This window comes from Ornithorhynchus anatinus, chromosome 6, assembly GCF_004115215.2.
Source record: "Ornithorhynchus anatinus isolate Pmale09 chromosome 6, mOrnAna1.pri.v4, whole genome shotgun sequence".
Lineage (NCBI taxonomy): Eukaryota > Metazoa > Chordata > Mammalia > Monotremata > Ornithorhynchidae > Ornithorhynchus > Ornithorhynchus anatinus.
In genome coordinates, this window is record NC_041733.1 from 45,640,677 (window position 1) to 45,896,307 (window position 255,631).

At 57.3% G+C, this 255,631-nt stretch overlaps 4 protein-coding genes and 1 non-coding gene across 11 annotated transcripts; all 5 read right to left on the reverse strand.

The window, feature by feature from the left end:
* Positions 1 to 45,555: 45,555 nt before the first annotated feature.
* ARHGEF9 (Cdc42 guanine nucleotide exchange factor 9) lies at positions 45,556 to 175,109 on the reverse strand. 6 transcript variants are annotated; one of them, XM_029067536.2, is made up of 12 exons: positions 174,953 to 175,109; positions 170,367 to 170,511; positions 167,424 to 167,533; positions 90,100 to 90,279; positions 72,402 to 72,593; positions 64,405 to 64,584; positions 61,997 to 62,229; positions 59,090 to 59,219; positions 53,770 to 53,901; positions 51,665 to 51,908; positions 50,956 to 51,024; positions 45,556 to 45,855 (listed from the first exon to the last, which is right to left on the reverse strand). In XM_029067536.2, exons 1-12 carry the CDS (start codon positions 174,998 to 175,000, stop codon positions 45,674 to 45,676), a joined length of 1,845 nt encoding a protein of 614 aa, XP_028923369.1. In that variant the 5' UTR covers positions 175,001 to 175,109; the 3' UTR covers positions 45,556 to 45,673. The 6 variants fall into 6 exon arrangements, with proteins under 6 accessions (XP_028923369.1, XP_028923370.2, XP_028923371.1 ...); XM_029067537.2 differs by lacking the exons at positions 167,424 to 167,533; positions 170,367 to 170,511; positions 174,953 to 175,109 and adding an exon at positions 143,519 to 143,538; XM_029067538.2 differs by lacking the exons at positions 167,424 to 167,533; positions 170,367 to 170,511; positions 174,953 to 175,109 and adding an exon at positions 127,028 to 127,672.
* Positions 80,434 to 80,571, reverse strand: LOC114813018. Its single transcript, XR_003760629.1, has one exon. It is a non-coding gene; the product is annotated as a small nucleolar RNA SNORA7 (small nucleolar RNA).
* Positions 175,038 to 206,057, reverse strand: LOC114812843 (collagen alpha-1(I) chain-like). The gene is made up of 3 exons (XM_029067218.1): positions 205,998 to 206,057; positions 175,087 to 176,639; positions 175,038 to 175,042 (listed from the first exon to the last, which is right to left on the reverse strand). The coding sequence occupies exons 2-3, from the start codon at positions 176,591 to 176,593 to the stop codon at positions 175,038 to 175,040; spliced, it is 1,512 nt and encodes a 503-aa protein (XP_028923051.1). The 5' UTR covers positions 176,594 to 176,639; positions 205,998 to 206,057.
* Positions 206,058 to 230,955: 24,898 nt separating this feature from the next.
* AMER1 (APC membrane recruitment protein 1) lies at positions 230,956 to 238,861 on the reverse strand. Its single transcript, XM_029067219.1, is given in 6 exon segments — positions 230,956 to 231,794; positions 231,873 to 232,294; positions 232,337 to 232,740; positions 232,775 to 232,994; positions 232,997 to 233,455; positions 238,805 to 238,861. Coding segments are annotated over 5 exon segments (2,166 nt in total). The 5' UTR covers positions 233,358 to 233,455; positions 238,805 to 238,861; the 3' UTR covers positions 230,956 to 231,035.
* Positions 238,862 to 243,496: 4,635 nt separating this feature from the next.
* ASB12 (ankyrin repeat and SOCS box containing 12) lies at positions 243,497 to 249,696 on the reverse strand. Of its 2 annotated transcripts, XM_029068089.2 has the most exons (4): positions 249,289 to 249,427; positions 248,906 to 249,075; positions 247,694 to 248,561; positions 243,497 to 245,717 (listed from the first exon to the last, which is right to left on the reverse strand). In XM_029068089.2, exons 3-4 carry the CDS (start codon positions 248,547 to 248,549, stop codon positions 245,584 to 245,586), a joined length of 990 nt encoding a protein of 329 aa, XP_028923922.1. In that variant the 5' UTR covers positions 248,550 to 248,561; positions 248,906 to 249,075; positions 249,289 to 249,427; the 3' UTR covers positions 243,497 to 245,583. The 2 variants fall into 2 exon arrangements, with proteins under 2 accessions (XP_028923922.1, XP_028923925.1); XM_029068092.2 differs by lacking the exons at positions 248,906 to 249,075; positions 249,289 to 249,427 and adding an exon at positions 249,491 to 249,696.
* Positions 249,697 to 255,631: the final 5,935 nt, after the last annotated feature.

Consider the following 255,631-nt stretch of genomic DNA (forward strand, 5'->3'; position numbering starts at 1 on the left):
AACAAGCCGTCAGCCGGTCTTATGCTGAGCGTGGCTCAGTGGAAAGAGCCCAGGCTGGGGAGTCAGAGGTCATGGGTTCGAATTCCCCCTCTGCCGCTTGTCAGCTGTGGGACTTTGGACAAGTCACTTCACTTCTCTGGGCCTCAGTCACCTCATCTGGAAAATGGGGATGAAGACTGGGAACCCCATGTGGGACAACCGGATAATCTTGTATCCCCCCCCCAGCGCTTCAAAGAGTGCTTGGCACATAGTAAGCGCTTAACAAATGCCATTATCATCATCTCACTGGAAGTGGTGGTGGTAAGGACTTTAACAAATTATTAAAAGTAAAAATCGGATTCGATCGTATTTGAGTGCTTACTCTGGGCAGAGCGCTCAGAATAATAATGCTGGTATTTGTTAAGAGCTTACTACGTGCAGAGCACTGTTCTAAGCGCTGGGGTAGATACAGAGTCATCAGGTTGTCCCACGTGAGGCTCACGGTTAATCCCCATTTACAGATGAGGTAACTGAGGCACAGGGAAATTAAGTGACTTGCCCACAGTCATACAGCTGACAAGTGGAAGACCTGGGATTCGAACTCATGACCTCTGACTCCCAAGCCCAGGCTCTTCCACTAAGCCACGCTGCTTCTCTATGTACAATTCGGGCCACAGATAGAGACAATCCCTCTCTTGGCAGCAAAACCAGCAGTCAGTAGTTCTTACTGCATCTCCTAGGAAGTGATGGCGGAAAGGACTTTAACAAAAACCACAATTATTAAAAGTAAAAATTGGATTCAGTCATATTTATTGAGCGCTTACTCTGTGCAGAGCGCTTGGAATCTACAATTCGGCCACAGATAGAGACAGTCCTTGCCCAACAACGGGGTCACAGTCTTAGGGAAGCAGCGTGGCTCAGTGGAAAGCGCACGGGCTTGGGAGTCAGAGGTCATGAGTTCAAATCCTGGCTCTGCCGCTTGTCAGCTGTGTGACTGTGGGCAAGTCACTTAACTTCTCTGGGCCTCAGTTCCCTCGTCTGTAAAATGGGGATTAAGACTGTGAGCCTCACGTGGGACAACCCGATGACCCTGTTTCTAACCAGCGCTTAAAACAGTGCTCTGCACATAGTAAGTACTTAACAAATAGCAATATTATTATTAATAGGGGGAGGCAGACAGCAAAATGAGCAGTCAGTAGTTCTTACCCTGCATCTCACCTGAAGTGGTGGCGGTAAGGACTTTAACCAAAGCCCTAATTATTAAAAATAAAAATCTAGAGCTGCTTGGTTTCATGGAAAGAGCATGACTTTGGGAAGCAGTGTGGCCTGCTGGAGATAGAGCACGGGCCTGGGAGTCAGAAGGGCATGGGTTCTAATTCCAGCCTGCCCCTTGTCGGCACTGTGATTTACCCAAGGTGTCCGTTTCCACGTCTGTAAAATGGGGATTAATAATAGTAATGTTGGTATTTGTTAAGCGCTTATTACGTGCAGAGCACTGTTCTAAGCGCCGGGGTAGATACAGGGTCATCGGCTTGTCCCACGTGAGGCTCACAGTCTTAATCCCCATTTTCCAGATGAGGTCGCTGAGGCCCAGAGAAGTGACTAACCCACGGTCACCCAGCTGCCGAGCGGCAGAGGTGGGATTCAAACCCGTGACCTCTGACTCCCAAGCCCGGGCTCTTTCCACTGAGCCACGCTGCTTTGTCTTAAGACTGTGAGCCCCTTGTGGGGCGTGGATCGTATCCAAGTTGCGATGCTTGTGTCCATCCCAGGGCTTACTACGGTGCCTGGCACGTAATAAACGTTGTGATTGTTCACACCTGGCCAGTGTAACAAGCCTGGCTCACTAACGCCGGAGGAACTGGCAGTGGGAGAAAGGAAGCTCTAAGACGCCCCACGTCTTCCGGGGCTCCCGACTCCGGAGGAGCCGAGTGGACGACAAGGCCAAAATATCAAACCTGCAACGACGAGTGAATGGCGATGGTGAGATTTTTGCCCTGAAATGTGGCCGACGGAAGGGAAGAGGAGAATTAGCCAGATATATCTGACTGTAAGCCCGTCAAGGGGCAGGGACGGTCTCTATCTGTTGCCGAATTGTCCATTCCAAGCGCTTAGTACAGTGCTCTGCACATAGCAAGCGCTCAATAAATACTATTGAATGAATCTGGGCAGGGGTCTCCGTGAACTCTCTGCAGAAGGTTGGAACTCTGTCAGAACATCGTGGTCAGTGACCTCAACCCAGAATCAAGGACTCCCCCTCCGTTGGACCCCGCTTGGTGCCAAGTGGCCGACTGGACCTCCGCGCTGGAGCTAGAAGTGAGTATTCCCCCTTGAGAGCTTGACCTCTCGGGGCTTTCAACGGTAGTTCGTGTTGGGGGGATTCGAAAGGTGGACCTTGGGGTGATTCGAAAAGTAGCCCCTGGAGACAACTGGTGTCTCCTTCCCGGTTTCACCAGCTGCTGAAAGTTGGGTATTGTGTTGACCGGTGCGTTTTTCGTGGCTGAGTGGAAAGACCACAGGCTAGGGAGTCCAAGGTCGTGGGTTCTAATCCCGACCCTGCCACTTATCGTCTGGGTGACTTTGGGTAATTCGCTTAACTTCTGTGTGCCTCAGTGACGTCATCGGATTATGACTGTGAGCCCCACGTGGGACAGTCTATCCCAGCGCTTAGAACAGTGGCACACAGTAAGTGCTTAATTGCCGTCACTGTTATTATTATTAGTTTAGGAGTAGTTTTGCTCGTGAGGAGAACTGTTCATGGATTCTTCATGCTATCATATCAATAAATTTGCTTCTGTTACTCATTAACCAGCGTAGCTCAGTGGAAAGAGCCCGGGCTTGGAAGTCAGAGGTCATGGGTTCGAATGCTGGCTCTGCCCCTTGTCAGCTGGGTGACCGTGGGCAAGTCACTTCACTTCTCTGGGCCTCAGTGACCCCATTTGTAAAATGGGGATGAAGACAGTGAGCCTCCCGTGGGACAATCTGATGACCCTGTATCTCCCCCAGTGCTTAGAACAGTGCTCTGCACATAGCAAGTGCTTAACAAATACCAACATTATTATTATTATTATTATTAACCCTCTAGTCCCTTTCCAATCCTCGGATCTGGGAGCTCACAAGTCACCCCACGGTTCCACCCAGTAACATAAATTTGGTGTCAGAAGTGGGATTGGAGGCACCTGGAACTGATTCCCTGATTCATTCCTGATGGGCCAGGGGTGGGATTTCCCTAAATGGGACTCAGCTGGCTTGATGGAAGAGTTCCGCACCTCGTGGATTGCAGCTCACGGGGAAGAAGGGGAAGGGGAAGACGTGTTGGCCGAGTAGAAGGCGTTCGTGGACTGGGAGTTCGGCGCTTTGCCTATGTAAGTGACCAAATAAGTGTATTCCTCCTCAAAGGGAAGTTCAGTTTGCCATTTGGAATAAATCTTGCATAATAATAATTATTATCACTATGGTACTTGTTAAGCATTTACTATGTGCCAAGCATTGTAGTAAGCTCTAGGGTGGATACAAGAAAATCAGATTGGACCCAGTCCCTGTCCCTTATGGGTCTCAGTCTCAATCCCCATTCTACAGATGAGGTAACCGAGGCACAGAAAAGTAAAGTGACTTGCCCAGGATCACACAGCAGACAAGCGGCTGAGCCGGGATTAGACGGAGCACGGCTCAACGTTTCTGACCCCGGTCTCTCACCGCACCAGTCCTCGAACCTGTCCCTGTGCGATGGGTGACCCCTGTTTAACAAATACCCTAAAAGTCAGAGGACCCGGGTTTAAGTCCCAGCTCCATCAGCGTCCTGGTGTGTTACCTTGGGTAAATCACCTTAGATTATTGGTCCTCAGCTTTCTCATCAGCAAATGGGATAATAAAATTTATTAATAATTATAGTATTTGCTAAGCCTTTAATTTGTGTCCAGCACTGTCCTAAGTGCTGGGATAGATACAAGTTAATCGGGTTGGACACAGTCTCCGTCCCGCTTGAGGCTCACGGGCCACGTAGGAGGGAGAACAGGCACCGAATCCCCATTTTATAGGTGAGGAAAGTGAGGCCCAGAGAAGTGAAGTGATTTGCCAGAGGTCACACAGCAGGCGAGTGGCAGAGCTGGGGTTAGAACCCAGGTCCTCTGACGCCCAGGCTTTCTCCCCTGGGCCACATTGCTTTCCACCTCTCCCTCTCTCACAGGGATATTGTGTGGATAAAATAAGATATGTGCAGTGAAAGGAACACAGTGAGTCCCAGTGACAGCTCAACACAACAGGAATACAATTCCAAACGGTTTTCCACCAGCTGGACAATCACCGCTAGTAAAATCATTGATAGATATAGATTCTATAGGATCCTAGAGAAACAGAGTGACCAAGGGGCCAGAACGCAAGTCGGGAGTCGGGAGACCCGCTTTCTAATCCAGATTCTACCCCTTGCCTGCTCTATGACCTGGGACAGCAAATTATTGTTTTAATGAGATGTTCTTCCCCTTGATCCTATTTATTGCCATTGTTCTTTTCTGTCCGTCTCCCCCGATTAGACCGTAAGCCCGTCAGAGGGCAGGGACTGTCTCTATCTGTTGCCGATTTGTCCATTCCAAGCGCTTAGTCCAGTGCTCTGCGCATAGTAAGCGCTCAGTAAATACTATTGAATGAATTAAGTAACTTGCCCCAGGTCAAGTGGTGGAGCCAGGAATTTAGTTCCTCTGACTCTCAGGCCTGTGCTTTTATTGACCAGGCCACGCTATTTCTTGATGTCCTCAGTGAGAGGGAGGGGAATAGCAGAGATGGGGCCAGGGATGTAGGAAGCCAAGCTTGAAATGAGGTCGGAGTTCCTAAAGCAGGCTCAGATCCAGCCTGGTGAGAATTGGAGAATTTTGTCTACAGCGGTCCCTGGTTCTCAACTGGCATTGACATTAAGTTTGTCCTCCTTTAGAATCCTCCTGGAGATTCCTTTCTATATTCCCTAGTGTACTTATGACCAGTCAGTCAATTTATTGAGCTCTCATTGTGTGTGGAGCACCGTACAAATTTTCTGGGAGAGGACCAGGGTCGGGACGCGCCGTTCCTGCCCACAAGGAATTTATTATTTTATTAATAAAATAAATTCCAGGCAGGTGAAGCATCCGAGTACAACGATACGGACATAAACGCTGTGGGGGTGAATTTCAAAGTGCTTAGGGAATCAAAGATGCCAACTGGGTGTGTATCTGCGTGTCTGTGTCTACCTCCCTTTCCCTGTATGTGTTTTGATCTGTGTGTTTGTGTGCGTGTTTCTCTCCTTGATACTGTCTGTGCGTGCCTCTGTGTGTTTGTGTATAACTACCTGATATTCTGTGTGTGTGTACGGCAGGGGATATATTTGCGTGTCCGTCTCTGAGTCCCGCCGAGTGTGACTGTGTTTCTTATTTTCTGCCCACCGGGAATCCCATTCCCATGTCCACTTCCCACCCCGCAACCTCCCCCACTCCCCAAGTTCCAGGATACTTAGCTTCAACCGTTGGCCCCAGTCATCCCGCTCACCCCACTGCCTCCCCACCCCCCGGCCTCGGAGGCTGGCTGGTTGGAATTTTCCACCTTTCTGTTGAATTTCCCAGGAAAACATGCCATATGGGGCCCGGTCGGGGCGGGCCTGGGACAGCGGAGACAAGTCCAGACTCGGGCCCCAGTGCAAACCACGGGGAGAGGGAGGGGCAGGGCAGGGCAGGGGGTCCGGGCGGTGGGACCCATGGGAGGTAGATTGCAGATGCCCGGTTCTGGAGAGGAGCGGGGCTCGGGGGCTGGGGAGGGAGGCGGGAGGAGGCAGGAATGTCATAGAACAGGAACGGGGAGCCGGGAGACAGCCACGCAGCACGTCGCCCCGCTGCCCTATGTTCTGAGGCCTCCGAACCCTGGGTGTTTGCAGAGGGAGGAGACGCTCCCCCTCCTCCATCTTCTCCCCCTCCTCCTGTACCTCTGAACTCCTCCTCCTCCTCTCACTCCTTTCTTCTCTTCTTTCCCCTCTCCTCCTTCACCTTCCCCCCTCCTAATAATAATAATTGCAGTATTTGTTAAGCACTTACTATGTGCCAAGTTCTGTCCTAGCCTCTGGGATTGCTACGAAATAATCGGGTCACCTTCTCCTCTCCCGCCTCCTCTTCTTTCATCTCCTCCTCCTTCTCCAGCTCTTACTCCTCCTCCTCTTATTCCATCTCCTCTTCTTCCATCTCTATCTTCTTTTCCTTATCTTCCTCCACCTCGTCCTCCTTCTTCAGTTCTTTCTCCTCTTCCGCCTCCTGCTCCCGCTCCTCCCATCCCACTTCTCCTTCTTCTCCCCTCCTCTTCTTCCTCTTCATCCATTTCCTCCTCCTCCTCCTCCTCTTTCTTCTTCTCCTCCCTCCCCTCTCCTCCACCTCTCCCATCCTAATAATGATAACTGTGGGAGTTAGGGCTTACTCCTCTACTTTCTTCTTCTTTGTCCCCCTCCTTCCAGTCTTTCTCTCCTTGTCTCCCTCTGCCTCCCCCCTTCTCCTTTTCTTCCTCCTCCTCCTTCCCCTTCAGGAACGAAGTTGAGGGGAGTCACCCAAGGCCCTTTTTACAGATAGGAAAGCCAGGATATCTCAAAAGTAGAGGGCACCGGAGGAAGCTCAAGGGAAGCTCAAGGGCTGATTATGAATTCTCTATGCCGTTAATTCCCAGTTCTACCTATCTTGTCTCTGCAATCTTGTATTTCCTCCTGCCTTCAGGACATCTCTACCTCTATGACACACCAACACCTCAAACTTAACCTGTCATTCATTCAGACGACAAAGGGCAAAGATTTTTCTCTCCCAGCCTACTCTCTGTCTGCTGACACGACCTCTCTACCATCCAGCACCCCCAGCCCCAGGGGCAGAGAGGTGGGAGGGCGATGGGGGGCCGCCGGCCAGCCAGTGGTCGGGACCCAATCAAGGAGCAGAAGAAAGCGGCCCTGGGACGCCCAAGCCGTCCACACACGCGGCCGGAAGAACGAATCCGTAGCCCCGGATCCTGAGAGGAGAACGGGAAATATGGAGGGGTTTCGTGGGGAGACCCTTCTCTGCTGAGGCTGGGGCCAGGAGTCCTATTGCAGTTTCTGTTTCTTTCAGGGTGTGGTGGGGCAGGACAGGATTGGCATCCCCTAAATCTGTGGGAGTCCGAAGACCTGGGTCCCAGTCCTAGATCCATTACTTGTCTTCTCTGTGACTTTGGGCACGGCACTTAACCTGCCTGGGCTCTACCCCAGTATGGATCGCCCCAGCTGTTGACTCGGAATAGGTGCTCATCTGCATCATTTCACCTGGAGCAGCATCTTTCTGGCAGGTCCCTGACCCTTCCCTGATCATTCACGCATGGCCTCCATTTGCATTCTGCGCATCGTCGACGTGTTGCGGAGCGTCGGCCTGTCGGTTTGCAAATCGCCTGCCGCTTCCCTAAGGATTTGAACTGCGGCTGGCCTTTGCCTTTAATGCCAAAAGGAAGAAAGGCACCGGAGGAAGCTCAAGGGATGGGGCTGATTATGAATTCTCTACGCCGTTAATTTCCAGTTCTATCTAAGTCTCTGCAATCTTGTATTTCCTCCTGCCTTCAGGACATCTCTACCTCTATGTCCCACCAACACCTCAAACTTAACCTGTCTTTCATTCGATCGTATTTATCGAGCGCTTACTGTGTGCAGAGCACTGTACTAAGCGCTTGAGAAAGTACAATACAGTAATAAAGGGAGACAGTCTCTGCCCACCACGAAAACAGAAATCTTCCCACCCAAACTCCCCATGACTTTGCCTTCACTGTGGACAACACCACCATCCTCCCTGCATCACAAGCGTGTAACTCTGGCATTATCCTCAACTCATCTCTCCTATTCACCCCACATATTCAGTCTTTTGCCGAATCCCGTCATTTCTACCTTCAGAACAGTGCTAGACTCCACCCTTTCCTCTGTCCAGACTTCTATCTCGTTAATCCAAGCCCTATCCTACCCCACCTTGACTACTGCATCAGCCTCCTCGCTGACCTACCTGCCCTTCACACTTCGATCCGTACGTCACACTGCTGCTCTGATCATTTTTCTAAAAAACGTCCCGTCCATCCTTCCCCACCCCTCGAGAACCTCCGGTGGTCGCCATTCGTGGCTGCGTCAAAGCAGAAACTCCTCACCATCTGCTTTAAAGCACTTAATCCACTCTCTCCCTCCTACTCATTCAATCGTATTTATTGAGCACTTACTGTGTGCGGAGCACTGTTCTAAGCGCCTGGGAGAGAGCAGTACAGCAATAAACGGACACATTCCCTGCCCACAACGAGCTTATAGTCTAGAAGGGGGGGGCAGACAGGACAAATAAATAAAATTCTAGATATGTACATAAGTGCTATGGGGCTGAGAGGGAGGGAAGAGTAAAGGGAACAAGTCCGGTCAAGGGAAAGGAGAAGGGAGTGGGAGATGAGGAAAAGTGGGGCTTAGTCTTGGAAGGCCTCTTGGAGAAATTGTGCCTTCGATAAGGCTTTGAAGCGGAGCAGAGTAATTGTCAGATTTGAGGAGGGGAGGGCATTCCAGGCCAGAGGCAGGACATGGGCTGGGGTAGTCGGTGAGATCGAGAAGCAGTGAGAAGGGTAGGACTAGAGGAGTGAAGTGTGTAGACTGAGTTGTAGAAGGAGAGAGCAAGATGGGGTAATAATGTTGGTATTTAAGCGCTTACTATGTGCAAAGCACTGTTCTAAGCGCTGGGGTAGATACAGGGCAATCAGATTGTCCCACATGAGGCTCACAGTCTTAATCCCTATTTTACAGATGAGGGAACTGAGGCACAGAGAAGTGAAGTGACTCGCCCACAGTCACACAGCTGCCAAGTGGCAGAGCCGGGATTCGAACCCATGACCTCTGACTCCCAAGCCCGGGCTCTTGCCACTGAGCCACGCTGCAAAGCCAGTGGTGAGGAGTTTTTGTTTGTTGCGGAGGTGGGTGGGCAAAAAACTGGAGTTTTTTGAGGGGTGGGGTGACATGTCCTGAGCATTTTGGTAGAAAAAAGATTCAGGCAGCAGAGTGAAGTAAGGACTGGAGTGGGGAGAGACAGAAGACTGGGAGGTCAGCGAGGAGGCTCATATAGTAATCCGGACTGGATCAAATGAGTTTGAATGGAGAGGAAAGGATAGATTTTAGCTAGATTGAGAAAGTGGGACCGACAGGATTTAGAGAGGGATTGATTATGTGGGTTGAATGAGAGAGAGGAGTGAAGGATGAGGCCAAGGTTATGGGCTTGGGAGACCGGAAAGATGGGGATGCCATGTACAGTGATGGGAAAGTCAAGGGGAGGACGGGATCTGGGTGGGAAGATAAGGATTTCTGTTTTGGATGTGTTACGTGTGAGGCGACGGGAGGACATCCAAGTAGGGATGTCTTGAAGGCTAGAGGAGATGCGAGCCTGGAGAGAGGAAGAGAGAGCGGGGAGGAGATGGAGATTTGGGGGTCATCGGCCTAGAGGTGATAGTTGAAGCCATGGGAGCAAGCAGGGAGGCAGATGACCTCACTGATGTCTCACGACAACCCAGCCCGCACACTTCACTCCTCTAACACCACCCTACTCTCTGTACCTTGATCTTGTCTATCTCGTAACCTATCCCTTGCTGCGGCTGTGGCTTGGGACTCCCTCCTCCTTCTTAGGGAAGCAGCGTGGCTCAGTGGAAAGAGCCCGGGCTTGGGAGTCAGAGCTCATGGGTTCGAATCCCGGCTCCACCCCTTGTCAGCGGTGTGACTGTGGGCAAGTCACTTTACTTCTCTGGGCCTCGGTGACCTCATGTGGAAAATGGGGATGAAGACTGTGAGCCCTACATGGGACAACCTGATTACCTTGTATCCCCCTCAGCGCTTAGAACAGTGCTCTGCTCATAGTAAGCGCTTTACAAATACCAACATTATTATTATATGATGGATCACCACTCTCCCCCCTTTCAAAGCCGCCTTATAATCACATCTCTTCCAAGGGGTCTTCCCTGACTAAGCCCACCTCTTCCGTACTCCGTTTCCCTTCTGCGTCACCCTCGCACGTGGCTGCGTCCCTTTCAAGGACTTGTTTCTCCCCCCCCCCCAGCCCCTGGACATGGCGAGTGAGGAGACTTGGCTCGTCTCCACTCCCGGAAGATGGGCCTCCTTGGGGCTGGCTGGGCTGGAGGCAGCTGGGGCAAGACACGGGACAGAGTTGAAACCATCTGAGCTGACGTTAGGGTGGAGAGAAAACGGAGGGGGACCCGGAACGGAGCCTTGAGGGACCCCCCCCCCAGGCCCAGAGAAATGAAATGACCTGCCCAAGGTCACACAACGGGCAGCGTGAACTAGTGGAAAGAGAACGAGCTGGAGAGTCGGAGGACCTGGCTTCTAATTGCGGCTCTGCCGTTTGTCTGCTGTGTCATCTTGGGCGGGTCACTTGACTTCTCTGGACCTCAGTTCCTCATCTGTAAAATGGGGAGTAAGCCTGTGAGCCCTGCGGAGGACGGGGACTGAGTCCAACCGGATTATCTTTTTATCAACCCCAGTTCTTAGTGACAGTGCTTGGCACACAGTAAGCCCTAAGGAGGTACCGCTTAAAAAAGAAAGAAAAAGACAGGCGAGTGGCAAAGCCGGGATTTGAACTCAGGTCCTCTGACTCCCAGGCTCTTTCCACTAGGTCACGCTGCTTCTCCGCTAGCCCTGCTGCTGCGGGCGAGGCTAAATCATCCCGAGCAGAGGCCGGCGGCCCCAGGAGGACCCCAGGGGTGCAGTTGCGTCCGTGGCCGGCGGAAACAGCTCTTTAGCCCTGCTGAGTATCGGCACCCTTATCGGCGTGGCCCAGTGGGTAGAGCACAGGCCTGGGAGTCAGAAGATCATGGATTTTAATCCTGCGTCTCCCACCTGTCTGCTGTGAGGCCTCGGGCATGTCACCTCACTTCTCTGTGCCTCAGCTACCTCATCTGTAAAATGGGGATTAAGACTGTCAGCCCCATGCGGGACAGGGACTGTGTCCCACCTGATTAGCGCCTCTCCCCACCCCAGTGCTTAGTACTTTTCCTTGCTCGTAGTGAGCGCTTAAGACATGCCGCAAATTCCACAACCTCAGTCAGGGAGACCGACTGGAGCCAGACGGGGAGACATCCTTCAAAACACCCCGCATCCTCCTCTCCGAGCAGCGATGCACCGGAAGAGTCTTTTGATCTTAGCTACGAGCCTCGTCCAGCCTTCCTTCCCCTGTGCCTCGACACAAAGCGAGAGGCAGGCCGGTTGTAAATAGGCATGGGAGGGTGGGGGCGTCCAGCGGAGGCTGAGGCTCAGGAAATTTGCCGGGCTCGGAAGGAATGCTTTCTCCCAGCTGGAGAATATACACACACCATATGGTCAAGGAATAAATAGCCCCACTTTCTAAGGGGAAGATGCTGACTCGTCGCCCTAAATAAATAAATACAGGCAGCCTGACGGACCCTCGCCGTCGATCGATCACGTGTCTCCACCCTTCTGAGCTCCGCCGTCCGGCCCCGCGGCCCGGGAGCTTCTGGTCAGCATCTCGTTGTTATTCTTTTATTATTCTCAGTGCTGATGCGGATGATAATAGTTATGGTCTTTGTTAAGCGCTGACTCTGTGCCACGGATTGGGGTAGACACGGTCTCTGTTGCACATGGGGCTCATGGTCTAAGGGGGAGGGAGGACCGGGCTGTAATCCCCATTTTGTAGATGAGGAGACTGAGGCTCAGGTTAAGTAACTTGTCCAAGGTCACCGAGCGGGCAGGTGGTCGAGGCGAGAGCCCTTGTCAGGATCCTGCCTCTGGCCTGGAACTCTCTCCCCCTTCACAGATGACAGACCACCACTCTTCCCAGCTTTAAAGCATTATTGAAACTACGTGTCCGTCTCCCCTGTCTAAGCCCTCGTTTCCGCTACTCCCTCTGAGTCCATTACGCCCTTGGATCTGTCCCGCTTAAGCACTCTTATACTCACCCCAACCCCACAGCGAGTATGTCCGTATCCCTGTATTACCCTACACTATTTCCCCTTTCTGTAGTTTGTTTTGAAGTCTGTCTCCCTCAGAGACTGTAAACTCCTTGCGGGCAGGGACCGAGTCTACTAACTCCTGCTCTATTGGACTTTCCAAGAGGTTAGTGCAGCGTGCTGCACACGGTCAGCGGTCAGTCGACACCACCGATTCATCGTTCGACTCTTCTTCCTTCCTTTTCGCCGTCAAGCAGCCCAGCAGAGAGAGTTGGCAGGGAGTAGGGTCCGGGAGTGAGCTGGAAAACCAAATGGCCTGGGTTGGCAGGAGGGATGCTCACGTGCCTACCAGGAGCCCGTGGAAGGGCCTGCTAAGGACTGGGGGCCTGCACCCCTCCATCACCCCGGCCCCCAAGGAAGAATGGCCCTCGTTCTGGGGCTGACTTGGTCAGGTAGACTTTTGGATGCCCCACCCCCAAAATGCCCTCACCTCTGGGTTCTTGGCTTTGAGCGGAGGGAGATTGGCAGAGACCCGGACACATGCTCCACCTCTGGGTCCATAAACCCCAGGACCATCCCACTGGGGCCCGTTTCGTCTACCAGACTGGAAACTCACCACAGGAAGCGGTTAATAATGTCACTGCTATCATTACAACTCATACCTAGGTTATCGTATAGCACTTTTATTTCCAAAGCGTTCTCACATTTCTTAGCTCATTTATGCCCTTAGAGCAATCCTGTGATGGAAAATTCAGCATGGCCTAGCGGAGAGAGGATGGGCCTGGGATTCAGGGGACCTTGGTTCTAATTCTGGCTCAGCCACTTAACTACTGGGTGCTCTTGGACAAGTCATTTCACTTCTCTGGACCTCAGTTGCCTCATCTGTAAAATGGAGATTTATTGCCTGTTCTTCCCTCCAGGCTTAGGCTGTGAGCCAAGAACTAGTTAAACATGACAGCATTATTATAGCCACTGTTTTAGCCATCACTATTTTAGCCTCTTTTCTCTCTGATCTGATCGGCCTCCTATCTACCTCAATCCTTAGTGTGGTGCTTGGGCACGGAGTAAGCACTTAACAAATACCACAGTCATTATTTCGTCATTATCATATAGAAGGTAAAGGCAGGCAAAAGCGAAACCTCATTTTGAAGCACAACCAATCCTATTTCCAGGACACTAAAAAGGCGATGGAGACTGACTACAGATTTGAGTGTCAGGAATCGGTATTCGTATCGCGGCTGCTTAATCCCCGGCTTCTTAGCTCAGGCTCCAGATGCTGAAAACCCAGCTCTGCCGATCCCTAATCTGGGCTCAGACAACCGCCCGATCCCAGAATTCCCAACGTGGCACCAAACCCTGAGACGGGTTGGCGTGTCTTGCCTGCCTTCCTACGCTGCCATCCACACTCTCTCCATCTACGTGACCGAGTGTCCCGATGCTCCTTTACCGAGTAGTGCTCGTTTATCTGAGAATGCTCGTGTATCTGAAAACAGTGCTCTTTTATCTGCGAGAGCCATTCCTGTGCCAAGGCCGTGTGGAGCCATTATAGGGCATTCACCTCCATTTTGAGAGGGAAGGGCCTGCTCTCCACTCCCTCTCCCCCCATCTCTATTAGCCCTGCCTTCCCTTCACCCACTCGGCAGCCTCCGGAGACGTAGACGGCTTCGTCCGAGGGAGGAAGGAATGTGTCTCTTGCTTCCCTTTCTTGTTTTGGGACAGTTGTTTCCTTCTGAATTTGAAATCCTTTTGGGCTGGGAGGATGCCGAGTGGCGAGTGCGGCGTTATGGCCCTGAGCCAAAGCCAATCCCGGGGCACAACTGGGAGACAGGACGTTCCCTCTGACCGGCCCTCGAGGTAACGTGCCGTCCTGGTTCGAGGCAGCCCGGATTTCTCTTGTGCTCCTTTTCTCCGGCCCAAGTGAGTAGGGGTGACCACCCGTCCCAGGGGAGCGAGGGACCGTCCCGGCTTCCTGTGGGCCGTCGAGGGCGGCCTACACAAGGGTTCCGGAATTGGCATTGTCCCAGCTAGACTGCCCAGCTTAATGTTCGTCTACCTCCAGTTGCTCTCGCTTATTGTACATGTTTGGATGGCTGTCTCCGTCGTGAAGCACGCTCAGTGCGTGCTTGGTTTGGGTCACCCGGCAGGCTGAGACTTGTAATGCCAACGTCCTCAAACGCTAGGGGATTTTATCGGCCGCAGCCAGAGATGGGGGAAGCTAGGCGTGGTGGGGGGACCCCTGTAATGCTTCTATTTGTGCTCACAACCTCCCATGGCACTTAATTCATCATGAGAGTTGAAATATTTGCTCAGCGCGTTCCAAACACTGTACTAAGCGCTGGGGTAGATACAAGATAATCAGGTCAGGCACAGACCTGGTCCCCCATGGGGTTCATAGCCTAAGAAGGAGGGAGAACCGGTACTCGGCTCCGTTCAACAGATAAGGAAACAGGCCCAGAGAAGGGAAGCGACTCTGCCAAGGTCACACAGCAGGCAAGTGACTAGGGGGAGTTTAGAACCCAGGTCCCCCGACTCCCAAGCCTGTGCTCTTTCCACTAGGCTGTGCTGCTTCCCTTCGTATCTAACATACCCCGACACTTCCTCCTGTCTTTACGGTATTTTAGTGTCTCCCTCTCCAGCTAGGTGGTAAGATCCTTGAGGGGAGGGGCTGTGCCTGCCAATTCTATTGGTCTCTCTCAAGTGCTTAGTATTTGCTCTCCACGTGGTAGGTGCTCATGAAATCTTGCTGATTGATTGATCTGATGTTCTCAGAGCTAGTAGGGTCTCATCAATCGATTGATGGTGTTTATCCCGTGCAGAGGACTGTACTAAGCGCTTGGGAGAGTACAACAGGTCCTGGCCCTGGAGGAGCTGACAGATTCTCCATCAACACTGACTGTAGAATGTAGGTTTGAGATTCAGATATTACCATCAGGAGCAGACACTCCCCTACGCAAGCCAATTCTGGTGAATTTCCTTCCATTTCAAGGTCAAGTGACCCTGAAGAATTTATAGCCAGCGCTTTAGAGTCACTAAGGGCAAAAGTGCGAGGAACTGCAGCAAAATGAATCAGAGAAAGCGGTTCGAGAAGCGTTGGGGCCAAGCGGAAAATGCATGGGGCTGGGAGATGGGGGCCCTGGGTTCTAATCCCAGCTCGGCCACTTGCCTCCTGTGCGATCTTGGAACTTCGCCTCTCTGTGGCTCAGTTTCATCTGGGAAGTGGGGATTCGACAGCAGTTCTCCCTCCTACTTAGATGGTGGACCTCCTGTGGGACAGAGACTGTATGTCTGATCTCCTTCCACTCTACCTAACCCCAGTGCTTGGCACATAGGAAGAGCTTACCAAATGCTATTCTCATTATTATTATTGTCAGAAAGAGCTAAAACCAAGAGTGTTTATCCCAGAGATCAGTTTGCTGGAAGAATCCATTTGCTGAGAGGATCCGGAATATTCTCATTCAGGAAGAGATGGCGCTGCGTCCCACAGATGGTGTGGGCTTCCTCCAGCACTATTAAAGGGAACCAGCAGTAATCAGAAATTCTGAGAGAGAAGGAAAGAGAGAGTGGAGAGATGGAGCGAGAGATGGAGAGAGATAGAGGGGAGAGGGAGGGAGAGAGAAACTGAGGGAGTGAGCGAGGAGAGAGAAAGGGAGGGAGAGAGAGATAGAAGGACAGGTAGAGAGATGGAGGGAGGAGGAGAGAGACAGGAGAAGAGAAGGGCGAGAAGAGACACACAGAGAGACAGAGACACAGAGTCGGGGGCAAACCTCTTGAAGGGAGGCTCCTCCTCAGAGAAATAGGAGGACCCCCTAATAAAAATAATGATAATCCTGCTATTTACTAAGTGTTTACTAGTTCCAAGAGCTAGTATAAGCAGATCGGCCACGCAGTCTCTGTCCAACATGGGGCTCAACATCTGAGTAGGAGGGAGAACAGGTATTGAATCCCCATTTTGATAATGAAACTGAGGTTCAGAGAAGTGACTTGCCCACTGTCACCCAGCAGGCAAGCGATGGAGCCAATATTATAACCCAGGTCCCCCAATTCTCAGAGAACTGCATTCCTTCGTCTAGGCCACTGCCTCACTTCCAACTCCGTAACTTGGGTTTTCTCCCCAGTTCTGCTGCAGAATTGCTTTGTGGCCACAGACAAGTCACTTGATGACCCCGAGCCTCAAATCCTCTGTTTCACAAAATGGAGGGAGGAGTGAATTCCCAGTCCCTTCTCGCCCCAGGGTTGTAGCAGAGATGAGGGAGAACAGGAAGGGCAGTGTTCTGAGTTCTTTGGAGACGTGTAGGAGGACGGGAAAGGTCATCTGATCCAGTCCTTAACCTCTGGGCGCTCTGTCACCCGTGGCCCGGTAAAGGTGCAGGTCCCCTTTCTCATGGAAGGGAAGTAGTGAGTGGAAGAATCATTCCAGACAAGCAACTTCTTCCCTGCTTTCATCCGGGCGCCCAAGCCCCTGGAAGGCATAGGAAGGCCTCGCTCCGCTCCCAAGGGAGGCCGGAAGTGTCAGGAAGGTGCCTGTGTCTGCAGATAAGGAACGGGAAGGGGAAGACAGGAAAGAGGAAGCTACTCGGAAAACCGGACTCAAAGAGAGCCTTTTAGGAATAGCTAAATATTATTATTCTCCTCCAAATGAAGGACCGGCCATCCGTCCCGGGGAGTCGCGGCCTCGGAATCCCACCGGCACGCCGGACGGTTCGGCCCGGCCCCTTCCGGCCCCTTGGAAGTGGGCTCACGGAGTTGTTAGCCGGAGGGTCGTGGGCTGTTTTGGGAAGGGTTTGGTCAGAAGCTCGGGATTTACCCTGGCTGGTCCTGGGGTGCCAGGTTCTCTGAAGGTCGGTGATAGGAGGCGGAGGGGGTCTCCTTCACGGGTCAATCTTCTCCCGGATCAGGATGTGGGTGTTTCGTCTATCAGCACTTCCCCCCGCCCGGAAAGCACACGGGAGGGGGCGGGACATGGGCAGGGGCCAGGGCCACCAAAGGGTCACAGGCGGGGCAGAGGGGCCCATGGACGTGTGGCTGGGGTGGATGAGAAAAGGGCAGAAGCCAAGTCTCCTCTCCCCTGCCTCCATCCCACCTGACCAGCTGCTGGGAGGAAACAGCTCAGAGTCCTCCTCAGGTCTCCAGGCCTAAAAGAAGACTTCTCATCCACTCCTCCTCCTCCAAACTTTTCCATTTCATCCAAGAGAGTCCCCACCCGCCTCGTCTGGGAAGCCCGCCGTCTTCCATCCAGAGCTGTCCGGCCCTCACCGTCTTTCAGCTCCCACGTTCAATCGACTGCCCAACTCCGCCAGTTCTTCCTACCTCATATTTTCTGGATCAATCCCTTCCTCTCCCCCGACACTGCCATCCCCTGGCCCAAGCTTTGGCCAGAACCCAGCTAGATACTTGCATCGGCCTCCTCTACCTCCAGCCTCTGCCGTCTTGGACCTGTGCGACACAGACAAGCCATCATCTCCGAGGGTTGTTAGTGCACATCTCTCCTCTCCAAAATCCTCCAGTGATCAACCAATCAATCAAACAATGCCATTTATTCATTCAATAGTATTTATCGAGTGCTTACTATGTGCAGAGCACTGTACTAAGTGCTTGGAATGGACAATTCAGCAACAGATTTAGACATTCCCTGCCCAGTGATGCGCTCACAGTCTAATCCGGGGAGACGGACAAAAACAAAACGACATAATCACGATAAATAGAATCAAGGGGATGGACACCTCATAGTGGAGTCAATAATAATAATAATGTTGGTTTATTGAGTGCTCCATGTGCAGAGTACTGTACTAAGCCCTTGGGAGAGCAATATATAAGAGTTAAAACAGAGAAGCAGCATGGCCTACTAGATAGAGCAAGGGCCTGGGAATCATTGGTCGTGGGTTCTAATCCCAGCTCTGCCAATTTTCTGTTGTGTGACCTTGGGCAAATCACTTCACTTCTCTGGGCCTCAGTTAACTCATCTCTAAAATGGGGATTAAGACTGTGAACCCCCATGTAGGACGGGGGACTGTGTCCAACCCAGTTGGCTTGTATCCACCCCCGTGGTTAATACGGTGCCCGGCACATAGTAAGTGCTTAACAAATACCACAATTATTATTATAGAGTTGGTAGGCAGGTTTTCTGCCCACAACAAGTTTATAGACTAGAAGGGGAGGGAGACAGTAAAATAAATAAATGAGTTATGGATATGGACATGAGGTTTTGGGATGGGGGGGGAATAAAGGGCGAAAATCCAAGTGCCAGGACCACACAGAAGGGAGTGGGAGAGGAGGAAATGAGGGCCTAGTCAAAAAAAGGCCTCTCGGAGGAGATGTGCCTTCAATGAGGCTTTGAAGGCGGGGAGAGTGATCATCTTTTGAAAATGAAGAGGGATGGGTAGCCTTTGGAGGTTCTTGAGGATTGGGGAAACGTGAACATTTTAGTAGAAAAATGATCCAGACAGCAGAATGAAGTATAGACTGGAGTAGGGAGAGACGGGAGGCAGGGAGGTCAGCGAGGATGCAGATGCATTAACCAAGACAGGGTAGGATAAGTGCTGGGATTGACAAGGTAGCAATCTGGATGGAGAGGAAAGGGCAGGTTTAGCGACGTCGCGAAGGTTGAACCACAGGATTTGATGACAAATTGAAATACGTGGGTTCCGTGTGAGAGATGAGTCGAGGAAAATACCAAGGCTATGAATTTGTGAGACGGGGAGGATGGTGGTGCCATTTAAAGTGACTGGAAAGTCAAGGCGAGGACAGGGTTTGGGTTGGAGGATACGGAGTTCGGTTTTGGACGTGTTAAGTTTGAGGTGTTGGCAGGACATCCAAGTAGAGATGTCCTGAAGACAGGAAGAAATGCACAACTGCAGAGAAGAGGAGGGGTCCGGGCCCTCCAAGTCTTGTGGGCTGATAGGATCGTGGCACCCTAACTGCAAGCCTATTTTAAACAGACCCATGGAGGGAGATGTCTGGGGGAGGTTTTCTGGCTTCCTAGACCTGACTGCAGCAGAACCTCTTGGAAAGACCACAGGATCAGGAGTCAGGGTACCCGACGAATCCCAGAGTGTCAGTTGCCTCATCTGAAAAATGGGGATTCAATAGCTGCCCTCCCTCCCACTTAGATGGTGAGCTCCATGTGGGACAGGGACTTTGTCTGAGCTGTTTATCCGGGATGTACCCCGGTGCCTAGCACGGAGCTTGGTACAAGCGTTTAACAAATACCGTAATTATTATCGGTATTAAGATCCTAGAGTGACCGAGGCAGCCAGTCACGAAGAAGACGTACCGATTCGCGTCCAGGCCTCACCGGCGTTCCAGTGCAGAGGATTACAGTCCTCTGTAATCATTCGCTTAGTTAATCCGTCCCGACAGTGACCTCAACACCAAATGGGGCGCTCAGCTGGACTGCCTGCCTGGCTGGCGGGCAACAAAGAGCAGGTCCGGGGGGACCGGGAGGGCGGGGGCCGGGGGCTGTGAGCGAGAGGTTCAGGACATCTGACAAGCAGAAAATGCAGCGCAGAGAGAACACAAACACACACACACACACGCAGACGATCCATCTTGGTGTTCACGGTGGCTTGGTTTAGCACAAAAATGAGCCCCCAGAACAAACAAAATCCAGAACAGCTGGCCTGTTTCCTGGGGCAACGGGGTGTGTGGGCAGGGGGGTGCGTGTTCCCACACGTGTATGTGTGTACCTGTATGTATATGGTGGGCAATGGAATGACACACAGATTCTGTCCCTTTCGCCTTCTGGCCTCTTCCTCCTTCCCTGTAGGCCCCAGGCACTCCCTGTAGAACAGCGGTTTTATAAACAAGGCCCAGCTCACTGGACTTGACAGAATCATGAAGAGCAGAAAGGGCAAACGTAGAATCGTCGTTTAGCTACATCTGTCGCCTCTCTGCGGACACCTCCAAAATCTGCATCGAGAGTACCAACTTCTCATCTACTTTATAATCCACGTTTCCTCCTGTCTCCAGTGGACTGGCCTGACAGAAAGGACACAGGCCTAGGAGTCAGAGGACCTGGGTTCTACCCGGTTGTCTGCTGTGTGACCAGGAGCAAGTCACTTAACTGATCTGTATCTCAGTTTCCTCGTCTACAAAATGGGATTTGATGCCTCTTTCCTCCCCCTTAGACTGTGGGCCCCGTGAGGGACAGGGATCGAGGCTCTTATAATTATATTGTATCACTCCCAGAGCTTAGGAGAATGCTTGGCACGTAGTACTCACTTAACAGAGATGGAGAAGGGAGAGTGACGGGGGTTGGATGATCAACGCTGGGCGTCCGGAAGGAGAGTCAGGGATGGAGAGGGAAGAGGGGGTTTGGAGGGCCCGGGTCACTGAGTCAGGGATGGAGAAGGGGAGAGTCAGAGTTGTTGGATGGTCCCTGCTAGGTCACCGGGGGAAGAGTCAGGGTTGTAAGCTCTCTGTGGGCAGGGGATGTGTCTGTTTACTGTTACAGCCTACTCTTCCAAGCACTTAGTACAGGGCCCTGCACACAGTCAGCGCTCAACAAATACTATCAACTGACTGACCTCGGCCCTCTATCCTCCATTTTATATTCTCCTCTTGGAGGAGATGTGCCTTCGATAAGACTTCGAAGGAGGGGAGAGAAATCGTCTGTTGGATATGAAGAGGCGGGGCATTCCAGGCCAGAGGCAGGATATGGGAGAGAGGTCAGCAGCAAGACAGATGAGCTCGAGGAACAGTGAGAAGGTTAGCGTTAGAGGAGCAGAGTCTGTGGGCTGCGTTCTAGTAGGAGAGTAGTGAGGTGAAATGGGCGGTGGGGAAGATGATAAAGGAGTTTCTGTTTGATGCAGAGGTGGATGGGCAACCACTGGAGGTTATTGAGGAGTGGGGAAATGTGGCCTGAACGTTTCTGTAGAAAAATGGTCCGGGCAGCAGAGTGGAGAATGGACTGGAGTGGAGAGAGACGGGAGGCAGGGAGGTCCGCCAGTAGGCTGTTGCATTAATCGAGATGGGATAGGATAACTGCTTGGATTTATGATAATATAATAATATTCGTATTTGTCAAACGCTACTACTACTACTTACTCCCTCCTCACCTCAGACAATCTAATTCTCTTCCCCTCTTCAAATCCCTACTTAAAATTCACCTCCTCCAAGAGGCCTTCCCAGACTGAGCTCCCCCCTTTTTCCCTCTGCTCCCTCTACCCCCTCTTCACCTCTCCGCAGCTAAACCCTCTTCTTCCCCCTTTCCCTCTCCTCCTCCCCCCCTCCCGTCCCACCCCCTCAGCACCGTACTCGATAGCTCGACTGTATATATCTTTATCACCCTATTTATTTTGTTTATTTTGTTTAATGAGATGTACATCACCCTGATTCTATTTAGTTGCCATTGTTTTTATGAGATGTTCTTCCCCTCGACTCTATTTATTGCCATCGTTCTCGTCTGCCCGTCTCCCCCGATTAGACCGTAAGCCCGTCGAAGGGCAGGGACCGTCTCTATCCGTTGCCGACTTGTACATTCCAAGCGCTTAGTCCAGTGCTCTGCCCATAGTAAGCACTCAATAAATACTATTGAATGAATGAATGTGCAGAGCACTGTTCTAAGTGCTGGGGGAGATACAGGGTAATCAGGTCGACCCACGTGAGGCTCGCGGTTAATCCCCATTTTACAGATGAGGGAACTGAGGCACAGAGAAGTGAAGTGACTCGCCCACAGTCACCCAGCTGACAAGTGGCAGAGCCGGGAGTCGAACTCATGACCTCTGACTCCGTAGCCCAGGCTCTTTCCACTGAGCCACGCTGCTTCCCTGGATTAGTGTGGGAGCGGTTTGGATGGAGAGGAAAGGGTGGATTTTAGTTATGTGTGAAGATCAGACGGACAGGATTTAGTGGTGGATTGAATATGTGGGTTGTATGAGAGAGAGGAGTCAATGGTAATGTGAAGCTTAGGACCCTGACCTCACTGGGCATCAACTGTCCATTTTTTTCACCCTTGGGGCCAACTTGGAAGCCTGCAAGAGGAAGCAAATACTTGGATTGATGGCCTCATCTCCAAGACCCCAAAAGGTCCACTTCGGAGAGAGCAGATGGCTCAGTGGAATCCCAAACACCATGTGGATGGCCTGGAAAACGAGGTTCCTCAGGCAGAGGGATTTATTGTTTTGCAATAGGCTTCTCTGACTGTGGACACATAATCAGGAAATCCAGGATCGCTATCCTCATGGTGCTTTGCGGACATTTGCCTACATCTGCATGCCGTGCTAGGAAAAACCTGCAGCTCCACATTTGCAAGTGTGAGCTGCCTGGGTCAAGGAGATTCCAGAGCAAGAGTCAGGTCTTGGGGAGAGAAGAGAACGCGGGTGGGCTATCCAAGACCGGGCTTGGGGGCCAAGTGTCAGTCTACACTTTTCCTCCTGTGGAGGGGTCCCCGGTCCTCAGATGTTTTCCGTCTATAAAATGGGTGTCCAATCCAAGTCCTTGCCCTCATTATTAAGCCCTTTAGGCCTCCTAAAAATCACCTCCTCCAAGAAGCACCCCCTTATTTCTACCTCGGGTAGATTTATCTCCCGGTTACGGGCCGATTTCGTGATTTACATGTGTAAGAGGTGTTTTTCCTTTTGTCTATTGTTTTGTCTACCCCAGTGCTGAGAACAATGCCTGGCACATAGTAAACGTTTAACAAATACCATAAAAAAGGGCAATTTGGTTAGGTGGTGAGGTGTTTTCGGCAGGAGAGGAGGGCCTCAAGCCAGGGGCCCAGAGCGTCAGTTCAGGGAGCCCCTGTCCAAGGCCTGGCCCTGCCTCCATACTTTAGTCTTGATCAGTTCTTGTAATTGTTTCCATTTCTAGCATGAGAAAGGAAAAGATCTTTTGGCTGTGGCGACTAGCAGCACCAGGGAGGAGGGTAGGAAGGCGGGGGCCGCTCCATCGGCGGCTGCCAGGGAGGAGGGCCCAGAGAAGAGGGTCTGAACCTCTCTCCCTCCTGCCCCATCTCCCTCCCACTCCTCCTTTGACAAAACCACTCGTTTCCCCCGATATCCCGCTCTGTTCTGGCCCACACTGCCCAAAGGAGCAGCCCCAAGAAGTGGGAATCGCCAGACGGGAAACAGCCAGAACAGAAAATAAGCCACAAGAATCAATGTAGACCGAAGGAGGGTGCAGGGAGGCCAGGAAGATGGAGGGTGAGCTTTGAGGGTGGTGGTGAGGGACAGGAGAGTCAGGGGAACTGGGTTGGGGAAGGGGTGGGACTATTTCCCGGGCAATTATACAGAGCGGAGATTCACCTGCCATCAAATATTGTGGCCATCCCTACTGCAGTTAATATACATGTGGATGTGGGAGGGTGACGATGTGGTCAGGTGCCTGTCTGTTCGTGTGAGTAGTCATACACGGGTGTATTTGTCACGCGTTTGTGGTTGTGTATTTAAATTATGTGGGTGTTTGGGGGAGGATTTGTCTGTGTACTTTCACGACTGATGTAATTCAAATCCTTGCCCATGTCGTTAAAGCCTTCTGGTTGCCTGAGAATCGCCTCCTCCAAGAAGCACGCCCTAATTTCTCCTTCGACCTGCCCAGTAACGCTGACTGAGAAGCAGAGTGGTCTAGCGGGCAGTACACGGGACGGGGCGTCAGAAGGACCCGGGCGCTCATCCCAGCTCCGCCACCTGTCTGCTGTGTGACCTTTGGCTAGTTCCTTCACTTCTCTGCGCTTCAGTTACCTCATCTGTAAATGGGGGATTAAGATTGCGCACCCCATGTGGGACATGGACTGTGTCCAACCTGAGTGTCTGCCTCACTGTTCAGTACAATGCCTGGCACATAGGAAGAGCTCAAAAAACAGCCATATAAAAAAAAGACACGTCAGGCCGTCCCTCAGTTCTCAGGGATTTATCTCTGTATTGCTGCCGATGGGTTGATTAACTCGTGTCAGAGTCGTCTGTAATTGTATATTTGTCGGCCAGGAGACACTCGGGACACATTCCCTGTGGTTGAGCCAAGGTTTGGACCTGGAGGATGTCCATTGCACTGAAGTGAGGGTCTGCTTTGCAGCCTAGTGGAAAGGTCACAATCCCCTGAGTCACGGGGCCTGGGCTCGAATCCTGGCTCTACCGCTTGCCCAAGTCCTTACATTGCTCCGTGTCTCATTTTCTGCAACTGTGAAATGGGGATTAAATACCTGTCCTTTCTCCCGCTAAGACTGTGGGCCCCATGTGAGACGGGGACTGATCCTGACCCGATGGAGCTGAATCTTTTTTTATGGTATTTGTGAAATGCCAAGCACTGTTCTAAGCACTGGGGTAGATTCAGGTTAATCGAATCAGGAAACAGTCCCCGTTCCCCTGTCACCATCTCAGGCGGAGGGAGGAGGATTTGTTGCCCATTTTACAGATGAGGAGACCCGCCCCAGGTCTCCTGGGCAAACGGCAACGGGCAAAGCTGGGATTAAAACCCAGGTTCTCTGTCTCCCGGGCCCTTTCCAGTAGGCCACGCTGCTTCACTAGGCCAGTGCTTGGCATCGAGTAAGCGCTTAACGAACACCCCAAGTGCCCGCCATGGGAAGGCAGGAACGGGAGAGGATTTTATCCCCTCGGAGGCAACTCCCAGCGAAGAGAACGGCGAGCCGGGGCCTCGGCATCATCGTTCATGAATGTGCACGTGTGGTGACGTATTTCCACCTCGAACATACAGGAACTTTCGCGTGGAAGTGTGAGCGTGACCACGGGTGTGGGAATCTAGGCTCGCATACACGTGTGGCCATGTGGGGACTTAAACTTCCCCTCTACCTGGGGGCTGGGCTGGCTACCGCCACCCTCCCCATGTCCCCACCATCAGAGCAGAGAGGCCCCTGCTGCGACACCCTCCCCAGCCTGCTGCCCATCTGCCTGGTTGGTTCGGGAGGGGACACTTCCACTCCTGAGCCACTGCCCCTGAGCTGAGCTCTGGCTCTGCCCCAGTGCCTCCCAGCATTTCCCAGACTCTCCCAGCTCCTTCCCCGCTCCTCCCGGGCCCTCTCCAGGCACCTCTGAGTCTCCTAGCTCTTCCGAGTATCTCCTAGTTCCACTCGGCATCTTCCAGCACCCCCCAGCCTCTCCCAGGGCCTGCCGGGGCCACCTAGCACCTCCCAGCAACTCTCTGGGCCTTCCACCCTCTCCAAACACCTCTCAACATCTCCCGGCACCTCCCTACATCTTCCATCTGTTCCCAGAGCCTCGCAGCACCTCCCTGAACCTCCCACCCCCTCCCCAAACCACCCAGACCTTCCTAACATTTCCCATTCCCCGACATTTCCCAGCCTCTTCCAGCGTCTCCCAGTGCCTCCCGGCTCCTTCTTTCAGGGTCTCCCAACGGGTCCCAGTAGCTCCCAAGACTTCCTAGCTCCTCCCAGAGTCTTCCAGCATCTCCTATTGCCTCTCTGTGCTCTCCAAGCTCCTGGCCTTACATACCGGTCCCATTTAGCTCCGCTGTGGTCCAGATGCTAGGTCTCCCGCAGAGCCGCCCTCAGGGAGTCTCAGGCCAGCTCAGAGGGATGGGACGGAGCTCCCAGTCTGGCCGGGGGCCGGTGGGGTGGGTCAACTTGCCTAGGACCCTCTTGGCGAGTGGCTGGTTCTCTTTCCTGGAGCTGTGGAAGGGGCAGACTTCCACGTGAATCCCCCTGCTCCAGTGGGACGCTGGAGAAGGCAAGTTGGGAAACAGATCCCATTTTTCCCCAGATCCTTGGGTGACAGCAAGGCGTAGACTGGTCAGGGGCCAGTCAGGGACCAGATGACCGCCATGGGACATCCCAGCTCTGCCCCGGGCTGTTTCTAATCATGATAATTGTTAAACACTTATTATGTGCCAAGCACTGTACTAAGCACTGGGCTAGATACAAGATAACCAGATCTCACATGGGGCTCACAGTCTAGGTAACAATAATAGAAGCAGCGTGGCTCAGTGGAAAGAGCCCAGGCTTGGGAGTCTGAATCCTGGCTCTGCCACTTGTCAGCTGTGTGACTGTGGGCAAGTCACTTCACTTCTCTGGGCCTCAGTTCCCTCGTCTGTAAAATGGGGATGAAGACCGTGAGCCCCACGTGGGACAACCTGATTACCCTGTATCTCCCCCAGCGCTTAGAACAGTGCTCTGCACATAGTAAGCGCTTGACAAATACCAATATTATTATTATTATCATTATTAGGCAGGAGTTTGAACAGGCATTGAATCCTCATTTTGCAGATGAGGGAACTGATGCCCAGAGATGTTAAGCCACTCGCCCAAGGGCACACAGCAGACAAGTGGCAGAGCGGAGATTAGAACCCGGGTCCTCTGACTCCCTAGTCCCGGGCTATTTCCGTTAGGCCTTGCTGCCTCTGCTCCAGAACATCCTCTGGACTGTCCAAGGCCCGAGAATCCCCCTGCCCTCAATCGCCCAGACGCTCTGAGTCTCAGAGTGATAATCCGAGAACCCTAAACCATCTGGATTAAATGAAGCCGGAGGGTAGGATGACAGATCGAGCCAAGAGCAGATGACAGGTGGGTGCAGATTTAGCAACTGGGCTGTTGGGAATTGGTCACTTCTCCGCTTTCCGCCTCAGTTTCTCTGTGCGGAAAATGGTCGCCAAACCCCTTTCTGGCCCGGGGAGAGGGCAGAGGGGTCTCTGTTCAGACAAGCAGCCCGAAAGTGGCCTGGGGCAGGCCTCGGGGAAGGGTGAGGGGGTGAGGGAGAGGAGGTAACCTCTTTGGGCGCAGCTTTGCTGCTGGGGCCGGGATTGAGGGGACGAGGAGAGGGGAGGAAAGAGCTCGTCTTTCCAGAAGGCGGGCCTGGAGCCACCCCAAGGACTAATGAAGGCTGAGAATCGATTTGCATGTAGTGCCTGATAAGGGTTGGAAGCTGGCCCCTCTCAGCATCTGTGAAAACAAAAAGGCTGAGACATTTTCCACCAGAACTGCAGCTTGCCGAGAGGCGGCTGGCTTGGCTTGCGGTCTGGACCGATGCCCGGGAGGGAGCCGGGCCCCAGATTTCTCCGCTCCACGATTAGGACCCATTTCCTTCTGACTCCCAGGTCCGTGCTCTATCCACTAGGCCGCACGGCCTCTTAGAGCGAGGGCCTGGAACTCTGGGACGCCGTGGCTTCTCCTGGAACGAAGCGGTGCCCTCCCAGCCCTGGGAATGGAGAATGGCGCTGGGGAGGGCTCACGGGTCCTCAGCTTGAGCCTCCTGCTCCAGGCAGGAGCAGCGTGAACTGATTGACAAGCAGTTCCTGGCAGGCCTAGGGTGGCTTGAGGGCAGAGCACGGTTCCAGAGAGGCCCCAGCCCTGCCTCCGGGGCAGCCGATGCCCAGACTGGGGAAATGTTTTGGAGGCCCTATCAGCAGGATTTTGCATTTTGATTGAAAGCGGGAGCTGAACGACAGTGACGAGTGGAGAAGGACCCAGTGTTAAGGCCTCCAGGGCAGCTGATGCCGGGTCCCCCTTCCGGGGTCACGGGTAGGCAGTAAACTCTCATCTCCTGCCAACTCTCATCTCCTTCCAACCAGAGCAGTGTGGAGAGCGCAGCGGATAGGACCCAGGGCTTTGGCTGGCGTTCTCTCCTGACCTCCCTGGGCAGACAAGGTCCACAGAGGTCATCCAGTCCAGACCCCAGAGGGTCCCACCCTTAGTTCAGCTCAGACAGCAGAGTAGCTTTCCTGTTTTGGCTTCCTACTTGACTTCTTCTAGCACTATTTCACGTCCCGTCTTAATCTCCCCTGCCCTCCCCTCCCTAAGTCACCGTCTGGAAGCCTCACGCTGTATCTGTTTCGGTCCTTCCCCCTGGGGTGGTGCAGCAGAAATGCAGAGCTTTTGTTTGAGGTGGCGGGAGATGGGACGCCGTTAGAGATTCTTGAGGAACGGAGAGGCGCGTGCCGAGTGGAGGTGATCCGGGCAGCAGTTTGGAGAATGGATCTCGTCGTGGACAGGCCGGAGGCGGGGAAACCAGCGAGGAGGCCGATATGATAGTCTGGTGGTGATACGATGAGCTCTTGAAGCCAGGTGTGGGTCTGGGAAATGTTTTGGAGGATGAATCGGCGGGACTTTGCGTTCTGATTGAAAAGGGGAGCTCAAAGACGACGATGGGACAATGAATAGATCAGGGAAAGTGGAATTGTTCCCGACAGAGATGGGACAGTGAGGCCGGGGCTCGAGAAATCAATCGGTGGTATTAATTGAGCTCTAGCTGTGCAGAGCACTAAACTGAGCACTTGGGGGAGTCCAGTACAACAGAGTTGGTAGGCATATTCCCTGCCCACAAGGAGCTGGCAGTCTAGAATGATCTGGGGGTTGTTCGTAGGCGGCGGTAGCCGAAGCCTCGGGAATGGCCGAGCTCACCGAGAAAGACAGCCCTGGGCTTGGAAGCTGGGCTACCCGCCCTTCCCTTGGCCATGTCCCTAATTCCCCGGGTGAGGGAGGAGAGCAACTTACCAAACCTCTCTGGGCCTCAGCTTTCCCCACTATAAAATGGGAAAATACTCATGATTGAGCCAGCAGTTAGGGAGAATAAAATAAGAAGATGGCAGAAGGGCCTCAGGAATGGAAGACCTAGTGGGACCCTGTTTCTCTGCAGTTCTCCCCAAACTTAGGGGCATCTGCCCCTCGGAGCGACTGGAACCCTGTTGTTCCTTCCTCCCCTCGCCCGCATCCCCAGAGGACCTGGGGTTCGGGTCAAGGGGCTGGGTGAGGGTGCACGTGGTTCTAAACAGAACCCAACCTGGTTATTGTTTCCTGGCTCGGGACCGGTCCCTGGAGAAAATGGGCCAGGAGGCTCCGAAATCTGGCCTGGGAGCTGGGTGCCCGGGAGCTGGGGGTTCGATTTGGATTTAAACCGTGGCCTTGGGCTGCCGTGACCCGGGTGGAACTGACAGACCCAGAGGAAAGAGGCAGGGCCCTTCCAAACGGGAGGAGGAATGGAAGGCGTTAATAGTCCTAGAAATCATAGTAGAATTAATAGAAGTAACAATAATATCGCGATTCTCCGTTTTTCTCCGTTGCCTTCATTTGCTCCCCTTATTCATCCGCCCTCCCAGTCCCGCAGCACTAATGAATGTATGGGTAATTTATTTCTCTTAATGTCTGCCTCCCACTAATAATGATGATGGAATCTGTTAAGCGCTTCCTACGTACTGTGGTGGACGCAAGCAAATGGGATCAGAGTCCCCGTCCCCAGTGGGGCTCACGGTCTCGATCCCCATTTCCCAGATGAGGGACCGGAGGCCCAGAGAAGTGAAGCGACCCAGCCGACAAGGGGTGGAGCCGGGATTAGAACCCACGACCTTCTGCCTCCCAGATCCGTGCTCCGTCCGTGCCGCTTCTGTAGACTGTAAGCTCGTTGTGGGCAGGGAACGCGTTTGTTTATTGTATTATCGTGCTCTCGCAGGCAGTCAGCACAGGGCTCTGCACCCAGTAAGCGTTCATTAAATACGACTGCCTGAACACCTACTTGGTACTAAGCGCTTGGAAAGAACAGTGTGAGGAGGTGACGGGTTCCCCGCCCACAAAGAGCCTACGCCCAGCAAGAGAGATTTGTTCAGAATTGAGCTCCGCTGACAGCTGCGGGGCACCCAGGGGCAGCCCACCCATCCGCTGGGGGACCTAGGAAAAGTCATCCGCCGTCTCTGAGCGGGTCGGCCGGGATGGTTCAGTCTGGGTGCCTTTTTCAGCAGTTGTCCAGGATGGCCTGTCCAGATGGGGGGATGTCCCTGCTCCATGGGGGTGAAGAACCAGCCTGCCCATTGGACATGGCAGCATCTCTGTTTTCACAACAGAACATAGAGGACGACTGGGAACGGGCCCTGGGGTATCTGGATCCGAGAACCAGAATGTGAAGGGGCTGGAATGCGGAGGGCTTCCCTTCTCGACAGTAAGCTCGTTGCGGATAGGGAACCTGTTTCCCAACTCTATTTTATGCTCTCCCAAGAGGAGAACAGTAGGTGTTCAATAAATATTATTGATTGATCGAAGAGGGCATTATGCCTATGATCTGGGCCATCCCCCTGCCTCCGACTAGGGCCGCACCCAAAGAAAGGCAGGCAGAATTGCGAACAACGCTTCGCCCCTGCAGGTTTCATTTCGATTAACCAAATAATAGTACTTATGAAAGTGATCAGAAATAGAAACCAGGATGTATGTACCTCGGGGAAGCAAGCCCCATTTGAACTTCCATCCATTCCGAGTCACATCCGGGGTTTTGTTGGGTTTTTTTTTTTGTTTTTGTTTAGAAACTGATGAGAAGGGAACTGCTCTCACATTCAACAGGATGCAAGCAACAGACCGACGTGGGATTCCCGGCATGTTGTAATCCTAGCTCTGCCACTTGTCTGCTGGGTGACCTTGGGCAAGTCATTTAACTTCTCGGTGCCTCAGTTATCTCATCTGTAAAATGAGGATTGAGATTGCCAGCCCCATATGGGACAGGCACTGTGTCCAAACTGACTAGCTTGTACCTATTACAGAACTTCCTACAGTGCCTGGCACATAAGTAAGTGCTTAACAAATATCATAAAAAAGTCCATTCATTCAATAGTATTTATTGAGCACTTACTATGTGCACAGCACTGCGCTAAGGGCTTGGAATGTACAGATCGGTAACAGAGACAGTCCCTGCCCTTTGACGGGCTTACGGTCTATCGGGGGAGACGGACAGACAAAAACAATAGCGATAAATAGAATCGAGGGGATGAACATCTCATTAAAACAGTAGCAAATAAATAGAATCAAGGGGATGTACATCTCATTAACAAAATAAATAGGGTAATGAAAATATATACAGTTGAGCGGAGGAGTACGGTGCTGAGGGGAGGGGAAGGGAGGGGGGGAGGAGCAGAGGGAAAGAGGGCTTAGCTGAGGGGAGGTGAAGGGGAGGGTAGAGAGGGAGCAGAGGGAAAAGAGGGAGCTCAGTCTGGGAAGGCCTCTCGAAGGAGGTGAGCTCTAAGTAGGGTTTTGAAGAGGGGAAGAGAATTAATTTGGCGGAGGTGAGGAGGGAGGGCATTTCGGGACCGCGGGAGGACGTGGCCCGGTGTTCGACGGCGGGACGGGCGAGGACGGGGGACGGCGAGGAGGTGGGCGGCGGAGGAGCGGAGCGTGCGGGGTGGGCGGTGGAAAGAGAGAAGGGAGGAGAGGTTAGGAGGGGGCGAGGTGACGGAGAGCCTCGAAGCCTAGAGTGAGAAGTTTTTGTTTCGTGTGGAGGTCGATAGGCGACCACTGGAGGTTTTTAAGGAGGGGAGTGACAGGCCCAGAGCGTCTCTGCGGGAAGATGAGCCGGGCAACGGAGTGAAGAATAGACCGGAGCGGCTAGAGACGGGAGGAAGGGAGATCGGAGAGAAGGCTGACACAGTAATCCAGCCAGGATATTATGAGAGCCCGTAACGGTAAGATGGCCGTTTGGGTGGAGAGGAAAGGGTGGATCTTGGCGATATTGTAAAAGTGAGACCGGCAGGTTTTGGTGACGGATGGGATGTCCGGCAAGTCAGCTGGTTCCGTGAGGGGATGAAACGCAGGTTGATGGGTTCAGTGATAATGATGGCATTTGTTAAGCCCTTACTATATGTGTGGCTCAGTGGTTTGGGAGTCAGAGGTCATGGGTTCGAATCCTGGCTCTGCCACTTGTCAGCTGGGTGACTGGGGGCAATTCACTTCACTTCTCTGGGCCTCAGTTATCTCAACTGGAAAATGGGGATCAAGACTGTGATTCTCACGTGGGACAACCTGATGACCCTGTATCCACCCCAGCGCTTAGAACAGTGTTCTGCACATAGTAAGCGCTTAACAAATACCAACATATAAATGCCAAGCACTTAATTAATCACTGGGGTAGATACATGATAATCAGATGGGACACAGTCTAAGTAGAACAGGTATCGAGACCCCATTTTACAGATGAGGAGACTGAGGTACGGAAAAGCTAAGAGATTTTGCCACGGTCACAACAGACAGATGGCAGAGGACCACCCGGGTCTGTCCTGCGCATCGGAGTCCCCGTTTTCAGCGGGCTGCCATGTTGTCCAAGGTTCTGTTTGGCCGTGTACTCAGAGTTCTCCCTCTGCCCTCCGGCTTTCGGTTTCCCGTTTCAGCTGGCCACCCAGCAGCTGGCTCCTGCTCCTCACCTGCCCCAGCCGGGGCAGCTATGTTGAAGTGAGCAGAGGGGTACTGAAGAGTTAAAATAGCCAGGGCTCAACCCAACACAACAGGATAGCAAAATAAGTAACAAACACAACAGGATAAAGGAGGAAATAAACAGATAAGGACCCACCCAGTCCTGGGGTCCATGGGGCGAGAGGAGGAGGGGACATGGCTGGGAAGGTGGGGGATTATTCCAGGAAAAAGCTTGATTTAGAAACCCCAGAATAAGGAAAGGAAATGCCATCTTTTTGGCAAGTTCCCTAGGCACTTGACGTTGGGACCGCTGCCTGCCGGAAGGCGGCGAGGCCCGGTGGAAGGAACACGGGCCCGAGAGTCAGAGGACCCGAGTTCTAATCCCGATTCCACTGCTTATCCGATGTATGACCTTGGACAGGTCGCTTCACTTCTCCGTGCCTCCGTTACCTCATCTGTAAAATGAGGATTGAGACTGTGAGCCCCGTGTGGGACATGGACGGTGTCCAATCTGATTAGTCTCTATCTACCGCCGTGCATAAAACAGTGCTTGGCACGTAGGAAGCACTTAACAAATGCCTTGGAAAAAAACCCCTCAAAACTCCCTCCTCCTCCTCCTCCTCATCCGGCAAAGCCTCTCTCCCTTTCTCCCAAGCCCTTCTGAAGTCACATCTCCTCCCGGAAGCCTTCCCTGACTAACCTCTCCCTTCTCCATTCTTTTCCCCCCTACTGAGTCACCTGCGCACTTGAGTCCTCATCCCCTAAGCACTCAACAACTCACTCCGCCCCGTCCCCCGGAGCGCTCATTTCCGCGTCTTGATTCTCCGTCGCTTCCTTAGGCCTGTAGTGTTTTTGGCGTCGGTCTCCCCCGCTAGAATGTAATCTCCTTGAAGGCAGGGATCATATCTTTCCATTGTAAATATGACTAGAGGAAGCCAGGGTGCAGTTCTGTATCTCTTCCCCCCGCCCAAACCGCCCCCAGACTGAAGGTGTCGGGATTCATTCATTCAGTAGTATTTACTGAGCGCTTACTATGGGCAGAGCGCTGTACTAAGCACTGGGGTAGAGACAAGGTAATCAGGTTGTCCCACGTGGGGCTCCCAGTCTTCATCCCCATTTTCCAGATGAGGTAGCTGAGGCCCAGAGAAGTTAAGTAACTTGCCCAAAGTCACCCAGCTGACAAGCGGCGGAGTGGGGATTAGAACCCACAACCTCCCACTCCCAAGCCCGGCCTCTTTCCACTGAGCCACGCTGCCTCGCTGTTCACCTGATCGACCTGATTCAGGACCCCAGGGGGCCTGGCTAAACCTTCAGAAGCTGCTCAGGAAAGTGCCGTGGGCCCCGTGCCTATCAACAGATCGGTGATATTTATTGTGCGCTCACCGTGTGCAGAGCTCTGTGCTCGGCACTGGGAGAGGATGCAGAGAATCCTGTTCACCTTCTTACTTGGACTGTGAGCCCCTTGTGGGACCTGTATCCTTTATCTAGGTATCTAGATACCAGGATCTTGAATCTACCCCAGGGCTTAGTATGGTACTTGGCCATAGTAAGTGCTTGACTGTAGGCGAGTCACTGAACTTCTCTGTGCCTCAGTTACCTCATCTGTAAAATGGGGATTAAGACTGTGAAACCCACGTGGGACAACCTGATTCCCCCGCGTCTACCCCAGCGCTTAGAACAGTGCTCGGCACATGGTAAGCGCTTAACGAATACCAACATTATTATTATTATTATTAAGAAAAATAAGAAAAATAATATTGATGATGATATTCACCCCACCCCCAGCACTTATGTCCAGATCCTAGTACTCTGCCATTCCCTTAGGAGCCAGAGGTCATGGGTTCGAATCCCAGCTCTGCCACTTAGCTGTGTGACTGTGGGCAAGTCTCTTCACTTCTCTGGGCCTCAGTTCCCTCATCTGGAAAATGGGGATGAAGACTATGAGCCTCATGTGGGACAGCCTGATGACCCTGTATCTCCCCCAGCGCTTAGAACAGTGCTCTGCACGTAGTAAGTGCTTAACAAATACCAACATTATCATCTCCCCTTGCTGTAGCTTATTGTCGTCTGTCACCCCGCTGGAATGGGGCGGGCAGGGATCACGGCCGCCTACTCTATTGCGTTGTACTCTCCTTAGCACAGCGCTCTGCACACGGTAAACACTCAGTCAATACCACTGATCGACCAGTGCCCGGGGTTTGTGGTGGAAGTTAGATAAGACCGCGTGGACTCCGACGGTGCTGGGAGAGTTGGGAGCTTGGCCAGGCCAGATCCAAGCTTTTCCGCGTGTGCAGGCTCGGTACGCCCTCCTCCGCATCCCGGGGAAGGGCGCCGAGGGCAGCCTGCTGACCCACAGTAACGTTTCTGGGACTCTGAGAAAACACGACGAAGCGGTAGGAGCTGCCAGATGGGGGCAGGAGGACGCTTAGAACTAGAGAGAAGACGATGGACTCCCGGCTCCGGCCTACGCCGCTTTCCGGGGCGGTAGGATGCGGGGAGAACATTTGTGGGGTGCTGCTTAGCTCTGGGGGAAGCCAGGCTCCCTGCCAACAGGGCAAACAGCAACCTTGCCTCCATCTGGAGGGGGTGGACCCTCCCCATCCCCACCCTCCGCCCCCAGTGTGCAGGGCTGGCCATCCCCAGCCCTGGGGATCACAGCTGCCCCGCGCCACACCCCACCGTCTCCGATCCGGTTGCCCTTAACGCCCGCGGCACGGGCATCTGGGCCTAGAGCATCCTGGCACACAGGGTAAACTCTGCCCCTTCCTTTCTTCCGAACTCTTTTGGAGCTGCACCTCCTTCTCCTCTTCCACCTTTTTCTTTCTCTTCCTCCTCCTTCTCCTTTTTCTCTTTTTCTTTCTCCGCCTCTTCCTCTTTTACCTCCTCCTCCTCTTACTCCACATCTTCCCAGAGAACCCCACCTAACTCTAGGACTGATGGCCCCACATGTCAAGAGAGATGGAGGGGCAAGGGAGTTTCTTGTGGTTTTTGTTTTTTTTTTTTTTTTACACCGGTTCCTGTGTCCTTCAGTTACCAAATCCCTGTTTGCCTTGCCCCACCGTGGTGCTCCCATCTGGACGTTCCTCTCTGGTCCGATTGGACTCCTCTGGCCCCACACCTCTGAAGGCCTGAATCGTTTTGCTGGACTCCCGTCCTCCAGTCTCTCCCCAGAACTCTGGACGGGGGCGGTGCCTAATATTTGCAAAGTGTTGTGTTGGGTGTCTACTGTGGGCAGGGCTTTGTATTGACTACTTATGTGTTTAGGGCACCATGTTGGACACCTCCTGTGGGCAGAGCATTGTCCTGGGTACTTTGTGTGTGCAGAACTCTGTGCTGGATACCTACTTTGGCAGAGCTTTGTTCTAAATAGTTACCGTGTTCAGGGTACTCTGCGGAAGCCTCCTGTTTATTCTGTAGCGGGGGTTCCCCTGTGCAGAGCTCTGTACTGGATGCCTCTCCTGGGCAGAGCACCGTATTTATCATCTCCTGGGTTCCAGGTCCTGTATCAAGTGGCACGGAGTGGGTGGATGAGGGGAACAAATCAATCAATTAGTGGTTTTTTTGAGCATTTACTGTTCGCAGAGTGCTGTACTAAGCGGTTGGGAGAGTACGGCGCTACGGAGTTGGTAGACGCGTTCCCTTCCCGCGAGGCACCGACAGTCTAGAGGGGGTGACAGACATTAATTCAAAGAAGGGCATTGAAGATCTGTAATTACGTGCAGTGGGGGTGAGTGTGGGCTGACTATCAAGGGCCTAAAGGGTAGAGATCCGAGTGACTAGGCATAACTCCGGAAGAGAGGAGTTCTCTGACATTGGCAGATCTTCAAAAATGGAGTGGCAGAGGGTAGGGGACTATCGGTGTGTCTGTTCTGGGCCTCCACCCTGCCTTGGATATGTACTACGGAGGCCTTCTGAGTCCCAGCCTAATGGCCGCTAGCTTCCGGCTCCCCGAGACCAGCCTTCTGGGTCTCCCACGCTGAGATCGTCCCGGATCCCTCCGCAGCGGTGCCTGTGACTCAGGCTTTGCCGGAGAGTGGCTATATTAGGATTTCTCCCTTTCCCCAGAGCCCGGGTGACGCACCGAGAAGGCGGAAGCTCACTCCGCTGCTCGAATGCAGAGGCACGGCCGACCGGGCTTCTTTATCCTCAGAGAGGAAATTCGATGGGCCAGAAGCAGCAGTCAGTGAGACGCCCGAGGATGGGGAAGAGCTGGCTCCTCTTCTGCCCCTCGGCCCCGAACCGTGGGCTTCCATCAAGACTCTGTTTTGAGTCCCTTCTCTTCTCCCTCCCCTGGGGAGCTCATTCTCTCCCGTGGTTTCAGCTACCTCTTCTGTGTAAATGACTTCAGGATTCACCTCTCCAGCCCCAATCTTCCCACCCGGGCCATCTTGGGATCCCTCCTGTCTTCAGGAGACCCCCACATGGATGACATTTGGCCGGAGAAGCAGCGTGGCCCGGTGACTGGCCCCAAACCTCCCACCTTCTGCCATCTTGGGATCCCTCCTGTCTTCAGGAGACGCCCACATGGATGACATTTGGCCGGAGAAGCAGCGTGGCCCGGTGACTGGCCCCACACTTCCCATCTCTGCCATCTTGGGCTCCTTCATGTCTTCAGGAGACCTCCACATGGATGACATCTGCCTAGAAAAGCAGCATGGCCTAGGGGATAGGGCACGGTCCTGGGGGGGCGAAAGGCAGTGAGTTCTAATCCCACTCTGCCACACGTCTACTGTGTGATTTGGGGCAAGTCACTTCACTTCTCTGTGCCTCAGTTATTCGTCCAGACTGGGGGATACCCCACGCTGCTGATAACCTCACCTGTGGTTAGCCCCAGCTGGATAAATCAAACTGCGGATAATCCAACCAGTGGATAACCGGTCCCTCTTTATAAAAGCGTCACTCTTTTTCAGATTCAACAGGATTAAATGATTATGAGGCATGCAGGCCAGCCTGCCACGTGTGCATACGTGTGCATCTTCCCACACGTGCACACGTCGACACGCACACCAACACACACAAACAATCCTCCCTGGATCGGCATTCCTAAATGCAAAGCCTCCCGAGTGGGCTCCCGCACCACCATTTCATCGCCATCTCGACTATTTGATGTCCCAGACTCGAGGAGACCCCTGCCTCCCTGCCACACTCTGACGTGATTCCAGGGCTGGGGGAGTTGTGGGGAGAGGAAGGGGAGGAGAGAGCCTCGATGTGGGGAGCTACAGCTAATGGACTAGTCAGTAGAGTCAGGGGACTTTGTCCCACAGGCCCAGCAGGGGTGCATATTGCGGACTTTGGCGTGATGGTTCATCGAAAGTCGCCCCATCTTTCAAATTGCCCTGATCATTTTATTATGCTCTCCTGAATCTTCCTTCTAAATGCACAGACAAAAACAAAACAGCCAAACCGAAGTGATGAAAAGGAATCACGCACAGATTGCATTAATTTAGACCAAAGAGTATATTGTTTCTGTATTTACTCATCATCACATGCAGGCAAATTACTCCAAAGATAGCATTCTGGGAAAGGGGAGAGAGTGCGTGTGTGTCTGTGTTTGAAACACCTAAGGAATGACACCTTAAGCAGTAATTATCCAGTGCGCCAAACAGAAAAGTAGGTGGAAAGTCTCCTTAGAAATGTCTGATTTATTTAGAACGTACGACTCCAGAGCTAACACGTAATGGCTGAGAGAGAGAAGGGGCAGGAACAGAAGGAGCATCAAGAGGGAAGGATTTTCTCAAACATCCATTAAGTGATTGATTCTGGGAAGGAGAGAGAAAGAGATTGAGAGGCAGAGATGGAGAGAAAGCGATGGGAAGAGGGGCAGAAAGTAGGGAGGAGTGAAAGGCAGAGGAAGAGAGTGAAGGAGGAGGAGGAGGAGATAAGGGAAGAGAAGAAGGTGTTGAGTTCAAGGGCCCTTTCTTTATAGAAACTGCAGCACTGGTCCGGATCTCTTGCAGGTATGCAGAAACGGATTTTTGACTCTAGAGTCCGAGAGGTAACGGGTGAAGGAGAACAGGTCCAGAATGGCATTGAAACCCCTGCGGTTGGCAATCCAATGAGCAAACATGTCTTTTCCTACCCTTAAGGCAGAGCCTCCTGGAATTGGAACCTGGAAGTGGATCCCCCAAGCCGAGGTGGCAGAAAGGAAGAGCTCAAGTTTCCCCCACTAAGGGTGGGTGGAGGGAGGGAGGGAGAGGAACAGGGAGAGCAGGGCAGGGAAGAGGGGGAGGAAGGAAGGAGAGCAGAGAGAGGGGAGGGAAAAGAGAGGGGAGCAGGCAGGAGGAGGGAAAGAGAGAGGGGAGGGGAGAGGAAGGAAAAAGGGAGGGGAGTAGCGAGAGATGAGGGAGAAAAAAAGAGAGGGAGAGGAAGGAAGGGGACTAGGAGTAGGGGGGAGAAGGGGAGGGGAGAGAGATGGGGAAGGAAAGAGGGAAAAGAGAAGGGGGGAGGAAGAAAGGGGAGGAGAGGGGGGAGGGAAAAAAGGAGAGGAACAGAGAGAGGGGGAAGGGTAGAAAGAGGGGGGCAGAGAGAGAAAGAGGAAGGAAAGGGAATAGGGTGAGAATGAGGACTGATGGAGGGAAGGAGATGGAGGGAGGGGGAGTGGAAAGGATGATCATTTGGTCTGGAAACTCAGACTCAAAGCTACCAGAGGTGAGATTTGGTGCATCTTAGGTCACGGATATTTCAGCGGTGCTAGATGGATTTGGGATCAGAAGGGTGCCCGGGCCGGAGAGGAGGCATGGAAGGTGTTGGTACAGTACAAGTGACTGAAAGGGTCTCAGATGTATTCTGTTTCGGGAGCGGCAAAGAACGTACAATTTCCAGGGCTCAGGGCACCCCTGCGCTGGATCTCAAGTGCACGGGCCAGGAGGGATGTGAATTTGGGCGGGGACCTATCCGCCGTGCCCTACTACTCTATTACTAGAGAAGCAGCGTGGCTCAGTGGAAAGAGCACGGGCTTGGAAGTCAGAGGTCATGGCTTGGAATACCGGCTCCGCCGCTTGTCATCTGGGTGACTGTGGGCAAGTCACTTGACTTCTCTAAGCTCCAGTTCCCTCATCTGTAAAATGGTGATGAAGACTGTGAGCCCCCCGTGGGAAAACCTGATCACCTTGTATCCCCCTCCCAGCTCTTAGAACAGTGCTTTGCACATAGTAAGTGCTTAACAAATACTATCATTATTAAGAGGGATAGGGCCTGGAAGCTTTAAGGTGGGTGAATTTTATCTCCATAAACTTGGTACGGAGATGCGGCCTGGCCTAGTGGAAAGAGCCTGAGACTGGGAGTCAAAAGACCGGGATTCTAATCCAACTCCGTCACTCGTCTGCCGTGTGATTTGGGGCAAGTCACTTCCCTTCCCTCGTGCCACGTTACCCTCCTGAAAAATGGGGATTCAATACCTCTTCTCCCTCCTACTTAGACTGCGAGGCCCCTGCGGGACCCGATGATCTCGTATCTAATTCAGCACTTAGGAGGTACAGCGGTTGGAACATAGTAATGGCTTAAAAGGGCCACCGTTATTGTCGTTATCCATCCAGAAGGATGGATAATTCTTCTTCCCCACTCGTCCCAGGGTTGCCAGCCTTCCGAAGGAGCAGACTCACAAAGGCCCCGGTTGCCAGCGGCCCGGGGCCAAAGCGGCCGGGAGCCGGAGGGGAGCGGAGGCCGTCCCAGAGACCACCGGAGGATGGGGTCAGGGCCCCGAGCGCGGGGCGACAGGGAGGAGTCCCTGGGAAGTTTCGGCCTCTCTGGCTTCCGTGGGCCTTGCCTCCCTGTCCCTCCGTGTGCCTTGGCTGCTATTCTGGGCTCCTGGCAGCTGCCCCGCGGCCTCGCTGTGTTTTTAGTGCTTTATTTTTAGGACGGGCTAACAGGAAGTCCGGGACCTTAGTTTGCACTTGTCATCGGCTTGACGTCCAACAACTTCCCGTTTATGGTTCCCAAACTCTAACGACTTCACAAACACGCACCGAAACAATGGTCTCCGGGCATGAGCCCAGCACGAAAATAGCCAAACATAAACAAGGCAGAGGGAGGCAGGCGTGTGTGTCTATGTGTATGTGTCCGAGTGTGTATGCATATATATGTGTATATATATATATATATGCAACCATTCCTCTCCCCTCTCCCTGGCCCCCTTCCCCTGCCTTTGGTCCCCGCTGCAGCCTCTCTCGCCCTGCGTGAGGAAACAGAACCCACCTGAATCGCGGTGGAATTTTTGCCCCAGACACTGACCCATTGGTCCCCATCCGGCTCTTCCTAATTTATAGATTAGGATGGTAGAAGGTAGAACCTTTTCGGGACGGAACTCCTTGTCGGGGACTAATAATGAGATTCGTTCAGTGTTTAGTCTGTACTAAGCACTGGGGTACAGACAGTGCAGTCAGATCAGAGGCAACCCTCTCCACCCACAAGGGGGGCTGCATTCTATTTATTGTTTTAATGAGATGTTCATCCCCTTGACTCTATTTATTGCTATTGTTTTTGTCTGTCCGTCTCCCCCGATTAGACCGTAAGCCCGTCAAAGGGCAGGGACTGTCTCTATCTGTTACCGATTTGTACATTCCAAGCGTTTAGTCCAGTGCTCTGCACATAGTAAGCGCTCAATAAATACTATTGAATGAATGAATGAGGGGGGAAAGGTATTGAATCCCCAAACCTCCATTTTACCCATCTGTAGTACCCTTTTATCCTGTTGATTTCATAGGTTCCCCACAACTTCCCCTGTGAGCTAGGGAGAGGCAGGTATTATTCGCCATATTCTCAGAAGAGAAAACTGAGCAACAGAGAGGTTAAGTGACTTGCCTGAGGTCCCGCAGCAGGCCACGCCAACTTCCAGCTTCCCATTCGAGGGGTGGGAAGATGGTTGTTTTTTTTGGCGGGGGAGTGGGTATTGCGGGATTGGGGGAGGGCCACTGTCCCGCCGGGTCATCTCCGGTGACTATTTGCTATACATTTTGGGGACGCTTGGGTGGTCCGGGTGAGGGGCTGATTTGGAGGCTGGGTCCTACCCGTTCACCGACCTGTGTCACCCTCTCCCCCTTACAGGATTTCATCTAGAACCGTCTGGATGAAGAACCAAGTCAATGGGGGCTCAGGCTCGGTTTGCCTGCGACTCCTTCCTGTGGCCTCGCTTCTTTCGAGACCGCAAGCTCTTTGAGGGCAGGGAACTCCCCCACGCACCGAGTACAGTGCTCTGCACAAGGTGAGCTCTCGCTAAATTCCACAGGTTAACCGACTCCTGCTTGGAAGCATTTTCCAAGACCAGCCCGCGTGTCATTTCCCTGTGGCTGGGGCAGGCCGAAGGGGCACCCTCCCCCTCAGTCATCTCCGAACTTCCCTCCCCGCCCCAGTGCGCATGCCCATTTACTAGGAAAGCCGCTCCTCGGATCCCCCCCCCCCCCTTCCCAGGAGCAGTGACCCCGCGGCTCTCCCCTACGAGGTTTGGGGCACACGAGGGCCAAGGGCCCCCCGACTTCCTTCTGGTCCACGTGGGTCACGCCGACGGAAAGAGCTGCGGACACAGGCGCCTTTTCATGTCGTTTTATTCAACTCCATAAATAGTCTCATAAGGCTCAGTGTCTTCACAACACTTCTTTTTTTTCCGTTTTGTTTTTGTTAAACACGTTTCTTTGTACACACAACTTTGACACGTGTTTGACTCGGGGAGGGGAGGGTCAAACGATCAGATATAAACAAAAGGATCAAACTGGAAAATGCGGAGCAGCTGAGGAAACCAAAGTCAAGGGCTACTTGCCCTCCCCACCCCACCCCCGCCCCCCTCCCGCTCCCTGTCCCTCCCCAGCACTAGAATAGCACTATTTGGCTTCAGACTAGATTTTTAAAACTTTCTTTTTGTTAAATTGGCTTTTTCATTCTACATATATATCTCTTTTTCATATATATGCATATATAATATCTGCTTCTGTTTGAGGTCCCTCAGGATCCTTGACCTTCCCACCACCTCATCCTACTTTTCATTCTTCCCCAGGGCCAAGCTTGGCATCACTGTTAGGGAGGGGACCCAACTGAGCATCGTCCATGCCCGGGGCATGGCAGCCACGGGAGACCCTGCCCCCAACCCCATCGTGCTCCTCTTCTGGATTCCGCCGCCCCCAGTTTGATCATCCTCGCTGGAGCGGAAATCTTTTCGCCGGGAGGCCCTCCGCCCGCACGATTTGATCGATCTCGCCGGATGGCCGCACCTCGAAGGTCTCCGGAGAGCGGGGAGCCCAGCAGTGAGAAGGTAGGTGTGTTTCTCCGGAGGGATCTGGGCCCCGCTGGACCTCCTGCCAAGATGGCCCGGAGCCCTGGGCTGCTGGCAAGGACCACCGTGAGAAGGTCCACATGTCTGCTCCTCTTCCTGGTCTCTCTCGATCCATCTGCGCTCAGTAATCTTCCAAGAAAGCCCCCCGGGCCTCTTCTCCATGGCCAAAGACCAGCGGAGGCTCATGGCGGTTGCTTATCTGCCCGCCCCCTTCGTCCCTCCCCACTTCTACTGCCTTTGCCCGAATAGTCTAGATAATTGGGGCCAATGAGGGCTTTCTGGGGGCTGGATCATCTGGATCATTCCTGCCCTCTTGGCGTGGGCCTTGGAGACCAGTGAACCAAGCAAGAGGCCCGGCTGGGGTTTAGCTGCTTGTTTTTCACTGCCCGTTGCCAGCATCCAGGGGGTCACTGGCTCCCACCCCGGGCCTGCCCGCCGCCCCCACCCCGAGACCGGCCCGCTCTTCCCTGCGGCCCTGTCCGCCCCGAGGCGTGGTGCGGGGCTGGCTGCGGCGAGCTTACAGAGTCTCTGGGTTTGAAGGTCCCTGTGAAAAAGAAGCTGTGAGGTCTCCAAAGACTGAGCCGGGCTAAGCCGGGGCCCAGGGGATATGCAGGCCATGTCGCCATTTCCCTGTTTGGATTGGTTCTTTCTCCTGAGGCTGGGTCTCCCAGAAACAGCCACCTCCCCTTCCTCCTTCCTCCCACACCAGTTCAGCACCCGAAAAATCAAAAGGGCTCGGAGTTGGGTTCCTCACTGCTTCTTCCTCATCAGATCAGTACAACAGCAGAAACAATAAGGGACCATTTTCTCATTTCAAAGTGCCGGTTTTGGTGTCTCTCTCTGCCTTCCTGTCTCCATCTCTCTCTCTCCCTGTCTGTCCTCTCTTTCTGTCTGCCCCACTCCCTCACCCACAGATATATGTCTCATCTCCTTACCTAAGGACTACTGCGTCAGGTCATTCCCTGCTTTGCCCTCTGTCTCTTCTCTCCAGCCTTCCTGCACTGTCCACCGTCCATGCCTCGCTTTTAAGTGTCACTCCGTCGTCACTCCGTCCAGAGCAGGGAACCGGGAGCAGGATAACTTTTGATTTCTGAAATCGCATCGCTCCAGGACTTCCCATCCCTTGCTGTAATCGAGTGGGGTGGCGGGGAAGCTCTCTGTCTCCGCAGTCAAGTCTTGACCTTTCTTGCGTAACTCGGGGCAAGGGCAGGCCTAGAAGACTCAAGGTGTGGGCTGGCTGGGAAAATGAGATCTGGGTTACACTGCGTCTTGCTGCTCTGGTGACGGTGGCTCCTGTCTCTGCACCCGGGCCGCTAGTCAGTTCTTCAACGGTTCCCTTCAGGGATAGGTATGTATACGCGCAGGTTGGTAGGGAGGTTGTGTGTGTTTGCAAGTTTGTGTCTAAGCATGGCCTGGGTGAGTGTGGGTTTGGGGGTAGGCAAATGTGTGTGGGGGTGTTTGGGTGGACAAGTTCAGGAACAGTTGGGGGGGAAGGAGAAGGGAGGCTGTCCACACACTGTCCCACCTCCAAGGTCATGGGCCCATCTTCCCAGGAGCAGCACAGTAAGAAGTGCAGAGAAAGTGAGACAGAGATGGAGGGGAGAGAGCAAGAGAAGAGCAGAGAAGGGGAGGGAGGAGAGCGATCCAGAGGGGAGGGAGTCAAACAGAGCTAGAAAGAAAGGAGACAGAGGTAAGGAGGGGAGAGAGAGAGAAAGAGGAGGCAGAAAAAAGGAACAGAGATGGAGGGAGAGAGAGAGGAGATAAAGACCAAAAAAAGACAGAGAGGGAAAGACAGAGAACTAGAGGGACATAGAAAGAGAGGGAGAGAGAGAGAGCGAGTCTTGTAAGGGCTCCCAGAGTTGTTTTCCCTGAGTGGCCCACTATGGCCCTAGGCCCCTCTCTGGGCCCCCAGGCATCTAAAGCCCATTCAGGGAGCTTCTCACCTAGACAAGGAGACAGGGAGCCCGGGAGGGAAGGAGGCCCCCAGGATGGGCACCCCTCCCCTAACACCGGCTCCCTTCGGGACTGCGGGCCCTGGGCATCTCTCAGGGCCTTGGCCTCCTGCTTGTGATGAGTCCTCCCGGGGCAGTTGGGCTGGGCCTCGAGGGGCAGCCTCCTCACCAGCGTGGATGCCCCCGGGCTGCAGCAGCCCGGGCTGGGCCTGCCCCTGCCTCCGTCTGCCGGTCCGCCTAAGATCCCCGGCAGTGGGGCCCGTGACCGCCAGCAGACCGATGCCCGCCTGTGCGGCAGGTGCCGGCGGCCGGACCCAAAACCGGAGTCAACGGGCCGTGCCCCGGGAGCTGAGCTCCTCTTGGGCAGGCGTTACCCACTCGCTTGGACTACTTGCCCAAGGGCCAAGTCCAGTGCTCTGCGCACAGGAAGCGCTCGAAAAAACCCCACCGATCGCTCAATTGGAGCCCGGTGGCTGGCTGAAACCCGTCCCAATGTCTGTCAGTCCGTCCGAGCGAGGGAGAGAGAGAGAGAGAGAGAGGTCATCCGGGCGAGGGGTGGGGCTGGGGACCAGGGAGGACTTCCCTCAGGTCCCGGCAGCCCCTTCACCAAACCGGCCTTTGAGGAGGAGCCACCGAAGGAATCCAGGCCAGCGGTGGGGCCTCCATCCCCCCCGACCTGGTGGGAGCCCGGACGGGGGCGACGGGTAGGGGGTCTTGAAGCCCCAGCCCAGGCCCCGGCTCCGGGCCTCCAGATCAGACCACCCTCCCTCGGGTCAGCGATTCTCTTTTTAGCCCTCCAGAACACCTGCAAAACAGTGAAAGCAATAGCAGTACTGCACGGCAATTCACAGAGCACGACAGAGCACACCCAGGCAGGCACGGCGGAAACACGGCGCTGGGGCCGAGGGGGCCCGCTCTCGGCCACCGCACGGCTCGGGGCGCTCCAGGAGGGGGGAGGGGGAAGAGAGATCCAGCCCCCGGCCCCCCCAGCCCCCTGAGGAAAAAGAGAGGAAAGTGAAAAGGCCCCCACAGGCCAACCTGTCAGCATCAATGGTCGAAGAAGAAACACTCGTCGGTAGGAAACAGATTCCCCCCCACCCCTACCCGGAATGACAAGTTAATGAATCACCACCAATGAGCGAGGGATTGATCCGGGAGAGACCACAAGGACAGCAGAAGATGAAACGCCGCTGAATCTTTCCCAGTAGAAGGGGGCGGCCGGGTTGGGGGGCGGTGGGTGGAGGAGAGGAAGGGGCGGGGATGGGGAAAGACGTGAAGAACTCAAAGAAGCAATTACACGGGCGGAAGTAATCCATGGCGTCTACTACCTAGCAACAGAATTTGCTTCCCAAAAACAACAGAAAACGTTTTTGGTCCTTCTCTATATATTTTTAAATTGCAACAGTGCATCTCCGAAAAAAGGTCCATCTATAAATATAATTTTATTTCTTTATTTTATTTTAAAATGCTCCATCTCTCTGGGTATTATTTTTTGAAGGGTGTTAACCTGCTGAAGTTTTGCCAGAAGGGCGACTGACTGCGCTTGGGTTCGGCGAACTCGAAGACCTGCGACTGGTTTAGACCGTCGGGCACCAAGTACTGTCCCTGATTTAACGGATCCTGGGGCGGCGGGTAGCCCGGAGGCACGGAACGGGAGCAGCTGACCCCTACAGCGTGGGCGGGGTGGGGGAACAGAAGAGGAGAGATGCATCAGTTAAACGCTCCTCGGAGCCCGAGGCCGCCAGCCGCTCCGTCGCCCCTGGACTCGCGAGCTGGCAGCTCTCTGCTCTCATCTCTGGCACCGCCACCCTCCCCTCCATACCTCCCCCCAACACCAGCGACTTGGGAACGGCGGGGAGGAGCCCTACTCGCCGGGGCGGTGCCGACCCAGCCTCCTTGGAAGCCCCCAGACTGTCTGGGAAATTCCTTCCCGCCAGAGATTGACCTCCTCTGAGCAAGAACCGGGGTCAGAAGTCACAGACTCACCTCCCCCCGCCCCCTCCGATGGCCCCTTGCCACTTCCCAAGGGTTGCTCAGCAGTGTCCTTCTGGGCACTCCTCAAAACGCACCTGTCTCTGCATCAACTGGAAATTCCTAGCGGCTTTAAGGCCCTCGATCAGCTCCTTCCCCGATCCCTATCGTAGCCCCTCTCCCACCGCAACCCGGCCTCCACACGCTCCGCTGCTCTAACACCGACCTCCTTGCTGTCCCTCGATCTCATCTATCGCCCCATCAGATCCCTGGCTCAAGCCCTCTCTTCTTCCTGGAACTCCCCCTTCACAGCCAGCGGCGCCCCGCTCTTTCCAACTCCAGAGCCATCCTGAACCACCTCTCCACCAGGAGGTCTTCCCTGATTCATTTCTCTTCTCCCCGAGTCATAATCCCCAATTACCACCTCAGTACACCTGCATCAATTACACATTCGTGCTCCTGGAATACTTCCCTACTCACACACCTTACCATTTAAGCCTCTACTCATCTACAGATCCGTCTTTTCATTCCTTTCCTTCTTTCTTGCGTCTGCCTCGCCCATTAGACTTTAAGCTACTTGAGGGCTGGGATGGTGTCTTCTATCTCTGTGCTACTCCCCCCAGTGCTCAGCACAGTGCTCAATTCACAACAGGTGCTCTTGATTCTCGACTGACTAGCGGTTCTGAATCTCCACCAGCCTTAAGACCGGCCCTCGAGCCCGTTCCGGTTTGGAGAGAGATCGCTGGACCCGGGTTTCCCCTCATCCTCTCGCCCCCCCCCCCCCCGACAGGCTTTTTAGAGCGAGCCCTGGCCCCTGCTGAGGGCCTGCTGGGAGACCACGGTTCCCGAGCCCGAGGGGCGGATTCCCAGGCCGGAGCTGGGACCGCGGCCTGGGCCACCGCTCCTGTCCTTCGGCCCCCGGTCAACGGGGCCGAGGTGGACGTTAGAGCGCGGCCAGCGCTGAGCGGAAGGGGCACGCCTCCAGTGAGGGCCCGGGCCCGGAGATCAGCCTCGAGGGAGCGGGCCCCCGGAGCTGTCCCTGACGAGGCCCAGCTGGCCCGGCCCAGCCTGGAGTCGGGATCGGGGAGCCGCGTCAGGACTCCTGGTTCCTGGGAGGATGGCAAGGACCCAGCACCACCGGCTCGGTGACAGTCATCACCTCAGCAACAGGACAAGGAGGTTTCAGAGTGAAGGGGGATATTCTTCCCTGTTGCATTCTCCCCCTGGCCTGAGGCACCCACCCCCAGGGACCTCCCTGGGCTGCCAGGGCGTCCGGTGGGCAGCAGTGGAGCCTGGAGTGCCGGAGAGTGAGGGCAGAGACTGGGGAAAGAGAAAGACGGGGAAATGCGTCTCTCGGGTGCCCGGGCCTCCAAAATGGCCACCGGGGAAGGACGGAGAGGGTGTGTGTCCACACCGAGACTGGGGAGGAGGAGGCTCATCAGAGCTGCCCCGAAGCACGTGCACTCTGGTCCACGGGGCCCACAGAGCCCCCGACACAGCCCGTGTGGAGAGTTTGGGCAGCTCCTGCGGGGCCCCGGCTGTGACCCACTTCTCCCCGCCTGCTCCGCGCTTTCTTCAAATGCTGCTGGGAAAGTGCTTCTGCCTGAGTGCTCCCTGGCTCGATTGACGGAGCCGGGTCTAATTCTCCTGCTTAAATCAGCACCCTGTGGAGCAGGACGGGGGAGGGCCTCGGGGAAGAGGGGAGTTCGACTCAGACTAGCTACCAGTCAGCTGACTCCACTTACTCACTTCTGGGTCAAGACGGTGGCACAGACTCAATCGCCACCCAGCTTAAAGGATGCCAGGGAGGCAAGCTACTCCCTGGGGATTCTGGCCCGAAGATCCCACCGCCACCAGTGTCCTGGGGGGTACCAGGATCCGGGCAGGTAGAGGCATCCCCGGTCGGAAAATCCCCGGGTCTGTGCTCGGAGTGCCGCTCTGGACATGTGAAAGAGAACACCACCGAGTCGGGCACAGGTGGGCAAGCGAGGCAGGCTCCTGGACTTGATTCTTCACCCATTTGGAAGGGCGGACTTCACCCCTATGGGATGGGAGGACTGTTGCTCGGGGCGGTGTCTGCTCCCACAGACCAAAGAGCTGTTTGCGAGGGCGTGAGCGCATGAGGAAGGAGCATCCTCGGCCTCACCAAGATTTCTTTCTTCCGGCACAGACAGGCTCGTTAGGACAGCGGGTCCACAACCTCACTGGATGCGACGGGGTTCCCTCCAGACCCCGTTTGAGAGCGCCCTTCTGAAGGCTCAGAGACAGGGGAAAGAATCTCAGCCTGAGATTGTGTGTGTGTGTGTGTGAGATGGGGGTGGGGGTTCTGCCTTCACCGACCTCTGGCTGCTTCCAGCTGGGACAGGGGTTCCAGCCAATCCCAGCCTCACCCTGCGTGCCTAATCGAGTTCCAGGACTTGAGGATTGATTTACTGTTGTCTTGAGGAAATGGTTCTCTCTGTTGGGTTTTCCCCAATCCACAAGGATGTTGCTGCAGCTTGAATTTGGCTCTCGCCGGAGAAACCTATCGCCCCTCACGTAAGAGATCAGAGCAGGCCGCCTCTAACGTGCCAGTCACTTGCCACCCGGCCTGCCGCAGGACCGGAGGCTTGCCGGGCATCTTCTGTCATGCCATGCCATCTTCCGGGAATCTCTCTTACGTTGACCTCTGGCCGGCCCCTTGCTCTGCAGCCAGGACGCAGGACTTTAACTTTCTTTCTCGGTCACCTCTAGTTGGGAACTCAGGTCCCGGAAGCCACAGGAGAGGAGGGTTTAGGCGCAAAGCGGCAGTCCCCTGCTCCAGAGACCCCTTCTCCGGTCTTCATCTCCGATGATTTAATTCGTTTCAAGGCTGTTCCAAGAATGCCCCACAGCAGGGGCGGGAGAGAGCGTTCTGGTCCAGGGTGTGGTCCAGAATACGTCCTCTTACGTTGGAGAATGGAGGGGACCCAGTCCCAGCCTCTCGGTCACTAAGGGCAATGCCAGCTCTAAGCGGGTCTCCCCTAGGGGCACCTCAGGAGCCCGGACAAGCAAATCCAGCTTCCCCACGGGGTTCCGGCTGCTCTCACAGAGCACGCTGGGCCCGGGCCCTCTGCCTCGCTGAGCGTCGTCGGGCCCGACGCGTTGGCTGAGACCCCTCTGGTGCGAGGGAGATCAGCTCGACGCGTGGCCAGGGCAGGTATCCCTCCGGAGTCGGGGAAATGCCTGTGGGACTGTCCCCACGATTTAGAGAACGCTTGGAAATGCCCAGGCAGGAGGCTCCCACCATGCCCAATTCCTAAATCCCGCACGGGTCCTCCTGGCAACGCCCGGCCCTCAGCCGCCGCCTTGGTTCGGGTGAGGCTTGGGCCCTGGGACACTCCTGCTGCGTTTCCAGCCACCGCACACGGTAAAGCACTCGATGAATACGACTGAATGAATGGCGCTCCTCGAGGGGAGACGCCACTGCCAAAAGCAAGCCTGGCCTGAAAGGAGTCAGGTGCGACTGGCAGGCTGCTCCTCACTGGCACCTTTCCATTCAGCAAACCCCAAACTGGCAGGCTAGATCGCCTCTAGCAAATCCCCATCCCAGGGTCCTGGAGCTGGGTGGGATCTTGGGTCATCTGGTTCAGTCCCCTGCCACTAGGCAGACAAATGGTTAGTCCACCCAGAAGCAGCATGGCCTGGGAATCAGGTGACCTGGGTTCTAATCCTGGCTCTACCACTCGTCCGCAGTGTGACCTTGGGCAGATCATCTCACTCCGTTGCGCCTCGGGAACCTCATCTGTAAAATGAGGATTAAAGACGGAGTCCCAGGTGGGACCAGAGACTGTGTCCAATCTTACTATCTTCTATCTACTCCAGCATTTAGGACAGTGCCTGGTACAGAGAAAGCACCTAACAAATACCATTTAAAAAAGCAACCAAACAAAAAGCCAAGTGTCACTGTTCTCCTCCCTAAAGAGGTGGCCAAGCTTTGAGACTTCCAACCGTCCCAATACTCCGGCCGTTATGACCCCGGCAGCCGGAAGTTCTTCCCCAGGAACAAACGGAAATCTCTTCTGCCTCAACTCTAGCCTACTTCCTCGCGATCTGTCCTCCGGGACAACGGAGACCTGGTCAGGGTCCTCCCTGGAGAAACCCTTCGGGGGCCCTATCTGCGGAGAGGGCCTGTGAGCAGGGCCGCTTGACCCGAGATCGGACACCAAGTGGCCGTCCCGGCCTCCTCCTCCGGAGCACGACGAGTGGGGAATAATCAGGGGCTCGGTGGTGGCTGGGGCTGATGCGTGCGCATTTCATCGCTGCAGCCTCTACTTTTCTAGTCAAAACAACCGATCCCGAGTCGGGGCCGGACATCTCCAGCTCTGGATGCTCGGGGCCCATTCAGAGGAGGGGAACGGGGACCTGTGTCCTCACGCCCAGCCTGCCGCGTCAGGTGCCTGGAGGGTCGGACTCTCTCCATCCAGCAGGCCAATGTCCTAGCACACGCCAGGCTCCGGGGAAGCAAGCGAGGGAGGGGTGACAGCGGGTGACGGGCTCACAGTGAGCGCGGGCTGATGGCAAGAGGGGGTGGGGCAAAGACCTTCCTCTCCTACCATGTGGGCTACCGAGGAAGCCACACGATGGGTTTCAAGGTCATCCGATCCCGCCTGCCTGCTTCCCCGGGCCCCGCGCCCCCATGGCCCAGCTAGACTCAGCAGCAAGGTGCCCGGGCACACCCGATGTAAAAAAGGCAGGCTGAGGGAATGCCCTCCCCAACGCCCCCAGCCTCTGCCCGCCGCCAATGAGACCTCACCGTGAGGTGAAGGGGGTTTTACCTTTCTGCTTACTGACTTTCCTTACGGTCATCGCTGCTTGCCGCTTCTGGTTCTCTGAAATTTCAAAGCCTGCGGAGAGAAACACACCAGAGGGCTAGAGGAAGGGACCGAGTCGGCGCTCCCTTCCCCACAGAGCACAGCGAGGACCCAAGAGCAGCCCGGAGGCTTCCTACCCCGGGACTCTGGCCCGGAAGTCCCCGCTCCGGTCCACCTGTCGTAGCCAGAGCCGGGGGAGGCTGGAAGGGAGAGGGAGCGGGCGTTAGGTGCTCGGGAGAGAGGGTCCCGGAGGAAACGAAAGTGTCGATTTTCCTGACTGGAGCTTGCCTTTTGCTACTTGAATTCTGATGGCTGGACGGCTACAGGAGGGGCCTCTCCCGGCTGCGTCACTGCTGCCTACGTCGAGGGTCAGCGCCCGGAGGGTGGGGACGCGTCCGCTTAGCTCCTCGCCCTGGATGAGGGGAGCCCCGGGGTCCCGGGGCCACAGGAGATTTGTGTCTTTGGACACAAACGACCCCAGGACGAGAGGGTTCTGGTCTTCCTCGGACCTTATCCGTGTCAGCGGCCGGCGTCCCCCCCTCCAGAATCCCCTGGAATCTTTTTCTCGCGCCCACCAGGGTCAGTGAGCTCGGAGTCTACACCCTAAATTCTCTCTAGAGCAGGTTTCTATTGGGTTTCCCTCCCGCTCCTTTTCCCAGTGTCCCCGCCGTACCTATTTTTTCATCTTCTTGGACCATCTTTCTCTCTTCCCTGAAGGCTCTGAGCCACCTGAGCTTCTCCTCCAGCTTCTTGGCGAAGAACAGGTGCACTTCTTCAGTCTCCTTGTTGTGGAGTTTGAAGGCGTTCTTCATGCTGACGTTGAAGTCGTCGTCTCTGCCGTCCTCTATTTCCACGACCTCGTATTTGTCCATATCAATGCGTCCTTTGTAGTAGAGGATGTCTCTGCGGATCATGTCCTGGAGGGAAAAGGAGGTGACGGAAAGGGTCTCTCAAAGTGGGTCAGGGCCCACGAGGCCTGAGCCCATCCAGCCCACCCCGCACGCTCCGCTCCTCCGCCGCCCACCTCCCTCACCGTCCCCCAATTCTCGCCCATCCCGCCGCCGACCCCCGGGCCACGTCCTCCCGCGGTCCCGGAACGCCCTCCCTCCTCACCTCCGCCAGACTCATTCTCTTCCCCTCTTCGAAACCCTACTTAAAGCTCACCTCCTCCCAGAGGCCTTCCCAGACTGAGCTCCCCTTTCTCCTCCGCTCCCTCTACCCCCCACTTCACCTCTCCGCAGCTAAACCCTCTTCTCCCCCTTTCCCCCTGCTCCTCCCCCTCTCCCGTCCCATCCCCTCGGCACCGTACTCGTCCGCTCGACCGTATAGATCTTCATCACCCTATTTATTTTGTTAATGAGATGTACATCGCCTTGATTCTCTTTATCTGCTATTGTTTTAATGAGATGCTCTTCCCCTCGATTCTATTTATCGCCACCGTTCTCGTCCGTCCGTCTCCCCCGATGAGACCGTGAGCCCGTCAGAGGGCAGGGACCGTCTCTATCTGTTACCGATTTGTACATTTCAAGCGCTTAGTATAGTGCTCTGCACGTAGTAAGCACTCAATAAATACTATTGAATGAATGAATGAATGAATAAATATGGGTTTGGGCCTGCAGGCAATTCCTAGCCTCATCCCCCAAGGCAAGAAGGTGGGATCCCCGGGGACACGCTGGCGAGGAAGTTGCTCGGGCTGTTCGATTCTCCACAAGCCACTCCGGGCGTCCTGTTCAGAGGTAGGGGGATGGACAGAATAACCGCCGGGATGAGGGGCTCTTCCTTCCACAGCTTTGTGTCACTGCATCTCGAGAGACGAGCCTCTCCTCTCATCTCTTTCCTGAGGGGTACTGTCCTGGCCCGGTCTCTCCATCTCCTTAGAACTCTCCCTCAAGGATAATAATAATATCTGTGGTGCTAGTTAAGCGCTTACTATGTGCCGGGGTCTTTACTAAGCCCTGGGGTGGATACAAGCAAATCGGGTTGGGAATAGTCCCTGCCCCACATGGGGCTCACGGTCTCAATCCCCATTTTACAGGTGGCGTAACTGAGGCCCAGAGAAGTGAAGGCCCACCGTCACACAGCTGACAAGTGGTGGAGCAGGGATTAGAACCCATGACCTTCTGACTCCCCAGTCTGTGCTCCATCTACTGCGCCACGCTGCTTCCCTGATCCTCTCCCTTTTTTTCTTTATCTTTTTAATGCACTTACTACGTACCAGGCTCTGCACTAAGCACTGAGGTTGATACGAGGTAATCGGCTTAGACGGGACTGGGCCCATCCGGGTGGAAGACTCGAAGGGCCTTTGCGGATACGGGCTTGGTCCTACCGGTGGTTCCTAGCCTCCTCCCCCCAAGGCAAGAAGGTGGGCATCCCCAGGGTACCAGTGGCAAGGAAGCCGCCCACCCATTAACGCCGTCCCCGTCCCACATGGAGCACAGGGTCTCAATTCCCGTTTTACAGATGAGGGAACTGCCGCACAGCATAGCCAGAATTAGAACCCGGGTCCTCTGGCTCGTAGGCCCGGGCTCTTTCAGGTAGGCCACGCCGCCTCTCCCCTCCCGCGACCCCCCGCGTCCCCAGCTGACCACTTAATGGCAGCCATCAGAGGATCCTGTCTCCACAGGAGCCTGGGGTCCGCTCCCCGTTTGAGCCCTGATTCCTCACCCCGGGACCTACGCAGCTGAGGAGCCACCGGGTGACTCGGGGATTCCGTACTTTGCGACCGTCCAGTACAGTGTACTGCCGCAAGTGGGGGCCCAATAAATGCAGCTGGCCTACCTTCTTGCAGAGAACCATCTGGTGGTCGAAGAGAAAGAAGACCCGCTGCTGGTTCCTTCCGTAGGGCTGGAAGATCCAGGACATCTCCCCAGTGTAGATGAGCTCCGAGCTCCGGTCCAGGATGTCGTCTCCCTGCCGGAAGGGGCACGGAGCAAAGGAGGATCAGCAGCGCGGCCAACAGGCGGGGCCCTCCGGAAGTCATCCCGTCCAGTCCCCTGCCGCAGGCCCAGACAACCCCATAATCAGCAGGGGACTCGTCTGTTGTACCCGCTCAAGCGCTTGGTAGAGCGCCCTGCGCGAAGGAACCACTCAATAGATACCAGTGATGATGCGCCACCAGCCCACCCAGACAGGAAGGAGGCTTCTCCCGGGAAGTCCAGGTGCCGTTCTGGGCACCGAGGGATCAGGGAAGAGGCAGCCACCGACCCTGCCCTCCGGGGGCTGACACTCCGCGGCGAGGAGAGAACGCTCCAGCGGCACAGATCCCGCCTCACTTGGACATTTTATCCCAAGGAGAGAGCACGCGAGCTAACGGCCACTGCCTCACGTCGGGGAAGCCGCGCGGCGGAATGGGTAGAGCCCGGGCCCGGGAGTCGGAAGGTCATGGGCTCTGATCCCGGCTCCATCGCTTGCCTGCTGTGTGACCTTTGTACATAGCGAGCACTTCATGACTACAGCCGATTGATTGAGTGAACTTCTCTGGGCTTCAGTCTCCTCGTCTGTAAAACGGGGATTCAGTACTTGCTCACGCCCCCCCCTTCGATTATAAGCCCTGTGAGGGACGGGGACTGCGTCTGGGCGCACAGAAAGCCCCGATTAAATGCCGCAGTTATTTATTACAATTAGGTTTCAGTGGATTTCCCGCCAGGGCCCCCAGTCCTGGGCCCAGCCCTCCCCCAGCTTCCTAGGGAGGGGAAATCCTTTGTAGGCCATGCCCCCCTGAAGCAGGCCTGTTCTCTCAGGTTCCTATCCCTTTGGATTTTCAAGCCAAGGAGCACGGAAGCGGGGAGCCGCAGTGCTTCCCGGGGGTTGGGGGAGCGGGAACGGGCTGAGAAGCCGTCCTACCAGCACCCCGGCTTGCTGCACACCCTCAGCCGTGGCTCCTTTAAGGAGCCCCCACGAGCAGATGGGCTGCAGCGGGCCCTTCTCCTTCCCAGATGAGTAAGGCAGCAGAAAATCATCAATTCCCTCCATCGCCCCTCCACCCTGCAATGCTTTCTCTCCCCCACAAGCATTAGGACCTCCTTCTTGCAGTGAGAAAATTCTCCACCACCTGCCACCCGGGAAGACAGACTCCCACCCCAGCCCCCTCCCAGCGGAATCCGCATCCAAGGCAGGTTAGGCCCCGGCCGGCAAGGCGGATCGTGGGTTGGGCCGGGAGGCCGGTAGCTTAGCCCGGAGGCCCTGGGCTAGGCTGGGGGGGGGGGGGGGGCGGCCCATGAGTTTGGGGTACACGTAGAGGGTCCCCTCACCAGAAAGGCTCACTCTGTGCACAGGGTGGCCTTAAGGCAAGATGCAGAACAGGGTACGGATCTCCTGGGGTTCCCAAGGGGAACAGGGGAAGAAGTAGAGCGACTCTATGGAAAGAGCAGGGGCCTGGGAATCTGAGCTCCCTGATCCTAATTTCGATTCCATCCCTCGCTTGCTGTGTGCCCTTGGCCAAGCTACCTCACTTCTCTGGGCCTCAGTTTCCGCATCTGTAAAACAGGGATTCAATTCAGAGATCGCCGGCTGAGTGATAGGAGCAGGTCGGTCTGGCCATCTTGGGAGAGCGTCTCTCTGCGAGGCGGCCCTTGGCAGGGCTCATTTTCTGGTTCCATGGAGGAGCCCAGAGGGTCCCTCACAGGCCCCACTTCTAAGTCTCACACGGTCTCACGTGACCGACTGCCAGCCCCAGCCTTGTTAACTGCTCCCGGCCTCCCCCTCCGAGCCGCCCAACCCCACTCAGCAGACTGACGCCATGCCAAGCGCCAGTTGGGAGAGGGACCTGCCTTCCCCCGGGCCCTCCCTCAGGCCGAGCCCCTGGCCTGCTCGCCACGGGCCCCGTTTCGGCAAGAGGGCCCCTCCTCGGTGGAGCATTTTTCTCTTGAGCTTCATTAAGCACTTACTATGTCCCGAGCACTGGGCCGAGTATTGGGGTCAACACTAGACCAACCGTTTCCAGTCTTCCAGGGGGCTCACAGTCTAAAGGGGAGGGAGAACGGGTATCGAAGCCCCGTTTCTCAGATAAGGAAACTGAAGTCCAGAGAAGTGAAGTGCCTTGTCCTAGGTGACCCAGCGGGCCGAGCCGGGATTAGAACCCAGGTTCCCAGACCTGCACTCTCTCCGCTAGTCACACTGCTTCTCTAAAAGCGACTACTCTGGCCCCTTTCCTCTGCCCGGAGGCGTGAGTCACAGCCGCCGAGGGGTCAGCCCTGTCTCCGGCTGCCCCTCCTCCCAGCGCCCCCGAGAATAATACTAAGCCCCCTCCCCAGTGTCCCCTCACAGGGGTCCCCTGAAGCCATTTATGTCCAGGGGCTGGGAGATGGCCAATTCCACTGATTTGTGGGCCCAGGTTGGGGAGGAAGCGCTGGTCCAAAAACGGCACCGGGTTGGTACCTCTGCGCGGAGCTGGGTTAGGACAACAGCAGCCGACAAGATGCTCGGGCTCTGCCGCCGAGACCAGGAGGCAATTTTGGTTCGGACAAATCTAGCAGCCTCCGGCCTGGAGAATCTGCCCCACTGCTGCCTTCCCCCTCTCCTGCCACAGCCCGGCTCACGGCCTTTGCCTTCCCAAGCTTCCCTCCGGCAGCTCCTCCCACCCTACCTGTCCTCGCTCCTATCAGTCGGGGGTCTTTGAGCACTTCCCGCGGGGAAAACATTGTACGAAGCCCCTGGTTAGATTCAGTGCTATGGAGTTGGGGCACAGAGGCGAGGTGGGGTGAGAGGCATTAAAAGAGATTACGGCACTAGGGGAAATAGAGTATAAGGGTAAAGACCGCCGCGGGGCACTTCACGTGGCCTAGAAGATAGAGCACGGGCCTAGGAGTCAGAAGGACCTGGGTTCTAATCCCGACTCTGCCATGAATCTGCTGTCTGACCTTATACAAGTCATTTCACTTCCTCTGTGCCTCAGTTACCTCACCTGCAAAATGAGGATTAAGACTGTGAGCCTTATGTAGGACATGGACTTTGTCCAACCTGATTAGCTTGTATCTACCCCAGCACTCAACGTACTTAGTGCCTGGCATATAATAAGCGCTTAACGAATACCGATTTTTTTAAAAAAAACAGTCCCCACACCTTGCTTTGTTAATACATTAACAGGTATTTCACCAATCTACTCACTTTGACTCGCTTTCTCCTCTCCCTCTGTTGACTCCTTGCTCATCCATTCCCTCCTTCCTGGAACTCCCTCCCATTTCACATAATAATAATAATAATAATACTAATAATAGTATTTCTTAAGCACTTACTATGTGCCAGGCACTCTACTAAGCCCAGATAACACCACCTTGGTTTGCTATAGCACTTTTATTACCAAAATTCTCTAACATTAGTTAGTTCATTTCAACCTCACAACAACCCTTGGGACGTAGGGAGATAAGGCAGGTCTTATTATCCCCATTTTACAGATGGGGAAACTGAGATACAGAGAAGCGACCCGCCCACAGTCACACAGCAGCCTAACGGCATAGCTCGGCCTCAAACCCGGACCCTCCGGCTCTTAGACCGGCACCCTGCCGCTTCACCACCTATGACGGACCGCTGCTCTCCCCATCTTCAAAGCCCTTCGGAAATCACACCTCCGCCAGGAAGCCTTCCCTAATTTCTCATCTCCCCACCCAATTTCTACTCGGAATGTGTCACTTAACCCTAAGCACCGAGGTACTCGCCCACCCGCACAGCACTTACGTCCCTATCTTTTTATCCTCTGTCGCTTCCCCAACTTGCAATTTCTTTTAATATCTGTCTCTTCTTCGAGATTGTAAATCGCTTGAGGGTAGAGAGACCCTCTACTGTACCTGACCTAGTACAGTGTTTTGTGCCGGGCAAGTGCTCAAAAAATATGACTGACTGGCTTTCCTTCTTTAGGGAAGAGGAGGGGGAAGACAATCTCTTTCCTCCTTGTTCCATGGCCCTAAATAAAAAAAGCCCACTCAAATCGTATTTCCTCCAAGAAGTCTTCCCTGACAAAGGCTTCATTTGCTTCTTAGCTCTCTCCTCTGGGTCCCCTCTGCACTTGCCCCTTAAGCATTTAATAATAATAATGATGATGTTGGTATCTGTTAAGCGCTTACTATGTGCGGAGCACTGTTCTAAGCGCCGGGGTAGATACAGGGTCATCAGGTTGTCCCACATGAGGCTCACAGTCTTCATCCCCATTGTACAGATGAGGGAATTGAGGCACCAAGAAGGTAAGTGACTTGCCCACAGTCACACAGATGACAAGGGGTGGAGCCGGGATTAGAACCCACACCCTCTGACTCCCAAGTCTGTGCTCTTTCCACTGAGCCAAGCATTTGATATTCACCCCCCTCCTAAGCCCCTATGTCCTTATGTCCCTATGTCCATACTCTGCCATTTCCCCATCTGTAATTTATATTAATATCTGCCTCCCCCTCTAGTCTGTAATAATAATAATAAGAAGAAGAAGTGTGGTATTTATTAAGCACTTACTCTCTGCCAAGCACTGTTCTAAACACTGGTGTTGAGAAAAGATAATCAGGTCCCACATGGAGCTCACAGTCCAGGTAGGAAGGAGAACAGGTATTTCCCATTTTGAAGATGAGGAAACTGAGGCCAGGAGAAGGTAAGTGACTTGCCCAGAATCACACGGCAGGTGTAAGCTCCTTGAGGGCAGGGATCATGCCTACCAATTCCGTGGGACGGCCCTCTCCCAAACGCTTAGTACACCGTGAGTGTGGCAAATACAAATGATTGATCTATTGAAGAGCAGGACAAGGAAGAGAAGCAGGAGGAGGAGGGAGGAGCAGGAAGACGAAGAAGGACAGGAGGAGGAGCAGAAGAAGAAGAGAGGGAAGAGGAGGAAGAGAAGCAGGAGGAGGAGAGGAGGCAGATGAAGGAAGAGAAATAGGAGAAGGAGGAGGAGGAAGAGAAGAATGAGAAGATTCTGGTGGTTTGAGCAGCCCACATTCGAGCCTCATTTGCACCATCGTGTGGGAGTCAGGCAGAATCAGTTCCCCGTCCCCACACCTACCCTCTGGGTTTGGGGTCCTGCCCAAGACACAGAATCTTCAGGCTAGAAGAAAGGGACGCCTCCGACAGGTCACGTGATGTGGGGCCTTCCAGGCCACGCCCGCCCCCCCCAGCCCCTCACCTCCCAGTCCAGGACCGAGGCCTGCCACTGCGCGATCTTGTCGATATTCTCCAGACGCCGTTTCCGCTCGTTGATCTGCTGGGTCACGTTCCTCATGACGGCCAGGGCGGCGGCCACGTACCGGTAGTCGCTGTGGGGACATGAGCGGGGAGGTTCGAGGGGTGACCGCGGGCAGACCCTGTGGTCTCCACCCGGGCCCCTGGCACCTCCCCTGCTGGGCCTCCATCTCCCCCTTGGCTTCCTGGACTCGAAATTCCCTCCGGGGGGAGAGGGAGACGGTCAGAGCCCCGCCATCCCGGCGACGAAGCCCGCTCGTGGAATGGCGACCCGCGACAGCTTCCCTGCTGCCGGCTGTCAATCTCCTGATCCGCCGCTGGTGGTGGGGATTAAACAAAGCCACGGGGGAGGCAAAATGGAGATGACTTTTTGGGGCACCTCCCCCCGTGGCCCGCTGCCTACCCATTACCGTAACGGCTCGGGTAAAAGCCGCTGGCCGCCGACCCCCGCCGCTTCCACTGGACCACCTGGGTCCTCGGTTCCCTGCCCCCCTCGGCTGCGACGGAACGGGGCCCCGCCGTCACGTCCAGGGTCACGCCCGGGACCCGCCCCGTTCTCTCGCTCCGCTCGTCAGTTTCCTTTGAATCTCCACATTCCCCCATCACATCACTCGTCCCCTCCCCACGTCCAACGCGACCGAAGCGGTGGCCCTCTCTGCTCACCGACACGTCGCCATCTTCGTACCCGCAAGAACCAGACCCTTCTGCTTCCTCGGATGGTACTTATAATAATAATAACCGTGGCATTGGTTAAGTGCTTACTACGTGCCAAGTATTATGCTAAGCAGTGGGGGTAGATACGAGAAAATCAGTTGGACTTGGTCCCCTATCTGTTCCACATGAAGTTCATCATACTCTTGGGGGAGGGAGAACAGGTACTTTAATTTTACAGATGAGGAAACTGAGGAAATCGATAGACTTCAAGGTTACCCAGGAGGCCAGAGGCAGAGCCGGGAACAGAACCCAGGTCCCTTGACTCCCGACTCCCTGACTCCAAAATGATTTATTTGGATCTATCCCAGCACTCGAAAGAGTGCTTTTTTTATAAATGGCATTTAAGTGCTTACTATGTGCCAGTCACTGTGCTAAACATTGGGGTAGCTACAAGATAAACGGATTGGAAGCAGTCCATGTCCCACTCGGGGCTCACAGTCTAAATTCCCGTTTTATATATTAGGTGACCGAGGCGCGGAGAAGTTAAATGACTTGCCCACAGACACACCGCGCATAAGCGGCCGAGCTGGGATTATAACCCACGTCCTTTCGACTCCCGGGCCTGGACACTAGGCGACCCTGCTTCCCACGTAGTAATTGCTTACTAAATACTATTTTAAAAAACCCAAAACAAAACAAAATACTACTTATCCCCTTTCGGTCCCAAAACATCCCTGGGAGTCAGGGTGTTTTGTAAATGTGGACGCAAAGGCCCAGAGAGGTTGAGGGATCCCCTCGAGGTCACACAGCAGATCAGGCCTGTCCTTCAGTCTGTCTGCGCCATACGCGGAGCACCGCCTCTTCCGCGTGGCACCTAAGGGACGGATCCAGTTCCTTTGCTTCCTCCATTCCTATCGTGCCCCGGGAGCTTCAGCCCCTCTTGGCTTCCAGCCTCATTTGATGCCCAAGCCATTGGCTCATCACTTCCCTCTCATTCCCACCCCCGTCTCAGCCTCTTCCTGACGGATGCCCCCTCCCCACCCGCGCACACATACTGGGAATTTTCCTGCCAGTGACAGGCTGCCCTGCGAGAATCCCTGGACCACGGGGAAGCTTTAATAATAATAATAATAATAATGTTGGTATTCGGTAAGCGCTTACTATGTGCAGAGCACCGTTCTAAGCGCTGGGGGAGACAAAGGGTAATCAGGTTGTCCCAAGTGAGGCTCACAGTCTTAATCCCCATTTTCCGGATAGGTCACCGAGGCACAGAGAAGTTAAGTGACTGGCCCAAGGTCACACAGCTGATAAGTGGCAGAGCCGGGAATCAAACCCATGACCTCTGACTCCCAAGCCCGGGCTCTTTCCACTGAGTCACGCTGTTTACCCGAGCTGGATGGGAAGGGATGGGATGGGGAGGAAAGGCTGACCGTTCCCCAGTCAGAGAGGCTTCATCGGATCAACCGGTGCAGCCCAGCCCTGGGCCTAGGAGGAGTCCAAGCAGCCGACTCGGGACACATCGGTGCCTGTTGCCCATTTGGAATCCCCAGGGCCGGGGACTCATCTTCCTCGAACGGCTCGCCCGGCCGCCTCCGGGGAGGCGTCCCTCCCGGCCCCAGCCAAGCAGCAACCGGATGAGGGTCCGAATCCCCGCCCTGCCGTTGGCCTGCTGCGTGACCTTGGACAAGTCACTACCCTTTTCGGCCCTCAGCTACCTCATCTACAGAAAGGGGTTCAAACACCTGTTCTCCCCCAACCCAATTTGGATTGTGAGCCTCACGAGGGACCTCCAAACTGATTATCTGGTGTCTGCCCTAGGCTCAGTACACAGTAATCCCGCCACAAATATTATTATTATTACTAGTAGGACGGAGTGGAGGATGGTGCTACTGGGGTGGCTATGGGGGGAGAGTCCCCCTGATAGCCGGGGGCTTGGGCCGGCGAGCCTCCTTGAGGGGGTGGGGCGGGGGTGGTTGCCCCAGTGACTTGGCCTGCCCTGTTCCGGAATGAACACCTCCTTCCCCTTTCCCTCATCCCGCTCGGTCTCCGTCTGGGACTCCGACGACCCGGACCCGGACCGTTCTTGAGAGGAGGGCCACGACCCCCCCGGGGAGGAGAGACCCCGGCCCCGAGCAAACCTAGCCAGATAAGGGGAGGCAGGAATGGCGAGTGGGTGAGACCCTCCCCGACACGGTACCTGTGATCCTGCGCCGTGTACTTCAGGAGCTCGGCCAGCTGCAGGGGGTATTTGCAGATCTTCTGCACGGGGGTCAGGAGGAAGCCGTCGATGGCGATGTCGATCATCTGCTGCAGGAGGCGGCAGGCCTCGAAAAAGTGCTGGTAGCGGCCTTCCTTCATCAGCTTGGACAGCTCCATGCATGCGTCTAGGTGGTTGTTACAGTACTCGGAGTAGATCCAGAACCCATCTTGCTGTGGGGGGTGGCGGGGGGGCCCGAGACGGGCCGCGAAGGGTCAGCTGGGGACCGCGGCCCAGGCCCGCTCCCGCCCCACGCCGTCGGGGGTCCCGTCCCGGTCCCTCGTCCCCCAACTTCCCGAGCGGCCAATCGATCGGTGGCACTCGGAGCACTCACTGTGGGCAGAGCCCAGCACTGTGCCTAGATGGAGCGGGCAGGGGAGGCGGAGAGATCCTAGCAGGAACCCAGCAGGGAAGCTCTCCATGAACGGCCCCCTGAGATCGAGACCCGCCAGGCAGGCGAGGCCCACGGGCGGTGGAACGGATCACTCTCGCCCTCCCCCGGGGAAGCCAGCTCCGGGGGTCCCAGGCTGTCGTACCGGGCAGCCTGTCCGATGGGGCTGCCCCTGGGGACTCGCTGCAGCCTCCAGTGCCAACCCCGTGCTGCCCGGGAAAAGCAGCTCGGCCGGTGGGCCGGTTAGGCCAGGCTGTTCATCCTCCAGTGGGAGCGGGGGGCAGCCGGGAATATCCTGGGCACCAAAGGAGGCTGGCGGGGTTGCCCCGTAACGTTGGCTCCCCCGACACGCCCTCCCTCCTCCCCAGTGGCATCTGGTGGTGGGCCTGATGGGAAAAGCTGGCTCGGGCCCCAGCATCTCGTCCCTTCTCGCCTAAACCACCCACTGCCTCACCTCCTTGGCACCGGCCCCTTCTGTCTCCCAGGTTCCACGGCCGGAGGTCCCGCCTCCCTCCAACCCCCCACGAAGCCATACGTCTCCAGCTGCCCTCTCCGCGGCGGGACTGTCTGATGTCCCAGGCTGGGGGGAGATCCGATAAAAACCGGGCTCCCTGCCCATTGGTTCGTCACCGCTGGCTCTCCGGAACCCACTCTGTACGCACGCAGGCTCCCAGGTAAGGGCGGATTAGCCCCGGATCCGATTCATCTCCCACCGGGTTTGGAGCCGCCAGCTCCGAGTACAACCCCGGAATGGGGATCTGACTCGCAAGGGGTGCCTGGCTACGTCTCCGCCACATCTCCGCGGGGTAAGTGATAAAGGGGGAGTGAGGCTGGACTGGCTGGGATCCCTGTTCCTGAGGGATGGGGAATCAATCAATGGCATTTATTGAACACTTACTGTGCACAGCACTGTTCTACGTGCTTGGGATCGTATAATGAATGCAACGGAGCTGATAAACACGTACCCTGCCCACGACGACTTTACAGTCTAGAGGAACCAGGGCTGATAAAAGAGACTTCCGCTATGCAGTTCCACGAGAGGAGGAGGAAGGTCGGAGGGAAGGGAGAGGGAGTCTAAGACACCATTTTGTTCACGTCTCCCCGCTCCTCCAGTAGCTGCCCATCTCTCTCCGCGTAAAGCAGAGACTCCTGGCGGACCCTCAATCAGCTCTCCCCGCTACTGAACCTCACCGCTCTCCCACTACAGCCCAGTCCACCCTCTTCACTCCTCTAACGCCAACCTAGTCACCATGCCTCACTCTCACCTTCCAAAGACCCCTTGCTCACATCCTCCCTCTTGCCTGGAACTCCCCGTCCTTTCAGATCCGGCAGACCACCGGTCTGCCCATCTTCGAAGTCCTTCTGAAATCGCACCTCCTCCAGGAATCCTCCCCTGCTTAACCTCTCATCTCCCCGTCCTGTTTGCACCATCCCACTTCACCATTGCTGGGCCACCTGAGCACTTGAGGACTCACATGTCCCACCCTTTGAAGGTTGTTGCTTCCCTCTCCCTGTAATTTATTTTAGTGTCCGTCTCCCCAGCTAGATTGTAAGCACCTTAAGAGCAGAGATGGCGCCTATCTACTCTACTGTACACTCCAAAGTGTTTAGGACACTGCTCTACGCCCAGTAAGTCCTCAATAAATACCACTGGTTGACTGATTGATTGGGTCAGAGGGATTTCTCTCAGGTCTCCCCCAGCTGCTGATGCACCCTCTCTCTCTCCCTACCTAAGCCCACCCGAAAAAGCCCTAGATCTCGCCAGTCCCTGTCCTCAGTGGTACCTGGATGATTCAGATGGGGAAACTGAGGCCCCGCACTCCCAGTGCCCGGCTCTGACCCACCGCGCCCCTGGGTGAGGGCGCATGGAACGGCAGGGGCAGCCGGAGAGCAGGGGTTGAGGTGGGCCCGCGGCTCCGCCCAGCGTCCCCTCCCCACCGCCCCGGGAAAGACTCACGTGCTCCAGGAAGCAGGGTCCGATCTCGCTCAGGTGGGGGTCCTCGTTGTTGTACTGCTTCTCCAGGTCCCGCACAAAACCCATCTGAAACCTGTAAATGTCTTCGATGTTCCCGAAAATCACCTTCAGCTGCTCGTCGCTGAACATGTCCCTCCTCTTCCGACACTGCTTCAGGTATCCCTGCGGAAGAGCGGGGGAAGGCAGCGTCACACCGGGCCGCCACTGCTCCCTGCAGCCGGTTCGACCCTCAGCCGCCCCGGGCCCAGCCGGGGACCGCGACCTTTCCGGACCCAGCCGGGAACCGCGACCTTTCCGGGCCCAGCCGGGAACCAGGGCCTCCCCGGGAGCGGCGAGGAACCACAGCCGCTCGGAGTTCGGCCAGGAACCGTGACCTCTCTGGGTGCAGTCGGGAACCACGTACTCCCCGGAAGCAGCCGGGAACCACGGCCTCTCCTGATTCAGCTGGGAACCGTGACCTCCCCGGAGGCGGGCAGAAACCATGGCCTCTCTGGGGGCGGCTGGGAGCCACGACCTCCGCTCCGCATCGCTCAAGGTGCTGCCGACTGGCCGCAGGGACACAGACGTAACAGGACCCACGTAACGGCCACAGATTTCGCAGCCAACGTCCTGTCACGCCGAGGCTTCCCACACACTCCCAAGAGACAGAACCCCCTACAAGAGTCTCGTTGCCCATCAATCCTGGCTCGGGACCGAGCCAGCAGCGAATGAGCCACACAACGTGGAGAAGGAAAAGGCCCGACCCTTCGGGAAACCAGAAGAGCAGATCAGACCATGGCGAGGCAGGGCAAAGAGGAGCAGATGCTTGCCTTCTCTGACCTGTAAAGAGTCCAGGGCAGGGACCCTCCCGATACTGGGGTGGAAAAGCTCAAAAACAACCTTTTTTCTGGCATTTGCTAAGTGCTTACTATGTCTCCGGCACCTTAATGAGAGCTGGGATAGATACGAGTTAATCGGGTTGGACCAAGTCCCTCTCGCACAATAGGGCTCACAGTCTTATCCCCCATTTAAAAAGATGAGGTAACTAAGGTACAGAGGAAGTGAAATGACTTGCCCAGGGTCACCCGGCAGACAAATGGCAGAGCCAGGATTAGAACTCAAGCGCTTCTGACTCCCAGCCCTGTGCTCTATCCACCAGACAACGCTCCTCTGTCTCCAGGGAACGCCTTCAGAGGAACAGACGGAAAACCGACGGAGGAAAATGTGATCTCAATAAGACCCTGACTGGAGGTGGGGATTGTACGGATCGGCAATTCGGTCAGGAGAGGCCACGATCCTACAGCCCCTCGGATTCCCAACAGCGTTTCCCTTCGTTAGTTTTGTGGCCGAAGGTATTTAGGCAAGGCCTTAATGAGGATTTCATGTCTTTAGCAAGGGTGAGACTATGGGAGAGAGGAAGATGAGTACAGGAGCACGCACAAATATACAGAGGGAACAAACCATGGGGAGGGACAGAGGGAGAAGACAGGAGCCTCAACCAGTCTGACGGGGAGACGGCGCAGGCCGGTGGGGACAGCTAAGGGGAGGGGGAGAGGCGGGGATTTTCCTTCCATTAATAATACTGTTGGTATATGTTAAGCGCTTACTATGTGCAGAGCACCGTTCGAAGCGCTGGGGGAGATACAGGGTAATCAAGTTGCCCCACGTGAGGCTCACAGTTAATCCCCATTTGACAGATGAGGTCACTGAGGCCCAGAGAAGTGAAGTGACTTGCCCACAGTCACCCAGCTGACAAGTGGCAGTGCCGGAATTCGAGCCCATGACCTCTGACTCCCAAGCCCGGGCACTTTCCACTGAGCCAGGCTGCTGCTGCCCGGTCTGATCCTGGGTCTGATCCCTTGCAGACGCGGCCTGGCTTAGCGGAAAGAGCCCGGGCTTGGGAGTCAGAGGATGTGGGTTCTAATCCCGGCTCTGCCACTTGTCGGCCGGGTGAGCTGGGGCAAGTCGCTTCGCTTCTCTGGGCCTCAGTTACCGCATCTGTAAAACGGGGATGAAGACCGTGAGTCCCCCGTGGGACAACCTGATTACCTTGTATTTACCCCAGCGCTTCGACCAGTGCTCGGCCCTTAGTAAGCGCTTAACAGATACCCCAAGCGTTATCGTCATCCACGGCAGCCCCCCCTCCCTCCTGCATGCTTAGAAGCAGGGAACAGCCCTGTAGAGGTCCTCTGGACTCGGCGACGTAAAGTGCTCGACGCAGCTGACCCGGCCAGGCTTCCTCTGACCGAAACACTTTTCACTGTAGTTCCGTAGACGGATCCGGGGGCTGAGGTTGGGGAGCAGGGGGGCGTGAAGAGTGCCGTGACTGAGAGCCGAAAGAGGAAGAGCCGGGGGGACGCCCACCTATGTCTCTTACTTGTGCAAGGACGTGGAGGGTGGGGAGGTTGAGTTTCTCCTGCTTTCGCTCTGTGTGCTCTGCACGCAGTAAGCGCTCAATAAATACCACCGACTGACTGATTGATTCTCACTGGCTTCCCTGACTCCAGACCGTCACCCCGCCGGTCTGACCGAAACCAAAGGCAGGGTGCACATTTCACTCCGAGACTTCGAGCGGTTGCCTGGCCGTCTCCGCATCAAGCAGAAACTCCCGATCATCAAGCTTTAAGGAATCAATCTCCCTCGCTCCTCTCCCACTGCAACCCGGCCCACGCACTTCGCTCCTCTAATGCCATCCTACCCGCTGGACGTCACTCTCGTCTCTTTCACCGGCCACCCCGGCTCATGCCCCGCCTCCTGCCTAGAACTCCTTCCCCCTCCCCATCTGATGGGCCATAGCTCTCTCCTCCCTCAAAACCCCCGAAAATCACATCACGCCATCATAATCACCCTCGGCAATCCTATTTATCGAACGACTGCTGCATTCAGAACGCCGTACTGAGTGCTTGGGAGAGCACAACACAACAGAGCCGGTGGTCGCATTCCCGGCCCGCAACAAGCTTACAGTCTAGAGGGCAAGACAGACATTAACAAAAATACCTAATTTATAATGTATAATTTATAGAAGAGTTCACTGGGGAAGCAGTGTGGCTCAGTGGAAAGAGCCCGGGCTTGGGAGTCAGAGGTCATGGGTTCAAATCCCAGCTCTGCCACTTGGCAGCTGTGTGACTGTGGGCAAGTCACTTCACTTCTCCGTTTTCCAGATGAGGGAACGGAAGCCCAGAGATGAAGATTGTGAGCCTCAAGTGGGACAATCCGATGACCCTGTATCTACCCCAGCATTTAGAACAGTGCTCTGCGCATAGTAAGTGCTTAACAAATCCCAACATAATCATTATTATTATTTTAAGTGCTGTGGGGCTGAGGGTGGGGGGAAATATCAAATGTCCAGTCTTCCGTAGGAAGCCTCCTCTAACCTCTCAACTCTCCACTCTATTCTCCCTCCCTCCTGGGTCAGCTGTGGCATAGCGGAGAGAGGATGGACCTGGGAGTCAGAAGGTCACGGGTTCTAATCCTCACTCCACCATGTGCTTGCTGTGTGACCTTGGGCAAGTCACTTCCCTTTTACCTCATCTGTAAAATGGGGATTGAGACTGTGAATCTTTCGTGGGACGGGGACTCTGTCCAACCCTTGTCACTTCTAAACAGCTCAGTGCTTCGTTCAGTACCTGGCACATAGTAAGAGTTTAACAAATACCGTAATTATTATTATTCGCTAGGCACTTGGGTCTGTACCCCCGAAGCACTTTGGTAACCATCCCCACGGCACTTACGACCACATCCTTGTTCTCCGTGGTTTCCCCTTTTGGAAATGTATTTCAGCGTCAGTCTCGCCTTGTCATTCATTCATTCATTCATTCATTCAATAGTATTTACTGCGCGCTTACTATGTGCAGAGCACTGTACTAAGCGCTTGGAATGGACAAATCGATAACAGATAGAGACAGTCCCTGCCCTTTGATGGGCTTACGGACTGATCGGGGGAGACGGACAGACAAGAACAATAGCAATAAATAGAATCAAGATGATTCTTGACTCTAAGTTCCCAGAGAGCAGGAAACTTGCCGACCAACTCTACTGTACTCTCCCAAGCATTTAGTACAGTGCTCTGCACATAGTAAGTGCACAATAAATACCCTCGATTGATTGATTTCTATGTTTAGAGTTAATTAGCAACTCTGCTTTCCCAGGCCGCATCTTGCTGGGACCCAAAAGGCCTCCCCGCTCAGCAGCTGAGTCGGACCTGTCGGCTCACAGGCCCCACTGGGCCCACCATCCGCCCCCGACCCCACAACTCAGGGCCCGACACAGACCTGCCCCAAGATCCCCAGATCTGTTGCAGAGGAATGACTGCTTTATTTTGGCCACGTTTAGAGATACAGGATGGGGAAGGAAAGGGAAGACAAGTAAGACCCTGAGGAGCAGCAAGAGGCCGAGGAGAAGGAGGAGAAGGAAGAGGAAAAAGAGGAAAGGGGGGAGGAGAAGGCGGAGGAGGCACAGGGGAGTCTCGAGGTGCAAAAAGTGGAGGAGGGAGTGGAGGAAGAGAGGGGGAGGAGAAACAGGAGGAATAAAAGAAGAGGTTGTTAGGGGAGCCAATTTTGGCTGAAAGCCACGTGAATCATCCCTGCCGTTGCCGGGGTAACTGGCAGACGGCAACAGCGACATCACTCCTCCTCCGGCAGACACCTGGGTAGGCATTACTCTCCCGGTCCCCAACCTGATACCCAACGGGAAATGGTCTGCTGGACCTGGGTCTGGTCCAGACCCGTGACCTTCCAGGACCCTCGGGGCTTGGTACTGCAGGGCTGCTGGAGCCCCAGAATCAGTCCCCCGCCTGGAGGTGCGCTCTAGCCACCGCCCCAGAGTGGAGGCTCCGAAAACCCACAGATTGTCGAGGGGCTCGGACCGTGCCAGACCCCTGGCCCCGGTTGGTGGAGAAACCCCGGCTCGGAACCGATGGGCTTCTCCCTTCACCCAAACTCCCCGGGCTTCCCCGTCGAACGTCACAAGTGCACCGAGAGACGTATTTCCCGGGTGCAGTGGCATCTGCTTTTCCCCACTTCTGCAGATTTACATAACCACGGCCCGTCTTCACCCCTCGGAAGCTTATCGGTGCCCCGTACCAGACTTGCAGATAAGCACAAGCCCGAGCCCGCCGGCAGAAAGGCGGTAGGTAAGCCTGCTGATAGAAATACGACACGACATCGGTACGGGACCAGACCCGGAGGATTACGGGAATGGTTCCAGAGGTCCGGTGCCTATCTTCATCCATCAGTCAGTGGTATTTATTGGGCTCACGGCGGGTACAGAGCATCAGTACTTACCGAGCGCCTACCGTTGTGCTAAGGGCTCGCCTTATGCCGTCAGGCCGTTTCCGACCCACGGCGACACCATGGACACATCTCTCCCAGAATGCCCCACCTCCATCCGCAGTCGCTCTGGTAGCGGGGCCGTAGACGGATTTATTTACCTTAGACTCTACGGTAAATTAGAGGTGCTGGGAAAAAGAATGGATGAGTCTCTCCTTATCTACCATCCCCTTCCTTCCAGGAGCTCAGAGCCCCGAGACGGCGGGGCCTTCTGGGGCCCCACGGCTGCGGGCAGCGGGGGGTCTCTTGTTCCGCCCGGCTGCCCCGGTATCCGAGGTGGTGCTGCCGGTGAGGGGCTGAATGCGCGTTCTGGGGCTGAGGAGGCTGATGGGATGGAGCCTTCCCGCCGAGTATGAGTCAAAACCATCCTGGGGCCCAAGAGCACCAAGAGTCCATGCAGCCCCCGGGGCCGTTTTCAGCCCCGCCTCTGCGTCCTGGGACAGGCCCAGGAATTCCGCCCCGAGAGCGGCCCCCACACACGGCCGGGCGGGCAGTCGCCACTACCCGTTCCACCTTCGTCGCGCATCAGCCCAGCGTGTCCCTCTCACCGACAGGAGCACCAAGGCGCTACAGAAGCAAGACTGGGAATCGGGCTCTTGAGGGCCAGGATGGAACCCCCGCGCCCTCCCTCGGGAGCCTGGGTCTCTCCTCCGCCAGCCCACCGGCCCAGCCCCCCTTAGCGGGGCCGTCTACCAGGGTCCCGGAAGCGGGTGAGGGCCGTCCTGACTGACCGGAGGAAATGGCAGCCCTGGGGGAAGCTGGCAGGCAGTCCCGAGGGAGTGCCCGGGCTTGGTTGCGGGAAGTCGGCTGCCCCTCCCAGCTCTGGGACTCTGGGGCTGCCAGACAACTGCCTGGCAGCGAAGCCAGCAGCCTGGACTGGGCCCCTCAAACTGGCCACAGGCCAGACTGGGGGTTTTAAGGACAGAAGGCCAGTAAGGGGGCCCGCCCTCTGGTCCCACAACAGCCCAGGACGCCGGGCGGACCGATGTGGATCAGACCCCCCCCACCCCAGCCGCTCCAGAGACCCCCCATCCGGTGAGGAGCCCAGTGAGACGAGACCATCTCCCCCAGGGTCTCTGCCCACCCCATCCCCCTCCTGCCCCGCCTGCTCACAGCTGTCCGGAGCTTCCAGACCTCAGGTGGACTGGCAGGGCGCAACCACCTTCAGAGAATGGGACAGGGTCCCTTCGGAGCATGCCTGCCAACTCTAGGGTACTCTCCCAAGTGCCTAGAGCAGTGCATTGCACCGAGTAAGCGTTCAATAAATACCCCCGACGGATGGAACGATCGCATTTGCCCAGGCCTCCACTTGTTGGGGGGGTGGGAGGGGGAGAGTCTGTGCTGAAACAGAAAGACAAAACACCGAACTCCTCTAGCCAGGGGAAGAGGGACCGGGAGGATGGACCCAAGAGAGGAGGATGCATCCTGGGCCCTGGGAGAAGGGTCACCCTGAAGATGGCCACCCACCAGCTTTTTTCCCCTTTGCCGAGAGTGGAAATGAAGCGGAAATAGCCTCAGCTGAAGGACTGAGGAGAGAGAGGAGCGGGTCCTGACGGCAGGCTTTTGGCCCCCAAGGTGGGTGCCAGAGTGAGGCTAGGGTCCCTGCCTCCTTTTTCTCTGTCGTTGTGAATCAGGTTCTCAGGTCTCTAAAGCAAGTCAGGCACGTTCCCGCCTGGAGGCAGGAGGAGGATCGAGTTGACCTTGGGAGGATGTGTCTAGCCAACATCCCAGGTGGGCCTTGTCCTAACTGGAGGAAACGCCGGCCCCCGCTCTAGCCCGCAGCCTCCTCCTCGCATGGTCCGAGGTACAAAAAGCAGACAACGTGGTCAAGTGGATGGATTTTTAGAGAGGAGAAACGCACACAAACACACGCTCGGGACAGGACAGGAGAGCGAGCTCTGACTCACAGCTCAGGACAGCGGTCCCGGCACTGCAGGGGCTCAGTCAATCCTGGTGACGATACCCATCGTGATTAGTGTCCCCTGTGTCCCAACCGGCCACCATGAGCCAGCCAAGGGTCGGAGAAACCCAGGAAGGCAGTGGTCCCCAACAAGGCCCTTCCCGGAATGCCCCAGGGGCTCGGGCAGGGCCGGCTCTGGAAGCCCGGGGACGGGAAGAGCAGACACCGTTAGCAGGCTGGGGAGGCGGCCCGTGGCCCAGGGCGGTGGAGAGGTGGCCGCTGTGGCTGGATTCCGGGACGGGGCGCGGGGCTTTTGCACCGGCCGGGGGTCTGGAGGGGTTGCCGTGGGAACCGGCCAGAGGTCGCCCGTGCCATACGGGCTGGCTTATCTCTCTGCCCGGGGAGGAAGGGTGGCAAAGATACACGGAAAGGGGCGAAGCCACCACCTCCAAGGAGCCCCGAGACTACTCCCTCACGGGGAGATAACCACTCGCAGGTTTTTCTCCTTTTCGCTGGGCAAGGCTCTCTCCAACACGCCCAGAAGGAAGGCATTATCCCTATTCTATAGATGGGGAAACCCGAGGCCCAGAGAGGACAAGTGCCTCCCTCCGGGTCACCCAGCAATCCAGTCTCGATCGGGGAGGGAAGCCCGAGCCGCTCCCCGCGATCTACGCCCTCGGCCCTCTCGGCCCGGGCCGCTTCCCGCCGACTCCCCTGCGTCCCCCGCCGCACCCCCGGCCCGGCTTTCATCCCGGCCAGCCTCCTGCACTCACCTCGCAGATGTCCTTGAGATGCTTGATGTAGTGGCGTTCTGTGCTCATGATCTCATTGATGACATTGGCTCTCATCTGGTCCCGGTTCTGCAGGGTCCGGCCGAGGCACAGGCAGTCTGAGCTGGGGTCCAGGTGCCCGTTCTGGACCTCGCTGGTCCCCTCTTCCACTCCATCTTCTTGGTTCACCCACAGCTGGGGAGTTGGGGGAGGAAGAAGGAGCGGGGAGACAGGGATTCAGGAAGGTCAGTTGACGGGCTGGCCGACGGCGGGGAGGAGCGGAGAGGACGTCCTCCCCCCGACCCCCGAGCGGGGCAGTAAGTTGGCGACCCCCGGGGGCACCCAGACCGGCAGAGAGCATTCGGGAAGCCCTCCACCGCTCTGACCGGGGACGGTTAGACTTGTTCGGAAATACCGGCGTGGCCTACTGGAAAGAGCGTGGATCTGGGAGTCAGAAGTCCTTGGTTCCAATCCTGGCCCTGCCACTTAATAATAATAATGTTGGCATTTGTTAAGCGCTTACTATGTGGAGAGCACTGTTCTAAGCACTGGGGTAGATACAGGGTCATCAGGTTGTCCCACGTGAGGCTCACAATCTTAATCCCCATTTTACAGATGAGGTAACTGAGGCCCAGAGAAGTGAAGTGACTCGCCCACAGTCCCACAGCTGACAAGTGGCAGAGCGGGGATTCGAACCCATGACCTCTGACTCCCAAGCCCGGGCTCTTTCCACTGAGCCATGCTGCCACTTGTCTGCCGTGTGTTCTGGGGCGAACACACTCCCTTCACTTCTCCAAGCCTCAGTTTCCTCATCTGTTAAATAGGGATTTAATACCTGTCTCCCCGCTCCCTAGACTGTGAGCCCCTGGTGGGACAGAGACGGCGGGACAGAGACCGTCTCTTCCCCAGTACTTAGAACAGTGCTTGGCACATAAAAAGCACCTACGAAATGCCATTCAAAGAATAAAGAAACCACCACCACCTCCGAGGAGCCCCGAGACTCAGGGCACGGGGACATAACCACTCACAGCCTTTTCTCCCTTTTGCTGGGCAAGGCTCTCTCCAACATACCGGGAAGGAAAGCATCATCCCTGTTTTACGGATGGGGAAACTTGAGGCCCAGGGAAGGACAAGTGCCTGGCTCCGGGTCATCCGGCAATCCAACATCGATCTGGGGAGGGAAGCGTGAGCTACTCCCCGCCTGAGCCAGGAGGGCTCCGCACTTCTACTTCTGCCTGGCTTGGGGTCGGGAGCGAATCCACACCATGAGTCCCCCCCCCCCCCCCCGCACCCTGTCAGGCAGGGCACAGGAAGGCAGGTTCGCTCCAGCGGCAGGGAGGATTGGGGATAGACTTTTCCCACCCTAAGGGACCTATCGGCACCGGGAGACCCAGAGAAGCAGGTTGAGGATTAGGCCAATCCTACCCTGAGACAGGGAGATGGACGAGATGACCTCTTCAACTCCCAAACTCTCCAGTCCTGCACCCGCCTTCTTCTCTCGGTCCCACCCCTGCTCCAGTGGGAAAGGGCAGGCGAGGGCTACCTTCCAGGTATTTGATCCCTGTCTGCCTTTGCCCAGCCTGAGAGCACCGCCTCCCCGCCAGCAAACGGATGATGATCCAGTGAATCCCGTTCTGCGGTTGTTGACTTGGACTCAGAGATGATGCTGGTGACATTAGGGGAAAGAGCCTGGGCCTGGGAGATCTGGGTTCTAGGCCCTGGAACTGCCGTTTGCCTCTGAGTGGCCTTGGCCACCTCGCTTGATTACTCTGCTCCCAGTCACCTCATTTTTTAATGTTAAGCACTCACTATGTGCTAAGGGCCTATGAGAAGCACTGGAGTAGATAGAAGCTAAACAGTCTGCAGCCCACGCCCTGCATTTTTACAGATAATAACAACAATTATGGTGTTTGTTAAGCGCTTACTATGTCTAAGCGGTGGGGTAGAACCAAGGTAATCAGGTCGTCCCACGCGGGGCTCACACTTTTAATCCCCATTTTACAGATGAGGTAACAGACACAGACGTTTCCCCACAGGGTGAGGAGGCATGACGGCATCCAGGGGCAAGGATGGAAGGAGGTGACGGGGGACACAGTGATGACGATGGCGTCGACGACGATGGAGTCTCCCATCAGGAACTATAGACAAGTCGACTGAGAAACTGCTGCGAAGCGACACGGCCCAGGGGAAAGAGCCCAGTCTGAGGAACTGACTCTGCTAATTGCCCACTGTAGGAGCTTGGGCAAATCACTTCACTTGGCCTCAGTTCCCTCACCTGTAAAATGGGGATTCGAAACCCACTCTCCTTCCTACTTAGTGAGTCCCATGTGGGACAGGGACTGTGTCCGACCTGATAAATTGGTATCTCAGAGCTCAGAGCGGCCCCGACGCCGAGAAAGCATTTAACGAATAATGTAGAAAGGGAAAAAAAAACTGTTCAAAGAGGTGAAGAACCATCCAAATGTCAAAGGATTTGTTGTGATTCGTGTTCTCTTCTCCCACCCTTAGCAACGGATGCTGGCTCTCGCCCCGTCCCTTCCCCCGTGGGGCCTGTCAGGGCTGATGGCGATGGACTCTCGGCTGGAGTCATTAGTGCACGTGGGGCAAGTCCGCCCCAGTCTTCCCCGTTCAGTTATGTAAGGAACTGTCCCCAGGCTCCGGTGCTTTGCACCTTTAGCCGACACAACCTCGCCCAGAGCCAGTTTAATGTCTTGTCTGATGGACTGGAAAAGAAGCCCAGGGAATGTGCCTGTCACATCGTGTTTTCCCTTTCTGGCAGCTCGAGAGAGTGGCACTGGGGAACTGAAGTTTATAGCTTTTCTCTCTTCCCCCCTTCTGTCTCCTCTTTCCCTCGCTTTCTTTCCTTCTCTCCCTTTATCTTGCTCTTCTCTCTCCTTAACTCTCTCCTCTCTTCTTTCTTCCCTTCTCTCCCCCTTCCTCTTTTCTACCTTCTTCTCTCCCCAATCTTTCCCTCTCTTCTCCTCTCCCCTTTCCTCTCATCAACTCCTTTCCTCCCTTTGATTTTCTCTCTTCTCATTCTTGACGCTCTTTTCCTCTCTCCTGTCCTTCTCTCTTCTTTCCCAACTCTTCTCTCTTCCCTTCCTCCTCTCTCCTCTTTCCCTTTCTTTCCTCCATTCTCTCCCATCTCTCGGTCTCCTTTCCCTTCTGCCCCCCTTCCTCTTCTTACTCTTGCTCCTCCCAACCAGACTATACAAGTCTTCAGTCAAGGCCTGGGCTGAGAACGGGCTTAGATGGCAGCCCAAGAAGGTACTGGATTGAGGACGGCAGTGAAGTCGAGTGCGTATGGGGGGCTAATGGGTAACCAGAGGCCAATCCCAAAGTCCTTGCCTCTGGTTCCCATTTCTTCCCAAGGTCCAGGTGACCCCTTCCGATGCTCCCACTACGAGATCCACAGCAAGGCCCCGGGCTGACTCCTACCTCTGACTCATTCGAGAGATGGGGCCCCTCTTTGCTCATCCCCTTGGGGAGCGGGTACAGTAGAGGGGGTTGGGAGGGGAAATGGGTTCGCTCTTCCCAGGAGCAGAAGGCCCAGCCCCTCACAGCCCAAGCCCGTCAGACCCGAGAGCAGCCCACAGGCAGGGGGACTGGGGCCTCGGGAGGATCGGCGTCGGCTGGCCTCTGCTATATGAATGCGATGCCTTCTGCTGACACCTTGACACACCTTCTCCACTCAGGGGGGTAAAATCAGGACTGCCCCTTTGTCCAATAGGGGCCCAAACTGGGCCCCGACCGAGGGAGCCCGGGGGGGTGCTGATAATCGGGAGTGAGACGAGATAGCAGGGCTCGACTGAACCGGCTTAGGGACACCCTCGCCTGTCACTCCTCGCTTTCCTGGGTCCCCCTCTCTAGCCGACCTTTGATTCCAGTAGCTGATGCTCCTGGTGGCCAGATTTTATCGGGGTGCGGAGGGGTGGCTGACGGAAGCAACGGGAGCCTTGTGGTCTCTTCCTCATCCCTTGCGGGGAAAGACTGCGTCCTGCCACGCACAATGCCCAGAGCACTTCTGCCAACTTTCTTGGCACAGGAAGAGTCACCCTCACCTTGTAATTGCCAAACACCAAGCCAGTCTGCCTTCCGGTGTGTTTCCTCCCAACTGCCTTGATTACTGCAGGGAACGTGTCTACATTTCTGTTTCACTGCACTCTCCCAAGCGCTTACTACAGTGTTTTACCCAGAATCGGCACTCAATACATACCTTCGATTGACCGACTGTAAGGCCCCGGCTCCCCGATTTGGGAATTGCTTTCACCGCATCCTTAAAACCTTTGCGACTTCCCTGCGGAGCAGACGCTTGGGGTTTCTTGATACCTTCTGTTTCCTCCCCAACTCCGCTAAGGAGCGAAAGGGCCGACGAGGCTCTGCGGCTGGTGGTCCGAGCATGGGAGCCCGGCGCCTCCCGCCCGAACCCTTGAGGTTCAGTTCTACGCTCCGGGGGTGCTGGTAGGACTGCTCAATCAATTAACTGCATTTACCGAATGCTGACTTTTTTGAATGCTATTTAAGCGCTTTCTGTGTACCAGGAACCGTACTAACTGCTGGAGTAGATGAAAGATAATCAGGTTGGACACACCACGTGGGGCTCAGAGTCTTAATTCCAATTTTATAGATGCGAACTTTATGACCGAGGTACAGAGAAGTTAAGGGTCTTGCCCGAGGTCACTCGGCAGACAAGTCGCAGAGCCGGGATTAGGACCCAGGTCCTCCTACTCCCAAGTGCGTGCTCTTTCCATTAGGCACGCTGCTTCTCTGCCGTGTGCAGAGGACTGTACTAAGAACCTGGGAGAGTCCAATATAAGAGAGTTGGTAGGCAGGTTCCCTGCCCACAAGGAGCTTATAGTCCAGAGGGGGAGGCAGATGTATTAAAAGAAATGAGAACACCAAGCACTTACAAGATACAACAACTATATCCGGACCTGAAGCCCCACATCAATAAAACTGGGACAAGATGCCTGCCTCTCTCTCTCCTCGGACTGTTAACTGAGGATGAGGAGTCTTGGGAAAACCAGTTCATTCGGTTTAGCATGGAAAGCTTCTGGCCTTGCTATTTCTGGCTCCGATAGGCGGATCTGAAGGCCCGGAAAAGCCAAGAATAAGCCACCTAACTTGTAGAGCTCTCTCGTGTCTGAAAGGGGTCTCTGGGCTCTGTGATGCCTCCCCTCTGTCGGGCAAGTCTGCTGCTTTGAAGTCCGCTCTCCGCAGAGCTTGGGAGGGATATAAGCACGGAAAGATCAGAACCCGACTCACGCCACACAGGGCCAGCTCGCAGACCATCCAGTTCACCGTTCTGTCTCCCACAGGGATGCCGGGCCAGCTGGGGGAATCACGAGCTGGTTGCCCTCCCAAACGGCCACCCTCACGGTTAGGGATGGACCGTCCATCCCCCTCTCGCTTCTTGTTCTCCGTCCCTGACTCTCCCTCCAGTGACCCAGCACGGACTGTCCAACCCTCTTCGCTCTCCATTCTCCATCCCTGACTCTCCCTCCAGTGACCCAGTAAGGACCGTCCAACCCCCCTTCCAACCCCCCTCACTCTCCATCCCTGACTCTCCCTCCAATAATCCGACACGGACCATCCTACCCTTGCCCACCCCCCAACCAAAATACACACACACACTTCTCTTTCCATCCCTGATTCTCCCTCTAATGACCCAGCAAGGACCATCCAACCCCCTCACCCTCCCCTCTCCATCCATGACTCTCCCTCCAATGAACCAGCACGGACCAACTGGCCCCCAAAAGCCCTCTAGGTCCTGCTGGTGTTCCTGTCAGCATAATTTTTTGTGATACTGTGCTCATTCTCCCCTACTCCAACCTAGGGAAAAGAATCATTTGTGTGTTTCATTTGGATTTTCCACCTCCAGTTTCAGGTGTTCCTTGCCCTGGTGGAGTGGCATCTGGGAAACAACAGTCCTCGTGGTTCCGTAAACTCTAAGCCTGCCCTGCCTGCATCTCCCCAGACTCAGAGACTTGATGCTTTCAGCCTCTTACCAAATGGCAACTGCTCCATCTCCCATCCCTTCTGGTCGCCCTCCTCTGCCCCTCCTCCAGCTCGATTCTGCCCTGGCTGGGAGGTAACGCCCAGAGCTGCACCCAGGGTTCCAGGAGCGGAGGGTCTGCGGTTTGGTCAGCCAGACCCAAATCCAATCATCCAGCCGGCCTCCCTCCGCCTGCACCCCCATCCTGGCCAGCTCTGGACCCCAGCTGGGACCTCAGAGAAGGGGACCCCCCCCACCCTGGGCAGGACGACCCATCTTGAGGGGTTAACTGTGCCCTCCTTCTAGCCTGTCAGGGTGCCTTTCTGCTCCACTGGGCAACTCGGTCAATCCTACTTGATGCATTGCTCCGGTTGAATCTGCGGGGCGCGGACAAATTGTAGGTGACGTCGTCTTCCGTCTGGAACCCTATTAGTCACCCCGTGTCCTCGAGACCAAGAGAACGGCACTGTAGCCTTTCTTTGTAAGCCAACCTGTGTCCCCTATAACGACCCCAGCCTCAAGAAGGGGGAGCTGTTCTTCTGGGTCCTGCGGGAAATCACCACCTGGGTGGGAAACTAGCGTGACCCATGAATGGTGTCTAAGCCTCAGTCCTAGCTGTCTTCGCAAAGACCAAGCCCATTCTCAGAGCAGGATGGAAAGCACAACCACGTTTTCTCTAACCCATCACCTTCTACCCCCATTCCAAGCCCCTCACTTTCTCCTCTCGGCCCCTGACTTTCCCTCCAATGACCCAGGATGGACCATCCAACCCTCAAAAGCCCCTAGACTCCGCTAGAGTTCCTGCTATACGATAACAAGCTACAAAATTACTGCATCAGCCACCTTTCTGACCCCCCAACCTCCTGCCTCTCCCCACTCCAGTCCATACTCCACTCCATTGCCCGGATTATCTTTCTACATAAATATTCGGAGCATGTCACCTCCCTCCTCAAAAATCTCCAGTGGTTGCCCATCCATCTCCATATCAAAGAAAAACTCCTCACCATTGGCTTTAAAGGTCTCCATCACCTTGCCCCCTCTTACCTCACCTCGATTCTCTCCTATAACCCGGCCCACACACTTCGCTCCTCTGGTGCTAACCTTCTCGCTGTGCCTCGATCTCGCCTCTCTCGCTGCTGACCCCCAGCCCACGTCCTACCTCTGGCCTGGAAGGCCCTCCCTCCTCAAATCCCTCAGACAATTACTCTCCCTGCCTTCAAAGCCTTACTGAAGGGACATCTCCTTCAAGAGGCCTTCCCAGACTAAGCCCCACTTTTTCTCATCTCCCACTCCCTTCTGTGTCACCCTGACTCCCTCCCTTTGCTCTTCCCCCCCTCCCCACCCCAAAGCACTGACGTATATATCTTTAATTCTACTTATTTATACTGACGTCTCTTTACTTGTATCGATGTCTGTCTCCCCCACTCCAGACCGTGAGCTCGTTATGGGCAGGGACTGTCTCTTTATTGCTGTATTGTACTTTCCCAAGTGCTGAGCACAGTGCTCTGCACACAGTAAGCCTCAATAAATACGACTGACTGACTGACTGACTGAATGAGTGAATGAGTCCCACCCTGTCTTCACATGCAGCAAACCAGTCCGCCGCTGACTCTACCCGGCCTCGGATAACCAGAGAGCTCTCAATCCAACGGTCAATCAATCAATGGGTGATATTTACTTGGCGCTTCCTGCCTACAGAGCACTGTACTAAATGCTTGGGAGAGGACAACAGAGGTGGGAGACTCGATCCTTGCCCTCGAGGAGCAGACAGTCTAGCGGGGGAGACGGATGCCACAATAAATTGTCGTTGTCGTCTTCTGCCGTCGAGTCGTGTCCGACCCGTAGCGACGCCATGGACCCATCTCTCCCGGAACGCCCTACCTCCCTCTGCAATCATTCCGGTAGCGTAGCCAGCATACCGGGGTATCCGGTATTGGTAAAAATACGGACCTGGTTTCCCACGGCCTCCATCCGCGCATTAAACCTGAGTCTCTGCCCTCGACTCTCTCTCCTGCTGCTGTCCAGCACGGGTGATGTTTGACTTGTAGCGGATTGCCTTCCCCTCGCTAGCCACCGCCCAAGCTAGGAATGGAACGGCTATGCCTCTGCTTGACTCTCCCTCCCGTAGTCGAGACTGGTAGAGGGCTGGAAACTCTCCAGGTGCCATCCTGAGAGGGGACCACGATAAATGCCGTTCCCAAACTCTCGAAAGCCCCGCTTTACCCGCACCGTGCCCAATAACGTTACTCATCCAATGGGGCCGTTTCTCGAGACGCAAAGAAGGAACCGGGCGGAGTCTCCCACCGGAGGAAAGCTGTTTCCACTACTGACAGATGGTCCCCCGGGGCGCTTCCTGGTACGGGCGCCAAGAAGACGGGATCAACCCTGTGGCAGGGGTGGGGAGTGGTGTTCAAATGCCGTCCCTGAGGCTCCCATTAGCTCCCCAACCTAATCAGCCCCGGTAAAGTGGCTGCCCGACCCAGGCCCTTCAGCGGCCACCCTCTCAGCGCTCCCCATCCCGGGCTGCCTGGCTCGGGAGCCCCAGTCTAGGAAGCAAAAGAGCGCCAGAGGCGGGTGGCCTTGTAATCTTTGTGAAGAATGCACTCGGCGAGGTGGGCGGCCACCAGAGGTCCAACCAGCCTCCTGGAATCCATGGATGAAATTTCATCCCTGTCATTTCGGATGAAATGCGTGCTGCGAGGACCCCTTCCGTGCCTGAGTGTCACCCCGACACCCCCCCCCCCACACACTCCATCACCTTTCCTTCTCTGTGACCGCACATTTTGGAACACCTGAGCTGCAAGCCCCAACGTGCCCTGGGGCCCGAACGGTGTGGAATGAGCGAGCTGCAGCCCAAACTGAGGATCAACCTAAGGTGGGCTGCCCTGGACCCCCAGAAATGGTCCAGGACTGATCACGACCTGGGTCCGTCTTATCTGTAAGACTTTTCCTCTCCGAGGAAAGCCGGCGATCCAACCCGAGGGACTTGCCTACCCCCTGGGGAATGAGCTTGCCGAGCCTGGACCCCCGGGGCATCCCTGGACTCACAGTTTTCCCTAAATCCTACAGCGAGGATCCTAAAGGGGAAGTCCAACACTCAACCCTTTAGACTGTAAGCTCCCCGAGGATAGGGATTGGACTCAGTTGCACTCAACTGTGTTCTCCCAGGTGCTCTGAATGGAGGTCGGCATGCAGTCCGTGCTCAGGACTCTGCCCCTCGGAGGTGCTGAACACAGCTTACTGACTGCCTCACTGATGGCCCAGCCGGGGGAGGGCAATAAGTGTCCGTGAGTTGACAGGGAGCCGAGGCACGGGCTGAGGACTGGACAAGGAGAACTTCGCCAGAGGCTACAGCTTGAAGACTGCAGGTTAGACACAAGGAGGAACTCTGAGACTCTGCTTGGAGGGAGGGGCCAGACGGTGACCCGGGGGCTCCGTCATCCCTCGGAGTGTCAGATCAGACCCACTGGTGATGGGGGCCCAGTGACCCTCTTGGGTCAGCCCACCAGCAGATCCTAGGATCTGGTGGAGTTGGAGAGGACTCCATATTAGAAACTTCCTTCTCCAATTAGCCAAATTATGTGTTCACTAATGGGATTCCAAAGCATCTGCACAATGGGAAGTCATTAGGCGGGAATCATGGGAATGTAAATGGGGGCTAATTAGCACATTTGCTATTCTATCAATGTCATATTACCACGAGTGGAAACGAGTCTCGGGGTTCCTAAAAAAAGAACAGCTGCCAATGTCAGCCCCAATGTCACCGGGCCTCTCCTCAGCCCCTGCACCCCTCGCCTTCCCTCCTCTGGGACGGAGGAGGCCTCTCCCATCACGGAAAGGCCTCCGGTGAGGAGGGGGCCGGGCAAGGGGCTGCTCAGCCAGGAGCCGGGGCCTGGGAGACGTCCCTGCTTCGGACGGGCCTGGAGCCAGGCCGACCTCTGGAGCGAGAGGGTCACTGACGAGGGCAGCAGATGGGGGCTTCCAGGCCTGGGAGAGGGCCGGGCCGTGAACACATTCTGTCTCCTCTTGGGTCCTCAGTTTCCTGTTCTGTATGGAGGTAGGGAAGGTGGTAAACTGAGGGGTGACTGGGGAGAAGACTATCTGACCCTCCACCAAAATACACATCAGCAGAAAACTTGGCCTGACTGCCAAAGAAAGCTCCCTGCTAGTCCCTTCCCGGCGTTGACAGGCAGGGAGGCTCGGCGGCTCCGGAACCACGGAAAACATTCCAACGTCAATCCATTCTAGTTCTGCCTCCCACTTCCTAACTATGGTGGGGGTGGGGGGGGGGGTCCCCCAGGCTCAGAGCTGGGCCCCGCCGCTTCTCAATCTACAATCACCCCCGAGGAGCTCAACCACACCTACGGCTTCAACCTCCACCCCTTGGCAAATGACTCCCAGATCTATCTCACCAGCTCTGATCTCTCTGCAGGCCTGCATCTCCTCCTGCCTCCGGGCCATCTCTGCCTGGATGTTCCGGCGACACCTCAAGCTCAACGTGTTCAGAACTGAACTCCTCATTTTCGCTCCCAAATCCTCTCCTCCACCTAGCATTTCCATCACGGTTGACAACACCGCTACCCTTCCTGTCCCTCAAGCCTCCACCCTTGACTCCTCCCTCTCTTCCTACCCTCATATTCAGCCTGTCAAAGATCCTGTCGATTTTGCTTTCACTCCATTTCTAGAATCTGCTCCGTCCTCTCCATTCACACTGCCAACGCGCAGATCAAGACAGACGCTTGCCACATCCTCACGACTACTGAATTGGCCTCCTTGCAGATCTCCCTGCCTCCAGCCTCTCCCCTCTCCAGTCCGTACCGTGCTCAGCTACCAGATCGTTTTTCCTAAATGTTGTTTTTCACATTCCTGCCCACTCCTCCGAATCCACCCATGGCAGAACATTCATCTCCGCATCGAGCAGGAACTCCTGACGGTTGACTTCGGGGCACTCTACCAGCTCTCTTATGCTCTCTCTTTTCCCACTCCATCCCAGCTCATACGCTTCACGCTCCTCAAGGCAACCCACTCACCGGGCCCCATCTCGTCACTCTCGCCATCGACCTCTTGCTCACATCCTCCCTCCTGCTTGGCTCTCCCGTTCCCTACACATCCAGCAGGCCAACACTCTCCCCGTCTTCGAAGATCTGAAATCACATCTCCTCCAGGAAACCTTCCGCGCCCAACCTCTCATCTCCACAACCTATTTTCATTCCTTCAGTCACTCGTATCTATTGAGTGCTTACTGTGTGCAGAGCACTGTACTAAACCTTTGGAAAGTACAATTCGGCAACAGAGACAATCCCTGCCCAACAACGGGCTCACAGTCTAGAAGGGGGAGACAGGCAACCAAACGAAACGAGTAGACAGGCATCAACAGCATCAAAATAAATAGAATTATAGCTATATATACCCATCATTAATAAAATAAATAGAATAATATGTGCAAATATACACAAGTGCTATGGGGCGGGGAAGGGGGTAGAGCAGAGGGAGGGAGTAGGGACGACGGGGAGGGACTTCTGCATCACCTGAGCCCTTGGGTATTTACACCCACTCCAGGACCGGGAGTCAGGAGACCTGGGTTCTACAAGTGGCTTCGTCACTTGCCTGCTGTGTTAGCTTGGATAAGTCACTTAGCTTCTCCCTGGCTCAGCTTCCTCATCTGCAAAACGGGGATTTAATACCTCTTCTCCCTCCCCCTTAAACTGCCAGCCCTGGGTCGGACAGGACGAGCGTCCGATCTCATTGTGTGGCTCCCCAGTCCTTAGCATGGTGTCTGGCACATAGTAAGTGCTTAACAAATCCCGCAGTTATTTGGAAAGGCCCAGGCTGAGGGAGGTCAAGGTTGAAGTCTCCCACTGCTCAGAATCATGACAACCTGCTGGGTGGGGTGACAGTAAAGGTCAAGAATCGACAAAACCAGGAAGGGCGCTGTCTTGGCTAGCGGGTCCTCTGGCTTTATACCCGACGGGCCAGTTTTCAGCTGGTCGGTTGCCTATCGGAGAAGCAGCGTGGCTCAGTGGCAAGACCCCAGGCTTGGGAGTCAGAGGTCATGGGTTCGAATCCCGGCCCCGCCACTTGTCAGCTGTGTGACTTTGGGCAAGTCACTTCACTTTTCTGGGCCTCCGTTACCTCATCTGTAAAATGGGGATGAAGACCGTGAGCCCCACGAGGGACAACCTGATCACCTTGTATCCCCCAGCGCTTAGAACAGTGCTTTGCACATAGTAAGCGCTTAACAAATACCAATATTATTATTATCTGGTACAAACCCGGATGGGGGTGAGCTGGGTCAGAAGAGGTGCAGCTCGCCACTGTCAACCCTGGCATTTCCCTGATGGTTTCTCAGACCCTGCTCAAAGCTGAGAGATTTGCTTATTCTTAGGGTCCCTGAAGCCCAGCCCCAAAAAGGGGCTTCGGGTCACCTAATCCCCTCCCCGGCGTCCCCGTCTCCACTGGCTCTATATTCCGCTGGCCTGTCCCATGCCTAGGCCCAAGTGTTCATTTCTGAGACTCTCGCCTTCGGCCCCCAGCCTCCCCGGTTGTGGCTCCTGCCCCGGGCCCCGTGGCCCAGGGGCAATGCCCTGGCTCACTGAGGCCTTAGAAGCGAGATAATAATGTTGGTATTTGTTAAGTGCTTATTATGTGCAGAGCACTGTTCTAAGCGCTGGGGAAGATACAGGGTCATCAGGTTGTCCCACGTGAGGCTCACAGTTAATCCCCATTTTACAGATGAGGAAACTGAGGCCCAGAGAAGTGAAATGACTTGCCCACAGTCACAACCCTGGGGGTTCCTGCCCACACCCCGAGAAATGCGTCAGTGGCTCTGGCTGAATCGGGCGGACTGCCATAAAATGGCGTCAGCGCCCCGCGGCTTGCCAGTCTACCGCACAGAGGGCGATACCACGGGCGGCTCCGAATTCAGGTCTTTCAACGGCCGTCACTGCCAAACCCCCATTCCCTAGTGTCCCGAATGAAGGATGTTTTGGGGGGCTCTTGGTCCGGCAGGGTGGGAGGCTGAAGACATAGCTGAGGAGAGCGTGTGCGTGGGGCAGGGGCCTGAGCCTGAAAATTCCCCTGAGGGTGGAGAGCCTACTTCCTCTGTTGTACACTCCCCTGTACTTAGCAGTGCTCCTTTTTTAAATTTCATTTTTGCATTTAAGCACTTACTCTGTGCAAAGCACTGTTCTAAGCGCCGGGGGGATACAAGGTGATCAGGTCGTCCCTCGTGGGGCTCACGGTCTTCATCCCCATTTTCCAGATGAGGTAACTGAGGCCCAGAGAAGTGAAGTGATTTGTCCAAAGTCACACAGCTGGCAGGCGGCGGATCCGGGATTCGAACCCATGACCTCTGACTCCCAAGGCCAGGCTCTTTCCACTGAGCCACGCTACTTTAATGGCATCTGTTAAGCATTTACTCTATGCCGCTGTACTAAAGGCTGAGGTAGATAAAGCTGATGAGTTTGGACCTGGCCCCCGCCCCGCGTGGGGCTCCCAGTCTTCATCCCCATTTTACAGATGAGGGAACTGAGGCCCAGGGAAGTTAAGTGACTTGACCGAGATCACACAGCAGACAAGGATTAGAACCCAGGTTCTCTGACTCCCCAGCTCGGGCTCTTTCCATTAGGCGATGCTCCTTCTCACACTGCTCTGCGCAGAGTAGGTGCTTCATAGATACTGCTGATCGATTGAGTGATTGAGCCATAATGATTACAAACGAGACCCTCACTGGGTTCCCTCCGCCCCCATCACCAGTCCCCGTACGTCAAATGCCGGAGCTCTACGGGGGAAGCAGAAGCCGAAGAGGCCGGGGTAGGAGATGGGCCGAGTAGGGATAAGATCGTACTCCGGAGCCGGACGACCGCTAGGTTTAAGGTGCTCGACCAGCCTTCTCCCTTCTACCTATCTTCACTCTTCTTCCCCTACAACCTGGCCTGCACACCTCGCTCCTCCAACACCGACCTACTTATGTTGGCATTTGTTAAGCGCTTACTATGTGCAGAGCACTGTTCTAAGCGCTGGGGTAGATACGGGGTAATCAGGTTGTCCCACGTGAGGCTCACAGTCTTTGTCCCCATTTTACAGATGAGGTAACTGAGGCCCAGAGAAGTGAAGTGACTTGCCCACAGTCTCACAGCTGACATGTGGCAGAGAAGGGATGCTCTCACCTCTCTCACCCTTGCTAACAACCTTCCTCCTACCTGGAACACCCCTCCCTTTTCATTCATTCATTCAATAGTATTTATTGAGCGCTATGTGCAGAGCACTGTACTAAGCGCTTGGAATGGACAAATCGGTAACAGACAGAGACAGTCCCTGCCCTCTGACGGGCTCACGGTCTAATCGGGGGAGACGGACAGACGAGAACAGTGGCAATAAACAGAATCGAGGGGAAGAGCATCTCATTAAAACAATAGCAGATAAATAGAATCAAGGTGATGTACATCTCATTAACAAAATAAATAGGGTAATGATAAATAGGGTCCCTTCACATCTGGCCGACCACCGCTCTCCCCATCTTCACAGCCCTTCTGAAAGCACTCGTCCTCCAGGAAGGCTTCCCTGACTAACCTCTCCTCTTCCCACCCTAGGGGTCCTCCCATTTGTATCACCTCTGAACTTGGAATCCCACCCTCTAAACACTTTGATTCCCCACCTCCACTCCCACCACACTTAGGTCCCTCTCCTTAAACTCAGCTGCTTCCCTGGCCTGAAATTTACTTTAATTTCTGTCTCCCCAACTAGACTGTAAGCTCCTTCAGTGTAGTGACTGCAGTGTATTGGACCCTCCCAGCCCTTAACACAGGACTCAATGCAGTCAGCACTAAATACCGATTGGCTGATTGACGGCCACGGAGCTCCCGTGAAGCGAGGCGGTATGGCCGGGTGGACGGAACGTGGGCTGCCTGCTGCGTGACCCTAGGCGAGTCGTTTAATTTCTCTGAGCTTCAGCTACCTCACCTGCAAAATGGGGATGTGAGCACCATGTGGGACAGGGACTGTGTCCAATCTGATAGGTTCATATCTACCCCAGTGCTTAGTACGGTACCTGGCGCATACTCAGCCCTTAACAAAGACCGTTAAAATGACAACTCTAACTCTGAGCCTAGGCCGAGCCCCACCCCTAACCCTATCTCTAAACCTCACCATAATCCTAACGCTGACCCTAACCCTCTCTCTGACCTTAATCCTAACCCTAACAGGAGGTCTAGCATTATATCACTAACGCTAACCCTAACCTCCGACCTTTGCTTTAACTAATTCAAATCCTAAAGCTAATCCTTCTCCTAACCCAAGCCCTAGCCCTAACCCTGAGCCTAGGTCAGAGCTAAATGCAATCCTCTTCCTGTTCTAATTGGACCACGGAGCTCACCGCAGCCCTCCTCCCGCTCTGAATGGACCCCAGAGCTAAATTCCACCCTCCTCGTCGCTTCGACTGGCCCCAAGAGCTCACTCCCACTCTCCTCCTTCACCGAATGGATCGCAGAGCTAGCTGAATTCCTCTTCCTGCTCTGACTGGACCAAAGAGCTCGATGCAACGCTCCTCCACGTCATCGTGTATTCACCCAAGTGCTTACTTCAGTGCTCGGCACACAGTGAGTGCTTCGGAAACACCGCTGATTAGCAGTGGCATGTTTTCCATGTCTCTGTTGTATTATCCCCACCCGAGTGCTTAGTACAGTGCTCAGCACACAGTCAGCGGTTAATACACTGGTAGACGGGAGTAGTGAGTCCTGGGAGTTTAGGGGACCTGGGTTCTAATCCCAGCCCCACCCCTTGCCCGCAGGGTGACACTGGGCCAGGCACCTAATTTCTCTGCCCATCGATAAAACAAAGATGCTCTCTCTCCCCCTCAGTCAGTGAGTCCCAGACACAGTGACTGTGTCTGACCTGATTATCTTTTACCTTAGCCAGAATCCGGCGCAGTGTAAGCGCAGAATAAATACACAAACGCGATTATCAAAGGACATTCCTCCGGCAGCCTCTTCTCCAGGCGGGCTGGGCGGCTGCAGCAGGGGGGATTTAGGTTAAACTGCTCACTGCCTGGGGGGGGGGGGGGGGGGGCGGTGATGGATTCTGCAGCTCTGGGCACCTTTAATCCCCAGGCAAAGTCTCATCCCTCTGGAGGCTTAAGTGTGGCGCTGCCTGGAGGCAAGGGGATGGATGAAATGACCTCTCACAGATCTCTGAGGTAGAGGCAGCCAGGCCGTCCCTCCTTTCCTGGCCCGCAACTCTGAGCATCCAGCCGCTTGGCCACTTTCCTAGCTCCAAAAATAGATGGGGCATAGGGAGGGTGACTCCGTTTACAGTGAGACAGCCACGGGGCCATTCTCCCTTGTGGAGGCCTTGGGAAGAGAAGCCGTCAAAGACTGTGAGCCCCAAGTGGGACGGGGTCTGTGTCCAACCCAAAGAGCTTCTATCTATCCCGGCGCCTAGAACAGAGCCTGGCAGATACTAAGCGCAACAAAACTGCAATCATTATTATTAGTAGCATTATTATTAGTAGTATTATTATCACCCCTGAGGCATCAAGCCCCACTAACCAAGAGGTCTGGCCCCCAAACAGCCCAGATAAATTCCTCCCCCATCTCCCAGGGTGTCCTGTTCCAGCCCCTAATCCCCCAGGAGCCAGACCTGCTTCCTCAGGTCTGGAAGTTAGAACTCTCATGTGCTAACACAAGTGGGCTGTCTCTTGCTCAGCCCTTGGGGGCCCACCTAAAACCCCTTCTATGTTGCTAATCATGATGACTGTAGTATTTGTTATGTGCTATTAGCCAAGCAGTTTACTAAGCCCTGGGATTGATCCAAAATAATTGGGTCGGAGGCAGTCCCTGCGCCTCGTGGAGCTCGCAATCTAAGGGGGAGGAAGAACAGGTATGGAACCTCCATTTTACGGAGGAGAAAACTGAGGCCCAGTGAAGTGACTCATACAAGGTCACGCAACAGGCAATTGGCTGAGGCGGCATTAGAACCCAGGTCCTCTGACTCCCAGGACTGAACTCTTTCTGCTAGGCCACGCTGCTTCTCCAATGGCCACCACAGTATTTTCCTCAGCCCCCACTCCACTTGTCTCTCCTCACTGAATCCATGTTCCGTCCCTTTCCTCTGGGCTAAGTCCAGCTGGAACCCTCCATTGATCCCAAACTCCCACATCACCCCGGGGAAATGGGGGGAAAGCGGGCTCTTCCAAGGCAGAGGCTGAGAGGGAGGTGCCCACCCACTGTCTTGGCCCTGGTGCTCTGGCGAGGAAGGACCAGGTGGCAAACGAAGCCCGAATGGAGAATGCCACGAGCTGGGGTGTCTCTTCTGGAAGCAGCTCGGAAGGCTTGACTTTTCCCAGGAAAGACAGGGAGGAGACAGAGGAGGGAGAGTGGGGTGGTAGGAAAAGGATGGGGGAAGAAAAGGCAGGAGAGAAGGAAGGAGGGTGAAGGAAGATGAGGCTGATTAAAGTAGAGGAGAGAGGGGCAGGAAGAGAGGAAGACAAAGAAGAGGAGAAGCACAGAGAGAGGAGGAGGATGACGACAAGGAAGAAGAGGAGGAGCAGAGGAGAGATGTTAGGAGATGAGGGAGGAGGAGGAGAAGAGGTGGAGGACGGGAGAGATGTCGGGAGAGAGAGGAGTTGAGGGAGGAGGACGAGGAAGAAGAGGGGGGACTCGGAGAGGCGGTTAGGAGGAGGAGGAAGAACGGGGGGCGGCAGGAACTCACCCTCACAAAGCTGGCAGGAAACCACCCCTCCTCGTCGTCGATCTGGCCCCACCACCAGTCCTTGTTGGAAGCGTCCAGGACTTTGATGACGTCGCCGGCTTTAAACGCCAGCTCCCGGTTGGCCATGGTGACGTGGTCCCATACTGCCTCAGCACTGACGATCGAACCGGCGCTGATTAGCTTCGAAGGAAAAGCGAGAGGCCTTTAGCGTTCCGGCAGTAACGGCAGCCCCCCGCCGCAGCCCCGAGCTCTCCCTCCTCCCCCCTGCCACCCCTCCCCCAGCTCCATTCATTCGCTTCGGCACATTCAGGCTCAACTCTCACAGCAACCTGCCCTTTCCCAATCGAGTCTCGAGTCTCGATTATCCGGGAGCGGTTCCCCGTGGGGCGGGGTGGGTGTGGATTACCCAGGCTCTTCTCTTCCTCTCCTCCCTCTCCCCTGGATTTGCCCTGTCTGCATTCAGGATCAAGGTGGGCCCAGGAGAGGTGACTAGAAGCTCCCTGGGGGCAGGGATCGAGTCTACCAACTCTCTGAAATGTCATCGGTCGTGTTTATTGAACGCTTACTATGTGCAGAGCACCGTACTAAGCACTTGGGAGAGTGCAATGTAACAGTTGGTAGACACATTCCCTGCCTACAACGAGCTTGCAGTCTTATTTTCCTAAGCACTGCGTACGGTGCCGTGCACGCAGTAAGCGCTTAATAAATACCACGGATGGACTGGGAAAATGCATCCGGTCCCTCGGAGCTCCTTGGTAGGCAGCTCTGGGCAGGGCCTGGGGCAGGAGGGGCCTAGAGCGACAGGGGAGGCTCAGTTATCCAGGGGGTTCAACGATCCGGGTTCACCCAATCCCATCCTGGGCACGAGGCTGTCCCTCTGCTCCCTCCCCGTCTCGGAACGGAGAGTTGGGGGGACCCTTCCGAGGAGTTCGTGGAGCAATGGCAGCCGATGGCTCAGCCTCCGCGGGAGCGGGGAATCTCTTCCTCCCCCATCTTGAGAGTGGGGAAACACAAGGTCCCCGTGGACGGGGATTCCAACTACAGCCATCTAGGCCGGGCCTCCGCCCACCAGGCACGTTGGCCAGCGGGACCGAGTCCTCAACCTTCACCGACCCCTCCTCCCCTCCCCCTGACACACATACACAGGCTCTCCCGAGGACTTGCCAGAGAGAACGAGGCTGGCCAAAGCTCCCAAACTGGAGCTGGTGAGGTCTGGGTCTGATAGGTCTGTACGCATGGACCCTTCTAGTTGGGAAAACACCTCGGTAAGTACGCAGACCGGCAGGGAAACCCGCCAGCCTGCGGGAATTGGTTATAGCACTCGCGGCTTGCCCGGTGCCACTCAGGCGTTCTCATCCCTGCTGGGCATGGGCTAGTAGGCCCAGCTGCCCCTTGGCCTCTTTCTGCACCGCAGCCAAAGTAAACCCACCGGGAAGGTGCCACCTGCCCACCAAGCTGCCCGCGGCCCCCTCGCTCCAGACAGGCCCCGGGGATTTAACTGGCAGCGGAGCCAGCTGGGGCGCGTCCGTTCTCTTGACGACCTGGGTGTCGGCAGCCTGAAGGCCCCTAGCTCCCCTCTACCACCGATCCTCCTAGATTCCATACTTCTGTGCTCTCTTTTTGCCCTGTTTTTCCATTTCTTTTACTTTATCCTTTGGATTCATATTGCTCCTATTGTGTCTGATCCAGCCCCTGGCAATGTCTAATTCTCACCTGTGCAATTTTTCCCAGTAAAGCACCCTGAACACAGCAAGCATTTAATAAATACCGTGACGATTAATCGATCGATCGATGGCACTTATTTAGTGTTTACGGTGTGGAGAACACCGTTCTAAGTACCCGGGAGAGGACAATACAATAGAGTTTACGGTAGACACGTTCCCTGACTTCGAAGATCTTACAATCTAGTCGGAGGGAAAGATATTAACGTAAATTACAGGTAGAGCAAGTGGCGGAGAATAAAGATCCGGACTTAAGGTGCTGTGGGGATGAAGTGAGTATCAAAGTGCTCTATATTTTTACTCTGTCTTTTATGCTGGTTTCGTATGTCTCGCATTGCAGTTTTCCTACTGCATCTGTATCCAAACCTTTCCCCCCTTACCTTCAGACTGGGACTACGTCTAACTCGGGCCTCTCGTTATTCTTTCCCAGTGCTTAGAACAGTGCTCTGCCCACAGTAAATGCTCAATAACTCTTCAGTCAAGCAACGGTGTTTATTGTGTGCAGATCGATTTACTGAGCACTGGGAAGAAAACTAAGTTCTTGGGCGAATACAACAGAGTCGTTGACCCATTCCCTGCCCATGAGCTTCCTGCCATAACTTCTATTTCCAGCTGAAGTAGCTGCACCATGGTGACGATGCAGCACCACAGATCCGGGACCGGTGAGGTGGTTGCCATGGCAGCTCCTCATCGCAGTCCCTAGAAGAGTCCGCCCATCCCCGGACACTGGGCTCTCGAAGAGCCGGAAGCCCTCCCGCCCCCCTCAGTTCCCCAACCCCGGTTCCCGGAGGACCCAGCCTCAACCTGCTGACCGGTAGGTAACCGCTCCTGCCCAGTTTTCTGAAACGCGGCACGGCGGGCACTGCTGGGACAAGCTACCCAGAGCCGTCACCGGGTTGCTGGCTCCCAGCTGCCCTTCCTCGGACATCTCCGGGGGGGAGCTTGGGGACCGAGGCACACCAGGGTGGACTTCGGCTCTGTGGTGGGGACACGGGGGGCCGAAAGGGGTAGAGAAGGAGGCAGGGAAAGACAGACGTGGAGACCGGCGAGTGGTGGGGGGGAGGGTGTCACGGTTGGAGCCCAGTGTCAGCGTCGACCCTGAATGGAGCCCAGTTGGCATTACCAGTTCGCCTGCTTCAGTTTCCACAAGGCCACGTTGCCGTTGCAAGAAGACAGGCCTGGGAGTAAGAGGACTGGGGTTCTGCCACTTGCCCTCCATGTGATCACTTCCACTAGGCCTCAGTTTTCTCATCTGCAAAATGGAGACTATGTACCTGTTCTCCCTTAGACTGCGAGCCCGGTACGGGAAAGGAACTGTGTCCGGCCCGGTTGTCTCGTTTCCAACATAATGCCTGGCACACAGCAGGGGCCAAACACCACAGTTATCATTATTACCAGCGTGGCTCAGTGCAAAGAACATGGGCTTGGGAGTCAGAGGTCATGGGTTCTAATCCCGGCTCTGCCACTTGTCTGCTGTGTGACCTTGGGCAAGTCACTTAACTTCTCTGGGCCTCAGTTTTACCTCATCTGTAAAACGGGGATGAAGACTGTGAGCTGCGTGTGGGACAACCTGATTACCTTGTATCTCCCCCAGTGCTTAGAACAGTGCTCTGCACATAGTAAGGGCGTAACAAATACCAATATTATGATTATATCCTCTATAGCTCATCGGCCGCTCAGGGAACAAACGGAGCTGAGGTCTGCGTCTGAAGTAACAGTGACCTAGTACCTTGAGGGTCTACAGTGCTTTGTTTCCTCTTGGTGATCATCCGCACATGCCTGAGAGTGAGGAGGTCAAAACAGGGATCCATCGATCTAGAGTATGGGAGTGGAAAGAGAGCCCCAGGGAGATTAAACAACCGGTCCTAGGACATGCAGCACATCAGGGGAAGCAGTGTGGCCTAGCAGGAAGGGCTGGGAGTCAAAAAAACTAGGTTCTAATCCTGGCTCTGCCAACTGTTTGCTGGGTGACCTTGGGATGTCCAGGTCACCCAGCCCCTGATCCAGCCCCAGCATGTCTAATTCTCACCTGTGCAAATTTTCCCAGTAAAGCACCCTGAACACAGCAAGCATTTAATAAATACCATGACTACTAATCGATCAATCGATGGCACTTATTTAGTGTCAATCGATGGCACTTATTTATTTAGTGGGATAGTCACTTAACTTCTCTGGGCCTTCGTTTCCTCAACCGTCAAATGGGGTTTTAATATCTGTTTTCCCTTCTATTTAGTCTGTGAACCTCCTGGGGGACAGGAACTATGTCCAACCTGATTATCTTCTATCTAGCCTACAGCTTAGCCCAGTGCTTGATAGATAATGAGCGCTTAACAAATACCATTCTTTTTCTTCTTCTTAATATTATTATTATTAGGGGCAGAGCTGGACTAGCCTCCGGGTCCCCTGAGCTTAGGCTGGGATGTTCTCTTCCTCAGAGTTGCTGCCCGGTCCATGAGGGAACAGGCTCAGGAAATAATAATAATAATATTGGTATTTGTTAAGCGCTTACTATGCGCGGAGCACTGTTCTAAGCGCTGGGGGAGATACAGGGTCATCAGGTTGTACCATGTGAGGCTCACAGTTAATCACTTTACAGATGAGGTAACTGAGGCGCAGAGAAGTGAAGTGACTTGCCCACAGCCACACAGCTGACCAGTGGCAGAGCCGGGATTCGAACCCATGGCCTCTGACTCCCAAGCCCGGGCTCTTTCCGCTGAGCCACGCTGCTTTTCTAATCAGGTGGGGACCTCTTCCTCACCCTGCAGGAAGCTGATAGAGTATCGAGGCTTGGCGCAGGCCTGAAGGGTTGATTTTCCCTTCTGGGCACCCAGGGCCTCCTGAGATGGATGGAAGCCCATCTCTCTCCCTGCCAGGAGCCCAGGAGGAGGCGTAGATGGCACTGGGTCAGGGGAGGGAAGCCATTCCAGGCCACCGACTCTGCTGCTCCCGTCCCATTTTGTCCAAGGAATTCTGCGGGGGCCAATCTGACACTTCCGACCTGTCCGACAGCTGCGGGGGAGACTGGCTCAGGGAGGGCAAAGAAGAGGCCCAAGTCTCCACTGCCATAACAACCTGTCCAACAAGGACCTTCCACCCACCGAGAATCCCGAGCATCTTGGGGGCTCCTGTTTGTCCTCTCAGTGACGGGGAAACTGAGGCCTTCTTCCCCTAGAGGGAAGCAGGCAGAGCACGCCAGACACCAGATGCCTGGGGTGGGACTGGTTGGGGAAACAGTCCAGCTTCACCCCCCCACCTGTCCTGGACTATACTAGGTCACTGGGGGAAGAGTCTTGGATGGATAGAGGAGAGGGAGGGGGGATGGATGGTCCATCCTGGGTCACTGGAAGGAGAGTCATGGGTGGAGAGGGGCGAATGAGGGGGACTGGATGACCTACGCTGAGGCAGTGGAGGAGAGATGGAGAGGGGAGGGTGAGGGAGATTGGGTGGCCCAGTCTAGAAGGGCCACGAGCCACATTTTAGCAAATCTAGGCAATCCTGCACTGGAGGGACCGTGAGTTTGACCCTATTGCCCGGGGTGTCACTTGCTTGGGTCCAGCCTCCGTCCCCCAGGACGGTTCTGGGGCAGCGCCTTCTGGGTGGGACGGGGGAGACTCTGCCTCACTCTTCCTGCCCCCAGCTCTACAGCTGGTGAGGGGGGCGAAGGGGGTGTGGGGCAGGGATAGGGTGGTCGCTACCCCAAAGGGACACAGATCGGGGAAGGAAACAATAGCCCGTGGCTGCCCCGACCCGGTTGAGCCCGAACAGCACGAAGCCCGAGACCGAGGCCCCCATCCACATTTCCAGATTGGCTCACCGCCTTCTGCGTCTCGATCTGGTGTTCCAGCACAGAACGCCACCCGGAATAGAGAGTTAATTAGCCTGGGGTGGCTGCCAAAAATATCGTCGTTTCCCAGGCAAGAGGCAGGGGGTGGGGGAAAAGCTGGCGGGGGGCGGGGGGGTTTTACGTAATGTGATTCGAATGGCCGTGAAGATGGCTGCCCTGCACCCCCCCCAGCAGAGGGAGGGGGCCCGGCCTCTGCCAGCGGCGATCTGCCCGAGCCATAGGGAGCCCGGGTGCCCCTGCCAGCGCCACGCTGGTAAAGTATGGCTACGGCATCGCTCGGCCGTGCCATCCGGGCTACGATGTCGCGGTGATGAGGAATCAGAGGTCTCACGGCTCTCTCTCCACCCCGCAACGCGTTCCCGCTCTGTTTCTCCTTTCCTTGGGGCCATTCCCCCTCCCGCTCTCCCTGCATCCATCCCTCGGGCTGGATGAATTCTTGGACCAATCGGGTGGCTCGCTCTCGAGGTGGGCACCCCTGCCCACATCCGCTTCGCTAAATGTGGGCCTGGCCCGCACCGTCGACCTCGGGTGCCCACGCCCCGGGGCTCGCAGGGGGTGATTCCACGAGGGGCAGAGGCGGAGCCAAGGAGAGGTTGGCTCTACTCCCGTGCCCGCCACCCTCCCCCCGACTTCCTCCCACACGTCTACTGCCACCGTCGGCAGGCAGAACCCATCGCCGACGGCCTCCCACGCCAGGCCGTGGGCAAGGACCCAAAGTCACCCCTTCGCCCGGCGCCCGGGGCCACCGGACCGACACCCAGGACCGGGAAGGCGGCTCTCGCCCTGGCCTCGCAGGTGACAGCACCGGGCCTCGAATCCCGGGCCCGGCCGTGGGGCCGCCGGCCCTCGTCCACCAGCTCTGGCGAGCCGACTGGTCCGGCTGATGGGAGGCGGGGGAGGGAGGGGTGATGAGTCTCCGGATGAGAGTCGTCACAGGACAAGCCTTTTGGCCAGCCCGGTTCTACCCGGCTCCCCGAGGCGGGGTTGGAAAGCCCGATGGAAATCTCCGCGCTCCAGAAGGAGAGAACTTTCTTGGCATTATCCTCTCTCTCCCTTTCAACCCACGGACTCAGTCACCAAATCCTGCCGGTTCTTTCCGCACGACGTCTCCAGAATCCACTCCTTCCTCCCCATCCAAACTACCAGCACTCATCTCATCCCTTCCCGGATGCTCCGTCGGCGCACACGGCTTGCCCGGGGCCCTCCTCCGTGAAATGGGGGTTTACCGCTCGTGCTTACTTCTACTAAGATTGCGTGAGCCCCACGCGGGACGGGGACCGTGTCCGACCTGATTGCTCCGTATCTACCTCAGCGCTCAGCTCCTGAGCTCTTGGTGGGTAGATGTCAATAAGATGGCAGGGAGTACGTTCATTAATGACGATGATGTCGAAAACGGAAGGCTGCCGACTCTTTGAGACTCTCCTTTGTTTTTTTCGCTCAAGCCCCCAGACGCTCCTTGGGAGAACGAGAGTACTGCTGCCTTCTCGTTGCCGAGCCATGACTCCATCCAATCCAAATGACGAAAACACCATATGCCCCGTGTGCTACCACCGTCCGTATGGTGCGGGTCTGAACGCAGAGATTTTCGGAACCCTCCCCCTCACCGCCCTCGGCGCCAGCGAGAGAATCAAAGGTAATGCCTAGTGGAAAGAGCACAGGCCTGGGAGTCAGAGGACCTGGGTTCTAATCGAGACTCCCCCACCTGCCCGCTTTGTGACTCTGGGCAAGTCACTTACCTGCCTACCTCGACTTCCTGAATTCCCTCTACGTCCCAGTCTGCGCACCTCGCTCCTCTAATGCCCACCTACTCTGCAGCACCTCGATCTCATCCAGTTTGCCACCGACCCCAGGCCCGCCTCTAGCCTGCTGGTAGACGATTACGTTCCCCGCATTCAAATCCTTATTAAAAGCGCATCTCCTCCAAGAAGCCTTCCCAAACTAAGTCCTCATTCCCTCTTCTCCCGCTCCCTTCTGCCTGGCCCTTGCATTTAGACTTGCACTCTTTAATCTCTCCTCCCTCAACGCACGGCACTTATATACATGGCCAAGTCACTTCACTTCTCTGGGCCTCAGTTACCTCATCTGTAAAAGAGGGATTAAAACTGTGAGCCCCACGTGGGACAACCTGATTACCCTGTATCTTCCCCAGCGCTTGGAACAGTGCTCTGCACATAGTAAGCGCTTAACCAATACCAACATGATTATTATTATTATCATATATATTAATGTCAGCCTCCTCCTTCAGACTGTAATCTCAAGGTGGGCAGGGAACATGTCTACCAACTCTGATTGAGTGAGCACTAACTGTGGGCAGAGCACTGAACTAAGCAGTTGGGAGAGTACAATAGAAGCAGCGTGGCTTAGTGACAAAAGCCCGGGCTTGGGAGTCAGAGGTCATGGGTTCTAATCCCGACTCCGCCACTTGTCAGCTGTGTGACCTTGGGCAAGTCACTTAACTTCTCTGTGCCTCAGTTACCTCATCTGTAAAAATGGGGATGAAGACCGTGAGCCCCACGTGGGACAACCTGATTACCTCGTTTCTACCCCAGTGCTTAGAACAGTGCTTGGCACATAGTAAGCCCTTAACAAATACCAACATTATTATTACAATATAATAGAGTTGGTACATACCAATAAATACAACTGATTGACGGATTGATTGACTTCATTTCTCTGTGCCTCAGCTTCCTCAACTGACAATGGAGCTTCAATACCTGTTTGCCCTTCTACTTCGACTGTGAGCCCCAGATGGGACAGGGACTGTGTCCAACCTCATTGATTTGTATCTTTGAATGATTGATTTGTATTGATTTGTATTGAAGCAGCTTATTATTACCCCAGTGCTTAAAACAATGCTTGACAAATTCCATTAAAAAAAACAAACCAATAAAACTGCCTGCCCGAGCCCTGGAGTGCTTGGCCTTTATGATCTATCGAGTGGATAGAGCACGGGCCTGGAAGTCAGAAGGACCTGGGTTCTAATCCCAGGTCTGCCATTTGTCTGCTGTGTGACTTTGGACTCGTCACTTAACATCTCTGTGCCTCGGTTACTTCATCTGTAAAAAGGGGGTTAATATTGTGAGCCCCATAAGGGACTGTGTCCAACCTGTCTAGCTTGTCCTTACCCCAGAGCTTAGTACAGTGCTTGGCACATAGTATACACTGAATACATACCATAAAAAAAATGCCTGAGAAATTCTATCCATTTCACAGTCAAGGCCACTGAGGCGACTTGCCCAAGGGAGTAGAAATCCAGAGGGGCCAGGTCCCAAAATGCTGTGGGGAGTAACAGCGTGGCCTCATGGATAAAGCAAGGGCCTGGGAGCCAGAAGGACCTAGGTTCTAATCCTAGCTTCACCCCTTGCCTGACGTGTGACCATGGGCAAGTCACTTCACTTCTCTGGGCCTCAGTTACTCCGTTTGGAAAATGAGGACTAAGACTGTGAATCCCATGTGGGAGATGGTCTAGGTCTAACCTGAGTAGCTTGTCTCTAACTCAGTGTTTAGTCCAGTGCCTGGCACATTGTAAGTGCTCAACAAATATAACAACAGCAGTGCTCGCCCCACATCCCCATGGCAGAGGGACGCCCACAGAGGTGACGATTTCTGACCCAAACAACCCCCACGATGGCCGGGCTCAGCAGAGGCCTTGGAAACAGCTGGCCAGTGTGGGAGGCAGAGACGGAGGGGGTTCCTGAGGCTGTTACTGTGGCAACCGCTCACCGATCCAGGGTGACTCCGACCTCCCGGGGGCTACGCGGTGGTCACCTGGGCCACAAATAGGTTGGGTACATGAAAGCATCACCTGGATAAGCCTCGCCCAGCCGTGCTGTCTCTGTGGTGCCCGGGCCCCCAGAGGGAACCCAAACAGGCAGGGACGAGACGGGGTGGATGGTGCTTGCGGGCCGGCCCGGGTCTTGTGGCGCTCGAGGCCCCGGCGGGAGCATGGCGGCCATGGAAAAGAGAGTGCGGGTGGTGCCGCAGAAGCCTCAGCACTAAAATCAATTCCCCGTCCGGACCGCTTCTCGGTCCCGAAGTCTCCGTGGCTGGATTAGACTGTAAACCCGTCACTGGGCAGGGATTGTCTCTATCTGTTGCTGAATTGTCCATTCCAAGAGCTTAGTACAGTGCTCTGTACATAGAAAGCGCTCAATAAATACTATCGAATGAATCACTGAGGCCCAGTGGCCAGAGACCGTGGCTGACTCTAACGGGCTTACTCTTCTAACGGAGCTGAGCAAGGCGCTGGGGAGCAGGCAGAAAGGGCCCGGAAAGATCTGATCCCAGCTGTCTCCTGCCTGCTGTAGGACCTGAGCAAGTCACTTAACATCTCTGCCTCGATATCCTCCTGTGCAAAATGGGGATTAAATCCTACTCCCTTCCACTTAGACTCTAGTACAGGGACTGTTTCCAACCTGATTATCTTCTATCTCTTTCAGCGCTTAATACTAAGTGTTTGGCACTTAGTAAGCACTTAACCAATACCGCCATCATCATGATTATTAAACCCGACAGGCTGCGTCCCATCCCCCGCGGGGCCGGTTCAGGGCCGGTTCACTTGCCACCGTGGCCGCAGCTGAGCTGGCCAGTCTCCAGCGAACCCGTCCCTTCCACTTGGGCGAGCGACACTGTCACGGCCGGGGACTGTCCCCCCGAATCTTCCACCAGGGACTCGGTCAGCTCCAGACAGAGGATCTGATCTGAGGCCCGGAGTGTCCTCCGATAAGCCACCCAGTCTGTGTCCCCGTCTCTGGGGACAATGAAGACGACACATTCTGAAATTTCTTTTTGTGCCTTTCTTCCTCAAAGGACTGTAAACTCCTCGAGGGCATGAACCGTGTCTACCTACTCTATTGCACTCTCCCAAGCACTTACCAAAGGGCTGAGCATCCAGAAAATGCTCAATAAACATCACTGAATGATCAACTGAAGTGGGATTTGTGATTTTTGAAGCTCTCCCTGGGAAAGTTTTCTTTTGCCCCTGAGTTGGGCAGCCACTCGGGTCTGCAGAATTTCCCTCTCACCCCAAATCCTTTTGCCCCCAAATCAAAGATGTCGGGTCCAAGTGGGCCTCTGTCAGCAGGGATGGTGGATCTCTGAGCGGTGAAAAGGAGTGGAGGGGTTGTTGGAGACTGTCCCCGGCCCAAAGGCCAGCAAGCCTGGGACTCGACTGTCAGTTCAATGGGCAGCAGGTGCCAGCTAGGGATCAGATCGATCAATCGATCACATTTCTGCAGAACTTACTGCGTGCAGAGCACTGTACTAAGCATCTGGGAGAATATTACACAGAGTTGGTAGACACTTTTCCCGCCCACAAAGAGCTTACAGTCTAGAGGGGAAGACAAACATTAATATAAATAAATAACGGATATGGGCATGAATGTCTTGGGGTTCAGGGTGGGGAGATTAAGGGTGTTTCTTGGTTCTTGGCTCTTCCACGACTAATTTCAAACCTGGGGTCAAGGGTCAGCATTGGGTTTGAACTCTTGAGCTGAGGCCAGATGAGTTCAGAGCTGTGGGCCATTTTCCTTTGATCATTTTCTCTGAGTTCCTTCTATTATTAAGAACCTAAACCCATGACTGAGGCCATCCCAGTTCAGCCTCATTGTCCATCCAGTCGGGACATTCTTCAACAGTGGCAGAACCCTTGGAGGATCCATGAGCTGATGGCTCTCCTGCAAATCTAACTGTGTGGTTGAGGTGGACCACCCAACCCCCCTCACCCTCCCTTCCCCATCCCTGACTCTCCCTCCAGTGACCCAGCATGGACCAGCGAAACCCCATCACTCTCCCCTCGCCATCCCTGACTCCACCTCCAGTGAACCAGCACAGATCATTCAACACGACTCTCTGTCCCCTCTCCATCCCTCATTCTCCCTCCAGTGACCCCAAACCATCCAACCCCTTTGACTCTCCCCTCTCCATTCCCGACTCTCCCTCCAGAGACCCAGCATGGATGCTTTTCACGAATCTTTCCAAACCCCTCTGGAACCTGTAGATGAAGGAAGGCGGGATGAGGCCCTTCCCTGGCTGGATCCAGCATAGACACCATTTTGTTCATGCATCTGCTCTGCGCTATCTGATCCTCTCGTTCATTTTCCACTGGGCCATTTGATTGCGCTATCTGGCCTCTCGTACCATTTTCCATTTGATTCCTCGCTTTGCTTCAACACCTCATTCTCTGAACCTTCCATGGCTTCCGCTCCCCCTGCTATTCCAGACACGCAGTTACACAGCTTGGCTCCTTCCACCCTCTTGACCTCACAGATTTAATTAAAATTACCGCAGATCGGGCTCTGCCCGCTGACGTATTTCCCCGAACATTTCTGGAGCTTCCGATTAGGTATCTGTTTCAGGGGCTTGGGGGCCTTTGGTGTCCCGAGGGCTGTTTCCCAGGCCCTGCCTGCCCTAGGGGATGCCGAGGGGCTGACGGGAGTGGGGAGGTGTGTTCTCGCTCCACTCTGGGCCATGGAGGTTCTCGGTCAGCCATGCGCCTTCTCCATCAGTGTAGGATGGAGAGAAGCAACAGGCCGGCCACCTGGTCCTGTCCACAGAGACACACAGAGGGCAGTAGGAAGGAAGCAGAAAGGACTTTGGGTCCCCCAAGCTCACCCACACCCTGGGATCCCAGAGTCCATCCAGGATGGGAGGCAAAACCCTTCCCAGGTAACGGGAAAATGCCAAAGGTCAGAGGATGCAAAGTCCGGTCACCATGTCCAGTGCCTCCTGGAGGGTTGGCACTCAACCCATCCCACCTCTGGCTTGGAAGACCTTCCGGAAGGGGGGCGGGGGTCCACAACTTCCCTGGAAACCCATTCTCAGGGTTAAGAGTTTTCCCTCTGTGTCTAATCTATATTCCACGTGCCGCAAGTTCAAGCTCTGATCATGACCTCCTGGGCTGAGTGCTTCACTGTTTGGGGGGTAAAATCAGGGAATTGGATCTGGTGGCGAACCAGACAACATGAGGCTTCGGTGATTCTCCACCTCGGTCTGGGCTAAATTATTCACTCTCACTTCTACCCAAGAAGCATCAAACAGAAACTTCCCACCATTGGCTTTAAAGCCTCAATCAGCTCTCCCCCTCCAACCGTACCTCGCTGATTTCCTACCACAAACCAAACCACACACTTCACTCCTCCAACACCAATAAATCCACTGTTCCTCCATCTTGACTATGTCACCAATGACTCCTTGCCCACATCCTCCCTCTGGCCTCAAACTCCCTTCCCCTTCATTAATAATAATAACAATAATAATAATTGTGGTATTTGTTAAGTACTTACTATGTGCCAGGGACTGTACTAAGCACTGAGGTAGATGCTTCTCAATCAATCAATGGCATTTAATAATGTTGGTATTTGTTAAGCGCTTACTATGTGCAGACCACTGTTCTAAGCGCCGGGGTAGATACAGGGTAATCAGGTTGTCGCACATGAGGCTCACAGTCTTAATCCCCATTTTACAGATGAGGGAACTGAGGCACAGATAAGTTAAGTGACTTGCCCACAGTCACACAGCTGACTGAGAGAAGGGTGAATATCAAATGCCCAAAGGTCAGAGATCCAAATGGAAAGATGACGCAAAAGGGAGAGGGAGCGGGGAAAAGAGGGCTTAATTGGGGAAGTGCTCTTGGAGGACATTTGATTTTAATAAGGGTTGGAAGGTGGGGAGAGCGGTGGCCTGGTGTATATGGGGCGGGAGGGGACAACTTTTGGGGGGTTCCCGAGGAGTGGGGAGACATGGACCGAACATTTTTTTTAGAACAATGATCCATGCAGCAGAAGGAAGTGGGGAGAGAAGCAGACTGGAGTGGGGAGAGACAGGAGGCAAGAAGGCAGATGTAGGAATAAAGATGGGATAGGATAAGAGTGCAAATCAGAGCGATAGGAGTTGGGATAGAGAGGAAAGGGCAGATTTTAGCAACGTTGTGAAGGTCGAGCTGACGGGACTCGGTGACGGGCGAGTTTGTGGGTAAAATGAGAGAGCTGGGTCGAGGACAACACCAAGGTTATGGGCTTGTGGGATACGAAGGATACTGGCATTGTTTACAGCGATGGGAAAGATGGGGGAGGACAGGGCTTGGATGGGAAGATGAGTTCGGTTTTGGACGTGCTTAGTTTGAGGTGTCGGCGGGGCATCCAGGTAGAGGTGTCTTGAAGGCAGGAGGGAACATGAAATTGCAGGGCAGGACGGCGGTTAGGGCTGGAGATGAAGATTTGGGAATCATCCGCGTAGAGATGGCAGTTGAATAATAGTGCTCCTATTTGTTAAGCACTTACTGTGTGCCAAGCACTGTGCTAAGAGCTGGGGTAGATCCGAGGTCATCAAGTTGTCCCATGTGGGGCTCACGGTCTTCATCCCCGTTTGACAGATGAGGTCACTGAGGCCCAGAGAAGTGAAGTGACTTGCCCAAAGTCACACAGCTGACAAGTGGAGGAGCCGGGATTAGAACCCACGATCTCTGACTCCCAAGCTCTTTCCACTGAGCCACGCTGCTTCAGGTTGAAGCCATGGGAGCTCTGCAACTTGACTGCTGTGTGACTTGGGCAAGTCACTTTACTTCTCTGGGCCTCAGTCTCCTCAACTGCAAAATTGGGGACTCAGTACCTGTTCTCCCTTCTACTTGACTGTGAGCCCCAAGTGGGATAGGGACTGTATCTGGCCTGATTAACTTGCATCTACCCCAGCACTTAGATGAGTGCTTGACACACAGATAGCTCTTGACACGTACCATTCAACAAATAAAAGCAGCCCCAGCAGTAACAATAAATGTGCACTCGCTGAGAAGAAACAAATGGTGATGGGGTCAGGAGAGAGAAACAGATGGAGCGCAAGTTCCCGGCTAGATTGGGGCTTGCGCTGCCCGGGAGCCAAGGAAGGCCAAAACAACCACCAGTCAGGAGCCAGGCTGCGCCACGGACAAGAGGACAGAGTCCGTCTGATAATAACGTTGGCATTTGTTAAAGGCTTACTATGTGCAGAGCGCTGTTCTAAGTGCTGGGGGAGATCCAGGGTCATCAGGTCGTCCCACGTGAGGCTCACAGCCTGCATCCCCATTTTACAGATGAGGGAACTGAGGCACAGAGAAGTTAAGTGACTGGCCCACAGTCGCCCAGCTGACAAGTGGCAGAGCCGGCATTCGAACCCATGACCTCTGACTCCCAAGCCCGGGCTCGGCTGATAGAGGCTCCCCGCCGGCTGGACCTCTTGTGGGAGGGGAGGAGAGGGAAGGGAGAAGGAGCTGGTGGCCTGACAGGATGACCTGGGTCCGTCCTGATGATTGCCTATCCTCCCCAGAGCTTGTTTCAGTGCCCGCTACAGAGTAAGCACTTAAACACCACTATTATTCTTAAAGTGTCGCTCGGCACACACCTCTTCACTGAAAACACCGCCGACGGCTTCCCATCTCCCACCACCCCCAGAAAAACTCTTCACCGTTGACTTCGAGGCTCTCCCTCCCCATCCACTCTGCCCCTTCGCATATCAGCCTGATCTCCCTGCTTCCAAATTCTCCCCTCTCGAGTCCATGCCTCACTCTGGTGTCTGAATCATTTCTTTAGGTGTCCCGCTCCTACCTCTCCATGCCTCAAGAGCCTCCGGTGGCTGCCCATCCATCTGTGCGTCAAGAAGAAAACCCTGACCACTGGCTTTGGGGCACTCAATCTGCTCCCTCCCTCCTATCTGCTCCCTTCTCCCACCACACCCCAGCTCATACTCTTCACTCCTGTCAAGCTGACCTATTCACTGGACTTTGTTCTCATCTGTCTCACTTCCAACCTCTTGCTCACACCCTCCCCCCGTCCCTTTCACATCTGACAGACCATTGCTCTCCCCATCTTCAAGGCCCTTCTGAGAGCAGGAGGCCTTCCCCAAGCAATTGCTCACCTCTCTGCCTCATTTCCTCCAACTGAGACTTCAGCCCTTCTGCACCACCGAAGCTCGAGGGCCGGGGACTGCGTCTGATTCCCGCCTCAGCGGTCAGTGCGCTGTTCTGCACACAGTAAGGGCTTAAATATTACTATCACAACCCCCAGAGGGTACTTCATACACTTCATTCCTCTCCTTAGCTGATCTTCATTTTGGTATCTGTCTTGCTCGCTAGATTTTAAGCTCTCAGAGGGCAGGGATCGTGGACAACTCTTTTGTTCTCTCCCAAGGGCTTAGGACAGATTCACGCTCTCACGTAGGTGCTCAATAAAGGCTAGTAATGGATCGATCTTACGTGTCCGCTTCACCTGTTCCTTCCCTGCAAGCGCTCCTCGCTTCTCTACCAAGATCACCTTCCCTCTGTACTCTGCTCTCGACGCCCCCACCCCGCCTCTGAACCGCCCCTCGTGCTGCTCCCCCTCTCTGAACTGCCCCACAGATTCTCCATCAAAAGTGAGAGGAAGCGGACAGACCTGGGAGTCTGAGGACCTGGGTTCTAATCCTGACTCTACCCCTCATCTGCTTGGGCAAATCGCTTCGCCTCTCTGTGCCTCTCTGTACCCTAACCTCACCAGTAAAATGGGGATCACGACTCGGAGCCCAGTGTGGGAGAGGGGCTGCGTCCCCCTCTAGACTGTAAGCTCACTGTGGGCAAGGAACACGTCCACCAACTCTCTTGTATTTTCCCAAGCATTTAGTACTTTGCTCTGCGCCCAGTAAGCACTCGATAAATATGACTGATTGATCAACAGATGCCATAAAAGAAAAAACACCACCCAACAAGTGGACCAGGTCATAGTTCTCGCATCTTTGTTAGTGTCCTAAGGCCCCACATCCTCTAGGAAACCTTCCCCGAGTCGTAACCTTCACGACATCTTAAGTCAGCAGCCGCTATTAGCCCTTATCTATTTCATTCCTACCCCTCTGGTCGTATCCTCAGACACACGGCTATTTTGGATTTGCGCATCCAATTGTTGGTTCACCTACTTCATCTGGATATAGCCGCGCCAGCTCTCTCCTTGTTGTTCCTCTCCCGCTCCCACGCTCTGCAAATTGTCTCTGTCTGGGTCTCCCATTAGATCGAAAGGCTCCTCGAGGGCAGGGGAGAAGGACCTTACTTCTGCTGTCCCCTCCCAAGCACTCAGTACCCAGTTTGGCCCTTGGTAAATAACCCAGTTGGTGGTAACGGGTGACGGGATGGGCATCCCTAGATCGAGACCCTGGCTCCGAGGGATGCGAATTGGCAGAAGCCTGTCGGGCACGGTGCCCATCTAGGCCCGGAGCTCGGGAACTGGGGTGGATGGGCATCAGCCCCCTGGCTACTGACAGAGCCCAACCTTGAATATTCCCATGGGGAATGCTAACCCCGGGATGCCTGGTAGGTTGAGGGTACCCCGGTGCTGACCTCTTCATCCCACCTCCGAAGGGAGGGAGCCCCAAGAGTCACAGGAGGGACCTGGCACAGCCTCTAGCCCCCCGGGGCCTCCCGGTCCCGCTCTAACCGGCCCGATCTCTAGCTTCCAGGCCCCGTGGCCCCACCTAGCTCCAATCCATTCCCTCCAGAGCCGGGGACACGTATCGGCTGCGATGCCAGACACACACCCAGCACAGTGAAGAGACGTGCAGCCTTGAGCTTCGCCCACGCCCATGCCAAGGGAGTACCTGCTCCGGGTGCCACACGTCTGCACGGGCACGCACGACCCCAGCAGGCCCGAGCAAGCCGGCACCTCCCTCTGCCCTGCCAGGAACCCGGCCGGGCAAACGCCGGCCCAGTTCAGTTTTGGGCCACACACCCAACACCCTGGCACCAGGGGTCGCAGAAGCTCGGGGGGCTTTCAGATTTCACCTGCCCCAAGGAAGGGGTCTTTGAGAGGACCATTAACTGGCCCTCGTGTGTACATTCCTCCTGGCAATCATAAGAATCACAGTATTTTTTAAGTGCTTATCCACCAAGTGCCTGGGGGAGAGACAAGGTAATCAGGTTGAACACAGTCCCTGTCCCACAAGGTGCTCACAATCTAAGGGAGAGGCAGAAAAGTATGGAATCCCCATTTAACAGAGGAGGAAATGGAGACACGCCAAAGTGAGCGACTTGCACACGGTCACAGAGCCGGCAGGTGGTGGAGCGAGGATTTGCACCCAGGTACTCTGACCCCCAGGCCCGGGATCTTACCACCAGGTCAAGTTGCTGTCCTCCAAATCAGCTCCCGGGCAGGACTTCCCTCCGCTGCCTCGCCCCGACCGGACGACACCCGCACTGTTATCCGACAGGCTAGAACATCCACGCAAAGGTCCTCTCCCTTAACACAGGGCTTGAGAACGCACTTCTCGCCTTTACCTCCCATCCTTTCACCCTCTGTTAGTAACAGAGATCTCAGTAATCCGGCAAAGTTCACCTTAACTACCCTGGGGATAAAGTGCGATCTCCTGACCGCCCCCAGGCTCTCCTACTGGAAGGGACCCCGAGAGGTCATTCTGTCCATCCCCCTGCCTCCCAGACAAGACAGTTTCTCCTGGCCCCTGGATTCTGTCTCCCAACGTTGGTTCTCCTTGGGCCCTTTGCCTGGCAACTGCCCGGAACCACCCAGAGAAAGCTGGTCACCCCTTGGGTGGGGGTCCTGCTGGCCTCGGGGCCTGACAAATCCCTTCCCCTCCCTGCTGGAGCCCACTGAGTGTGGAGAAACACATGGCTATCTCTGGTCACACCCGGCTCTAAGGCCCGGGGGTCCCGGCCCAGCCCCTTCCCACTCACAGGGGCAGCCGAATCCCCCCCGGCTGCTGCTTCCCGGCCGGCGCTAAGGTGCCCAGGTCCAGGTCACGAAGGTGTTTAGGAATCTCCCAGATCCGGAGGGGGTCACCGCCTTTGCCGGGACCGACATCTGGGGATACCCAGGCCTGTCCCCTAAATTCCAGAAAGCTCTCCAGCCGCCCCCTCCCCACCTCCAAGACGAGGTAGACGGTCCACCCCGCCCTGCCCCTGTCTGAATTCTGGACTGAGCAAATTGAGAGAAGCAGAGATGGCCGTTCCGGGGACCCGGGAGGAGCTGGGGGCCTGGTGGAAAGAGCGTGGGATGCTCTGCTCAAGGGATTCGGGACAGAGCACGAGGCTGGGAGTCAGGGGACCTGGGTTCAAATCCCATCCTGCTGCACGACCGCCGTGTGACCCGAGGCGTCTTTTCTGTGCCTCAGTGTCCTGATCCGTAAAATGGGAATTCTATCCCTACTTTCTGTTCCCTTAGCCTGTGAGTCCCGTGTGGGACAGGGACTCTGTCCAAACTGATTATCCTATATTTGCCCCAGTGCTTACTACAGTGCTCGGCACTCCTAGATTAGGAGCTCTGGGTGGGGTAGGGACTGTATCAGATCTGATCATCCTGTACCTATCACTCTGTCTACCCCAATGCTTGTCACATAGTAAGTGCTTAAGCGATACCACAGTAATTATCATCATCCTTACCTCTCCATATTTCAATTTCCTCTCCCTATCCTCCTACACTGCGTAGGACAAAGCCTCTAACCTGATTCCTTAGAATCCGCCTCTGTGCCTAGCACAGTGCTCGGAGCAGAGTAAGCGCTACATAAATACCCTAAAGACCCGATTAGGCTGGGCTGGGACAGCCATATCAAGGAGCGAGGGAAGGGAGGGTCCCGGATGGAGAACCCAGTTGCTAACTAAGGGCCTGGTGACCCAGATTCAACCAGCCCGGGTTCAGCTGTAAAGAAACCCAGCCGGTGAGGCATCTGCACAGGTCGGTTTTCAACCAGGAAAAAACCAGGAGAGAATATGACCCTTCGGCACTCCCTCCCCAAAACAACCTAGAGACTCCAACCCCAGCCCTGACCAGTTCCTAGGGGCCACGGCCCCGCTGCTCCCCGGAACCTCTCAACAGCCCCTCCCTACTTCCTGAAAGACTCCCAAAATCTGGTGAGTGGGCAAGGGGAGAAATAAGGTTTATGACCTTTGAAACACTCAATCATCTTGCCCCCTCCTACGTTTCCTCGCTACTATGACCCAGCCTGCACAATCTGCTCCTCTAATGTCAACCTATTCACTATGCCTCCGTCTCATCTATCCCACTGCTGACCTCGCGCCCACGTCCTGCCTCTGGCCTGGAACGCTCTCCCTTTTCATAGGCGAAAACCACTCTCCCCTTCAAAGTCTTATTGAGTGCACATTTCCTCCAAGAGGTCTTCCCTGACTAAGCCCTCGATTTCCTCTTCTTCTGCTCCCTGCGGCATCACCCTAACTACCTCCCTTGCTTCGCCACCCTGCCGTATGCCCCACGGCACTTATGTACAGATCCTTCATGTATTTATGTTAATGTCTGTTTCGTCCTCTGGACTGTAAGCCTGCTGCGGGCGAGGAATGTGTCTGTTGTACAGTTGTGTTGGACTCTCCTAAGTACTTACTTAGGACAGTGCACAGAGTAAATGCGCGCTAAATACGACTGATGGATTGACCGACTGGCCATTCTTCGGAGGTGGGAACTGAGGCCCGGCCAGGTCCCGAGGGCTCCCGGCGACAGACAGGGAAGGAGGCTAGCTTAGGAAAGGTAGCCAGGGGACACGTGGGCTGCCCTGTGGCCTCCACTGAAAAGGAAGCCCCTGCCCACATCCTCTCTCCCGTGGGCCCTATACCGACCCACCCGCTCCTCAGGGGCTGGGAGAACCTGCGGGAAGCTTTCTCTCAACCTTTGCTGCTCCAGGCAGAGAAATCCCAACTCTTCTGGCCTATTTCTAGCCATTTTCCCTGTGCCCTGCCCCGTGTCGCTCCCTCAGATACTGGGGCTGACCCGACTCCCTCCCCCCCTGCAGTCCAGAAGCCCCCAGAGTCCAGGCCCAGCCTCCTGGGCCACGGGAGATCACGCTGGGACGCGGGGGGGGGGGGGGGGGGGGCCGGACCGCAGTGGGGTGAGGCCCCTGGGGGTCGGTCGCATTGGACCGCAGGGGGTCTCGTTGGGCGGCAGGGTGGTCGTGCTCTCCCCGGGAGCCAGAGACGATGGCGGCCAAAGTCTGCAGCCCAAAATGAACGGAGAGGCTGGAAGTGGGGCTGGATCGTTAGCCCCAGCCTAAGCCCAGCGAACTGCCAGCAGCTCCGGAACTGCAGGCAGCAGCTGGGCTGGTTACAAAAGAGCCTCAACTAGGTCAGCTGGGCTTTACATAACTGCATCCGCACCCCAGCTCGCAAAGGGCAGGATGGAGGCGGGGAGACGGGGGCGTGGTGAGGGGTGCGGGGGATGGGACGGGGGAAGGGGTGGTGGAGAAGGACTAGGGGGGGTGGAGGGCCACTCTGGAAGGCCGGGACTTGGGGACCGACCACAGACCAGCTAGCCCACCTCCTCCGGCCTGGGCGATCTGCGCTCAGCCCAGCTGGAGGCCCCACCCTGGTTCTGCTGAGCTTGGACTCAGAGGGCCCTGATCCAGAGTAATAATAACAGTAATATTAACAATCATAATAACAGCGGTAGTTATGGTCAAGCACTGAATTTAGCGCCGGGGCGGATTCCAGATGATCAGGTGGGACACGGTTCCGGTCCCTCACAGGGCCCGGGTCTAAGGCGGAGGGAAAACAGGTATTGAATCTCTATTTTAAAGACGAGGAACCTGCGGCTCAAAGAAGTGAAGTGACCTGCCCCAGTTCACACAGCAGGCGAGGGACAGTGTCGGGAAGGAAATCCAGGTCCTCCGACTCCCAGGCCCAGGTTCTTTCTACTCGGCCAAGCTCCTTCAGCCTGCTTCCGCCCTACCACCCGAGCTCGGGTCTAGGTCACCCAGCCCGCGGACGCGCAGGCTGGGTTCCCAGGCCCGAGTGACTTGTCGTGGAGACCCCGAGCAGACCGGGGGCAGAGGCATCTTGACTTCCTGGCTCCTCTCTTGGCTGGGGCAGGTCAACCTAGCCAGGGAGCTTGGCTCCCTAGCAACCTCTGGGGCCCGACGGCAGGCGGGACTGAGGACCAGACTAGGACAGTCTGGTCCAGGAAGCGCAGCCCGTCTGGATCTGCCTTTACAGTGGCCAGGCTCCCTGTGCCTCTTTTCTTTGAGGCACTTTGCCTCCCTCCCCCACCAAACCCTCTTCTTCCCCTTCTCCAGCCCTGACGGAGAGAGAAGGACCTACACTCCACACCGGGAGTGTGGGGCTATCGAGGTGGCCATTTCCTCAGTGGCCTGTGGAATCATACTATGTCAGATCTGATTTGCACTGGATCGCCTCCAGTGCTTAGCACAGGGCTGGGCATGTAGAAGAGAGGCAGCGTGGCTCAGTGGGAAGAGCTCGGGCTTGGGAGCCAGAGGTCATGGGTTCGAATTCCGGCTCTGCCACTTGTCAGCTGTGTGACTGTGGGCGAGTCACTTCACTTCTCTGTGCCTCAGTACCCTCATCTGGCAAATGGGGATGAAGACTGTGAGCCTCACATGGGACAACCTGATGACCCTGTATCTACCCCAGCACTTAACTCAGTGCTCTGCACATAGTAAGCGCTTAACAAATACCAACATTATTATTATTATGTAGTAAATCCTTACTAAATACTATCGTGATTATTATTCTTCAAATGCCCTCCTTTTCCCCCCACCACCGAAGGCCTCTCTTTCTCCTTCCTCCCTGTCCTGCCTGCACTCCCTCCCCTAAGGCCGTGGCCAGTTTACAACTCTTCTAAGCATCGATTTAGCCTGTGAGCCCCATGTGGGACAGAAACTGTGACCAACCTGATTACCTTGTATCTCTCCCAGAGCTCGGTTCAGTGTCTGGCACACAGCAGGCACTTAAGAGATACTATTATCGTTATTATTATCAGTGAAAAGTCCAGCCTTTTGGGCTTCCCACCTTGGCTGGCCCTTGGGAAGCACAGGGAAAGAATCAAGGCTCTAAATGGGGAAAGGAAATACAACCGAGAGAGGCAGCGACCGCCTGCTTTCAGAGGCCTCTCCCCCTGCCCCCCCCGCCGGCACCTCTCCTCTTTAGAAACTCCAAAAAGAAATGGGCTTGGAAGATCCTGATTCCGCGGACCTGGCCAGCCCCCTCAGCCGGAGAACGGAAACGGGGCTCCCTGCCCTTGGGCCCCTCAAACGCCCTCCTGAGACCTTCTGAGCCATCTTCTCTCTTCTCTCCACACCCCGGCACCAGCAGCTGCCTGCTCCGCTGGAGACTGTGGAGGGGTCACGGCCACAGACTGCCCCAAACTGCAGAGACCCTTCCTCCCAGGGGGTTCCACCTTCACTCTAACCCCTCCCTTCCCGCGATTTGGCAAGCGGACTGTTCACGGTGGACCAAAGTGACGGTCATCATCATCATCATCATCATCTTCGCCAGAACACCACCCGGATCACCCACCGTCATCACTATCACCATTATCATCATCGTTTCCATCTCCGCCACCATAACCACATCACTATCCCCAACTTTACTGCCTTCGTCGCCACTATTGCCACCGTAACCATCACCTCCACCATCATCAGAGCTGCCATCAACACCGTCACCGCCATCGTGGCGCCGCCTCCATCTTCGCCAGCCATCGCCTCCACCATCACCACCGTTGTCCTCATCTCCATCTTAGCAATCCCCTCCGCAATCGCCACCGTCGCGGCATCACCTTCACCTGTACAACCGGTCATCTCCACCCTCATCACTGCCACCCCGTCGACACCTTCGCCGTCACTTCCGCAACGACCGCCACCGTCGCGATCACCTCCGCCGGTCACCGTCATAGCCATCACTGCCATCTTGTCATCACCGCCACCGCAGCCATCGCCTCCGCCATTTCCACCACCACCACCGTCATCCCTGCCCTTAACAGCACCATCCTCTTCACCGTCATTTACCCCTCTCCCCCAAGTACTTGGGGAATTGGAATTTCGAGAACGTCCCCTGGAAGGCCTGCCGACGTCAGTCCAGCCTCAGCTATCCACAGACCTGCCGGAGGCTCGTGGCACGGTCAGTGAAGGGAGCCCGGGTGATCCGAGTCCACTCCGCAATGCCTCAACCCGGCAAAGGGCCCGCCGTGGCCCAGGGCAGTGCCCGGGAACATCCCATATGGGCTTGGGTTTGCCCTGCCCCTCACTGGCCAAAGGCACCACCTAGCAGGTGGAGCGGAGAGCGGCGCGGGGCAGAAGCAGCAGGGAACGACGCTGGGCCCCGCTTGCAAGGAAGAAAACGAACAGCTCCACGACAGTGCTTCCGTGCCCACCTTTGAGGCCGATGGGAGAAGCTCTGCCTCGGCCCGATCAGGGCCCGGCCATCTGTCCGGGTCTCAGTCCGACCATCCTCGGCCTGGTAGCGACCCGGCCCCGGACGCGCCCTTGCATCCGGATCTTAGATTTTCCGGGCCCAGTCTCACTCTGCCCGGGCCCCTGCTGCCAAGATGCACGGCTCGGACACAACCACCGCGTTCCCAGGGAGTGGGGAAGGGGATTCAGATGGAGGTCAGGAGCCCCACTGGGGCCTGGGTTCTGTACCTTCCTGGAAGAGGTTCTATCCGATGTCACGATGTCTTATAACTGGGGTAACAGACGAAACCGATCGTTTTTGCGAAGCAGCGTGGCCTAGTGGGTAGAGAACAAGCCTAAGAGTCAGAGGGACTTGGGTTCCAATCCCGGCTCTGCTACCTGTCTACGTGTGACCTTGGACGAGTCACTTACTTCCCGGTGCCTCAGTTTACTCATCTGTAAAACGGGGATTAAGAACGGGAGCCTCCTGTGGGACGTGGACTGTGTCCGACCTGATTAGCTTGTTTCTATCCCAGTGCTTAGAACAGTGCCTGGCACATAGTAAGCGCTTAACAAATACCATTAAGAAAACAAATCCCGCATCTGTGAATTCCCAGCCAGCAAAGGCCCACGTGATGAGCCGCCATCTGTGCCCGCCCCCGGAGCTCCTCGTCTGGAAGGGTGCGGGCGCCACTCCACCCCTCTTGGACCCTGGGTCAGCAGGGCCCCGAGAAGAACCGGAAAGAATCCCCTATCCGGAAGGAGAGAGCGGATGGGGAAGGGGCTTGGCGCCATCTACCCCAGTCCTAGCCAGGAGCTGTGATATCCGGAGCCTGCCTCAGTAGTCCCCACTGCGGGGACACGCGCGCACACACGCACAATATCAGGCGGGCAGGGGCCGGGCTGCCGAGGTGGAGGAGGGATGCCCTCATCACGAAGGTTCGGGGACTTTGTTAGCTCCTCGGCTGCTCTTGCTGGGCCGCGAGCCCCGACCCCAGAGCGGAGGCGGGAAACCCGTTCATCCGCCGGGGGGGGGGGGTCTCAACGGTCTCCCCCCAGAGTCCCGGACCCTCCCGACACTGCCTGTAACGGAGTGGCGGGTTGGAGTTACGGGCCCTCCGACTCCCAGAGTCCCCCGAGGTCCCCTGACAACGCAGCGGCTTTGGGGTCGGGGGAAAATAGCCAAGGTTTGCTCCCCGCCTGGCCTGCAAACTTCTCACAGGCAGGGATCACGTCAACTAACTCTCTTCTGCTGTCATCTGTCAATCAAATAGTACAAGTCTCCGCACACGGGAAGCGCTCAATAAATGCCACCGCCTGACTGGTCGATTGCTTCGAAATTTTTCCGGCCTCCTCAGAGGCGCAAGCCATCTCCCGCTGCCACTGATGACCAGGGTTGGGGGGCTTCGGGACCCCTTCCCTGGTCCAAACAGCGGGGATGGCGGCGGGGGCTCCAGGGGAGACGAACGCACTCTCCCCAGAGCCACCGCCCTCCCCCGCACCAGCCTCCGTGGTTGCCGGCGTGGCTCCTCGCCAGATGGGTGCTGCTCAAGACTCCTCCTCCCCAGCCTGCCACCATCTGCCCCGCCCCCACACAGACCTCCGGCCGGGTTGCGGGGCTGTGGCGGGCTTCCTCTGCCTGCTCCGTCACAGGGGACCCCCCCTTTCAGGGCCTCTCACACACGCCACAGCTGGAAGGGTCGCGGCCGGAGGGGCGGGGGGCACCACAGAGTCGGCTAACGGCTTCTCCCCTAAGCACCCCGCATCCCAACCCGCTCGCTCCTCCACTGCTCTTCCTCGGATCGCCGGGTGGGGCCCCCCGGGTCCGGGCCCCTTCCCCTCTGACTCTCTCCTGGAGACCGAGAGTCCGTCTGACCACCCCGATCGGCCAACGGGCACTTCGGGCACAGGACACCGGGGCCCTGAGGTGGGCACCCAGGCTGGTCAACCGAGGCCCCGGGATTTGGGCCCTCCTGCCTGCCTCCGGCCAGTGCCGCGAGCGGGACCGACAGGCTTCTGAGCCTTTCCCCAAAGGAATTCCCCCATCCTGGGCTCTCCATAGCAGCCGTCGTCCGGGGACCTGGCCCCGCACACCAGCTGACCCAGCGCTGACGGAGACTTCAAGGGTGGGAGTGAACCCCTCTCCGGAGTTTCAAGGCATCCTTCTCAGCTCAGGGTGGCTGGGGCTGGGCCCGGGGGCAAGTCAGAGGCTGCAGGCTGAGCCCCGCCCCCACCTCCCAGGGGCCCGTGGCACCATACCGGCCCAGTGGGTCCCAAAGATGGAATTTTACCCACGTGGGTGTGAAGGCCAACGGCCCGGCTGCCAGACCCCTCTCCCGGGGCGCACGGCAAGTTCTCTGGGTGGGCCAGTAGGCTCGGCCCCTGCCCTCTGGACAGCCGGTAGTTATCCCCAAGTCCCCGTGGGGTGATTCTCTCGACCCATACCTCAGCCTGACCCGACTGTGCCGTCCTTGAGCTCCAGCGGGGCCCCCCCCCCCGGGCCTGGCGCCGGTAGACTGGGGGGACGCCAGTCACGCTCTGCCTCGCCTGGCTCTGTGACCCGCAATCCCGTCCCCACTTGGTGGCTCCGTGGAAAGAGCAAGGGCTTAGGAGTCAGAGGTCACGGGTTCTAATCCCGGCTCCGCCACCTGTCAGCTGTGTGACTTTGGGCGGGTCACTTAACTTCTCGGTGCCTCAGTGACCTCATCTGTCAAATGGGGATTAACTGTGAGCCTCACGTGGGACAACCTGATGACCCTGTATCTCCCCCAGCGCTTAGAACGGTGCTCTGCACATAGTAAGCGCTTAACAAATCCCAACATTATTACTACCATCCCCCTGACAAAGATCTGGCTTGGGCAGGGGTCCTCCTTCAGAGATGGCTCCCTCCCCCGCTGACCACCTTGGCTGTCCCTCCAGCCCCCCAGCCCTTGGAAACGAAGCGGCCGGAATAGAGGGACCCTTCCGGCGGGCGGGAGGGTGGGGCAAGAACCAACGCTCTAGGAATGGCCACCAGGCTGGCCCAACTGCCGAAGCTGCAGCCAGAAGGGACGTCCACCCTGAAGCAGCATGGCTCAGTGGCTAGACCCCGGACCAGGGAGTCAGAAAGTTATCAGTGTGGCTCAGTGGCAAGAGCCCGGGCTTGGGAGTCAGAGGTCATGGGTTCGTATCCCGGCTCTGCCACTTGTCAACTGTGTGACTGTGGGCAAGTCAACTTCTCTGTGCCTCAGTTACCTCATCTGTAAAATGGGGATTAACTGTGAGCCTCACGTGGGACAAACTGATTTCCCTGTATCTCCCCCAGCGCTTAGAACGGTGCTCTGCACATAGTAAGTGCTTAACAGATACCAACATTATTATTATGGGTTCTAATCCCGGCTTCGCCACTTGTCCGCTGTGTAACCTTGGCCAAGTCGCTTCACTTCCCTGAGCCTCAGTTACCCCATCTGTAAAATGGAGATTAACACTCTGAGCCCCATGTGGGTCGCGGACTGCACCGAACTCGATTTGCTTGTATACACCCCAGAGCTTAGTAGAGTGCCTGGCACACAGGAAGCACTTAACAAATACCACTATTATTATTATTATTAGGTCCCCTCAGGGTCGCACCCAGAGAGTTTCCAGTACTCTGCCGGTCACGACTACGGGAGAGAGAGTCAAGCAGAGGTCTACCCATTCCACTCCCGGCTCGGGCAGCGGCTGATGAGTGGAAGGCAGTCCGCCGCGCTGTGCTGGGCGGCAGAGGCACGGGAGAGAGTCGAGGGCAGACTCGTTTCCTGCGCGGAAGGAGGCGACGGTAAACCACTTCCGGGATTTTTACCACGAAAACTCAACGGCCGTGCTACCGGAATGACTGCGGATGGAAGTGGGGCGTTCTATGGCGTCGCTATGGGTCGGACATCACTCGACAGCATGAGACGACAACAACAATTCTTATTAGGCATCCTGGGGGAGCGATGGGACTAGGTTACGGGTGTCCAGAAACCACCTCCTTCTCGGAAGCGCCGCTCGCTCCTCCCCGCCGACCCCGCAGAATCCCTTCCCGGTCCCCGGTGACGACGGAAACCATGAATGGCCCCAGCCCGTTGGCCGGCTCTCTTCCCCCTCTTCCCTCTCCCCAGCCGCTGGCTCACCGGCTCCCTAGCTGGCAGCCCAGAGCCCCCAGAAGCGGGGCCAGATCACTTTCCATCTCCCTCTCTCCTCCTCTGCCAGCCAGCAGGGCCCGAGGCTGCGGCTCCAGCAAGCCGAAGAAAAGAGGCTTCGCCAACTGATCCACGTGCCTGCTTCCGGGGTCATCCCGGAGCGGACCCTTGCCCAGAACACGCCCTCCTCCTCCCTCCGTGACCGCTCTCTGACTGCCCGGAGGGTAGCCTGCCACATAACTTCAGGAGTGTGGCCAGTAGCTAGTCTCTAAGTTCCTCGAGGGCGGCGATCGCGGTCTACCAACCCTCTTGTAATTTCCCCTCTCCAGCGTTCAGTCCGGTGCTCTGCCCACAGGAAGCGCTCAAAAAATACCACCGAAGGACTGATCGGTCCACACGTGCCACTGTCTGGACATAGGCCTGCGAGCCAGCCACACGCCCTCTCTGGGCCTCAAGCGGGCGGGGGAGGAGGAGTTTCCTGGCTATTCACAGGAGCTTGTACGTGCCTGTGTCTGTAAATAAGCACGTGTGCACCTGTGAAGTTGCACATGTGGGTATGTGGGCCTATGTGCTTTCACGCGTGCCTGTGTGCTTGTGTGTATGTGTGTTACACGTCTGTGTTTGTGCGTGTTCTGAAGAGAAGCAGCTGGGCCCAATGGCTCCTTCCTTGGGACCTTCCATTTTGCAACTGCCAGCTCCCTGCTCCTCCTGGCACCCACGGGACTGACCGGGCTTAAGGCTGACTGCCCTCCTCGTCCGGGGGGAGAGCCTGAGGCCCAGGAGCTGGATTCTCCCCCAGTCCCACCGCTCAAACCCTTCCGCTCCCACTCCATCGTTTTCCTCCTCGGGCACACTTGATCCAAACTGACATCCCAGCTACTCCAGCCCGCCCCCGCCAACCAAACTCAGAAACGCCTTCGCCTGAAGAGGCCTCGGGGGCGCAGCATCCTCTCCGCGGCCTCTGGGCAGCTGATCCACCACCCCTTGGGTCCTGGAGGAAATGACCGACTCCCTCATCCACCCCCCTCTCTCCCGAGGGCACAGTTTCCCCGTCAGAAGCCTGACTTCCAACCTTCCCCACCCCCTGCCTCGTTTCTGATCACATTCTACAAAGGTGGGCCGACGACTCCCAGCGTGGGGAGAGCGACGGAGGGAAGCATTGGAAAGCAGAGGGCTGCCTGACGGAGGGAAGAGGACGAAGGGGGAAGCTGCCCAGAGGCAAAAGGATAGCCGAGACGACCCTGCCCCTCCGAAAATCGTCATCCAAGCCACTGTGGTCTCCTCTCGGCGCGGGAGGCTATTGGATCCGAGCAGGAGGCACCCGCCACCTTCCACCTGCTGGAAGGAGCCCAGGCCTGGGAGTCGGAGGACCTGAGCTCGGATTCTGGCTTGGCCACTTGGCCGCTGTGCGATCTGAGGTGACTTACTTTCCTTCTCTGGGCCTCGGTTTCCTCATCTGTAAAATGGGGATTCACTACGTGTGCTCCCTCCTACATAGACTGTGAGCTCCGGGTGGGATGGGGACCGTGTTCAATCTGGTTATCGTGTATCTACCGGAGTGTTCGGCACATAAAAGCACTTAAACCCCACAATTCTTACTGTTATTATTACCCGCTCCTCTACGGTCAAATCATCTGGCTGGGCAGAGGAGGGGGAAAAAGGGAACCGTAGGAACCTGGCTTTACGCGCTGCGCGTATCCCACCGGATGGCAAGGGGAAGGGAGACTGGAGGTGAGAGGAGGATGGGGTGGCTATGGCCCCTTCCCGTTTCCTCAAGTCGGCTCCAAGCGGGACAACGGAGGTGCCCCGTCCCTGGGCCCGTTGACCCAGACCACGGCAGGCCGCGCTGCCTACCGAAGGGCTAGCCCGCCCCTACCTCCACATCCTTGACCTCGTCCCGTGGGACCCGGACATCTGGCCCTGGCCGGCGGCCCCTTCCGCTGCCCGCCCTGAAGGCCCAACCCGGCCCCTGGGCCCCGGCTCTGCCCGCTCCACCGGCCTGGGCTCCGGAGGGACAAGCTCCCCGTCTCCCTGCGGTGCAGGCGGGACATGAGCTGTGGGAGGGCAGGCCCAGGCACACAGGCAGGAAGGGCACTCACCCGGGACGATCCAGCAGGGAGCCAACGGGGCCCCGGACAGGTGAAGGTGAACTGTCTCAGGATCTCGCAGGTTGCCCGAGGCCGAGCTGTACCACTGAACTGAGACCGCTGCTGAGCCCGAGCTAGCTCAAGGTCTCCCAGCAGAGGCAGAGGAGTCGAGACACCAATCGAACTCATGGCCCACCTCCCGTTCACTTTACCCACCACTTGCTGGGCCTCCCTGGCAAATAATCGCCACCGTTGTTAAATGCTTACTCTGTGTGCCCAAAAGTGCCTTATTAAAAGCTTATCCCCTCCAAGAGGCCTTCCCTGACTAACCCCTCTTTTTCTATTCTCCCACTTTTTTCGGCATCACCCTTACACTTGGATTGAGACCCTTCGATCACCCCACCCTCAGCCCCACAGCACCTGTGTATATAACCATAATTTATTTATATTCATGCCCATCTCCCGCTTCCAGACAATAAGCTCCTTGTGGGAGAGAACGTGCCCACCAACTGTTATATTGTACTCTCCCAACTGCTCTGCACAGAATTAAGTACTCAGTAAATACGACTGATCGATTGACCGGTACTAAGCGCTGGGGTAGAGATGACGTAGGCAGATCGGACACAGTTCCTGTCGCACCCGGGGCTCACGGACTAAGGTTGGGATGGAGAGGAGAACAGGTATCGAATCCTCATTTTACAGAGGAGCAAAGGGAGGCCCGGAGAATTCAAGTGATTTGCCCAAGGTCACACAGCAGGGCCAGGATAGAGCGAGGATTAGAACTCAGGCCTCCTGATGTCGTCTTGTGCTATTTCCACTAGGATACACTGCTTCCCTCAAGCAGCCATTTATGCCCCAAATGCTTCCTCTCCTAGAGTGGAACGGTGACCTTCTAGGGTGTATATTCCAGTGGACCATCTAGTTCATTCTGCTGCCTCCAGACTAATGACGCTTAAGCCATACCAGACAGATTTTTAATACAGTTCAGTTCTCTGGAGAGATTTTCAGTTCAAATGAATCCTGCTCACGCCCTCCTGACACAGGGGGGAAAAGGAGCCAGGAGTTTCCCTTTCCTCCTCATCTCTAGGGTCATCACCATCTCCATCGTCATCACCTTCACCTTCCTTCCCATTATCCCCAGCCCCCCAAGTAGTCGCCAGACACCTAGAGAAGGTGTCCCTGCACAGGCCCTCCACGATGCCGGACTGCCCTGGGATCCCCTGAGCCCACCATGGAGTGGTCCGGGATCTCAGGAGAACTCGGACATCGGCCTGTCCTCCCTAGCCCTGGCTCGCCCCTCCTAGAACCCCCTAAACCAGCCTGGAGCCTCCCCACCCCAAAGGCTCTCACGGCACAAACCAACACCCGTCACCGTCGGGGGCTAGACACGCCGACGGCCACCCCTGTGAGGGGGCAAGGAGGCAGGGCGGGAAGGCCCACGGCAAGGAGGGGAAATCCGACCCAGGGGAATATGCCCAGGGGACTGACCCCCATGAGACTGGGTGCTGGGGTGTCCAGCTGGGGGTCCCGTTCACCCCAACGCGAACCCTTCCCTAACACGCTCCTTTGGGAACCGATCTCCCCGGATCAATCGTCCATGGCATTCTCCTAGGAGTCACTCTGTGCCGAGCAAAGGGAAAAGTCCTCGGGCGAGCGCGGAAGAGCTGGGAGCCACAACCCCTGCCCTCCAGGGCTCACAGCCCATTGGAGATGCCCACCGGTGGCTCTCCGTTTCGGAAGCCGTCCCCAACCTCCCGACCAAGAACATGGCTCCGGGGCCATTTGCCAAGGTCCCTCGGCTTGCCGGTGTGCGACGTGGCAGTGCCGGAGGTTAAAAGAACGCCTCGAGTCCAGTATCTTTCTGGACTAGCCTCCGGCCTCCCAACCTACCCCAGTCACGCTGCCTGCCTCTCCCTAGAAAGAACACCTGCACTCTCTCTCGGGAGGCTCTCCGGGATCACCTGCCGAGGGCAGGCCGGAAACAACTGTCCCGCCCTAAGATGGATTAAAGGTCTGTCCCTCTGCACCCAGCTCCAGTAGAAAGCACCTGGCCCACCTGCCCACAGCCCCCCAAGCCACAATGACCCCCCGAGACATGCTGGATAAGATAGCCCCTCTCGTCCCCACTCCCAAGCAGCGTCGGCGGGCCCGGTAGACATAAATCAATCTATCATTCGTATTTATGAGTGCTTACTGAGTGAAGAGCACTGTACTAAGCACTTGGGAGAGTACCACAGAACAGAGTTACATAAACACTTAAATTTTCTCAACTTTCCACAGCGCTCTTACCCTCCCCATCACTTAAGGACTGATTCACACCCGTAGTTCCCATTCCTTTTTCCTCTTATCTGTTATTGGGTTCCGTGTCTGTCACCCTCCGCTGGACTGGAAACTCCCGGAGGGCAGGGATCGTGTCCATCTACCCCGTTGTACTCTCCAAGCCGCCCAGAGGAAGGCCCCAGCAAATCCCATGGATCGACGAATTGACAACACCATGACTTTAACACGCGGTTTTTTTCCTCAAATACTTTCACTCTAATTATCTCGCTAGGTGGGAGGAAGGGAGAGGTGGAAATTATCACGCCCATTTTACAAAGACCCAGAAATACGAAGTGCCAGGCCCCCAGGTCTTCCGGCAGGCCAGGGACAGAAACGGGGATAATCCCTGCCACGTCCCGGCCCCGGGCTCCCTCCCAAGGTGGGAACCCACTCCCGGTAGCGTTCTCTCCCAAGGGGCAGACTGGAGAACCGACGGCCGCTTGGGCCGCCGGCACATCCCGCTTTGGCCGTGGGGATCCCAGCCAGACAAGCCGGATCAGAGTGAGAGTCAGGAAGAGTTCCCTCTTCCTGGAAAACAGGAGGGAGCGGTGCTGGATGAGATGACTCAAGAGAACGGGGGCTGACCAGAAGGGAAAGCCAGCACCTTTTGGGTCCAAAAGATTCCAAAGCGGGCATCGCTTGGATGAGCAGAGCCGTGTCCTTGGTGCCTGCTGCTTATAGAGGCCCAAACTGGGCCCCTGCTGTGAGAAGAGCAGAGGATTGACTGTACTGAGCACCCCTTATCACGGCACAAGGCGGTCCGGCGCGTGCCACGGAAGTAAGAGATGCTGCCCCTGGCTCGTGGAAGCTTTAGATCGGCACGTCCAACTTGGAGCAAGCTGAAGTCAGCTGTTCTCCCCATCCCGAGGGCTGGGCCGTCGCCCAAGGAAACAGAGGCCCAAGGGGCCAGGGGCATGGCCCGGAACCTCGGTCGTGCCGTGGGAAAAAAAAAAGCTTCTACAGTGGAACCCTCGAGCCCCCCCAACTCCTGCCCCTGAAATCAGTCAATCCTTCAATCGATAGAGTTACTGAGCACTCGCTCTGCGCAGAACACTATGCTAACTTCCCAGGCAGCCTCAACCCACACCCTGGGCACCTTGATTCCCCCGGGAATGTCGAGGAAGCGTCACCCTCAGTGGACTAGGAGGGGAGAGGGGACCCTCCCCAGCACCTCCGCCCCCTTCGCCCCCCCCCCCAGACCGAGACCCTCGGAAAAGCCGGCCCCTCCTCCCCGCAGGGGTGCCGACCCCCAGACGAAGCACGCAGCTGCGGCCGGACCCGGCCGAGGGACGGCGAGGCAGCTGGGCAGAAACGCAAGCAGGCTCCGGCGTGGAGACCGAGCTGGGCAGGGGGACGCGGTTTATGAAGTCAGGCATGAAAACAACCAACTTACATGAAGTTTGGGCAATTTTCCCTCAGACATTATACACCGCAGTTGGGCTGTGTACTGAATACCTGATCCAAAAAGAAACAGACCTACATCACGTACCGGGAGGGAGCGGGGGCAGGGGCCGGACTCGGGTTGGCAGGCTCTTGACGACGTGCGGTGGTGGGTGGGAAAATCCTGGCCGGGGGAGACAAGGGCATCGGCCACCCTTCTCCCACCCCACGTCCTCACCGCATCTGCTCCCCCTACCCTCCGGTACCTGACGCTCTGGCAAAAGGGAAAAAAATGGAGGCAGAATGGAAGAAAGGCGGCAGGATCCCCCGCCCCCACCACTCCGGAAGGTGGCCCCAAACGTCTGGCTGGACCAGTGGGCCGGCTAGCTGGCTGTCCCCCTCGGGGTGCCCGGATACCCCTGGCCCCCCTCCCCCTGCCTGCCCGGAGGGGGCTTCTCCTGGGCCTTTAAGAGGGAGGGCGGGAGGCCGGGTGATGCGCGGTTGCTAGGATACCACCAGAAGGCATTTTCTTGGATTCTCCGGTCAGGTAGCCGAAATCCCCGAGCAGGGAATCTAGCTTCCTTCGGCTCCTACCGATCGGAAGGGAGAGACGTGGAGGGGGAGGTAGGGGGAGGCTGGATCGACTGCAGTGACGGAGGGGGTCCTCCCCCACTGTCTGAAAATGGCACATTCCTCCACCGTCCCCATTCCTGCTCCCCAAGAGGAGGCAGTGACTTTCGGGAGGAAGCCAGCCCCTAATCTCACCACTGTCGACTCTCTCCGCCTCTCCTCTTCGCCCCCTCTCGAAAATGGAGACTCCGGGTTTCCCGCCGGGACCCCGATCCCTGCTCCCCCATCTCCCCCAAGTGGGGCCCGTCTCTGCCCCCTCCCAGGATGTCCCACTGCCCCGGGGGCAGAGGCGGGAGGTGGGGGGGTTCAGGCCCCTCTCAGAGGCTCCCGGACCGTGGGGGGTTACTGCTGAGCGGAGGCCGCTTCCACGGCCCGGCCCCGGTCCCCACCTCCCTTCAACCCTAGCCAGAATGAGAAAGCAGCCCCCTTGGCACGATCCCCTCCACCCCCAGGCAGCCGCGCACACACACCAATGCAGCACAAGTACATTTTCAAATGCTCCGGCTCCCAACGGGGGGCCCTATCTTGGGCAGAGCTGCCCAGTGACCTGGGGGGGCTGGGGGAGCTACCCTCACTCCCAAAGTGGTCCTAGCCAAACTCTGGGGAAAGACGGGACTCTGAGGAGCCCCTACACCTTGAAAAAAGAAAAAGAAAACGACACTCAAACACCCGCAGGTTCAGCCCCGACCCCCGCTCTTCTAACCCCTCAAGGAAGCCAGTCCAAACCAGTCCGGAAGAGCTTCTGGGTGTGCCCAGAGCATCCCCACCTTCCCTGGATCCTCTTTCCCCATCCATTCCACCGGGCCATTCCGCGCCTCTGGTCCCTGACCTGGCCACGGCCGCCGTGGCCAGCGCCCTGGGCCCGGCCACTGGTCCCAGCAGGCTGTCCTTGGTCACCTCTGAAGAACACGAGGCACCTGGGCCGCGCCAACCTGCAGGGGCAGAGAGCTCCAATCGCAGGGAATTCGGGGCCGGTTCCGGCTCGGGGTCTGCCCTGGACCGCGCCACCCGGGCGCAGGGCGGGGAGTTGGGAGGAGGAGGCCACTCCGGCGGGCACCGAGTCCGCCGAGCAAGAAGGAGCCACTGAGGAAGGCTCAAGCCTCCACCTTCCCCGCTCCCACCTCCCGGCCCCTTCCGGAGACCCTCCCTCCTTCCTTCCCTCCCTCCCCCGACCTCCTTCCACAGCTGACCCCTGACCCCTGCGCTTTCCCTCGAAGGCCTGGTGCGGAGCCCATAGGAGCAGGCACCCACACATGTGAAGACGTGCACAACTCCGCGTGGGAGCAGCGGGACTGACGTGGGAATGGGAATACCGCAATGTGCCAGGACCCGCAGTCGGCACCCCGGGGAGCTGCCTCGGCCGGCAGGGACGAGAGTCCCAGGGACGTCGGCAGCCCCGGGGACAAACCGATCCACGATCCCGCGGCCCTCGCCCTGCGGGGGTCTGTCCACGACAGCGACGACCAAACCAGACCCGATCCTGTTCCCCTCACAGCAAACCGACATCTCTCCGGCAGGGTCCCCCTCGCTTCGCCAGCCCGGCCCGGATCAGGACAGCCCTCTCCCGCCGAGCCGGCTCGGGAGGCCGCCTTCCGCCTGGCTCTGCCGGAGCCAACATCCCGGCAGAGAAGGTTGCTTCCCTGGCACCACCTCGCGGCTTTCCATCAAGGCTACGCTATCGAGTTTCGCACTCCGTTCTCTCGAAAATCAATGTAAATCAAGTCACCCCCGACTCCACACGACCAAATGGTGTGCTCTTCCCGATGTGGGCTAAGATTTTTCTTTGGGGGAAATTGAGACGGAGGAGAAAAAAAAAAAAATGCACTCACCCAAGCCAGAGCCACAGACCCCTCGAGCAACCCCCGGCCCAAAAGAAGCCGTCAGGGACACAAATTCCCAGAGTCCTTGCCAGCTCCCCCTTTGTCAATTTGCTCCCATCAAGTCAGGGGTCCCCGTGAAAGGGCAGGAGGCAGCCAGCCCAGGCCCAGACGGACCTCGGATCAAAGCTACCGACTGTACCTGTCGATTGAGAATTCAAGAATCGCGACAATCCCGCCTGTCACCCCCTGCCCCCCTCCGCCACCTCATCTCCTTCCCGTCGCTCCCCAACTCCACCACCATTTCTCCCCTCTCTGGGGCTGAATGTCATTCTAGCCAAGCTCGTTCCTTCGGCGGGATTTTCCTTCTCCTTTTCGGCCACCCAGGGCAAAGATCGGGACTATTTCCCGGCCGATGCAAGCCCCCAGCCCCCCCAACTCTGGGCTTTCCAAAAATCCTGTGGCGGGGCGGGGGGTGTGGGGAGGGAGGCTTGTTTAGGTATCCAAAACGCTGCCCCTTTAAATTGCGGGCTAGAAATTTCGACAAACTGAAAAGCCTCAACGTCTGGTTTTGTCAAAACGATGGCGAAAACCGGCGATCGGAAACGCGAGATCCACGGCTTATGACACAGAACTCTGGCTCTCTGCAGATTTACATGGATGAAGGCACCCGCTGCTGCATACGCACAGATGCACACACCACGCACACATCATCCATGGCGATGCGGAAATCATTCCCTCAACCAGCGTAAAACCCAGGCAGGCTGGCGAGCTCCATACGAGGAGCTCCGCTTACAAGCACACTTAAAAGACAGACATAACAAAAGATTTAGGGAGAGAGAATATACCAACGTCATACATCTCACAGCGAGGTCATGCTGGAACTCAGAGTGATCTGTCCCTGAATAAGAAAGGAAGCGCTCTTTCTCTTTCTCTCTCTCGCTCTCTCTCTCTCTCCCCCCTCCTCTCTCCTCTCTCTCTCTCTCTCCTCTTGACTTTCGGGTTGAATTCCAAACGGGAGCCCTCCTCGGCTCAGAAGAGCGGAATCCTTTCAGCGTGTTCCCAGGAAGAACATGAGTAGAACATTGACAAGCAGCAGCACGACGATCACAGCGAAGACGACTACGGTTTGCACATCCAGAGTCATGGTGCAGTGCAGAACGCTGTAGTGCTCGAGGTGTGGGGCCGGCAGGCTGGGGGTGGTCAATCTCTGATCCGTGAAACTGTCCATACATCCACCATGCTAGGGAAGAAGCGGGAGGTGGTTCTGGGAGGAGGGCGGGGAGGGGGTCGGGCCGGCTCGGTCCTCGGGCTGGGGGTAGGCGAGCCCCTCTCTCCGCCGGCCGGCGACCCTCGGCTCCCGCTGAAGCCCGCAAAATCCAGCCTCCTCTCGGACCAGCCCGATCAGGCAGGGTTGCAGCTGTCACGAGAGCGCTAGATGGGCCGTGAGAGGCTCTGTCTCTCTCCTCTCCTGTCTCTCTCTCTCTCTCTCCTTCCCCCCTCGATCTGTCTCTGCCCCTCTCTCTCTCTGTCTCTCTCTCCCCCACCCACCTCCACACTCTCTCTACTCCGTCTCTGTCTCTCCTCGCCCTCTCCCTCGGTATCCGTCTCTCTCGGCCGCCCTTCTCCCTCTGTCTCCCTCCACTGTCTGTCTCTGGCTCCGGCTCTGTCTCTGGCTGGCTGGCTGTCACTGGCTGGCGTTCTCATTCGTCAGGTCGCTGCGGAGCGGGAGGCTGCGCGTGGCTGTCGCTCCTGGGGGCCGGCGCCGCCACCTCCATCCCCTAGCCAAGTGCCGCAGACCCCCGCGCGCCCCCGAGCCCCCGTGGCCAGGCACCGCGGGCCCCCGGGGGCGTCAGGCCGGGGCGGGAGGTGGGGAGGCCTCGGCCTCCCACAGAGGGGCAGCCAGGGAGTCGACCGTTAGGGCGCCGCGACACCCTCCCTCCACCCCCGTCAACTCCCACGTCGAGCAGCCTTACGGAAGGGACATCTCCTCCGAGAGGCCCTCCTTAACTAAGCCCTCGTTTTCTCCCACTCCCTTCTTCACTCCCTCGTATTCTATTTGCTCCCTTTATTCATCCCTCCCTCGGCCCCACGGCTCTTATGTTCGTATCTGCAATTTATGTATTTATATTAACGTCTGCCCGCCTCCCCTTCTAGACCGTAAGCTCGTTGTGGGCAGGGAACGTGACTCCATTAAACCGTCCCCTCCCACGCGCTCGGTACAGGGCTCTGCACACAGCAAGCTCTCGATATGTTGGATCGATCGATTGGAACGGGGAGGAGAGGGCCCGGAGGGGGATGGAGGGGGTGGAGAGCCAGCCCCGGCCCACGCGAGAGATAGGGAAGCGGGGCTGGAGAGCCTCAGTCAGAGGTAGGAGGCGGCTAGGAGGCGGCGGACCTCGAGCCCTGACCAGCGGGCGATCCACGCACGGGCCCGGCTCCCACCGCGCCGGTCCGGGACACCCCGTGGACAATCCGGCCAGGCCCTGGGGCCGGTGTGGACTGTAAGCTCTTGGAGGGCGGGAGGGGACCCTGGCCCAGGTTGCTGTCTCCCCCGCCCAGGGGTGGTGATGCCCGGGCCCGGAGGCAGAGAGTCAGGAAAATCCAGGGCAGGGAGGGGAAGACAGTCAACTCGTGGGGCTGCGGCTAGCTATCGTTCGCCCCGCCATCATTTCTCCCAACCTAGAGCTCCCTCCCTGCCCCAAACCCGCCAGCCCGCGGCTCTCCCTGTCGCCAAAGCCCTCCTGGAATGTCACCTATGCCAGGGCACCTGCCTGATGAGTCCCCGGCTCGCCGGTCAGCTCCACCCCGCAGGTTCAGAGGCTCAACGCAGGAAGGCCTCACTGACGATGGGACCTGTGTGCTCGCCCCTCCGCTCAGTCCGGCGATGGGGATCCTAACTCGGCTTCTCGGAGGACACGGGAGTCTGGGAGCAACATTCCCCACCCCTCCGCTGCATCGCTATCCCGTGCTAAAACCCCACTGTCCGAGAAGCAGCACGGTCGCGGGAGTCGGCGGACCTGGGTCCGGCTCTGCCACTTGTCTGCTGTGTGACCTTGGGCAGGTCTCTTCTCTGTGCCTCGGTTAGCTCATCTGTAAAATGGAGATTAAAACTGCCTGCCCTGTGTGGGGCAGGGACTCTTTCTGACCCCGATCATCTACCCCAGCGCTCGGTAGAGTCCCTGGCGCAAAGTAAGCACTTAAACACCACAGTGATGATCATCATTACCGTTCTACCGAGGGTGAGGGGCAGGGAGATGGGCCGCTGCGTCCTCTGCGGAGTGGAGCAGGGATCTGGGGCCTGGCCGGATTAATACTAAGGTGGGCACCGCCCCCGCAGAACGGGACTCCTCCACCTCCCCGTCCACTCCACGGGGCACTGGCTGGGTTCTAGCCTAAGTCCATCACCCACACGCCTTCTCTGACGGCCAAGAACTCAGGGGTCAATGTGGGCAGTACAAACGTCGACACAAGGAAAAATGTCCATCGAACGGCTTGACCTTGACCCTCCCGGAGGATCGATCAATCAATCAATGGTATTTACTGAGAGCTTACTGCGTGCGGAGCACTGTACTAATTACTTAGGAGAGGTTACTACAGTAACACATTCCCTACCACCAGATCACTGGGCACAGCTTCTTGGAACGGAGGGGTTCCAGGTCTCGGGATAGCACGGAGAGGCGGAGCATTGGGCAGAGGTGGGGGGAGGCATCTGGCCTAACGGAAAGAGCACGGGACTGGGAGGTGGGAGACCTGCGTTCTATTCCCGGCTCCACCACCTGCCTACGGGGCGTCATCATCATCGGCCTGCCGGTCTCGCCTTCCCAACATCGCCAAGATCCGCCCTTTCCTCTCCATCCAAACCACCGCCTCGGTGCAATCGCTCATCGTATCCCGACGGGATGACTGCATCAGCCCCCTTTCTGATCTCGCAACCTCCCGTCTCTCCCCACTTCAGTCTCTACTTCACTCTGCTGCCCGGATTATCTTGCTACAGAACCGCTCTGGGCCTGTCGCCGCCCTCCTCCAAAATCTCCAGTGGTTGCCTGTCAACTTTCATATCAGGCAAAAACTCCTCACTCTTGGCTTCAGAGCTGTCCATCCCCTTGCCCCTCCTACCTCACTTCCTTTCTCTCCTTCTCCAGCCCAGCCCGCACGCTCCGCTCCTCCGGTGCCAACCTCCTCACCGGGCCTCGTTCTCGCCCATCCCGCCGTCGACCCCGGCCCACGTCCTCCCACTGTCCCGGAAGGCCCTCCCTCCTCACCTTTGCCGAACTCGCCCACTTCCCCCCTTCAGAGCCCTACTGAGAGCTCACCTCCTCCAGGTGGCCTTCCCAGACCGAGCCTCGCTTTTCCTCCGCTCCTCCTCTCCTCCCCATCGCCTCAACTCCCTCCTTCTGCTCTACCCCCTTCCCGCCCCATAGCACTTGTGTACATATATATATTTTTTAATCCATTCATTTTATTAACGATGTGTATATATCTGCCTGTTTACTTGTTTTGATGTCTGTCTCCCACCCCCGGCTTCTAGACTGTGAGCCCGTTGGTGGGTAAGGATTGTCTCTGTTGCCCAATTGTACTTTCCAGGTGCTTAGTACATTGCTCTGCACACAGTTAGCGCTCAATAAATATGACTGAATGAATGAATGAATGAATCAACAGTGGTATTTATTGAGTGCTGACTATGTGCGGAGCACTGTACTAAACTCTTGGGAAAGTACAACAGTTACATTCAGAGATCTATCCCCCGCCCACGGTGAGCATACAGTCCAGAGGGGAAGACAGATTTTAACGTAAATAGTCCAAAACATATGATTTACAGATATGTACATAAACGTGGTGGGGTTGAGAGTGGGGAGAATAGGCTTGAGCAAGTTGAGCCCTTGAGCAAGTCACTTGACCAGTTTTCCCATCTGTCAAATGGGCCAGGGAGAGTCTCACCCGAGTATACCTCAGGAGTTGGCACACAGTAAGCGCCGAACAAACGGCACGGTGATTATTATTATTATCTGGTTGACCGCGCCGCTTACCTCCTACCTTCCCGTCCCCAGCGGCCCCTCGGCGCTTTCGGCCAATTCCCCAATTAAGTAAAATTCCCTAGAGTGCCTCGCTTGGCAGGACAAGTGTTCCGACACTGGCACCGAGCCCACCGTGCTGTGGGATCTCAGGGAAGGGACTAACTCGCTCGGGACCATACTGAACCTCTAGACTACCGTGAGCTCGCTGCGGGCAGAGAATACGTCCGCTTTTCCCCATCTAAAAAGTGGGTGGCGGTGCAAAGACCGACCTCGCGATGTGGGGTCTGAAGGGGCTCTCCCTCCTGAACGCCCGGGTTCCACACTCACACCCGCTCAGGCTCCTCTTCGCCGCCAACCTCCCACCCGGGACCGTCTGGAGACCTCTCCCAACAGCCCTCGCAGCAACGGGCCTTCCGGAAATCAGCCACCCCGAGGAAGAAAAGGGGGATCTGAAGGAGGAGAGGGAGCTCGATTCTTGCCAAGAGCTCACCCTAGGCCTGCTCATCTAAATCTTCTTCCACGAAGACCACTCCCCCTCCGCTGAACGCTCACCTGTGCCGCTCCCCATGGGCCACCCGGCCGCCACCACCAGGAGCCACCATTCGGAGCAGGGTCCTGCCTGTCCTGAACAATGCGGGACAATCGGACGAAGGAAAGACGTGAGCCCTGCCCCCGGGGGAATGCCGTTTGACTAGGCAGCGGCGTGGCTGAGTGGAAAGAGCAAGGGCTTTGGAGTCAGAGCTCATGGGTTCGAACCTCGGCTCTGCCACTTGGCAGCTGGGTGACTGTGGGCAAGTCGCTTCACTTCTCTGGGCCTCAGTTACCTCATCTGGAAAATGGGGATTAAGACTGTGAGCCCCACGTGGGACAACCTGTGTCTACCGCAGCGCTTAGAACAGTGCTCTGCACGTAGTAAGCGCTTAACAAATACCAACATTATTATTATTAGAGAGACAGAGCCTCTGGGCACGACCGGGTACGCATACGCAGGCACACTCAGGGGAGGGATCGAAGGAGGAGAAAAATGCCTGCCCTTGAGGGTCTGCCATTCATTCATTTAACAGTACTTATTGCGCGCTTACTATGTGCAGAGCACTGGACTAAGCGATTGGAATGGACAAATGGGTAACAGATAGAGACGGTCCCTGCCCTCTGACGGGCTCGCGGTCTCATCGGGGGAGACGGACGGACGAGAACGGTGGCGACAGATAGAATCGAGGGGAAGAACGTCTCATTAAAACAATAGCAGATAAAGAGAATCAAGGGGATGTACATCTCATTAACAAAATAAATAGGGTGATGAAGATATATACGGTCGAGCGGACGAGTAGGGTGCCGAGGGGGTGGGACGGGAGAGGGGGAGGAACGGAGGGAGGGGGGGGAAAGAGGGCTTAGCTGCGGAGAGGTGAAGGGGGTGGTGGAGGGAGCAGAGGGAAAAGGGGAGCGCAGTCTGGGAAGGCCTCTCGGAGGAGGTGAGCTTTAAGTAGGGTTTTGAAGAGGGGAAGGAAGGGGACATAAAATGTCGGAGCCCAGTCCAGCTCAGGGCTTTGTAGACATCCCTCCTTTACAAGCCACAATGTGGCACAGTGGAAAGAGCCCGGGCTCGGGAGTCAGAGGTCATGGGTTCGAAGCCCGGCTCTGCCATTTGTCAGCTGTGTGACCGTGGGCAAGTCACTTCACTTCTCTGTGCCTCAGTTCCCTCATCTGGAAAATGGGGATTAAGCCTGTGCGCTTCATGTGGGCCAACCTGATTACCCTGTGTCTGCCCCACATAGTACATAGTAAGCGCTTAACAAATACCAACATAATTATTATCCAGTGATGCCCGCAAGCATAAAGGGCAGACGGGAAGGGTCTCCCCATGCCTCTTCCACCCACCTCCCCCAAGCCAGACGCCCTCCCCACCCCCCCAGCCACATATTATGGGAGTTCATTCATTCATTCAATAGTATTTATTGAGCGCTTACTATGTGCGGAGCACTGTACTAAGCGCTTGGAATGAACACGTCGGCAACAGAATGATACCGGGAGTTGTTAAGCACTCACTATGCACTACGCACTGGGGTAGATAAAAGACAATCCGGTCTCACAGAGGGCTAACAGTCTAAGGAGGAGGGAGAATAGCTATCGGATCCCCATTTTGCACATGATGAGGATAGTATTTTTTAAACGCATACTATGCGTCGAGCACTGTTCTAAGTGCTGGGGGAGACATGAGCTGATCGGGTTGGACTCAGTCCCCGTCCCACATGAGGAGCAGCGTGGCTCGGTGGAAAGAGCCCGGGCTTGGGAGTCAGAGGTCATGGGTTCGAATCCCGGCCCCGCCGCTTGTCAGCTGTGTGACTCCGGGCAAGTCACTTCGCTTCCCTGGGCCTCAGTGACCTCATCTGGAAAATGGGGATGAAGACTGTGAGCCCCACGTGGGACAACCTGATCACCTTGTATCCCCCCAGCGCTTAGAGCAGTGCTTCGCACGTAGGAAGCGCTTAAATGGCATCATCATTATTATTATTATTATTATTAGGAGACTCCTAGTCTTAATCCCCATTTTACAGACGAGGTACCTGACACACAGAGAAGTGAAGGCCACACAGCAGACAGGTGGAGGAGTTGGATTAGAACCCAGGTCCTTCTGATTCCCGGGCCCCCGCTCCATTCACTGGGCCATGCTGCCTGAGGCCCGGAGAAGTGAAATGACTAGTCCAAGGTCACCCAGCAGACACGTGGCAGAGCTGGGATTGGAACCCAGGTCCTCTGACTCCCGGGCTCTTTCCAGCGGACCACACTGCTTCTCATAAATGCACAGGGGGGGGGGGGAGGGTCGGTTGCAAAGGGAAACTGAGGAAAAACCCTCCCAGGGAAAGGCAGTTCCCGGACCGCCCTCCAGTGGCCAGACTCTGGAAAATAATGACGACGATGGCATCTGTTAAGCGCTTACTATGTGCGAGGCACTGTTCTAAGCGCTGGGGAGGATCCAAGGTGATCAGGTTGTCCCACGTGGGGCTCACGGTCTTCATCCCCATTTTCCAGATGAGGTACCCGAGGCACGGGGAAGTCAAGTAACTTGCCCGAAGTCACACAGCTGACAAGCGGCGGAGCCGGGATTTGGAAAACACCCAGATCCTCCCTAGACACCCCCCAGTGCTCTTGAGAGGGAGAGACTCTCTTCCCCAGAGGTCTTCGATTAATCAACCAATCCAGAAAGTTTCTTGAGCACTTCCTTTTTTAAAATGATGTTTGTGAAGTGCTTACTAAGTGCCAGGCATTCATTCATTCATTCAATAGTATTTACTGAGCGCTTACTATGTGCAGAGCACTGGACTAAGCGCTTGGAATGGACAAATCAAAACAGGCACTGTATCGACAGCTGCGGAAGATCCAAGATAATCAGGCCGGACCCCGTCCCTGTCCCGCACGGGACTCAGTCTTCATCCCCATTTTGCAGATGATGTAACTGAGGCCCAGAGGAGTTAAGCGGCTTGGCCACAGCAGACAAGAGGAAGGGCCAGGACTCCCGACTCCCTGACTCCATGTTGTTGTCCTAGTCTCGGAGTAGAAGGCCGGGAGAAGAAGATGCTGCTTAGTATAGTGCTCTGCACATAGTAAGCGCTCAATAAATGCTATTGAAGGAATGAACCACGTTGGCCCTGGCAGGGCAAGGAGAGCACGTTGGAGTAGGACTGGAAAGGGCTAACTACGGTCGGGTGGGTCTGCCAGCAGAGGCCCAGCCCTCCGATTATAATACTAATAATGGCATCTGTTGAGCGCCTGCTATGTGCGAAGCACCGCTCTAAGCGCTGGGGGGGGGATACAACGTGATCAGTTTGTCCCACTTGGGGCTCACAGTCTTCATCCCCATTTTACGGATGAAGTCACCGAGGCGGAGAGAAGTGAAGTGACTCGCCCAAAGTCACGCAGCTGACAAGCGGCGGAGGCGGCATTCGAACCCATGACCTCTGACTCCCTAGCCCGGGCTCTTTCCACTATTGGGGTGCAGCTGGGCACTTGAGGCCTAAGCTGGCCCCTGATGGAGGGGAAGAGTTTAGCAGGACAGCCACGACCTTGGTTTCACCTTGCCTGGGGTAGGATTCGCCCTCTCTACCTTGGCCTTTCCAAACTGAGGACCGGGCCAGGAGTGGCCTGCAAGGGCTAATCGGTCCATCCCCCTGCGTCGCATTCACAGCGTGGCTCAGTGGAAAGAGCCCGGGCTTCGGAGTCAGAGGTCACGGGTTCGACTCCCGGCTCTGCCGCTTGGCAGCTGTGGGACCGTGGGCGAGTCGCTTCGCTTCCCTGGGCCTCGGTTCCCTCGTCTGTCAAATGGGGATTAACCGTGAGCCTCACGTGGGACCACCCGATGACCCTGCATCTCCCCCAGCGCTTAGAACGGTGCTCTGCACATAGTAAGCGCTTAACAGATACCAAGATTATTCACTTCAGGCACCTGAGACTCCTGTCCACTTCTCCTATGTCCAGTGAACGGAAGCTTACGTCCAACTATGTGGGAGCAGGGGTCGCTGGGGGCGGCCCATCCCTACGCCGGGGGGCCGGGGTCCGGAAACAGACGGACGGCACCCGGGGCTGATGTCAGAGGCCAGGCCCCCGGGCCGGATCCACTCTGGATCAGCGTGGCTCAGTGGAAAGATCCCGGGCTTGGGAGTCAGAGGCCACGGGTTCGAATCCCGGCTCCGCCACTTGTCAGCTGTGGGACTGTGGGCGAGTCACTTCACTTCTCTGGGCCTCAGTTCCCCCATCTGTCAAATGGGGACGAAGACTGTGAGCCTCACGTGGGACAACCTGATGACCCTGTATCTCTCCCAGCGGTTAGAACGGGGCTCTGCACATAGTAAGCGCTCAACAAATACCAACATTATTATCTCAAACAGCAGGGGCAACGAGCCTGGTCCCAGCTGGCCGGGCCTAAGGACCGACCCAAATCCATCCTACTGAAAACCACAAACGAACGGTTCCACCTTTTTCGCGGCCTCTGTAAAGAGTTGACTCTCTGCCGAGTCTCGCGTTAAGCGCTGGGGTGAGCATGAGGTAATCAGATAAGACACGATCCCCATCCCACCTGGAGCTCACAGTATCGGGGGGAGGGAGGCCAGGTATTGAATCCCCATTTTACAGATGAGGAAACCTGGGGGCAGAGAAGCAAAATGACTCACCCAAGGACGGTGGCAGAGGCGGGATGAGAACCCAGGTCCCCCGTCACCCAGCCCCGCGGCCGGGCCGCTTCTCGGATGGCTCCTCTTACCGAGTTTTACGGGAGACCGTCCAATCTAGGTGACAGATGGCTTCCCTCGATTTTTCTGATGGGCAAATCCCTTGTCCCGAGGCCGGAGTCACAGCTCAAGTCCTCCCCGGGGGGACCCTGCTCAGACCTCTCTCTGCCCCTCGTAAACGGGCCCCCAGACCCAAAGCCCCCATCCCGCCCACACACTCGCCGAACTCTGCCGACAGACGGCCGCCGCGCAGGAGGACGGGGGTACCCCGGCCCGGCCCAGCGGCGGGACCGGAGGGATTCTGTGGCAGCCGGCCCGGACTGCCTGACCGCCCGTCTGGCTCGGCGCTGGGCTGGCCCGCGGGACTTGGCTGAGGCGGTCGACTCGCCCCCCCCAAGCAAGGCCCTCCCTACCTCAGCCCTCGTTCTCACAGCCAGCATCTCACGCAACCTCGCCGCCTCCCGCCCACGTCGGAGGCGGGGGTCACCGCTTAAATCGGGAACCTGGGGAAGCCAGGTTTCAGAGAGGTGGAGGGTCTTGCCCCGAGTCCCAGGTTTCTCCGCACCCCGCTCCTGAGGGGAACGGTTCCCCGCAGAGCACTTCCACCTGCCCCTCCGCGAGAACACGCCGGCAGCTCTGAGCTGGGAAGGAATCTCAGCCCTGAAGGGGGTCCGGTTTAGACAGGGCCGCCTCCTGCGAGAAACCACGGGCCGCCCCATTCCCCGGGGTGTCAGACGCGCGCCTCGCCGAGTGACATCTCTGGCAATCAGACACCACCGGGCCTTTCTTGGAGGCAGGGGGCTGGCCTGAGTGACTTCCAGAAGGCGGGCCCAGCTCTGGACCCCCTCACCTCTCCTGCGGGTGTGCGGGAACTTCCTCGAGGCCAGCCCCCAAGCTGCCCGTGTGGCGTCGGTCAGGTGGCGGATGCTGCGTTCGGCTACTTCCTACCCCCGGGGCCCAGTCCGAGCCCGAGGCCATCGGCTGGAGTCGCCGCTCACCGCCCCGGCAGGTTATGTAACGGCTTAGTCAGCCGGGGAATTAGTCACGCTCCCGACAGACAGGGGTGGACAGGTTTTCCGGCGAGGCGAGGCTCCGTCGGCAAGGCGTCGGAGCCCGCGGGGCCGAGGAGGGGACTTGAGTTGGGGTCCAGGACCCCAGGCACAGGGGAAAGGGGGAAGAGAGGAGCAGAGGAGCAGGGGAGGATGGTCCTCAGGGACACAGTAGCCTGAGGGGAGGGGAGGGATCGGGCCCCGGGAGCCAGACAGACAGATGTGGGCACGGACCACAGTCCCCAAGGGATACGAGCTTTGAGGTCTGGGCTTACTCCGAGCATGTAATACGTGCAAAAGACACACGACGTTCACCCAGGCACGCACCCTCGTACACCCATCCACAGGCAACCCCACACATTCACACATGGCGCGTGTTCACGCTCCCCGAGCACACGCACACCCTTAGACGAACACTCGATTTTCTCTCCCTTAATCCAGGAGCTCTCCTTCCTGCAGAGCCGGGAGCGGACCTAGCAGTGGGCTCACTCTCTCTCCATCTTTCTCTTTCTCTCTTTCTCTGTCATATCGAAGGGCTGCAGGGGGGAGGTAGCGTTAACCCGAGCAACGGTCCAGGAGGTACAGAACACACCCATCTCCTAGTTCGGGATGGTGAATGTGCGGATGAAAGCGCGCGGCACTGCCAGCCAGCGCTCCGACCCCAGAACGACGAAGTCCGGGACTAAGTTGGGGTACTGGTGGGGTGACTGTGCTATCTCTTTGCTACCCCGGGTCTCGGGGCCACTGAGGTTCGCTCAGGGAAAGCGGCCTCATCCCAAACAGGGGCCTCAGAACCCGGGCAGGACAGATCCGGCCACTATTACGGAACCAGCCAAAACCATGGGGGCTGATGATCTGTGAAGTTTAGTCTCAAGGTTACTGAGCAAAAGCCACCTCTTCCCGCCCCCTCCCAGCAAAAACAAAGCAGCCGAAACCTCCGCTCTTTTCTCTGAAACCCGTTCTACGTCCATAGCCCGGTCTAATAATAATAATAACGTTGGTATTCGTTAAGCGCTTACTATGTGCAGAGCACTGTTCCAAACCCTGGGGGAGATACAGGGTAATCAGGTAATGAGGCTCAGAGTTAATCCCCATTTTTACAGCTGAGGTCACTGAGGCCCCGAGAAGTGAAGTGACTTGCCCACAGTCACACCGCTGACAAGTGGCAGAGCCGGGATTCGAACCCATGACCTCGGACTCCCAAGCCCGGGCTCCTTCCCCTGAGCCACGCTGCTTCTCCTACCGGGAGCCACGGGGCCTGCTGGGGGCCACGGGGCTTGCTGGTAGTCACGGCCTAGTTGAACGGCGATCCCGACAGAAGGATCCCTGCAAGGTGGAATCGGGGTCATAGCGATCTAATGATAATAATAATAATAACAATAATGTTGGTATTTGTTAAGCGCTTACTATGTGCCGGGCACTGTTCTAAGCGCTGGGGTAGATACAGGGTCATCAGGTCGTCCCACGTGAGGCTCACAGTTAATCCCCATTTTACAGATGAGGGAACTGCGGCACAGAGAAGTTAAGCGACTCGCCCACAGTCACCCAGCTGACGAGTGGCAGAGCCGGGATTCGAACTCATGACCTCCGACTCCCAAGCCCGTGCTCTTTCCACTGAGCCACGCTGCTTCTCGGTTGATGTGGCCCAACCGGTGTGAAGTAGGGAACAGGACTCCGTCCTTTGGTCTCCCGAGGGTAGGGGGCCGGACGCAGTGGGCGGTTAAATATCATTAACGATAATAACGATAATAATCGGGAAGTGCTTACCGTGTCGAGCCCTGTTCGAAGAGCGGGGAGCGACACAAGTCATTTAGGATGGGCACAGTCCCTGTCCCATGTGGGGCTCCCAACCTAAGGGAGACCAGGTATTGAATCCCCATTTTACAGATGAGGAAACTGAGGCCCCCGAGAGGCTAAGTGACTTGCTCAAGGTCATCCGGCAGGCAACTGCTGGAGCAGGGATTAGAACCTAGGTCCTCCGACTCCCAGCCCCATGCTTTATCCACTAGGCAATGCTCCTCTTCACCCAGTAAGCGCTCCTCAAATACCGTGGACTGACTGGCTGCAGGTAGAGACTAATTTAGCTGCTGAGCGGCCTCGGCTTCCCGGCCCGGCCCAGGCTAGCCCCGGCTTTCCGAAGAGAGCCCACCACTGCGCTCGGGGCCTGGACTCTGACGAGACTCCAGGTTTGCCGCTCCCGTGACCGACTTCTGGGGCGGGGGCTCTCTGAACCCTTTCCCGGAGCCGTCCGCACTCCAGACTGTCGCCTCTATTTCCGCGCAAGCAGAGGGACTGCATTGCTCCCTACCTGAGGGCTCTCTCAGGATTTAGTACAGGGTTCTGCACACAGTAAGTGCTTAATAAATATTACTACTCTACTTTACTCCTCCTCCCAGGTCCGTAGACCGAGAACCACTTCCCAGAATCACCTGCACGGACCCCCCAGAACTGCTTTTTACCGCTGCCCCGACGGGGGCATTTCGGATTAACCGTTACTCGGCACCGTGGGCTCTTTTGTATTAGCCAATCGGACCTGTATTTTCCAGCTGATTGACACAGAAGCACCGTAGCCTAGTGGGAACGGCACGGACCTGGGAGGCAGAACTCTTGGGTTCTGATTCCAGTTCTCCACTTGCCTGCTGGTTGGCCTGGGCCAAGATGCTTCACTTTTCTGGGCCACGGTTTCCTCATCTGTAAAATAGGCTTAGGTACCTCTTATCCTCGCTCATTAGACTGGGAGATCCCAACCGGGCCGGGCCCTAGGTCTGATTTGCTCATACTCTATCTACCACAGTGCCTGGCGAATTGGGAGTGCTTACGGGAATGGGATGCAGTGAGAAAATGACCACTTTACCTGTGAACGACGGCACACGTAGAGCAGCGGTGTGGCCCGGTGGAAAGAGCACGGGCCTGGGAGTCAGAGGACCCGGGTTCTAATCCCAGCTCTGCCACAGGCTTGCCAGGTGACCTTGGGAAAGTCACTTCTCTTCTCTGTGCCTCAGTTATCTCATCTGTAAAGCGGGGATTAAGACTGTGAGCCCCATGCGGGACACGGACTCTGTCCAATCTGATTAGCTGGTATCCCCCTCGGCACTTCGTACGGTACCCGGAACATAATGAGTGCTTTCCGAATACCATAAAAAAAAAAAACTGGCACGTGATGGGGTCCACTGAGCGTAATTTTTCTTCCCGGGGCAAGTTTGACCCTTTGAGCCTGGGAAAGGTCATTACCTAGAGGAAGGGGTCCATTTGGGTCGCTTCTCCACCGAGATTAAGCTGCAGCAAGAAGGATTAATGTACCCAATAAGAAAGGGCTTCTCAAAAGCAGGGACCATCAGAGACACGGAAGGGGGCTCCGCTCCCGTGCCCGACTGGAAGAACACGGGCCCGGGAGTCAGGAGACCTGGGTTCTGATCCCAGCCCCACCCCTTGCCTGCTGCGTGCCCTGGGGCAAATCATTTCACTTCTCCGGGCCTCGGTTTCCTCATAGGCAAAACGGGGCTCGAGCACCTATTCTATTGCTTCAGCCCGGGAGCCCCACGAGGCGAGGCCCGGTCCCAACCTGGTTGTGTTCTATCTACAGCAGTGCTTGGCCTATAGGAAGAACCGCCACAATCATTATTACGCACTTTCATCCTTCGGAGCTTAGGTTTGACCCTAACTGGAGGAAGGGAGGTGGAGCGGATACTTGAACAGGCCATGAGCTTCTACTGTTCCAGATGACAAATCTGGGAGGTCGAGTGACTTGCCCAAGGTCACCCAGCTGGTAGGCATCAGTGCTGGGACTAGAACCCGGGTCCCCTGACTCCCGCGCGCTCTCCCCTCGCCGCCACGGTGCCACGCTGCTGCCGGGGGAGTAGACTCTCGCCAAGAACCCAGTCGCCGAGCTGTGGAACAGATCTGCCTTATTCTGGGGGGCTCCCCACCTCCCCCACCCCAGCCCTGTGAGGAAGTAGGGGGCTCACCCCACGCTGTTGGCCGCCTCCCCCGGGAGCGGCCGGCTCTGGGAAGGACTGAAAGATCGCCGGTGGCCAACGGGCACCGGCGGTGGTCAGGACACTTCCTTCAGGACCCTATAGAGTGGCCCGGAGTGGAGCTAATCATCCCCCCGCCCACCCCACGGACTCTGGGGCCCGAGGGTGGGGCTGGGAACCATGGTGGAGGCTGAGTTTGCCTCAGTCTACTCTCAGGTCTCCCTACCACCAAATAAATGGGAGCAGGGACAGCTCTGTGGGCACCCAGGGGCACACGCGACATAGACCTGAACACCTAGACAGGTCAACTCTCTCGCTCTGACTTCTCCAAGTTCTGCGGTGTCTCCAGAGAGCCGCTGTCCACGAGTCTCAGCTTGAATAAGCGCGCCATAAAATCGTCCACCTTGTTCAAACGCTGGAAAATCCGCCCCGGGAGGGAAGCCCAGACAAAACCGGCCGTGACGGGAGAGACAGAAATGCGGATTTCTGCAATAACGTCCCAGCACCTGCCGCCCGCTAATGTGGAACGGTGACTTCCTGGAGTCGAAGCCACCGGCTCCAAAATGAGGTGCGGAATTCATCCTGGCTCAGAGCTCTGGGTGCATGCCAGCCAGGGCCTCGGACCTCCAGAGAACGGTGTAAAAAAGTTTCTCTGCAAACGGATCGATGGCCTCGCCAGTGCCCGGGGGTGCCGGGCCATCCTGGCAGATCCCAAGGGTTTGCGCGCGGGAGGGAGAGGACAGAGACCCGTCCGCTATGGGGTTTGCCCCGGCGCCAATGTCCTGGGATCTGGACCGGGGGCCGGCAGCCGCGCAACTGCAACGTTTTCCGGCCCGAGGCCCGAGGCGTCCCTCATTATCCCACGAGCCTTTCCCCAGACCCCGGCTTGAAGCACGAGCGCTCTTCCCTTTGCCGGAATAGGGAAGAACGGGGGGGTGGGGGACTGCTATCAGGTGGGGGGGCAGTGGCAGGGAGGGGACGGGATTCGACCCGGAGCTCCCCGGACCTAGGATCAGAGCTGGGGGTCCTGGGACACGCCGACCTCCTCTCCTGGGGTGTCCGACTATATCCTCTCTCCCCCAGTCCTCCTCCAGCCAGCCATCTGGGGACCAAGATCAGGAACCCATAACTAAGAGCGGCCCGCCTGGGCAGGATGGGCGGCTTGGCACTGCCCAGAATCCCCACAAGTAGGTGAGACGGGTGACGAGCGCCCGGGCACGGTCCGCGGCCCTCCTGCCCACCACCATCACATCTGCGCAGAGCTGCGTCCGGGGGGCTGGAAGGGGGTAGGAGGCCGACGTGGAAAGGGCCGCGCGGCGTCTGCGGGGGCTTGCCACACCTCCACTCGCAGCCGTGCCCTGTGCCATCTCGGAGGGGCCCCCGCACTCACTCGGCTCCCATGACACGAGGACGAGGGGACGGCCGAGGGACGCGGCTCCCCCGAAAGGGTCACGTCTGCTGCAGCCACCCCGGGCGGCAGAATCCGGGCGAGGGGATGGGTGGGGGGCAGAGAGGGAGAGACACGAGGGAGGGGAGGAAAGCAGGACGGAGGGAAGGAAAGAAAGAGGGAGGGATAGAGAGAGGAGGAAGATGGACGGAGGGAAGGAGGGGAAGGCAGGCAGGGAAGGAGGGAGCAGGAGCCACTCCGGCCGGCGGTGTGCCTGGCCGGGGGGCGATGGATGCTACAGCCCAACACGGTTCCCCAACACGGTCGCTTTTTCGGCCATCAGCACCACGGACCCCACGCCGCCCGCACACTGGCGGTCGGACTCCCAGGGAACCCCCGGCGCCTCGGGCCCACGCCACCGCCCACGGCCGGGAGGTCCCTCCGCTCGGTCTGTGGACCCCCACCGGCCCCTGGCGTCCGGCCCATCTCTCGGTTCCCGGGCCGGCGAGGCAGGAAGCGCAATGTGGGCACGGGGCGAGGGACCCGGGGAGCGGAACGGCGAGGGCTCTAAGATGGCCACAGAGTGACGGATGCTGTCTCAAGGACATTCGGGGGAGAGGGGCCGGATCGGGGAGCCCTCCGCCCCCCAACGCCGGCCCTCCGGGGCCGAGGCTGCTGCCGCTCCCCGGGGCTCACTCACCGTTGCGATCCCGCCCCTCGCCCACTGCATGCTGTTCTTCGGCCCGACCGCCCGCCTGCCTGCGCCCGCGCCCCGCTCCTCCTCCTCCTCCTCTCCTCCTCCCCCTCCCCCACTGATGGAGAAGCTTGTGCCCCCCGCCGGGCTCCCCTCCTCCTCCTTCCTCCTTCCCGAACCCCCCTCCCTCTCTCCCAAGCCCCCTTCGCCTCCCGTCCCTGGACCTCCCCGCTCCTGGAGCCCCCTGCTCCTCTCCAAACCTTCTCCTTTCCCCCAGAGTTCCTTCTACTTACCTTTTCTGGGTTCCCCACCCCCTCCCCCTAACCTCCCCCCAACTCTGCCCCTGATGCCCTGAGCTCCCCTCCTCCCTCCCCACCTCCCTTCTTCTCCTCCTCCTCCTTCTCCTCCTCCTCCTCCTCCTCCCAGTGCCCGCACCCTACCTTCTCTGGGCTTCCCACTCCCTCCCTGGACTCCCTCCCAGGTCCCCTCCGACCCCTTGGACTCCCCTCCTCTGTTCTCAATCTCCCTCCTCCCCCCTCTCCCCAGGTTCCCTGGGCTCCCCTCCTCAAAAACCCCCTCCCTCCCTGTACCCCCTCCCAACCCCGGTTCCCTCCGCTTCCCTTCTCCGGGATCCCCGCCTTCCCGGGGTCCCCTACCTGAGCCCCTTCCCATGCCCCCTGCACCCCTTCCCCCGGTGTGGGTGCCAGGCTTGGGCACAGGAACCACAAGGGCTGGGGCACGGCGGGGAGAGGGGCGCACTGGCTGGTTGCTCCTTTTTTCCTTCAGGGGCTTGTAAGCTACATAAGTATATATATACGTATAGGAGGCGGGAGAAAGAGGGAGGGTCGGAGCATCTCCTGTCCACTCCACTCCAGAGCCGGAGGCTCCTCCTGGAGGGCTCTCCCTGAAAGCAAACAACACGAGCTTCGTAAGCAGCTAGCTCCGCTCCGGCAGGAATCCGGTGAGACACACCGGATGGGACACACGCCTTTCCTGCCACTCTGGAAACATGGCCTCTGGCCCCCTGCTTGCTACTTCCAAGTGGTCCCACCGGTCCCCTCCTCCCAGCCCGCCTTCCACCCCAGTGCAAATTCTCCATTCCCTGGCCGTGGAAAAGCCCCCGCATGGGACAGCTCTTCGCAGCTCCGCCCCCGACTTGCTTCCATCCCACCACCTCCCAACACTCCTGTCCTATAAATCAATCCATCCATCCGGTTTATTGAGTACTTAACTGTGCAGAGCCCTGGACTAAGCACTTAGGAGAGTACCATACGACGGAGTTGGTAGACACGTCCCCCGCCCCCACGGGCGTACCGTCTTAGAAGAAGTTACAGACGTAAATATAAACAAATTACGGATACGGACAAGTGCCGTGGGGCTGAGGGAGGGGTGAATAAAGGGTGCAGATCCAAGTTTAAGAGCAGTGCAGAAAGGAGAGGGAGAAGAGGAACTGAGGCTTTAGTCTAGGAAGGCCTCTTGCAGGAGACAGACCTTCCGTGAAGCTCTGAAGGTGGAGAGAGTGATAGTCCGTTGGATATGAAGAGGGAGGGGGTTCCAAGCCAGAGGCAGGATATTGGCGAGAGGTCAGCGGCGAGGGAGATGGAGGTGCGGGGTGTAGGGTGGGATTAGAGGGGTGCAGTGGGTAGTCTGGCTTGTAGTAGGAGACAAGGGAGGTGAAGTTGGAGCGGGCAGAGTGACTGAGTGCTTTAAAAGTCGGTGGTAAAGAGTTTCTGTTCGACGCAGAGGCGGATGGGCAACCACCGGAGGTTCTCGGGGAGTGGGGAAACCCGAACTGAATAGTTCTGTGGAAAAATGTTGCGGGCGGCAGAGTCAAGTATGGACTTGAGTGGGGAGAGACAGGAGACGGGGAGGTCAGCGAGGAGGCGGGATAGGATAAACGCTTGGATGAACACAGTAGCAGTTTGGATGGGGAGGAAAGGGCGGATTTCACTGACGTTGTGAAGGTTGTACCTAGGGGATTCAGTCACAGATTGAATATGTGGGTTGAAAGAAAGAGATGAGTCAAAAATAACATCAAGGTTATAGGCTTGTGAGACAGGAAGGATGGTAGTGCTCTCTACAGTGGCAAGAAAGTCGTGGAGAGGACAGGGTTTGGGGTGGAGGAGATTAAATGTGCTATTTTGGACTTGCTCAGTTTGAGGTGTCGGCAGGACATCCAGAGAGAGAAGCAGCGTGGCCTAGCGAATAGAGTACGGGCCTAGGAATCAAAAGGACCGTGGTTCTAATGCCGACTCCGCCATTTGTCTGTGTGACCTTGGGTAAGTCACTTAACTTCTCTGGGCCTCAGTTACCTCATCTGTAAAATGGGGAGTGAGCCTGGGAGCCCTAGGTAGGGCAGGGACTGTGTCCAACCCGACTATCTTCTGTCTACCCTAGTGCTTAGAAGAGGACCCGGCACACAGTATGCGCTTAACACATATCACAGTCGTTCCTATTATTATAATTATTATGTCCTAAAGGCAGGAGGAAATGTGAGACTGCAGAGAAGGAAAGACATCGGGGCTGGAGATGTACACTGGGGAATTATCTGCACGGGAGCAGATGAGTTCGCCAAAGGAGTGGGTGTAGACGGAGAATAGAAATGGGCCCAGAACTGAGCCTTGAGAGACACCCAGACTTACGGGGTGGGAGGCAGAGGAGGAGCCCGTGAAAGAGGCCGAGACTGAGTTGACAGATAGAAGGAGAACTAGGAGGGACAGTGGCAGACTGTTAACTCGCTGGGTGCAGGGAATGTGTCCGTTTATCGTTGTATTGTCCTCTCCCAAGAGCTTAGTACAGTGTTCTGCACACGATAAGTGACTGACCGGATGAATAAAGCCAAGATTGGATACCGTTTCCCAGGAGAAGGGGTGGTCCACAGTGTCAGAGGCAGCTCTTAAATCAAGGAGGATTAGGATTAGATAGAAGCCGTTGGATCGGCAAGAAGGAGATCATCTGTGACCTTTGAGGAGGTGGTGTCTGTCGAGTGCAGGGAGAGGAAGCCAGAGTGGAGGGGGTCAAGGAGAGAGTTGGAGGAGAGGAACAACTGGAGACTGGATGTAGACAACTCGCTCATGGAGACTGGAGAGGAATGGTAGGAGGGAGATGGGGTGATAACTGGAGGGAGCCGCCGGGTCAAGGGTGGGTTTTTCGAGGATAGGGGAGTCATGAGCATGTGTGAAGGCATTGGGGGAAAAGCCACTGGAGAGCAAACAGTTGAAGAGAGCGGTCAGGGAGGGCAGAAGGGAGGGGGCAAGGGCTTTGATGAGGTGCGGAGGAATCGGGTCGAAAGTGCGGGTAAAGGGGGTGGATTTTGAGAAAAGGCCAAAGATCTCTTGAGATACTTCGTCTTGTTTTTGTCCGTCTGTCTCCCCCGATAAGACTGTAAGCCCGTCGATGGGCAGGGATTGTCTCTATCTGTTGCCGCAATGTCCATTCCAAGCGCTTAGTACAGTGCTCTGCACATAGGAAGCGCTCAATAAATACTACTGAATGAATGAATACTGCCAGGCAAGATGGGAGAGTTGAAGGGACAAGAGGAGATGACACCCGATGGTTTCGATTTGCTCAGTAAAGTACGTACCCAGGTCATTATATTGTACTATTCTTTCCCAAATGCCCAGAGCAATGCTCTGCCCACAGAAAGTGCTCAATAAATACCAACACTGACTGACTGTACCCTCCTAAGTATTCGGGACAGTGCTCGGCCCTGTGTAAGCACGCAATAAACACTACTGATAGATTGATGAACATATACTGTGTGAGTAGGGGAAAGCAATAAAGAACGGATGCTGCTGGGCACGATTCTCTGTCTCAAACCACATTCCTCCACCCAGACGTGCCCATCGGTTCTCTTCGGCTCTGCCTCATTTGTTGAGCATTTACTCTGTGCCAGGCACCTAAGATGGGGGTAATAATAAATAATATTAATAACGTTGGTATTCGTTAAGCGCTTACTCTGTGCAGAGCACTGTTCTAAGCGCTGGGGGAGATCCAGAGTCATCAGGTTGTCCCACGTGAGGCTCACAGTTAACCCCCATTTTACAGATGAGGTAACTGAGGCACAGAGATGTTAAGTGACTTGCCCACAGTCACACAGCTGGCAAGCAGCAGAGCCGGGATTCGAACCCATGACCTCTGACTCCGAAGCCCGGGCTCTTTCCACTAAGCTGCTTCTCTAAGATACAAGCTAATCAGATCGGATACAGTCCCTGACCCACATAGCCCCACAGAGGCCTCGTAGTCTTAATCCCCGTTTTACAGATGAGGGAACTGAGGGGCAGGGAGGTGAAGTGACTGGGGCCAAGTCACTCAGCAGACAAGTGATGGAGCGGAGATTAGAACCCAGGTCCCCTGCCTCCCTACGTCCCCATTTCGGGGGACATTCCCGGGACTCCCTTCAAATCTCATCTCTGTCAATCGATCAATCCTATTTATTGAGTGGTTACTGTGCAGAGCACTGCACTAAACGCTTGGGAGAGCAGCAGCGCAAGAGAGATGGTTGTCATGTTCCCTCCCCACAAGGAGCTTACAGTCTAGGCGGGGAGTCGGGCATTAATGTAAATATATAAATTAGCAGATGTGTACATAAACACTGCGTGGCTGAGGGTGGGGTAATAATGTTGGTATTTGTTAAGCGCTTACTATGTGCAGAGCACTGTTCTAAGCGCTGGGGTGGACACAGGGGAATCAGGTCGTCCCACGTGGGGCTCACAGTCTTCTTCCTCATTTTACAGATGAGGGAACTGAGGCCCAGAGAAGTTAAGTGACTTGCCCACAGTCACACAGCTGAGAAGTGGCGGAGCTGGGATTCGAACCCATGACCTCTGACTCCAAAGCCCGTGCTCTTTCTACTGAGCCACGCTGCTTCTCAAGAGATTAGAGAAGCAGCGTGGCTCAGTGGCAAGAGCCTGCGGAGGCGGAGGTCATGGGTTCTAATCCCGGCTCCGCCGCCTGTCAGCTGTGGGACTTCGGGCAAGTCACTTCACTTCTCTGGGCCTCAGTGACCGCATCTGTCCAATGGGGATTAAGACTGTGAGCCTCACGTGGGACAACCTGATTACCCAGGCGCTTAGAACGGTGCTCGGCACAAGTAAGCGCTTACCAAGTACCAACATTAGTATTATTATTAAGGATGCTAATGTTGGTATTTGTTAAGCGCTTACTATGTGCCGAGCACTGTTCCCGAGCACTGTTTAAGTGCGGGGGTGATATAGAAAGAAGAGGGAGTATGGGAAATGAGGAAGGCCTCTTGGAGGGGATGTGATTTGAATAAGGCTTGGAAGGCGCGGCGAGTAATGGTCTGTCAGATATGAAGGAGGAGGGGGGTCCAGACCAGTGGCAGGACACGAGTGAGAGGGGCTGGTGGCGAGCTAGACAAGATCGAGGTACGTGAGTACGTCTGCGTTAGAAGAGTGACGTGAGACTGCCCTCATGTGCGTTATTCCCTCTCCCTTCTGCGTCACCTAACACCAGGATCTGAACCCTCTCAGTATCTGACATTCACCCCACCTCAGCCCCACAGCACTTATCTCCATATCCATAATTTGTCTGCCTCCCCCTGTAGACTGCAAGCTCCTGCAAGGGACAATAATAATAATAATAATGTTGGTATTTGTTAAGCGTTGACTATGTGCAGAGCACTGTTCTAAGCGCTGGGGAAGATACAGGGTCATCAGGTTGTCCCACGTGAGGCTCACGGTTAATCCCCATTTTACAGATGAGGTAACTGAGGCACAGAGAAGTGAAGTGACTTGCCCGCAGTCACACAGCTGGCAAGCGGCAGAGCCGGGATTAGAACCCACGACCTCTGACTCCCAAGCCCGGGCTCCTTCCACTGAACCACGCTGTAAATGCCACTGACTGATGGAAATTACTCTTCTCTGCTCTCCCACACCTGGGGTTTCCCAAAGTACAGGCCCCGAAAAGGGGCCTGAGCAGGGAAAAGGGCCTTCCCTTGTGGCCACAGACTCCTTGGGGGCAGGGAATGTGTCTACCTACTCTGCTGTCCTGGACTCTCCCAAGAGCTTAAAACAGTGCTCTGCACACAGTCAGTGTTCAGTAAATATCATCGATTGCCCCCTTTGTATCATATCATTGTAACCTCCTTGAGGGCAGGGATCTGGCCAGGCAGACTGGGGCCGGGAAAAATCACACTTCGGGGGAGGGAATCGTTTGATAACGACGATAATGTGGTTGAAGTTGTTGTCAGGCAGCAGCAGAGGATCGATCAATCAAAGCATTTTTAATTAAATGAAAGTGAACTCCTCATCTTCCCTCCCAAATCGCTCCTCCACCTCACTTTCCCATCACAGTTGACACCACCACCATCCTCCCCGTCTCGCCTGTCTGCAACCTTGGCATTATCACCGACTCCTCTCTCTCTCTCTCCCTGTCAACCCCCGTATTCAGCCTGTCGCCAAATCCCGTCTGATCTTTCTTCACGGCATCTTCGGAATCCGCCCCTTCCTCTCCGTCCAAAAGGCCGCCCCACTGGTCCGGGCCCTGGGTCATAGTCCTCCTCGCTCAATCGATCAAGCATAATTACTGTGTGCAGAACCCTGGACTTAGCGCTTTAGAGAATACAACGTAATAGGGTCGGGAGATGCGTTCCCTGCCCGCAACAGGCTTATAGGCGGAGACAGACGTTAATATAAGTAAATTACGGATGGGGCGAAGGTGATCCGGGGCTGAGGGGTGAATAAAGGGTGCAGATCCAAGGGTGACAGGAAGGGAGTGAGAGAAGAGGAAATGAGAGCTTAGTCAGGGAAGGCCTCTTGAAGGAGATGTGCCTTCAGTAAGACTTTGAAGGTGGGGAGAATAATCGTCTGCCGGATAAATCAATTCATGGGATTTACTGAACGCTTACTATGTGCAGAGCAGTGAACTGAATGTTTGAATCACCTGCCCGTAATGAGCATATCCCCTCTCAGGATTACACCTGGAGGGTTTCCAGTCCTCTACCAGTGTCCGCTACAGGAGGGAGAGTCCAGCGGAGGCATAGCCATTCCATTCCTAGCTCGGGCAGTGGCTAGTGAGTGGAAGGCCATCTGCTACCCGTCAAAACTCAGCTACGCTGGGCGGCAGCGGCCCGGGGGAGAGCCGAGGTCGGAGGCTCAGGTTTACTGTGCAGAAGAAGGCAATGGTCAACCGCTGCTGTATTTTTTAACCAAGAAAACTTTAGGATACCCTACCAGAACGGTCGCGGACGGACGTGGGGTGTACTGGGAGAGATGCGTCCGTGCAGTCCCTGTGCGTCGGAAACGACTCGCCGGCATAAGAAGGAACTTACAGTCTAGAGGACTAGGGGCTGGGGAAGACACAAGGTGATCAGGGTGGACACATTCCCTGTCCCACACGGGGCTTGTAATCTAAGTAGGAGGGAGATCAGGTATTGAATTCCCATTTTTAAAATGACAAAACTGAGGCCCAGGGGAAGTGGCTTGCCCCAGGTAAAGACAGCAGGCAAGTGGTGGAGGTGAAATTCAAATCCAGGTCCCCTGACTCCCAGGCCTAGGCTCTTTCCACTGGGCTACATACGCCCAGGAGGAAGGGTGCGAGCAAGGTGTCAGCGGCGGGCTCGTCGAAGAGAGGCCGCTGAGAAAGTGAGCTAGGGAGGGCTGCGGGTGTGAGCTGGGGAGGAGTGGGAGAAGAGAACCGGTGGAGAAGAGGAAGAGAGCTGCAGTTTTGACTAGGGATTATCGTGTACAAAACAGACACATTCCCTGCCCACAACGAGCTTACAATCTAGAGGGGGAGACAGACAATATAAACAATAAATGACAGATAGGTACCTAAGTACTGTGGGTTGGGGGGGGGGGATGAATAAAAGGGGGCTATCCTGGACATTTATTGCACGCAAAGCCCAACTGTGGGCAGAAAACTGCGCACACAGTGGATGTCTACTGGGTAGTAGGGCACTGTAGTGAGCCAGAACACTCTCCCGAGGGCCAACTACGTACACAGCCCTGTCCTGAAGAATGACGACGTGTAGAGTACCGTCCCGAGTGCCAACGGCAACCAGAGCGCTGTCCCGTACTCATTCATTCATTCAATAGTATTTATTGAGCGCTTACTATGTGCACAGCACTGTACTGAGCGCTTGGAATGGACAATTAGGCAACAGATAGAGACAATCCCTGCCCAATGACGGGCTCACAGTCTCATCGGGGGAGACAGACGGACAAAAACAAAACGACCTAATCACGATAAACAGAATCAAGGGGATGGACACCTCATAGCGGAGTCGATAATAATAATAATGTTGGTATTTGTTAAGTTGCTTACTATGTGCAGAGCACTGTTCTAAGCGCTGGGGTATCAGGGTAATCAGGTTGTCCCACATGAGGCTCAGAGTCTTAATCCCCATTTTAGAGATGAGGTCACTGAGGCACAGAGAAGTTAAATGACTTGCCCACAGTCACGTAGCTAATAGCGATGGCATCTGTTAAGCACTCACTACGTGCCGAGCACCGTTCTAAGCTCTGGGATAGATACAAGGTTATCAGGGTGTCCCACGTGGGGCTCACAGCCTTCATCCCCATTTTCCAGTTGAGGTAACTGAGGTCCAGAGAAGACCTGCCCCAAGTCACACAGCTGCGAAGTGGCGGAGCCGGGATTAGAACCCACGACCTCTGACTCCCAAGCCCGGGCTCCTTCCACTGAGCCACGCTGCTTCTCTATCAATCCATCTGTCATCCCTCCATCCGACGGTCAATCCATCCCTCCCTCCGGAGGAACCGCGTCGGCCCTGCCCTCGCTCGGGGAGAACGGCGAGGAGAGGAGCGGGGGCCCGGGGCCTCAGAGGAAAGAAGAGCCACTCGGGTGCGGCGGTTCCACGGATCTTTAAATACACCGACCTCTCGGCGGGGAGCACCCCCGCCACCGCCTCCCCGCCGTGCTGCAGGCTCTCTGATGCCTGAGCCGCTGTGATGCAGGCTTCCCTCCCTACTCCGAGCGCCCGGCCCGGCTGACGCAACCCTCCGAGGGGAGGTCGGCGGGCAACGATCCCACGTCCCCACCCTGGCCGCCTCCCCGCCGGTTATCCCTCCCTCAGGGGGAACGCGGTCCAGTCCGGGACCCACCCGCAGGCTCCGAAATCCCCAGAGATCAGTCAGAGGCCCTTCCTCCCGCTATGGCTTGACCTGGGACGGTCAGGCCACTCTCCCCATAAGGGGCTGCCACGCGCGGGGATCCCACGGCGGTTCCGCCGGGGCGGGGATGGGCGAGAGAGAAGTGCTGAGCCTCAGCGGGGCAGGAGATACCCAGCCCAGAGGGGCTAGGGCTAAGGGTAGCCCCAGAGCTGCCCAATCAACAGAAAGAGAAGCAGCGTGGCTCAGTGAAAAGAGCCCGGGCTTTGGAGTCCGAGCTCAAGGGTTCGAATCCCGACTCTGCCCCTTGTCAGCTGTGTGACTGGGGGCAAGTCACTTAATTTCTCTCTGTCTCAGTTCCCTCATCTGTCAAATGGGGATGAAGACTGTGAGCCCCACGTGGGACAACCCGATTCCCCTGTGTCTACCCCAGCGCTTAGAAGAGTGCTCTGCACATAGTAAGCGCTTAACAAATACCAACATTATTAAAGAGAAGCAGCGTGGCTCAGTGGCAAGAGCCCGGGCTTGGGAGTCAGAGGTCATGGATTCCAATCCCGGCTCTGCCCCTTGTCAGCTGGGTGACTGGGGGCGAGTCACTTTACTTCCCTGGGCCTCAGTTACCTCATCTGGAAAGTGGGGGTGAAGACAGGGGATAACCCGATGACGCTGTATCTCCCCCAGAGCTTAGAATGGTGCTCTGCACAAAGTAAGCGCTTAACAAATACCGATATCATCATTATCATCACAGGCTCGGGACCCAGGAGACCTGGGCCCTAATCCCGGCCCCCCGGCCCAGCCCCCGTAATCTTCAGTCTGCCCTGCCCGCCGGAGCCTAGACTCGTGCCTGGCTCCGGCCCCCGATACCTGTCCCCGGAAACCGCTCCCACTCATTCCACGTGTCCCCGGAAACCGCCCCCACCCTCAACATCTACCCGGGCTCCTGCCCGCCGCACCCTCTGCTCCTCCCCCTCCCCCCAGCACTGTCCTCATTTGTATATATTAGTTATTACCCTATTTATTCTGTTAATGAGATGGACATCCCCTTGATTCTATTTATCGTGATTATGTTGCCGTTTTTGTTTCGTTCTGTTGCGCTTTGCCGTCTCCCCCGAAGAGACCATGAGCCCGTCATTGGGCAGGGATTGTCTCTATCTGTTGCCCAACTGTCCATTCCAAGTGCTCAGTACAGTGCTCTGCACATAGTAAGTGCTCAATAAATACTACTGAACGAATGAGTCAGTGAAGGGCTTCCTGCGGGAAGAGTTGAATAGCCAAGAGAGAGGAGACAGAGGCTTGAGGAAGTCCCTAGAAATCTGGGAAAGTGGACCTGATTTGGGGGTGGGGGGGCAAACCTGCTGACCATCATCTCCGGAGGCTATCCACCCTGCTCAGGTAATAGTAACAATAATGGTATTTGTTAAGCGCTTAACTATGTGCCAGGCACCGTACTAAGAGCTGGGGTGGATACAAGCAGATCGGGTTGGATGCAGTCCCTGTCCCACGAGGGGCTCACAGTCTCAATCCCCATTTTACAGAGGAGGTAACTGAGTTCCAGAGAAGTGAAGTGACCGGCCCAGAGTCGCACAGCTGCCAAGTGGCAGGGCCGGAATTCGAACCCATGACCTCTGTCTCCCAAGCCCCTTGGCTCCTTCCACCGAGCCAAGCGCCTTCACCCCAGCCGCCCCATAAGAGGGCCATTCCCTCGGACTTTAACCCGGGGTCTCCTAACCCAGACTCCCCGGAGCCCAGGAGCCCTTCAGAGGTCCCCTAAACTGCCGGAGGAAGCTTCTCCCGTTCCAAAAAAGACCTTGTGACGTGGACTCCTTGGCTGACCTCAGCCATTCTAACAGCACTGGGATTTAATCTAAACCCCCCCCCCCCCACCGCAGGGCCGGCCGGGACGCAGTAGAGCCGATGACCCCCCCCGTCCCGGCCGATAACCCCAGTCGGCTCGCCGGGTTATCTTCCCCGAGCCTCGCGTTCAGAGAGGCGAGGCCCCCGGGGGTCCCCGGCCCGCTGACCTCTGCTGAATGTCAAGCCAGAAGAGTCTGCACTCCCTCCCCCAGCCACCCGCCTACGTCCCGCTGAACCAAGTGACTTTCCCGGTGGTGTTTCCATTGGCCCTCCTCCCCAAGTGCCAGCCCCTCATCGGAGAAGAGATGACACTTTTCTGAAGTGCTGGATCCTTCGCACTCCTTCTCTCCCTCCCTTTTTCTCCCTTTGGTGCGTCAGGCACTAATTATGCTAATCCCCATCATCTCTGGAACGGCAGGTCCTCGTGAGCGGCGGTGCGGGGCCGGGGACGCGCCTGCCGTCACCGCGCCGCCCGACTCTGCCGAAAAAGTGCCTTCTCAGCTCTCCGCGGGGGAGCGGGGGCAGGGGCCAAGGGAGGCCGGAGGGTCCGGATCGACGGCCGGCCCCGGGGCGCGCTTTCAGTCCAGCTTCCCGCCTGCCGAACCTGCTCCACGTTGGAACGGTAGGATCTAGACGGGACTGGAAATGGGGAAGCCGCTCAAAGACTCTGGCTCCCTGCTGGGGGACCGCCCACCTTGAATGTCCCTTGAGCACGTGCTGGCATTCTGTCCCCAGCCCTGGAGCGTGCCCACGTGACGCGGGTGAATCCAAGATGGTGGAACCAGACCCGATCTAGGTGGAGATGCCTTGCCCTTCTCCTCCCTTCCCCGTCCCACTCCCCAAAGACCTCCGGTGGTTGCCCATCCACCTCCGCAACAAACAGCAACTTCTTACCATCGGCCTTAAGGCCCTCAGTTGACTCGCCCCCTCCTACCTCACCTCCCCGATTTCCTACTACAGCCCAGTGCCAACCTACTCACTCTATCTCGATCTCGCCTCATCGCCGAACCCTTGCCCATGTCCTCCCTCTGGCCGGGAACTCCCTCCCCCTTCATACCCAACAGACCACCAGTCCCCTCCACCTTCAAAGGCCTACTAAAATCGCATCTCCTCCAAGAGGCCTTCCCCGATTCAGTCCTCCTGGTTTTTCCCCCAGATGGTATTTGTTAAATGCTTGCTAAGAACCAGGTACTATATGAAGCACTGGGGGTAGAAACAAGATAATAATAATAATGTTGGTATTTGTTCAGCGCTTACTATGTGCAGAGCACTGTTCTAAGCGCAGGGGTAGATACAGGTTGTCCCACAGGAGGCTCGCGGTTAATCCCCGTTTTACAGATGAGGTAACTGAGGCCCAGAGAAGTGAAGTGACTTGCCCACAGTCACACAGCTGACAAGTGGCAGAGCCAGGAGTCGGACTCATGACCCCTGACTCCGAAGCCCAGGCTCTTTTCCACTGAGACACGCTGCTTCCCGGATCAGGGTGGACACGGTCCACATGGGGCTCACGGTCTTAATCCTCATTTTACAGATGAGGTAACTGAGGCACAGAGAAGTGACCTACCCAAAGTCACACAGCAGACGTGTCGTTTCTTCTACTCCCTCTCCCTTCTGTATCATCTATGCACTTGGATCTGTATCCTTTTAAGCATTTGATATTCACCCCCACAACCCTTATGTGCAGAGAAGCAGCATGGCCTAGTGGACAGAGCACAGGTCTGGGAGTCAGAGAGTCTGGGTTCTAATTCTGGGTCTGTCACTTGTCAGATGTTTGACCTTGGGCAAGTCACTTCACTTCTCTGGGCCTCTGTTACCTCACATGTAAAATGGGGATTAAGACCGAGACACCCATGTGGGACATGGACTGTGTCCAATCTGATTACCCTTATCTGCTCCGGTGCTTAGAACAGTGCCTGGCGCATAGTAAGCACTCAACAAATACCGCCCCCAAATTAAAAAAATACTCTGTAATTTATTTTCATGCCCCGTCTCCCGCTGGAGACGATACGTTCCTTGTGGGCAGGGAACGCATCTACCAACTCCGTCGTACTGTCCTCTCCCAAAATGCTTAATACAGCATACTCCACACAGTAAATGCTCAATAAATGCCACCGATTGAATGATTCTGTGCAGCAGGCTAAATCTGTTTTAGAACAGATAATAATGTTGGTATTTGTTAGGCGTTTACTATGTGCAGAGCACTGTTCTAAGCGCTGGGGTAGATACAGGGGAATCAGGTTGTCCCACGTGAGGCTCACAGCCTTCATCCCCATTTTACAGGTGAGGTAACTGAGGCACAGAGAAGTAAAGCGACTTGCCCACAGTCACACAACTGACAAGTGGCAGAGCCGGGCTTCGAACCCATGACCTCTGACTCCCAAGCCCGGGCTCTTTCCACTGAGCCACGCTGCTTCCCAAAGCCTAGGGTTTGAGGCGGCCCTCTCGCCCTGCCCGACCCCATGCCCTGGATGGAGTTTACAGGTTCATCTCAGGGCTAGGAGAGAATGGCTCGGTCTACAGGAATCCACCCACTCTCTGGTACAGTCATCTCGGGGTGGTCTGGTGCTGCCTGGCCCCCTACTCTTCTCTTATTATCATTACTAATAATATTTATTACGTAAGATCATGTATTTTATTGTCATGGTACTTGTTAAATACCTACTCTGGGCCAAGCACTACAGTAAGGGCTGGGTGAGATAAACAGTCCCTGGTCCACGTGGGCCGACCGTCCGAGCAGAAGGGAGAACAGGTATCAATCCTGTTTACAGGCTGCGGCCCAGAGGAGTGAAGTGCTTGGGTCAGCCGACAAGTGGGGGACCTGGGATTAGAACCCAGAGCCCCTATCAGGCATGTAACAGTGCCTTCCACATCTTCCCCGCCTATGAGGGAGGCTGTGAATGCTAACGGGGTGTCGCCCTCTCTTTTGAACCACGACAGCCTCCTCCGGATGCTATTTGGCGACGGTTGACCCTTGGGCTCTGGATCTGCAGGACTGACCCCGAGAGGCCCTCTCCTTTGTGTGTCCTCCTCCAGCCTGGGGAAGGAGAGACTGGCGAGGAGAATTCCTCCCCACTTTACCGAAGGGAAGACTGAGGCCCGATCAAAGGTATTTATCGAGCCCTTACGGTGTGCAGAGCGCCGTACTAAGCTCTTGAAAGAGAAGAAGAGAGTCAGTAGGCCTGATCCGTGCCATCGCGGAACTCGGTCTAGTGGATGAGACAGAGGTTAGAGGGCAAGGACTCATCCGAGGTCAAACATCCTGTCAGTGGCAGAGCCAGATTCTGTAACCAGATTTCCTAGTAGCCAGGCCCCAGCCCCAGCTAACCCCCTCCACCCCCTCCAGTAATTTTTACCAGGCTTCACACTACTTATCGGAGCACCCAGTCGGCTAATTCAGCCCCCAAGCTCCCCCCCGACCGCCTTTCCCCCCTCCCCATGTGCCGGGAGCCAAAGGCTACTCTTAAGGTCCGGCAATTCTCCCTGACATACACTTGACCTATTTTTCAGCTAGATAATTAGCAGGTAGCAAGCGACCGGAGAGCAGAAGGGATGGTTTTTCATTAACTAGAGAATTGCTTGCCGGAGTCTGGCCTTGCTGGAGTTCCTCCTCTCCGAATAGGTTTTCCTGGGCAGTAATTTCTTGCAGCTGGCTTCGGGCCTCTCTGTGGATATTGCCACTCTATTATTCTCATCTCCCTCTCATTCTCTCTCTCTCTCTGTCAGAATAACAACTCGACTCCCGGCCCTTTACAAAGGGGTTGAATAGGCCCGAGATCTTGGCTTTTTAAGGTGTCATCATCTGCCGGCAAGATGGTATCGCGTGAGGGAAGGAAGCTTTTTGTCTCTCCTCCCTCTGGAAGTTCCATCTGTCGGACTTACCAATCGATGGCATTCACTGAGTGCTTACTGTGTGCGGAGCACTCTACTAGGCACTTGGGAGAGTACAGAGTTAACAGACCACACTCCCTGTCCACAACGATTTACAGACTTTGAGGAACTTTCTGCATCTATTTGGTCCAAACGCTTCTTCAACTGAGAAGCAGCGTGGCCTACAGGAAAAACACAGGCCTGAGAGTCAGAAGGAAGTGGGTTCTGATCCTGTCCACTGAGTGACTTAGGCAAGTCACTCGACTTCGCTGCTGCCAACATCCCAGGGACCTCTGCTCCAGCCTCTTTGCTCGGGGCCTGCCTCGGTTGCTGCCGCAGCACTGAAAAAGGTGCTCGTGGGCCACGCCCCGTGGGAATTGGCGCACACACACACACACCCCCAACCCACCCCTGTGGACACCCCCTACGCAGGGGGGCTGCCAGTGCCGAGAAGGATTTTCACAAACAGAGTCTGGAGTGAGTCCTCAGCCCCGTGATCACTCCCAGGAAACCCTCACCTAGCAGGGAATGTTCTGGTCTCCCCATGGGACCTCCTTGCGGCCCTGGTTTTCCCACCCGACAGCCCCACGACGCACCTTGCGGTTTCTGGGGAACAGAGTGGGGGGGACCCTGATCCTTGACCCCTGACCCCTGACCCGGGAGCTCTGCAGGGCTGGCAGTGGCAGTCCTGCCGTGGATCTAGCTGGAGGGGGGGAAGCGTTTGGAAAGAGGGCGGAAGGGAGCGCCCCCGCTCAGAGCAAGGAGCGGCCCGTCTCACCTTCTGCAGATCTGAACGGATTCCTTGTTCGTCCCCGCTGACCCCAGGTTGCACCACTGAGCAGGACGTAGGAGGTCACTTGGGTTTTGGGAGAAGAAACTCTTTGGAAACTCTGTAGGCTCACTCTCTCTATAGCCAGCACCTCTTTCCCTCCCTGCAAAATCCCACCCCTCTGCAGAAACGCAGAGCCTTTCCCCAAAGCCTCTGCCTCCCCCAGAGGAAAAGCTAGGCGGGAGCCGGTGGTCCCCTCTCCCTGGTGCCGCTGCGGAGACGGCGAGAGCGTGAAGCTGGCTGTCGGAAGATTCTGATGGAATAAAAAAAAAACCCAAATGCGGGCAGGGGTCCTGAGGGCAGGGGGCAGCGGCCACTTGGCCTGTCTCACCGCACCATTTATCTCAGCCTTGCAGTAAGAACCCCCGGTGTCTCCTCTAGCTCCTTTAACTGGCAGGCCAATGGATCTGTGCTAATCTCCTCGCTTCCCCGGGGGGCCCCGGGCCGGTGGAAATCTGTCCAGGGTCAGCAGTTTGAGAAGACTGCAGAGCCCGCTCTGGCAAGGCTAGAATAAACCGGTGCGGGGGAAAGGTCGCGGGGGGAGGAAGGGGGACATGGGGCTTCACACTGTCTACTCTCTGCAGATTGGAAAGAGAGAAAGGAGGGAGAAATGCAGAGGGGAAGAGAGAGAGAGAGAGAATGACAGAGGACAGGGATGTGAGAGAAAGATACACAAACACAAGAGAGACACCAAGAGCTGGGCAGGCAGAAGAGCAAAAGAACGATGGAGCAAGACAGATGGGGAGGAGAGGAGGGAGGATTCAGGACAGGGAAAGAGGGAGGTGAGGAGGGAGAGCGAGAGAAAGAGGGAGGCAGTCGGAAAGACGGGGGAGTGGGAGGGGAGACAGCAAGAAGGGGGGAGAGCAGGAGGCAAGAGAGTGGGAGAGATGGGGAGAGCGGGAGAGAGAGGGGGAGAATGGGAGAGAGGAGGGGAGAGCAGGAGGGGGAAAGAGTGGGAGAGGGAGAGCAGGAGAGACTGGGAGAAAGAGACACAGGGAGAGTGGGAGAGAAAGAGACACTGGGAGAGAGAGGGGGAGAGGGAGAGAGATGAAACAGACAGAGTTTGAAAAGACATGGGAGAGAGACATGGGGTGAGAGAGATGGAGAGAGAAAGATAAAGGAGAGAGTTAGGGAGAGAGAGAGATGGGGAGAGAGAGACAAAGGGAGAGAGACAGATAGAGATGGGGGAGAGAGATGGGGGGAGAGAGAGAGATGGGGGAGAGATGGAGAAACTGGAGAGATGGAGAGAGATGGGGAGATAGACATGGAAAGAGAGATATGAAAGAGAGAGAGAGAGAACACAATGGACAGAAGACCAAGTCAGGTACAGAGCTGCAGGGTGCTGCAGTGGGGTGGTCCCCAACATCCAACCGGACTGTGCCCAAAGAGAAGACCCCTCTCAGGAAAACCCGCTCATGATCACAGAGCCCCTGCTGGAACAGAAACCTGACTCAAGGGAAGGGAGAAGGGGAAGGGGCAGGAGAGTGTCTTGTAGCTGTTCCAGATTTTTGGGTGGGGGACGGAAACTGTGCCCTCAGGGTGGCACAGTTCAGATCCCCTGGCACCCAACAGCCTCCAGATGACCCTGGGACGGTCTCCAGATGTCACCACCGAGGGACCCTGGCAGAGCCATCAGTGCCTTGACTTGACCTCCCGGCCCGCTTCGGCTCCTCTCCCCACCCAGCCCACGGCTCTGTCTCCCCCAGTGGTCTCAGGAGGGTTGGAGGGGCCCTCGTGGACGCTGGGTGGGGAGAGGTTGAGGCCCCGAGGAACACTGGGATCTGTGGTGTTAATTCACTACGTGCAGAGCACTGTACTAAGCGCTTGACCGTACTAAGCGTTAATGGCCCGGCATCTTGGGCCCCTTGAACTCCACACTGTTCCCACTTCCCCAAGGGGAAGATCCATATCCCCTAGGAGTTAGTATCCTCTAGATTGTAAGATTGTGGGCAAGGAATATGTTGCTTCAGTGTTACATTGTACTCTCCCAAGTGCTTAGTACAGTGTGCTGCACAGAGTAAGTGCTCAACAGATTCGACTGACCGCCCACCTGATTATCCACAAAAAACCCCCACGATCAGCCTCGTCCTCAACCCATCCTCTCTCTAGGAACAAAGAGACCCTTCACTTAGCGGACCTCAACCCGTCCCTGAGTTGGGGAACACAGAACCGCCCCCCGAACCCTGGAGGAAGATGGTGGGGTACACATTTCAGTGGGAGCCCCCAACCTTGAGCAAAGTTGGAGAAGCGGCGTGGTGTAACGGATAGAGCACGGCCCTCGGAGTCAGAAGGTCATGGGTTCTAAGCCCCGCTCTGCCCCTGTGTGACCTTGGGCAGCGTCACTTCACGCCTCTGGGCCTCAGTGACCTCATCTGGAAAATGGGGATTGAGACTGTGAGCCCGGTGTGGGACAGGGCTCGCGTCCAACCCCATTTGCTTCTAACCACCCCAGCGTCTGGGGTGTCTCTACAGTTTGTACGGTGTCTGGCACATTGGAAGCACTTAACAAATAGCACAGTTATTATTATTACTATGATTATTACCCCCCCAAATGACTTCTCGGCTCTGCCGGCCTGCCTTGAGAGCAGCCTCAGCGGGCTGGGCTTCCCCAAGCAGGCTGACCTCAAACTGGTGGGGCCTCCGGAGGAAACAGCTCTGTGAAGGGCAGTGATGCTTTAGGGGACAGAGATGGGGCCGCTGATCCCCTCCCCTCCCTCCGTTAAGGCCGCCCCCCTGCAAACCTGCTCTACGCACCCCCGGAAACAGTCCCAATGACCTCTGGGGCAGTTCAATCCCAGTGACCTTCGCACCTAATCTCACCGCCTGCGGCTCCGTCCCGCCAGCAACTCGGGGATTACGAGGCTTCGGAGCCAAACCGCTGGCACTGGCATTGCTTGCCCCCGCCCCGCGGACCGAAATCAATGAGAAGCCAAGATTCTTCCAATTATAAAGACTATCGACTGCACCGCTCCGCTCCGACGTCGAAGGGGATGCAGAGGAAACTCAGCCATCCCCCAGCTGCCAGTGGCTCGGAGCTCCCAGGCTTCCAAACCACAAGCCCTTAGCCCGGAATCCCCGGGCCGGGGCCCTTCCAACCGGTCCACGGGAGGCCAGCGGTGGCCCGCTGCCCCCACAAAGTGCAGCAACCGCGGAATTCCCCCTTTTTCAAAATCCGCATAGGGCTGGGCTGGCTTTTCTTCACTGCCCCTGATGGTTGCCCGTGGAGGAAATAGGAGAAAGCTGAAGAACGACAGAATTCAGTAGGGAAGCAGCATGGCCTAGTGGAGAGAGCACAGACCTGGGAACCCGAGGAACCTGGGTTCTAATCCTGGCTCTGCCTCTTGCTGCTGTGACCTTAGGAATGTCACTTAACTTTTCTGTGCCTCGGTTGCAAAATGGGGATCTGATATGGGACAGGAACTGAATCCGGCCTGACTACTATGTAACTACCCCGGCACTTAAAACGATGTTTGACGCACGGTGAGCACTTGAGAAAAACTATAAAAAATAAAGAGTCGTTCGATCTAGGCGGCAGCGGCGGAAAGAGCCCTGGGGCCGGGAGTCAGGACCCCTGGGGCCGAACCCCGATCCTGCCACAGGCCTGGGGGTGACCTTGGGCAAGTCACCTCACTTGTCTGTGTCTCGGTTTCCTCATCAGTTAAAGGTGAATAAGAATCGCCTCTTTCACTCTCACGAGGATGTTATGAGAATGAAATGAGGCTATTTTACTATTACACACAGGCCAGAGAATTCCCCTCTGTTCTTGGGGATAATAACGATTGTGATGTTTGTTAATCTATCAATAGTATTTATTGATATTGGCTGCGTGCAGCGCACTTAAGCATTTGGGAGAGTACAATAAAATAGAGTTGGTAGACATTCCCTGCCCAAAAGGAGCTTACAGACTAGAGGGGCAGCTTACTATATGCCAAGCACTGGAGCAGGAATTAAAACAGCGAGATCGGACACTTTCCGTATCCACCACGGCGCTCGCAGTCTAAGATGGAGGGAAAACGGGTAACCCAGTCCCCATTTTACAGATGAGCTGAGGCGCTGTGAAATGAAGCGACTTTCCCTCGGTCACACGGCAGGCAAGCGGAGCAAGCGAGATAAGAACCCAGGTCTTCTGACCTCCAGGCCCATGCTCTTTCCACTAGGCCATACTGCTTCTCTCCGGATTTAGCGCTCCGCAGTGCTTTAAGGAAAACACCGGAGCCCAGGAAAGAACGGACACCCACCCACTCTGCGATTTAGTAATTCCCCAGCGGGGAGATGCAGCATGGTCTAGCGGAAAGAGCCCGGGCCTGGGAGTCCAAGGACCTGGGTTCTAATCCCGGCTCTGCCCCTTCTCTGCTGTGTGACTGCCGTTGAGTCGCTTCCCTCCTCAATGATCTCAATTGCAAAATGGGGATTAAATCCTCCTCTCCCTACTTCGGCTGTGAGCCTCATGTAGGACGGGGGCTATATCAAACCGGATTCTCTTGTATCTGCCCCAACGTATGGCACTCAGCATACGCTGCTTGGTGTATATCACACGCTTATCAAATACCATTGGAAAAAAAAAAAACCAAAACATACCCATCAGCTGTCCTCCCCAAACCCTAAACCAGGTCACCAGGGTTCGGGAGTGGCTCAGTGGAAAGAGCCCGGGCTCGGGAGTCAGAGGTCAGGGGTTCGAATCCCAGCTCTGCCACTTGGCAGCTGTGTGGCTGTGGGCGAGTCACTTCACTTCTCGGTGCCTCAGTTCCCTCATCTGGAAAATGGGGATTGAAACCGTGAGCCCCACGTGGGACAACCTGAATCCCCCAGCACTTAGAACAGTGCTTTGCACATAGTTAGCGCTTAACAAATACCCCCATTTATTTTATTTTAGCAGAGTATGTTGGGGATGCGGTCACACTGGCTCCCAGGGTGGAGAGAAGACCCAGCCACTCTGACCTCCCCAGATTTCTCCTCAGCCTCCCAGAGAACCCAAAGTCACCGTAGGAGACCCTACAGGCTGTCCCCACTCAAGGGTGTGATATGTTCGGTAGCCTGCCCTGCTCCAGTGGGCCAGTCCGGGGGTCTGAGACTAGCCCACCTTCCCCATCAGATGCACGAGAGACGGGCCTCTGTCTCCCCCCCCCCCCCCGGCCCCTGCCTCTCCCCCAGCACCAAGTGCTGACGCCTGCCGGGGGGCAGGGCAGAAGGGAAGTGGGCTACTTCGCCGGCCTCCGAGACCAATCAGTCACCCCCTCTCCCGGAGTCCTCGTTTCCTCGGGGAATAGTCCCCTGACCAGCCAGAGGAGATGGCAGCTGGCACCTGTCCCCCAAAATTATCCATGGAAAGGGACAAGCAGAAGTGACACGCCTGAGGGAGCCGGTGTCAGACACGGTGACGCACGGCACAGCAGACGTCCCCACCCACCTGCCGGGAGGCACGGGACAACAGTAATAATAATAATAATGTTGGTATTTGTTAAGCGCTTACTATGTGCAGAGCACTGTTCTAAGCGCTGGGGTAGACACAGGGGAATCGGGTTGTCCCACGTGGGGCTCAGAGTCTTAATCCCCATTTTACAGATGAGGGAACTGAGGCCCAGAGAAGTTAAGTGACTTGCCCACAGTCACACAGCTGACAAGTGGCAGAGCTGGGATTCAAACTCACGAGCCCTGACTCCAAAGCCCGTGCTCTTTCCACTGCGCCATGCTGCTTCTCCAAGCCCGAGCTCAGAAGCCCTCCCCGGTCCCAAGGAAGCCGCGGCAGGCCTGGCCCCGTTCGGCTTGGCCCAGGCCCGCTCCCGGCCCTGACGACAACCGGCCCGCGTCTGACAAAAGCCAATCTCCTCATCGCGCACCGGAGGTCCCGCGGACCGAACCCGTGCAGCTCCCTGGTAGAGTAGTCCGAGAGAAGCGGCGTGGCCTAGAGGAAAGAGCCCAGGCCGGGGAGAACACCTGGGTTTGAATTCCACCTCCATCACATAATAACAACAGTAGTACCTGTTAAGCACTTATTTTGTGCCAGGGACTGTCCTATGCGCCGGGGTAGTTACAAGCTAATCCGGTTGTCCCCCGTGGGGCTCGCCGTCTTCATCCCCATTTTACAGACGAGGTAACCGAGGCCCAGAGAAGCGAAGCGACTTGCCCAGAGTCACACGGCTGACAAGCGGCGGAGCCGGGATCAGAACCCACGCCCTCTGACTCCCAAGCCCGGGCTCTTCCCACTGAGCCACGCTGCTTCCCTGCGCCTCCTGTGGAACCTGGAACAAGTCACTTCACTAGGCCTCAGTTTCCTCATCTGGAAAATGAGGATGAAAGATGGGTTTCTGCCCTCCCCCTTGGAGGGTGAGCCCCGGGTGGGACAGGGGCTGGGCCTGACCTTATCTCTACCTCAGCTCACGTGGTGCTCAACCCCTAGTAACCCCTCAACAAATGATCACGGTTATCAGTACCGGAGAGGACCCCGTCCCCCCCCCCCCCCCCCCGGAGCCAAGCCCCGAGGCTCACGCACAGCGGAAGCGGTTGGCTGCCCGGGACGGCGGGCACTTCTATCCCTTAAGCAGGGAAGCAGGGTTCCGTGCTCCTCCCCCTTCCCGCCCCCACTGGAACACTGTTCCTCGCACTGAATCCTAGCTAAAAATTCCAAACCACCGCCCCCCAGACCCCAGAGGCTCAGCCCCTCCACAAAGGGAGACTCGCTTCTGGCCTCCGGGGAGCTCCAGGAGCAGACGGTGCGGTCAACGTCACTCCGGCCGCATCCCTGCCCGTTCTCCAGTTCCAGCCGCCCCGTCGCCCCATTCCCTCCAACCCAACAGCCCCTTCTAGCACTTCCGGACGCGTTCCCTGCCTCCACGCTTCCACCGTTCCCTGACCATTCAACTTCTCTTCTCAGTTCCTCGGCTGTCTTCATCCAAGAATAGTCGCTCTACTTAATAATAATAATGTTGGTATTTGTTAAGCGCTTACTATGTGCAGAGCACTGTTCTAAGCGCTGGGGTAGACACAAGGGAATCAGGTTGTCCCACGTGGGGCTCACGGTCTTCATCCCCATTTTACAGATGAGGTAACTGAGGCACAGAGAAGCGAAGTGACTTGCCCAAAGTCACACGGCTGACAAGTGGCAGAGCCGGGATTCGAACCCATGATCTCTGACTCCAAAGCCCAGGTTCTTTCCACTGAGCCACGCTGCACACACTTGTTCGTCCTATTGCTTCCCCTGTTCTGGCGGTAGTAATAGCCTAATACTAATAAATATTATTTATAAATAATAGTATCCTCACTGAGTGAGAAGCAGCATGGTGCAGTGTCTTCATCCAAGAATAGTCGCTCTACTTCTTAGCGCACACCTGTTCTTCCTATTGCTTCCCCTGTTCTGGCGGTAGTAATAGCCTAATACTAATAATACTATTTATAAATAATAGTATCATCACTGAGTGAGAAGCGGCACGGCGGAGTGGATAGCGCAGGGGCCTGGGAGTAAGGAGGTCACGGGTTCTAATTCCCGTTCTGCCACGGGCCTGCTGTGTGTGATCTTGGGTAGGTCACTTCACTTCTCTGGCCTCAGCTACCCAATCGTCAAATGGGGATCGAGACCGAGAGTCCCATATGGGACAGGGATTCTGTCCAACGTGATCTGCTGGGATCCATCCTACCTCTTAGTACCGTTCCCGGCACGCAGTAAGTGCTTACCAAATATCGCAATTATTATTATAATTACTAATTACTAACTGCTACACCCGAGCACTTCTAGAGGACCTTTTTGATAATTACGGCTGTGGAATCGGGGGCTCCGAGGATTTACTGGTTCCACCCCTTCCTCTCCATCCCAACGGCCCACATGCATCTACAGACACCTTCGTCCCCTCCCAACCAGGGCACACGGGACTCTCACACCTTACACGCACGTGCGAAAATGCATATGCAAGCCAACACCCTCCTCCGGGGGTACGACACCCCACCCCGGCTCCAAGACCCGCCGCGTTTCAACCAGGATCACTCCTGGTTTTCCTGGCCCAGTTACCCTGCTTCTGGTCGAAGTGCCCAAGGCCCCCAACAAGTTAGCAAGAGAGCCTCAGCGGCGTGGACACGCTCGGCTTTCCCGCCGGCTGCTGCGGGCCGCCCGTCGGTGCGGCCTGACTTACGGAGGAGGGGGGACGCCGCACCCGAGTCACGGGTCGCTCTCCTCACTTTCCCACCTCCGCAAACACTTTCGACACCGCGCCACTGATAAGAACTCCAGAAGGGGCCACGTACCTCCATCCCGGATGGGCGGAAAACAGTAAGGCGGCCTTACCTTGTCGACGATCAGCTGCTCAGCCCCGGGCTTCAAGGCCCTCCAGCGCCGGCCCCCGTTCCTGCTGGTCCTCCTGACTTCCAGCGTCTTGGAGCCCAGGTCGGACTCGGCTGCGGGAGCACGAGGCAGGCACTGAGTCGCGTTCCCTCTCCCGCTCAAGTCCCCGTCCCTCCCCAGTTCCTCTCCAAGCCCTGCAACCCACTGGCCCCAAGCTGCCCTTCCTGCAAACTGAAATCCAGCTCCCTTGTCACCAGGGGCTACGCTGGCACTTCTACGGGGAGGGAGGGGAACACCACGTTCTCTCAGTTCTTCTTCTTATTAGAATGTTATTTGCTAAATGATTACAAGAGGCCAAACACGGTATTAGGTACCGGGGAAGATACTCAGATCGGTCACAGTCTAACTAGAGGGAGCAGGATTTAATCTCCATTTTACGGATGAGGAAACTGAGGGACAGGGAAGTGAAGTGATTGGCCCAAGGTCTCGGAGCAGAGAAGTGACGGAGCTGGGATTAGAAACCAGGTCCTCTCTTTCCACTAGTCCACATTGCTTCCCCCACCCCATGCGAAAGGTAGTGGGGGGGGGGGGTGCTGCAGAGCATCTGAAATCTCATTCCACTAGCTCCCTTCAGCAGCCTTCTCCAAATCTTTAGCCGGGATAAGGGATGGAGTTTCAGAGTGTCCCTGAGCAGACCCTAGAACCAAAGCGAGGAGGGGAGGAGGAGGGAAGGTGAGGCAGAAGGGGCTGGATAACCCACACTAATAATAAATAATAATAATGTTGGTATTTGTTAAGCGCTTACTATGTGCATAGCACTGTTCTAAGCGCTGGGGTAGGTAGATAGAGGGTAAGCAAGTTGCCCCATGTGAGGCTCAGAGTTAATCCCCATTTTAAAGATGAGGTAACTGAGGCACAGAGAAGTGAAGTGACTTGCCCCCAGTCACACAGCTGACAAGTTGCAGGGCTGGGATTCGAACCCATGACCTCTGACTCCCAAGCCTGGGCTCTTTCCACTGAGCCACGCTAAATAATGATATTAATAAAAATAACGGTGATATCTGTTCTACGTACTAGGCCCTGTACTAAGCACTGGAGCAGATACAAGACAAACAGGCCGCACACAGTCCCTTGGCCTCTTGGGTCCATAAGGGAGGGAGAACAACTATCGAATCCCCATTTTACAGATGAGGAAATTGAGGAACAAAGGAGTTCAGTGCCTTGCCTAAAGCCACACAGCAGACAAGTGGTGGTGCTGGGATTAGAACCCAGGTCCTCTGGCTTCCAGCCCGGGGCTCTTTCCACACTCTGGATCAATGGGCCCTGATTCCATGAGAATAACAGTGATAATAATAGTAAGAGTGGTATTTATTGAGCCCTTATTTTGTGCCCAGCACTCTCCTAAATGCTTGGGAAGACACAAGTTCATGTCAGACACGGTGTCTGCCCCCCCGCCCCCCCCCCCCGTGAAGCCCACGGTTTTAGTAGAAGGGGGGCCAGATATTAAATACGCATTTCTGGATAAAGAAACTGAGGCACAGGGGCCACTTTTCTGACAGGAGAGTCCCAGAGAACCCCTCACACCCCCTCGGCCAGGCTGACGGTAGCGGGTTATGGGGCAGTCTCCGTTCCGCTCACGGGGTCAAAGAGCAAGCAGGGAAGCAACAGGACTGACGGGGAGGTCAGGGTCGACCAGACCTCCTGATGTTCAGGTCCCGCTCCCCCTGCAAAGGCCTGCCCTGGTCTCTGTGAGCGGAGCGGGCGGGGAACCAGAGTCGGGCCTCCACGCACCCCAGAACTGGGCCTTGTCCCCGCCGGGCAGGAAGGAAACCCTAACCTAGCTGGAGGCTTGGGAAGAGGCGAAGATGCGGAGGCCGCTGGAGTGGGAGTGCTTGAGGGGAGAGTGCCCCGGGCTCCGCTCCGGATGTTCTCAGTGCTCAGTACAGTTAGCCAGGCACCCAGCAGGTGTGCGAGAAATACTTTTAGCACTTACTACTAGGGGGAGGGAGAGAGACGACCTGTGAGGTTTGTGTCCCGCGGCCCCCCCCCCCCCCCCAACCCAGAAGCCTACTCTAGCCAGCGTAGGGGCAGACGGGAGCCAGGCTGACTTCGGACGGGACAATCGCACTAGGAACCCCGGAATCGAGGAGGCCGGGCCCTTTGCCCAGGTGGCTCCCCGCTCGACCCCCGCCCCCCTCCCGGTGCAGTTCTGAGGACCTCAAGGGGAAAGCGGATGGCACCAGCAAACGGCGGGTCCGCAGGCGGGCCCCGAGGCCGGACCGGGCCGGCGAAATTTCCCGGCTCTCCTGCAACTCAGTTCCATCCGTTTGGTGCGAGAGGGGGCACCGGGCAGAGTCAGAGGGCGGTGAAGGGCGAGAATGCCCCCCGCCCCGCTAGACCGCCTTAGACCGTCACCGTACCGGGCAGGGAGGAAGCAGATGGACCGCGGGGTCTCAGTCACCCTGACCGCTGGCAGGACCCAGTCCCACCCGGCCCCGGGCAGTCCCCCCCGTGAACGCCATGACACCCTTTTCTCTGGAACAGGTCCCCCCCCCCCGTCGCCTCCCCTCCCCTACCTACCCCTGCACAGATCCCTCCTGCCGTGCCCTCTCCCGACTGGGTGGACAGAGGAGGTTGACGTGGGAAACCGTGGTGGAGAGTAGACCTCCTTATGACTTGGGAGTTGAGCCCAAAGACCCCTGGACGTCCCACCGCCCCGGGATCCGAGGACCCCACCTGTTAGCTCCCCCCGGCTAAACGAGGTCGAGGGAGCAGCCCTGGGAACGCCCAGACACGGTGAAACGGGTGAAGTGTGGAAGAGGGTGGGGGGATCCCGGCCCGGTGCTCCCCGGCACTGCTCAGTTGGCGGGTCCCAGGCCGGCGCGGTGCTCTCTGCCCCGTCCCCCACCCCCCCAACCCTTCAGCACGAAGCGGGACCCCTCAGACCTGCGCCGAGCAGTAGACGCCTTCTCCAGCCCACGCGGTCCAGCCCCAGGGGCGCACTCTGAGACAGCGGCAGCGAGCGGCACCTCTCCAGCAGGATCTTGAAGGGTGGCGTCGGCGGCGATGGGTGGGCGGGGTGCGAGAAGGGCTGCGGAGGGAAGCGGCCAAGGTCAGCGGCCGGTGAACGAGGCGGGCAGGAGGGAGGGAGACCCTGGCGGGGCCATCCCGTCCAAGTCTCGCACTCCGGCCCGAGACCGACTAGATGGAGGCCGGTCCCTCCCTCTCTGCTGCCGGCCAGCCGGCGCCCCTTCCCTCGGGGGCGTCCGGCGCCATGAGCCTGGACTCCCGGGTGACGAGATCGGGACGAGCAACCGGCCCTAGTCACGGTATTATTAATACCGCTGCTGGTTGAAGGTTTACTCTGTGCGAAGCACCGTGCTAAGCTGTGGAGTAGATGAGCTAGGAGGAGAGCGGATGCAGCCTCGGTCCCACGTCCCTCGGTCTAAGGGGGGGGGGGGGGGACAGGGAGAGCACGGAGAGGTTGAGTGACTCGCCCAAGGTTATACGGCAGGCAAGGGGCAGAGCCGGGATTAGAATCCAGGCCTTCTGTCGGGGAACAAAATGGGCTCAAGTGCTCACTGTGCCCAGAACTTTTGGGGAGGGTGGGAGGCCAGGGAGGGAGGCCAGGCGGAGAGAGGCAGCCCGAGGGGCTGACAGCCTGATGGGGGAGGCAGGTCCTTTGGGATCCAGAGGGCTTGTATTCCAATCCCAGAATTAGCGTGGAAAGAGTCACGTGGAAAGAAAGTGGCTTGTGAGTCAGAGGACGCGGGTTCTAATCCCAGCTCCGCCGCTGTGGGATTAACAAATACCATAATTATCATCCACTAAATGTCTGCTGTCTGACCTGGGGGGCAAGTCACTTCACTTCCCCGGGCCTCAGTTTTTGTTTTGGGTTTTTTTTATTTTAAATGGTATTTGTTAAGACCTTCCTACGTGCCATGCACTGTTCTAAGCGCTGGGGTAGACACGAGCTAATCAGGTTGGACACAGCCCATGTCCCACATGGGGCTCACGGTCTTAATCCCCTTTTTACCGATGAGGTAACTGAGGCCCAGAGAAGTGAAGCGGCTTGCCCAAGGTCTCACAGCAGACAAGTGGTTCAGCCAGGATTAGAACCCAGATCCTTGGACTCCCAGGACCATGCTTTACTTCCGTCTCCCTCACTGTAGACCGTAAGCTCATCGTGGGCAGAGAATTTGATCATTTATTGTTGTATTGTCCCCTCCCAAGCGCCTAGTACAATGCTCTGCACACAGTAAGCGCTCAGTAAATACGACTAAATGAACGAATGACTCCTCTAGGCCATACGTGGCTCAGTGGAAAGAGCCTGGGCTTCGGAGTCAGAGGTCATGGGTTCGAATCCCGGCTCTGCCACTTGTCAGCTGTGTGACTGTGGGCGAGTCACTTCACTTCTCTATGCCTCAGTTACCTCATCTGTAAAATGGGGATTAACTGTGAGCCTCACGTGAGACGACCTGATGACCCTGTATCTCCCCCAGCGCTTAGAACAGTGCTCTGCACATAGTAAGCGCTTAACAAATACCGACATCATTATACTGCTTCTCTTCTGTAAAATGGAAGGTCAACATGTGTTTTCTCTCTCTCCTTGAGTAATAATAATAACGGTGGCATTTCTTAAGCGCTTACTATGTGCAAAGCACTGTTCTAAGCGCTGGAGAGGATACAAGGTGATCAGGCTGTCCCACGTGGGCTCACGGTCTTCATCCCCATTTGACAGATGGGGTAACTGAGGCCCAGAGAAGTGACTTGCCCAAAGTCACACAGCTGACAAGTGGCTGAGCAGGGATTTGAACCCACGACCTCTGACTCCCAAGCCCACGCTCTTTCCACTGAGCCACACTACTTCTCACCCCTTAGTCTGTCACCCCTGTGTGGGACGGGGATTGAGTCCCATCTGATTAGCTGGAATCCGCTCCAGTGCTTAACACATAGTAAGCGCTGTGTCTTATCGATGTTGGGGGGGGGGGAGGGGGGCTCCAGAGAGGTCAGGAAAACAAAATGGCAGCCCAGGGCAACCAGCAGGCCCGAATCCCCCATATCTTGGAGGAGGGGATGCAGGCAGCCCACCAGTACATCGCCCTCCCTACCCACGTCGGACTCCTCAGAGCCCACGGCCAGATTCCCGCTCAACGTCCGCCAGGCACACTTCCCAGACAGTCTCCTTTTGGCTTCTGGCTCCAGACTGGACCGGGAATCAGGATGTTCAACTGCGGGGGAGCCAGGAGAGGGTGCTACGGCATCGCGGCTTCGGGAAGCGGCCCCCCCCTCGACTTCAGTGGCCACAGCTCTGGGTTTGAGAGGAGGGGAGAGCAAGGAGGGGCTTCAGATCCTTCACCACGCTCTATCTCCCCTCCCCGCTTTCTCTCTCTAACTGGAGGTCATTTCTCTGGGAAAGGCTCCGAGGACCGGAACGAATATTTGGAGGTTCCGAAGTGTTGGTTTAGAGCCGTGCGGGGTCACCGGAGGGAGACTCGGGGGTGAAGATGGGGGAGTGGGGGGGGGCGTTGGATGGACCCCGCCGGGTCAACGGAGGGAGAGTCAGGGATGGGGAGGGTGAAGAGTGTGGGATGGTCCGAGCTGGGTCACCGGAGGGAGACTCGGGGGTGAAGATGGGGGAGTCGAAGGTGGGGAGTCGGATGGACCCTGCTGGGTCACTGGAGGGAGAGTCAGGGATGGAGAGGGGAGAGAGGAGTGTTGGATGGTCCGTGCTGGGTCACCGCAGAGAGAATCGGGGAGATGGATGGACCCTGCTGGGTCACTGGAGGGAGACTCAGGGATGGAGAGGGGAGAGAGGAGTGTTGGATGGTCCGTGCTGGGTCACTGGAGGGAGACTCTGGGGTGAAGATGGGGGAGCCGGGGTAGGGGGGGAGGGTGAGATGGACCCTGCCGGGTCACCGGAGGGAGAGTCGGGAATGGAGAGAAGAGACTGAGGAGCGCTGGATGGTCCGTGCTGGGTCACCGGAAGGAGAATCGGGGGGTTGGATGGTCCGTGCTGGGTCTCCGGAGGTTGAGGCAAGGATGGGAAGGGGGAGTTGGGGGTGTCAGTGGTCTTAACTATGAGGTTGGGTGTCCAAGAGGCAACCAGCACGGCTCCTCCCGGCATCTCAATACTATTGAATGAATGAATGAATGAATCTCCGCGCCCCCATAGGAGACGGTCCTGGGTTGGGTGGGCCCAGGGGCCGAGGCAGAATGACATTAGGCTGCGTCTGAGGCTCTCCGGGGACTCAGCTTCAGCTTCAGGAAGAGGGCACCCCCAAGTGCCAGGCCCTGTTTCCCTGGAACTACACAAGGCCCTTAATAACACTGGTATTTGTTAAGCGCTTACTATGTGCCGAGCACTGTTCTAACGCTGGGGTAGAAACAGGGTAATCGGGTGGTGCCACGTGGGGCTCGCAGTCTCAATCCCCATTTTACAGATGAGCTGAGGCCCAGAGAAGTTAAGTGACTTGTCCCAAGTCACACAGCTGACAGGTGGCGGAGCCGGGATTAGAACCCGTGACCTCTGACTCCTAAGCCCGGGCTCTGGCCACTGAGCCACCCCGAGGAGACTCACGGCCCAGAGCACCAGAAGAGTGCACCTCTTCGGGCCCATGGGAAACCACAGGGGGATCCCAGAGGAGAAAGTTCTCAGAGCCGGAGGTCCACGGAGCTGTTCGAATCCTGAGTGTCGGGTGAGGTCTTCATAATAATAATGATGGTATTGGTTAAGCGCTTACTACGTGCAGAGCACTGTTCCAAGCGCAGGGGTAGATACAGGGTCATCAGGTTGCCCCCCGCGAGGCTCCCAGTCTTCATCCCCATTTTCCAGATGAGGGAACTGGGGCACAGAGAAGTCAAGTGACTTGCCTACAGTCACCCAGCTGACAACTGGCAGAGCCGGGATTCGAACCCATGACCTCTGACTCCCAAGCCCGGGTTCTTTCCCCTGAGCCCCGCTGCTATCCGCCCCCTAGTCCGGGGCACGCAAGTCAGTGATGCTCCACGAGCCCTGAGGGGCAGCAGCTTTAAGCAGCCCAACGTAGTGGACAGAGCAGGGGGCTGGGAAGCCGGATGCCCGGGTTCTAACCCCCCAGCCCCGCCATTTGCCCGTTCTGTGACCCGGGGCAAGTCACTTAACCTCACTGTGTCTCAGTGTCCTCATCTGTAAAATGGGGATAAAATACCTGTACCCCCACCCCGTCCGCCCGTGGGCCCGAGGCGGGACGGGGGCTATGTCCAAGGTTGGATCCTCCCCACCTAATTACCTCGGATCCGCCCCGGCGCTCAACACGGTGCCCGGTTCAAAGTTACAACAACCTAACAACTACCGGCCCCGCCGGCCCCGCGGCCTCTTTCTGCCCGGCGGTGGTCCGAGAGCGGTCTGGCCCCTTAGACGTTTTTCAAACACCCCAGGGAATGAGCCCGACCGGTCCGGATGTCGCCTCCCGGGGCCCGGGGCCGAGCCGCCTCCGTCGGGAAGCCCGCCCTCCCGGTGGCGCCCCGCGGACGTCCCCACGGAAGCGTACCTTGGGGTCACCGATTTCATGGAGGGAAACGATGGTGCACAAGCTCATCTGGAGCTGGTGGCAGACTTGTCCGTATTTGAGCGGGTCATTCTCATCCAGCAGATCAAAGGAGTCCTGCTCTTCGCTCAAGCTACCGTCATCTCCGTGGTCACAGGAGCCCTCCCGGTCCAGGCCCGGCCCGCCCGACTCCCGCCCCGCCGGCCCCTCTCCCCCGCCTGGCTCGGGGGGCTCGCCGCGACGCCCGCCCCCTGGCAGGGGGGTCAAGACCACCGGATCCCCATCCGAGTCCCGGGAGAGCATCGGGCTGGGCGGGGGGGAGCCGCCCGAGGTCGGGGGATCAGGGTCCTCCGGAGGGGCATCCGTGAGGTCGGGGACGGAGGCAGCGTGGGGCCCAGGCCGGTGAGGGGGCGGGGGGGACTCCCCGGAGCCTCCGGTCTCACTGCCCGACTCGGAGGGGTGGGCTGCTCTGGGGGTGCTCTCAGGGGTGTCCCAGACCCCCGCGTCGGGAACGGCAAAGCCTGGCCCGGAAGAGAAGGAGGCCCGCGCGCTGAGGTTCTCAATGACCAGGGGGTGGTCCGGGCCCTCCGGCTGCCGCTGCCCTCCGGGGCCGGGGCTCCGGGGCCGGTCGCGGGCGTCTGTCCTCGAGGGTCCCCGTAACTTGCGAGCCGCCTCCGCCACGCTGCTGAGGAACCTGACCACGCCCCCGAAAGGTGCCGCCTTGGGGCCCGACTTCTTGGGCCGGCCCAAGGCCTCCTCCCCGGCCAGGTCCGCGTCTGGGGATGGAGGCGGTCTCCCCGGGGGCTCTCCGCCGGCCCGGAGGGGGGTCTCCGGTCCCGGGTCCTCCGCGGCCCTGGCGCCATCTCGGCCGGCCAGCGAGATGCCCTTCAGGTAACTCCAGACGTCGGCGCTCCTGCCCCGCCGGTTGTCCTGCGGGAGCGTCTGGCACCGCTTCCGGCCGTCCGCGACCCCCGCTCTGCCGGCGCGGGGCCTCTCCGGGCCCGTCGGCCCCGGGCCCTCGTCCCCGTCCTCCCGAAGCGCGGCCGCTCCGATCACCCCGGCGTCCCAGGCCGCGGGTCCCCCGACGCTCAGCTCCACGTCCTCGCAGCAGGAATCCAGTTCCTCCGTGTAGCCGGCGAACGAGTGGCGGAAGGGCTTCTGCCCGTCGGCCAGTCTTCTGATCCTGTACACGGCCCTCAGCGGCCCGGAGCCGTCCTCCGGCTCCCCCGGGGGGTCTCCCAGCCCCCGGCCTCGCCCGCCTCCCCCCGCGGAGCCCCTGGACGGGCCGGCCGACACACGCAAGCGCTTGATCGATTTGACCCGATCCATGAAGGTCACTTTGGATTTCACCTCCGCCGCCGCCCGGCCGCCCTCTCCCAGGAAGATCATGGACTGGGGCCTCCTGGCCTGGCTGGCCGAGCCTCGCCTGCGGCTGACCAGGCTCCAGATCCGGCGGCCCTTCGCTTTCTTCTTGAAGCGGCCCCCCGCCTCCTCCTCCTCCTTCCGGCCCACATCGCCGGGCTCGGTGGGATCCGGGCTCCCCGCGTCCCCTTCCGACTCGGTATGGGGTCGGAAGAGTCGGTTCAGGTACCCGTTGGGCAGTCCCTCCCCGGCGATCAGGGTGCCGTCGTCAAGGGTCTCCATGGTCTCAGGGAGGGTCACCGTTCCATGGTTCTCCGACTGCTGTTTTCTGTGAGAGAGAGTGAGGGAAAGACAGAGAGTTAGTGCTCATTCATTCAACAGTATTTATTGAGCGCTTACTATGTGCGGAGCACCGGACTAAGCGCTTGGAATGGACAATTCGGCAACAGATAGAGACCATCCCTGCCCGATGACGGGCTCACGGCCTAATCGGGGGAAAGCGGGCCTCCGTCCAGCCTGCCCTGAAGGCCTGGGTACACTTTGCCGGGCCAGGGCAGAGCCCGGGAGGGGACGGAGCAGAGGGGACAGGCTCGCCGGCCAGACCCCGTCGAGCCGACTGGGAGCGGGCCAGTGGCTACGGACCGGCGGCTCGGCTCCGGTTCAATCAGCGCTCCCGTGGGGCGACGAGGGATAACTGGGCTCCACTTTGGAACTAAGGGTGGGCTTGAGATCCTCCCTGCTCCTCTCCCCGTCACCCCCCCATCCCAGAGTGAGGTCACCTGGCTCGGCTCCCTGCCTCCAGGCAAAGCTACAAATCAGCGAGAGGGAGGAGGAAGGTGAGAGTGACGCCCTCCCAGTCAATCAATGGTATTTATTGAGTGCTTACTGTGTTTCCGGAATTCTACTAAGTGCTTAGGAGAGTGCAGTACAACAGAGTCGGCAGCCGAGTTCTCTACCCACCAGGGGCTTACGGGGGAGACGGGTGTGAAAATAAATTACAGATATGGATGAAAATGCTGTGGGGTTGACTATAAAATGCTAAAAGGATACAGATCCAAGCGCCAGGGAGATGTAGAAGGGAGAGGGAGTAGAAGAAATGAGGGCTTAGTTGGGGAAGGCCTCTTGGAGCAGATGGGATTTTAGAAGGGATTTGAAGAGGGGGAGACTGGTGGTCTTTCACATATGACGGGGGAGGGAGTTCCGGGCCAGAGGAAGGATGTGGGCAAGGGGTCAGAGGCAAGCTACACTCCCAAGCATCTTCTCAGCCGCCCTTGGAAACGGGCACCTGTAGCGGACCATCTTTCTCTTCAGGAAGCGTTACTGCTCGTCCCTCGAAAACCCCTCCTGCTGCACCGAACCAGTGAGAACAAAACAGCTGCTCCATCGGGCCTCGGGACCCCAACCTCAAGAGGGTAAACGGGTCTGTCCCCCCAGGGCCCAAACCTCCTTCCCGGGTGCTCTTCGCGGCCCCACTCTGCTCCATCACTTCAGAAAGAGCTCCTCCGGGAAGCCCTCCTGTGGTGGGCAAGGGGCAGGGGCTCTCCTTGGGAACTGAGCCCTTCCCCAGTCAGCCACACTGAAGAGGTTGGTCGACCCGGTGTCTTCCGGCCAGAGGATGGTCAAGGAGAATGAGATCCATCCTGCCACATCACCTGCCACATCACCCTGGGCACCACAGAGGGAGGGCCGATCCCGAGCCCCAGGCCACAGTCGCCACCACCCACTTCTACTGCCCCGTTGAGGATGTCCAGTGGGAGGAAATGAGATCCCTCAGCGGGAGGAGGAGGCCCAAAGGAACCAAAGACAACGACGACGACAACGAAGACGGGCCCCGATGAAGGCGGGGAAATGGAATGAAACCAGGGTCGGGGGGAGGGGGGGTATACGCCCGCAGGAAATGCCCGGGAGCGGGATCAAGGGGAGGACAGGCCTGAGCCAAAGGGCCCGGGAGAGAGGAGAAAATCAGGACTGAAGGAGAGAGAAAAGGGGACCCTGGAGGTGCAAACTGTGGTGACGAGAGAGGCTGACCGGGGGAGGGCAGAGGATGAGTGGGAGAGAAGAGGGGTCGGGGGAGAGGAGGACGAGGAGAGGGGCTGGCCGGCCGGCTACAGGAACAATAATAATAATAATAATGCTATTTGTTAAGTGCTTACTATGTGCCTAGCACTGTTCTAAGCGCCGGGGTAGATACAAGGTAATCAGGTTGTCCCACGTGAGGCTCGCCGTCTTAATCCCCATTTTACAGATGAGGTAACGGAGTCACAGAGAAGGTAAGCGGCTTGCCCAAGATCACGCAGCAGACAAGTGGCGGAGCCGGGATGAGAACCCACGCCCTCTGACTCCCAAACCCGGGCTCTTTCCCCTCTGCCCTGGGAAAACGTAACGTGGAACCGACCAAATTACGGTCCCAGGGCCCCTTGCTCCATTGGGAACGGTGAGCTGTGCAGAATCACGAGGACTACGGGCTTCCACCCCACCTCCGTACGTCATCCCACTCCTCAGAGCGTCCTGTGGACACCCAGCCGCAGAAACTCCTGACAACCGGCTCTGAGGGGCTCCGTCGGTTCTCCCCCTTCTCCCTATCCGCTGTCTTTTTCACACTCCACCCCAGCTCGCCCTCTTTGCTCCTCTCAAGCCAACCCGCTCACTGCGACTCCCTGTCGTGTCTCTCGCCGCCGACCACTCGCTCACGGCTCCCCCTCTGCCCCGGTGCCCTTCTCCCCCATAACTGGGTGGCCCCTAAACCCCTCCCTGCCTGCCCGGCCCCACTAGGAAGCAGAGTCCCCCAATAGGCTGAGGATGGGCCTGGGCTCCTGCCCTATTTGCAGGGGGGAATGGGCCCGGGTGGCACAGGGCTGGGAAAGGAGAAGTGGCGTCCCAAAATACTCCCTTCTCGCCTAGCTCCACCCTAACCCCAACTCTCCCTGGCTCTTGGGCCAGCCCACTTCCCCGGGCATGTGAACCCCTCCTTGAGCTAGCCAGCTGTGGGTGCCCGGGATCCGGCTCGGACCCCCGTTTCCACAGCTCTGAAGACCCCCACCGTCAGGACGTTCTTGCTGTAAATCTCCCTCGAGCTCAGGTTCGACCAATTCCCCCATTCCGGGCCTCAGGCACTCGGGCGGCCCACGGTCCGCCCCTCCTCGTCGAAGCCCACTGATCACGTGGGCTCGGCTTAGCGACTGGAGATCTGTTGCCGAATGGCCGATTTCAGGGTTACCGTTCATTTTTCTCCTATCTAGACCCCTCTTTCACACGTTCCGTATTTGGCACTTTGGTCTCTCGTTGCCTCCGTTATACCAGGATTTTCTTATATATTCCCAAGCGCCTAACACCTAGCAGACGTCCAATACAGAACGCTACTGAATATCCGGCACAGAACCTTGCCATGAGGGGAGCCCAGTCAACTCCTTGCACGTGGGAGGCGCCCAGTCTAGCATTCTGCCCACCAGGAGGTGTCCAGTGCTGGGCACACAGAACGCACTCCAAATCACACATATCAGAGACCGGCGGCTTCAAATAGTTGTAAAAATAACTGTGGTATTCATTAAGTGTTTACTACGTGCCGGACAATATACTGAACACCGAGGTAGATAGAGAGTGAATCAGGCTGGGCAGTCCCAGCCCCACATCGGGCTCAGTCTTCATCCCCATTTTCCAGACGAGGTAACAGAGGCCCAGAGAAGCCAAATGACTTGCCCAAGGGCTCACAGCAGACACGGGGCAGAGCCGGCATTAGAACCCAGGTCCTTCTGACTCCCAGGCCCGTAATAATAATAATAATAATGATGATGGTATTTGTTAAGCGCTTACTATGTGCCGAGCACTGTTCTAAGCGCTGGGGTAGACACAGGGGAATCGGGTTGTCCCACGTGGGGCTCACAGTCTTAATCCCCATTTTACAGATGAGAGAACTGAGGCACAGAGAAGTTAAGTGACTTTCCCACAGTCACAAAGCTGACAAGTGGCAGAGCTGGGATTCGAACTCATGAGCCCTGACTCCAAAGTCCGTGCTCTTTCCACTGAGCCGTACTGTATCCACTAGGCCATAGTGCTGATAGGATTATCGGCAGCAGTAGAGCTCCTACTTGGGAAAGCAGTGTGGCCAAGCGGAAAAAGCTTGGGCCCAGGAGTTAGAGGACATCCATCAGCTCGCCCCCTCCTACGTTACCTTGCTGATTTCCAGCCCACGAATTTCTCTCCTCGAACGCCAACCTACTCATTCTCCCTCAATTTAGTCTATCTCACGTCCTCCCCGTTTAGTTCTGACAATCCACAATTCTCCCCACCTTCTAAACCTTCCTAAAAACTCACCTCCTCCATGAGGCCTTCCCTGACTAAGCCTTCATTTCCACATCCGCTCTCTCCTCTGCGTCAGCTAGGCACTTTGACATTCACCCCGGCTCCACGACATTTCTATACACATCCTTATTCTCCATTTTCTATCCGTAATTTATTTTAATGTCTGCTTTCTCCTGTAAACAGGACGCTCCTTGTCTTATATACTCTGTTGTATTATATTTCCCCAAGGACTTAGTAGAGTGCCCTGCACCCAGTAAATGCTCAACAAGGGCCACTGATTGGTTGATTGACCCGGGTTCTAATCCTGCCCCCTCCCTGCAGGGTGACCTTGGGCGGCAGCCCGGCCTAGCGGATAGAGCCTGAGCATCAGAAGGACCTAGGTTCTAATCCCAGCTCTGCACTTATCTGCTGTGAGGCCTCTGGCAAGTCAATTCACTCCTCTGGGCCTCAGTGATCTCACCTATAAAATTAACTCATTCAATGGCATTTATTGAGCGCTTACTATGTGCAGAGCACTGTACCAAGTGCTCGGAATGTACAAATCGGTAACAGATAGAGACGGTCCCTGCCCTTTGACGGGCTTACGGTCTAATCGGGGGAGACAGACAGATAAAACAATAGCAATAAATAGAATCGAGGGGATGAACGTCTCATTAAAACAATAGCAAATAAATAGAATCAAGGTGATGTACAGCTCATTAACAAAATAAAAAGGGTGATGAAAATATATACAGTTGAGGGGACGAGCAGAGTGCTGAGGAGAGGGGAAGGGAGGGGGGAGGAGCAGAGGGAAAGGGGGGAAAAGAGGGCTTAGCTGAGGGGAGGTGAAGGTGGGGTAGAGAGGCAGCAGAGGGAGCAGAGGGAAAAGGGAAAGCTCAGTCAGGGAAGGCTTCTCGGAGGAGGCGAGCTGTAAGCAGGATTTTGAAAAGGGGAAGAGGGTGAGTTTGGCGGAGGTGAGGAGGGAGGGCGTTCCGGGATCGTGGGAGGATGTGGCCCGGGGGGGTCGACGGCGGGATGGGCGAGAACGGGGGACGGTGAGGAGGTGGGCGGCAGAAGAGCGGAGCGTGCGGGGTGGGCGGTAGAGAAAGAGACGGGAGGAGAGGTAGGAGGGGGCGAGGTAATGGAGAGCCCTGAAGCCCAGAGTGAGAAGTTTTTGTTTCGTGCGGAGGTTGATAGGCAACCACTGGAGGTTTTTAAGAAGGGGAGTGACAGGCCCAGAGCGTTTTGAACCCAGGGTGGGACAGGGCCCGCGAGCAACCTGATTTGCTTGTATCCACCACAGTTTAGAACAGTGCCTGGCACACAGTCAGTGCTTACCTACCACAGTTAGTAGTATTAGCCCCAGTTTTCTCATCTGTAAAATGGGGATTCGATACCTACACTCCCTCCCTTGGGAGGCCCATGTGGGACAGGAACGGTGTCCAACTTGATTATCTTGTAACTACTCTGGTGTTCAGTACAGTGTTTGGCACATGTTACTTAAATACGACACTTATTATTATTACTAGGTACTTGGGAAATACAGACTAAAGGAGGGGCGTGTTCCCTGTCCACAAGGAGACAAAAACATACAGTTAGAGAGCTCAAAATCAATAACTGAGCAAACGTGAAAAACGAGGGTGGAAGATGGACGTAAATCAGTTCCGAAGTGATCGAGGTCCGGGGTGCTGGGAAATTCATTAAAGTTTGTTGGAGGAGGTGGGATTTCAGGAGGGATCTGACTGTGGGGGACAGCCGGAGTCCGTCTGACTTGGAGGGGGAGGGAGGGAGCTCCAGGCCAGAGGGACAGCGGGAGAGAGGGAGGGCAATAAGGTGGGAGAACAACAGTGAGGCACAGCTAGAAGGATGGTTCGGGAGGAATGACGGCCACGAGTTGGGGAATCCATGGAACAGCACACGGGATCGCTACCTAGGTCCAGTACGGGAAAAATAAAGGGAGCAGCCAGAGTCCTTTTCAACTTAACTACGCTAGGGAATGCAACGAGAGGCGGGTGCGTAGGTGTTGAAACACGCTTCTGCACCTCTGGGAAACCCTTCCAACTCTACACACCTTGGGCATCTTCCAAAGTCGTAGAGACAGGCATTACTATACGCAAACAGATGGGCCCCGGGGGCGCCCACACACCAGAAGACCTGCAGATGGTTGCAATCTGCTTCGCGGAATCGATCGGGGATTAGAGGCTCAAGGTCAATTCAAAGAGGATCAAGGAACCTGAGAGGCTGAACCATCAACCCCAATCCACATGGTGATGCAGGGCTGAATAACACCCTAGGACTCTGTTACCTAGGCAGCACACTTACCCAAGAATGTGATGTTAGACAAGGAAGCGGCATATCCCAGTGGAAGAGAAGACAGGGCCTGGGAGTCAGAAGGACAGGGGTTCTAATCCTGACTCTGCCACAACTGCTGTGTGACTCTGGGTAAGCCATTTAACTTCTCTTTGCCTCAGTTCCCCCATCTGTAAAATGGGGATTAAGAGCGGGAGCTCTTTGTGGGACATGGACTGTATCTATCCAAGTGCTTAACAAATATTAAAAAAAAAAAAAAAGCAGAAAAAATCAAATCTAGGAGAACACATTCTTTGGGAGACAATTAGAGTGAGGTGGAAGCATCATATCGGGCTCCAGACACAAAGTGAAGGTCTTGCAAGTTGCAGAAATGATGTTGATAACTTGCTCTATGGTTGGGAGGCTTAGCCAACGCCTGAAGCAATTCCATCAGCATTACTTACGGGCTCTAGTCACTATTAAAAGCGTTAAACGGTATTTTCCACATTCTACCTATGCATCAAACACTGTGCTGAACACTGGGCTAGGAACAGATCAGGCACAGTCCTGTCCCACCCACTGCTCGCAAACTGAACAGAGGGAGGCAGGTATAATAATAATGTTGGTATCTGTTAAGCGTTTACTCTGTGCCGAGCACCGTTCTAAGCGCTGGGGTAGATACAGGGTAATGAGGTTGTCCCACGTGGGGCTCACAGTCTTCATCCCCATTTTACAGATGAGGTAACTGAGGCATCGAGAAGTTAAGCGACTTGCCCAAAGTCTCTGAGTAGAAGTCTGGATGTGGAGGAAAGGGCGGATTTTAGCAATAATGTGAAGGTGGAACCGACAGGATCTGGTGACCGACTGGACGTGCGTTACACCGATTTGTTTTCCTTCCCCACGTTCTTTCTGAAGAAATCCCCCCGCCCTTCCAGCTGTCCACTTTTTGACTCCAAAGGAAGTGTGAGTTCTCCTACTTCTTCTTCCCATTTTACAGAAGATGCCTGCCTCCCTCTGTTCAATTAAATGACTCGCCTGAGGCCGTACGGCGGGCTAGGGAGCAGGGCTGGGATTGAAAACCAAGTCTCCCGACTCCCAGACGTCGATTAATAGTAATTGGAATAACTGTATGGCTCAGTTGAAAGAGCCCGGGCTTGGAAATCAGAGGTCCTGGGCTCGAATCCCGGCTCTGCCACTTGTCGGCTGGGTGACTGTGGGCGAGTCACTTAACTTCTCTGGGCCTCAGTTACCTCATCTGTAAATTGGGGATGAAGACTGTGAGCCTCACGTGGGACAACCCGATTACCCTGCATCTACCCCGGCGCTTAGAACGGTGCTCTGCAAATAGTAAGCGCTTACAAATACCGACATTAGTATTGTTATTATTACTGCATCCCAGCTGACAAGTGGGAGTCAACTGCCGAGGGCAGACTGACACGGCCCACGAGACAAGGAGGCAGAAACACAAAGCAGGTATGGCAAACAACGGGCGTGACAAGCTGCGTGCGGGCACACGATGTGGCCAGTAGTATGGGGCCCACATTGGCTTTTTGCGGCCCGCATGGATCCAGGGGTGAATTCGTCACCATCACTGACGTCTTTGAGCATCCGTTTTAATCAACTCTCCACCTACCTTACCTCGCTCATTTCCCACTACAACTCAGCCCTCACAGGGGCGGACGGGGGGACGGCGTCGAGGGTTGGCCGGCCCACGCCGGGTCACCCGTGGGAGAGTCAAGAATGGAGAAGGGAGGGTGTCCGCCGGACACTCCATCGGTAACCGTGAGCCGGGGTGCCCAGCTTGCGACGACTCTTCCTCCCGGCGCCACTTCCGGCGACAGAGTCCTCGGCGCGGGACTGAGCCAGGGCGGCGCTGGGCCCATCCTGGTTCAGCTTCAGCACTGCAGTCCCCCAAAGCCCTGCCCCCTTCTCCGCACCCCTCTTTCCCCTCCAGACCCCGCAGATCCACCCCGGGTGGGGCACTCTGCCAGGGGACCGGCGAGAGCCCCAGAGCACCCATCTCGATCTGCCGGCTCCTGGCGCCTCTGACACCCCCTCGCCGCAGCCTGGCTCACAGGAGACCCGTTTCCTCCCCCAAATAACTTCTAAGTCGAAGCAAGAGGCTTCGCTGACCCTGGATTCCACCTCCAAGATGAGCTCCGACATAGAGAAGTACGCCTTTCATGCCAACCCTGGGTGGGAGAGGAGTTGCTCGACGGAGTCCCCCTCGGCAGAAAATAAAATGTGCTATTCACGCTCCAGCGGGAGCGACCGAGTACTTCCCTGGGTCGTCTTCGTCGAGGCTCAGTTTCTGAGCCTGTGGGACCGAGCCGGGTAACCTCGCCCCGGGTGGGACCCAGAAGTCTAGACGGCAGCCCAGCCACCCCCGCCTCCCGGCCCGGGGTCCCCCTCCCCGCCCCCCGACCTGCCTGGGGGTGGCTTCCCCCTCGCCCGACTCCGCTCTTCCCGGACTCGCGCCAGGCTCTGCTTCCAGATGGAGACCCCCTGCCACCCCACCCCGGAGCAGTGGTCCCCTTTCTAGTACCTCTCCATTCCTGCTGCATTGTTCTGGATTTGCTCTCTCTCTCTTTAATCCCCCCTTCTTTTTTTTTTTTTTTTTTTTAAAAAACTCACCCTGGAACAATGATGTTCTAAAATTACACCTCCTACGTGCCAGAAACGCTCCTGGAGTTTGGGATCTTCAGGCCGGATAAGCTGGCGATTGTTTAGGATTTCCTGGATTTTTCTGAATTCAAAGGGATAGGAGGCCGGGGAGGGATAACACCAATAGGTAGGCAGGCTGCAGATGTCTCCCCTCCCCGTCCTCTTCTCCCCTCCCCCTTCCCTCTCCCCCAGCTCTTCCTCGGACCCGGCTCCCATTATCCCACCCAGGAGCCTGTCTTCCCAGCCTTGCTGCTTTCCCGTTTCCCCAGCACCCTCCTGCAACATCTCAAAGAGCGTTCCCGGCCACCTGGTACCCGTGGGGATCCTGGCCCGGCAAAGACGTTCTGGGGAGAAATACACATACACAGACACACCTCACGCACCGCATCTGTAAGCTCAACCTGCGAAGATTACAATCTTCCCGCGCTACCGGTCTGAACACGCTTCTGCTCCGATTGGTTATCCACCCTCTTCTCTTAACCGAGCGAGGCGGCGGCATCGGAGGAGGGCTGTGAATGCCAGTTTTCCCTACTTCTCTTTCCTCCTCAAGTCCCTAGGAGAGGGATCTTTTTCCCGGTCAGGATCCCACGCTATGCACGACTGGCAAAGTTTTACGGGAAGCAGCGTGGCCTAGTGGAAAGAGCCTGGGCATTAAACCCGGCTCCACCGCTTATCTGCTGTATGACCTTGGGGAAGTCACTTCACTTCTCTGGGCCTCAGGTATCTCATCTGTAAAACGGGGACTGAGCCCCATGCGGGACAGGGACTGTATCCAACCCAATTTGGTTGGTATCCACACGGGCGCTTAGTAACGTGCCTGGCACAAAGTAAGCCACTTAACTACCACAATTATTATTATTATTCACTTCTCTGGGCCTCAGTTTCCTCAAATGAAAAATGGGGATTCGATACCTGTTCTCCCTCCTAGACTGAGACACCCGTGTGGGATAGGGACTGTGTCCAACCTGATTAACTTGTACCTGACCCAGCGCTTTAGCACATAGTAAGTGCTTAACAAATATGATTTTTTGTTTTAAAACCCACTACATGGGCCTCAACAGTCCAACGAATGAGTTCTGCCTCACTGGCCAGCTCACAGCGGTTAATTTGGACCCGATAGGGCACAGAGGACACTAAGATGCTTCGTTTGAGGTTTGTACGGCCAGGATCGCCCGTCTCCCACCCCACGGAGTCTCCTGACCGGCCCCCGGACCTGCCCGACGGACAGCCGCTGCCTGGGGCGGATGGTTCTGGGCTCTTCCTTTCCCGGCCCCGCCGTGGGCCCGGACTCTCGGTCAGACCCGAGCCCCTCACGGTGGTTTCTGGGATCGCAGCAGTGGTGAGTTTGGCCTGTCGGGGTTACCCTCCACCAGCACCGGCTCGGAACTCCGGGACCGCTGTGACCCGGACTCCGTTCCCGGGAGACACCACGACCCGACGGAAGCCTCCTCTCCCACTCTCATCACCTTTCCTCTCTGGCGCCCCAGGGCTTCCCGACTGCTGCCCACCAAAAATCCCTTCGTTTCCCGTGTGCCATCCACGGCCGAGTCTGCTCTTCACCAGACCGGGCTCCCGAGCGACCCCGGAGCTCTCCGGCCCCTGCCCCGCCACCGCTCTTCCGCCCCCTGCTTCCTGCCTGTCTCCGGCCCCTCCTGAAGTGACTTCCTGCCCCTGCCGCAGGCTCTCTCTCAACCTCCCAGCCACCGCGGTCAAAACCCAGAGCACCCCCACCTTCCCCGCCACACCAGCGGGGCCAGGATCACCCCTCCAGTCCAGCTGGGGAAACTGAGACCCAGGGAGTCGGGCCTCGGTGGGTCACTCAGAGAATCTGGGGCAGGGGCAGGACTAGAATCCAGGCCTTCTAGCGTTTACCACCCCTGCCTTGCCCCAACGACATCACTGTCAAGAACCCATCCTGGGCCCTGGAGTCAAAAAGGAAGGACGCTCCGTTTCTGCCCTCGAGGAGCCGACGAGAGAGAGCTTCCCGGAGCTCATGACTGCCGCTGAACAAACTCCTCCTCTTTAAAATGGCTCTCCGTGCCTGGCCCGGCTCCCACGAGCAGGCTTCTCCGCCTCCTCGCCCTAATCCGGACCCAAATCCCAGCGCAAATCCCCTCCCCGCTTCCGCTCTCGGGCCCACTCGATGCCTGTAGTTTTGAACGGGGGACTCAAAGTCAACTAATGACCCCCCGGTGGCTCCGCCACTTGCCCGCTGTGTGACCTTAGGTAAGTCACTTAATTACCCCGTGTCTCTGTCTCCTCATTTGGGAGCCCCATTCGGGGCAGGGACCGTGTCCGATTTGATTGTATCGTACTTCAGCTCTTAGGACATAAATCCCACAAGTATCATCGTCATTATTCTTACTATTACTGGAACACAGGCAAAGCCTGAGTTCCGCAACCAGGCCAAGCACCCAGACGGAAAGGGAGGTCCGGGTGCCTCTCGGGGAAAGAGCAGAGGAGAGCGCGGGGAGGCTCAGGGGAGAAACCGAGGCCTTAGAGCAGCCAGTCTCTCTTCAGGCTCCCTGGCCTGCCCTCCCGGCTGGAAGCCGACGCCTCGTAGCAGCCCGTCTCTCTCCAGGCTGGCTGCCTAGCCCGCCCACCCAGCCAGAAGCGAAGGCCTAAGAGCAGACAGTCTAGGCCTACACATCCTATCCTTTACCAAGACCTGCCGGTTTCACCTTTACGATATCGCCAAGATCCGCCCTTTCCCCTCCACCCGAACGGCTACCTTACCGCTACGGGCTCTCGTTATATCCCGGCTAGACTACCGTGTCAGCCTCCTCTCCGATCTCCCTTCCTCCTGTCTCTAGCCGCTCCGGTCTAGTCTTCACTCCGCCGCCCGGCTCATCTTCCCGCAGAGACGCCCTGAGCCTGTCACTCCCCTTCTTAAACACCTCCAGTGGTCGCCCGTCGACCTCCGCTCCAAACAAAAACTCCTCACTCTAGGTTTCGAGGCTCTCCGTCACCTCGCCCCCTCCTACCTCTCCTCCCTTCTCTCTTTCCACCGCCCGCCCCGCACTCCCCGCTCCTCCGCCGCCCGCCCCCTCGCCGTCCCCCGGTCTCGCCCGTCCCGCCGTCGACCCCCGGGCCGCGTCCTCCCGCGGTCCCGGAACCCACATCCTCCCTCCCTCCTCGCCTCCGCCAAACTCATTCTCTTCCCCTCTTCAAAACCCTACTTACAGCTCACCTCCTCCGAGAGGCCTTCCCACACTGAGCTCCCCTTCTCCCTCTACTCCCTCTACCGCCCCCCGCTTCGCCTCTCCACGGCTTAACCCTCTTTTCCCCCCATCTCCCTCCGCTCCTCCCCCTCTCCCTTCCCCTCCCCTCGGCACCGTACTCGTCCGCTCGACCGTATATATTTTAATTACCCTATTTATTCTGTCAACGAGACGTACGTCGCCTCGATTCTATTTAGTCGCCATCGTTTTTACGAGACGTTCTTCCCCCAGACTCTAGGTACTGCCATCGTTCTCGTCCGTCCGTCTCCCCCGATTAGACCGTGAGCCCGTCACACGGCAGGGACCGTCTCTATCTGTTGCCGACTTGTTCGTTCCAAGCGCTCAGTACAGTGCTCTGCACGTAGTGAGCGCTCAATAAATACTATTGAACGAATGAATGAATGAATAGGCCGATCTGCCGTCCCGGCCAGAGGCCGAGGCCTCATAGCGGCTCGTCTCCAGTTAGCCTGTCCTCCCAGCCGGAGGCTGAGATCCTATAGCAACCCATCTCTTTCCGGGCGGGGCCGGCCTGCCCTCCTGACCGGAAACCCCCTTGGCAGAGGCTCGAGGCGGTGACGAGAGAGGGGAGTGGGGCCCGCTGTCTGTTTCAATCACTCCCGGATCGCAGAGCCTCGGCCAGCCGACAGCGCTCAGATGGAGGGCGAGGCAGGGACAGGCGGGTCCCGGGTACAAAGGAACACGCCGGGCCGAATCAGGATCAGGGGAAGGGGCGGCCAGGGGGAAGAACCGGGCGGCACGCAGAGGGTAGAGCTCTCACCCTCCGTGGCCCGCTCTGACACCAATCACCAGGCCTGAGACATAAAGCACATGGGTGGGGGTGAGGAGTTCCAGGGGGAGGCGGATGGGCACGGTCAGTCGGTCAAAGAGAGAAGCCAAGAAAGGGGAAGGATTTTCCTCTTCCCTTCCCCTGCCCGCCCCCCCCCTCCCAGGCCTGCAGGCAAAAGAAGGGACTCGATGACCCCTGAAGCTTCAACTAATGACCATGCGGCGGAGGGGTTCTGGGCGGCGGTGACTCGGAGCATAAAAGCACTCAGAAGCAGACACGGAGCTCGGAAATGCAGTCAAGTGGCACAGAGGGTGAGGAGGTAGATGCCAGGGAATATGATACCTCGAGGCTTGGCTCCATACCCTCTCTGACTGTCCCACAGTGGGGTCTAAAGTGCCTTGAGAGCTGCCACTTGTTTGCCGGGTGACCCTGAGCAAGTCACTTAACTGCAGGGCCTCGGTCTCCTCACCTGTAAAATGGGGACTCGATACCTGTTCTCCCCCACCCCTTAGACCGCGAGGCCTGGGTAGGACAGGACCTGGATTTGACCTAATTACCCTGTATCTACCCCGGCGCTTAATACAGTTAAGTGCACATCGCGAGCACTTAACAAATAGCACAGTTATTATTGGTACAGCAGGACAGGCCCAACAGGACTCTGGGAAGATGCTTCTGAATTTTATCCAGTTGCCATCTCCCACACGGTTCATGAGTTTAGGAGCAGAGTTAACTGAGCAGACACCGGGTCCCGAGGCCGTACCAAGCCCCAGAGCCCTTCCTGGGCGAGGTCCAACCGGATCCGGAAAAGTCCCTGCCCCTCGGGAGGCTCAGGGTCTAACAGGTACAGAGAACGGTAACGGTGAATTATGAGCATCAACGAGCCAAGATATATTACTTCAGAAGCAGTTAAAGGGGAGGCACTAAATAGACACCACTACTAGACTCGAGAGCAGTGATCGTGTCTCCTGAAGCACCATGGTCTAGTGAATAGAGCGTGGGCCTGGGAGTCAGAAAGACCTGGGTTCTAATTCCACCCCTGCTTCTTTTCTGCTGACACCCCGGGCAAGCCACTTCACTCCTCTGTGCCTCAGTTACTTGGTCTGTAAAATGAGGATTAAGACTGTGAGCCCCACGTGGGACACTTATCAGGAGTCAAGGGGCTTGGCGTGTCTTCCTAGCTCAATCCTCAGTTCTCTTGTGACTTGGAGCAAGCCCGGAACCCCTCTAGACTTCAATTTCCCCCAGATAGAAAACTGCTCCCCTCTCCTTCCCTCCCTCCCGGAAAGATTGGGGGTCTTAGTAAGGATGCTGGGGCTCTATAAAGTCAGATCACGATTACGTTATTGCTCTTATTACCTTGTCACTTGCCCCGAGGTCATACGGGGTGAGGCAGGGGCAGAGCTGGGCATAAGAACCCAAGCATCCTTCCCGGGCCCCCTTCGCACACAGAGAATGCTTTGTCTAGGGTCTCCGGGCCTTCTCCGGCTCCCTGTCCTGAGCCCAAGGGAAACAAGGTGACTCGGACTTCCTTTCACCCAGTTTGAAGTAGCCGGGACCTGAGTTCGCATCGCGGGGAGGCGCCGAAGAAACCGGTCCCGGGTCGGAAGGTGCTGGGATGGTAGAAAGCCATCCCTTTGAAAATGTCACAAAACCGTCTCCTTCCCCTTCCTCCCCTGGCTCATCCAAGGGTGCCCTGCAGATCCTGGTGGTCCCTAAGCTGGTGATGAGGTTATGGGGGTCACGGCCAGTCCAGGCCGGGAAAATTCTCCGTACAAATACCAGCAGCCACACAGGGCGTAGAGGCCGTCCCCTGAATTCCTCTACCCGGGTTGCACGTTGCCTCAGGTTGCGGACCAACGGAGAAAAACGAAGGCGGCCCAGAATACGCCACTAACGACGTGGAGCCAATCCCTAGACCCCACAGAAGGTCTAGAGTCAGGGGAGATGGCCACCTTGTCCCCCATCTACGAGTCTCCGTCAGCTCTCCGACCCAGACAGGGCAGCTGGCCACCCAGTCAACGGGCGGGGGGGGGGGGCGGTGCCTTCTAGGGTCGCCCAATACTGCTGACGAGATCCCGGAGGTAATAATGATTATAATAATTGCGGTAATTAAGTGTTTATTACGTGCCAAGCACTTTACTAAGCTCTGGGGCAGATACCAGATTATCAGGTCCCACGAGGCTCACAATCTAAGTAGGAGGCAAAACGGGGATTGAATCCCCGTTTTGCAGATAAGGGAACCGAGGCCCAGAGAAGTGAAGCGACTTGCTTGAGGTCACACAGCAGACAAGCGGCGGAGCCAGAAATGGAACCCACGTTTAAGGAAGCAGGCTGCCACGCAGGTAGCAAGAATTGCTCACTGCTCCCGAAGCCAACTCCGAACACAGGGTTAAGGCGGTGTCGATTCGGGGCCAGGCTGGCCTGCACCGGTAAAACGGGGGCAGGGAACGGAAGCGGAACTCGTCGGCTAAGACGTCGCCCGGACCCCGAGGCAGACAGGGAGTCGTCGAAAGCACTACAGCTGCCGAGGGTTGGGTCCGGTGCCCGGATGGGTCAACTGGTCACCCACTGATCAAGGCCCGCCCCCACCCCAGTTCCACGCGGCCACGCCGGCGCCCTCCGCTGCCTCGGCCACGCCCCGGCTAGGCTCGCAGGCTCCAGGAACCGGCAGCCCTCGGGTTTCTGGGTCAGGAACCGGTTAGGAAGATTTCTCTTGACTCCCAGAATCGCCGTTTTCCTCTCCAGCCGCCCCCGTCCCCGCCTCCGCCCCGGGTTTCTTCCCGCAGCCAGGAGCCAGAGGGTGGGGCGTATGGGACGCCGCCCGGGGCTCCGGGTCCCAGGGGGCCCACCCTGCCCAGAGCAGAGTAGGAGGCAGCAACACAGACCCCCAGATCCTCGCCCTCCTCCGCCAGTCCCACTGGGTCCACGTGCTCCCTCCCACAACTGCACGACGTTAACGAGAGCCCGAAGGGCAGACCTTCCACGCTGGGCCGGGGCCGGCAGCTGGAGTAGGGACTCCCGCATCAGCAGCTGGAGACACAACCTCAGATCTCACTGCAGAACCGGAGGCTCGGGCCTACACCCTGAGCTTGGGGTCGGTCTGCTGACCCCCTGTCCCTTGACTCCAGGAGTCCAGGCGCCTGGGAGCTCAGGAAGAATTGCCAGAGGGATGGTTGGCAGACGATAGGAGCGAGGGTCTGGGGGCAAAGAAGGAAGGGGACTGTAACTGGCCGGGTTTCGCTGGAGGACGCCGGCATTCCTGGGCGGGAGGAGGGATTAGCCCTGAAATCCCCCGTCAGCCCAGACTGTCCCGCCAGAGCAAGCCGCCCACAGCTTTTGGAAATATCGCCGCCCCCCCCCGCTCCAGGCCCCATCTCCCACCCCCACAGCGGGGCTCCCAACGGCCACTGTGCACTTCACCCCTTCCTTCCCCCGGGTCTGAGCGGGGCCGCGCTACTCTCCGGGCAGGGGGCTTAGAATAAAGAACGGCACGGGGACCGTACACCCCGGACGACGTCTGGATTGAAAGGCAAAGAAGCGGAGCCAGGCAAAGCACGGGTGGAAGAAAGTCCGGACGAGACGTGCTCAGGGATGAGACCCTCCCCGGACTCCGCCACCAACCCAGCAGGCAGGACAGCGGCTGCCCGCTGTCTTCCCACCCGGACTCGCTGTGGCTCTTCCCAGAGCTCGGCCGTAGGCTCAAAGTGCTTCATTCTGGGGCCCGGGCAGCTCCGGTTCTGGGAAGGCTGGGTGGGCGTAGCCAGGACCGAGCGTCCCATGCCAGGTCAAGCCTCTTGACTTGGACGGGGGGCACCTACCTCAAGCCAGGCTCCCTCCCGTCACCTGAAGTGCCGGGCTGGGGGCCGTGGCAGCGTAACTGTATATATCTTCATCACCCTATTTATTTTGTTTAACGAGATGTACACTACCCTGATTCTATTCATTTGCCATTGTTTTTATGAGATGTTCTTCCCCTCGACTCTATCTATTGCCATCGTTCCCGTCTGCCCGTCTCCCCCGATTAGACCGTAAGCCCGTCGAAGGGCAGGGACCGTCTCTATCTGTTGCCGACTTGTACATTCCAAGCGCCTAGTACAGTGCTCTGCACGTAGTAAGCGCTCAATAAATACTATTGAATGAATCGGAGGAGGGCGCAGGGAGAGGAGGGTAGGGGGGCGGGGGAACAGAGGAAGCACCGGACATCGCTCCTGGGAGCGTCCCCTCCCCGCAGGCCATCCCCGTCCTGAGCCTCTCAAACTCATACAGGCCACACCGCACGGGTCAAGGTCAGACCCCTCCAGGCTAGAGACCAAAAACTCCCCGAGCTCAGGGTCCAAAGGTCCAGCCTGAAGGGTTCCTCTCACCCGCGGCCCCCGCCTGCCAGCCAGGCCCTGGACGGGAGCGTCTGGGCAGCCGTGGGTTCTGCCGGGTCGGGGGCTGGGTGAGCCCCCCACCTCCTCCGTCTCCCGCGGAGGCCCTTCCTGGCTGCCCGGGCCTGATCCGACTGCATGGCATCTACTCCGCTTGGCCCAGTGCTTGGCACAAACCATGTGCTTAATCACAATTAACCACAATCAGCGTCACCTCGGGGGGCGGTCGGGTGGTTCAGAGTGAGGACAGACGACGGGCCCTGGATCAAGCAGAGGCTTTGCAGACTTTCTGGGATGATACCCACTCTGGGAGGGGAGAAGGCCGGGATCGCGAACAGCCCCAGCTCCACCCCAGCCCTCCCCTCGGTCCAGCGGACTCCCGGCACCCGCACCCGGCCCCCGGCTAAATCCAGAGGCTCTGCCTGGCTTCCCTCCACGACCGCGGGGGCAGAGAACCCGCCTCCCCTCCAACAGCTCGGGGACCAGGGGAGGCACCGAGGGGCGGGCCAGAACCCCCCACTCTAATCCCACTGGGGAGTGGCAGGGCTGAGGAGGGGGAAGGGGCCGGGAAACGAGGCAGAGAGGCTGGAAACCTCCGGCTAACTCTCGGTGTGACAAGAGGGAGAGGAAAGAGGCAGGAAGGATGGGGGAGGGGACGGGGCGGAATGGGACGCGACAGGACAGGAGGGGCAGCCCAGAGGCTTCAGGCTGACCCCGGCCAAGGGTGGGCCAAGACGAGGAGGCCACCGGGAAATGGAAGACAACAGGGAGACGAGAGGTTCCGGAGGAGAGGGAGACCACATCACCCCCCTAGACCTGCCCGTTGTGGGCAGGGAGTGTCTCTCTATTACTGTACTGTAGTTTCCAAGCGCTTAACACAGTGCTCCGCACACAGCTAGCGCCCAATAAATACGACTGAATGAATAAAAGAATGAATGAATCACCCTAGAAAACCCCAGGGTCAACAGAGCTGAGGGAGGCTCGGGTCCCTGGAATAGCGGGGTGGCCTGAGGTGGGAAGGGCCCAGCTGGGCAAGCTCTCCCGGTCACCCGGTCCCGAGGACGTGAGTCCCCCGGGACCCCTAAGCCGACAGTGGGTCCTGCCCGGCAGTCAAGCGTCCTCCGATGGTCACCCGGTCCAGCCCCCTGCTTGTGGGCAGCTCCAGAATGAAGGGGAGGGTCCGGAGGGGACCCCTCCCCGCCCTTCACCGACAAGACACGATGACCCAAGGGGTCATCAGCCCTGGAGCAGATCACCCTCCAGACGGCTCAACCCCGATCCCGAAACGAGGTTCGGGGCAGCAGGGTCCCGGGGCGGGAGAAGGGGAGTCGACTCTGAGGGGCACTTGGCAGTTCTGGCCCCCAGAGCGGGCAGGAGAGCACCCCGGCCTCGGAGGGTGGAGAAACCTCCCCTGGGTGCTGGAATCCTCCGCTCCAACCCCGGGAGCCGAGCCTCACCCACTCCTTTCTCCGCCGAGCGGGACCCTGGACCGTGCCCCCGGGGGCCCCCGCCCATCTCTCCCCACTCACCTGCTCCAGTCACCACGGGTCCAGTCAGGTTGCCAACGGCCTGCCAGCGGGGGCTCGAGCCGGGCACCCTTCCCTGCCACCCGCTGCCTCAGACCCGGCTCAACCGGCCCGCCTGGCCCACCCCTCCCCGCCCCACGGACTCGAGGAGCGGGGTGAGAGGGTGCTCCTAGGTCCCTGACCTGCATCCCTCTCCTGGCATCTCCCTCCCCGTCTTCAGCCACCTCATTCGGTCGAGGGGGAGTGGAGGGGGGCAGGGCCTCGAAGGCGATGGGCATAACCAGTACCCGGCTGGGCTTCCTGGGGGTCTGTCCAGGAGTCCCAGATTCAGCTGGGGGCTCACCCTTCAAATAATAAGGTATTTGTTAAGTGCTTATAATGGACCAAGCAGCGTGCTAAGCGCCGGGATACAATCGGATCAGCCCGACAGTCGCACACAGAGCTCACGGTCTAAAGACGGAGAAAACAGGCAATTAATTCCCTTTCACAGAGGAGGAAACCAAGGCCCAGGGAAGTGATTCACCCGAGGTCGCACGGCAGGGGAGTTGGTGGAGCAAGGATTAGGACTCAGACCTCCTGACTCCCAGGCCTGCGCCCCTTCCACCGGGCCACACTCCTTCTCCGGGAGCCCGTCGCCAACGCTGACTCTCAGCTGCTTCCGACTCGCCTGCGGCGGCTCCCTCCCCACCCCGCCTGCCTGCGAAAAACTAGTACAGGCCCACAGGCTACCGCCAGCTCCCTCCGCCACGATCCCCACCCAAGGAGAGGCCCCGGCCCAGGAGAGGGTCTCCACGACCACGGGTCCAAACGTGCACATGTCACAAGGAGGGGCAGAGCTTCGTTTCTGTGTCCTCACGCGGTAAAGGACGGAGCGATCAACCAGGGAGCACTTCCCGGAGGAGGCAGTGGCCTGCGGCTAGCAGTTAAAATGGGCCTCCCGGGCAGCACGCTGCAGATCGATCGATCGGTGTCATTTATTGAGTGCTCGGGTGAGGCCAGCACCTGGTACGGATCCACCCTCGGCCTCAATTTCTCCTCGAGGGGGAGACCGGGAGGGGAGGTTCCACCGGCTCCCTGGATCCGCAGCCCTTTAGGAATTCGAAATACACCCAACTCTCAGTTATCCCACCTGCTGAATATCCAGGCCCCCGGCTTCTCTACCCCCTCGGGCTCCCAGCCCCGAAGGTCCTCTCCTTGCTGGGCTCTCGGAGCCCCGGAGGACCGGTCGGCCTTGCCTGCGGGGTTCCTCGGCGGGTCTGGCTCACTTTAGACTCCCGGAAGGGTCCGGGCTGGAGCAGAGGTTGGGCTCGGTGGCATTCTGGTACCTGTGGTCCCATTAGCGTGGAAAGAGCCCGGGCTAGGGAGTCAGAGGTCATGGGTTCGAATCCCGGTTCTGCCACTCGGCAGATGTGTGACTGTAAGCGAGTCAGATCACTTCTCTGGGCCTCGGATACCTCATCTGGAAAATGGGGATTAACTGCGAGCCTCAGGTGGGACGACCTGATTACCCTGTTTCTTCCCCAGCGCTTAGAACGGTGCTCTGCACATAGTAAGCGCTTAACAGATACCAACATTATTATTATTATCACGACCTCTTTCTGCCCTGGAAGATGATGTGCAATCCCAGGAAACTGCAAAGGCAGTCCTGGGAGAGGAGATGGTCGGAGATAAAGGCCGAGGTGAAGTTTATGGGCCATTCCCTAGTGACCAAAAGGGGACAGCCTGGCTTAGTGAAAAGCACCCGCGTCTGGGACTCGGGGGACCTATGTTCTCACCCCAGCTCCGCCACTCGCCTGCTGCGTGACCCTGGGCAAGTCACCTAACTTCTCTCTGCCTCAGTTTCCTCAACTGTAAAACGGGGATTCCCACTGTTCTCCCTCCCCTTTAAACTGCGAGCCCCCACGTGGGCAGAGACCGCGTCCAACCTAATTAACCTGCATTTGCCTCGGCGCTTAGAACGGCGTTTGACACACGTAAGTTCTTTAATACCATTAAAAAAAGCCTTCGAGCCCCCGCTCGTCCACCTTGATATACCCCAGACTGACCTCTGGCCGCATCCACCTTCCTCAAGAGGTCACCCGGTCCCCTTCCCACCCTCCACACTCTGGCCTCCACCCACTTTCATTATCTGCGGCTCGCTTACTTTGTCCACAGCACCGTACTAGGTGTTTGAGAGTACACGGAAAAATACATATATCAACCAGAGAGCGTCCCTGGCCACAAGAATCTTACCATTTAGGAGTAAGGACAAGTCCAGAAAAATAATCTAAACGTCCAGACAGATGAATGTTAACAGCGTGGCTCAGTGGAAAGAGCCCAGGTCATGGGTTCGAATCCCAGCTCTGCCACTCGGCAGCTGTGTGACTGTGGGCGAGTCACTTCACTTCTCTGTGCCTCCGTTACCTCATCTGGAAAATGGGGATTAACTGTGAGCCTCACGTGGGGCAACCTGATTACCCCAGTGCTTAGAACAGTGCTCTGCACATAGTAAGCGCTTAACAAATACCAACATTTATTATTATTATTAACTCTCCACACTCGCAATGCAAAAAAGAGCAATTTCCAGTTTTTAAATATAATAAGAACAGTAGTGTTATTTGCTAAGCACTTCTTCTGTGTCGAGCACTGTTTTAAGCACTGGAGAAGAAAGAGATAATCGGGTGAGACGCAGTCCCTGTCCCCCGCAGGACTCACAGTCTGAAGAGGAGGGAGACCGGGGATTGAATCCCTATTTTACAGATGAGGGAACAGAGGCGCGGAGAAGTGAAGTGACTTGTCCAAGGTCACGCGGCAGGCACATGGTGGAGGCAGGATTAGAATCCAGCTCCTCAGACTCCAAGGCCTTGGGCTCTTTCCGCTAGACTACCCCGCTCCTGTCAATCAGGCCCAAATTCTGTCTCTCCCAGCAATAGTCCCCAGAGGATCAATCAGTAATATTGACTGTGGTATTTGTTAAGTGCTTACTATGTGCCAAGCACTGTACTAAACCCCAGGGTAGATACAAGATAATCAGGTTCCCCGGGAGGTTCACATTCAGAGTACGAGGGAGAATCCCACTATCCCCCTCTGGAACAGACTCGGATTCACCACGGCCTAGACCGTCAGACCATTCCAAGATTACAGATGTCAGCACGGCTCAGTGGAAAGAGCCCGGGTTTGGGAGTCGGGGGTCATGGGTTCGAATCTCGGCTCTGCCACTTGTCAGCTGGGTGACTGTGGGCAAGTCACTTCACTTCTCTGGGCCTCAGTTCCCCCATCTGGAAAATGGGGATGAAGACTGTCAGCCTCACGTGGGACAACCTGTTTACCCTTTATCTGCCCCAGCGCTTAGAACAGTGCTCTGCACATAGTAAGCGCTTAACCAATACAAAAAAAAAAAAAAACCATCCCGAGGCTTTTCAAAGTTCAGGACCTCCTCACGCATCCCTCAAACTCTTTCATGCAACATACAGACACTAAAGGAAGGATAAACACTAAAAGGATAAACAAAAACACCAACCCCAAAGCAGCGTGGCTCAGTGGAAAGAGCACGGGCTTGGGGGTCAGAGGTCATGGGTTCGAATCCCGGATCTGCCACTTAGCTGGGTGACTGTGGGCAAGTCACTTCATTTCTCTGTGCCTCAGTTACCTCATCTGTAAAATGGGGGTTAACTGTGAGCCTCACGTGGGACAACCTGATTACCCTGTGTCTATCCCAGGGCTAAGAACACTGCTTCGCACATAGTAAGCGCTTAACAAATACCAACATTATCGAGAGGTGGTGCGGGTTAGTGGAAAGAGCCCGGGCTTGGGAGTCAGAGGTCATGGGTTCTCATCCCGGTTCCGCCGCTTGTCAGCTGTGTGACTCCGGGCAAGTCAGTTCACTGGGCCTCAGTTTCCTCATCTGTAAAATGGAGATGAAGACCGTAAGCCCCACATGGGGCGACCTGATCACCTTGTATCCCCCCAGCGCTTTGCATATAGTGAGTGCTTAACAAATACCATTATTATTATTATCTCCACCCGAAGCTTCATCCCAGCCCCCGGTTCCGCCCCACGACCCGCCGGGCTCCGAATTCTGTCTCTGACGGTGGCACCCAAACCCTTGGAGGAAACACGTCCTAGATGCCTTCCTGGGCTGTCGCGGCTGGGGGAAAGACCGCCAGCCGACAACCCCAACTCAGCCGGCTCCACCCCTGCCTCTCCCCACAGTGAGCCAGCACAGGCCATCCACCACCCAACGCCCTCGTCTCCATTCCTGACCCTCCCTCCAGTGACCCGGCACGGACCATCCCAACTCCAACTCTCCCTTCTCCGTCCCCGTCTTTCCCTGCAGGGACCCAACACGGTCACTCCTCCACGGGCCCCGTGGGCCCTGCTGATGTTTCTGGCCGCCCGACTTGGCGTGGGGACGGAGTCCTTGTCCCCGCACCTCTGCTGGGTGAAGACGTGTTTCCGACCAAGCTCCAGGGTGTGTCCCCTCGGGCCTGGCTTCACACGGTGAGTGAAATAAGCTGTTGCCCCAGGTCCCCGTGGGACCTTCCCAACACGGAGGCTGTCCGGCTTCTCTCAGAGATGGTGGTGGAACAGAGATGACCCGCTGGCGGGGCATAAATCGGGGTCTTGGAGTCAAGCTGCCTGGGGTGCAAAGGAACGCACCTCCTCTAAAGGGGATGTACGACATCGTCACGGTTCAAGGACAGCGTCAAGTGGAATACCCGAGTGAAGCCAGCCCTGGGGCCCTTTGTCCTGGGGGTGAGACCTGGGAAACAAGAGTGCTGCATGGGTCTTGTCCACCCCCAAAGACCAGGGGAGACAGGCACACACACAGGGAGGATGCACCTCTCCGTCGGGGGTCGGCCCTGCGCCCCTCGCAGCCACGGGCTCGGCTGGACGCGGGACATGGACGGGACGAAGCGGGGGTGCCGAGAAGCCGGGCCGCGGCACGTCCCACACCGGGGAGGCTCCTCTGGAGTCGCCAGCAGGATAGCGAAGCAGCGTGGCCCAGTGGATAGAGCCTGGGAGTCAGAGGACCTGGGTTCTAATCCATCTGTGAACCTAATGCGTGACCCTGGACAGGTCGCTTCGTTTCTCTGGGCCTGTTTCCTCCTCTGTAAAACAGATATTAAATCCCCGTCTTCCCTCCCCTTTAGAGCGTGAGCCCCACGCGGGACAGGGACTGTGCCCAACTTGCTCTTCTTGAAATTTTCCCAGCTCCTGGCCCATAGTAAGCAATTAAATACCACATTCGTTATTAGCGGGTGGAATCGGGGAGGGAGAAGGCTCTACTCTAGGGGTCTGAACTGATCCCCTTCAGGTCGGCCACAGACCACGATCACCGCCTAAGTCTCTCGCAAAATCCCGGGGTTGAAAAGGCACTGAAGGGATGGTGAGGGCAGGGTTGTGGGCCCTGGGCTAGCAGATGCCAGCCGTTGGGGTCCCTCAACGTGCCCGGACACACGGCTCCCCTGGGCGGGCACCGTCAGCCGTCACGGTCCCAGGCGACGCTGCAGGGAGACGGGGTGAGAAGTTAAGCGACGGACACAAACAATGGCAGCCGCGTCCGCGAGAGCGTTCCAAAAATAACAGCCGGCCCCGGGAGACCCGCCGCCGCCGCCGGTACGGGACGCGGCCCCGGGCCTCGGGCGGAGACGAGAAGGGGGCAAGTGACCCATTGTTACAGACCCCGGGACTCCTCCTCCCAGGAAACGGGGCCAGCTCCCCGGGCTCCCGCTCCGCCTCGACAGGCGCTTTCCGAAATCACTTGGCCCCAGAGAGTTCCCGGCAACACAGCGATCGCCCCCGGCCCCGTTGGCCAGAGTCCTCCCGACCCTCGCCCTCGCCGGCCATCCGCACCGGCGTCTCCGAGCCCCCGGGTCGCCGGGCCAGAAGGATGCCAGAGGCTGGCTGCCGCTAGCCCGCCCGGAACCCCCGCCTCATCCCTCGGACCCTGACGGACCTGGAAACGTGACAGAGAGAAGAGGGGCAGGGGACCGTAGCTCCAGACTCTAAGCTTATCCCCTAGTCCGGAAGCTCGTCGTGGGCAGGATGCGTCTTGCAGATCTGCTGTATTGGGCTCTCCCAAGCGCTCAGTGTTCTGCTCAGAGCAAGCGCTCGAAACCATTGACGAAGAGGACATTGCCACTGCCCGATTCCCTTCAGGCCAGGGGTGATTTTCTTAATGGCACCATAGAGTCCTGTCAGTAGGTGAGGACGACGAGGCCAGAACTAAGACCCCCCCCCCATCCCCGACTAAGCCCCCCAACCCAAACCTCTGCCCCTCAAGCCTGTGTTATCGTCTCTCACTGCCCGGGCTGAGGCTATCACACGAGGCTGGAGATGGTGGGGGAGCGGGGAGGGAGGGAAGAGGACTGTCCTATTCAGCTCCCATCCGCGGGCAAGACATTACCTGTCAGAGCCCAGATCCTGCTGCCGCTAACTTTTTTTTTATTTTTCTTTTTTAATGGTACTTGTTAAGCACTTACTATGTACCAGGCACTGTATTAAGCGCTAGGGTAGATACAAGATAATCAGGTTGGACACAGCCTCTGTCCCTCGTAAATCTCACACTCTAAGTCGGAGGGAGTAGGCCCAAGGTCACACTGCAGACAGGTGGAGGAGCTGGGGGTAGAACCCAGGTCTTCTGACTCCCAGGCCCGTGCTCTCTCCACTAGGCCGTGCTAATTCTCCAAATTGGAGAGACAGAGAATGAAGTGGCTTGCCCAGGGTCACCGCAGACAGGTAGCAGAGCTGAGATTAGAGCCCAAGTGCTTTGACTCCCAGTCCCACGCACCAGGCCACGAGGCTTCCCTAATTCGAGGGTCCCGGGCCACCCTCCCCAACACACACACGAAAGGCGAAAATCAAGAAGACGCCAGCTTCCCGGCTCTGAGACAGACTCGCCTCTCTCCTGCAACGCCCTCCCTCCTCAAATCTGATTATCTCTTCCCCACTGAAAGCCTTACTAAAGGCCCCATCTCCTCCGAGAAGCCTTCCCTGACTAAGCCTCCCCTTTCCACTTCTCCCGCTCCCTTCCGCGTTGCCCTGACTTGCTCCCTTTACTCTTTCCCGGCCCCACAGCACTTAATGTACATATCTGTAATTTATTTATATTGATGCCTGTCTCCTCGGCTCTAGACAGTGAGCTCCTTGTGGGCAGGGAATGTGCCCGTCTGTCGTTATACTGTACTCTCCCAAGTGCTTAGAACAGTGCTCCGAACACAGTAAAGGCTCAATAAATACAGTTAAAACAATGAACTCTTCAGGACCCGAAGATTGTCTTTTGGTACAGAGCTCCGAACATCACTTCCTCAGCCATCCCAGGTAGCTCACGACTTGGATGAGGATAAGACTAATAATAATTGCGCTTTAGTTAAGAACTTTAGTTCTTAGTTCTTAACTTTAGTTAAGAAGTTGAGAAGCAGCGTGGCTCAGTGGAAAGAGCATGGGCTTTGGAGTCAGGGCTCATGAGTTCGAATCCCAGCTCTGCCACTTGTCGGCTGTGTGACTGTGGGCAAGTCACTTAACTTCTCTGTGCCTCAGTTCCCTCATCTGTAAAATGGGGATGAAGACTGTGAGCCCCACGTGGGACAACCTGATTCCCCTATGTCTACCCCAGCGCTTAGAACAGTGCTCGGCACATAGTAAGCGCTTAACAAATACCAACATTATTATTATTATTATTAACTTACTATATGCCAAGAACTGAACTAAGCGCTGGGATACAAGATAATTAGATCCCACACGGGGCTCACAGTAACTGGAGAGAGAACAGGTATTAAATCTGATTTTATTAATGACGTGTCTATGACCTCCCAGGGAGGCAGGAGCTTAGAGGCTGGGTAAAATGGACCCGGCTCTCGGGCCTTTAGGGGTCAAGCTGGGGGGGGGGGGGTTTGGAGAACGGCCCCCGGTGCCCAGGGCTGTGGGACGGTCACCTTTCCCCACCAGGACTATCCCCTGTCCCGCTTGGTTTCCTGAGCCTTTAGGAAATCCCACGACCTTCCCTCTCTCCCGGAGGACAGAGGGTTGACTCGACCATCTGGGAGCGACTGAAAAGGCTCCTAAGAGGAGGAGGAGGAGGCTGAGAGCCTGGCTCTTCACATGCTTCTAGCCAGAGGAAATGGACTCACGGCACCAAGAGAGAGTTCGTTTAGACCTAAAGGGGAACTTTCTGATCTGATGGGAAGCAGCATGGCCTAACAGAAAGAGCACGGCCTTGGGAGTTAGAGGCTCTGTGTTCTTATCCTGGTTCTACCCCCTACTGGCTGTGTGACTTTGGCCAAATCACTTCTCTGGGCCTCATCCCAGCTCTGTCACCTGTCAGCTGTGTGACTGTGGGCAAGTCACTTCACTTCTCTGAGCCTCAGTGACCTCATCTGTAAAATGGGGATTAACTGTGAGCCTCACGTGGGACAACCTGATTACTCTGTATCTCCCCCAGAGCTTAGAACAGTGCAGAGCACATAGTAAGCGCTTAACAAATACCAACATTATTATTATCTTCTGAGGGAAATGTGGGTTTCACTCATTCATCCATTCTATTCTATTTATTGAGCGCTTATCGTGTGCAGAGCACTGTACTAAGCACTTGGAAAGAACAATTCGGCAACAAATAGAGACAATCCCTCCCCAACAACGGTCTCACAGTCTAGAAGGGGGGGAGACAGACAACAAAACAAAACTAGTAGATAGGCATCGAGAGCATCAATATAAACAGAATTATAGATATAAACACATCAACCCGATTTGCTCGTATTCACCCCAGGGCCTACTAAAGTACTCGGTACATAGTACGCGTTTAAAAAATACCATCATCATTATTATTATTATTCCTCCCCTCCGGCACCCTGTCTCCCCGCTCCTCAGGTTTGGGGATCGGGTATTTTCCAGGCCTCGGCCCATACCGGCCGATCCCGGGGGTCTCCGCCCCCCAAAAGGACCCAGAGAGCCCCGGCCCCACTCTTCGGAGCTGGGACCGTTTCACCCGGAAAAGAGAAATCTCAACGGCCACCTCCTTCCGAGCGGGCCGCCGCACCCGTGTTCTCCGGAGCCCCGGAAGAGTAGAGAGAAAATGGACTTGATTCGCGGCAAAGGGAAGAGTTTCCGACGGACGCCGGCGGCCTTTCTAACCGTAGGGAGCTAATCTGGAGGGCGTCGGGTCCTAAACCGCCGGTGGCAGGTGGGAGAACTAACTGGCAAATGCTTTTCAGCTGTTGGTCTGAAGACCTAGCGCAAGGCGGGCCCACGAGGCAACTAACCCCATCCTTCTTCTTCCAGAACCGACGAGGCCTCCCGGCACCACTCCGGAGACCCCGGCGTGATCCGATGCCAAGCCCCCGGCTGCTCTCCCTCCTCCGACCCGCGTCCGCTCCGTCCTCCGGCCCGCCGGGGCACCGGAGACCTCCCCTGGATCCACGCTGACCCCGGTGGGGATCCCACCACCCGGAGCCGGGAGAGGCGGAAGAGACGGGACCGTCCAAAGGGTTCCCGCACCCCGCCGGACCGGTGCCCGGCTTCGGCGCTACCCTACGGGCCCAGGCCGGTGCCCGGCATTGGGGGGGCCGCTCTGGGAATCCCGCCACGGCCCCCATCGCCAGGATGGGAGCGGCACGGCCCGGTGGAAAGAGCCCGGGCTCGGGAGTCAGGGCTCACGGGTTTGAAATCCGGCTCTGCCCCTCGGCAGCTGGCTCAGTGGAAAGAGCACGGGCTTTGGAGTCAGGACTCATGAGTTCGAATACCAGCTCTGCCACTTGTCGGCTGTGTGACTGTGGGCAAGTCACTTAACTTCTCTGTGCCTCAGTTCCCTCATCTGTAAAATGGGGATTAAGACTGTGAGCCCCATGTGGGACAACCTGATTCCCCTATGTCTACCCCAGCGCTTAGAACAGTGCTCGGCACATAGTAAGCGCTTAACAAATACCAACATTATTATTATTATTAGCTGCGGGACCGCGGGCGAGTCACTTCCCTGGGCCTCAGTTCCCTCATCTGGAAAATGGGGATGAAGACCGGGAGCCTCACGAGGGACAACCCGATGACCCTGATTCTCCCCTGCACGTCCAGTGCTCTGCACACAGTACGCGCTTAACACCGACATCATCCGGGCCTTCCTTGGCCGTCCTGACCCTCGCCCCGCGACGAACCCCCCCGTTCGGCGAGTGGAATGGGGGGCGGTCACCGCCGGGCGGGGAAGGGAAAGGCATCCGTCTTCCCCCCAGCGTGGCTCAGAGGAAAGAGCCCGGGCTCGGGGGTCGGAGCTCACGGGTTCGAATCCCGCCCCTGCCCCTCGGCGGCTGCGGGACCGTGGGCGAGTCGCTTCCCCGGGCCTCAGTTCCCTCATCTGGAAAAAGGGGTTGAAAACTGGAGCCTCACGTGGGACGACCCGATGACCCCCTATCTGACCTGTACGTCCAGTGCTCTGCGCATAGTAAGCGCTTAACGGATACCGACATCATTCTCAAGGGGGTCAAAGGGGACCCGGGGTCGGGCGAAGGGGGCGGCCTCGGCCCCCTGGCAGAGCCGTGGCCTCTTTCTCTGGCAGGGGGGAGGCTCCGGGGGGGTGGCAGTTACCTGGCGGGGGGGCGAGTCGGCGGGCACGGGGGTGGTCCGTTGGTGGCGAGTCCGGGCAGGGGGCAGGGGGCAGCGAGCGGCGGCGGCGGCGGCGGCGAGGCGGATCCCGGCCCCCGGTCCCGTTGGGGGGCGGAGCCGGTCCCTTTGGGGGGCGGCGCCGGGCCGCCTCCTCCTCACTGAGCGCCTCCTATTCATTCAATAGTATTTATTGAGCGCTTACTCTGTGCAGAGCGCTGTACTAAGCGCTTGGAATGAACAAGTCGGCAACAGATAGACGGTCCCTGCCCTTTGACGGGCTTACGGTCTAATCCTACGTGCTGAGCGCCCCAGCGGGCCTCTCTGGCAAGAGCCCGGGTTGGGGAGTCAAAGGTCACGGGTTCCAATCCAATCTGCCAGCTGGGGGACCGGGGGCGAGTCGCTTCTCTGGCCTCACTGACCTCAGCTGGAAAATGGGGATTAACCGGGAGCCTCACGAGGGACGACCCGGTGACCCTGGATCTCCCCCGGCGCTTAGAACGGTGCTCTGCGCATAGTAAGCGCTTAACAGATACCAACATTATTATTATCTCCCCCAGCGCTTAGAACGGTGCTCTGCGCGTAGTAAGCGCTTAACAGATACCAACATCATTATTATTATCTCCCCCAGCGCTTAGAACAGTGCTCTGCACGTAGTAGGCGCTTAACAGACACCAACATTATTATTATTCGCCGGCACCGCAGCGAGGCCCGCGCTTGCGAGGCGGAGGGCGTGGGTTCCCCTAGAACTAGAATCGCTTTGATCGGTGCTGGGCACCACAGTAGGCACTTAAATACCAGTATCGTTATTAATATTAATCCCCGCTCCCGGCTGTGTGACTCTGGGCCGGCCGCTTGACTTCTCTGGGCCTCACCTGGAACATGGGGATGAAGACTGTGAGCCCCACGTGGGACAAACTGAACACTCTATGTCCCTCCCCCCCAGTGCTTAGAATGGTGCTTTGCAGATAGTAAGCGCTTAACAAATGCCATTATTATTATTGTTATTATTATTATTAATCCCCGATCAGCGCTTAGAACAGTGCTTTCCACTTGGTAAACTCTTAACAAATACTGCTATTAATAATCCCCGCTCCCAGCTATGTGGCTTTGGGCCAGCCGCTTGACTTCTCTGGACCTCATCTGGAATATGGGGATGAAGACTGTGAGCCCCACCTGGGACAACCTGATCACTTTGTATCCCCCCCAGCGCTTAGAACAGTGCTTTGCACATAGTAAGTGCTTAACAAATACCATCATTATTATTATTATTATTATTAATCCCCACTCCTGGCTGTGTGACTCTGGGCCAGCCGCTTGACTTCTCTGGGCCTCATCTGGAATATGGGGATGAAGACTGTGAGCCCCACGGGGGGGGCGGCAAACTGATGACCGTGGATCCACCCCGGCGCTTGGCACATAGTAAGCGCTTAACAAATGCCAAAATGATTATTATTACTGTTACATCGTGGCAACAGATAGAGACCATCCCTACCCCACAACGGGCTCACAGTCTAAAAGGAGGAGACAGACAGCCAAACAAAACAAGTAGACAGGCCATCAAAATAGATAGATAAGATATAGACATATCATTAATAAAATTCATTCAATCAATCGTATTTAGTGAGCGCTTACTGTGTGCAGAGGACTGTACTAAGCCCTTGAAATCAAATGTACACCTCACCAGCAGATAGAGAACATCCCTGCCCAACAACAGGCTCGCAGTCTAAAAGGAGGTGACAGACAGCCAGATAAAACAAGTAGACAGACATCAATACCATCAGAATAGATAAACAGATATAGACACATCATTCATAAAATTCATTCATTCACTCGTACTTAGTGAGTGCTTACGGTGTGCAGAGCACTGTACTGAGCGCTTGGAAGGGACAATTGGGCAACAGATAGAGACAGTCCCTGGCCAACAATGGGCTTGCAATCTAAAAGGGGGGGGGGGGGGGGAACGGTCAGTAAAAGCAAACCAAGCAGTCAGGCATCAATACCTACATATTTAGTAGAAAATAAATAATATATACGAGTATACACAAGTACTGGGGGGAGGGAGAGGGAGTTGGGGAGGGTAGGAGGGGGAGAGGGATAGGGAGGGCTCAGTCTGGGAAGGCCTTCTGGAGGAGGTGAGCTCTCAGTGGGGCTTAGAAGAGGGGAAGAGAGTTAGTTTGGCGGGTGTGAGGAGGGAGGGCGTTCCAGGACAGAGGTAGGACGTGGGTCAGGGGTCGATGGTGGGACGGGCGAGAAGGAGGCCCAGTGAGGAGGTTGGCACCGGAGGACCGGAGTGTGCGGGCCGGGCTGGAGGAGGAGAGAAGGGAGGTGAGGTAGGAAGGGGCAAGGGCAAACACCGAGGGGTTGGGGGGCATGGAAGAGTGCTGAAGGTTGGGGCTGGAGGGGGTTGGGGGTGACCCCCGAGACCTCGGGCTCCTGGGGGCGGTGCCGGGCTCCAGGGGGGCAGCGGCGGGGCGGAGGGGTACGACGAGCAACCGGGGCGTGGGGGGGAATACGTCCAGCGGCCAGGTGTGGGGAGGGGGGTGTCGGGCTCTTGGGGGGGCGAGGAGCAGAGGCCGGATGCTAGCGCGCCCTGGGCGTGCCCCCTGAGTAGTCCCTGCGAATTTCAAAGCCCACCCGGCAAGTCCCCGAGCCCACCCCCAAAGAAACTCCGTTTAACTGCGGAGTCCGGGGAAAACGGGCAGCCCGGCTCCAGCCCACACCGGTGCTGAGGGCCAAGAGGAGCCAGGTCCATCCTGAAAAGTTGCCAAGGCAATGCCAGCCGGGTAAAGGCCTCCCGGCTCCCTCCAACTGTCTCTAGTCCTTGGCTGTCCCGCTCCTCCTGCTCTCTTCTTTCCCTGCCCTCTCTCCCTCCCCCTTCTTCCTGCCCCCAGAAACAAAGTGGCAGGAAAGAGAGCCAGGCCAGCGCAGCTGTGACCTGTCTTCCCCTTCCCCCGTCCTCCTGCCCCCAGCCCACCCCCCCGGCAGTCACATTCCCTGAAGAGTCACTGGCAAATCTGACCGGTGGACGAGGGTCCGGTTGTGTCCACGTGTCCCAACCCGTGAGGGCGGGCAGCCGTTGAACGGACGTCTTGCCCGGGCAGGCCGAGCGTGGCTGGCAAGCATTCAAATTTGCGGGGTGCCTTCAATCGTTCATTCGGTCGTATTTATTGAGCGCTTAACTGTGTGCAAAGTACCGTACTAAGCACTCGGGAGAGTACAAGGCAACAGACACGGTCCCTGTCCGTAACGAGTTCACGGTCTAGAGGGGGAGAGAGACATTCGGATACTTAAATAAATTACAGATATACACATACGTCTTGCGATGGGAGGGAGGATGAATGAAGGGTGCAAGTCGGGGCAACGTGGAAGAGAGTGGCTTAGGGAAGGCTTCTTGGAGGAGATGTGCCTTCAATAAGGCTTCGAAGTGGGGGAGAGCGATTATTTGTCCGATATGAGGAGGGAAGATGTTCCAGGCCAGAGGTAAGAAGCCAGTGGCGAGATGGACGAGATCCAAGTACGGCGAAAAGGTTAGCATTAGAGGAACCAAGTGTGCAGGCTGGGTTCAGTAGGAGAGAAGAGAGGTGAGGGGGGAGGGGGTAAGGTGATTGAGTGCTTGAAAGCCAATGGCGAGGAGTTTTTATCTGATGAGGAGATGGATGGGCAACCGCTGGAATTTTTGAAGGAGCGGGGAGGCTCGGTCCGAATGTTTTTGAAGGAAAATGATCCGGGCAGCAGAGTGGAGTGTGTACTGGAGCGGGGAGAGACAGGAGGCAGTGAGGTCAGCAAGGAGGCCGATAGAATAATGGAGGCAGGATGGGACGAGTGCTTGCGTTAATGTCGGAGCAGTTCGGATGCAGAGGTCGAGGAGGGTTAGGATGGAATAGAAGCTGTTGGATTTGGCACGGGGGAGGTCGTCAGTGACCTTCAAGAGGGTGGTTTCTGTGGAGGGAAGGGGACGGAAGTCTATCGGAGGGGGACGAGGAGGGAATTGGAGGAGAGGTACTTGAGACAGTGGATGTATATAACTCTCCCAAGGAGTTTAGAGGGGAACGGTAGGCGGGACACGGGACGATAACCAGAGGGAGCCGTGGGGTCAAGGGAGGGTTTGGTTTTTTTTAGGATGGGGAGACAAGGGCGTGTTTGAAAACAGTGGGGAAGAAGCCACTGGAGAGAGAAGAGTTGAAGATACAGTTAGGGAGGGAAGAAGGGAAGGGGCAAGTGTTTTGATGAGGTGCAAATGGGCTCCTCCTCTGCCTCCCGCCCCCTAACTGGGAGGGTCCCTCAAGGTTCAGTTCTGGGTCCTCTTCTATTCTCCATCTTCACCCACTCCCTTGGAGAATTCATCTGCTCCCTTGGCTTCAACTCCCGTCACTATGCAGATGATTCCCAAATCCTCTTCCGCAGCCCCGACCTTTCTCCTTCTCTGTAGTTTCGTATTTCCTCCTGCCTTCGGGACAACTCTATTGGGATGTCCTGCTGATACCTCAAACTGAAGGTGTCCAAAACGAAACTCTCCCTCTCTCATAACTTTGGCATTATAGATCCAAGCACTCGTTCTCCGCTCTGGCTACTACCTGTCTCCTGTCTCTTCCTTCCCCAGTCCGTGGTTCACTCTGATCCCCGGATGATTTTTCGGAAAAACCATTCAGTCCGTATCTCCCGCAGTTCTTGAGGAGTCGGGAAACGGCCTGAACGTTTCTGTATAAAAATGATCCAGGCAGCAGAGCGAAGTATGGACCGGGAGTGAGGAGAGGCAGGAGGCCGGGAGGTCAGCAAGGTGGCCGAGACAGAAATCGAGGCAGAATAGGATAAGTACTTGGATTAACGTCGTAGCGGTTTGGATGGAGAGCAAAGGGCGGATCTTAGCGACGTGGTGCGGGTCCAACTGAAAGGATTTAGTGATGGATTGGATATGTCGGTCATTTATTTGGTTCAGTAAATAATCACGTGACCCAGCCTCTTCTCCTGGGCCGCCCCACTGAGAAAACCGAGGCAAGGAAGAAGGACAGGGCTCTTCATCCACCTGGTAAGGAGATCGGGGCGGGGGGGGGGGGGGGAGGGTGCTCCAGTTCTGTGGGGTGGGAAGAGGGTCTCTACGAGGCCCATATTGTAGCATCCCCTCCCCAAACACTTAGTGGAATGGTTGGTGAAGCAGCATGGCCTAGTGGAATGAGCCTGGGCCTGCAAGGTAGAAGACCTGGGCTCTAATCGGGGATCGGACACGTGTCTGCGGTGTGACCTTGAGCAAGTCGCTTCACTTTTCCGTGACCCGGTTTCGGCATCTGTAAAGCGTGTGACTTCTCGAAGCTCCCAACGGCCTCGACTCCATCCTAGTCCGACTCCATCTCGCCGTTTCTTTCGACGCCATGGACTCTGGAAACGTTATCCGACCTCGGCTTCACTGTCACTGCCCTCTCTTGGCTCTCCTCCTGTCTCCCTGGCCACTCATTTCCGTTCTCTCTGGAGGCCTCCTCCCCTGTCTCCCATCCCCTATCTGTGGGAGTCCCTCAAGGTTCAGTTCTGGGTCCCTTTCTCTTCTCCATCTACACCCTCTCCCCCGGAGAACTCATTTGCTCCCGTGGCTTCCACTACCCCTTTGTCTCCCACACCCTTCCTCTGGCCTGGATGGCCCTCCCTCCTCACATCAGACAGATAAAGGTTCTCCCCCATTTCGAAGCCTTACTGAAGGCACATCTCCTCCGAGAAGCCTTCCCTGACTACACTCTCCTCTCCTCCCACTCCCTTCTGTGTCTCCCTGTCTTGCTCCCTTCATTCACCCTCCTTCCCAGCCCCACAGCACATATGTACGTATCTGTCATTTATTGACTTATTTAAATCCATGTCCGTCTCCCCCTCTAGACTGTGAGCTCATCGTGGGCAGGGAATCCCAGCCTGCACGCTTTGCTCCTCTAATGGCAACCTACTCACCGTATCTTGATCTGGTCTGTCTCGATGCCGACCGCTTGCCCGCGTCCTGTCTCTGGCCCGGAACGCCCTCCTCCTTCATATCCGACAGAAAGTCACTCTGCCCACCTTCAGAGCCTTATTGAAGGCTCATCTCCTCCGAGAGGTCTTCTCTGATTAAGTCCTCGTTTCTTCTCCCACTCCCTTCCTTGCGCTTGAATTCGCTCCCTTTATTCACCCCTCCCTCAGCCCCGCAGCGCTAACGGATATTTTTGTAATTTATTTATTTATACCAATGTCCGCCTCTCCCTCTAGACTTTAAGCTCGTCGCGAGCGGGGAACCTGCCTACCGACTCTTATATTTTACTCTCCCAAGTGCTTAGTGCAGTGTGCTGCACACGGTAAGTGTTCAATAAAAAGGATGGATTGATTAAAATGGGGATTAAATCCTACTCCTTTCCGCTTAGACTTTAAGCCGCATGTGAACAGGGACCGTGTCCAATCTGGTTAACTTGTATCTACTTGTATCTACCAAGCTTAATACAGGGCTTGGCCTACAGTAAGGGCTTAACAGATACCATCACACAGGTGTACACAGGAAGCACAGCATAAATACCAGCGACCGGCTGTCTCCTGGAAACCAGTCCTGGGAACCACCGTCCCTCCCCCGCGCACAGTAAGCGCTCAATAAATACGACTGAGTGAAATAGGCACCCTCTGCCTCAAGACCACTCCAACCTCAGGTTCAGGGGTGGGGTTCAGGATGGCCGAAGGTGGCCGAGAGAGGGGGACGTCAACCAGATCACCCTGGGCTCCCGAGAGCGGGAAGACCATGACTTCATAGGACCTTCCTTCTGCAGATTCCAGACATTCCGCCCAGCGGTCTGAATTCCACATCTTGGCCCCGGTCCAGGCTTTGCCGACTCCGAGCCCTGCCCACCCCTGGGCTTCCAGGCAGTTCCTTTTCTCACAACCGAGAAGGTGAGTCACACCCCAAAACAAACAAACATTTCCTCCTCCTGTGAAGTAAGCTCCCCTTCTCGTGTGGGGCCCGACGGATGGACCGCCCGATTTTCCCGCGGGCCGGTGACTCCCCACCAGGCTCTTACGTCACTCTAACTCTGCTAGCCGACGGTGTGCCGGGATCCCTCTCCCCGGCTGTCATCGGGCCGATGACGGAAGGATCCCCGGCACCGCCGGGAACCCCAGTGGGCTGGTGCGGAAAACTGCAGGGCTCCCGTAGGTATCCATCACCTCCCATTAACTATGGAGAACTGAGAAATCATCCCTTCTGATTTCTCTCCCCCGGAGAACTCATTTGCTCCCGTGGCTTCCACTGCCCCTTTCTCTCCCACATCCTTCCTCTGGCCTGGATGGCCCTCCCTCCTCACATCAGACAGATAAAGGTTCTTCCCCATTTCAAAGCCTGGGGGAAGTCTAGGTGGGTGAGTGCTCCTTGGGCTGATGAGGGTGCCGGCGTCCCCTCAAACTAGCTACTGGACGGGGGGCGGTTCAGTGGACAGGCCCACGGCGCTCCCCAGAACCTCATCCAGAGGCAGTGGGGAGGGGAAACGGCCGCCGCAGAACTGAGAACTAGAGCCAGGTTGAGCCATGAGGACAAGAACTCAGTCACCACACTTTGGGGGAGGGTGGGGTGGGAGTTCTTGACCCAGTGGTGGAGAGTCCTGCTTCTCCCGTCCCAGCTCCTCCACTGATGGGCTTTTCTAAACAAGCCTGTGCCCCAGTCCGCTCAGCGGGCTGGAGGAGAGCTACCAGGTCAGCATCTCTCTTGCTCTGGTCTTCCATCGCTCTCGGCTTCGAAACACCGAACCGGGCATTCTCTTCCAGCCCACGAGGAGCTACGCTTCCAGAGTCCGGGGGAATGACTCCGCCAAAGGGAACTGGAGCGAGACCCCGGGAGAGGCTCTGAAGGGACAAGGGATCAGGTCCCTCGGCCTTACGGTTGTTAGACTGTTACCCTTCGGCTCCGGGTGAGAGGCCAAAGGGGAAATCTCCCCGTCCCTGGTCCCTGCTCCGAGCAGGGATTTCTCCCGCCTGCCTCCGCACTGAAGCTGCTCCCTGGGTGACGCCCTCCCCAGCGTTGGAAACAATTAGACACTTCCTCAGCTGGGCTTTATCTTGCTTTAGGGCCGGTGGGGATGGTTGAGGAGGTAGAGGAAAGGGAAGTTGAGGTTTATTCATTATGAAGCCTGCCCAGGGGGCTGGGGGAGGGGAAAGAGGGGTCTGACTTCCTCTCCATCTGCTCCTTGAACAGGGTAAACCTATTAAAAACATGCCAAGACTCCACATAATAAGGAAAGCAGCTGAGGCCCGTTCAGGACTTCCCCAGTACGGGGGTGCACGGGGGCCCGGGTGACTGTCGCAGGCTGGAGGAGAGGTAATCTGGGGGTCAGAGGGCAGGTGGGTTTGGCCCCACCAAGCAGGACTAGAAGGAATGGGTCTGTGGGACAGCTGGAGGGATGTATAATAATAACTGTGGTACCGTTAAGCACTTACTACGTGCCAGGCACTGTACTAAATGCTAGGGTGGATGCAAGCAAATGGAGTTGTACACAGTCCCCGTCCCACACGAGGTTGTCTCAATCCCCATCTTACGGACGAGGGAACCGAGGCACAGAGAAGTGAAGTGATTTGCGCCGGCAGACTAGTTGCAGAGCTGGGATTGGAACCCACGACCTTCCGGCTCCCAGCCCCGTGCTCTACCCACTACACAGTACTGCTTCTCTTTAGATTGGACTGTTGGGGACACTGGGCTGCGTAATCAAGGGAGAGGATGGGTAGGGTTAGGGGCAGGGGAACGGAACAAAGGAAGAGGCCCATGGACCTAGGCCTCCTACCTCTCCAGGTACCTTCGGATTTCCTCTGGAATGCTCTGAATGAGCGCTTACTGTGTGCAGAACACTGTACTAGGCGCCGCTTGGAATGTACAGTTCGGCAACAGATGGAGACCAGCCCTGCCCAACGACGGGCTCCCAGTCTAAAAGGGGAGGCAGACAGCAAAACAAGTAGCCAGACATCAGTGCCATCAAAATAGAAAAATAGAATCATAGATATAGACTCATCATTCATAAAATAGAGTAATAAATAATATATACAAATATACAGAAAGGCTGAGGGGAGAGGGAGGGGGTAGAGCAGAGGGAGGGAGTAGGGGGGATAATAATGTTGGTATTTGTTAAGCGCTTACTATGTGCCGAGCACAGTTCTAAGCGCTGGGGTAGATACAGGGTCATCAGGTCGTCCCACGTGGGGCTCACAGTTTTAATCCCCATTTTCCAGATGAGGTCACTGAGGCACAGAGAGGCGAAGTGACTCGCCCACAGTCAACCAGCTGACAAGGGGCCGAGCCGGGATTCGAACCCGTGTCCTCTGACCCCCCCAAGCCCGGGCTCTTTCCACTGAGCCACGCTGCTTCTCTGGGATGGGGAGGGGAGGCGGGGCAGAGGGAAGGGGAAGGCTTCCTGGAGGAGGTGAGCTCTCAGTAGGGCTTTGAACGGACCAGTGGAGGTGGGATAAGAGCAGCGAGCGGGGACCACTGGAGAATGAGGGATGCTCCGTATGGGGAGGGCTCATTTCCTGGCCCCGGGGGTCGTGGGCTGAGACCTCCAGGGAGGGAGTGGGATTAAAGTTCCCCGACTTGGAGCGAGCTGTTCTACCCTCACTGGGAATGGTAGAACTTACCACAGGCTGTAAAGCATTCAGCGTGTTCTCTTCTACCTTACCTTGCTGCTTTCCTAGAGAAGGAGCGTGGCTCAGTGGAAAGAGCACGGGGTTAGGAGTCAGCGGTCATGGGTTCTAATCCCCCCCCTCCGCCACCCGTCAGCTGGGTGACTGTGGGCAAGTCACTTCACTTCTTGGGGCCTCAGTTCCCTCATGATAATGTTAATAATGTTGGTCTTTGTTAAGTGCTGACTATGTGCAGAGCACCGTTCTAAGCGCGGGGGGAGATCCAGGGTCATCAGGTTGCCCCACGTGAGGCTCACGGTTAATCCCCATTTTACAGACGAGGTAACTGAGGCCCAGAGAAGTGCAGTGACTCGCCCACGGTCACCCGGCTTGGCAGAGCCGGGATTCGAACTCACCACCTCTGACTCCCAAGCCCGGGCTCTTTCCGCTGAGCCACGCTGCTTCTCTGTAAAATGGGGGTGAAGCCTGCGAGCCTCACGTGGGACAACCTGATGACCCTGCCCCAGCGCTTAGAACAGTGCTCGCCACAAAGTAAGGGCCTAACAAACACCAACATTATTCAATTTCCTGCCACGACCCTGTCCGCACTCTTCGCTCCTCTAACGCCAACCTGCTCGCTATGTACCTCCATCTCCTCTATCTCAGCACCGACCTGTCGCCTCCGTCCTACCTCTGGCAGGGAACGCCCTCACTCTTTATATTCTCGGCTCGGTGGCAAGAGCCCGGGCTTGGGAGCCGGAGGTCATGGGTTGGAATGCCGGCTCCGCCACCTGTGTGACTGCGGGCAAGTCGCTTTACTTCTCTACGCCTCAGTTCCCTCATCTGTCAAATGGGGATGAAGATCGGGAGCCTCACGTGGGACACCCTGATGACCCCGTATCTCCCCCAGCGCTTAGAACAGTGCTCTGCACATAGTAAGCGCTTAACGGATAGCGACGTTATTATATCCTACAGAGGATCACTCGCCCCACCTTCAGAGTGTTTTGAAAAGGACTTCTCTTAGAGGTCTTCCCTAAGCCCTCCTTTTCTCTTCTTCCCCTACATCCAAATGAAGTTCCGGAGAAGCTCCTCCATCATGTCTTCTCCCCCTACGTCCAAATGAACTTCCGGAGAAGCTCCTCCATCCTGCAGACTAGCCTGCCTCTTCTCCAGGACCAGCCGGGCAGAGCCGGGGAAGGCCCAGGGCGGGCACAGAGAGGGAGGAAACAGCGTGGCTCAGTGGAGAAGAGCCCGGGCTTCGGAGTCAGAGGTCATGAGTTGGACTCCCGGCTCTGCCACTTGTCAGCCGTGTGACTGCGGGCGAGTCGCTTCGCTTCTCTGCGCCTCAGTTCCCTCCTCTGTAAAATGGGGATGAAGACCGCGAGCCTCACGTGGGACGACCTGATGACCCTGTATCTCCCACAGCGCTTAGAACGGTGCTCTGCACATAGTAAGCGCTTAACCGATACCAACATTATCTTGTTTCGGAGGGGATGGCCAGGGCTCGGTCCCGAGTTTGATGCGGGCAGGGCAGGACCGGCTACCGGGTGATGGAACAGGATCCCCCAGCGGGATCGCCACTCTTGCGCTCAATGAACGGAGAGAAGGAAGACGAGGAAGAGGCTTTTTCAGGCGGGAATAATAATGTTGGTATCTGTTAAGCGCTTCCTATGTGCAGAGCACCGTTCTAAGCGCTGGGGGAGACACAGGGTCATCGGGTCGTCCCACGTGGGGCTCGCGGTCTTCATCCCCATTTTACGGATGCGGTCACTGAGGCACCGAGAAGTGAAGTGACTCGCCCAAAGTCACCCAGCTGACGAGTGGCCGAGCCGGGATTCGAACCCATGACCTCTGACTCCGAAGCCCGGGCTCTTTCCACTGAGCCACGCCGCTTCTCGGCAGCTTCTCAGCAGCTGCCGCTGCTTCAGGCGGGAACCTGAACCACCCCGCTGAACGGAGGAGTTCGACTCCATCTCTTGTTGGAGAGTCACTATCAATGATGATGATGATGATAATAGTGGTATTTCTCAGGTGCTTACTACGGGCCAATTATATATTATTTATTACCCTATTTATTTGGTTAATGAGGTGTACATCCCCATGATTCTATTTATCGTGATGATGTTGTCTTGTTTTTATCCGTCTGTCTCCCCCGTTGAGACCGTGAGCCCATCTCTACCTGTTGGCGAATTGTCCGTTCCAAGCGCTTAGTACAGCGCTCAGCACATAGTAAGCGCTCAATAAATACTACTGAACGAACGAATGAATCGTACTCTCCCAGATGCTTAGGGGAGTGCTTCGCACACAGTAAGGTCCCCTCTCGGGGTCGCACCTGGAGGGTTGCCAGTCTCGGCTACGGGAGGGGGAGTCGAGGAAAGGCCTACCCATTCCATTCCTAGCTTGGGCAGTCGTTGGCGAGTGGAAGTCCATCTGCTACAAGTCAAAACTCACCCAGGCCGGGCAGCAGCGGCACGGGAGAGAGTCGAGGGCGGAGGCTCGGGTTTACGGCGCGGAAGGCGGCCACGGTAAGCCAATTCCCTATCTTCACCAAGAAAACCCTGCGGATACACCCCCGGAACGATTGCGGGTGGACAGCGGGGCGTTGTGGGAGAGAGGCGTCTGTGGTGACCCTGTGGGTCGGAAAGGACTCGACGGCGTAAGGCCAGACGCGCTAAGCAGCGTGGCTCAGTGGAAGGAGCCCGGGCTTGGGAGGCAGAGGTCATGGGTTCTAATCCTGGCTCCGCCACCTGTCAGCTGTGGGACTTTGGGCAAGTCACTTTACTGCTCGGTGCCTCAGTTACCTCATCTGTGAAATGGGGATTAAGACTGTGAGCCTCCCGTGGGACAACCTGACTAGCCTGTATCTACCCATAGTATCTGTATCTGCACATAGTAAGCGCTTAACAAATACCAACATTAAGCACAGAGAAGCAGTGTGGCTCGGTGGAGAGAGCCCGGGCTTGGGAGTCCGAGGTCATGGGTTCGAATCCCGCCTCTGCCGCTTGTCAGCTGTATGACTGTGGGCAAGTCAATTCACTTCTTTGGGCCACAGTGACCTCATCTGTAAAATGGGGATTAAGATTGTGAGCCTCATGGGGGACAACCTGATTACCCTGCATCTACCCCAGGGCTTAGAACAGTGCTCTGCACATAGTAAGCGCTTAACAAATGCCAACATTATTATTATTACCCCAGCGCTTAGAACACTGCTCTGGACATAGGAAGCGCTTAACAAATACCAACATTATTATTATTAAGCATTCGATAAATACCATTACTGATTGATTGCCAAGCCTTGTACTAAATTCCTGGGCAGATACAAGACAATCGGGTTCATTCATTCATGCATTCATTCAATCATATTTGTTGAGCACTTACTGGATCCAAAGGTCTTGGGAGAGTACAAGATAACAATCAACAGACACACTCTCTGCCCACGAGGAGCTTAAAGTCTACAGTCTAATCTTAAATCAGGTTAGCCAGTCCCTGTTCCTCGTGGGATTCACAGCCCAAGGGGGAAGGCGAACAGATGAGGAAACTGAGGCCCGGAGAAGCCGAGCGACTTGTCAGCAGGAAGTGGTGGAGCCGGGATTAGAACTCCGGCCTCTGGCCTGGAACTGTCAGATCTCAGAGGTCATGAATTTCTGGGTTTTTATGAGGAAACGGGGCACGTAGCAGGCAACTGACAAACTCAGGCTTAGACCCGAAGTTCCCTGACTCCCTGTGCTCTTTCCATCAGACCACGCTGCTTTTTTTTTTTTTTTTTTTGGTCTGCTGTGACCTTTTCCGGTGTATAAACTCTTGGAGGGCAGGGGTCGGGCCTGTCCCTTGTCTTTCATTCATTCATTCAATAGTATTTATTGAGCGCTATGTGCAGAGCACTGTACTAAGCGCTTGGAATGTACAAATCGGCAAGAGATAGAGAGAGTCCCTGCCCTTTGACGGGCTTACGTTCTAATCGGGGGAGACGGGCAGACAAGAACAATGGCAATAAATAGAGTCAAGGGGAAGAACATCTCATTAAAACAATGGCAAATAAATAGAATGAGGATCAGGAAACTTCTTCCCACCTCTCCTTGGTCTTAGACACCTGCAGCCGGAACTCAAGCCCGTCGATTAGACTGTGAGCCCGTCAAAGGGCAGGGACCGTCTCTGTTACCGATTTGTACATTCCAAGCGCTTAGTACAGTGCTCTGCACATAGTAAGCGCTCAATAAATACTATTGAATGAATGACCTCTCTGACATCTCCCACCTATGAGAGAAAAATCCGCAAGTCATCTCAGAATTTAGGAATTCTTGATCTCTGAGCTCTGTCAGGATCAGGACTAAGCCCAGGGTCCGAAGCCCGGCTCCACCCCTTCCCGCTAAAAAGTTGCTCGACTTCTCTGGCCCTCAGTTTTATCGCCTGTAGAACGGGGATTCGGTCCCTGTTTTTTTTTTTTTTAAACTCCCACTTGGTGAGCCTTTCTGTGGGCCGAGGACCGTTGTTCGACCTGATTATTCTGAATCTACCCCGGGGCTTAGTAGAGGGCTTGGTAAGCGCTCGACGAACATTACAGTCGCTCTGATTATTCTCTGCCTACCGCTTTCCCATCGGAGATGAATCTGCCTCGGCGTCAACGGCGGGGGACGTTTCGGGACCACTGGAGGCCATGGAACCGGAGGCTTTGCCCCGTGACCCCAGTGGCCTTTTGTTATTGTTCCTCTCTCCTACCTTTCTGCCCCTCCTCCCCACGGCTCGCTCGACATGCAGTGGCAAGAAGCCGCAGTGGCAGGTTTAAATTGCTGGAAGGGGAACTAGGCAGGAAACAATAAAGATTAGTTTGTCAGGGAGGGCCGGGGGAGGGACCCGGTCTCTCCTTTCTCCTTGGGGGTTGTTGTTCTGCTCCGGAGCAAAAGAAGTGGTTCGGTGTTTTTTTCCCAGCGCGGAGGAGTGGAGGGCGTCGAATCGGCCAGCGCCACTGAGGAAACCGAAGGCCACACCCCGGAGCCGCCGCTCCTCAGCAGAACCTCAGATGGGGAAGAAAGGATTAACCGGCATGAAAAGGGAAGGGCCTCAACAGAACCACATGTGCTTTCAGAGTGGGCTGGAGTGACCTCGTTGGGCATGTTTTTCCAACTCTCCCTGGGGCTCCGTGTAGCCAAGGAAGGGCCACTTCTGCTCTGTGACTGGCCAGCAGCCAAACAGGCCGGATTGACCTCTTCCATTTTCCCCGCCAGGAGCCCTTGTGTACAGAACTTCAAGCTCTGCTGATGAACCTGGAATTTATTTGAGCGTTTGTCTCCCCTGCTGGATTGTACACTCCCTGAGAGCAGGGATCATATATACCAACTCAACTATACTCTCCCAAGCCCTGCACGGATTTATCGTCGTCAAGTGCCCTCGAGTCGTTTCTGATTCACGGTGGCTCTGTGGATCGATTTTCTCCAGAACGTCGTGTCTTCTGCCACGATCCGAAACCTTTCTAATGGTTCCTCTCCTCGTGGTTATGGTCTCTATCCATCTAGCTGCCGATCTGCCCCTTCCACGTCTTCCCTGGGCTTTTCCTAGCATTAGTGTCTTCCTCAGAGAATCAGTCCTCCTGATTATGTGCCCAAAATATGCTAATCGTTTGGCCTTCCAAAGACCGCTCTGGTTTAATTTGTTCCAAAATCCAACTGTTTGTTTTTTGGGGCAGTCTGTGGGATTCGCGCAAGCCTTCTCCAACACCGCATTTCAAAAGAAACGATGCTCTTTCTATCCTGCTTTTTCACCGTCCGGCTTTCGGATCCATACGTTGCCACCGGAAACGCCGGAGAACTGACGATTTGTATTTTTCCGGCAACTGTGACAACGGCCCGTTTCGAGACTTTTTCCAGGCTTATTCATAGCAGGTCTTCCTGACGTTATTCTTGGGATTATTTCTTGACCGTTCATTCCTTTATTATTGATTATAGATCCCAGGAGACAAAAACTGTCAACCCTGTCAACCTTCTCTCCGTCTGCTACAGACGTGTTAAAACTTCCAGTTGTCGTGATCTTTGGTTTTTTGCAATGTAGGCCCATCTTTTTGCTCTGTCTTTAACTTCTAATAATAAGCCCTTCAAATCTTCTTCACTTTCTGCTAGTAAAGTAGTCTCATCGGCATACCTGAAGTCGTCTCAGTACATTCTATTGATTGATTGGCTAGGGAAAAAAAGTGGAAAGAGCACGGACCTGGCAGGGAGAGGAGTCAGGAGGTCAGAGGCTCTAAATCACGGCTCTGCCGCTCGCCCGCTGGGTGGCCTTGAGCAAGTCACTTAACTTCTCTGGGCCTCAGCTACCTCATCTGTAAAATGGGGATCCAGACCGTGGTCCCCATGCGGGACAGGGACTATGTCCGACATGATTTGCTATCTTTTCCAGCGCGCTGGAGTGGATATTAAGCAACTAGAGTTGGACGCAGTCTCTGTCCCACATAGGGTTCAGCTCCACTTTGTATCCGCCCCCCCCCCCCAGCCCCAGCGCTTAGCACAGTGCCTGGAACATAGTAAGCACTTAACAATCATCATTATCATTATTATTTATATTTAGACTGTGAGTCCCCTTTGTGGGCAGGCTCTCCCTTCCCCTCCCCTCAGCACTGTGCTCATTTGTCTAGATTTTTATTACCCTAATTATTTTGTTAATGAGGTGTCCATCCCCTTAATTCTATTTATGGCGATTAAGTTGTCTTGTTTTTGTCCGTCCGTCTCCCCCGATTGGACCGTGAGCCCGTCGACGGGCAGGGACGGTCGCTATCTGTTGTCCATTCCAAGCGCTTGGTGCAGTGCTCTGCACAGAGTAAGCGCTCAATAAATACTACCGAATGAACTGCAATCCCTGTACGCGTCCTTCCCCGGTACTCAGCGCAGTCCTCTCCACACAACAGGGGGGCTTTATCGTTACTCCTGGATGAATGGACGGATGAAAGAACGAGTAAATTAAGGCTCAAGTTAATACCGTGAATTTGGAATATTCTGCCGTGGTAGCGGTGCGGCGCAGTGCATGGCTCAGTGGAAAGAGCCCGGGCTTGGGCGTCAGAGGTCACGGGTTCGAATCGCGGCTCTGCCACTTGTCAGCTGTGTGGCTGTGGGCGAGTCACTTCGCTTCTCTGGGCCTCAGTGACCTCGTCTGGAAATGGGGATTAACCGTGAGCCTCACGTGGGACGACCTGGTGACCCCGTATCTCCCCCAGCGCTTAGAACAGTGCTCGGCACCTAGTAAGCGCTTAACAGATACCAACATTATTATTACCACTGAGTGAATGAGTGAATGGCAGTTTGCCCAGTCTTCAGGGTTAATTCAGTAGCACCCCCTGGCGGCTGGCTCTGGAACGGAGGCTCCTGGCTTGGGCCCCAGTCGATCGATAAACAATAATAACGTCGGTATTTGTTAAGCGCTTACTATGTATTGAGCACTGTTCTAAGCGCTGGGGGACATACAGGGTAATCGGGTTGTCCCACGTGAGGCTCACAGTTAATCCCCATTTTACAGGTGAGGTAACTGAGGCACAGAGAAGTGAAGGGACTTGCCCGCGGTCACACAGCTGACAAGCGGCAGGGCCGGGATTCGAACCCATGACCTCTGGCTCCCAATAATAATAATAATAATAATAATAATGACAACGTTGGTATCCGTTAAGCGCTTACTACGTGCAGAGCACCGTTCTAAGCGCTGGGGTAGACACAGGGGAATCGGGTCGTCCCACGTGGGGCTCGCAGTCTTCATCCCCATTTTACAGATGAGGTAGCTGAGGTACAGAGAAGTGAAGTGACTTGCCCAAGGTCACCCAGCAGACAAGTGGCAGAGCCGGGATTCGAACCCATGACCTCTGCCTCCCAAGCCCGGGCTCTTTCCACTGAGCCACGCTGCTTCCGCTTGGGAGAGTACAGTATACCAACAGACAGACCCATTCCCTGGCCACAAGGAGCTCGCGGTCTAGAGGGGGAGACAGATATTAACACAAATTCATGGATTACAGACACGCGCTCGAGCGCCGCGGGGCTGGGAGGGGGAATGAAGAAAGGGAGCGAGTCGGGGCGACGCGGGAGGGAGCGGGCGAAGAGGAGAAGAGGGCGCAGTTAGGGAAGGCCTCTTGGAGGAGACGTGCTGTGAAAGGGGCGTTGAAGTGGTGGAGGAGCCCCGTCTGTTGGATACGAGGAGGCAGGGCGTTCCAGGCCAGAGGCAGGAGGTGGGCGAGAGGTCGGCAGCGGGCCAGGCGAGGTTGCGGTACAGCGAGAAGGTTAGCGTTGGAGAAGTGAAATGTGCGGGCTGGGGTGGAGGAGGAGCGCAGCGAGGCGAGCGGGGAGGGCCGAGGTGATTGAGTGCTTTAAAGCCAACGGTGGGGAGTTCGTCGAGGAGCGGGGAAACACGGCCGCGACGTCTTGGCAGAAGAAGGATCTGGGTAGCAGAGCGGTTCGGAGTGTGGAGAGACAGGAGGCGGGGAGGTCAGCAAGGAGACTGAGAGGATAATAATAACAATGTTGGTATTGTTAAGCGCTTACTATGTGCAGAGCACCGTTCCTAGCGCTGGGGGAGATACAGGGTCATCGGGTTGACCCACGTGAGGCTCACGGTCAATCCCCATTTTACAGATGAGGTAACTGAGGCACAGAGAAGTGACTTGCCCGCAGTCAATTACGGCTTCTATCCCCTTTATCTCTCACCCTCTATTATGCTCCCTGTCCTCCTTTTCCCTTTCCAACTCATCTTCTTTCCCCTGATTCCGCTCCAACTCCTTTTTGGTTTACCTCCCTGTCTCCCACTTTGCCTTTCTCCCTCTCCCCCTCGTCATCTCATTCATTCTTTCCCTACCGACTCTTCGCCACCCCCTCGCCCTTCCGCATCCGCCTCTCTTTCCTTCTCACTTTCCCATCCGGTCTTCCGTTCTCCGATACGGGGGAGACGCAGAGTCGTCAGATCGTCGCACGTGAGGCTCGCAGTCTTCATCCCCATTTTACGGATGAGGTCACCGAGGCACAGAGAAGCGAAGTGACTCGCCCACGGTCCCACAGCTGCCGAGTGGCGGAGCCGGGGTCGGAACCCATGACCTCTGACTCCCAAGCCCGGGCTCTTTCCACCGAGCCACGCTGCTTCCCGGATGAGCGGTTGGGATTAACGCAGCAGCAGTTCGGATGGAAAGGAGAGGGAAGATTTTAGCAACGGTGTGGAGGTCGAACGGAGGGGATTTAGCCGGGGATTGGATATGCGGTTTGAACGAGAGAGAGGAGTCAAGGACAATGACAGAGTGACGGGCTGGTGATACAGGAAGGGTGGTGGTGACGGGTACGATGATGAGAAAGCCACGGGGAGGACGGGGGTGTGGGTGGGAAGGTAAGTTCCGTTTTAGACATATTATTTGAGGGGATGGGAGGACGTCCGGGTAGGGACATCTCGAAGGCAAGAGGAAATGCAAGACTGCAGAGGGGAAAAGAGATCAGGGCTGGGGACGGAGATTTCGGTATCATCTGCATCGAGCGGGTGGCTGAAGCCCGGGCGAGGGACCGAGTTCTCCAAGGGGGTGGGTGTAGATGGAGAATAGAGGGGGGACCGAGCCTTGAAGGACACCCGGAGTTAGGGGTGGGAGGAAGGGGCACGATGGGGGAGGGAAAAATGAAGAGGGAAGAGAAGGAAGGAGGGACTGGGGAAGACGACCCCGCTCTCGAGACTCAGTAGAATCTTTCTGTTCCCCAAATGGCTGGGGAGACAGCCCTGCCCACACCTTCGTTCATTCAACAGTATTTATTGAGCGCTTACTATGTGCAGAGCACTGTACTAAGCGCTTGGAATGGACAAGTCGGCAACAGATACAGTCCCTGCCCTTTGACGGGCTTACGATGCCCCCACCTTCACCCCTTTGATATCCTCAGGTCGTAACCCCCTATCCCAGATCCCAAAGGGCGCAGGCGGTAGCTGATTCCCAGGCCCCCGATCTTTCCAGTAAACCACACTGGTTTCCCGTTTGTGAGAGGAGGTTTGAGGGAGACCGCCCAAGGAAGAAAATGGAAGACGGAATGGAGAAGCGAGAAAGGGGCGGATGTGGACGAGGGAGGGGGTGGTAAAGAGTCGGTAGGGAAAGAATGAATGAGACGACGAGGGGGAGAGGGAGAAAGGCAAAGTGGGAGACAGGGAGGTAAATCAAAAAATGAGTTGGAGCGGAACCAGGGGAAGGAAGATGAGTTGGAAAGGGAAAAGGAGGACAGGGAGCATAATAGAGGGTGAGAGATAAAGGGGATAGAAGCCGTAATTGACTGTGGGCAAGTCACTTCACTTCCCTGTGCCTCAGTTACCTCGTCTATAAAATGGGGATTGACTGTGAGCCTCACGTGGGACAACCTGATGACCCTATATCTAACTCCAGCGCTTAGAATGGTGCTCTGCACATAGTGAGCACTTAAAAACCAACATTATTATTATTATTATTAACTGATCAATCGAACGGGGCTCTGCTCATAATAAGCACCCAATAAATACCACCGATTGATTGAATGATCAAACAGGAAACCTTATCAGCCGGGGAGGCAGGGAAGCGGCCTAATGGAAAGAGTCGGGACCTGCAAGTCAGAGGCCCTGGGTTTTAATCGCAGCTCTGCTGCCTGTCTGCTGTGTGACCTTGGGCAAATCACTTCACTTCTCTGAGAAATGGGGATTAAATCCTATTCCCTCCTACTTAGACTGGGACAGGGACTGTGTCTGAGCTGATTATCTCGTATCTGCCCCAGTGCTTAGTAGAGTTGGGGACGAAGTGAGAACACTTAAGTGTCCTAGAAGAAAACGAAACGAAGCACAAACGAAACAACAGCGCCCCAACCCCGAGGCCTGGCCCAGCTGGGACGAGTGTCCAACATCTGGAGGGCGGGCCTGCCGGTCAGGGCCGGAAGAGAAGGCCTCCAGGGAGATACTGGGTGGGCTGGGTCCTGGATGAGGTCCTGGAGGTGGGCTTTGAAAGAGGCCAGAGGCGGGACGCGGGCAAAAGGTCAGCAGCGAGCCAGTCAAGATGGACGCGCAGATGACGTCCGAGTTAGAGGAGCGGAGCGTGTGGATCGTGTCCGTGTGGTCTCTCCTATACGCCCCGCTGCTGCCCCAGGTGCCCGAGACATCTCTTTACCCACAGAGCCCGCCCTCACACACCGATTCTGCCACCACCTCTCTCTCCTGGGTGCTCTGGGGACTCCCCGGCTCTGACCAGCAGCGGCCAAGGGTGCTCACACAAAAAGTCGCCAGCAGCGAGACCAGGGAAGCCTCTTCTCCTGCCTCCAGCCACCGTCACTTCACTGCTCTGTGCCTCAGTTTCCTCATCTGTAAAATGGGGATTAGGACTATGAGCTCCACGTGGGACGGGGACTGCGCCCAACCTGATTATCGTCTATCAACCCATCACTGAATCGCGTGCCGGGCTCACGGGAGGTGCTTGACAACTACCGGTCAATCAACCCATCGTATCTTTTGAGCACTTACCGTGTGCAGAGCACCGTACTAAGCACTTGGGAAAGTACAGAATGCAAAATAATAGACAAGCTCCCTGCCACAGTGTCTGGCACGAGGTAAGTGCTCAAATACCATTAAAAAAAAAAAAGCAAGCTCCCATCTAGAGGGGAAGACGTACGTTAACGTGAATATATCACGGCGGGGCTGATGAGTGCAGTGGGGCTGAGGGAGGGTGTGAATCCATGTGCCGGGGTGACACGGAAGGAAGTGGAATAAGAGGAAATGAGGGCTTAAGCAAATATCGTAAAAAAGAAATCTCCAAATCGGCACTGCCCGATTCCAAACGCTTGGAAATTACTGTTGTAGTTCCGAACGGGCGACTCCCTCATTCAGCTCCAGGGGGGAGGAACGATTCCTAAGGCAGCCAACGGCATCCCATCGTCCCCACAGAGGGAAAGATCCAGTGTGTTTTCCGAGCACCGAAACCCCGGCTACGCGGCGGAGCAAGGAGACGTCCGGAGGGAGAGAGGGCACTGTTCTCGGAGACAGGCCCACCCGGCTTTCGTAGGAATCATTTTCAGGGGGATATTTGATTCGGTGTGTCCTAACTCACACTCTTAGCCCCGGGGCCACCGCCTCCTCCTCCCCTGGGATGGGGAGAGCCAAGCCTAGTCCCCCCAAGCGCCCCTAAAATCCAGTGGCTCGCTTCACCCCTCAGGAAGCGGAGCAGACAGCTCTCACAGCCCAAAGCAAGTAGCTCCCTAATGCGCCGGAGCTTCCCAGCGCCGAAATAAAAAAATCACCGAACCTCTTGGAGGGCTCCTTTATTTGGGGGGGGGGGGGGCTGTAATGGGAGAGGGGAGAAGCGGAGGATCCGGTAACAGAGAAAACTAAAAACGGCCGCCGTGCCCGCAGTGGAAAGGGTGAGGGGCGGTGGGATCCCGTGCGTGTGCGGTGGCCATCTTGGGAGGTGTGATACGGGTGCCATCCGAAATAACCCAAACGGTGGCCGTCGCGGAAGGGTCATTATTCTGTCCCAAGGCGATCGCCTCGCTGGATCTCACACGGTCTGCCGCCGACCCTGGTGCGCCCCTGCCAGCTCCCTCTCCTTCCCCTCCAGTCCCCTCCGAATGCTTCTCTCCACCTTCCCTAGATCATCATCCATCACCCCGGAAAACAGACCCCTCCCTCCGGGCCACCGGGACCCGCTTTCCTCCCCGGAGCCACAGATGGCTCAGAAGACAGTCGGGGGCAAGGACGGACAAGGCGGCCTTTCAGACGAGGCAGACCTTCGAAACGCCGGGAGTGGAATTCTCCCCCGACCTCCAAGGAGGGAGACGTTCCTGAAAAGTAGCGGCAGGGCGGATGGGTGAAATTCCTGACTTCCCCCGACCGCTAACGTTCACAGAGGAAACGCCCAGGGACCCCGCTCCCCGAACCGGATCCCGACTGGATGGACGCAGCCCCCGGGGGAGCCCGCGGTCCTCCCTCTGGTCTTTTTCCCGCTCCTGCTAGAGGCCCAGACTGCCGGGAGGGCGGCAGCTCCGGGCAGAGCGGGACACGAGAGCTGGGGCTGAGCGCAGGCAAGTCTGTGAGAACACCTCCGGTCGGAGACCCCGCACCGGGCCGCGTCCTCCATCGGGCCAAACCGGCGGCCGCTCGCTTGAAACGGCGGGAGAGCCGCGGGCACTCAGAACCCCGGCGGCCTGGGGGACGGGAGCAGCGGGCCGAGGGCGAGGCGGGGGGACCGGGCACCACCTCCGGCCTCCTCCGCCGTCGCCACGTCCCGGGATACCGCCGACAACCCCGCGTTGCCGCTCGAGTGAGGGGAAGGGCTGGGGAGCTCGGGACCTCACCTGGATACGGAGCTCTGATAACCGAAAGGGAATATCGGCCATCGCTACGAGAGAGGATCTTCCCCGACGGCGGTACGGCAGCAGGGGCCTGCCCCGCCTGGAAGACGGGGGTGGGAAGGAGTCACTCGCTGTCCTTTCCTCGGCCCTGGGTGCGGGCAAGGATCCCCCAGCCCCCTCCGCAGAGCCCCAGTGTCGACCTGGCCTAGCCAAACGGGCCCAGTCTACCACGAGGGGACTTCCGGGAACGGGCCCAAGTGCTCTCCTTATATCCCGGCTAGACTACCGTGTCAGCCTCCTCTCCAATCTCCCTTCCTCCTCTCTCGCCCCGCTCCGGTCTAGTCTTCGCTCCGCCGCCCGGCTCATCTTCCCGCAGAGACGCTCCGGGCCCGTCACTCCCCTTCGACACCTCCAGGCGGTCGCCTGTCGACCTCCGCTCCAAACAAAAACTCCTCACTCTAGGCTTCGAGGCTCTCCGTCGCCTCGCCCCTTCCTACCTCTCTTTCCACCGCCCACCCCGCCCGCCCCGCTCCTCCGCCGCCCGCCCCCTCGCCGTCCCCCGGTCTCGCCCGTCCCGCCGTCGACCCCCGGGCCGCGTCCTCCCGCCGTCCCGGAACCCACATCCTCCCTCCCTCCTCGCCTCCGCCGGACTCATTCTCTTCCCCTCTTCGAAACCCTACTTAAAGCTCACCTCCTCCGAGAGGCCTTCCCACACTGAGCTCCCCTTCTCCCTCTACCGCCCCCCCTTCGCCTCTCCGCGGCTTAACCCTCTTCCCCCCCACCCCAGTCTCCCTCCGCTCCTCCCCCTCCCCCTTCCCCTCCCCTCGGCGCCGTACCCGTCCGCTCGACCGTATATATTTTCATCACCCTATTTATTCTGTCAACGAGACGTACGTCGCCTCGATTCTATTTAGTCGCCATCGTTTTTACGAGACGTTCTTCCCCCGACTCTAGTTACTGCCGTCGTTCTCGTCCGTCCGTCTCCCCCGATCAGACCGTAGGCCCGTCAGACGGCAGGGACCGTCTCGATCTGTACGGTGCTCTGCACACAGTAAGCGCTCAGTCGATACTATCGAATGAACGAACGAATGAGACCCCAGCCTAATCCAGGCTTTCCCCTCCACGAGGCACGGACGGTCCCCCTCCTCCGCCCCCGCTCTCTCACGCTAGTTGCCACGACTCTCCTCTTCCACCGCCATCGCCTACGCTCCGGTGGGCCACCGGCGGGGCACCTCCGGCCACCGTCAACCCCTGGCAGCGCGGCCCGCAGGAGGCCCCCTGGGCCACACACCCCCAGGCGGCCCCCGGGCTAGGACCGCCGGGGTCCGGAGCCAACGGGAGGCGGGGACGGGCGCCGTCGCCGAGGGGGGCCGCTGCCGCTCGCCCGGCCTCCTCCCCTCACGCCCGAAGGGAGGCCGCCGGACGGGGCCTCGGGCCGGACGCCGCCGCCGTACAGTGCCGGGACCCCTCCCTCCGGAGACCCGATCTTCGAGCACGGGCTGCCGGCGGGGGCCGCTGCGCGGGGCCGTGTGTCCGGGGCCGGCGTCGGCCCCCGAAGGTCCACCCCCCCCGGCGCTGCTAGGCGTGGGGCGGGGGAACCCGGGCGGAGCCCAACCCGGGCTGCTTCCCAACCGGTCCCGAGTCCCGGGACACCGTACCCTCCCGCGGGACAGCGGGAACCAGAGCCGCAACTTGAGCTACGGCCTCGGCCCCCGCCGAGACCGGAGCCGGGGCCCACTTGGAGCCCTCGGGAGGCCAGCCGTCAAGAGGCACGGCTCGGCGAGGTCTCGCCGGGGGTCGGATCTCCGGGGACTCCGGACGGGGCGGGTCACGGGCCCCGGGCGAGGGACCCGAGCCCCCCTCCCCGGCTCCGTCGGCCCGACCTGCCGGCAACAGACTCCACGCCGAGGCCGAGAACGGGGAAGACGATGACTTTATAATAATAAAAAAAAAAAAAGGCGACGATTCCGAAAGCGGCTTCCGTCGGCCCCCACCGACCCCACGCCCCTCCCTCCCCCCGAAGCTTAACGCCGGTCCCGCCCCGCCCCCCCCCCCCCGCCCCCCGGCCCAGGCCCGTTCCCGGTGCTGGCTGGCAGCACGGGAGAAGGTGGGCTCCGGGCCACCGCGCCCACTGCCGGGTCGGGGGTCACGCCTCCATGGCTCGGTGGCCCCGGCCGGCCCCGAGACCTTTCGGGAGGCAGCCCCCGGGTCCCCTCTGCTGCCCCGGGGCTCCGGTCCCGCTCTCCGCCCGGGTCCGCCGGGCCTCCCGGCCCGGTCTCGCCGCCGGCGCCGCCAGGGGCAGGTCGCTAGGCCGGACCGCGTAGCCGGGGGCCCGCGGTCCCCGAGGGGGAGCCGCCTCCACGCCCGCCCGCGGGGGAGCGGCGGGCCTCGGGCGGGGAAGGGAACGGGGCCGGCGACCGGCCGGCTCGAGGTCCGGGCTCTCCGTGTCCAGGGAGCGGCTGCGCCGGCCGAGGGCCGCGGGAGCCGGCGGGGCCGGGGGGCCCGGGCCGGGCAGGCCCAGGCGGCGGGGGAGGCTGCCCACGCCCCAGGGGAAGCCGCCAGAGGGGCCGGGGGCCGGGGCCCGGCCGACGCGGCCGACGTCCCCGAGCCCGCCCTCCTCGGAGGGGGAGAAGCAGGCGTCGAAGGCCTCCGGGGAGGCGGCCAGGTGCTCGTGGGCGTCCTCGCACTCGCCCTCGCCCTCCCGCTCCACGTCCACGATGTCGAAGGTCACCATGGCAGGCAGGGCCGGGAGGTTCTGGGCGAAGGAGGAGTCCGAGGCCGAGCCGCCCGACAGGCTGGAGAAGAGCGCCCCGCCGCCGCCGCCGCCGTCGCCGAACGCCACCAAGGCCTGAGAGAAGCTCACGGCCAGCTCGGCCTCGGCCTCCCCCGGGCCCCCCTCCGGCCCCGGGTCCCCGCCCCGGGGCCCCCGCGGCCGGCCCGCCGCCTCGCGCCCGCCCCTCCCCGGCGTCGGGGCGCTCCCCGCCGGCTCCCGCTCCCCCCGGCCCCTCGGCCCGTCCCGCCGCGGCTCCCAGTACAGCAGCCGCCCGCGCAGGGCCGCCAGGCGCCCCTCCTCCGTCTCCGCCGGGGGCCGGGCGGTCCCCTTCCCCGAGGGCCAGGGGCCGAAGTCCCCGAAGGCTTCGAACGGCCCCCCGTCCCCCACGGGGGAGGTGCCCGGGTCCTCGTCCTCGGGGTCGAAGAACTCGTACAGGGCGTCGCCGCTGTAGCTGTCCCGAGGCAGGCGGTCTCTGCGGGCCGGCCCCGGGCCCGGCTCCTCCTCCGGCCCCGGGGTCATGGAGTCGTAGTAGCCTTCGTCGCTGTTGGGGGCCGACTCCGGCCGGTCGCTCTGGGGAGACAGAAGGTCCCCGGGCTCGGGAGCGCTAGGCGACGCGGGGCCCCGGGGCGGCGGGCGGCGGTCCCCCGGCGGGCCCGGGCTCGGGGGGCGCCCGCCGCCCGCCGCGGCGGGGCTCTCCCACCCGCGCCGCCCGCCTCCCCCGTCGGGCCGGTCCGCCTCCTCCATCCCGTCCGGGCTGGCCATCTCCTCCCCGCCGCCCTGGTAGGTGACCAGACAGGAGCCGCGCTTGGCCGCCTCCCTCCCCGGCCCCCTCTCGCCGGACACCGTGCTCTCGGCCAGGCTGTCCTCGTCCTGCTCCGCCGTGACGTCCCCGCAGCCGGTCAGCGAGTCGAAACTCTTCAGCGACGTCACCTCCCCGAACAGGAGGCTCAGCCGGTCGCCCGAGCGGCCGGAGTCCGGCTCCCCGGCCTCGCCCCCTCCTCCCGCTCGTCCGCCGGGGGCTCTTCCGGGTCGGCCTCGGCGGCCCGGGCCGGCGGGGGCCGGCGGGGCCGGCCGGCCCCTCGGCCGGCGGGTCGGGCCCCGGCTCCCCCGGCCCGCGGCCGCCCGAGGCGTCCGGGCCGCCGGTCCCGGACCCGTCGGAGGCCGGAGGGGTAGCCGAGCCGGGGGGATCCGCCCGCGCCTCCCGGGCGGTCCCCGGGGCCGCCGCCCGGCTCTTCTTGTGGAGGCGGATGCTGCTGAGCAGCCCCTTCAGACCCCGGCGGGGCCGCTGCGGCGCCGGCGGCCGTTCGCTCCCGGAGGCCTCGGGGCCGGGCGGCGCGGGCCCCGGGTCCCCCGGGCGCTCTGCGGGCCGGGCGGCGGCCCGGCCTCCCGGGGGCGGTCCGGGCCCCCGGCCGCCCGGCCCGGCCCGTCCCGGGTCCGGCTCTGCCCCTTCCCGGCGGCGCCCTTCCCGGGGCCCCGGCTCCGGCCGCCCCCGAAGAGGCTGGGCAGCGTGCAGATGCCCCGCTTGCCCCCGAACAGTTTCAGCGCCGTCTTCCGCAGCTTGCCGGGCCCGGGGGCCGGGGCCGGCTCCGCCCCGGCCCCCTCCCCGGCCGCCTCCGGGCCCCGGCCGCGGGGCTCCGCTCCGGCCGCCTCGGAAGGCTCCGTTCCCTCCGGGCGGGCGCCGCCGACGGTTTCCATGGCGACCGGGCCGGCCGGGTGCGCTCGGCCGGAAGCGGGGGTCCCGGGGGCCGGCAGGCTCAGCCGGAGGGGTCCGCCGGGACGCTTCGGGGACGGGTCTGCGGAAGGCGGAGACGGGCGGAGATGGAGTGCCTGGCGGCGGCCCCGGGGCGGCCCGCGGGGACCCGCCGGAAGGCCGCCGTCCCATCCGTCCGGGTCCGGGGCCTCCCGCGCCGCCCCCCGCGGACCCCCCCCTCCCCGGGCCGCCCACCCTGCCGACGGCACCTGAGCCCCCTCCCCCTCCTCGGGCTGCCGCTGGCCCCGCAGAGGGAGGGACCGCCCAATCGGGTCCGCAGCACACAACGAAGCCAACTGCAATCTACCGGGCGCCGAGCACCGCTCTCCGCGCGTGCCGAGCACCGGGCGGGGGGGGACACGACCCGAAACCACCCTCGATCCTTCAACGGATCGACCCACGGCCAGAAGGGGCGTCCTCCCTCGGCACCCGGGGCGACTCCTCCACGTGGCCGACCGTTCCGGCGGCCCCGTCCCTCTGGACCGTACGTCGCGAGCACGGAATCTGTCCGCTGATTCTCGTGCCGCGTGGCACGGCGCTGCGCACGGAATAGTAATAAGCGCTCACTGTGTGCCGAGCACCGTTCTAAGCGCTGGGGGAGATACGGGGTCATCGGGTCGTCCCACGTGGGGCTCACGGTTAACCCCCGTTTGACGGGCGAGGGAACCGAGGCACGGAGAAGCGAAGCGACTCGCCCACGGTCACCCGGCTGACGAGTGGCCGGGCCGGGGTTCGAACTCTTGACCTCTGACTCCCAGGCCCGGGCTCTTTCCACTGAGCCACGCTGCTTGTCTAGATTATATCTGTATTAAGTGCCCGATAAATACCGCCGCCCGACGGCCCCCGGCCGCCCGCCCCCATCCTTCCGGTGGCCTCCGGCGCTGCCTAACTCTCTCCCACAGGCTCCCACCGTGCCCCAAGAATAATAATAACGTTGGTATCTGTTAAGCGCTTACTATGTGCACAGCACCGTTCTAAGCGCCGGGGTAGACACGGGGGAATCGGGTCGTCCCACGTGGGGCTCACGGTCTTCATCCCCATTTTACAGACGAGGGAACTGAGGCCCGGAGGAGCGAAGCGACTCGCCCCCGGTCACCCGGCTGACGGAGCCGGCATCCGAACCCGTGACCTCTGACTCCCAAGCCCGGGCTCTTTCCACTGAGCCACGCTGCTCGGAGGCCCACCCGGGGCCCCCACCTGACCCGCCGGGACCGTTACCTAACTCGACCCGCCCGGCGACCCCGCCGCGGGAACCCGCGGGCCCGGCAGGTGACGTGCAGGCGGGCAAGTCGCTCCCCCGAGACTAGAGACGGAAAGCCCTCCGGCGACCCGGGGGGGGGGGGGGGGGGTCCCGAGGGGTCACTGAGCCTACGCCCCCCGCGTCCAGGCAGTGACACCTAACCCCCTCCGCCCCGGGGGGATAGGGAAACTTCTTTTCTGATCTCTCCCAGCCTCCCCCCCCCCCCCCCCCCCCCCGTGACCCATTCCCCAGGGACAGAACCAGGTGGGAGGTTCCTCCTTCCCGCTGCGGTGACGGTTCTCAGGGGAGGAGGGGCCCGGCCGGCGCCGTCTACGTCTCTCCCCCCGCCCCGGGTGGCCGAAGCCTCCACGGGCTGGTTCTCCCACCCCCCGGGGGTTTCTTCCTCCTTCTGCCGCCGACCCTGTCCCCTCGGCCGGCTCCTCGCCTCCGTTTTTCTCCTTCCCTCATCAGCGGACAAAGGGCGGTGAGCAAAGGAGGCCGCCGCCGTCTGCCTCTGGTCCCGCCCCACGCGTGCCCGGGAGACGGTTACCCCTCTCCAGGGGTCCCCGGCCCGAGGGGGAGCGAGGGGGAGCCGCTTTCTCCGGAGGGGCAACCCGGGGGGGCGGGAAGGGGAGCGGAAGGCCCGTGAGGGTGGGCTCGCCGAACGGCAAGGCCCGTCCCCATTCCGGGCCCGAAATGCCCCGGGACCACCCGCTGGCTCTGGTGCCGGGAGGAGGCGAAGAACAAAACGCCGGCGGGGGAACGCGGACTCTCCCAGCGGGGAAGGCCAGAAGTGGAAGAGGGCGGTCGCGGGGCAGGAGCTGCGGAAGAGGGGTCGACCGCCAGCTCCCGGTCGGGCCCGGGGGCACCCGAACACCGAAATCCGCCCGGCTCCCCCCCGTCCTGCATCTCCCTTCTCCCGCTCCCTGAGGCGTGAAGGTGACAACTCTTCGAGAATTTCCCAAACCCCTCCGGGAGAATTCTTAGAGAGCAGAGTTCTCCCTCCCCCCTTTCCCTCCTACCCCCCCAGGTCCCAGACGGGACCCCTTGGCAGCCCCACGGCACTTAGATTCACATCCCTAATTCATTTATAGCGTCTCTGTCCTCCTCTAGGCTGTAAGCTCGCCGTGGGCAGGGAACGCGTCTACCGACTCGGACCGGACGCTCCCGGCCGTCTAGCGGAGGGCCCCGCGCGCTGCGGGCGCTCGACAGATACGACCGACGGTCCCCGATCCCGGTCCTCGATTCGTTTGCACCCGGGAGGTTTCCGCTCTGACGGGAAAACCGCCGGCGGCGGGCGGACCCGGAGGCGGGTGAGGCTTCGCGGGGACCCGGGCTCCCGGCCTCGCCCCCGGCCTGCAGCCGAGGCACCCGGGCGGGCCCGACGTTCGAAAGGTTGGGGCCGAGAGGGAGAACCCAAGCCAAGCCCGGAGGAGGCCACGGGGGAGACGGGCAGCCGGGGGAAGGGGCTCCTGTAGCTCGGGATGTGTTCCGTTTCGCTCCGCCGTCCGTCTCCCCCGTTCGGACCGCGAGCCCGTCACCGGGCCATCTACCGGTCGCCCGACTGCCCGTTCCAAGCGCTCGGTACAGTGCTCTGCACGTAGTAAGCGCTCAATAAACACGACCGGATGGATCTGGGGAGAAGGAGCCGGAAAACGCCCGGTGGGAGGACGCAAGCGGGCACCGCCCGCCCGCCCGCCACTCCTGCCCGTCCCCTCCGTCACCCGGAGGACGCCTGCTGTTGTTATGGCGCCGGCCGAGCGCTTACGACGTGCGGGGCACTGTTCTGAGCGCTGGGGTGGACACAGGGTGATCGGACTGTCCCCCGTGGGACTCGTTTTTGCAGCTGAGGTAACTGAGGCGCAGAGAAGCGAGGTGACCCGCCCGAGGTCGCACGGCGGACGAGCGGCGGAGGCGGGACGAGAACCCGCGGCCTCTGGCTCCCAGGCCCGGCCTCTTTCCACCGAGCTGCTTCTCTAATGATAATAATGACGGTGTTTGATAAGCGCTTACTACGCGCAAGGCACCGTTCTGAGCGCCGGGGAGGGTACGAGGCCATCGGGTTGTCCCAAGTGGGGCTCACGGTCTTTGTGCCCGTTTTCCGGATGAGGGAACTGAGGCACAGGGAAGCGAGGCGACTTCCCCCAAATCAGCGGGCCGACGAGCGGCGGAGCCGGGATTCGAACCCGTGATCTCCGACTCCCCGGCCCGGGCTCACAGGTGTGAATGTGCACGGACGTTTGCGCGCGGAGCCGTTTAGGGAAGTGCGAAGGGAAGGGCGGTGGGGAAAGGGGAGCCGGAGGGGTACGCACGCCGTCTCTCTCCCTCAGAGAAGCAGCGTGGCTCAGTGGAAAGAGCCCGGGCTTGGGAGTCGGAGGTCACGGGTTCGAATCCCGGCTCCGCCGCTCGGCAGCTGGGTGACCGTGGGCCGGTCACGTCCCCGGGCCTCGGTCCCCTCATCTGGAAGATGGGGGTGAAGCCCGTGAGCCACACGTGGGACGACCCGACGACCCCGGATCTCCCCCAGCGCTCAGAACGGCGCTCTGCACATCGGAAGCGCTTGACAGATTCCAACATTATTAGAGAAGCAGCGTGGCTCGGTGGCAAGAGCCCCGGGCTTGGCGGTCAGGGGTCAGGGGTTCTAATCGCCCCCCCGTCCCTCGTCAGCTGCGTGACATTGGGTCAGTCACTTCCCTGGGCCTCAGTCCCCCCATCTGGAAAATGGGGATGAAGACCGGGAGCCCCCACGGGGGACGACCTCAACACCTTGCATCCCCCCCCACCCCGCGGTGCTTGGCACATAGTGAGCGCTTAACAAACGCCATCATTCCTATCTCGTTTCCAGCCAGCTGGCAGAAAGAGCCCGGGCTTGGCGGTCAGAGGTCATGGGTTCGAATCCCGGCTCCGCCGCTCGGCAGCTGGGTGACCGTGGGCCGGTCGCGTCCCCGGGCCTCGGTTCCCTCATCTGGAAAATGGGGATGAAGACTGTGAGCCTCACGTGGGACAACCTGATGGTAATGTAATGTTGGTATATATTAAGCGCTTACTAGGTGCCGAGCCCTGTTCTAAGCGCTGGGGGGGATCCGGGGGGATCTTATAATAATACTAATAATAACGGTGTGTGTTAAGTGTGACTGTGGGCAAGTCACTTAACTTCTCTGTGCCTCAGTGACCTCATCTGTAAAATGGGGATGAAGACTGGGAGCCCCACGTGGGACGACCTGATTCCCTTATGTCCATCCCAGTGCTCAGAACGGTGCTCTGCACCTAGTAAGCGCTTAACGCAGACCAACATTATTATTATTAAGTGCTTACCAGGTGCCGAGCACCGTTCTAAGCGCTGGGGGAGACCCAGGGGAATCTTATTATAATAATAATGATAATGATAATAATGTCGGTGTGCGTTAAGCGCTTCCTAGGTGCAGAGCACTGTTCTAAGCGCTGGGGGAGATCCAGGGGAATCTTCGTATAATAATAATGATAATCATAATAATGTCGGTGTGCGTTAAGCGCTTATTAGGTGCCGAGCCCTGTTCTAAGCGCTGGGGGAGATCCAGGGGAATCTTATCATCATAATAATAATAATAACGGTGTGTGTTAAGCGCTTACTAGGTGCCGAGCCCTGTTCTGAGCGCTGGGGGAGATCCGGGGTCATCTTATCATCATAATCATAATAATAACGGTGTGTGCTAAGCGCTTACTAGGTGCCGAGCCCTGTTCTGAGCGCTGGGGGAGATCCGGGGTCATCTTATCATCATAATCATCATAATAATAACGTCGGTGTGTGCTAAGCGCTTACTAGGTGCCGAGCACCGTTCTAAGCGCTGGGGGAGACCCAGGGGAATCAGGATGACCCTGGATCTCCCGCGGCGCTTAAAACAGGGCTCGGCACCTAGTAAGCGCTTGACACACACCGACGTTATTATTATTATCATTATTATTATTATTATAACCCCCCCCCCTCCCTCCCCCCCGGTGCAGACCGCGAGCTCGTGATGGGGCAGGGACGGTGTCCGTGGCCGCCCCGTCCCTGGCCAGCGCTCAGCCCAGCGCTCTGCACCAAGCGCGCGTGCACAGCGCCGGGCTAAGCGCTCAGTCGCCAGGAGGGGAGGATTCGCACGCGGCTCCGCTCCCCGCGCCGGCCGCACTTACCCGCCTCATCGCCCGCGCATTGTCCGAGCGGCGGCCGCGGCCCGCTCCGCCGGCCCCGCCCCCGCGCCCCCGCGCCCCCGCCGAGCGACGGGCCGCGCGGCCAATCGGCGGCGGGGACGGGGCCGCGCGGCCAATCGGCGGCGGGGACGGGGCCGCGCGGCCAATCGGCGGCGAGGACGGCGGGGAAGGTACCGCCCCCCCCCCCCCCCCCCCCGCCCGGCCCTCTGAACGCGAACGAGCCACCCGGGGGAGGGGCCGCCCCCGCCTCGCGCCTCCTCGGGGCCCGGCGGCTTCTGCGCCTGCGCGGCAGCCACGGCGGCGGCCCCCGGCGTTCGCGCGCGCCCTCTGGCGGCCGGAGCCCGTCCACCCGCTCCTTCGGTCATTATTGTCAGATGCAATATTATGGTATCTTATCTTATATTCTATATTTTATATTGTTAGGTTCTATTAGGTTCTATTAGGTTATGTTATATCGTATTATATCATATCATATATTACATTGTATTCCATTCCATTCTATTATGTTTTATGTTATATCGTATCGTATCGTATCATATTATACTATGTTTTACGTTATGTTATATCCTATCGTATCATATCGTATTGTGTTATATTGTATTGCATTATATTATAGTACATGATACGACATTATATGATTACATTCTATCATATTTATTATATCACATTTATTATATGCAATAACGATAATAGTAATGGCATTTGTTCAGCGCCTATGTGCCAAACACTGTTCTAAGCGCTGGGGAAGATACAGGGTCATCAGGTTGTCCCAAGCAGGGCTCGCAGCCTCCATCCCCGTTGTGCAGATCCATTCCGTCCGTCGTATTTAGCGACTAAATGATGATCGTTTAATTAAATTAACGTTAATTGATTCATTCATAATAACGATGGCAGTTGTTAAGCGCCCGCTACGTGCCAAGCACCGTTCTAAGCGCCGGGGTAGACACAGGATAATCGGGTCGGCCCACGCGGGGCTCGCGGTCTCCATCCCCATTTCGCAGATCCATTCCGTCCGTCGTATTTAGCGACTAAATGATCATTTAATTAATTAAATTAACGTTTACTGATTCATTCATAGTAACGATGGCATTTGTTAAGCGCCTGCTACGTGCCAAGCACTGTTCTAAGCGCCGGGGTAGACACAGGATAATCGGGTCGGCCCCCTTGGGGCTCACGGTCTCCATCCCCATTTCGCAGATCCATTCCGTCCGTCGTATTTAGCGACTAAATAATAATCATTTAATTAAATTGACGTTAATTGATTAATTCATAATAATGATGGCATTTGTTAAGCGCCTGCTACGTGCCAAGCACTGTTCTAAGAGCTGGGGTAAATACAAGATAATCAGGTTGGCCCTCTTAGGGCTCACGGTCTTCACAGAGAAGCAGCGTGGCTCGGTGGAAAGAGCCCGGGCTGGGGAGCCAGAGGTCACGGGTTCGAATCCCGGCTCTACCACTTGTCAGATGGGTGGCTGTGGGCAAGTCACTTAACCACTCTGTGCCTCAGTTCCCTCATCTGTAAAATGGGGATGAAGACCGGGAGCCTCCCGTGGGCCAACCCGATGACCCTGTATCTCCCCCAGCGCTTAGAACGGTGCCCTGCATAGAGTAAGCGCTGAACAAATACCATTATTATTATTCTTATTCTTATTCTTCATCCCTTTTTGGCAGATTCACTCACTCCATCGTACTTAGTGAGCACCTACTACTACTGATGATAATAATGATGGCATCCGTGAAGTGCCTACTACGTCCTAAGCGCTGGAGAGGACACAAGGTGATCAGGCTGTCCCCCTTGGGGCTCACGGTCTTCATCCCCATTTTGCAGATTCATTCACTCCATCGTATTTAGTGAGCGCCTACGACTACTGATGATAACGATGGCATGTGTTAAGCGCTTACTATGTGCCAAGCACTATTCTAAACGCTGGAGAGGACACGGGGTGATCGGGTCGGTCCCCTTGGGGCTCGAGGTCTTCAGCCCCGTTTTGCCAGATTCATTCACTCCATCGTACTTAGTGAGCGCCTACGACTACCGATGATAACGACGGCATGTGTCAAGCGCTTACTACGTGCCAAGCGCCGTTCTAAACGCTGGGGTAGATACAAGGTGATCAGGTTGGCCCGCGTGAGGCTCACGGTCTTCATCCCCATTCTGCAGATCCGTTCACTCCGTCCGATTTAGTGAGCGCCTACTCCTAATAATGATAACGATGGCATGTGTTAAGCGCTTACTATGTGCCAAGCACCGTTCTAAGCGCCGGGGGAGATACAAGGTGATCAGATGGTCCCACTTGGGGCTCACGGTCTTCATCCCCATTTTACAGATGAGGTAACGGGCCCAGAGAAGTTAAGTGACTTGCCCAGGGTCACACAGCAGACAAGCGGCGGAGTCGGGATTAGAACCCACGACCTTTGACTCCCGAGCCTGGGCTCTTGCCCACGAGCCACGTTGCCTACTATGTGCCGAGCACTGTACTAAGTGCCCCGAGAGTACAATTCGGGAACAGACGGAGGCAATCCCTACCCCGCGACAGGCTCCCGGTCTAGAAGGGGGAGACCGACAACAAAACAAGATGACGATGATAACGCTGGTATCGGTCGAGCGCTTACTATGTGCCGAGCACCGTTCTAAGCGCCGGGGGAGATAGAGGGGAATCGGGTCGTCCCACGTGAGGCTCACGGTCTTCATCCCCGTTTTACAGATGAGGTCACCGAGGCCCAGAGAAGTGAAGTGACTCGCCCACGGTCACACGGCTGCCAAGCGGCGGAGCCGGGATTCGAACCCATGACCTCTGACTCCCCAGCCCGGGCTCTTTCCACTGAGCCGAGCTCATCAATACCATCAAAATAGATCAATTCTAGATCTAAACACATCATTCACAGAGTAATAAATACGTGTACATAGACAGAAGCGCCGTGGGGAGGGCAAGGGGGTTGAGCAGAGGGAGGGAGTCGGGGCGACGGGGAGGGGAGGAGGAGCGGAGGGAGAGGGGGGCTCGGTCCGGGAAGGCCTCCTGGAGGAGGGGGGCTCTCGGTAGGGCTCCGGAGGGGGGAAGAGAGCGAGTTCGGCGCAGGTGAGGAGGGAGGGCGTCCCGGGACAGCGGGAGGACGCGGGCCGGGGGTCGACGGCGGGCCGGGCGAGAACGGGGCACCGCGAGGAGGTGAGCGGCGGCGGAGGGGCGGAGCGGGCGGGCCGGGCTGGAGGAGGAGAGAAGGGAGGCGAGGTAGGAGGGGGCGGAGGGGATGGACGGCTCTGAAACCAAGATTGAGGGGGTTTTCGCTTCATGCGAAGGTTGACGGGCAACCACCGGAGATCTTGGAGGAGGGCGGTGACAGGCCCAGAGCGTTTCTGAAGAAAGATAACGCGGGCAGCCCGGAGCCAAGTGGAGACCGAAGCGGGGAGAGACGGGAGGATGGGAGGTGAGAGAGGATCCGTGGCCCCGTCCAGCCGCCGGCCCGCTCTCCTGCCAGGCCCGGGCCGGTCGGGGCCGGACAGAGCGCCAGGCCGCGTGGCAGAGGCTCGGGGACAGCCGGGAGTCCCCCCGTTTATGCAATTAATCAATAGTATCTACGCCCCGCGGTTAACCAGTAAGATCTTTACGGGTGGGGATAGCGTCCACCAAAATAACAACGTTGGTATCTGTCAAGCGCTTACTATGTGCACAGCACTGTTCCGAGCGCCGGGGTAGACGGCCGGGTCAACAGGTTGTCCCACGTGAGCCTCACAGTTAATCCCCATTTTACAGATGAGGTAACTGAGACACAGAGAAGTTAAGTGACTTGCCCACAGACACACAGCTGACGAGTGGCAGAGCCGGGATAGTACGCTCCCAAATGCTTAGCCTAGTATTCTGCAATCAACGCTATCTACTGAGCGTTTACTATGGGCACCATACCTCGGCTAAGCCCGCTTTCCCTCTGCCCCTCCCCCTCGCCCTTCCCCCTCCGCACTCTGCTCATTTGTCTAGATTTTTATTAGCCTCTCTATTTTGCTGATGAGGTGTCCATCCCCTTGATTCGATTTACAGTGATTACGTTGTCTCGTTTTTGTCCGACTGCCTCCCCCGATTAGACCGTGAGCCCGTCGCGGGGCAGGGATTGTCTCTATCTGTTGCCCGACTGTCCGTTCCAGGCGCTCAGTACGGTGCTCCGCCCGCAGTAAGCGCTCGATAAATACCACTGACCGAACGCACGCACGAGAATACAATCCGGCCAAATTAGCCGGCTTTTTCCCTGCCCGTACAAGTCTAGAGGGGGAGACGGACGATAATGGAAATGAGTAATTGATAAGGTAGAATTTAAAAATGTGTGGGGCAAACAACAGATGCTCGAAGTCACAGATCTAAGCGCATAAACGACACGGAAGGGGGGGGGGGGGCGGGCCGGGGAAAAGAGGGCAGGCCAGGCCGAAATGCCAGGGCTGTTCCGAGAAGAGAAGGTCTCTACCTTCCCCAGAGGGCGGTAAGCTCCGTGAGAGCGGGAGGGACTGTGCCTACCAACTCTGTCGAATTAGACACTCGATAAGCGGTCGATAAATACGGCGAACTGACTGATCTGGGGACGGTAGCCTCCCGACCACAGAGAGTTTGGGGCCGTCGGGAAGGAAGCTCCCCGGGGAAGGAGGCGATTCACTGGGAAGGGCGAAAAAAAACCCAACCAGACGCGACGACCGAAAAACTAATCAAAATCCTTTTATAGATCTCCAGTCCGGTCAGGAGTCAAGGGCCGACGGTGCGGTAGTATAAATAAAACCAGGGTGTCGGGGAGGGTGGGGATCGCAGGGTGTCTCGGTTTCTTCGCCGGGAAAAGCGGGAATAGTCAGAGAACGATCTCCAGGCCCAGGCCATGGTGTCCCTCAGCCACCCCCAGGGAAGGACCACCCCGGAATAGAGCAGGGCGAGGAGGAGGGTCGTAACCTTCCCCCCAGTGTCCTTTCCCCTCGGGACGGAGCCACGACGTGGATCCCACCAGCCACCTGATGGCGAGTAAGGCTCGGAAGTGACGCTGGCGAAAGCGCTTGAGAGGCCGGACGGGTTTTCTGGAGCAGAGCCGGGCCGCGTGGTCACAGAGAAGGGCGGAAACCTCCACGGCTTCATCGACCTTCAATGCACCATCGAGTCCGATCGCCCCGCGTCTCCGCATTCCGGCGACTGGCCGGAGGCCACACTGAACTCCTCGCTTCCCATCACGCTATCGTTGTCGAACGGGGTCCGCCTAAGTAGAACCCCGCGCCAGAACCAAGTTCCGCGTCGCCAACGAAAATCTTTGCCTATTTCTAGGTCTGGCGGGGTGAGGCGGGTTTTCTTCGGCTGTGCCGTCAGTCCCCGGCCCTGGCAGAATTCCCGATACGGTCTTCCCGTGAACACGCCTCCGGAGCGTCCTCGTCCCCGGGCATGGCTTCGGTGAACACGTCGCTCTAGCCCCACGGGTGGCGACGATACGATCCACGAGACGCTGCTTTATGGACCTCAGGTGCGTAGACGGGTCATCTTTCCTCACTTCGGGGGAGCGAGATGGTTTCGGGGACTACGCGCCGTGGCTCGGCCCGGTCCCCGGGCGGAGGTAGGTCCGTGTACGTAGCCCCTCGGCCCCTTAAGGACCGAAGATGTCTTTTCGGCATCTCGCCCGTACGCTGAAGAGTTCCGGGTCTTCCCACAAATAGCGGGGTGGCCCCTACTATTAAATCTGTCCTAGGAAGATGGGGAGGATTCCTTTCCAACACTAGCCCGCCCCGGGCCCACCTGGGAAAGACCACCGACGAGGAATAATATAATAATAGCGGTAAAATCTGTCCTAGGTAGATGGGGACGATTCCTTTCCAACACTAGCCCGCCCCGGGCCCACCTGGGAAAGACCACCGAAGAGGAATAATATAATAATAACAGTAAAATCTGTCCTAGGTTGATGGGGAGGATTCCTTTCCGACAGCAGCCCGCCCCGGGCCCACCTGGGAAAGACCACCGAAGAGGAATAACATAAGAACAGTAGTGATTATAACTAAGTGCTAAGAAGGGGCCGAGCTCTGTAATAAGCACTGGGGTCGATGAGAGGGTCAGAGCCAGTCCCTGTGCCATAACGGGCTCGATCTGAGGGGAAAGAAGAAAGAGGGGCTAATCCCCATTTTACAGATGAGGTCACCGAGGCCCAGAGAGGTTACGCGAATCTCCCAAAGCCACCCAGACGGCAAGTGATACCTAGTCGATTCTCCCGCCTTTACGTGCATCCCCCAGAACGGGGAGATTCCGCCTTGCCCTACACCGAGCTGTCGCAGGGTCCCACGGACCTCGACGTCGACCGTCTAACCTAGACCCCACTCGCTGCAACGGAAGGACTCGGGCCCCCCGGAGGGGTCGTTACTTGAGCTGGATCTCCCGCTGGGGTCCTCCGGGAGGTGAGAGGGAAGGAGGAGGGGGACGGGAAAGGGGGCTCCCCGGGGACCCCTAGGGCCCTCTGGCTGGACGCCCCCGGGGGCCCCGGGGTCTCCAGCGTCGCATCCCCCCTCTGGCCCCTCCTGGCTGGCGCCATCCCCGGTGGCGGTCACCGCCTGGCCCCCCGGCCCTCGCGTCCAGAGCGTCCAGAGAGGGAGGGGCCCACACCTGCAGCACCGCGTCTCCGCGGGGGGACGGCCGGTTGGCTCGCCGGACTCCTCCGGGGACCCCCGCCCGTCTCGCCGAGGCCCGTGGCTCCTCCGCCTGCCTTTCCTCCCTTTTATTTCTGCAGGACAACACGGGCCCGGGGGGCGGCTCCCAGACCCTGGCCTAGGACTGGTGTTTGAGGTAGTCGGCCAACCGCGGCGGGAGTCCCAGCTGGTCGACCACTTGGGCCCGGCCGGCCAGGGGCAGGGCTCTGCGGACCGCCAGCCGCGCCTGGGACATCAGCGGCTTGGGATGAGCTGCGGGGAGAGGAGAGCGCCGGCTTCAGCGGGGCCCGGAAAACGGGGCGAGTCGGTCACGCGGCCGCACCGGCACGCGTTCCCCAGCTCAGGCGAGCGGGGCCGCCGGACTTCCTCTCTTTACGTGTCCCCCCCCGGGGGGGCCTCGAGTCTGGGGATGCCCCCGCCCCGCGGCTCCTCCTCTCCGGCGACAGCGGAAATCTGCCCGGAGCTCTGATCGTTCCTCGGTGCTTCTCGCCGGGCGGCTCGTTTCGATGACGACGACGGTACGTGTTACGCGCCTACTACGTGCAAAGCGCTGTTCTAAGCGCCGGGGGTGGGGAGGGATACAGAGTGATCAGGTTGTCCCACGTGGGGCTCCCAGTCTCGATTCCCCTTGGACGGGCGAGGTCACTGGGGCACGGAGAAGTGAAGCGACTTGCCCCGAGTCACCCAGCTGACGAGTGGCGGAGCCGGGACTGGAACCCCTGACCTCCGACTCCCCAGCCCTCACACCGTCCCTCTCTCTCCCTGGGACCTTCCTTCTCCGGCACCCGTCTATCCGTCTGCCCGTATCCGACTCCTCCTCCGCCCCGCGCCGTCTCTCTCTCCCTCTGCCCTCCCTCGGCCTCCTCCGCCCAGCACAGAGACAGCGATGGACGGAGAAGCAGCGTGGCCGGGTGGAGACAGCACGGGCCCGGGAGTCAGAAGGCCCCGGGTTCTAATCCTGGCTCCGCCACCAGTCTGCTGGGCGACCTCGGGCAGTTCGCCTCACCTCTCCGGCCCTCAGTTCCCTCGTCCGTATAATGGGGATCAAGACCGGGAGCCCCGTGTGGGACGGATCTATCTATCTATCTATCTTCCCCGGGGCTCGGGACAGTGCTTGGCACACAGTGAGCCCCCGAGTACCACAGTTAGTATTTTTATACGGAGCAGACGGAAAGAGAAAGAAAATTCACCGACGGTCCATGAGGAGGACGCGAAATCTGTCGTTCCCTATAACTCCTGTAACATATTTCAGGCCTGGGACCGCGGGAGGGGAATCCCGTGGGATCCGACTGCCGTCCAGCCGCTCTCCGGCACCGAGGTCCGCTCGCCTGAGCGGCGGAGGGTGCCGCGGTTGATGGGGCGAGGGCGGGAAGCCGACGCTTCCGTTTCCCCGAAGGGCGGGGGAGGGAACGCGCGTTGCCCAGCCTTGCTCTGGCCGACAACCGGGGCCGGGGCAACCCCAGATGGAGGCCACGGTGCCCTCACCCCACCCGCGCCACCTCTTCTCCCTCTCCGGCCAGATTCTGGCTCCCCACACCCCATCTGTGGAGCCGCAGACCTGTCCAACGGCAAGGTCGGGGGGGAGGCGAGGAAGAGGGGGGAGGAGGAAGAGGCGGAAGATCCTTTCCTCTTTCCTTTCCCCCTCCTGTATCTTTCCCGTCTGTTCCTTGTCTTTCCTTCTATCCTCTGCCCTCCCCCTTTCCTCTTCCCCCCGCCCCCCGCCGTTTTTAACAGTACCGGTTAAAACGCTCACTACGTGCCAGGCGCCGTGCCGAGCCCTGGGATAGATCATCAGGCCGCAGGGTGTCCCTGTCCCACACGGGGCTCCCGGTCTCCTCCTCCCTCCCCATCCACCCCTCTCCCCTCTCCCCACCCTCCGCCTCTCCAGCCGCGGGGTCGGCCTTGAGGAGAGGGGCCGGAGGGGCGCCATCCGCCAGCGGGGAGGGAGGGGCGGGGGAGCCGCCGACTGCCTCCGGTCCCCTCCGACCCCCCCGGTCACCGGGCGCGGGAGACCGCTCGACACGACGCCACGACCGGGTCCCCGAGGGGCCCCCGCGGGACCCGCGCCCGGCCGGGTCAGGAAAGCGGTTCGGAGGTCCGCCCCGGGCGGCCGGCTAGGGCGGCCCCCGGGCCGGCCCACGCCCCACGCCGGGTCTTCCTCTGCCCCCCTCCCCCGGCGGTTCCCCTCCCCCCGACCCCGCCCGGCCCCCGGCCTCCGCCGGCCTCACCTCTCTCTCTGCGGAGCAGCGCCACGGCCTCGCCGTCAGCCGGGGGTCCCCCGGGCGGAAGGGGCGGCAGGTAGACGTTGGCCCCGAAGTCGACGAGCAGGCGGACGTAGTCGGGGCCGCAGCCGCGCCGCAGACAGAGCTCGAGCAGGGTGCGGGGCCGGGACACCCGGGCCAGCAGCCGCGGGTCGGTGCAGTTGTAGTCCGGGTCGGCCCCGTGCAGCAGGAGCAGCCGGAAGCACTCCAGGTGCCCGTAGGCGGCCGCCAGGTAGAGGGGCCCGGTGCAGCCGGCGGGGCCCGGGGCCCAGGCGGGGACCCGGGCCCGGACGTTAGCGTCGGCGCCGTGGGCCAGCAGAGCCCGCAGGATGGCCCGGTGGCCATCCCGGGCCGCCGCCAGCACCGGGGAGCAGTTGTTGAAGGCGCTGCCGAGGGGGCTGGCCCCGGCCTCCAGCAGCAGGCGGACGCAGGCCGCGTGGCCGTGGCTGACCGCGGTGAAGAGCGGCGTCTGGGCCTTCGCGTCCAGGCGGTCCACCTCGGCCCCGTGGGCCAGCAGCACCCGCAGGCAGCGCGGGTGGCCGCGGGCGGCGGCCAGGCGCAGGGGGGTCCCCGGGACCCCCCAGCCGCTCCGGCTGTCGATGAAGCGCTTGTAGCGGGGCTGGCGCAGGAGGAGGTCCAGGGCCCCGTGGTCGTCGGCGCCCACCGCCCGGCTCAGCTCTTGTTTGGCCCGGGCGGCCGCCTCCTCCCCCTCTCCCTCCATCCTCTCCCCGACCTCCTCCTCCTCCTCCAGCCGCAGCAGCGAGAAGATCTTGGTCACGTCCATGTGGCTCGTCTTCGTCGACCGGAGGGAAGCGACTCTCATCTCTCCGCCCACCTAGAACGGGGGTAGAGCCGGGGGGAAAGACAGACAGAGAAGAGACGGACGGACTCCGACGACCCGGCTCGGCCGTCTCTAGTCTGTCCCGAGTCCTCGGGGGGCAGAGCCCTGGGCCGGGTGCTGGGGTGGGGACGGGGGGCGGAGAAGACGGGGCGCTCGCCCTCGAGGAGCTGACGGCCTCGAAGGGGGAGCCACCTCTCTCTCTCCACCCCCTCCCCGGTAGTCGGCCGCGAGTCCGATCGGGGAGACGGACACGCGCGCGCGTTCCCCGGAAGAGCCGGGATTAGAACCCGTGACCTCCCGGGGCGGGGGCCGGGGGCGTCCGGGGGGGCGGCCCGTACCGGGGCCGGGGCCGGTCCCGAGAGGGGCGAGGCCGCGGGTGTTCCAGGCTGCTCCGGGGCCCGGCCGGAAGGTCCCGGCGGCCGAGGTCGGGAGGGGCGGAACGGCGGTCCCCGCGACCCTCAGGTGGGACGGGTCGAGGCAGGATCTTTGCTCCGGCAGCTCCGGGTCTCTGGAGGGGGAAGGGGACCGCTCCGACGAGGGGGTGGGAGGGTGCGGGGGGAGAGCGGGAGGGACGGGGGGGGGGGTGGGGAGGAGAGGGGGCCGCTTCAGCGGCCGAGCCTCGTCCGGCCCCACGGGGTCCGTCGGCCCCCCCGCCCCCCCGGAACCGTTTCCCGTTTCCGGGGCCCCTCGCCGGATGGCTCCCCGGGCCCCACGGTCTGACCTCGCTCCCTCCCGCTGCGGGACCGGAGGACGACGGGTCGGAGGGTGAGATCTTGCGAGACGTCGAGGGCGCCTCGACGGAGACTTTCGAAGGCCGAGGGTCCGCCCTTCCCCCCCTCCCCGCCCCCCAGTCCCGGCGGCCCCGGCTCGTAGGGCTTTCCCGGGGCCGCGGCCGGGGTCTCCCCGGTGACGTGCCCCTTTACCTTTGTGAGGCGCCCGTCGGGGGGGGGGGGCCCTCTCGTCCGGACCCGGGGGGCCCCCGCTCCCGCCGCGGACCGGCCGCTCCGCGTCGAGGCCCCACTTCGGCTCCTTCCCTCGGCGGCTAATTTTAGGCCCGACCCCTCCTCCCCCCCGCCCCCCGCCGCGGCCTAACCCGTTATCTCCCCGGGCCGGGGGCAGGGGAGGGGAGAGGACAGGTGCGGGGCTGGGGGGGGGCAGAGGACGTGACTCTCCAACCCTCCCCCCTCCAGAGCCCCCCGTGGGTGCCGCCGGGCGGGCGGATCCGTAGCGCCAGGAGAGCGGCCCGGCGGCTCGGGCCAACTCCCTCCCGGACCCCAACCCCCAAACGCCCGGGTCCACCCACGACCGGAGGCCTCGCGACCGCTTTCTTCGCAAATGCTGACCGCCTCCCTGCGCCTGCCCCCTCAACGCTCCCCCGACCTCCCCCCACCCAGGCAGATCCCCTCCCTCCACACGCGCCTCCCACCTCCCAAAATCTGAGCCGGGCCGACCCCTCTGCCTCCCGAAGTAACTCCCCGGGTGTTGTCAAGAGCCGGCGGCTACAGAGGTTAATTTCATCACCTCCTAGCCACCCTGCAATCACGGCCCGGGGGGGGGGGGGGGGGTTGGGGGGGAGAAAAGGGGGCACAGGGAAGCGTCGAGAAAGGGGAAGAGTCGAGTGAGGGGCGACGGAATCGATCGAGGATTTTTACTGAGCTGGGATCTTTTCGGGGAGGGCAGGACACCGAGGAGGGGTGACTGGAAGGGCCGATCTAAGCCCCACTCCACCACCCGTCTGCTGTGGGACTGTGGGCGGGTCTCTTCCTTTTTCTGGGCCTCAGTTGCCTCATCTATAAAAGGGGGATTAAGGCGGCGAGCCCTACGTGAGGCATAAACGCCAATCGACCCAATTCGCTTCTATCCGCCCCAGGCCTCGGAGCGACGGCCGGCGTACAGTGAGCATTTAGATACCATTAAAAGACAGGGATACCCTCCGGGATGACCTCGAAGGAAGGAGACCCCGTGTCCCCGGCTCCCCAGACCCGCCAAGGACCCTCTGACGCCCACGGAGACCGAACCTTCCCTCGGACAGCCAGCCTCACCCCTGCCCCAACAGGGCAGACTCTTCCGAAAAGGGTGGTTGCTCAGAGCGAGCGAGACGTGGAGCGTCCTCCCCGCGACTCTTATCATTCTTCTTCTTCTATGATACGACAGAATGATAACAACTGTGCTTACTAGGTACAAGATCATCAGGTCAGACAGTCCCCGCCCCAGATGGGGATGACGGCATAAGCGGGAACGGGCACACAGATGAGGATCCTGGAGCCCGGAGAAGTGAAGGGTCCTGCCCAAGGACACGCAGCAGACGAGCGGCGGGGCGGGGATCGGAACCCGTGACCTCCCGACTCCCAGGCCCGCGCTCTCTCCACTACGCCACGGATAACTCCTCTGACCCCGGGCAAGGCCAGACCCTAGCTGAGATGAGGCCTACGACCCCAGCTAAGGCCGGTGGCTGGCCCACACAGTTCCTCTGACCCCGGGCAAGGCTGCGGCCTAGCTGAGACCACTCCTCTGACCTGAGGCGAGCCCAGTACCGAGCCCAAACTGCCCCCTCGATTCCAGGGGCGGCCAGGGTCCAGCCGACATCCATCCTCTGACCCCAGGGACCGTTCCTCTGAACGAAGGCGAGGCTGGGACCTAGCTGAGAGGCTCCTCTGCGAACGGGCAAGGGGGATACCTCACCGAGTCTACTCCCGTCACCCCAGGGGATGGGGGGGGGGACCGGCTGAGACCGCCCCACCGACCCCGGGCGAGGCTGGGCTGAGCGGAGACGACTCCTCCGATCCCACACAGGGCCGGGACCTAACCGAGACCACACGGGTAACCCCAGCCAGGGCCAGGATCTGGTTGAAATTGCCCCTCTGACCCCTGGAAAGGCCGCGACCCAGCTGAGACCGCTCCTCTGACCCCAAGCGAAGGCCAGACCTAATTGAGACCGCTCCTTTGACCCCAGCCAAGTCTGGTTCATAGCTGAGACCGCTCCCCCGACCTCGGGCGAGCCCCGGGCCCAGCCGAGACGGCCATTCCGATCCCAGGAAGAGCCGGGACTTAGTTGAGACTGCTCCTCTGATCCCGGGGAAGGCCAGGAACCAGAGGAAACATCTTCTCTGCCAGCAGGCCAGGGTGGGGCCTAGCTGAGACAGCTCTTCTGACCTCAGGCAAGGCCGGGGCTTAGCTGAGACTGCTCCTCTGAACCCAAGCGAGGCCAGGATCTCGCTGGGACCGCTCCTATGACTCTAACCTAGCCTGGGATAATTTAATAATCATAATTACGGTATTTGTTAAGCGCTGGCTATGGGCCAGGCACTGAATTAAGCGCAGGGGTGGGTACCAGCGAAACGAGTCGGACACATCCCTGTCCCGCAGAGGCCTCTCAGTCTTTACTCCCACCCAGGTCTCAGTCTTCATCCCCATTTTACAGAGAAGTGAGGCGGTTTGCCCAGCGCCACACAGCAGACAGGTGGCGGAGCTAGGATTAGAACCCATGACTCCCAGGCCCGTGCCCTATCCACCATGCCATACTGCTCCTGTCTCCTCTGCTCCTCAGGATGTAGCTGAGACCAGTCCTCTGACCCCAGGCGAGGTCCGGGCCTAGCTGACACCGTTCCTCGGATCCCAGGCCGTGGAGAGGGCTGGGGCCAGAGGGAGGGGGAGGAAACGACCACCCTGACCGAAAAAATGACCCGGACCGGCTCTTCGACTGGATGGGGCTCCTTCTGAACAGGGCTCACGTCAGCCCCTGGGCATACGTCCCCTTCACCTCTCCGCAGCTTAACCCTCTTTTCCCCCCATCTCCCTCTGCTCCTCCCCCGTCCCTTCCCACCCCTCGGCACCGTACTCGTCCGCTCGACTGTATATATGTTCATCACCCTATTTATTTTATTAACGAGATGTACAGCGCCTCGATTCTATTCAGTCGCCATCGTTTTTACGAGACGTTCTTCCCCTCGACTCTATCTATCGCCATCGTTCTCGTCCGTCCGTCTCCCCCGATCAGGCCGTGAGCCCGTCAGACGGCGGGGACCGTCTCTATCTGTTGCCGACCTGTTCGTTCCAAGCGCTTAGTCCGGTGCTCTGCACATCGTAAGCGCTCAATAAATACTATTGAATGAATGAATACGCCTTCCCTCTCCCACAGCTTGTGGGAGATTCATCACAGCCTCCCCCAACCCCATCTCAGCCTCGCAGGGTTGGGCTGGATGCAAGCACATCCAGGAGGGCATTTAACGGGCCCGACTGGCCTCGCGACTAGCCGGGGTCCTCCCGAGGCTTCGGCCGGCCGCCTTTCCGGCCGGATTCCTCAGTACCCGGGGCCTTGGCGGGCTTGGCTTTTGGCTGGCCCCAGTACGGATAGGCCGGCGGCCATCGGGCAGACGCCCGCTGCAGGCTCCGAGATCGCCCTAGCCCCGGCCTCTGGAGCATAATCAGAAGGGGCACGGTCTAATGGAAAGGGCACAGGCCTTCGAGTCAGAGGCAACGAAACAAGTAGACAGGTTGGGGGACAGGGGATTTGAGGAGGGGATTAAATATCCGGAACAACTGTCGAGGGCAGTGGGCGGGGGGGGGTCGATAAGGTCGGAGAAATCATTCGGCTGGGCAGAGAGCGCAGAGCTAAAGCTAAAGCGAGGATAAGCTCGAAGTGGACAGAGTCGGCCCGGTATCTAGATGGCCACCTGAAGCGCTCTGCGCACGAGTGGAGGAGGCAGACGGCGGAGGTGAGTCGGGACTGCGGGATGGGGAGAGAGAGTCAGTTGAGTTCAGTAGAGAAGCCGGTGTTGAGAGTGTCGACCGGACGTCGGGGAAAGGTAGCTTGGGCACGGAGGCTAAACGGGGCACGACGACCCGAGGGGATCGCAGGGGGTCAAAAGTTGGGTGGGCTCCGTGGGGGGACGGCACAGATCTGCGGCGAGGAGGGGTGTGGGAGAGAAGGCGGGTGAGGAGGTCGTGGTCCGACAGAGGGACAGAGTGAGGGTGGAGATTGCGCAGGGCCTAGAGAGGATGAAATCGAGCGTGCGTCCTAGTTGGTGAGTGGATAAGGAGGGGTGGGGCAGGAGGTCAGTGGAGTGGAGGAGTGACAGAAAGTGGAAAGGTCACCGGGAACAGCTACGGGGATATTGAAGTACTCGAGGATCGGTGGAGAGAGAGAGAAGAAATGTGAGAAAAAGATCCAAAAGGCTACAGAATGTCGGGAGGTGGAACCTGGGGGTGGTAGATGACCGTTACTAGAATTTGGAGTAGGCGGCAGAGGCGGATGATATGGGTTTTGCAGGGAGGGAAACAAAGGGCCGGGGGCGGCGGAATGGTGCAAAAAAAGGCACTGGGGCGTGACAAGGAAGCCAACACCTTCTTTCCTAGTGAGTCTGGAGGAGTGGGCGAAGCTCAGGCCCCCACCGGAGACTGTAGACACGGATGGTGAGGGATCACGACAGTCCTATTTTTTAAGGACTTACTGCGTTCCAAGCACCGTCCCGAGAGGGGATAGATAAAAGGTAATCCAGGTCGGACACAGTACCCGTCCCACAGGAAAGGAGGACGGGTAAATGAATGAGGAAACTGAGGCCCGGAGAAGTAAAGTGACTTGCTCACGGTCACCCGGCACGCTAGCGGTGGTCAGGATTAGAACTCAGGTCTCCTGCCTCCCAGTCCTTGATTCTTTCCACTGCCTCCCACGGCGTAGGCTTCTGTGATCTTTCTGTATTGCGGCCCTCGCGGACTCCCAAATCAACTGGATACCGAACTTCCAAGCTAGCGAACCCCCACCCCATCTCTCCGGCAGGCATTCGAATCCGAATCGAACGTTCCCACGGGACGACCCGAGCCTGGCCAACCCATCGGCTCCGATCCACCGTGAGCGCTTTGAGATGCGTGCTTGTCACGCGAACGGTTTCGATCTGCCGGAGCCAGTGGGGACGTTTCCAGCCCCACTCCCTAGAGCACCAATTTCATTTCGGTGGACTTCCATAGGCCCAGCCCTCTGTTCCGGTTCATGACTGTCCCCGGTAATAATAATGATGTTGGTATTTGTTAAGCGCCTACTATGTGCAGAGCGCTGTTTTAAGCGCTGGGGGAGATACAGGGTCCTCAGGTTGTCCCACGTGAGACTCGCAGTGGATTCCCATTTTACAGATGAGGGAACTGAGGCCCGGAGAAGTGAAGTGACTTGCCCACAGTCACCCGGCTGACAAGTGGCGGGGCCGGGAATCGAACCCGTGACCTCGGACTCCCGAGCCCGGGCCCTTTCCGCTGAGCCACGCTGCTTCTAAACATGGTTTGAAGACCCCCAGCGTGACGGCATATCCTGGCATCGCAGCTAGATGTGGAACAAAGGCTTTCAAGGAATAGGAAATCCGGGGGAAAAGCTTTGAGCTTTAGAGAAAGAGCCCGGGCTGGGGAGCCAGAGGTCATGGGTTCGAATCCCAGCTCCGCCACCTGGCAGCTGTGTGACCGTGGGCGAGTCACTTCACTTCTCTGGGCTTCAGTGACCTCATCTGTGAAACGGGGATGCAGACGGTGAGCCCCTCGTGGAACAACCTGATCACCTTGCATCCTCCCCAGCGCTTAGAACGGTGCTTTGCACATAGTAAGCGCTTAACAGATGTCATCCTTATTATTATTATTGTTATTCAACTCCAATCTGGAAATTCTCCCTGCATAAACGGGCCAATTCAACGGGATTTTGGCAGGAAGGTAATCTAATTCTAGCCTCAAAAGAGCTTCCCCTGACACCCAGCACAATGCAGAATGTCAGTCTGGCGCTACTTAGGTGTGTGAGCTGCTCTTCTCCCATCTGAATCGTATCAAATACCATCTCTGCTCCCGGTCAACAGAGGAAAGCTCCTCCGTTCGTTCGATCGCACTGATTGAGCGCTTACTACGTGCAGAGCACTGGACTAAGCGCTTGGAATGGACAACCGGACCACAGATAGAGACAATCCCTGCCCAATAACGGGCCCGCAGTCTTAGAGGGGGAGACAGGCAGCAAAACAGAAGGCAGGGAACGTGTCAAACAACTCTAACATATTGTACTCTCCCAGGTGCTTAGTACAGTGCTCGCCGCACAGTAA

Bases quoted from the DNA above. Each gene is read 5' to 3' on its own strand.
- ARHGEF9 (XM_029067535.2), bottom strand. From the start codon at position 127,403: ATGTATGGACAGTTTCACGGATCAGAGATTGACCACCCCCAGCCTGCC. The intron at 53,902-59,089 runs GTGAGGGGCTGG...CCCTTCCGGCAG, and splicing joins CCTCGGTCCTGGACTGGGAG to GGAGACGACATCCTGGACCG. The intron at 45,856-50,955 runs GTAAAACCCCCT...CCCACGCTGTAG, and splicing joins GAAAGTCAGTAAGCAGAAAG to GGGTCAGCTGCTCCCGTTCC.
- ASB12 (XM_029068092.2), bottom strand. From the start codon at position 248,549: ATGAGAGTCGCTTCCCTCCGGTCGACGAAGACGAGCCACATGGACGTG. The intron at 245,718-247,693 runs GTGAGGCCGGCG...CTCTCCCCGCAG, and splicing joins GCTGCTCCGCAGAGAGAGAG to CTCATCCCAAGCCGCTGATG.
- LOC114812843 (XM_029067218.1), bottom strand. From the start codon at position 176,593: ATGGAGACCCTTGACGACGGCACCCTGATCGCCGGGGAGGGACTGCCC.